The sequence below is a fragment of the Fistularia commersonii genome, chromosome 3 (genome assembly GCF_037954325.1).
Source record: "Fistularia commersonii isolate RoL2024-O1a breed Wild chromosome 3, RoL_Fcom_v1.0, whole genome shotgun sequence".
Lineage (NCBI taxonomy): Eukaryota > Metazoa > Chordata > Actinopteri > Syngnathiformes > Fistulariidae > Fistularia > Fistularia commersonii.
This window is the reverse complement of record NC_141286.1, coordinates 6,407,136-6,637,270: the sequence shown is the minus strand read 5'-3', so window position 1 is coordinate 6,637,270 and position 230,135 is coordinate 6,407,136. Positions and strand designations below refer to the sequence as shown.

The 230,135-nt window shown below is 39.7% G+C and overlaps 15 protein-coding genes, 3 long non-coding RNA genes and 1 other non-coding gene across 25 annotated transcripts; 8 read left to right on the top strand and 11 right to left on the bottom strand.

Moving 5' to 3' along the window:
- Positions 1-45,260: 45,260 nt before the first annotated feature.
- LOC147235349 (protein NipSnap homolog 2-like) lies at positions 45,261-53,287 on the top strand. The gene is made up of 10 exons (XM_086142974.1): positions 45,261-45,364; positions 46,004-46,143; positions 46,220-46,265; positions 46,660-46,754; positions 48,184-48,254; positions 48,339-48,479; positions 49,732-49,763; positions 51,296-51,390; positions 51,950-52,033; positions 52,248-53,287. The coding sequence occupies exons 1-10, from the start codon at positions 45,273-45,275 to the stop codon at positions 52,310-52,312; spliced, it is 861 nt and encodes a 286-aa protein (XP_085999100.1). The 5' UTR covers positions 45,261-45,272; the 3' UTR covers positions 52,313-53,287.
- On the bottom strand, positions 53,288-58,003 carry psph (phosphoserine phosphatase). Of its 2 annotated transcripts, none has more exons than XM_086142995.1 (6): positions 57,895-58,003; positions 57,056-57,199; positions 56,837-56,971; positions 54,838-54,983; positions 53,986-54,134; positions 53,288-53,872 (listed from the first exon to the last, which is right to left on the bottom strand). In XM_086142995.1, exons 2-6 carry the CDS (start codon positions 57,193-57,195, stop codon positions 53,762-53,764), a joined length of 681 nt encoding a protein of 226 aa, XP_085999121.1. In that variant the 5' UTR covers positions 57,196-57,199; positions 57,895-58,003; the 3' UTR covers positions 53,288-53,761. The 2 variants fall into 2 exon arrangements, with proteins under 2 accessions (XP_085999121.1, XP_085999112.1); XM_086142986.1 differs by lacking the exon at positions 57,895-58,003 and adding an exon at positions 57,766-57,886.
- Positions 58,004-58,629: 626 nt separating this feature from the next.
- Positions 58,630-60,215, top strand: LOC147235346 (uncharacterized). Its single transcript, XR_015104505.1, has 5 exons — positions 58,630-58,784; positions 59,122-59,228; positions 59,316-59,376; positions 59,834-59,892; positions 59,998-60,215. It is a non-coding gene; the product is annotated as an uncharacterized LOC147235346 (long non-coding RNA).
- On the top strand, positions 59,415-59,549 carry LOC147235347 (small nucleolar RNA SNORA15). Its single transcript, XR_015105978.1, has one exon. It is a non-coding gene; the product is annotated as a small nucleolar RNA SNORA15 (small nucleolar RNA).
- On the bottom strand, positions 60,180-69,393 carry LOC147235345 (phosphorylase b kinase gamma catalytic chain, skeletal muscle/heart isoform-like). The gene is made up of 10 exons (XM_086142954.1): positions 69,138-69,393; positions 67,119-67,240; positions 65,845-66,023; positions 65,400-65,454; positions 65,213-65,278; positions 64,968-65,131; positions 62,879-62,969; positions 62,463-62,616; positions 62,255-62,380; positions 60,180-61,423 (listed from the first exon to the last, which is right to left on the bottom strand). The coding sequence occupies exons 2-10, from the start codon at positions 67,199-67,201 to the stop codon at positions 61,157-61,159; spliced, it is 1,185 nt and encodes a 394-aa protein (XP_085999080.1). The 5' UTR covers positions 67,202-67,240; positions 69,138-69,393; the 3' UTR covers positions 60,180-61,156.
- Positions 69,394-69,463: 70 nt separating this feature from the next.
- On the bottom strand, positions 69,464-72,441 carry chchd2 (coiled-coil-helix-coiled-coil-helix domain containing 2). Its single transcript, XM_086143008.1, has 4 exons — positions 72,280-72,441; positions 71,164-71,422; positions 70,334-70,517; positions 69,464-69,753 (listed from the first exon to the last, which is right to left on the bottom strand). The coding sequence occupies exons 1-4, from the start codon at positions 72,327-72,329 to the stop codon at positions 69,743-69,745; spliced, it is 504 nt and encodes a 167-aa protein (XP_085999134.1). The 5' UTR covers positions 72,330-72,441; the 3' UTR covers positions 69,464-69,742.
- Positions 72,442-72,518: 77 nt separating this feature from the next.
- LOC147235343 (protein FAM98A) lies at positions 72,519-76,464 on the bottom strand. Of its 2 annotated transcripts, XM_086142956.1 has the most exons (8): positions 75,913-76,264; positions 75,590-75,696; positions 74,687-74,812; positions 74,287-74,543; positions 74,117-74,197; positions 73,921-74,037; positions 73,149-73,295; positions 72,519-73,052 (listed from the first exon to the last, which is right to left on the bottom strand). In XM_086142956.1, the coding sequence occupies exons 1-8, from the start codon at positions 75,954-75,956 to the stop codon at positions 72,888-72,890; spliced, it is 1,044 nt and encodes a 347-aa protein (XP_085999082.1). In that variant the 5' UTR covers positions 75,957-76,264; the 3' UTR covers positions 72,519-72,887. The 2 variants fall into 2 exon arrangements, 1 of the variants encoding a protein (XP_085999082.1); XR_015104499.1 differs by lacking the exon at positions 72,519-73,052 and having other exon boundaries at positions 73,157-73,295; positions 74,170-74,197; positions 75,913-76,464.
- Positions 76,465-77,237: 773 nt separating this feature from the next.
- Positions 77,238-83,018, top strand: slc46a1 (solute carrier family 46 member 1). The gene is made up of 6 exons (XM_086142947.1): positions 77,238-77,795; positions 78,461-78,852; positions 79,156-79,634; positions 80,328-80,411; positions 80,892-81,048; positions 81,168-83,018. The coding sequence occupies exons 1-6, from the start codon at positions 77,478-77,480 to the stop codon at positions 81,220-81,222; spliced, it is 1,485 nt and encodes a 494-aa protein (XP_085999073.1). The 5' UTR covers positions 77,238-77,477; the 3' UTR covers positions 81,223-83,018.
- Positions 83,019-83,392: 374 nt separating this feature from the next.
- On the top strand, positions 83,393-88,937 carry vtna (vitronectin a). Its single transcript, XM_086142935.1, has 8 exons — positions 83,393-83,492; positions 83,669-83,788; positions 84,338-84,760; positions 85,063-85,202; positions 85,527-85,683; positions 85,799-85,951; positions 86,046-86,570; positions 88,121-88,937. Exons 1-8 carry the CDS (start codon positions 83,435-83,437, stop codon positions 88,240-88,242), a joined length of 1,698 nt encoding a protein of 565 aa, XP_085999061.1. The 5' UTR covers positions 83,393-83,434; the 3' UTR covers positions 88,243-88,937.
- Positions 87,638-96,563, bottom strand: scarf1 (scavenger receptor class F, member 1). Its single transcript, XM_086143016.1, has 11 exons — positions 96,448-96,563; positions 95,807-95,868; positions 95,592-95,693; positions 94,142-94,682; positions 93,845-94,063; positions 93,078-93,206; positions 92,390-92,496; positions 91,791-91,902; positions 91,027-91,151; positions 90,241-90,390; positions 87,638-90,144 (listed from the first exon to the last, which is right to left on the bottom strand). The coding sequence occupies exons 1-11, from the start codon at positions 96,546-96,548 to the stop codon at positions 89,036-89,038; spliced, it is 2,757 nt and encodes a 918-aa protein (XP_085999142.1). The 5' UTR covers positions 96,549-96,563; the 3' UTR covers positions 87,638-89,035.
- Positions 96,564-96,914: 351 nt separating this feature from the next.
- Positions 96,915-109,929, bottom strand: rilp (Rab interacting lysosomal protein). The gene is made up of 8 exons (XM_086142953.1): positions 109,341-109,929; positions 107,858-107,981; positions 104,815-104,936; positions 103,852-104,037; positions 103,391-103,557; positions 100,697-100,819; positions 100,502-100,588; positions 96,915-99,326 (listed from the first exon to the last, which is right to left on the bottom strand). The coding sequence occupies exons 1-8, from the start codon at positions 109,677-109,679 to the stop codon at positions 99,200-99,202; spliced, it is 1,275 nt and encodes a 424-aa protein (XP_085999079.1). The 5' UTR covers positions 109,680-109,929; the 3' UTR covers positions 96,915-99,199.
- A 683-nt stretch (positions 109,930-110,612) lies between these two features.
- prpf8 (pre-mRNA processing factor 8) lies at positions 110,613-125,399 on the bottom strand. The gene is made up of 43 exons (XM_086142924.1): positions 125,261-125,399; positions 124,511-124,640; positions 124,258-124,426; positions 123,669-123,833; positions 123,322-123,540; positions 123,026-123,238; positions 122,709-122,834; positions 122,387-122,492; positions 121,898-122,088; positions 121,648-121,767; positions 121,331-121,520; positions 121,035-121,154; positions 120,753-120,887; positions 120,428-120,557; positions 120,117-120,313; positions 119,694-119,900; positions 119,116-119,279; positions 118,876-119,002; positions 118,539-118,731; positions 118,209-118,396; positions 117,843-118,081; positions 117,564-117,710; positions 117,256-117,466; positions 117,002-117,118; positions 116,654-116,901; positions 116,391-116,570; positions 116,106-116,241; positions 115,749-115,918; positions 115,451-115,580; positions 115,203-115,349; positions 114,937-115,097; positions 114,638-114,829; positions 114,188-114,425; positions 113,954-114,082; positions 113,705-113,818; positions 113,401-113,574; positions 112,979-113,172; positions 112,607-112,846; positions 112,286-112,427; positions 111,978-112,118; positions 111,739-111,878; positions 111,064-111,266; positions 110,613-110,924 (listed from the first exon to the last, which is right to left on the bottom strand). Exons 2-43 carry the CDS (start codon positions 124,626-124,628, stop codon positions 110,770-110,772), a joined length of 7,026 nt encoding a protein of 2,341 aa, XP_085999050.1. The 5' UTR covers positions 124,629-124,640; positions 125,261-125,399; the 3' UTR covers positions 110,613-110,769.
- A 1,050-nt stretch (positions 125,400-126,449) lies between these two features.
- Positions 126,450-130,321, top strand: LOC147235337 (arsenite methyltransferase). Its single transcript, XM_086178596.1, has 10 exons — positions 126,450-126,523; positions 126,885-127,018; positions 127,594-127,744; positions 127,821-127,957; positions 128,621-128,690; positions 128,767-128,848; positions 129,039-129,170; positions 129,238-129,380; positions 129,504-129,626; positions 130,148-130,321. Exons 1-10 carry the CDS (start codon positions 126,476-126,478, stop codon positions 130,235-130,237), a joined length of 1,110 nt encoding a protein of 369 aa, XP_086034722.1. The 5' UTR covers positions 126,450-126,475; the 3' UTR covers positions 130,238-130,321.
- A 4,963-nt stretch (positions 130,322-135,284) lies between these two features.
- LOC147235336 (uncharacterized) lies at positions 135,285-147,647 on the bottom strand. Of its 3 annotated transcripts, XM_086178580.1 has the most exons (12): positions 147,554-147,619; positions 147,318-147,477; positions 146,227-146,345; positions 144,707-144,731; positions 144,462-144,502; positions 144,192-144,345; positions 143,275-143,602; positions 142,736-142,841; positions 142,222-142,368; positions 140,493-140,553; positions 139,707-139,870; positions 135,285-137,440 (listed from the first exon to the last, which is right to left on the bottom strand). In XM_086178580.1, the coding sequence occupies exons 2-12, from the start codon at positions 147,466-147,468 to the stop codon at positions 137,417-137,419; spliced, it is 1,320 nt and encodes a 439-aa protein (XP_086034706.1). In that variant the 5' UTR covers positions 147,469-147,477; positions 147,554-147,619; the 3' UTR covers positions 135,285-137,416. The 3 variants fall into 3 exon arrangements, with proteins under 3 accessions (XP_086034706.1, XP_086034696.1, XP_086034714.1); XM_086178570.1 differs by having other exon boundaries at positions 147,318-147,647; XM_086178588.1 differs by having other exon boundaries at positions 143,275-143,596; positions 147,318-147,647.
- An 817-nt stretch (positions 147,648-148,464) lies between these two features.
- Positions 148,465-185,551, top strand: LOC147235334 (uncharacterized). Of its 3 annotated transcripts, none has more exons than XR_015104493.1 (10): positions 148,465-149,440; positions 151,204-151,356; positions 152,631-152,723; positions 153,355-153,416; positions 165,429-165,528; positions 165,718-165,771; positions 180,197-180,266; positions 181,845-181,927; positions 183,472-183,522; positions 185,210-185,551. It is a non-coding gene; the product is annotated as an uncharacterized LOC147235334 (long non-coding RNA). The 3 variants fall into 3 exon arrangements; XR_015104487.1 differs by having other exon boundaries at positions 180,197-180,346; XR_015104492.1 differs by having other exon boundaries at positions 165,426-165,528; positions 180,197-180,346.
- pou2af1 (POU class 2 homeobox associating factor 1) lies at positions 161,198-171,332 on the bottom strand. Its single transcript, XM_086142900.1, has 5 exons — positions 171,280-171,332; positions 165,369-165,496; positions 163,418-163,457; positions 163,045-163,334; positions 161,198-162,318 (listed from the first exon to the last, which is right to left on the bottom strand). Exons 1-5 carry the CDS (start codon positions 171,293-171,295, stop codon positions 161,893-161,895), a joined length of 900 nt encoding a protein of 299 aa, XP_085999026.1. The 5' UTR covers positions 171,296-171,332; the 3' UTR covers positions 161,198-161,892.
- Positions 185,552-188,177: 2,626 nt separating the features above from the next.
- pou2af3 (POU class 2 homeobox associating factor 3) lies at positions 188,178-191,626 on the bottom strand. The gene is made up of 5 exons (XM_086177973.1): positions 191,587-191,626; positions 191,357-191,484; positions 190,952-191,035; positions 190,075-190,413; positions 188,178-188,863 (listed from the first exon to the last, which is right to left on the bottom strand). The coding sequence occupies exons 1-5, from the start codon at positions 191,624-191,626 to the stop codon at positions 188,516-188,518; spliced, it is 939 nt and encodes a 312-aa protein (XP_086034099.1). The 3' UTR covers positions 188,178-188,515.
- A 259-nt stretch (positions 191,627-191,885) lies between these two features.
- On the top strand, positions 191,886-194,926 carry LOC147235332 (uncharacterized). Its single transcript, XR_015109203.1, has 2 exons — positions 191,886-192,015; positions 193,162-194,926. It is a non-coding gene; the product is annotated as an uncharacterized LOC147235332 (long non-coding RNA).
- Positions 194,927-196,262: 1,336 nt separating this feature from the next.
- On the bottom strand, positions 196,263-203,428 carry pou2af2a (POU class 2 homeobox associating factor 2a). Its single transcript, XM_086178552.1, has 5 exons — positions 203,288-203,428; positions 202,350-202,450; positions 198,818-198,857; positions 198,371-198,675; positions 196,263-197,741 (listed from the first exon to the last, which is right to left on the bottom strand). The coding sequence occupies exons 1-5, from the start codon at positions 203,352-203,354 to the stop codon at positions 197,301-197,303; spliced, it is 954 nt and encodes a 317-aa protein (XP_086034678.1). The 5' UTR covers positions 203,355-203,428; the 3' UTR covers positions 196,263-197,300.
- Between the last annotated feature and the right edge of the window lie 26,707 nt (positions 203,429-230,135).

Below are 230,135 nucleotides of genomic sequence, written 5' to 3'. Positions count from 1 at the left end.
CGGCTGGAACCGAGGGGATTATTTTGTTCTCACCGTTGACGTCGGAATGCGCGTCGAGCACAATCAATTATTATGCGTTTTCTGCTTTCGGTCGCTCCTTTCAGAAGTTGCCACAGCGAATCGATTGCCTCCATTTTACCCGATCCCTTGCGTCCTCATCTTTCACACCAATCTAACATCATGTCGTCTTTAACTCCATCCATTAATCTCTTCTTCGATCTGCCTGGCGGTTCCAACCTCATCAGCCTTTTACCAATATCTTCACTATCCCTCCTATGTATGTTTCCAAACTGCCGCAGTCTGTCCTCTCTGACTTAATCTCCAAAATATTCAACATGTGCTGCAGTTCTGATAATACATGCAGCCATTACTATTATGCATACATATAAAAAGGCACTGGCCCATCCTGTCTGAGGGGATGTACAAGGTCAAATACATGAATGCAGCAAGTGTGTCTGGAGAAGAGCGTGCAACATCAGTCTCAGAAGGACACCAATTTGAAAAAGAAATTAAGAAAAATAAATTAACTCAAGCTTCCGGTGAGTCTCTTGCACTTTTATCCCAGTCTTTTTTTTTTTGACATCATGGAAAGTATAGTTTTAAAGTTTTTCTTGAGCTTCCGTCACAAGACTGATTTGAGAAAACTGTCCTCAACTGGAGGAAATCAATAATCAATCCACTTGTTTTCTACTTACACTTTTAGCACACCTGTCACACACCCATTGTACAGATTGCGCCACGTTGGTTATAAGATCCTGCAAGCTGTGAGACGGAGCATTTCATTCCACTAAGTCTCAAAGATTTAAGGTGTTGCTGCCTGATGGGTGACGTAAAGCCCTGAATTTAGTTCATTCTCAAATACGGCTGTCATTTTTTAAAGCAAAATAAGGTGAGAAAGCCCAACTTGTGTAACAATGTAATCACAAATTAAGTAGACTAAATAGAATGAGTGCCGTATTCCAACGGGTCTCTCAGTTCGCTGAGCGGATCAGATTTATTTGAAATGCTCGGTTGCCGGGCCGTCGATGGACACGTGCCGTCTCTTGCATAATTGCCAGACAATCGCATAATTGCCAAACAATGTTCCTTACACGAATGCACGCAGAAAAAGTACAAATAATCTTTTATAGTCCAGGAGAAGGAAACATCTGAACTGTCCCAGCTCCTATGATTACAGTAAATCATCAGTTCAAATCCAAACATCAGGAGGACCCTGACCTAATGTGTTGTCTGCATGGAAGTATTCCTTCCATGTTTGATTCAAGACCAGTTGGCCCAACTGACCCGTCTGTTTGGGAAGCAGAAGTATATTCTGGATGGGAGACCATGTTTTTCTTCATTTATTTGCATTCTATTTTAGCTTAGTCTGGTATCCCTCCTTTGGGCTAGATTGAATGTTGTTTTTGCCAAAAAGTCTGAGATTGAACATAGATTCTGTGAAGAATGAAGGGAAAGTCAGACAGAGCTTACTATCAATAATTACACCAAAACTGAGGTCTTATAGACTTAAGGGTAGGTTTCTTTATTTGCTGGCAATTTTTTTTTTTTTTTTTGCATCGAGGACTTGATTTCAATTTTATGTAATGTAATTCTGTAAATTGAAGAGATGGGCAAGTGTCGCTCAAACCGAACTGACCGAATGCTTTTGATTATAATGCATGAGGTCACACAATAAATATAACAACTTTGTCATAATCAGAAACAAATGGGTTCAATATCAATGATCCAAAGTGCGTGACATAACTGCGCGTGTGGTTCAAGTGCATTTTGGGGCTTGTCTGACATTTATTTACAAGCAAACTACATCTAAGTAACATGAACTTTCCTCTGTAACTAACGTGATTCTCCTTTCCCTAGTGTCTGCCTGCCGTTTAAAATAGAAACATTTGGTAAGTCGGAGAACTCGGACCGTTCCCTGCTCTTCCTCGCTTATCCGTCTGATGAATATTTTTCTGCGTATGGACAACCGCTTCTTTCAGCTTAACACAATAACGTCCTCTCGTCCATAAATTATATCCATAAGCTCATGCTACCACGCAATCGGATATTTTATAACCATTCAATCCTTTCACTTTAATTTACAATTAACCGGAACCCAATGTCCCTTAACCCAATTATAAAAATTCATATTGAACACGTTAAAAGCTGATATCACGTTAAATGTTAAAATTCTTTGTCCGACAAAAGCTATTTATCATAAAGGTCCAGACTTTGTATTGTCACAGAACACATCTTCCAAACTCAATAATTAGCTTTTTCCATTTTGAGAATTCAAAAGTGGGGAAGCTGAGCTAAGCGTCTAGACATGGAAGTCTGGTCAAATTACGCTGAAGAATATCTATTATGGGGTGTTTCATTCAATCATGATAGGAGCAAATGCAAACAGGTTTTTTAAGCAAATGCACTGTGATTTATTAAGCCTTGAAGTCATGGATGTGCTGATAACGGAGTCTCCAAAATCAGCGGTTTAATGGAAAGGTGTTTATCGGGCCCGACGCGTCACACTAGCGGCTCAAACTCTCCACGGCTGCAACTGAGACAAACTTTTAAATACTGCGGTCTCCTCATTTGCAGCTGTTGTCATTTACACAATTACTCTTAGCAGATCACCGACCAAACATGCAATGTGAACACAAGGACTCTTTATTTGGGATCTTCATAAATCAGGCTTGCGGTGTCCCTGGTGAAAAATAAATATACCAAGCACATTAAATCTTCCTTAACGGAATGAGAGTTGAACACTGACGAATCATGAGCAAATTTCAAGCGTTCACGATCACTTAACTTGAAGTCGGAGCAACATAATTAGTACTAAGTGAAGTTTACTTAACATTAAATGTTTGAGTGGCACAATATTAAGCGTGTTTGGTGTAACTGAAATAGCCAAAATAGTGGCTAAACTATTATACTCTGCATGAATTAAGTAAATGACTTAATTAAGCAAATTAAGTAAATGAGGATGTTGTCATATGTCTCATTGTTTAAATACAGAATACCCTACATTTGAATTGTATGTATATATATATATATATATATGTATATATATATATATATATATATATATATATATGTACATAGATTAGTTGAGCATTAATGTATTATGATTGAGGAATAGAGGATGACATTTTTAAAAGAGCAATAGTGTGGTAAGCTTGACCATATTTTGATTGATAAAAAGTACAATTTAATAGTTAATAACAATAAGCTGTGTAATTATATCCTTTTGCTTCTTGAAAAAAAATTGTATTCCATGTTACTGAAATAGTGCCAAAATAGTGGATCTTTGAGGATACAGAATGGATTAAGTAATTAAGGATTTGTTTAAAAGAATACCTTACATTTTAATAATACACACACACACACACACACACACACATTATACATATATATAAATATTATAAATACATTGGGATTGAAGAATAGATGACAACATATTTTTTATTACACCAATAGTGTAGACAGCTAGACTTTGGCCATTGTATGATTGGTAAAAAGTACTAGTTAATGGTTAATAACCAATATACTGTGCAATTAAATCCGTTGCTGTGTGAAAACACTTTTCCCTTTTTTCCCATAAATTCAGACCAAAATGCTGGAAAACACGGTTGTTATGGCAATATGACTGACTTTGCACCGGAAATTTCAGTGAAGCTCCATCGGGAAGACACAGACCCCTACTTTCCTTCCCCTGAGTTGAAACATAAAATTATATTGACAAAGAAAGATTTTAAAACTCCCAAAGCAGAGGCCATTAAAAGATACTAAGATATATATTTGATACTAAATGAATATCAACATTTAACTTTGTTGCATTTACAAATGGCCATTTGAGCATACACATTATCATATGAAAGTAAAACTATCAAAAATAAAATTGTTAAAAGAGATAATTAATTCCTCTGATTTTTGTTTTTAATATTTACAGTATGTATTGTTGTAGTTATTCACATGAATTCTACAGCTTTTCGGGAAATATGTTTCAAGAAATCGGATATGTTTTTATTAAAACGGGCCACTACTTAATTGACGTATTTATAATGTGATGTTGATGATTCACACGCATTTTGGCCGAGGTTGTTTGCTTGTGTATTTCTTTGCGTGAGGGAATATGGGTGTGTAACACTCCACACATGCACCGTTATTTGTACAATGAAGCCTTGTTCACTTGGAAAGTGTTTACATCTTGCTTTGGGCTGCTGCACAGGATCAGCCCCGCAGTCGTTATCATGCAATGATCACAGAAGTTGGCCAGTCCTGTTGGGTGGCTGTTATCATGGTATGCCAAGGATTTCTGGGATTTTATTTGTACCGCCTCAGATTCGGGCTATATAGGTTGTTCACTCTGTGAAACATGCAAAAAAAAAAAAATTCAAAATGTAGAGTCCTTAAAAGCTGCAAGCGCGATGTGTTCTTTGAGTAACTGCCTCGCCGTCCTGATCCTGGTCCAGTGCGGGAAACCGCAGACCGGCAGGTGGCAGGTGCTTTGGTACAGTATAAACACCCCTCTTTTAATGACCTGTGGTGTCACCAAGAAACACAGAAAAGAAGACTGGCCTTCCTCCAAAGCGTGAAGCGCACATCCAGACCACACTCCAGATGTGGTTTCTCAGCAGTTAACATTACTCCATACATGAAACGGGTTCCAGTGAACATCATATCCAAGTCCAGGCACCCAGGGGAAACTGATGAGTTCTGGTAAGGGCCAGACCAGTCTGCAGGGTGACTCATGTTTGGCGTTCAAGTTTCGAGACTGAACCTTAAGCAGGACTGCGTGCACTCAATTAAAATATCCGAATTTGTTTTTTGCTCTTTTTTTTTTCTGGTTGTGTTTTTTAATGTATCCATTCTCCATCTAAGTTTAGGGTGATCAAAGAAAAACAGGGTGAAGACAGGCTCAGACTTCAGTTACGATTATTATGCATCCATTAGGGAATGCAGGTTTTTTTTTTAATAACTGTGACTGCACTATTTGTATCATATGTGTATTTTCTTCCTTCAATAGTCTGGCTTATGAGATAAATGGATTTATCTGTTTAAAATCAAATTTTTATTGTCTAAAAATATAATAACAATAAGTTATGACACTAACGTTGACGGACAATTTGATTGGAAGGCAGGGATCTGTGTTCCTTTGTTAGCCTATTTGCAAATCTTTGGGCAGCTCCATGTGCATTATAATCTACTTTTGTTTGGTGTTACTTGTGGTTTGGACTGGACTGAGACTGTGGAGCATCAGCCAACCAAGTATCAGTCATTTTTTGGCGGTTTATATAATGGTAAATAAAATTGCTTTTTTTTTACAAGATCAGTGCCAAATATATCACAATATCGACAATACTTTTAAACAGCACAATAGCCCTTTTCCCTGAGGAAAATACTAGTATGGGACTTTTGGCTGTAGGTGACTTGAAATATTACAAGTTGAGGATTTTTCCATCTTAAAGCTATCCCCCCGCCCCGCTTTAAAAGCAAGCGATGTGCAGATTTTGGATTTGGATTAGACGTTCAAAAGGCACTTTCCATTATACAGAATGAACTATGGGTGACTTTCCATGGCTACGTCTTGCGCCAGCTGATTCCTGCACAACCCCTCAAGTTCACATGTTTGCTTCTATCCTAATAAGCCGATGTTTCACAGGAAAAAAAAAACAAAACACAGATTTGATGTTAAAATATTTATGGATATTCATTTTGGGCTTATCATTGAGTTTCTCAGGCTTTCTTTTTCTGACTGAACCGAGACATCTGGCAATACATACAATATCTACTAACTGTTTTTTGCACCAAACTTTTGCACAGAACTCTGCTGCTACTCTCTACATTCAAATTACATATTTTTAAACATTTCAGCTCGGTCATCCTATTCATCTCAGTACCAATACATTGTGCGTTATACTTTATAGTTGGTTTATTGTTTTTTTTTATTTCACGTCACTGTGGGAAACAGACATGCCTTCTCGATTGCACTGTGTGTCTAGTACATGTGGAGTAATTGACAATAGCTGACTTTGACTAATACAACACTCAAAGTAAGAGAGCATAGGAGGCAAGGCATTTGTGGAAAGCGGAGGAAAAAAAAATAAATCAATGAAACAACTTTCCATCATGTCTTTTCATGTAGTGTGAAAGACATATGCTCATGGGATACCACGAGATGTAAGTGAGAGTCAAACCGCATGCTGCTGTGGTTGTGACCCAAGACATGGGGAAACCAATTGGGTGAGGCCAAAATTTATCTCCATTCCCATGAATTTGACAGACTTTTCACAACATTTTAAAAGCCAACTTAGGGACCATCAAAGGACAAACTGAAATTTCCTGCCGCTGCAGATCAAAGGTGTGTGTGCACAAAATGCCTGGAACGATCGAGATTCGGCTTCAGTAAGTTAAACCCACTTCTCAGGGTTACATTAAGTGGACTGACACTCATTTCCGACATACACACTAACACACTTCCTTGACATTGTTATAATTTCCTTATATCCACCATAACGGAACTCTTGAGGCCAACAGAAGGGAGTTTACCATAAGCGATAAGTACGGGGTGCATTAGTTTACTGGTGCTCTTAAGTGTTTGAAATGAATCAATGGTATGTGACAGACTCGGCCAATCTGCAGATAAGCCAGCACGTTCTCACAACAGGCGTCACTTTTCAAAAATGTGTTTGGTCTAAACAATGAAATGGTGCCACAACAATAATGCTGGTGGGCAACCAAAGCTGGGTCCATTAAGGTAATGTCCTTTTATTACTAATTTATGACACTGTAAATTAAAGTGCCAGAATTTTACTGGAACAACAAGACAAAGTTGAATAATGACAAATAAGTATTCTTTGTAAATGCTTGGTACTAATCTACTGATGGTTAAAATGGTTCACCAATGGTGTACATACGCATGCACAGTAAAGCAATACAAATGTCTATTGCGAATACAAGACCAAACACGTTGGAAAAGTAAATAACAACATGATAGAAGCATCTCAGAAGCATCTCTTTATAGGCTGAAATATTACAAATCCACAACGCACAGCCCCATCTGACTTCTCCATTCAAACCAAAAACATCAGTGGTACATACCTAAAGGCAAACACACAAAATATTAGTCACTGATATTATCACAAGGAAATTTCAATATAAATCAAACAAAAACAAAACAAGCACAAAAAAAACAACACAGAAACACAATGGGTCACTGTTAATACCAGGATTAATAGAGTGCTGGGGTTAATGACATGCTAACTTGTTCAGCAAGTAACCATAGCTTCAAATGAAGTGTGAAATTTTTTGCTCAATTTACAGCATTACAATGCTGCATTTCTACCAGGTGAGGTAACAAATCACCACACTCAGATGGCGTTTCACATACAGCAGCCTTAAAAACAAAGGCAGATTGGATGGAGACTGATTTCATGTGAAGTAGGGACTCGGCTCACAAAGGGGGATTACAAAATAAATTCACTGAATAATACAAACCGTATGAATCTGATGTTCATTTCAGAGCTTCACCCTCCCCAAGAGCGTATTTGTAACAAAGTTGTTATTGTGTGGAGGGAAAACAGTGTCAAGAAAAAAAAGACGAAAGAGTCACCAAAGAAAAACTGATGCAGCTCAGAGAAACAACCGCAGAAAGACCAATAAAAAGAAAGAGACACAATGTTCCAGTATTGCCTTCAGTTGGAGGAGATTGACAAAATGACAAGATGATATAAGACCTGTAGTTTGGTCCGTATTTTAAGTACAAGCACCCTTGTACATAGACTGCTATGGCAAACATTTTATTCTTTTTTTGGTGTTGCACTTTGCAGTATTACACTGTCCCTGTTACATCCTGAGCAGTACTTTCAAGAACAACAGTATCCAAACCACCTTAGATTAGGGCCTCTCCAAAAAAATTGAAATCGACATTAAAGCACAATAAGTTTATCCTTCCTGGTAAGAAACAATGTAAAAAATTAAAACTACTAGGTTTGCAAGGCAGCAATGAGAACAAAAAGATGAATATAAGAATCCAAGAGTCATAAATCTAAACAGTCTCTTTATATTGGATCCACTGAACGGAGACTCACCAGGGGTGGCAATGTGTCCACCAAGTTTGATTGTCTCTTGATGTTCTGCAAAACTTTTGGGCCTTGATGTCCCCAAAAGTTACAACAAAATGCATTTCATTATCACTATAGCTCAATACACATGAATTGGCTAGTTTGGCAATGTTAAGGCTATTGAGAGGTCTTACAGGGTCATACTCATCCACCCATCCATCCGTGTTCCTCCGCTTATCCAGAGTTGGGTCGCGTGAGGTTTACAATCAATTGGATTTTTAATTGCACCACTAATACCCACTGCTATGACCACAAAGACCATCCATCAATCCATCCATCTTCTTCAGCTTATCTGAGGTCAGGTCACAGGGGCAGCACTTGAAGCAGAGAGGTCCAGACTTCCCGCTTCCTGGCCACTAGGACCAGTTCTTTCGGGGGAATCCCAAGGTATTCCTGGGCCAGCCGAGACAAATAGTCTCTCCAGTGTGTCCTGGGTCTTCCTCTGGGCGTCCTCTCGGCTAAACGTGCCCTGAACGCTTCACCATGGAGGCATCCAGGAGGCGCCCTGACCACATGCTAAAACAACTCATCGGACTCCTATAAATGCGCAGGAAAAGCAACTCTGATCCAAAACCCTGTCGGATGGCCTAACTCCTCACCCTATCTCGAAAGGAGAGCCCCGGGCAACCAGCGGAGAATACCCCGTGACTTTGCTCAGCGTGAACCACAGCTCTTGATTGTTGGTGAGGGTGGGAAGGTAGATTGATTAGTAAATTGAGAGTTTTGCCTTTAGGCCACAGCTGGCAGATACAGAGTCTGCATCACTGCTGACGCTGCACCGATCCTTCCCCCTCTCCCCAGATACTTGAACTCCTCCGCCTATGGCAGGAACTCATCCCTGACCCGGAAGTGGCCCTGCACCTGTTTCTGGCTGAGAACCATGGTTTCTGATCTGGGGGTGCTGATCCTCATTCCGAGCGCTTCGCTGTGACCTGCTCTGGAGATCACGCTCTGATGAAGCCAACAGAATCTGCAAAAAGAAGAGACCCAGTCCCGAGGGTTCTGAACCTGATCCCCTGACACCATGGCTATGCCTAGAAATTCTGTCAAACAGAATCGTTGACAAAAAACAGCTTATTTAGGTATTTCAAAATACATTTTGCATACTGTGCACAATGTTTCCTTAACAAAAATCCAGTGGTGGTGCACATAAAGGGTATTGTTCTGCATTGTAATTTTTTGCAATAAATCATTATCAAAGTAGAACAGTTAAATCCTAGCTACAATTACCTATAAATGCAGTTACTAAGAAATAACAGCAAACTGGGCCGCGGCAGTGTTACTCCAATATCAACACAGCAATTTACAGCCATCAACCTTGCATTATAGATTGGGGATAGATAAGTCATGGAGAAGTAAAAAAAAAAAAAAAAATCTCTCCTTTTTTGGTAAATGACGTCTTGAAAAAAAGACAAAGACGTGTTGTCACATATATTTGTTTTTTCTGCTTTTCATGCTTTATTGAGATCAGATCTAGATATGCTCAACAGATGGATTAAGCTTAAACACAATTCAAAGATTGACGTGATAAAGGCTTTCAAATGAAAGAGTTTTGACCGATTGCAGTGGGAGCAGGGGAAATCGTAAGCAACTATACACAATGTGGTTTGCAATTCAATTATCCTATTTATATTTAAGAACTCAAGTACCAATAGATACATTAATAGGTTCTTTAAACACATAAACAGTATGCTGTAATTATATTGTCATGACCATATTGTGATGATTTATTTCAGGTACTTATTTTCAATGAGGCTGTTCATGTTTTAATAATGCTGAAATGGAGGAAGGTAAAGAGAAAGGGAGGAAAAATAGGAGTAGAAGGACACAAACTCGGGTTCAAGGTGCCCATACATCTCTTCCTGGATAATACGAAAGCCTATTTTGCTTTAAAGAACATGACCAAACCAAAAGTTTTGAGAAAAAAAAAAACAAACAAAAAAAGAACTAATTCTGACAGTAAACAAATGCAAATCAAACTGTAACTGCTAATCCGCTTTTGTATAAGAAGTGAGGGGAGTTTAGTCAACAATCTCTAGAAAAGTCACAATGTTTGCAGGGCAGTGGTGGAAGGAAACAGTCATTCTTTTACAGACGTTCTAAAACCTCACTCTGTCTGCACATTTGATCCTGTTAAACCATTAGCAACCTCAAACAGAAAAGAAAAGCTTAAAACTTAACACGATACGCCAGACAAGGCCATTTTGGGATTGAAATATTGTACTCTGACCAGATATTTATTATATGTCATGGAAAATTCTTTTTAGAACCCAGACCCATATACTGTATGCTTTTATCAACAGAATACACTGTACAGATTTGCAATCAGTCTCCTAAGATCACTTAACGCAGGGAGTTGCTGTCACAATGTGATTTTTAAGAGTAGGATTTACACTAAAAACATGGGAGGAAAAAATTGAGTTGACCGCAGTTTAACCAACACATTGCTGAAATTATCTGTGCGGTTAAAGAGAAAGACCATGTCTCTAGATCCAAAAGAGGGAGGAGGACTGATTACCGCAACTTGGTTTGTAAACAGCTTGGCATGGGAGTTAAGTATTGATTTGGACTAAAAAACTGTCTAAAAAATGTTCTGTTGAAGCAGTGCAGCAGCTGGATTCCAAAATTCTGATTATATGCTAAAAACTCAGAAGACCACTGTTGTCTTATTTGTCGAGATTGATGTTCCCTGACATCCAAATTAAGAATCTGCTCTTCAGAAATGAACATTCATAAAGAATCAGGGAAGGACTTATGTTCGATTATCCAGTATAATCTTCAAAAGGCGGCACAAATTTAACTCCAGATTTCTATTCCTGTGATATTTCCGATTTACACGGCTTAGCATTGCGAAATATGTAGCCTAAAACTCACTCTATGTCCTGTTGTTAATTATGACCCTTGTTCTCAAATTTCCCCATGGATGCTGTGCATGATTTCCTCCATGTTCAATGAGAAGATTGGGCTATGCATCATCTAGCGTGCTGAGTTTCTGAAATTGTTTGGCTTTCAAACAAAACCAGGCTGAGTTGTCTAGTCAAAGTCCCACCGGAGTACTTATTACACTTTTACTGACTGTCCAGACACCTTACAAGAAGGGCTGGTGACAAATTTGAGCACTCCAGGGCTTTAGCAGCTTTGCAGACACACCCGCTTTTAATGTCTTGTTGTGGGTTGTCAGCTCTACTTCCGTGCTTGTGTCACCATGACAGCACATCTGTATGCGCTGTGCTTTGTGTAACACCAAACACATGCATTTCAGAATACTGCAGAGCAAATGGGTGTACTTCTAGAAAAAACTCATTGAGTTAGCTGCCCACCTAACTTATCCATAACTTGAGCAATAGTACCATTTTATTTCCAAAAGGATTGAAGACTGTGAATCAGACAGCGGTGTATTCTGGCAAAGTGTTTCAGAAAGCAAGAAAAAGAATTTGTTTCAGAAGGCAGAATTTTTCATTTTTGGATATCTCACTTTAAATACATTTTGTTAATGCATAATCGATACGTGTATGATTACTTAAAGCGATTATGGGAATGGTCGTTTTTACATTGGCATGGTGTGTCACAATGTCTAAATGGTTTGCTGTAAAAAAAGAAAGTAAGAGAAGATGATGGAGACTGAGCACAAGTCAAGGTGCAAATTTGGTACCAACAATATCCACTTTTAGCTGGTCATAATGCCATTACATTAGGGGCCTTGTATTGTGAGATATTGGGCAAAAACCTCCATCCCTCAGTCAGAGCATTGAAGATGGGTCATGGCTGGGTCTTCCAACATGACAATGACCCGAAGCTGACAGCCAGGAAGAAGCATAGTGGCTCCACAAGAAGCATATCAAGGTTCTGGAGTGACCCAGTCAGTCTCCAGACCTAAATCCAATAGAAAATCTTTAGAGGGAGATGAAACTGTGTTGCTCAGCGACCGCACGGAAACCTGAGAGATCCAGAAAAGATCTGTATGGAGAAGTGGGCCAAAATCCCTGCTGCACTGTGTGCAACCCTGGTGAAGACCTACAGGAACCATTTTACCTCTGTAATTGTTAAAAAAGGCTTCTGTACCAAATATCAAAAGTGTTTGAGTCAAGGGATCCAATACTTATTTGACCCTGAAATTTACAAATAAGCAGTTAAAAAAATCATACAATGTGATTTCTGATTTTTTTTTTTATTCTCTCTCACAATGGCAATGCACGAACGATGATAAATTTGAGACGCCTCCATGATTTCTAACTGCAAAATCACAGGGGGATCAAATACTTATTGACCAGACGATCGATAGATAGATAGATAGATAGATAGATAGATAGATAGATAGATAGATAGATAGATAGATAGATAGATAGATAGATAGATAGATAGATAGATAGATAGATAGATAGATAGATAGATAGATAGATAGATAGATAGATAGATAGATAGATAGATAGATAGATAGCATTTCTAAATAACAATCTCAACGTCATATCAGGAATTAGTCTGTCAGTGAGTAATGGCAGTATTTTCACATTCAGGGCTTTCTTGAATCAACTCACCAGCTTCTAAAACACCCTCTCAGACTGCACGTTACATGAATGCAGGTGGGTTGCAACAATATCGGAGGAAAAGGTCCCATTGTTGAAAATTGCAACTATTTTATTTAGGAAGTGTTTACTTTTGAGGTTTTTCTTTCTCTGCCTTCTCCACTGAATGAGTCTAATGTCCGTCAAAAGAACAGTGCCAGTAGGTATTAGCTGAACTTTGTCTGTGAACAGAAAAAATGACAAAAATCTGCAACCCCAGCCAAGAAAAATGAGGGTTGGGAGGTACGAAAGGTCGGGCTTTCTCAGATTCACTTTGTTTTCTGTTTTTTCTTTTCTCAAGTCAGTCTTGACTAATGAGAGATATTCATAAATGCTAAAGGATGACCTATATAGGATAAAGTTGATAAAATGATGTTGCTATATGTGTAGCTCTTTTGCATTTACCCTGAATTGACATTAGATTCCCAGAAGAATAATTACTGAAAATAGTGAGCGGTAATAAATACAATCCTTGCACAAAATCTAAGACACGGGACAGGGGCGCATCTACTGATCTGCTAAGAACTTGCGATCAGCCTCTATTTACAACAGCCAAACTGCAGATGGAGTTGGTTGTGGGAACAGGTGAGTTTTTTCAAGTTCGGAGTTTAGCATGAAATTTATGTTTTTTGTATCATGTATCTAAGTAACCGATGTATAACTGCAAGCTCTTTGGAAATGCATGTTTCTCTCAGGTAAAAACCCAGTGTGTCCTGACTTTAGTTGAAAAATTTAACACTGTATTGTGACTGAAACACAAGATTTCAATGCTGCATGAAATAGGCATCACATACAATACAAATATTGCATGAATGAATCAACTTAAGCTCAATGTTCATCACACAGTAGCATTTCTGTGTATTTATCAAAATCAGAATACCAGATGAAACCTGACCTTTCATACCTCCCATTCCTTTTTTGATGGCAAGAGTTGCAGATTTTTCAATTTTTTTTTTTCCTTTTCCCAGACCAAGATCAGCAAATGTATATTGGCATTACTCTTTACACAGACATTACTCTTAAAGGGAGCAAAGAAAGAAATAGCTTAAAGGTGAACATTTCGGCCACATTGTTGCAACCAATTTGTATTCATGCAACTATATGAAGGGCCAATTAAATTCTGGATGTGGTTCTTGGCGTGATATGTATGCTTAATGGGGCAAGACCACTGAGTCATGTCTGTGATATGTCAGGAAGGGTTTGGCATTATTGTTCAGTATGAGAGCTAATTAAGTAAGCATTGCCAGCTTTGTCAAGACTGTAGGCAGTTGAGAAACAAAAACATCCAGCATGTTTGTCCAGCTCTCCTGACGTGCCTCTTGTTTTGCAGCTGTTGTGCCGGCCTGGGAGGGAATGACGAGGGGAAAATGTGAGCAAAGATGTGCCCAGTGACTGCTGTTACATTCGCAGAAGTCACAGATGTCTGTTGTCAGCTTTCACCAGCTTCTAAAATATTTATCAGCAATGATTTATGAGCACCATCGTGAAATCTTCGGGTCAGATTCTGTTGGTTGACACTAAAATCGGTTTTATTGTGATGTACTGCAGTGTGGTCAAATGACTAATAATCAGCTTCCACGAGTTTAACATTTAATACCTGTCTTTGGTCTTAAAGTATTTTGTTGTTTAGCTCGAGTCTGATGCTATTTTATCTGGTCATCTTAATAAAAACTACTTAAATACATCTTCTCTGTCTAGAGGTCGATCAGGTCTGGTTCCAAAATTTTTTACCATTATTTACATTCAGTGAGGAAATTATGTGTTTCAAGAGCTGGAAGAGTAAAATTTACCCAGTCTTTTGTAACTATAGCTGTGATGGACTTTGGCAAAAGAAAGAAAAAAAGAACTTATTTCATTAAAGTATGTCCCAGAAGCAGGGTCAAGTTCACAGAGCCCAGGAATGTCAGCATGAGGTTCCCTTATAAAATGCCTTTTAGAGCCTTGTTATTAGAAAGCCTTATTTGTTGCAAGTCATGATTTAGAAAGCACTCTACAAATGTTTACAACTCAAGTTATTCTTGTCCAAAGTCTGAAGAAAATCTACCTCAGGAACAAACTTTTTTTCTAATGTTATTGAGAGACATACATGTTCTGCCATCTAAGCTGGGGGTGTTTTTCAAATACAACAGATTCTGTCAGCTTGGATCAAAACGTCTTCTTCTTCTTCTCCTCCTACTGTCGGCTTTTTCCAATGTATTTATTCTTTTTAAAATATGTGGATATTGGCTTTTTGTATGCCCTGTAAAGCAGAGATAAAAACAGGCACAAAGTAGACATGATGATCATAAAATGGATTCTTAAAGTTGATTTTTCTGCATGTCCACTCATATCAAGCAGGAGGACAGACATGTTTCGAAATCAAAGTTCTGCAAAAGACTTTTCTTTGAGCGAGATGAGGTGCGGCTCCAGGGGAGTCATAGATTAAATGAGCAGAGAATCTTAGCAGCACTATGTTCATGATGGAGTATACTCCCCAAATGTACAAGAGCAGTAGGAGTGAATGCAGCCAGAGGCCTGACTCCTCCTTGACCCTTTACCTGCCCGCGGTCAGCTGATATAAGACACCTGTTAGCTTCTGTTCTTTCTCTGAACTCCTGTTCCCAGTTGCTCATGCAGGTAAACTTGAGCCGTAAACTATGTTAAAGACCAGAGTGTTTTATGCGTAGCATTTAGTCAGCTGGTTTTATTATAGCTACGGCTATATGGCTATGGCTACGAAACATTTTGTTGCTGGAGTGGTGTCTAGTATGCATCACAGTCAGCCTTTTCAATCTGGCATTTGATTTGTTGTTTGGCCAGCTAAAACGTGTGATTTTTGTTTTTCTGATTGTTTCAATGCTTTGCCCCATCAGTATTTTGTCTCCAATATCCTGTTTTTGAACAGTAAATATCTTCTAAAACTTCCTTCACCTGTAAAACAACTGCAGGTTATGTATCTATTGGTGTATATCGACAGTAATTGTTGAAAATCTGGCAAAGATGCTCTTTCTTTTGTTGTGTCCTCTCATTTGGCTTGCTAACATATTGACACAAGTTCTGAACAATTACTTTCAGCCCAAGACACATTTCTCGCCTCAAGGGTTCAGTTACATCTAGGGCAACAATCCACTGAGGCTTATTGTTATTATCACTTACAGCATCAAATTTGTTTCAGTACACCCTGATTTTACATTTTTGCTGTACCACATTTTTTTGACCACCTGCAAGACCTCAGCGGCATCATGCTTGCTTAAGTTCCAACGCTAACCCCTAAAATGAAAACCAGGACGGCACATGGAGGATTTTTACTGCAGACTTCAGTATACTCATCATCAGACCACCAGCTGCCAGCTGTTTCAATCTGATTTTTGACAACTGGCAAAAGTCCTGTTCGATATGACCCTGAACCTTCAGGGGAAAGCCAAGAAAGCATCAAGAATTCATTATTAATGGATAGCAGGTTTTGAATCTTCTCTTATCAGTAGGTAAGCCGCTTGAACACTATGATCGGCATACTTAGTAAAGCTTTAGTCTGGCCAGCAGAACACTCCTGCGTGACGACTGCAAATGACATCTTTCAAAGTAGTCCTATCAAACTGGACCTTGTGGCATAAATAAATGGCCCTGATTTCAACTCTGGCCATTTTCAATGGCTGTTAATGAAAAGTGGTGCATTACATTTTGCATATTGATTTAAAAACTGAAGGGAAAGCAGGTAAAGAGAGCAATCAAAGCAGCAAAAAAGGGATTCTTTAAGTCTGTTATCAATTACTATTGCTCTCAAACTCCATGTTTGATGGAACATAAGGTACAGTAATATATTCAATCACTCTAAAAATAAATAAATAAATAAATCTGTTTAAAAAAAATGGGCGCGGCCCTGAAAATGAGGCACGAAAATGGCTTTTCTAAAAAGAGTGTAACATTCACCTCAACCAAAAAGGTCTTTTGGAGTCCCTCTTCTTTCAATGAAATATATCCACCTACCTGAACAGAAGCCCACCTACCGGATAGAGAGTGTCACCATCTAGCTTGAGAACTTCAACAACCTGATAGCCTGGAGACATCTTATGCGTGCATGTGATTTCTCGAAAACATCGAGTCTACTTCATACTTGGCAGATGTATTGGTGGTGATCTAAGCAAGAATCTACACTCTTAGTTTAGTCTCTGTCAGTGAAAACATAAGTTAAAAGGAAGTTAAATCTTAGTAACATTTATTAGGTTGTGTTTGGTGTCATATTGTCATTCATACAGAAGGAAAAGTGAAAGTAGCAAAAACAAAATGTAAATCTGCGACTGGAGGTGCTGAAGTCAGACAAGTTATCACGGAGGAGTCATGGATCTGCCATTTATCAACATCCCCTCCCTAAAGAAAATTATAAATATCAGTCATGATCCAGATTATTAACTGTTAAAACCCTCAGAGTGTTAGTCCAATGTCAGAAACATGATCAGTTGGTCGGTACCAGACTCTCCTCTCGCCCTCAATCCCCTGCGTTCATGCTGTATCAACCGTCGGAAGAGTAACTGAAGTTGATTTTTTGATTTTCATTTCTCCATTTTATCTGTCTATTTGACAACATCAGCCTGCATGTGAACTACAATTCAAACTCACTTTAGATGTCTTTTCTCAGTGTGCATCTCAGGGAGAGGAAAGCCAAAAGAAAAGAGGCTTGCTGGAGGAGCAATAAGAGGGGAATCAAAGTGGCCTCCTTTCCTTGTGTGTTTTTCCCCCCAGCATTCTGGCTGTGACATTGTATTGAAAAAGGCATGAAACACAGCTTTTCAGTTGGACACTTGGATAAAAATAGTATGCTCCTCAGCTGTTTTTTATTTGAATTTGGTGGCATTTGGAATCACATTTAGCAACTGAAAAATAACTGACCTTTAAACAGCAGAATTGAAATCAAATAAACACACTGTGCAGCAGTTGCAGGCAACACACATAAACTGAACACATTCAAAACACTTTTATACAAAGTGTAAAGAAAACGTCTGCTGCTCATGGCTGTGTGCAGATGGGTAAGCAGCTGATGACCCAGGAGTTCTGAGCTATTACCACACCATCAGGAGACTGTTGATTGTTTTTCCAAATTTTGTGAACATATAGTACTTTACATACAGTGTTTCTTTTTCATTCGTAACAGAATTTGAGTATTTTTCACCAGTTTCCAATGTACAAGTATTGGAAGTGTCTTAAAAGTCTGAGTAGGTTGAGGTGGGGAGGTCAATTTGATTGTTCTATCCCTACAAAATCTTGTGGAACTGAATTGTTGGGATTGGAATAGTCATACTTATTTATTGATCCAGATTCTGGTCTTGTGTTGTTATGACTTCGATTATTTGTATAAATCAGGACAGTTGAGAAAGCTGAGAACTAGTCAGCAAGAGAGCCACTATCCATGTCAAAATGACCAACAACCAGGTATACATGAAGACAATGGCCTGTCCCCCAGGAACATAAATAGCTGAGTGAATACCTCAAGCAGAAAGAAAATGAGCCATCATGGAACGACAAGCACCATCAAAGCATTTACCAATAACAGGCTCAAAAAGTTGTTATTATGAAGGAATCTGACCAGGGGCTGAAAAAACAGCACAAAGGCACTTATTGTGGGAACTCAAAGACAGGCACATGGCACAAGATCAATAGAGGTGGGGTTTTATGATAACAGGCAGGACCCCAGATTCAGGCTGTACAAAGGGATCTCAGTCAATTCAGCTCAAAATAGCAAGGAGTATGATGCAATGAAAACACACAAGAACCACCATAATTTATTGGCACTCCCATTGTTGATGAGACTATTCTCCCCAAAACTTGGAGTAGCTCCAACGGGATCTCAGGTACAACATCACTGTCCAGAGGAGCGGCTGAGATACCTTGCAGATCTCTAAGTCTCCTACGCCTCTGGTAAAGAGCCTGAGATTGAGGGAGATGCAAAACCTCTGGGGCTCTTTTTTTTTTTTTAACAAATAATTTATGGCCCTGCACATAACCAGATCTGAAGGAGCTGGGTTTGCTGACTATTTCCAAAGAGCCACCTGCTGATTTATTGGCCCGGTGAATGTTTACAAGAGTACACGATATTTGTAATGTTTGTGGTTGTTGACGAACCTGAGCTAACACAGCATTTGCTTCCAAGGTTACAAGGGTTTTTGAACACGTTCCTTTCTCAATAGTCAATGTTTGCAAATGCTTTGATAGCTACAAATCATAACAGCTGTAACAAAACATGAACTTTCTCTTTCGTATATTACGTTTTCATAAGATGATCGCCCAGTATTGATAAAATCTTAAATATATTCTTCAAAATCCTATGTGTATGAGGCAATATATTTAATAAGTTAACACTTTTAGTAAACAAGTTTTAAAACAAAACACATGGCCCACTCTATCAGGCTCATATTCATTCACTTGCTGTGCAGTGTTGACTCTTCCATGTTTTCCCACAATGTTATCAGGGGTTCATTTCAACTGTTTTTTCATCTGTTCTAATCAGCCCAGTCAAGCAGAGTGTGACACAGTAGTGGATGTCCAGTCCCGTCCCATTTCAACTCACAAAACCTTTCCTGCCCAATCCCAGGACAGTAAAAAAAAAAAACTTGTCCTTTCCAATTCTTGGAATAGTGTTGCGTACACATCATTTCAACACATCGTTGGCATAGTTAATAACAACTTTATATGTCTTACAGCCAATATAGTTCTAACATTCTGTCACTCAAACCTCTAGAACTTCTTTAAAAATGTATAGTAGCCAGAAATCTGTCACTGTTCTGCTTGGATAATTGTCTATGTTCTGGCCTCATTGATGAAACATTGTATCCAGATTTTTACTGAAGGGATGCATTGACATGGTTTTGGTGTATTATCAATCCTCACAAGTCAAGTTCTCACTTGGTCGTCAGTCTCTGGGCACCAAAGTAGACAAGAGAATAAGAGAACAATGAAGATTGACTAAGATGATGATGATTCCTGTTCTGCCTGCTTACTTTTATTATTTTCCGGTCCTGTTTTTTGATGACTGTTCCCAGGGGAAACCACGAGAAACGTGCAAGAATACTGAAAAATGTCTGCCTCCACGATCTTCCTCTGCAGTTTGACTGCTCCGTTCTATGGGCCACTGAACCCGTGATAGAGTGAGGGAACGTTGGCTGCCACTGGAAGCGCACTATGAATATTCGGGGCAAACCCTTTAAAACTCTACTGACTGATCTCACTATTTTTGACACGACTGAACCCTTTCCGAGCAACAAGTTGGTTTGCTGCAAATTGGATTTTTACAAGGCTGATCAAATTTTTGTGGGAATAAAACAAAACTACACAGTTTTGATGATATACGGCTTCATCTGGTGCTTAATTCAGAACTATGTGACTGGATAAATCTGACCGTAACCGACCATGTAAAACAAACAAAAACACAAAGTCACTCTACATTTTGTCTGCAACAATGTAAGTTCATATAAAGCCCATTAATCACAAAGTGGGTTAGCCAATATAACCTCAAAGGCATCGTATCAAATTACAATGTTATATCAAATCAAAGCTCAACACTTCATCTCAACTGAGGCCAAATCCAAAACACACACACACACACACAATGGGAATATGGAAATCTAATCTGTCAAGGTATGCGTCATTACCTCATAAATCTTACATGTAGATTGACTGCCATGTCCAGGGTTTTGACAGGCAGGACATAGAAAGTAACAAAGAAAATCAAAAAATGTTGTAAGGGTCTTACATGGATATTTTCCATACATCTGGCCAGAAAAATGACATCAAAATGCATTTGGTTCAAGTATTCAGTGTAATATGTTTTACATCTTATTGCTGGGTTAAATACATTTGCAGAATTGTAGCATAATTTACAGACATGCCTGAAAGTTCCACAAAAGGACCCCAACAGCACAAGCTGTAGTTTTGATTCAATTTGAAAAAAATAAAGCTATTTGTTATATTACAGTATGCACAAACAATGTTAATTGTTAATACATGCAATGCTGAAAAAAAAAGTCATGTTTTTTTTTCCATTTTACATATAACAAACAAAATGAAAAGAATTCCTTTCCATTGTCTTATTTGTTAATATCATTTTGAAAAAGTGTGCTTTATCCATTCATATTTGTGGTTAATGTGTCAAAAATCATGTTCAGGAGAACATCAGCCTATAAGCTAATTTTCTCCACTAAATTTCAAGAAAATTTAGACAAGTAATATTGTATGACAGACGCTATGGCTTCACAAATGTAACCTTTTTCATCAGGGGGACAAATAAACTAAAAAAAAAAAAAACCATTTAATGTCTAACTTTCAGCAAAAACTGTCATACAATAAATCACCTAATAAGACAATTTTAACTGCACAAACCTTGTCATCAAAAACAAAGCCAAAGAGTACATGAAAAATACTATCTTCAAAAACAATGATTGCAATTAAGACACCTGACGAAATGAATTTCTGGACCTTTTAATGTATGTATGTGCTTTGCCACTTTTTTTTTTTTTTTTTTTTTTTTAATGATAGCATCCAAGAGTTTTCTGTTTTCAGAGTCAATGATAATGCACTGCTAATGTGAAGCATGAAACATCCATGTTGATGATGTATTTTGTTTTCATTGTCATGCTTTCATAACAACGACGAGATATTAGACTTAGAAGGAATCCTTGTTTTGGCAAATCAGATTTATTTGGGTTGTAGTTATCTCGAATTGAGATTAGTTGTCTACATGCTTCAGCGATGCTGAAATGGGAGAAATATGAGCTGTCAGCAACCTCTCAAAATTAATTTCAGACGATAGCTTATTGGTCCTTCGGGTGTTTTGCTATGGACTGTGGACTTAGTACCTATGTTCGCCGTTGTTCTTAGCTAGCAGCGTGATACTGGGCCTCCCGGTCCCCCTCTCACTTGCCATATTTTCCTCAACTTGCAAGATTTTCCAAATGGCTGTTTTATTTTTCTGCCAAAACCGGTCAAAGGGAGAGACGCTTGTCGTCTTTGCCAAACTTAGAAAAGTTGTCAAGGTAAACCATGTAAATAAATGCCTCTTGGAAAAAAAAAAACACGCACACACAGAAAATAGTCACAGGAGTGTGTTACCATGTGCTAGTATAAGTTGTACAGATAGAGAATATTATAAATACTGGTAATATGAATATATCAAATTCTTCATTCTTTCTGAAAATTCATTTCAAAAATCACTTCAAAAATTTGATGTTAAATTCCAAAACAAGAGCCAAAACCTTATATAGACATATGTTACCTATATTTAAAAAACAATACTTTCCAAGTGCACTCAAAACCACCTGAAAATGATTTATTTGCTGGCTTTGCCACATTTTACAGCAGCAATACAGGTGTATGGAGCAAAAGCTAATGTTGCAGGAGATATACAATTAATGACATTGCAAGAGCATTCAGTTTAGTTATTCCCTGTTGTACACACTGGATTTTACACGAAATTCTGACAAACGCCTATTTGAAATTGTGTGCTGTCTTTGGTGCAGTCAATCTGATGCCAAACTCTAGAGGCACTCGGCTCACACAGTCATTATCTGTCAAAGCTCTTGAACCACATTGTACAAGGTGTGAAATAACAGTAAAAAGCTGGTGGCCAAATTTGAGGCCTCAGTTTCCCTTCTTCACATCATCACATGGAAATGTCTGTTGGTACAAGATTCAGCTAAAATCTTTAGCTACCTGGTCCAAACCTGGCAAACCAAAAACTACTGTTATTCCAAAACTTATTTTAGAGAATAATAATTATGATTTCTATGTTAAGAAAAAAAATAAACACACCTTTATGCTAACATTGCTTGCAAATTGCAGTCCGGTGTATTACAAAACTACAAAGAAGGTGGAACTGAGATTGATTCTGCCCATTTTACTTTGTTTAAAAACAGAATGAGTGAATTTCACATCACATGTTATGAGAGCACACTCTTTGGAGGAGATGGAGACCAACTGACATCTATGGAGATTCTTGATTAACAATGCTACAAATACCCAACCAATACAAATATACTGGTATAAGCACTTGCACATCTATGCACATTTTTAAGAATATTTGAATGTATACACTAGTTTATTATAATTACCTATATGCACAGGTACATGCAGTATGCATATTCACATAGATAATATGTTTAGGTGTAAGTGCAAGCATGTTGTGTGTCCAAGCTTATAATGTAGAGGATAATATTTCTCCTAAATGTAAAGGAACATGTTCCCTCATAGCTCTTTCACTGCTGTCCATCAATATAGGCTATCCCATAAATTCATATTGGGAACTTAATAGCTTTTTTTTATTTAAGTGTGGTAAGAAAGATGATTGCGTGCACTTTACAGGCACCAAGGGATTTAAACTCTACTGAATCAGTCAGCACAAATGGCATATCATGGATGACCAAGAAAACCATGAAGCTACAATGCCAAATAAGCTCAGTTCTTCAGGGGCATGAAATCAACTCGAGGTTATGTGGAAACATCTGTCAAAAGACCCTTAAAATAAAAGGCTTTCTGAAACCTCACAATCATCTTCCATTCGCTTATGAGCGGCAGACACGTTTGAAGGATAATAAAAGCTTAAACATAAAAAAAACAATTGGAAAACTTGTTTCAAGGCTATCTGTAGAAATCTCTGTTCTTTATTCATGAAAAAAGCTTAACATAAAATTATCAAAAAAAAGTCAGTTTCCCTTTGCAAACTATATTTGGAAGATTGCTAAGATGATAGAGATGTAATGTCTTTCATTTTTCTACTGCTCCACACATTCACCTTCCTTTCTGTATTGAAATCAGATCTTCCAAGATCCCTCTAAAGTCTCCACTTCCTGAAAACTTAACCAGCCAAAGTAGGGCCCTTTACAACCCGACTTTGGTCAAAAAGGGAATTGCATCATGAACTGTTACGCATACCTTTAAATGTACATTCATACTTGCACATGCATACGTCGTAAACTCCATCAACACTTCCACATGCTGTCAGCGCAGAATTACTTACACACACCAGCACATTCTCACTCAGACTCATATGAACACATGCATTCTTATTCCTTTTACATAGGCATTTGTTAACTTTGGCATAAACACATGAGCCTTTACAAGTGCCGATACCACTTTATTATGTATATGCAGTTACACAGTTTTGGCCTGAGCAACTTCTCATACATGACAAGAAACGCACAAATGGCAAATATTATCAATTAATATAACACTTAGCTGGTTGAGATGAGCAAGATGTTCAATGGTAAATAATGTTTTTTGGTTTCAGGGCCAATTTTCAAATTATAGGGATGCAACTTTCATGACAAAACTCAATTCTTAATGTTCTTTGACTACAACAAAGGTTGAAGATAGACGGAGAGAGGTTTTCAAAAATAAAAATCAGTTCACATGTAAAATACTTAGAATAACGGAATGATGGGTGGAAAGGATCCTTAGAGACAGCATTGTTGTTTAGCTATAGTTAATTCTTAAACTGCTTTTTAATATATAATACGTTTGTGTTATTAGCATATCAATATCCAGCCCACACATTTGCAATTCATAAACATACAATTGCACCGTATTTGCAACTCTGAGCCACTCACATTCATTAAGATAACAGCGGTAACTTAACATTTTGGCAATGATTCTAAAACTGACAGAGTGGTCTAAATTTATTGACTTTTCACAAGTAACTCCAATCACTGTGGCTTCCCAATACTTGCAACTCTGTTATGTCAGTAGATAACATGCAGACATGATATTATGACACATCTTGATAGCTACATCTTGACAGGAGAGTTGAATTCTTAAAACATTGCATCTTGATTTCAATCCAGCACTGTTCTTTGATATCATATTGATAGAGCCAGTACCACCTTTGTCCACTAGGGCGCACCAAAATTAACAATAAAAAGTCCTCATTGCTTGAAATAGCACTTTTCTTAATCTTTCATCTTTCATAGATTTGCATCCACCACAGTCACCGCACGGTTGTGGTCAAAGTTTGTTTTTAATTAGAACTAAAAACCTGCCAGATTTCTCTTCACTCTGATATCTCCTGCTTACATATTGTGACTGGGGTATCCCATTTAATGAAACAGAACTATGATTCCATATGGTGGATGTGCTCTGTGTGTCTATTATTTAATAAACAAACCAAAATCAAAAAAGGATGAAATGATACGTCCAAGACAGATTTTTTTTTTATGAAAAAAATGCGCTCCTTGCCGTCTAGTAAATATGAAACAGCAATCAGCGAATAGTGCATGTCATTTGATGACTATTTTAAATATTCCTTGACGACAACTCAACTGTAAAAAAAAAAAGCAGCTTATATGGGCTGCACACATTCAAAAATCATAACAATCAGGGTTATGATAAAAAAAACAAACATACTGATGTCAATCTGGGTATTTCTCGTGAGTTCGCAAGCACTGCTAACAATCAAATGATTCACATCTGGGTAGCATCATATTGAGAAGACCGAATCAATCCTCTTTAATTTCAAGGTCATGTTGGCACAAAATGCACCAAATGATTACATCGGTTCGAGTGTTTGGCCTTTGAGATGTTGAAATTGCCTTGGAGACATCAAAGCTGGGTTGGCAGAGTCTGAAGCTGAATACACGGTCAAATAGCATCCAGCAACAGTATTGTTAAAGAATGCTGTGTGTTGACAAACTGTACCACAACATTACGCACATGATTTATGTGGAAAAAGTTGGTAACATGACCGCACAGTCAAATCACACATGCTCAATTAGCAGTTTTGATGACTGCTCAAGTGATAACAGAATGTTTCATTATTCCCTGGCTCATGCAAATTATTGGAGTCTAGTTAGTGGCTATTTGCAAGGCTTTTGGTGATATCTTGATACCATGTAACAGCAGCTGGTGAATACAGTATGCTCCAGCAATATTAAGAAAAAAAATGTAATAGACTAAACAGAGCTGCTTAATTGAAGTACAACAAAGCCTTCCAAGTACATTTCTGTCTCGGAAACAAATAGTACTTTCCCCAGCTTTAGCCATCAAGGGCTTGAGTCCCGCTTCACTATCTAACAGCCCTGCAGAAAAGTGGTGGATTTCACACATGGTGTCAACACAGTTTCAGCTCTCTGAGAATGCAATACCATGGAAGATTGTTTGGTATATTTTTGCTCTTTCAGGCTGGAAGTAAATGTGAATGGAAAACAAACTCAGCTTATAACAATTTACGATGGACGCAAGAAACGTAATGCACTGAACTCAGAGAAGGAACGTGATTAGTTGGGAATCCATTCTCTTCAAACATGGACAGAGAACATTTAGATTCTAAATGAATAAAGGTCCAAATTACTTAATCTTTAATGATATAAACTAAGTGGTGTTAAGGTTTGTCTTGTCTCCTTGAAATAAGCGACAGTTATTTGACATACATCTATCAATGTAAGCTGCTCTAAACAAAAAGTAATTTACGGTTCATCAACTTTTCAGGGCATTTTTTCTCTCTGACGTTGCTGACTTTGAACACAAGGAGGAAATTACTCTCATATGGAGGCAATGTTTGCTACACTCTGTCAGAATATCTTTCCATGATATTGACATAATCATCTCTTTTGGAGGAACTTCTCAGAATCTTACTGGAACACCCTGCTAGTTTGAAGATGCGTGTATCTGAATAATAAATACTAACCACCAGGAGAAGTTTATCAAACAAGCAAACAGAAAAAATAAACCCTACAGGATTTCCCCCCACAACTGAAAACATCTGTTGTCTGCAATGAATAGACCCTTTCACAAAATCTTTATATCTTGTGCATTAGAAGAAAGTCTCATTGTCATCATACTGATTAAAATGAAATTCATCATCTGCATTTAAACCACCCCTATTGGAGACCAACTCTCTGCACCCGCGTCAGCTATTTCTGGAAGTGATTTTGCCATTTTGGGAAGTCTTATCTGCCACAGTCAGTCCGGCAACCACACAGGCGGTCATCTCAGTATGAACTGCAGCAGAGTAGTTCTGAAGAGTCCAACAAGTTCGGTGTGACAAAGAGAGCCTTTCTAAAGGAAGCGGGCTACACCACTTGCTTTCAAATAACCACTAGGTAAACTACTTCTCTGGCTGAAGGCACAGAGGGCAAAAAACTATTTCAACACAAAATTACAAGAACTGACACCAAAAATGATCCAACAGAATCTACAATGGACTCCAACCAATCCAATATGATGGCATTTCCTGGGGCAAGAATTTACTGCATTCCATCTTTTTCCATTTACACAAAACCTGCTTATTGGCATTGTGGAAACTGATAAAACACAAATCTGGTTGAAGGACCGGAGCGGTAACACAGTGACACTCCAACTCGTCATGATCTTCTCAAGTACATGTCTTCCACAACGTAGTTTGGAAGACAAAAGGCATTAGTGTTGGATATTCCTTTGCGGCAGTGACATGTCAAGCTACAAGGCATCCCACCAGCTAGATATGCTGACTACAGCATTTTCAAACCAATCTACACACACAAACAAATCTCAACAAATCCATGCCAGCTTTGGTTTTAAATTAGTTTAAAAGATGGTAAACATTCAAAGGCTAAATAAATGAAACCAAATTATATAAAAAAAAAAAAAAGATCAAATAAAAACCATTTACATGATGCATGGCTCAAGAACACTAGAGTAGTTGTTGCAGCTCCCACAACACACTAAACACTTGTAGCATCAGCTGTTTATCGACTGAGAAACCACCAACAACTTAGGAGAGTTGGCATTTGTGTGAAGGGTCTCGGGCCAAGCAAACTGTTCTTATACATCTTAAATTCATTCATGGAAACGCTGTAGCTAGATAATGAATCTCACATGAGCAATCTGGCTTTTAAAAAGCCTCCTGCCTCTGACCTAATACTACAGACGCTTGGCTGACTGACATGGCAACTGGGTGTCTTCTGAAGTGCTGACAATACTTAGAATAAGGTTTTCTGCACCAGTAGTACGATATTATGACCTTTAAATAACATTCACGTTGCTCATTAACTGTATTCACACAGACTCATTTACTCAATTAACCTATTTATACGCAAAGAGTAATGAGCGACTAATCCATCCACCAATTTCTCACTTTCAAATAATTCCTTTTGGTCTCAAGCTTTGTGTCCTGTAAATGCTCACGAAAAGTGAACAACAGCACACGTGTCTGGCTCGCCAACTGGAAAATATCAAAATGGCAGGTCAAGCAATACATAACATTTCACCCATCTCGAGACAGGGAGTGTTCAAGTTTGCATGAAAACTGTCTCTCGATCCTCTTTGGCATCATCCACAGCAAAGAAAAGAGCAACATCATGATGACTGGTTTCACTTCCTTCGCTGGCCTCACACTTCTTTTTTTCTTTTCTGTTGGAACTTATAGTTTGTCATTGGGGCTCATCTGATTCTACTACAACTTGGTTTTGAATGGCAAGTTGAGGCCTACTAAGTGGACAGCCACCAAGGCCCCCCTCACAAGTTTGGTACGAGATGATTGTTTTAAGATCTGTTTTTTGGGAAGCCCAGTTAATTATGCTTTTTAAGGTAGAAGTTAAAAGTGACACTGTTTAACTGCTACACAGTAACAGACAATGATGAAAACAACGTTTTGGTATCACACTTGCATTTAGTATACGGGGGATCAATACTATGTAAAAGAATCCTGATGGGCTAAAATACATTGGCTGCCATTATCCCCATAACAGAGTCAAGGTACTTGTCACATGTTTTGAATTGCTGTCATCAAGTACCAGTCTTATGTGACTAAATACACCAGAGCAGAATCATTCAGAGAAAAATAGATTGGAATTTTAAGATATTGCCGATGTTACATCGATATTCCAAAAAATCTTTCACAGCTTTGTCACCCTGAACATGGCCAAAGATTGCAAATGATGACTAATGTTTGATTTATATGCTGCTGACTGTGAGTCCAGCCAGCACAGAGCCTTTTCTGTAATGCAGCTCATGACACGTCACAGAAACATAATGATGTTTTCTCTTTTATGGTATCCAGTAGCAGACTCCCAGTTGGATGTTCTCAGTTTGGCTGCTTTAATAAAATGATTGCCAATGTCAAGTTGCACATATATCACTGCAACATGATGGTAAAAGGTGCTGTAAGTTTTACAACCATCTGACTCTCACTCCCATTTCTCTGGGTCACTGTGCTGAAAGCTGACTGCTTATGGGAAGGCATGGTATGGTGTTCACTCATGCCTCTGTCTGATACGAGTCACAATAAATAGTATTGAACAGCATTTTCATCTCCCACCATAAAAATCATTTTGCATGACATACTTATTGTCTGCTTCCCCGCAAGTGTATGGTTACCTTAAATTGCCTTATCTTATTTTCACAGATATCTCAATATTAATTGAAATAGTGCCCCATGGTGTTTAATAGTGCTTTAGCCCACATTAGAAATAAATAAATAAAGTCAATGTATGCAGAGTTGAAAAAAAAAACATCACATCCTTTTCAATTACCTGGTTTAATAAGCTCTTGAAGATTGAGCTACAAAAGCAACACTACCATATGAGGGCATGTTGTTTTGCAGTAAGAAGCTATCACTTTGTGTTTTACTGGATTTTACAATCCATCAGGATAATTTCTCAGACAGTGTTAAGTAACAATTCTTACCTGCACAATGGAGCCAGCAGGACGTTAAGGTCCACCAGATGGGGAAGAAAATACCACACTGATTTGCTAGAGGGAAGTGAGAACAGTTCAACTCTGAATTGCAGCAGATGAAAATGCACAATCTGGCATCGTTTGCTAGTTTTTCGCTACAACTTGTGCCGAGCACTTGCTTAATGGATTTTGACACTGGTGTTTTTTTGCACTGCCAATCTCACCTTCTAAACCAGCTTTGAGACCTCCAGCAACAGCACAGATAGGAGGCATCCACGCAAGTGGACTACCACCCCCTCCCAACAATCTCATCAGACCAGGTACACACAGCACCGAGGATGAGCAACATCTACAAGGCAGCAGGACCAGACAACATCCCTGGGCAGGCCCTCAGAACATTGCCAGCCACCCGGCCTGATGTTCTCACCTCCATCTTTGACCTTTCCCTCGGCCTGAGCACCCTTCCCCCCTACTTCAATCACAACCATGGCTCCCCTTTCCCAAGAGTTGCCCACCTACCTGTCTTAATGATTGCAGGCCAGTCGCACTTGTCCTAGTAATCATGAAGTGTTTTTAGATAGCGGTTCTGGCCCACATTCACGGCAGAATACTGGACACCCTGGAACACCTGCAGCTGCTGAGTAACCCACCAACATAGCCACCATCCTCTATTATTTTCTCTCTCACCTGGAAAACGAAAACTCCTATATCAGGATGCTCTTTGTCGACAAGGCCTTTACCTTCAACATTGTCATCCCTCGCAAACATACTACTCTCAGGCCAGAGGTACAGAAGCATGAAATGTATGACCTCAAGACTGAGGAATTCTCTCTAGCCCACTGCCATCAGACTCTTCAACAGCTGGCAGGAGTTTACAATCATGGATTACCTCAGCACAATTAGCTGCATTTGCCTGTTTACATTTCAATTTGCACTTAACATTTTGCACACTCGTTGCTAAAATTGCACAATAGCTGTCGAACACGTCAAACAGCCATGAACTTCCTCAGAATATTCCTGGGATCGCCTGTACTTGACTGTTCTGCTTTTTGCACACATCACAATTTGTACTTTTCAATTCACACATGTTTAATTTCCACAGCTAATTGTGACACAATAATTGTGTTGCGCTACCTGGTATTAACTGCAAACAAAGAATTTCATTGAACAGGAAAACATGTTTCCTTGCTGTGCATATGACAATAAAGACTGAATGCTTGAATATTTGAACATGAATATTTTATGTAGACAGTGTCACTGCTTACATTTCACGAAGGCAGAACCATTAAGGAAGGACCTTTGACTTGTTTGTTGTGCCGTCACTTATGATCGTGCTCACAGACACATCAGATGAGGCCGTTTTGGGGCCAACTGTGTGCAACAGACAAAATATAATCTGGAAGAGCAAGCAACGAAAAAGGCATTAAGCATTACTGTAAAAATAAGAGCTTAATCTGACAAAATAAAGTTCTGCAAAAAAAAAAAATATATATATATATATGAAATGAAAGTATCAACTTAAAGCAATTCCTGAAAATTTTAAATCCTCAACTTTTAGCTACAATTAAATGTGAGTTTGCATTACAAGAGGCAAAATTATAAATATATATATATATATATATATATAGAGAGAGAGAGAGAGAGATATAAATGTATATAATTTTTATATATACAAACACACACACATATACATTTATGAAACAGATTTTTATGCTTTACAATGACTACAGACTACAGTTTTTTTCTATTTCCAGAGAGCGCTAAAGTTGGTTTTGACATTGATGGTAGGTACTAAAATACCATTATTTAACAGTTAACATAATACATATGTTTTTGCTGTGTTCTTTTATCACTATACTATACTTTTCACTATGATACTAATGGCATCAAATTATTCTTAAAGTGATTTAAAATTTGACATGCTAGCGTCTGATGTCAAACTTTCAACTCATAAATATCAACCGAACTGACTTAAATGATTCAGAATGTAAACTCAAACCAAACAAATAAATATTTGTATTTATTAATTTATTTTTAACACGTCTCCCTTAAAGTGTGAATCAAAAAATGATACTTAAGTTCAGGGTTAGCGCTGCAGGGGGCGTTTGCTAGCTTAATTGGTACACTCAACAGATTTATAAAGTACTCGGCTTTGACCGTGTATTTCTTACGAAAATACAACCAGAAGAGTATTTAACATCTTATCAGTACACAGACTCACATTTTGAGCGTTTTTCGTACCCACAAACTGATAGGGTACAGTTTTCAAGTTGCGACAGATAGTAGAACTAGCGGTAAGCACCGTATTGATCGTAGCTTCACCCCTGAGTCCCCTGAAAAAGAAGACGGGAGAAGAAAGTCACCAACAATTTCTCATGGATTTGTCACTAAACATCACAATAGTTGATGGGTCAGGCTCTTTCAGAGCTTTTTCATGGATTTTGCAGTTTCATTATCAAGAGACAAATACATGATAAACACTAAGGTTAATCACAGAAAATTCCCTTGGAAAGAAGACTAATGTTGCACATGATTTGACATGTGGGATGTGGGGTGCACAAACATTCACTTTTGCAATGTAAACAGAAAGAGAGGTTCCTGTCACTGTGTATTTTGTAAAGCCATAGTGCTAATCTAGTAGAATCCGACTTCCTCTTTGGCATGACAGATAGCTTTGCAAACAATAACAGCACATGCAAGAGCATCAGAGAAGCTAGAAACCTCCCTGACAGCAAATCATAGTAGAACTCTTGTTGATGTTTAATATGGACAACGGAGACAGAATTACAGCGATAAATATCTATTGTGAAAACCAGACTGGGAAGTAAGTGGCATTTCAGGACGGGATTGGGCTCAGTGATATCCAAGACTGTATGATTAATGTGGAGTCAATTTTGGGAAACATCAAAAAGCTAGTGATGACAATATGTCACAAGGAAAAAACCTGATATGTTGGAGATAAGCCCAGCACTTGGGGGGCTGGACAGGACATCCATCCATAAAATGCAGAATGTAGTGAAAAATGAAACGCTCTTTCTTTTGGTAATAAAGAACTCTTGCGCTACATGGTGCAAACAGAACGACTGTATGTGAACAGATGCGTCACCTGCAGCTAGCCCACATTCTCCCAGCCAGCCAAGAATACATTATCACACGATGACATTTGAAAAAAAAAAAAAAATGCAATTGGAGATACTGGAGTAGCGGGGGAAGGAATAGGATTTAAAAAGACGGTGATTTTACAGTTGACCTTTTTAAGTTTATACAGCTAACTTGAAAAAATCTTTCACTAAAGAATCAGTTTATATTCTACCGTTAACATCGGCCGGTGACAAACATTAGCCAGCATGTCTGTTGTGCCCAGCCTCAAGCGTTGGGTCGTATTAAATAAATATTTGCTTTAAAACATCAAAAGTTTTGCTTAGATCAATTCAACATCGAAAAGCCAAGCATCTGTTTGATCGGCTCTTTGAGCCAACCGGACCGCTGTTTAGAAGACAGACGTCAGACATCCGACCAAGAATGAGAATCAAGAATTTCTTTTGAGCTCACCAGACTCTGAAGATATACTGAAAGGTGATTAATGGTCCACTACTTTTGTTAAACATATGCACATTTTCATGGCCTTGATAAATCAATAGAAATAACACTGTTAAAGATACAATGATTCCAGCTCTGTTTTTATTAAGTTTCAATTAGAGAGACACAGGTTGTGTATAGAATTTTCTTAATTTTTCAGGAGAAAAGAGGATTTTTCACCCCAGTCAGAAATGTCTGAGGAATCTGGGACTCATTCCCAGGGTAAGACCCCTGCCAGAGTTTTGTCTTTCGAATTATGGTTTATATCGATCTCCCAAAACAGCGATGCTTAACTCTGGAATAGATTAAAGTGTTATATTAGTTTTTGTATTAGACTGCAGCTAATGTGACAGCCTCTATCAAATGTATTCATCTATTTATTTGGGCCAAGTTTAGTCCCTGTGGAGGAGAGCTAAATAATCATCAGAATAAATTTGACCATCACACTGAAACGTTTCTTGCAAAGTGAATTTAAATTGAAACAAGATCAGTATCAGTATCGCATGAGGACCTGTCAATATGTATTACCCATCTTTTCCATGCAGCAGATAGGTACTTGACTCATCCACATGGGAATATTAGCTCATTGCTGTAATAAAATATAATGGGCTGTAGCCCCTTGTGTCTGATGGGGAGGCGGGAAAAGATATGGAAAATGATTGAACGACTCAACAGATATGGCAGAAGATATCGTTGGCGATTAATGGCGCATTTTTCTGTGAGGAGTTGCTGATATATGTTCCGCTTTGCAGGACAGTCTTCTAATTACTTATCCAGGATGGTCAGTGGTGGGGAATAGAAGTAACTTTGCAGTTTTCTCGCAAGAACGGTATATAATGTGAAGATAGACAAACGCATATATTTTATAAGGCCCGCACCAAAACAGAAACCTATTGCTTTGGTCGTTTAAATTAGAGCAGAACGAATGATATGATGATTGATTCAATTATGGCAAAACTATCTCCCTTTCCCAAGGAAATCGTGAGAAAACATGTGGTCTGAAATACCAGCAAATATTTAATCAGGATAGAGAAGGAGAGAAAATATTTAGGCCTACCATTCATCCATCAAATCTCAGAACACATGTCGACTGTTGAGCGGTGGGACGACGGCCCAGCCCATGATTTTTTTTTTCTTTCTTTCTGCCATTCCACTGAAACATGAAAATCAGTGGAGCGACCTTGGTGCTGGTTATGTGATGTATGAGGAAAAACACTGCCGTAATCTGCCGATACCTCTCTGTTTGCCTGTAGACATGATGTAAAGTTGAAATTGCTTCCAGACAAACATCTCGTAGGTGAAAGAAGACCTTGCTCAAGAAGTCCATTCCCACCCTTACAAAATCTTATTTTTGGCATCGAACAGTGCCCGCTCAATTTTTATATATTTTTTTAATTCATGCATCTGACCTCGGCTCTGAGTATCACTGTAAAGATAAGGAATGCAATGTCGCCACGGCTGACACTCAAAAGATAAACTGTTCGGTGTCATGAAACACCGTATAAAGTACACGGATTTCCCAAGACCCCCTCTTAAAGGTCGATGGAGCAATAACCTCAGATAAAAATTGTCACATGGACCAAAGACAGCATGCTCAAGTTTACCACATGGGGACTTTATCTTTTATTTGAAGGTTTTACCGCAAATCCACCCTTTGCTGAATGTATCGATAATAAATCAGATAATACACAGAATGATTTATGTGATTCCACCATTTCCTTCGAAAATTAAGCCACGTGACTTGGAGCGTTTACAGAGAAAGATATCTAGTATATGACGCATGTGATCTCACTTTGCACTCCCTTTTATACATTTTTTTTTACTTATTTTTGCAAAAGCGCATTGCATTTTACATAGGAAATATTGTTTTCCATAGTTGCCTGAGTTGTTACGCACTTAACTCTCACAATGTCTGTTTAATTCTGTTTCCTGTAAAAACATAATTTGGGAAAAAATACACTTTAAGCGTTTGTAGCACAGTGAGTACATTCAGGATATCAGGAATTCAGTTTAAACAACAGTAACTGTGATATTTGAACATTTTTGATGCGTACCCATATTTCTGGCAAGATCGGAGCTAAATGTACGGAGAAAGTCAATAAAAATGTCAAGTTACATATTTTTTTGCAAGTGGACAAATGGTTTGACATCGTTTAAATGACATAATGTGTGGTTCAGTATCTGTCACATGCCATAAATGACAGCGGCACCAGTGTGATCAAAAATAGACCGAAGCTCTTTTCAGTCACGGGGAGATTAAGAGTGAATAGACAGAGATAAAGAAGTTGAAGCGCATTTGATTTATTGCAAAGAACACTTGGCTCTGAGATGCCGTCAGAATATATATGAGCATAATTGCAGACAATCTCATGGATTACGGCTAAGGAATCCCCCCGGGGAATATATAGTTGCAGTGGTGGAGAGTAAGCCGCTGTGAGACATCCAGCGGAGCTGACAGGCAAAGACAGAGTCTCTCCCCCTGAGGTGGTGGTGTGAAGGAGGTGGGTTGCCAACAACCATGACAGCAGGGCAGGAAAACGTTGACAGTGAGCAAATGATTAGCTAAACAGCCCCTGAGTTGGACAACGGCTGCTTTCAAACAAAAGATTGAGGGAAATAAGTACTTGTGGCTTTGGCAGACAGGACTTAGACATCTCAATTTAATTTTTGCCTCATTAGCAATTGAGATATTTCTGGCTCACAAATTACACATTTCTATAAAAAAAGCTTTCGATATCGTATCTTCCTTGGTTCAGAAACGCGAAATAAAATCCCGTGCACAGGTTGGAGTTAAAATATTTTTTTGCCCCAATCGATCTATTTGAGAATGTAATTTTATTATTTTGTATCAAATCAGTATTGACAGTTTGTTATTCCACGTATTTTTCATTTAATATCTCTTTGTATGCTGTCCATTGGTATTTGAAAATTAAGTTTCATATTCACTGATCTCACAATGCATGCGTAGATTGGTTGGCTGCAAAACCTCTGTCCTTTCCTGGTTCGAATGGCCTGTTTTTGTCACAAACCATCTACCTGGTGATGGTGTGGTTCTCACACTTTCTAAATAAATACTTTTAATAGCAATTCAGGGTAGCAAGGTATATTTTGGGGCCTTTGTTTCATTTGTCTTCATCCCTCACATTTGTCAGAGGAAATCTATGTGAAAAGGATACTTCCAATTGAAACGTTTAAACATTAAGTGCATCAACAAATGCATCCACTTCAGTAAGAATGAAATAAATATCATAACAGACTGGATAGAGGTGAGCAAGAACAACACACGAATGCATCGATGCTACAGAAACAACTGAGGTAACTTGCAAACCCATATCATTTTGCTTGAATGTTGCCAATCCACTTATGGAGGAGATTCAAATCCTGAATTCATGCAAAAAAAAAAGATTTGCATGTTTATTATGGGTGCCTTGCCAGCAATGGGAAACAAGATTTGTGTGCAGAGCACACTGCAGCGCCACAATCTTTCAACATTTATTTGTAATAATGGTCACCTTATCAAATATGGCATGGCAGTTTGGGCATATTCTGGTCATTCTTGGCCTTGTCTTATCTATACTGCCGTCCATTATCTCAGCAATAACACAAATGAATTCCAGGATATTAATATGTTCACAGCATAGACGTTTTAACGCCACCGTGTGTAGTCGTCCAATAATCTACTCAACTACAGTGCCCAGACAAGATAAGGATTTAACACAATAAACATGTTTGAAAACATTTTGTCAAAAGCTTAGCAGCATTTCCAGGAGAACTTTCAATAGCAAGCATCTCCACATGCAGCCAAAGACAATAAGAGGAGGGAGAGGGAGTGGCAAAGACAGTCAGTTAGCCCGGGGGTTTCCAAAACTTTCAGCCCTAAATCTCAGAAATAAAGGTGCAAGAAACATTCGACCCCCAGACTCCCTGGAGGGGTAAAGTAGAAAAATGTAAAAAAAAAAAAAAAACCTTACCCAACAACAATTTCACTACTTTCTTTGGAAGTAGACTGACTATATCTGGCCTTTTACATTTATTGGGATTAGTAGACATCATTTTGGAAACTACCTAGTCTGCGTCTGGTGACCCTCAAATTCAGCCCCCCTGGAAATACATTGATATTAATGTTGTCCATCGTCTCACCCATTGAAACAAATGACTATTCATTAGATTTTAGCTGTTGCTGTGGATTCTGACCAATAAGATTAAAATTTATTGTCATTAACAGGCTGCTTAAATGTCAGCTCGCCATTAGCATGTGCTTGGCTTATAACTGCACACAGTGTCGTCCTTGCTTTTTATTGCAAAATAAACGTTGAATTTCCACACGAGCGACAGATAAAGAGTTCTAATCTAATATGTCGATTTGACTCGGAGATTTGCTGAAGATCCACCCAAGACACTGGATATGAGATGGTTATGAGGTTTTGTGAGAGCTGAGCGAAGACCAACCTTTTTCGTATGATAAAAATGATAAATGGCATTCTTGGTTTTCTGGTGCATTTGTAGAGGATTCATGTCAGCTGTTTTTGCAGCTGTTCTTCCCTGGGCCTTGGTTTAGAGAAAAACGATATGTGGCCAAAAATGAAACTTGAGAATATTGTGACTGTAGAGCTGCAGGAAAGCAAAACACTAACAGGACCTTCACAAAAACTGTACAAGAATCAATAAACTGTACCTCTGTTAAACCAAAAAATAGGGGAGTATACTTTCATTTTATGATTCGGTCCTATGATATACGTATCAGATGTCAGACACGTTTGTTATATACTTAGCGGAATTATTCTCACGTATCCTCAGATACATTTTGAAAAGTATACAAAAGTCCAGGTTTATCCACACGATCGAGATATACGTAAAGAAATCATAAACTGAGTCGTGCACGTCAAGCCTTCTCCACAAAACTGCATCGCTGAGCAAATCTTAAAGGGAACCAATCAGAATCTGAATAATTATTGTTTCTATTCAATCATCATGCAATCAATGATTAGATCATACTATGTTTTAATAAATGCCAGACTAAAACATGCGTATCTTTGACTTTTCATCGCCCTGCGTTAAAAACAGATGCCAGCGGTGCTGGTAACCTACACGGTGAGACACTGGGCTCGCGTGGGTCGAAGAAAGAGAGGAGGAAGGTATGTAGGCAGAGAAAAAGGAGGAAAGCCAGGAGTCCAGGTCTGAGAGTATTCTTTTCAAAATTATCTTTTTGTGGCAACTCAGAGTAGGTACTTTAAATGTTGGGATCATGACAGGATAAGCCAGTGTTGTTGATGAATGAGGAAGATGAGAGAAAGTTGTGGACCATGAAGTAACAGAGATTAGCAAAGGGGGAAAAGGCATCGAAGAGGATTAGGAGTGGAAAGGCAGTTGGACCTGATGATATACCTGTGAAGGGATGGAGTTTTTGACTACATCTCTCAACAGGATCTTGAAGAGTGAGAGGATGCCTAAGGAACGGAGGAAAAAGTATGCAGGTGCTGATTTTTAAAAACAAGAGAGATGTGCAGAATTGTGCCAATTATAGAGGAATGAAGTTGAGGAGCCATACAATGAGGTTATGGGAAAGAAGTAGAAGTTAGATTAAGAGCAGAGGTGAGCGGCGGAGTGGTTTCATGCCAAGAAGAAACCCTACAGATGCAGTATTTGCTTTGAGAATGTTGAAAGAGAGAAGTACGGGGAAGGTCAGAGGGAACAATAAACCTTTGTAGATTTGGAAAAAGCATACGACAGGGTGCCGAGAGAGGAATTAGGGTACAGTTTGAGGAAGTCAGGAGTGGCAGAGAAGTATGTTGCAGTTGTTCAAGGTGGAGGTGGGACTACATTAGGGATCATCAGGGAATGGACAGTCTGTGGAATATGATGTTTGCAGGCAAAGGATGCTGAGGCTGGAACTGCCGGGCAGGACGCCTAGAAGAAGACCGAAGAGGAGATTTATGGATGGGGTGAAAGAGGACATGGAGTTGGTTGGTGTGAAAGAAGAGGTAGCAGGGGAGAGGGTAAGATGGAGGCAGGTGATTCACTGTTGCGACCCCTGAAGGAAAAGAAGAGGCATAAAGAGTCAAGTCACAAAATCAAACCTGTTGACCCAGTGGTTCATTTAGTACAATACAACACCCCTGCAAAAAAAATCCCCCTTCAAAAAAGGATTCCATTCTTTCATTTTTATTGGATGCGTTCGGTTTATTTTAATGGCCATTTTAAAGACTGTAATTTGTGATGCTGTTGAGCTATAGTGCACAGCTTCAAAAATGAAACAAATCAACACTGTCTCTCAATAAACCCTGGATGTTATAATCCTCTTGAAAGTAGGATTTATGGCTGGATTCCTCCACTCTATTCTAGTGGGTATTCAACGTGTCAGCGATGTTAATTTTCTAACCGAGTTTTCTTTTTACGTTTGCATCCAGTATAGTACACTGAATTCTCTGTGAAAAGTCATATATCAATGACTGACGTGATCGTCCAGATTGCCTCATGGATACAACCTTAATCTACCTCAACCTTAATCCACCCTAGGTGATTTTCACAGTGTGAAAGCCTTTGGGCGGACCATGAAGGCTAAAAATTTCATGGATTAATAAATTATGAGCAACATTTATTTTGGTTTTCTTCTAAACTGGTCGTATTTTGTGTGTGTGTGTGTGTGTGTGTGTGTGTGTGTGTGTGTGTGTGTGTGTGTTGTGGAAAGGGGCCGGTACTGAATAAATGAAAAACAATCATTGTGAGGTTCAAGAGTGCATTTTCACTGTAAACAACGATTGGTGCTTACAATGCAATCCTAAAGTGAGCTATTTGAACTTGAGCTCCAAATATGAAACAATTTCGGCATTTATTAACTGGGCTTTATAAAGCCTAGTTAATGAAATCATAATTTCTATAATGAAATCATTTCTGGGTGGAGGAGGGTGTTAAGGTGTTCATTTTATTAGGTGAGGTATTAATAGCAAGATTAGGTGGAATGGAAGTGGAAGAAAAACATGAACACTTGTAATGAGCCCAGAGGGATCTCACTGATGAAGGTGACAGTAACAGAACTGGCCCGGAATAACACAGTAGCTGCTACTGCTTATTACTAATATGTTCCCCCTAACACTACCACCTCCTTCATTCCTGCAAGCAGCGAAAATGTGTCATGGCTGTGATTTAGTAAACAGGTTCAAAAGTAAGCAAAATCTCACCCAAGATTCTGATAACCCCTGACTAAATATTGCACTTCACCAGGAAGTAACAAGGTACGGTGCTTTGGGAGAGATGAAGCTGGAGCTCTTTGGAAAAGGCTGATCTCACTATTTCCATGTGTAAAACAGACGCTTTGTGAAACTATTCCACATCGAAGTGCTCTCATTAGCACACATTCAGATTGATGGTGACATTGTGGAGGCTCTTTGCAGAGCTGCGCTGTCATTTTAGAAAAACAGCGGCAGAAAATATTTCACTTGCACTCTGTTTGTGGCTGCTGGTGAAAACGTCATTGATGAAAAAAAAAAAAAAAGCGTGAGGTGCAACATTCTTTAACATCACATGCCACGTGCACTTTAAGCAGCTGTTTCTGCCCAAAAAAATGAACCACCTTGATAAACTGAAACAGCAAAAATGGTCGAGGCAATCATACTTTGAATTCCCAGACATGACCACATATTGCCTTTTGTTATTCAAAAATGTTTCACTGAGAAAATACTCCCTAATGATTCATCGCTTTGAACTTAAAACAAATCCGACCATAGTTTCTGAATTCCACTGGTGGTAAGTAGTGTTTCTCCCAAAGCCAAGTGGGCTTTGGGAATATGGTCCCTGTTAGCTTCATAGTCACTCTGTCAAATAATAAATCAATCTCAACTGTGCTGAATTCCTCCATGGCTGCAACCCCATCACCCTCTCTATCATCCACGTGTGACTGGATATTAAGTTCTCATGTGCTCCTCCTGAAGGTCTCATGACACAGAAGAAGAATATGAGGTCGTGACTTCCCTGCAGGACCAGCAATTATATTTTGGACGAAGGGGAAAGTGCCTGTCAGGACCACGATGGTGCTCCAGGAGACAACAGGTGCTGCGAGTCATATGGTTACTTATGGTATATAATTAACTACTTGTATGTATATTGTTTTATCATGCTTCTTCTAGTCTGTCTCTTTTATCAAGGCTAATAAAGAAGAAGGATTAATTCCATTTACAAGTTACCAGAACTCAGCTCAGATGTTCATCTTCAAGTGTTTTACAAATGTCTTCAATAGCCTTACGTGACTAAATAAAACATCCAATTCTGAGATGTCCTGGTCTGCCTCACTTCATTTATGATTTGTAAAAAAAAAAACAGCCACACACCAAACAGATCTTTTTGAACAAAGTTGGCCAGAACACACCCGATAACAATGAGAGAATGTCTGGACCACCAATCAGACAGACAAAAACCGCGAATGAACAACCAAGAATAAGAAAATGCGTGATACTGTGCCGACACTCAGAGCAACGTGTATTTTCACACCTTGCTGCCACCATTCATGTGTGTTTTTTATGGCGTGGCGTCCGTCATTCTCACCCATCGACCTCCAGTCGGACGGATGTCACACTAAATCCTCCATGCCGGTGACGACAGGATGTACCCGCGTGCAAAAACCTTAGAAAGCAGCAGAGCAGTTGGAAAAAATGCCAGACAAATCTACAGAATGATGTGAAAAAAAAAAGAAAGAAAAAAAAAGATTTCAGCACATTCTTCCGATTGCCAGGCTGTTTCTCAATACGTGTGCCGAGATGGATCTTCAAGTTTTATTTACCAAGGAAATCAAATTGAGATTAAGATTCCTTTCGCAAATGAAATCCAAGAGTAGAAAACGTTAACAAATGGTCTCAATAAGACATTTAGCTGCCCAAAAGAGATCATCACCACAAACCATGAGTGATCAATCTGTTGGTTTTCAACTTCAAGTCATGTTTTATGAAACATACCAAAATGATCTGCAACCCACTCATCAAACTGTTTTTTTTCCTTTCGTGACAGTAAGTTTAATATCTTTAGGCTATGGACATTTGTGGGCAGTAGAGCATTGATGTTTTCACCCGTTTTGTGGCATTTCAGAGGCTGATAGATCAATCAGTTGATCAAAATTGAAAGTAAATGTTGGTCGCAGCCACACAGAAACACCCATTTAAACAATCTCAAAAAAAAAATAGACAGTGCATAGGACTACGCCAAGAAATCATTAAAAAAAAAAAACAACAACACACGACTAGACACATCCCTGTAAATGTGTGATTGGCATGAATATTTGCATGAAAAAAAAGAAAATGTTTGAAAAGAAAAGAGAGCAATTCTTGGATCTGCCTTAAACATCAAGGCTTTGCTCAACTCCTCCACCGAGTTTTATGTAGATCGGCCTCTGTCGTAATTTTGTAGCATAAGTGTGCTGACAGTGTGCTGACAGACAAACAAACGGACCAGCAGATGCTGATAAAACTTGAAGGAGGTAATAGCTGATATAATGCAAGTGTAATTCAAGTCCCAGACTGAATGTCTTGCACTCGTGCTTCAGTTGAGCCCAGCTGTAATAAAAAAAAAACAAAAAAAAAAAAAACACAAGTCCTCCATGTATTCCCTTTGTGTCGGAATTTTTTCACAGCAAACATCTCCGTTGTCACTGATATTACCAACAAACTGGACGAGCGATTATTTTGATATCTGTAAAATATGCGTTGCGCTTTTTAATTCACAAGAAGTCGGTGTTTGAAATATTTTCCGGTGCATGTGTGAGGTCCAAGACTGGATCACTGAAGCTTCTCTTGTGTTAAAATAAAAGGGAACTGGTGATTTCCAGCGGCTGGTTTGGACTCTGAGCTCTGTTATCTTCTGCTGTATTCAAAGAATTACCTTGTGTTATATTCGGTTTAGTTTAACACCAGAGTCAATGTTAAGTTTGATGGTCCCCGGACTATTTGTCTATACTTGTGTTTCATCAGAATTCACTGCACAGAGATGCCTTCAAGTAACACTGATCATCCATTGAGTCACAGCATCCCCTTCTGGGCAACTTGGTTATTTTTTCAAGGAGATATTTCTCATAAGTAGATGTTTGCTTTTCTTATTTCAATTTTTTTTTTTTTTTTTATTTATTACATAAATATTTGTGACCATAATCACGTACATGCTCTGACGACGAGCACCGTCAGAATCCTTAATGTCACAATCATGAAATTAAATTATTATCACTGTTTTATTTTGTTCTTGTCAATTCTAAAATTTCAATGTTCTATTTTTACATCAAATATCCGATAGAAGTTTGACTACAAATACTTGCAAATGTTTCTAATGCTATCGATTTTGTTTAGTTACTATTTAAATCCATTTTCCCCTTTCCTTTTAAGCCTGTGAGAGTGATCTCATTCTCTGATGGATTGTTACATACATCACTTTGTCCAAAGTCATTGTGATTTTAGCAGATCCAAGATTTCTTTTTATGACTTCATCATCCCATTAAATGGAAATATTCTACATTGTGTACCGTTTTTATTCACATACTCCCACTTCAAGCTGACATATTTCATAAACTGTACAGGCTTCGCAATCTCTATGACAACTAACAATAATTTTGGTTGTGTTTAACAAGGTTTGGCTTCACTGACTCATGCCCGGGGCTTTTGATGATGGAGGAACGCCAAAATGTCGTGTTCTAACTATATTCAAGGGATTCCAGGGGAAAATTGTACACACAGACACAGTTGAGTGAGTCCCATGAGCAGACAGCCAAAGATTTGCAGGGCACCTTTGAAATAATATGCAATTTCATAGGGGACATGACATAGTTGGAAGAGTTGTGTAAGTGTTATTAAATCATAGAAAAAAACACAGTGCTTATTATCACACGCATACACATACATACAAACACACACACGTAAGCACTCGCTCTCTCACACACACATAGACACACATGAACACAACCAGGTTATATTCTGATACTTTTTAAAAATTTTAACTTGATCATTTCAATTTGCTCATATTGCGATGATCTGACGTGCACATCAAGATGTTGGATAATTTTATATAATTTTTCTGTTCTTCGTTGCAAATAAAGAATTTTTCGATACCATTGAATTTTTAAATAGTTTACATACTTGAATTAATACAATGTGAAGGTAACAAAATTCATTAAAGCCGTCACAACCAAATGCATTTTGCAAGCTTTCAATGCACGTTAAAACACCTGCATGTGCTTTAAACAAACAACAATTCAGATCTCTGTTTATAGATATTTGCACCATTTAAAAGAAGCCTGGGCAATCTGATTTTTGCAGAACGTTTATTTTATCTTGCTGGTATATAAAAATATTAATATTTGCAATGGGGTTTAGATATTTTTGTTTGTTATCTAGTATCATTCGTATGAATCCAAGACTGGCAAGTGGTTTTATTATTTTTGTCCTAATTACAACATACGGCAGTGTATCAAAAAGCAAAATACACTTCAGCTCATCAGACACTTGTGATTTAATTTTTTTTTGTATGTTGTTATATATTAAACCAATGATTTTGTGTGTGTGTGTGTGTGCGTGGGGGGGTGTTACTCGAACAGGTGACAAGGATGCAGGCGTAATAAATTGCAGGTGTAGTGACTTTGGGATGAACTGAGAATTATGTTGGTTGGAATACACCACAGAGAGGAAGATGCTGAGGTTCTCTTTGGGTGTGATGAGGATGGATGTAAGGATTAGAATTAGGATTAGGATTAGGTCAGTGGTTCTTATCCAGTGGTTCAATCGCACCCCAGTGAGTCAGTTTCAGGGGTTTGGCAAAGGTCAAGACACACACCCGACTCCTATAATTTGTGATGACACGCCCCGCTTGGCCATTACTGGCTGCAGGTGATCACGCTACATAGGTGAAGCAGCGCATTTCTGAACTGGTCTCTCAAAGGCAACAGCAGAAGTCACATTGATTTGCACTAAGAATTCATTGTTATGTTTTTGTTTTTGTGTGAAAATCATGTTTTGCTGGTTTTGTTCTTTGCACACGGTGGTGTTGATGCATGATTCATTGTGTGCACCAGTAAAACAAATACCTATGCCTTGAATTTGAAAACATCATCATATTTTATTTTTCCAATAAAGAAGGTTTCGGTGAAGGCGTGTATGAAATTGGTGGGGTTTTCAGTACCTCAAACAAGGTTAAGAACCAGTAAATTGGATACTGTGGCAATCCCCTGAAGTTGGTTGAAAGAATTCATCGTCAGAATATTTAAGAAAAAATTATTTAAATGGACATCAAACTACATTTGTTCGTTTATTAAAAGTACTCCGAAGTAACTACACCCAATAAGTAGAATCTGCATCCAGTGAGTGGAATCCAGCTCCAATGTGAGCGCTGTGATGCTACAGCGCCGCCTAGTGGCCAGACCGGGGAACAGCGTCCGCTCAGTGTGCCCCAGTTGAAGATGGCGACTGGAGTCCTTCAGAGAGTGAGCGGCGGCTTGGGTCGCGTCGGGAGCGGAGCCCACCCTGCCGGACAGCTGGTCGTCTTGAGCAGGTCGGCTTTGAATAAGTGTGCATGTTCAGCTTTCACCTGTGTAATTTTTAATGTTGTACAGGCTTTTTTCCCCCCCTTACATTTCCATCCGGAGGACTCATTGGTTGTGATGAGCCCGAGCAAGCTAGCCCTTGCCAATGCTAGCATGAGTAGCCTACATCATTAACTAACCGACAAGGTACCTGCCCCTTAAATAAATGTTTATTCATTCGTATTAAATATTACCTCTGTGTTTTCGCTGGTGAAAGTGAAACGTTGCACTTTATTGAAAACATGACAGGGATCCTATCCTATGTTCAAGGTCAATTTAGCACTTTATTCCAGAATGTTGTTATTTGCCCATGTGTTATAAACCACAGATGCAATAACATGACATTCCAGTATCTATATTCTAACTGCATTATTTTCAGTGTTACTCCATCATCATGCTTCAGACTGGCATGTAGATGTTTTTGGTTTGATGATATGCTCATATATTCTGCAGCATCTTTATCTTGTAAATGAATCACCCAATTGAAGGACATGTTGTGCTGTATCTTTGCGAAGACGTAAGAACAAACTGATCAGGAATATTATCTTGTTAGAGAAACCTCTATCCCGTATTCACTAACATGGACATGTCTATTTTTTTTTTTCCAGGGGCTTTTCGGCATCATGCAGCAGAAATAGAGAAGACAGCTGGTTCAAGTCACTCTTTGTTAGGAAAGTCGATCCTAGGAAAGACGCACATTCCAACCTTCTGACCAAAAATGAGGAGAGCAACCTGTACAAAATTCAGTGTAAGTCACACATGGTATATTTTTAATTTTTCAAATCATTTAGCGTGAGATTCATTAGATGTGACCTTTTTTCCAGTCCATAATGTCAAGCCTGAGTGCCTGGACGCATACAACAAACTATGGTAAGGGTTATTTATCATAATGTGTCATCCAAATAACTGCAGGATATTACTGACTAGTGATGCAGCAAATGTGGCCGTGTTACTGAACAGAACAAGTGACTGTTGTTGGGTCAGTAAAAAATAATTAGAGCAGTCTATTCTTGTAAGGGAGTGACTGACAGGCGTGGCTTCAGTCATTCATAAAGCAACCTCGCCAATGCCAAAGATGTCAGCAGACCATCTACATGTTGCTAATTTGGGGTTCGTAACATTAAACCAGAGGCATGTGAGCAGGAAGCTTGTGAGCTTGTGATTGTGATTTGTAGTGTTTAAGTTAATTGCTACCGAGCAGCATATTTTAACTCTGTTATCTGCAGATTAACTGCATGTCGATGTTGTATCTCGTTCTTCTCAGTGAGGAAGTTCTGCCCTCCATCCATGCCGATAAGTACTACCCCTGTGAGCTGGTGGGCACCTGGAATACCTGGTATGGAGAACAAGACCAGGCCGGTAGGACTGCTAAAATCAAAACACAGTCATTTGTAGTCCAATGTACTATTAATGGATCCTGAATTATTAGGCTTGATATTGGCTATAAATCAGGGTTGTGATAATATACTGATTAAATCATACTTATGAAAAACACGATCAATGAATGATAGTTGTAATCAATATATAAGTATATTGCATTGATATTACACATATATATGTGTATTGTCAATGTTATCTTACTTGTTCTAATACCCTTTCACTCAAAATGAAGATTGGCTTTGTTTAAGTTAAAATGCTTTATTAATTTCAAATATCTTTTTGGTTGAATATTAGAGTGATATGTTGGGAGATATTTTAATTTTGTCAATGAACCTTTTTTCAGTCCATAGTTTCCGCTAGTCCCTGAACGCTACCCAACGTGCACTTTTTTCCCCAACTGCAGCACAGCCATAGAAAGTCTACCTGAAAGTGAAACAGTGTTTTGAAATTCTTTAAAAATATAACTTTAAATGTAATACATTTTGAATGTTTTTGCTCATTAATCAGTTCCCTGCGGTTTACTACAGTGATAGTACACATAACATCAGCAGCAATAATTATGTTACATTAGATCACAAAAATCCTCCAAATGTTTTATTTTATTGTACTTGGAACTGACACAAGTATTGATGGACGTCTTCCACTAGCGTCTTCATCATGACCTTTCAAATACACTTGGGAAAAAAAATAGTACCATAATTTCCAGACTATTAGCAACTACCTTTTCACATGCTTTGAACACTGCGGCTTAAACAATGATGAAGCTAATCTATGATGTACTTCATGCCAGAAAAATATTTAGCCTCGTCAGATCGGACCAATGAAATTTGACATGGACGCCGCAGAATACACACTTGTGGTTTGGTCAACTGGCATTGAAAGGGACAACCAAAGAGAGACCAAGGAAGTGTGTGATAGAGGAATTCTGAGATGTTTAAATCCGACACTGAAGACGACGACTTTAGTGTTTTCAGTGCGCAGAATAAAGATGAACATGGCGATCAATGACTTTTCCTGGTGGGCTACTGTATTTTTTTTAATTTTTTTTTTTTATCGGACGCGTGAAAGACACTGTTCGGAAAAAATACATTTATGGTACATATTTCAAGTTACAAAATGTAAATATAAATGTAAATATATCATGTTACAAGTGGACACCTGCGGCTTATAGACAAGTGCGGCCTATATATGTACTTTTTTTTTCTTTTCAAATATAGTCAGTGTGGCTTGTATTCAGTTGCACTCAGGAATCTGAAAATTATGGTTATGGGCACCACATCTGAGTAAATGTGGAAGATTGATTATGTATCAAATGCAGAGACTGTTGGGCTTGTTGTTTTACCATAACATCAGACGGTCCCTGGAACCTTAATGTGGATTTTTGATCCACTTTATTTTTTTCCTTCAGTTCATCTGTGGCGTTACAGGGGAGGTTACCCGGCTCTGACCGAGGTGATGAACAAATTACGGCAGAACAAGGTGAGACCCCGTCCAATCCCACCTTTGGCTCACCGGTGTCACTATGTGAACCGTAAATGTTTCAACAAGTGTGTCCACTGGCAGGAGTTCACCGAGTACAGGAAGGAGCGCGGTAAAATGCTGCTGTCTCGCAGGAACCAGCTCCTGCTGGAATTCAGTTTTTGGAACGAGCCGGTACCCAGAGAGGGTCCCAATGTCTACGAGCTCAGATCCTATCAGCTCAGGGTGAGTGGGTTTACTCTTTTAGTACCAGTAATACTTTAAATGCTTGGGGTCAATCAGATAGGGAGGTGGTAGGTTGGAGTCTTAGACACCGCTAACACTCTTTTCCCACATTTAAAGGTGTGTTTCCTAAAATTTGATAATCTGCCCAAAACAGAATTAACACTGAAATACTGTTGAAAACTGTTGCTTGTCAAACAAGCCTTTTATTTTTTTTGTCAAGTTCAGTTGTTGATTAATTTTTTAAAAATTCCTGCTTGACTTTCCAAAATGAAAACGTTCTTGTCTTGTGACATCACAAACAAAACATACAGTCTTAAGTGAGAATGACCAGATAGTCATCAATATACATTGATCGCTGTGATTAAAAAGGAATTCAGCAATTTATTTTTCATAATTTCATTTATAGTAACAATTTAGAAAGCTTTTAGCATGTTGAAAAGTGCCTCTTTTGGACGCCACTTTAAATCTCCCTCGTTCCAATGTATCATTATTTTATCTGTCCATCGTGACTGAGTCACTGGTCTGCTTGTCCCATTTCCAAAAATATGTCATTACGTAAAAATGCCTTGTGGCTGAATAATTTGTCCAGAGGAGTTGGAAAATTGTCAGGAGGGCGCAAAAAGTAAAACGTAGGCCCGCTGCAGATGACCACAGCATCACATAGTGGACGTGTCCGGTACCACTGCCGAGTAGCCAAGCTCAGTAAGGGAGGTCAGAGAAGGAGAACGTCACTCTTCCACTTCCCCCCATTACGATAACGATGTTTCGGTCACATGCAGCCCGGAAAACTACCCCGCCATTCATTCTGTCATTCAGAATACAGACTTCTCATACATGTTGCATGCTTGTATAGACTCGTGGATGCAATTGTCTGCCCGAGCTTGTTTGGTGTGGCTAAACCGTCAAAGAGCTCTAAGCCCTGGTTCATAATACTCCAAATTCCTGATCCTGCAGATTATATTGTGTTTTCTAATCTGATCACTCAAGTTTCTCTTGTTCGGGGTTTCCCTGCAGTTATCACTCTTAAGCTTAAACATCCAAGCTTATGATAAAAAGAAAAAAAAATTTAAAAAAAGCAATTGGGTGCAGATTTTATCATGACTTTTCCTCACAATGATGAAACACTTACATCACAAACTGTTCCTCCAGAAACAAGAAGGAAGGGTCATACCCATTTTTGAAGTTTGGCCAGCTCTTAAAAAGTACAATATTTTGTTGTAATAGATAACTCTTTGTTTTCTTTCCTACACAGCCAGGAACCATGATCGAGTGGGGTAATTACTGGTAAGGCAGCGCAAATTCATTTGACTCCCTCAAGTGTGATCACAGAACAGTCGCACTACGTGACACACCATCATTAATAACAGCGATTCCACAGAGGGGGACTATTCTCGACGCTGTCGTGCACTTGGGCCAAGATTTTTTTTATATTCAGCTGCACATTTCATGGCCACACGGTGTCTTGAAACGACTCGGGCAGTGTTCAGCACTCGGGCAGACAGAGGCGGCATTTATCAGTTTGACTGTAATTGATTGGAACGAGGTGAACTGAACTTTCCGTACCCCGCGCTTTCCACAGCGGGGCGTTTCATGTCTCCCTGCTTGTTTTTTCACAATGAGAGACGCTTTCTCCACATCAGTCACTCGCAGTTTCTAAAAGTATGTGTGCGCTTCTCTGCCCAGTTCCCCAGCGACAGGGAGGTGGGATTCCTCCCTGTGTATTATATTCAAATATTAATGATATTTTAACAGGACAGATTATAAGAAAAAAAAAAACATAATTTATAGGAAAGCTATGGGAAGAATAATCATTGTAATAATCTATGCGCCTAGCTTCAGATTTTTTTTTTTTTTTTTTTTAAATTAAAGCTCTTTTCATACAAAATAAGTCATCGGCAGATAAATGTGGATCTGGGAAATAAAGTAAAGTGACAGTCTTCTTCTTCTTCTTAGTAAGAGTTATAAAATGATTATGAGTGTACCATGAACAGAAATATCTAAATAAGAAGGTTCCCAGCTTAAAACCTAGAAACGATATTGTTACAATCAGATACAGTAATATTACAGATATTATAAAAAGCACAAGCGAAAGCCGTCTGTAAAGAAACCAACTATCCATGTCTTTACATTATAATAACGTGATACTGCCACTGAAATCAACTAATTGAAGACAAATGAGAAGGTCAACATTAACTCTGGCACTTTAAAAAAGTGGACTGGTACACTCAATTCAAGCTTCTTTTTTTAATACAATCCAAATAGGCTTTGAGGGAATTGTTTTCACAAGGCATGAATGCCAGAGATTTCCATTTGTCTGACTTCAAAAGACTTCCCCGGGTCGAAGTCCGGCAACAACGGAGTGACTAAACTGATTTGGAAAAGCTTTAATGACATGAGATGGATTTCCACCTCTGAGGGCCTCATGGTTTCCCTCTTTTCTTACCACATAAAATCCAAACACCCCAGTTCGATTAAAAAGTCATGCTCAAACAGGGATACCTTTTGTTTGTTTCCCATTTCACATTCACGACTGAGCAAACATCTGTAATTACGCAGGTGATACCACACTGTGTAGCAGCTCACAGCAGCAAGCCTCCAGAATGAACGGTTATGTATCATGGAATTAGATTTAATTACAGTGTTTTAATACAAAACAATCCACCCAATCAGTTCTCTTGTTTCCGGGTCGTTCGACAAATGTAGTGTGTTACACAGCTAATCTTGGAAGTTGTCGTCTCCGACAAAATCAAAATTTGCTCCCGGGTTGTTGTTCTCGTAATTTTTCTGGCTGTGACTGACACTGGCGCTGTCTGCAGGGCTCGGGCCATCGGATACCGCCAGCACAACAGGGAAGCCGTCGGAGGCTTTTTCTCCCAGATTGGCAGTCTCTACATGGTCCACCACCTCTGGGGTAAAGTCTGATATCTGCCTCATGCAGAAGTCACATGAAATTGATCAGACTGCTTTATTCCTCCCCCCGGCCGCTCTCGGTCATCATAAGTTTACTCTTGTGTTTTGAATTTTGTCAAGTAATGTATTTTTCATAATGTGCTTCCTTCATTGGAAGCTGCACCAATTGATGCACCATGTTATCAGTTAAAATTGGGTCAGGGTCCTATTAAATATTGTTCATCTTATCACAGCGTAACATTTTTAAAAACATGTGTGACGCTTTATTTTATTTGTGACCCCTGCTGACCTTTGTTTTTAATGATCAAGTTTTTTTGCCTAGTTCCAGTAAAAGTGATATGTCAGTAGCAGGGAGGAAAATGAAAACCCTCATTTCAATTCCCCTCATGAGCCATCCCAGCGCTGTCCTTAACATCCATGGCCAATGACTATCTCAAATTCATTTTCATCTGGCATGAAAAGTGAAATTCAAACGCAATTGACCATTCCTGCTTCAACAATGAAAACGTGGCATCACATGCCAGATTGGCAGCACTGAGCACGATTTTTGCTGTTTGCAGCCTACAAAGACCTTCAGTCGAGAGAGGACACGAGGAACGGCGCCTGGCAGGAGGAAGGCTGGCATGAGGCGGTGTATTACACAGGTGAAAAACACACATTAAGCAGGGAGTGAATCAAAACTGTTCACTTCCCTCAGTGTGTTCTCTCACACCCTCTGTCTTGCAACAGCAAGTCCTACTCTGCTCCGTTCACCTCTCTGACTTCACTGCAATGCAAATCAATACTAGAAAAAAACTTTGAACAGTCCAGCCAAAGAAAATCATTCCTGCAACTTGTTGTGTTTGCAACTCTCTGCAGTTCCTCTTATTCAGCATATGGATTCCCGGATCATGATCCCGACAAAGGCGTCCCCTCTGCAGTGAGAAGATGAGCCGCTCGCACCCTTTCGAATGTTACATCCTGCCAGAGCATCACTACGACGATTCCGACTTCCTGTCAGTGCTGCCACACATCCATTCTCTTTTCTGGTGTTTGCATTATTATTATCAATAATTGTTATTTTTGCTATCATCTGAGAAAGTCATTAGGAGAACTCGATGAAAAAGTACCAAGTACTTTCAGCTTTAATGACTTTTTTTCCCCCAGATTTGAAGGAGGATGTGAATTTGGCCAATTTTCAGTCATGACAGTCATTAAACTTCCAACATGCCACTTAAAAACTCCAGAGAGCTTCTCTCTTAAGTTCAGTCAACCAAAGTTACTTGAAAAAGAGCAGCTGTATTGAGTGTGTTTGGACTTATTTGATGATTCTGTGGCTCACTGTATCTTTGACCAGTGTGAATTTTGGAACGTGTGCTTTTAAGGCGTGCTGATAAACTGCACATTACAATTAGCCGCATCCAACGCTGAGTGATCCAAGGAACTCTCTCAAGAAGACACATAACTCATGAAGAGGTTTATCATGTTAGGAAAATATCAACCTTAGAATTTTTATATTAGATTAAAATCTATTATAAATTATTTTTTTGCAGACTACTCGTGTAAGTTACTTGTGGGTTGGTTACTTTTGTGGACATTGTTCTGTTTTCCTGTTGTCATAACGTTGATGTTTTTGCTGTGTTGCACCTTTGGCTTCTACGTGTGAAGAAAGCATGCCTGGTTTTAAAAAAGAAAAGGTTTTTAAATCATGTTTTAGTGGGATATATGATGTACAACGTCACAGAAAAAAACCAGTGTGACGTGGCAGCGAGATGAGTGTGAGGAGGGCAGCACCGCTGCTGCTTATTGTAATTTCTGAATCTATTGTAAAAATGAAAAAGAGCATGTTTTATCTTGTCTTTTGGTGGGCTGATTAAAGGACAAGAACTCCTCAACAGATTAAAGTAGTTCCAGCAATATTTTGATTGCATGTTGTGTTTTAATGCCGATGAATACAGGACTCTGTGCCGCGTGTGTTCACAGTTCTTACTACCCGTACAATGTTAAAATCGTTTCTGTTTCCAGAATTCGAGAAGCCTCTGAAGTGAGAGGTGAGATGTCTGCAAAAAGAAAAACTAAGTCCAGTTGCCACAACAAGATTTCGACAACCATTTCTATTGCGAATTGCACATTCCATTACATGCAGAACTTTAAGCCTGACTAATATATGTGAATGCAAAAGTGCAAAAACACTAAAATCTAACCACCATGTAGATAGTTTTTTTTAGTATCACCTAGTATCAAAATTATGATGGTGAAATTGGTCTCACTATTGTAAACATTTCCTGTAATTATAAAAATCTATTGACAAACATTGGAAAATGCACACTGGATAAAATCAGAGGCACGCCCCTGGGTGCAAGTATAAAATTAGTAACAGTATTCTAACACCTTTAGATCTTCTCCAGCTCCTTCAGCAGCTCTCCAAAGCTTGTGACGTACCATGAGCACATTTCCTTGACCTGCGGTCTGACGACGTTGCCGCCGAAGCCGATGAAAGCACTCTGTATGTGGACAGAGATTAACTTAATGCAGTGTTTCCACGCAAACAACAAAAAACAAAACTGCAACTATGCTGCATGCAAGGCGAGTCAGTTTGGGCCAAGGAAGAGCTTACCGCTGGAGGGCAAGCCTCGAGGTCTGTGGCTCCGTCTCCAATCATCACCACGGTCTTGAAGCCGTAGATCTCCTTCAGCATGCTGATGACTTTCCCTTTACCACCGCTCTCGGCTGTGGGCTGACTTTCGTCGAAGCCGGCGTACTCTCCTGTGCAGTATTTGGGAGGGGAAACATTGTGTTAATGCAAACACCCGAAGCACAGTTCAGCCTGACAGGGCGCTTTTTAAGACATATTCGGCCTTTTGGCAATTTGCCTGTTTGCTGTGTCAAAAGACAAAGTCAAAAAATGAAGGTAAATGTCCTCTAGCTGGACACCTACATCACAGTAGCAGTACCTGTGGTACCGGCACACCATAAAATCGTCAAACACACATTGTGATAACTTCAAACTAGCGTGAGGGTGGGCGTCACTATTTACAGGACTGGTTTGGCAGAATCAAGAGAAACTGGCTTGGTTCACAGGAGGTGGAATTTGAATTTGGTTGATTAGAAGCTGGGCATGTATCACCCCAATGTGATTTGATCTTTGCTAGAATGTGTCTAAACCGGTGGTTGAGTGTTGCGCTCCCGTGAGTTTTGCCCTCCTTATACAAGTTGGCCAGTTTTTGGCCGTGCCCAACGCAGGGCCATGCCACCATGTGTTAAAACAAAACAGCCATTTCCACTTGACTCCACTGACAAAAGCAGTTTCTCATTCTCACAGTCTCTGTCCCTATGGTTATATTAGTAACATATGAGACACAACGAGAATGTGTACAGTTCCTTTGGACGGTCACTGGCCGCAAATGTGCTAATACATATGGATTGTTCCGCGAAAACGGAAGGACATGGCAACAAGTCAGATACTCACCATTGAAGTAGAACTTGAGCCGGTTGGCAAAGACGTGATGTAGGGGGATGTTAAGCTGAGTGGCCACGTGTTCCACGATGCAGCGGAAGCCGCCGGAAATGAGGAATACCTTTATATTGCGCTGGTGAAGATGGTCCACAAGCTCCCTGAGTGCAAACCGAAAGGCCAGTGACAGCAAATTTGGGGCAGCCACCTTCGCCTCCATGGTAACAACAGTCTCATAGTGCCTGACATGAGCGTATGAATCTTTTTGGAGCGTGTAGTTTACAGAACTTTGCAGAGGAAAATTGCTACGAAGAAGGACCCATTTGAATGTGATTTGAGGGACAGCCGTCTGAAAAGGTACCTGCTGTGAAACCAGAGCAGCTTTTTCGCCGAGTCAGTAGAAACCGTGCTTGCAGTTAACAGGTTCTACCTCAGTTCCTTGTGCTGAGGGCCAGAGAATTACGCTTCCTGAAACCCCATGACTTTTCCTCAGGGTTTCACATTTTTATTACCAAATTCGAATATGAACAACCCCAGGCTACAAATTACATCTAATAGGTAAAGGACAAATGCAGTAGTACTTGTTCCGATTGATGCACAATAACTCAGTAGGGACATTCTTTCGGCAAATGGATATCTGTTCTATATGGTTCCCAATTTACATTTGGCAGACACCTTTCATTTCATTTGTTTTCCCTTTGAAAAGTAATTGTGGTGTTAGTGTGAGCAGATCTTCAGTATTTAACAAGGGAATCGAAAGCTAATTGGTTGTGCTCCTAGTCATTTCGGAGGAGGAGCAATTTTGATTTATTTTAGAAACGCCACCCACTGTTGTGTGTTTTCCACAAAAAATGATCAAAAAAGTTGGGAAAGGGGTCATTTTAGGTCAAATTAGAGAGGAAGTGCCCCCTCCCATCCCTTCCTCCACAACAGACTCCCCAAAGGAGCTCTGGGGGGGAATAAAGCACCTCATGCGAATAATAAAAGACTAACAACAAAAAAAACGTATTGGGAGGTGTGATCAGACCAAGCCCTCCCTAACAAACACAGCAGATTAAAACAAAAAAAAAATCAGTCATGGTCTCGAATGGTTTCAGTGTAAAAGGCTGTAAAAAAAAAAAAAAAAAAAAAAACAGAAAACTCCTCTCACCATCTGATCGTTATTGAAATGAATCAAACGCTGTGAATGAATACACTTCGCCTCCCTTTTATAAAAAGGGAAAGCTTTTTGTGACCGAGCTGCACTGCGGACGGACAATTTGGAATAACCAGGTCACAATGAGTGTAGTGTCGAGATGTCATTTTGCACCCCAAGACAAAATGAGATGCATTGTTTGATCGCATACTTGGCAGTTGTTTTGTCCAAGTTTCCACTGTTAAAAGCCCTACAAGCAAGAGGAATACTGTTGTTTTGGTCTTTTTTTTTTTTTGCATAACCTTCTTTTAAAACACAAACAAATAACCCACATACAGTTTCATTCTGCCGCTGGACTTCACACAATGCCTGACCTTTCTTTCCGTTCACCATAGTGAATTCTCTGGTCCATGTGCCATGTATGGGGGTTCTACTTGTGCAGAACTACAAGTTACACGAGGTCGGGTTGCACGGAGAAGAAAAACAAAACAAAAACACATTACGATGCTGGGACCATATTTCCTATGTCAGAAAATCACATTACAGATCCACAACATAAATGCATTAATGGAAAACTTACAGCTGATATAATTTCATTTTTATTTCTGGCCAATTTCAATCTGAATCACAGATTCTTTCTTATTGCACTGCGTTAGTAAATCAATTTCAACATAGGAGGTGCGAGAAGATATCGATCCCTGTCAGACAATAAGCTTGTGAATCTCTTTTTAGAGGATAAAATGGCGAGGAAAATATTCAAGACATATTTCCAGTCAATAATACATCACTCAGCCTTTCAAACATTTGACTACCCCCAATAATAGTGAATTTGTTGGTAAATGTAACAGATCTGGGCATGAGGGAGCTGGTTTCACCTACCTGATGCCTGGGGTGAGCTGAGGCGGGTGGTCCGTGATCAGTTTGTTCACTTGTTCTCTGGAACACCGGATGATGGAGAGACGTTCGGTCAGGGCGGTCTTAAAGGTCACTGATCCACCCATGGCTTTTCGGGTCCTGTCATGAGTACACACCAAAATGAATATTCGATTAGTCTGCATTTTCTTTTGTCCTTTACACACCTGGCGCATGAACACCTACATTTCGGTGACCGCGTCCCCTACGCCACAGAACTTGGCGAGCTCATCGATGCCCTCCTCTTTGATGACAGTGCTGTCCACGTCAAAGCAGATGGCTTCTGCCCTCCGAAAGAGCTCCTTTGTCTGGGACAGGGTCGTCATGGTGCTGCAGAAAGAGGAGATACAGGTTGAAAGCAAAAGTGTCTTGTTGGGTTGCAGGGTTAAGAGCGGTTGGACATACAGTACATTTGCAGCCCCATCAAGTCACGTGACAGGAAGGTCATCTGCATCAGGGCTAAAAAAAACTAAACGTGATCTCTGATGCTCAAACTCATTGTACAACTAAGCCCGGCATGCAGGGAATGTCTTGCATGCACTAAAACTGCAAACACATTTTTTCCTTTCATGAAAAGTAGAAACCCCGCCCCCCCCTCCCCTATGTTTCTGCAACGACGGTGCCTATGTTATATAAATTTGAAAAAAAAAAAAAAAAAAAGTTACATAAATCTTCAACCCAAAAAGAAAACACATGTGAGACACGGGTGGACATCCCCTCGCTGTGTTGCGTCACCCCCCGGCACTCCACTCGGGCTGACAGAAGCCGCAAGATGAACGTCCACGGACGGTCGGAGTGAAAAGACGAGCCGAAGCTCGGCTCCCTGCCCCCTCCGCGGGGCCGGCAGGCGGATGTGGCCGGAGACACGACTCGTGACCGTAAGAAAAAGCTGTTACCTGTCCATCCTCCGTCTCGACCGTTGGTCTTATTTGGCGGCTGTTTAAGAAATACCGAAACGGTTTCTCGAAATATAACCAAGGAAAAAGAGTTTTCGGAATATTCGTTGTTTGTCTTACGTTACTTACCGGTTGTACCGGCTTTCGGAAAGGCACTGGCAGTGAATTTGGCATTGACGGAGTCGAGGGAACCGATAGAGTGGAACGAGAATAGGAGGAGGGCCGCCGGATGAGCAGCCAATCAGAATGAAGCGTGCGGCGAATCGCCGCCCACCGGAACCGCTCTGAGACGGATACCTCCGCCAACCGCGTACCGCTGCGCACCGTGAAGATGGATCCACTCTGGTTTCTCCAATCAAGTGTCCTCGCTGCCGTTGCTTCGCTAATCACTAATCAGTCATCGAACGCCGTTTGAAATCGATTCGGTCCTTGAATGCTTCTTTTAACTGGGCTCAGAATGTGAGAAACAAAAGCAACATTGACATGTTTGACTTGCGAAAAAAATGAAAAAATAGATATGTATAATGCATATAAATATATATGTATAAGCATTGTTGTCGGATCATATTTTTATGAGTCATATCCAAGACATGCTACATATTCTCCGACTTAATTAGCAGTGTTATTTGAAATTATAATCAACCGTTAACTGCCTTCAGTGATGGAAAAAGGCCAAAAAAATGATTCGAACTAGCTATTTTTACAATCCACTCCAGAAGAGGGCGGTATTACAAATGCCACACCATTGTGGGCTGGCACAGAGACGCACGCCATGGAAGAACAAGCTACGGTCTGATTGGTTAATGATAAGCGATGCTGTTGAGCGGCCAATCAGAACACGCCCCTAACGGGACTCAATTTACCCTCCATTCGTAGTCGGTCTTTTGAGTGCTCGCTTAGCAAGGAGAGCTTAAGCTTAGCTCCCACAAACTATGGTGAAAAGTTGTCGCAAACTTCCCGATCGGAAAATGCCGAGTTTAAAGATCTCACATAGGTCTGGAAAAAGGAACGGGAACAATGTGAGTTTGCACCTCAGCGATTTTCTGTGTAATAGCCGATTACCTTTCCTTGATGCATTAGCTTTAGCAGGAAAAAGCATGGTGTCCGACACATGTCGATTGAAATGCACGATGGAAGCGTTTATTGCTCAGCTGTGAAACTCATCAAACCACGAAGCTCGGCTAAATGATGACACATCTATCATAAATTCATTTATATTTAGCTAAAACATTTTTGATCGAGCACATTTGCTAGTTTGTTAGTCCCAACGTGATGGTGTTAGTCAAACAAAATGAGATCAAGGGAAAACGCCCTCATAAAAATGCGTTCATCAGATTTGTTCGTTTGTGATCGCAGTTCAAGACACGAAGAGGATTGTTTCTTTTTGTAAAATGATCAGAATTGGAGGACTTTCAGTTCGTGAAGATGAGATGGAGAGAAGACGCAGACATCTCAATTGAAAGGTTTCTTTTTAAAGTGCACACAAAGTTGCATTTCCAATGTGATGTGTTAAATGTTTAATTCCTGTGAATACTTTTTGAATCTTTTAGGTCGGATTCCTACACTGGGTATGAGATTTATCGGAGAGCTCAGTGGAAATAGGGAAAGAATGTAAGTACTATGATCACTACTATGGCCCGTTTCTTTATGCATGGCCGAATTCTGTTTTACTTCTAAAATAGTAAATACAGTCAGACACCATGCTAAATTATTTTCACCTACTGACTCAATGATAAGAAAACGCTCCTTTTGTGGCTCCTTCTTGTGTCAGAGTGAATACAGCCTTGACTGAGGTTCGCACTGAATTTTGTATTGCAAAATATGGTTGTTGAAAAGTTATGCAGTGTAATCTCAAAAAGCGGAGCATACTTTCATAAATAGCTATATAAGAATCACAAATGACTGTCTGTTAAAAGTAACCAGCCTTCCATTTGATTATTCATTTGGCACAGCAGTTTTCTCTTTAGATGGCAATAAGATGCAGTTTCATGGAAAGAGCTTTGTTGTGTGAGTGCTGTAGTGTGGGGATAGTAGAAAATCACCTCATGGCCACTTTTTCTTGCTGTAGGAAATGATGGCATTTTTCATTCTACGGGGAAACTGTAAGCCCGGAGTTGAATGAGGATGGTAAGTTCAACTTGCACACATTGATAGTGATTAAATGTGTAGAGTTCCACACCTTGAAGCCGAAAGCATCCCAATGAGCTCTCTCAATGTTCTTGCATGCTTCAGATGGACCAGAGACCAATCTCAAGGAGGACCAGGGGGAAGCTGAGTGACTAAAACCCTCAATTGGATTTGGGAGCATGAGACTGGGACATCATCAAAACTATCAGCACACTGAAACATTTTTCTTTTTTTTTATCCTTCTTCAAAGGATGACCTTAAAACACAGCATGAAGAATGCACCTCACTTTTTTTTTAATAAACATTTTATTGCATGCACAATTGGTCTATTGTGTCTGAGTTTTTTCTTTTACATTCACCTTTTAATGTACTTTTGGGAGATACAAACCAAAGTATTTGCTATTCTAAAATATGACTTAAAATAGCTGTCACAAAGTTTTGTCTTTAACTGAAATGGAGATTTCCCGTAGCACATTTATTGATGTACAACTAAACCAAAAATACACAGCTATCACATTGGGCATGAAGGTCTTGTATTCCTAAAGATGATGACAAAAATCCTTGTAATTTTCAAGTATACAGCTACAATCATTGTCAAGATGAGTTTTTTTGTGCGCTGAGAAATGAGATACTTGATTCAAGCTGTCATTTGCTGTGATTACGTAAAAAAAAACGTAGCATTTCATGCAATTTTTACAATATGGATCTCAGTGCTGCAGAGTAACCACTTGGTGACTGTTCTGAACATGCCATGAAAGAGAAAAATAAATGCAAGCAATTTTTATTTTCTTGAATAAAATCTGGATAACTATTCATTCTAAGTGTTGCTAATGGAAAACCAGCATACTTACAGATACCCAATGTTCCAGGTGCAGCAAAACAACCTAAAATGTGGATGCTACTTGAATGAAAAAAAAAATTCCTACAAAAATGTATATTCAGGCTGTGCGGCAGAAATCATGCAACAGTCAAGGAAGGCATTCTTTTTTAAAAGTGACCAAAGCTGGAAAACCTGATTCGCACGTTTAGGGTGTTGTCACCGGGTGGCCCAGGTGAGGGACTGTTGGTACAACAAGACGGCCAATATAATAAAAACAGTGCTGACATCAGAACAGACTGCATACATTCCTAAGACCATCCCACATGACAGGTGACAGATCCATTGTGTACCCCTTAGTTGGATAAAGTAGGTGAGCGCCATAATGTAGTGGGTTGGGGAAAAACAAGTCTAACTGATTTGAAGCTCCTGAGAGCTGCAGGTCATTTACCAGATGTGCTGCATGGGTTCGTCCGCCTCTGCAGCGATGGACAGCAGGATGGTTTTGGGAGTGTTCTCGAACAACGCCGCTCTGTTCTGGGTTTGGCCCTTCTTCACCCAGTGGCCGTAAATCTTGAAGGCACAACCATCGATGAGCTTACGGATTGGCTTGAAGGCATACGGGTCACTCTTCATCACCTCCTTGGTGATGGGCTTGGCACGGCGGTAGTTGCAGTAGATCCGCATTGTGGCGAGTACGGTCATGCAGATGACCTGGGGGGAAGGAGGGGGGATTTTAATATCTCACAAACTTGATGGTACACAATTCTAAAAGAACCCAACAGTTTGGGATCAATTTTTTTTTTAGACACATCGTCTTTGATATAAAAATACAGCTCGACTGATAAAATTACATTTCATATGTGGATATAACAATATTTACCTGACTTATTGAAAGATATTGAATTCGCGTTTATGTCAAATTGTAAAGACTAACATGACTCAATAGCTGATGTTGAACATAGATACACACAGATAATATTTCTCTGCAAGGCTGCTATGGTCCGATAAAGCATCAGACCTGTATGTGCTCGTTATTTTGTGTTGAATATTTCAAAATAATAAATATTTTTTACGATGAAAATAGAAACACAACCTGAGAAGTTATAGGAATTTGGCCGGTAATATTTAACATCTTATTTTAAATGAACAAGCCTCTGCATGCTTTAAAATCAGTTTTTGTCAAAATTTTTTGTTCCCGGCTAAAAAAATGTTTGGCATAAATAAGCACTTGTTGGATGCACTTTAAAATTAATCAAATTAGAATTGTGTGAGGAAGATACATGTATACACACACAAACATAAATACATATTCATATGTGTGTATGTGTGTTCAAATTGTGGTGGAGTCATCAAAAACATTAGATTGAGAAAAAAAAAGGGAGTCTCTTTTTCGTGATTTGGTTAATTTTGTTTCTTCTATGAAAACCGCAGCAGCCGTTTGGAAATCACTCTTTAATTCCTTTATGTTTTCTGAGATTTGCCTTTTTTCTTTTTCTTTCACAGAAAGAGAATCATAAAAACAACTTCCCCTGAATGTCTCACCTTGAACCTTCTGTACGGAGTGAATTGTCTGACTTCATGCACCACATACTCCGAGAAGAATGGATGGTTTAGGACATCTGCAGCTGTGTAGCGCTGCTTAGGGTCCACCACCAGCATCCGAGAGATCTGAAAAAACGCGCTATTAAAAAAAAAATTCATCTATCCATTGGGAGCGCTGATGAAGAGTAATTCAAGTTGGAGAACGTACCAGATCTTTGACCGTGTCTGAGCGGTCATCCCATTCTGGAGAAGAAAAGTCATACTTCCCAGACAAGATCATCCTTAGCATCAGCATCTGCTTCCTGTGCCAGAAGGGCGGAGAGCCAGCTAGAAGCGTGTACATGATCACGCCTGAACTCCATCTGCAAATTTACGCCCAGAAGAAAAAAAGCCGATTAGATGTCTTTTCATCTTATGGAAAAACAAAGGGTATCATATTCCCACGCCCACATTCATCCCTCACCTGGACTGAACTGAATTTGAAGTGTGGAATCTTTACATTCGTCGAATTTAAGATCAGGATTTTACCAAATATGTATTTGGGAAACAAGCTTTTCACAACTTATTTGATTCTTAAAATGCAATATTCAAATAGAAAATCATCCTCGTCACCTAAATACTCACATGTCCACAGCCGTGTTGTATCCGGCGTGATCGGGGTCCATGGAGCACTCGATGATTTCAGGAGCAAGATAACCCGGAGTCCCGCACACCTCTGTGATAAAGAAGGCAATCGCGGCAACAGATATTTATTATGAATAAAAGCATAGATTAATGTAGAGCCCTTTTTTGTGGCCTTTGTATCCTACCATAGTAACTGCATCACAATAACAATACACTATTTATTTATACAACTTGAGCAGGTTAACTCATCAAAAAGGATGGACTCGTGTGAAAATGCCCTAATTATATTAAATGTTATTCAGTTTACATTAAGATGAATGAGCCAGATTACATATCAGTTCATACAAATTGTCATCAATAATTATAGTTTGCAGATAATAATGACTACTATCACCTGTCACTGACTAGAAAAGTGAATTCAGAAACACCGGTATATAAAATCATCAATACAGTGGAAAAGAAGGCAGATTGGTTCTCGTTTTTAGTTGCTTTACTCCAACCGAATGCTGAGATGCTCTCCATCCTACAAGCATTCATTTAAAACAAAAGCAAATAAAAACATCTATTTGTTCACGTTAGTTGCAATGAGTTTGATGCATTTTACTATAAATGTTGTTGCTTCTCGAAGTTATGTCCCGCAAAGGAGAAAGTCTGCACATAATTCTCCTTTCAACCCATTTTCAGCGACTTTCACATTGAATGTCCAGAACACAATAACTTCCTGTCGATCTTGTCTTGATACCGGTGATCCCAAACATCATGAAAGCAACTAATTCCTTCGCCTAAATCAGTGATTCTCAACCTGGGTTCGATCGAACCCCAGGGTTTTGGTGAGTCAGTCTCAGTGGTCCAGTGGAGGTCAAGACACACACACGATTAATTCATGATGACACGTCCCGCTTGGCTATCACTGGCTGCAGGTGGTCACGCTACATAGCTTGGCCTATCTGTGCTGCAGGGATTTCGGCGCACTCAGAAGTCAATTTCGACTGACGTGATGGTACGCCGAGTCAATTTCTTTTCTAACATTTTAATCCCTTCATACTAATTATGGCAAACAAAAAAAGAAAGTGTTCGGACGAATATGTACAATATGGATTCTCACATGTATAATTGAACGTGATGGAAGTCAGCGTCCTAACTGCATGATTTGCAATGCCAAGTTGAGCAATTCTAGCCTATTAACCGCAAAACTAAGGGAACACTTCCTTATTCATTATTATGTTTTTGTTTTTGTGTGAAAATCATGTTTTGTTGGCTTTTTTCTTTGAACACCGTGATGCTGATGCACGGTTCATTTTATGCACCAGTAAATCATTTACCTATGTCTTGAATTTGAAAAAAATCATTTTATTTTTCCAATAAAAAAGGGTTGGGTGAATGCGTATATGAAACTGGTGGGGATCAGAACCTCCAACAAAGTAAAGAAACACTGGCCTAAATATATAACTTACTGTTTTTCTTTAAGTTGAGAAAATTCTTCATAGTCTGCCGGTGGACCCTCGCAGTTTTTTTTTTTTTTGGATCATATGGTCATTCATTTATTATCTTTACTGCTTATCCTGCACTCAGGGTTGAATAGGGTCGCCGGAGCCTTTCCCGGCCGTCGTTGGTCATGACTATCTTGACCAACGAAACTTTTAAGAAACTATCAATCTAAACTAAAAACAGTCGTGACTGATACAACCGTGCCCACACTCGTGCCTGCTTTGTTTGCCGTTCTCCCCTGGTGGCGCACGCTCGCACCAGACACTGAACTGCTCATGATCCTAAGATGAGTCTGAGAAGACAGAGTGTCCGTTTGAAAAGGTCAGAGTGTCTCCCAGGAATTGGAAGTACAGTAAATAGATCGGGGTGTCATGTTGCAGCCTGACTTTTGTAACCCCACGATGTGAAACTGGAATCAGGTTCTGGTCTGACCAGGAGCAGCTGCTCTAACGGTCCACTAGGTAGTAAATGTTAGCGGAGGATGAGTCTTCCAGGCCAAACATTGGACTCAATTTGCTTTATCGCTTTGCTGGCAGAAGTTTGACATAGAGAACAGTTCAAGAAGAAAAAAATTCCTGTTTACAGTATATTTTTCTCTGACCTTTCAGCTTCTGCCCGGACTGGATTTGCACGGCGAAGCCGAAATCCGTAAGTTTGATGTTCGTTTCGTCGTCCAACAGGATGTTCTCAGGCTTCAGATCCCGGTGGACGATGTTCTGCATGTGGAGAAAGTTGACCACCTCCAGCAGAGCACGCATGATCTTCCTGGAACAAACACGCGATGGACACTCGTGCCTTATTGCAAAGAAATCAAGATGTACAGCTTTTATGGAGGGGTTTTCTGACCTTGTTTCCTTCTCACTCAGGGTGACTTTCTCTGTGAGGTAGTCGAAGAGTTCCCCCCTCCTCATCCTAGAGGCGGGAGAAGAAAAAAAAAAAATTTTAAGAAACATCTAAAAGTCGTGGGAAGAGGCCCGCCTCAGGTAGGGTAAACAGACTATAAAGAAGTGAGCGTCAAGGAGGTTCCACTTACAGGTCGAAAACCAGAAAGAAGAAGGCTTTGGACTCGAAGCAGTCTTTAAGCTGTACTGCGGTGACACAAGACAGAACTTTAAGTATTTTATCAAGACAAATAAAAAGACACAAGTTCGGTTGTTATCGATGTGGATCAGTGGACGCCGAACACTTGCCGTAACAGGCCTGTCCGAACCCCTTGGGATGAAAAGCAAAGCGCTTTGAGACCTTTCTAAATTAAGTTTAAAGAAAGCCCAAACCAATGCTCTCTATCAGTTTACTGTTATATTGTGAATTTATCTTTATTTTTTCCAGAAATTAAGTCCCAGTTTCGCAAGACGGTTCTCTTGAGGCTACTTTTGGTTATTCGGTACTATTAAGAAATGGCACTCATTAAAAAATCTGTACTGTTCTTCACTTTGGCGACACAAGAGAACTGTTGAATTAGTTAAATATGCGCTCACTGATATTATCCTGTCCGTAGACTTTCTTGAGGATGTCGATCTCCTTCACCGTCGCCTCTCTGATCTCCTCGATCTCCTGCGGCGTCATCTTGTCCGAGGGGGTGATGTCGATGATCTTCACCGCATAGTCCTGAGACGTCCTTTTGTCAACGCAGCGACGCACCACACTGCTCACTCCCCTGAGGAAGCAAAGGCCCCGCAGCTGTCTTATCAAAGAGATAATCCTTCTCTCCGGAGGTCTGTGTTTGTGCAGCTGAAGATTCATTTTCAGTGATAATGAATTAGACGTTTGTTTCCATCACACAATGAAAAAAAAAGTTTTTATGTGTTCTATTTTGTCAAACTCAAAATAATATGGATACATCTGATCAGTTAGCCATAAGATGTGCAGCTTGGCTTACAGTTTGAGCGTTTAAAGTGATTTTGAATTTTGACTGATTTTTTTTGACGGTTTTATCACATGCTCAAAGTTTACGCCAGCTTTCTTTTTGAGAAAGCCGATATTATCCGCCAGGAAAACCTTTCCTCCTAGTTTATAGTTGTGTTTTTGCGAATTCAAAAATGACCTGACTCAATTTTTAGCTGATTTGGGGGGTAACTTTTCAATTTACAGGGCTGTCTCAGCTGAATATCCAGGCCCCTGTGCAAAAACCCAACAGGACTGTATGAGGGAACCTAGGAGAGGAATGCGCCGGCCATCCAATGACCCCGTGACCTCCATACACAAAAAGAGACGGAGTGGAGTGATGTAATCTGTGTGTGTAGGCCAGCTCCGAACAGTACACCTTTGTTTTTTACCAACACTCTCCCGCTTATGTAACAGTTTGACAGATGGCGAGGAATGACAATGAGCCCTGGCCTTAATTCGCTTCTGCACAAGCAACACTGTCGGCTACTCGAACTGAAGTCTTCAATCTAAAAATTGCATCGACCCATTTTCGATATATTATTTATCTTATTCTTTGAACATAAAAAGATGCACATGCAGATTCTTGCGAGCAGAACTTTTCACATAAAGATGTCTCTATTGGCATGTCAGGTTTGAAAATGATAATTTGAGTTTAACACTGAGCCAATCATATTATTACATTTCAGGTCGTTTTTAATTTACATTTTTATATATAAATACGTTACAAGTGTCTTTTAATGAAGTCTCCCTTTTGGTTACAGAGGGAAGATGAATTACTAAAAAACGGGGAGTTGTCTGATGTCACGGAGGTTAAAATAAGTTCGTCCATTCATTGTTTTCCAGTTCCAGTGCCTTATAAACATACCGTCCAAGAATCTCCTTGGGCTCATACTTGTCATAAAACTCCTGGGCTCCCACCCAGTCGGGGATCTCCTCCTCTTTGGTCATGATGGACTGATGATGGTTCTGCTAACAAATCGCAACTCACTGCAGAGAAAAACAGAGATGTTGATAAATAACACAATGGGTATTCGAATGTAATTCCAATTAATGTCCCATTATCTCAGCCCAGACCAAAATATGGATTTAGACATTTCATCTATGAATAATATTGTTGCTTTGCAAAAAAAGCAAATGCAATTACAGCATCCCTTTGACATATTTTAGCCCAAACTATGATATTTTCTGACATTCAATCCAAAGTTACTGGCCTGTTTGCCTTAACAAGTAGTTTAGTTTTCAGGAAGGGCAACTTAAAACGTACTGTATGTTTGCAAGCTGGAATTGATCGTCTTTAATCGACCGATCTTGCCCAAACTTTGACTTCTCTAGACCTTTTCCATCCATGTCATGAGAGATAGCAATAAATCGTGTTATCACATCCCATTCATGGAGTTTTCTATCAAATCTCTCAAATTTTCACCAATATTTGATGCAATATTTTGTTATACAGGTTTTTAAAAGTACATGACGTTAACCGCTGCATTAGGTATCTATGCATGGTAAATCTCCATTAAACTGAAATATGGTGTGGATTTAGATATTATACTAATTTGATTGGTTCTGATCCCCTGTCCATAAATTAAACTGAAATCTCGTTGAAACATAAACATCAAAGGTAAATAAAAAGTGAGATGTTATTTACCTCCAATCAGAGGTAAATAAAAAGTGAGATGTTATTTACCTCCAATCAGAGGTAAATACAAAGTGAGATTGGAATAAAGCACGACAATGAGGGAGGAAGATGTAGAGAGGCATAAAAAGGGGGCTGGTTTGCCGTCTGGTTTGCCAAAGAGCAGTGGTCACAGTTTACCGCTGTGTGTGTTTGCAATGTCATTTTCTGCAAGAATGCATGCTCGGTGAGAAGGATTGGAAAAAGCCTGTTGCACAAGACCCTTTTTTGTCAGGAGGCTGCATCTGCCTCTCTCTCAACACTAGATATGTCCCACTTATCGATTTACAAGGAGTACAAGCGAATACTTGAGGAAAACATCAAATTCTGCAACACCGGCACTTCGATCCTCTCCCAAGCTGCAGCGGTCCAACAAATTAACTCCAGCGCTGGTCCGCGGGAGAAAGGTAGCTCTCAAAGGTGACACTGACACAGTAGAAGCAAGCAGCGCGCCAAAAGAGGCCCATTTGTGCGGGCCAAGAACGGCCCGGATTAGACTTCGCGACCTTCGCTGACAGAACACCGGTGTCGGTGAAAATAATGAGCCACTTTGGACATGTGTGCGCTTTCCTGTGTTTCAGTGATTCACTCTATATTTGAATGTCAAACTCATTATTCATTCACCTTACATTATGTAAGTGGGGTTTTGGTGCAATCTGCCTTATTTTTCCAATTTTAACAAACACTTCAATTACTTCTGAATCCATAAATCAGCAACTGGTGTAAAGGAAGTTATTGCAGAATAGCGTGTGTTGTAAACAGGATTTCATTTCAATTTTTTTTTTTTTTTTTTTTGGAGGGGGGGGCTTTTGGAAAACGTTTGACCCCCCAAATTACGCACACCGGCCCTGCGTGTGCGCGTAAATGGCGGCGTCCCGTGGATTTACAGGTTTGTTATTCACACTGCAATCGGTCGCTCCATTCAGACGCGTCTGGGGAAAACCAAAGTAGGTTTACAGTTCAATATTTTACCATTAGATAGTCCATTAAATGTGGAATTAAATTACGCAAAGGATCGGATTAAAAATTGAGGGATTAGAATCTGCTTCCCTATCAAAGTGCCATTGATAATTTAAGTGACAAACAGCGGTCTAAAAATTCTGCTGCGACGCTTTTACGATTTCAAAAGGAATTTAATGAATATAAATAGATCGCCCTTCGGCTGCAATTTCGAAATATCTGAGGTGGGAGGGGAAGAGAAAGCCCACTCACCGTGTCTTGTCTCGGTCAGTCCCACTCACGGAGGTGATCCATTACAATAGTCCCGAGTATCCACGCAAAGGGTGGAAAAGGACGATCGAAAAAGTCAGAAGTGTGCGGCTGCTGCTGGTGCAGTGGTGAGGGGCCGCTGCCACGACCAATGTCGAGCTCTAATGTCAGATGCCAAAAATAAATATCTGCTCCTAAAGCAGCAGCAGAAGAGGAGGCGGCTGCAGACGTCGTCTCTGATGGCGCAAAAAAAAAAAAAAAAGGTTCCCTGGCGGTTCCATTGGATTTCCACAAAAAAGCACAACATAAATCAAACAAAGAATCACCCCTGTCGCCAAAGTGATTTATTAGTTTTTATTCCTCCACTGATAAGCGAACTGCTTGTTATTTCGAGGTTTCCTTTATATGCACAAGAACTACTTCTACCAGGAAAAGTCAAAACCAGATCAACACCAAAATATACACATTATTTATATGATTGCGATTAAAAGCCCTGCTGGATTCTGGTTGTGAAATGAATGTTGTCTGATGGCGATTGGCTGTAAAAGAGTTTGCTGCTCCTCTCTGTGTCATGGGCCGCAGATTTGTATTTTCTTCCTCCCGCTGGCTCATGAAAGACCTGCGAATTACAGAGGTTACTTGAAGAGATCTCTTTTAGATTTAACCTAAGGAGATGGCATGGAACCCTAAAGACAGCAAATATTGACTGCACGGTGATACTTTTTGTTGTGGCCGGTGGATCAGCCTAAATATCTGTGACATTTGGCCTCTTGATCAAGAATGTTCAGTTCCAACTCCAGGAAGTTTAAGTGTCAGAGCGCAGACACTGAGGAACCATGCTAGCCCCGGACCAACCCAGTGCAAAGGGTAAAAGAAGACATTAACACCTTGAATGCAGCTCCCTGGGTTTGGCTGTTAGTATTTGACCCACCCCTGACATTATGTGTGTTACATGAACCCAACGGGGTCGGCTACTTCAAATTTATTGACGCGCTTGTTTAAATGAAGTCATTTTACCATGTTCATTCACATTTAAAATGTAGGGTTAACAAAAACAGTTTTAAAACCCCTTTACAATGAATACAGAATTGTCAAATTTGTCTGTACTTTTTTTTTTTTTTTTTGAGGATGCTTTTTGATTGGTGCCATCTCACGCAAAATGCCAAGTTTCTATGGCTGCAACGACACGAGCAACTCACCATTTGCAAACTTGCACTGCTTCAACACCTCACTGAAACCCTCACAGAGCTTGAGGTCATTCTGGGACTGAGCACATTCAATGAACTGTTTGAGCTCATAGGAGCAAGTCTGCTGCTGAGGGGCTTCCTGCTGGTACATGGACTGTGGCTGCTGCTGATACATAGGCTGGGCCTGGTACGGCTCCTGTCAAATGCAAAGGAGACGTCAGCATCATTTGTACATTCTTTCTGCTGTGCATAAACAAAATTTAGCAAAAACAGCTAGTACTACTGTGTGTTGTGATGACTTCAGAGTTGCTGCCTTTCAAGAAACTAGGGTTAAATAGGTTTGGGTCAGTGTAACAATTAAGACACCGTCAGTAGTATGAAGAATTCCACAATGTAAATGCAAACACAGAGCTTTTATATTTGAAAATATAAGACACTGGCCATCACTACAGACATATTCTATAAAACAAAAATCTAAAGAATTCTTTTTTTAATGAAGGTTTGTATGTTTAGAAAGAAGCTGTTTGATTTTCTGATGGTGGAATAGTCAAAGAAAAGTTGCATTATTTCAGAGATTAGAAAGTCAAAAATGGATGTAATCGCAGCATTTATAATTGAGGAAACTAGGAATGGAGCAGGATAAGTGCGCAGTGGGTTTAATATTCTAATAAGGTTTAACTAGATATTTTTCAATTAAGGGTCTTTTTTCACAACAATTGCTGTCTCCTCCTGACAAAACCCAAACACCTTTTAGTGTCTATAAAGGATCTTCCTACAATTAGAGAGGGTAATCTGCCCTGATGCTAATCCCATCTGACACCAACGCACATGGCTGTATTTACCTGGTATGTGACATCAGGTCTTGCTGGCTCTGAGTGTCCCCCGCTGAAGCCTCCAGTCATCGCATGGCCAATGGTGTGTCCTACTGCAGAGCCCACTGCTACTCCAGCAGCTGTAGTAGCCATCTGGGCAAACATACCTGGCTGCCTGGGAGCAGCAGCCGGTGCTCCCACAGCAGAAGGTGGGGCCTGCATTGGTGCAGGTGCGTAAGAAGGTGGGGGTGCAGCCCGGGCCATAGGAGGTGGAGATGGGGGTGCCCGGCTGTGGGGAAAAAAAAAAGCCATTGTAGTTTATTTGATACATTCAACAACTGACAATCGCATGTTCTTCCAAAAACATTACATGTAGAGCAGTGACTTGTTGGATCAAAGCATCAAAAATCCAATCCAAAGACACAAACGTAACACCTCACAAGAGGTATTTTTGATAGGGCCTGCTAGATAAAATGTCACTCAAGGCAAACTTTCCCTGTTGAGATTTCTACCTGAGTTTGGTTAACCGATCAAATATTATCTAAAAACAGCGGCATGCAGTACGCATGCGGGGTCAGATTAGGCCGTCATTGAGGGAGTTTCCATGGTCTTACGAAAGATGTTTACTTTTCTTTGGAGTCAGTTTCTTAGCCATTATACGTAAAAAAAATGATACTTCACGTAGCTAGGAAGCAAATACGGAATCATCCAATCTGAGTTCAGGAATCAGAGCAGTCACAAGTCAAGGCGGTCTGCCATTAATCTATCAAGGCTTTTTGAATTCGTGAATATATCTGTTTATTTCATAATACATGTCCGAGCCGGGTATTCCCAGTAGTCTACACTGATATGCTGGTAATTAGATAGCAATTCCGCACTGAAGTCTTCAAGCTGGGATGTAACCTTGATAAACCGTCAAATACAATACGTTGAAACACTATGATTTGAGAAACGGGCGAGGTTAATTATAAGTGGATATTAAATAAGGCAATAATATCATTTTTTTGTTAACATTACAATGCCCTAGCTCATTATCATCGGTAGCTTATGGTCATCATAGAGCATGCTAACACAGTTGCTAGCACGTATATTAGCCTACATATGAGCCACACATCGTGAGTACATTTCTTTAAAACTATATGTTACCTGGCAGGAGGAGGCATCCTGGAGGTTCGGCTCCTGCTTCCCCTTGGCATTTTGTGTGTGTATATATATTACGTAGTTAAGAGACGATAAGCTTCAAAAAACCGATGTCAGACACTCTTGCTATCCGCTGCTTCGACCTTTGCTTAATCCGGAACTTTCTGTGTTACATCAGTTTTGGCCCGGCGAACTTCCGGTAGCAGCAGGCGTTTCGTCAATCCAGTTTTTTCTGGTCTTCTCAATTAACAAGGATTTCGTCAGGTTTATTCAAATTCGTTTACATTTCAGACATCAGGGACAATCAAAAGAATGCTGTTTAATTATTCATAAAACCTAAGTTATTCTTTATTGATGACAGAAATACCAAGTACTAGGTTTAACAATTTTATTTGTAAGTGAAAATAATTTTAGCGATAAGTTATCGTGGCTATCTTACAAAATCAAACATCCATTTCATTCACATCAACAAAAACATCAAAAATTCTCTGGTCAGAATCCAGGAAATTATGGTTCTTATATTAAAACTAGGTTCGGCATTTTAACTATAATTAAGAAATGCATATGCCCTTGTATTTCTGCTTTCAAACTGTGAAGCTAAGGAGAGAGAAATGCTAAAACTTTTCCCCTTTTTTCTTCCTATCTGAAAATTTTCGTGATCGCTGTCGTCCATCTCCTCGCCCTGATCTGTTCCCTGATCTACGTTCTGACCAACTTGGCATAGGTGGCTCAATTTCACCTGGCCGTCCTCCTCTGTCTGGTACATTGCCCATCAATATCTAGAGAGCGAAGAAGAATTTGAGAAGCATCTGCCTCTGCCCAAAAGTCTGCATGTAAAATCACAAGTAAGGCTCATAATACTGAAATGGTTTTACCTTGTAGATGTCTGTGGTTTGCCCAGCCTTGATTGGCTCAATGCAGGACAGATCCTCTCTTGCAGCAAGCAGAAGAAAGGGAGAAACTCTGGAGTGACCAGCAATGGAGGCAAGAGGGGGCACTGAGGCTAGTGCTTCACTCCGCTCCTGGAAGCAAAGAATTTCATTTCACGCCAACATAAACTGCTTCGCCAAGAGATTAACTTTGAAGAAAGGGTAAGCTCTGTGCTGCGTACATAATAAAAGCTCACATGTATAGTCTTGTTATATCATAAATGGATGATCAGTTTCCCCATATTATCCTGTTTCAGTTAAAAGGTCATTTTTTTTCCAAAATAAACAATTTATCAATGTAAAATGTTTAATGCAAGGACGGGACGATATAACTGTGGACTAATTTGACACCTCCATGTAAACCCTGCCCACATAAGAAGTAACACCACAACTAATACTAACAAATAAAAGGCTCATGTGACGTCTTATTAATGTAAAAGGCTCATGACTAAGGGCAGGATAATAGTTTAAATAGTATTAATGCCAATGGTATGAAAACACAGATGCACAGATAATGTGTGGAGAAACAGAGTTCAAAACATTAAAAGATTGAAATGTTTATATTTTCCTAAACAAAGAGCAGTGGTCATTGGCTGCTTATTCGGAGATAATTCAGTGAATTTCTTAGCATTTGTTGACTAAACACAACTTAAGGTCACACCAACACAACTAAGGAGGGAAAAAGGTACAATAAAAGATGTGTGTTGGAAATTCCTACCTTATGTTTTTCTCCCCAAGCAAATGATTCAAGTGTAACCTGAAAACGTTTGATCATCATTTGCCGCCGACAGCTGTAGTCTTTTGCCAAGACCTCATTTATCTTTAAAAGTTGCATCTGAGGAAAACAATGATTAGAGCCGAAGAAGCTTAAATCCTTTAAAGAAGCAATATCAATTGTTACATTTTTAACATACCCACTGCTCTGAGCTTAGGCTAGTCTGAAGAAGAGGATTTGCCACATCCTCACCTGGTAAACGGGCAATCCTGGCCTCCACCTGAATTAAAATTAAAAATATAAGCATAATGTGTATCCAGATCAGTGAAATTAATTTAGCAAAGGTTTACGTTATTCAAGCAGCCTTACCTCATGCAACACATCTGTAAATTGGGAGGTGGGATCCATGTTGACGGAGTGAAAGAGTAATACCAATTCTGCTTCCACCTCCATTGTCCTTTGGCTATTGCTGCTGATGTCATTGTCTTCAAATTCAGGGTTAATCTCAGAGCCATGCTCCTCAACTCGCTGCTCTTTTTCAGACTCCTCTTCTTTTGATTCATCTTTTGGCTGCAATTCCTTGTGACTGATTATTCGAGCAGCTTGTAATTCTGATACAAGGAACTCTAAAGGGTTCAAAAACATTTTTTTTCAAGACATTTTTCACTTTTTAGAAAAATTCACAGAAATTGTCTGAATGCAAGGACAATGCAGTCATCTGTGATCATCATTACACAAAATTTAATGACAATATACTATTACTTCTCACCAGTGACTTTGTTGAGAATGGAGTTCTCCAGCAGCTCAGAGGTCAGCAGATTAAGAGGAGACTGCAAGTCTGACAGCAACTCTCTCAACTCTCTTACCAGCAAGATGTCACGGTTTCCTCCAGAGTCTGAATTCAGAAAACTTTTCTTATTAAAAATATGCATTTGAAAGTGGACAAAGACTTGTTTTTCAAGGGAACAAATTATACTTTCTTTGATTTAAACAATTAGTCAAGCTTGTGGTATCCATCTAAAATAAGGAATTTACAGGCTTATCTCTTTTCTGTGACAAAAGACTCCTTGGATATTCGGACCTCTAGTCAGGCAAAAAGAGAAACATAATGCGGAAATATATCTTTGAAGTTTAATCAAATTGATATGCATAATCACTAATCACAATTAGACTACAAAACATGGTAGCAGGTTGTTGTGACTATCAAATTGGCCAGTACAGAAAGTTATCGGTACTATGCTTAAGGTCGAAATAATGATACTTGAACTACCGGTACTTGTTTTGCAAAAGATGTGTATAAACCGCAATGATTTCGGAAAAAAAAAAGAAAAATCGAAAATTCAAATTGAATGATATAACTGAATTACAGTGCAATGTAATTGTGAAACATTTGGGTGTTTCTGCTGACTCACCAATTGATTCAGCTTTAAATGAAAAAAAAGAAATTAAGAAGCCACACACAAAAATACATGTTTCATGGCAATATTATAAGTTAAGACGGTTATGATGAGAGTCAATCCTGGTAGTCTGTTTTAATTTAAAAAAAAATCCAGCCGCTTTCACAAAATAAAGACTATGTTGTATTAATTAAAAGTTCATGGAATTTATTTGCATAATTTAAATCGAGCTATAATTGTTATTATTTTCATACTAAAACGATGATCCTACTCACCCTGAAGCTCCGGACAGGAAAGTCTCAGCTGGCCTGCCAGCCAGGTGAGGAGCGGACAGGGAAGTTCATCGCATTTACACCGAGAGAGACATGAACCACCTGGGTACCTGAGCAGGACACAGGTAAGAACATGTGAACTGGTATGTCCCCCTGGTAGTTCAAAAGACAAAACTTAAAATCGAAATGGAAAAAAAACAAGCTCATACAATACATATGTATACAATATATCACACCCGTGCAAGACTGAACGCTAGCTTCTGACATTGGTTTTTGTACATCAGACGGCTCCACATCAAACGATTAAATACCGAAAGATTAACTACCCCAGTGCTTTAAGTGCAGAAACGGTTCTCAAACTCCTCCGCATTTTCACTGTAATTCTTATAAATCCCAACTTCCCGAGGGTGTCAGACAGGTCTGTTTCCAAGTGCGCTCCCGTCTTCTTTTGGTGTAAATAGCTGGTCGCAACAGTGGGATTTAAGGAGCACAGCGCCGCCTACTGTAACGGAGTATTTTAAATGGTGAGATATAAAATCGTACAGTAAGATACTTGGCATCACAATGGGAGGAAAAAAATCCAAGGTCTGTAAAATATTACGCTTACTTTCGAGTCTTTATCCAAGACTTATGGTTTAGCTTCTCTTTTGCTGGTGCATACACAAGCAGATACCAATCTGATTATTGCTTCTAGTCATTGTGGTCCGGATACAAAATAATTAAGTATGCCAGAATTTTAATAACAACGATTTATCCTTTATAGATCCCTCGTGGGGAAATTAATTCTCTGCAATTAACCCATCATGGTAGAACCATGAGCAGCAGGCCGCTGTCAACCAGTTAGGGGTTCGGTGTCTTGCTCAACGACATTTCAACACGCCAGGATGAGCTGGGAATCAAACCAGGAATGTTTGGTTCCACACACACATACACATATACATATACATACGCCTCATTTTATTATGATCTGTACTGTACAAAAGAAAAGATTTATCAAATCCCACAAATTTATTTTCAGAACCCTGTGTGTTTATGTTGCTAGTTTGCCACAAAGGAAGAGTTATTACTTACAACTATAACTGTCATTACATTGCTTCTTTGTCCTTTATTAATTTCAGCAGCTTAAAAGACACACAAGTGGTCAAGCAGTGGTCAGTAAAAGGGACCCAAGAGTTTATAGATCCTTTAAAATGCAACTGCTTTCCTGTAAACCATTTATTTACATGAACATTCAATCAAACATTCAAATTTGTACTCAGAAAGAGAGTCACTGCACTTTGCCCCTTTACACTTAATGAAGTGGTACCAAATGCAAGGTCAATTCAGTTGTAACTAAAGCTAATAGTTTCATGGTTGCCTCTCATAGAGGATACTAATTAAAATAAATCACATACATATGTAAGATGTGTGACAAAGTTAAAGGTACATTTCCAATTTCCTCATGAAACTGGTCTCTTTCATTTGCCTCCTTTATTCAATGTTTTCTTAACTTTATTTTCCTTTTTAGTTGCATCCCTTATGCTAAGATATATCACATCTATTAAGTGCTGTCCAGAGAAGTGGATATTGTGTGAACTCTCGCTGTCCGTGCTGGAAAAAGGAAGTCTAGCTTTGTTCACCTCCAGCAGGGGCTGTTGAGATCACGCTTTTTTACAAAAAAAAAAAACTTCCTATAGTCAGTTGTGTTGTTGGAAACTTTGTCTTGAGGCCTCTTTATTGGCTCTGTCAAGCAGCGTCAACAGTAAACAAAGCGACCTTTAGCAGAATTAAGTTAGCATTTAGCTAACGCGTTTAGCAGGTAGTGTCACTGCCAAGGAACTGTTTTGTTTTGGTCCACAGAGTAACAGAGTAAGTCATAGCTAATGTTTTACGGTTTAAAACTGAGATCGACATGGACGAGCCGGACACAGCTTCGATCCTCCCCGGAGAAGTGCTCGACTCTTCGCTGGCAAACAGCGACGGGGACGACCTACCGTGCCCTGGGGAAGTCGTACGTGAACCGACGGAATGCACCGCACGGCCGCCGTTTGCTTGTCCGCTGCCGGTGTCCGTGGAGCCGGTGATGTTTCTGTCTCTGTTCTCGGTGGCCCTTCAGGCGCCACTGTCTACGCAGTACTTGTGGGACCGCATCAGCGAGGACCTGGGTTACAACGGCTCAAAAAGACCGGAGTGCAGCAACAGCTCCCTCCCGGCCGACCCTCTCCAGAAGGTGGTGGAACCCGCCGGAAAAGACCCCGGTTCTAAAGAATTACCATTAGCATTTATCATTATTATATCAATTTAAATGACTTAAGTGAGCTGAAAACTTAGACGTTAATGTCATTTGGTCTCCTGAAATATATATATGTATATATATACATATATATATATATACATATTTTGATCATATTTGACGTAAGTATTGGGTAAACAGGTGTTACTAATGACGGTAATAACAGGTGTGCTAATTACGCATTTATGTAGATGTCGTCACGAGATCTCCATAACGACTATTCATATTCGCATATTCGCGGTATCAGGTACAAATTTAATGTTCCTTAATAAGATACAGGAATATGGACAAAAATCCACGATACATCAGATTATTTACATATATACATACAATATAATAATAATACAGGTTCAAGGAGCCTTTAGTGTTGAGTAAGGCTCCTTTAAAATGTAAAGACAGAAACATATACCCGAGAACATATCTCAAAGAAACCAAAAATAATAAAAGTGACAAAAATAAGGGAAAATATATATGTATATGTAAAAAATAAATATGCAAACTAAACATTGGATTGAAGAGTCATAAAATCAAATGGTCCCAAGTGCAAAAAGTGTCTTCATTCATTTAGAATGTCAAATGATTGGATTTTATTTCTTCCACAGGAGGTGGAAACCTTGACAGCACACTGGAACCTTTACCTGAATCTGGCAGGCTTTTCCGTGGGCTTGCTCATGGTGCCTCTCCTGGGGTCGTGGAGCGACATGGCAGGTCGCAGGCCAGTCCTAATCATCCCCAGCCTGGGCCTGGCCCTGCAGGCAGCGGTTTACCTCGTGGTGATGTACCTGAAGCTGCCCGTGGCCTACTTCCTTCTGGGCAGACTGCTCAGTGGACTCTCGGGTGACTTCAACGCCATCCTCGCCGTCTGCTTCGCCTACGTGGCTGATACCAGCGACAGGAGGTCCCGCACCTTCAGGGTGGCTGTCCTGGAGGCTTGCCTGGGTCTGTCAGGGATGCTGGCGAGCATCGTCGGCGGGCAGTGGCGGCGAGCGCAAGGGTAAATGGTCATCGACATCTCACAACCACGGTCTATTCAAAAGCTATCGATCAGTCCAAGTAACTCAAAATCAAAAACGACGCGAACCGACTTGCGCGTTTCTAAAAACCGGCTATTTGACCGATTTTAATGAAACATACATTCATTTGTTTTTTTTTGAAAGATAATACTTTTAGATACAGGACTCAAATATGAATTGAATTGCTAATTGTTAATTTTATCTGAAAACAGACGACCGGATTATTTTGGTAAAAGTACTCTCAACAAATAAAATAGATATTACACCTATTTTTGACTGTGTAGGTACATCAACCCCTTCTGGCTGGTCTTGGCCACCACCTTGGCTTCAGCTCTCTACACTTACCTCTTTGTCCGCGAGTCCATCCTGCCTGACCCGAGTGCCAAGTTCCTCACCATTCGCCACCACAAGGCTGTTTGGCACCTCTTCTCAACTGGAGGCGGCGTCGGCGAAGGCGCCGGAAGACTCCACCGCAGCAAGTTGTGGCTCTACATGCTGTGCTTCTTTCTGGTGGTGGCGGTTCATTCCGGGAGCCGGGAACTGTTCGTGTTATTCGAGCTGAGCTCTCCCCTGTGCTGGGGTCCGGCCCTCATCGGCTACGGATCGGCCGCTTATCACCTGGCCTACCTGAGCAGCTTGCTGGGGCTGAGGCTGATGCAGCGCTGCCTGGCGGACTCCTGGGTGGCCATCGCCGGATTGGCCTCCAACATCGCTGGCCTGGTGGTTTTCTCTGTTGCTGATACCACCCAGCTCATGTTCACCGGTGAGCAGCTCATGTTTTTTTTTTCCCATGTGAATTCCAATTAGTTTGAAAGACATAAAGTGAATTTGCCAATTTAAAAAAGTGAGTTATTTAGTTATTTAGAAAATAAACTCAAATTTAAAATTAAATTTAAAAAAAAACAGATATCTATATATATTCTCAAAAAAATACAATTTTATACAGATATAACGCAACTTTATGATGAAGGCAAATGGGATGGATACAAATCTGATTACCAGCTATGAAATATTGTTTCATCAAGAGTGTTGAAGAATCTGGTCCTCTAAAAATGAGAGTGACATTTTAACTAGGTTAAATGATTTCTTGTGATTGTCTCTTGTTAACGTTAAATGAGTATACAGACTATCAGACTCACAGTGATGTTGTTATTCCACACTCTTGTTTTGGCAAAAGATGAAAACATTTCACACAATCGGGTACTCGTGCCAATAGCAATTTGTGTGTTTCCATTCTTAACCAGCTGCTTAGAAGGGGGTTTTCCTGTCACAAGGAACTGTCTTTTTTAACAACACGGATTAATAATTAATGCTATCCTGAAATGGTTGTAACTATTTTGTGTAAAAAAAGGTCCCTGTGTGTCACATGGGATGGCCAATAGATATGAAGGATATATGCCTCAGCGTGCCATTGCAATGTCTTTTTGAAGCTGTAACGTGTCTCTCTTATCCCCAGGTTATGGATTGTGTTTCCTCTTTGTGGCTCCAACACCTGTGATTAGGTCCAAACTGTCTAAGTTAGTAGACCAGTCAGAACAAGGTAATGTTCCAATCCCTGAAAGAGCATGTGTGTTATCACCGTCCAGCTGGGAGTGGGGCAAGAACTTGTTAAAATGCAACCAACCAACAGAGAGACACACAAAACGGTCATGATACAATCATGTACAAAATAAACTAGGATATTTGTTGGTAAAGTTTGTGTTGTCATAAGTTGCCCCTTTGTATTTGCGAATATGGGCTGTGTGTGTTTGTGCTGTACAAGATAAGACACTAATCTTTGCTGTTTACTTTTCCCAAACTCGGCTTAGGGGTGTTTTTTTAATGGCTTCATTTTTATTTTACCTATTGAGGAAGTGTATGGTATTACAAGATGAGATGACTTGAGGGGCTTCCCAAGAAGCATTCTATTTTCAGTCAACATCTCTGGAAAACAATAGATACACATCTTCAGGATACAATGAGTTGCGGCCTGAAGACCTACAAAGTATTTACCCAGTTGTTAATGTGTGTTTTCTCCTAGGAGCACTGTTTTCCTCAGTTGCCTGTGTGGAAAGTTTGTGTTTTTTGGTGGGAAGCGGCATTTTCAACTCCCTCTATCCAGCCACATTGCACTTCATGAAGGGCTTCCCTTTCCTTTTTGCAGCTTTCATTCTCCTCATCCCTGCTGGGATAATCGGGTGAGTTGGGGGTTTAGTTGTTTTATCAATTTTGCTCTGTACTTAGAAAAGCAGGATATTATTAAAGAGCCAAAATGAAACAGCGCATTAAAATTTGTTCTTCTATTGTGCCTCTTTAGAACCCTGCAATGTCAGGAGAAGAGGCAAGAACACAGAGATCCCACAGAATCCTGACCTCTGGATCAGGATTCAGAGATTTCAGGTTGATCCAGTAATCCGTGTGTGAGAGGCAGCTGATCTAATCTGAATGGGACAGAGGAATACACTCTCAGATGGATTTTTCCATCATCCAGAACAGGCACTGGGAAAATGAATCTGCTACTAGATGACTGACGTTTTCTAAAACTTCTAATTACAATGAAGGACAATGCAAATCATTGCAAATGGCTGGAATAATAGAATAACTTGATAAAGATGAGGGACCTGTAGGGTTTATAAATAGTTACATTGGAATTATCTGTTCTCAATGATGCTTTTCTTTTTTAAACCTAAAATGTTGATCACATCGCTTTTTTAAATATTCCCCTTGTTATTATGATGTGGCCAGCAGACATACAGCGTACAGTTTATCTATCTTTCGACACAGGTAACTTTGGTTAATTTACAATTTGAAACCAATGGAATTTAATTAAATTGTTTGTGTATATAGTCATTAGTACTATTGAAGCCACTCCGCTCTTAGACTACTTATCCCCCTCTGTTTACATATGTGCAGGGAGGGTTTGTGTTCAATGTGAAACAAAATCCAGGGAAAATTAAGATAGAGAGCTCAGATGTGTCACGCGCAGAAGCAACCGACCCTCTTCCTCTATCATGGTCAAAACTCTCCTTCATCCCACTGGACCCATACCTCGAGTCAAATCCAGGGTAAAACGCATAAAGGGATGTTGAGAGGTTAGTTGTAATGTTAGCTCATTTTGAACTGTTTTGCTTGCGGCTCACCTTAATCTTAAGGCTCCTCTAAAGTCCAAAGAACACACAATATTGGCCTTCCCGTGTTTACAAGTTGTATTTCATTCCACTATTGTATTGTTGCAAAAAGAGGGATTTAGCTATCAAGCTATATTTTTCCAAAAGGTTTCAAAGGAGAAGTAGTACATTTAGTCATTCATTTATCTATTATCCATCTTATTTGTCCTGCACACAGGGTGTTGGGGGTATCAGAGCCAATCCAGGGTAGCACGGGGCAAAATTAATTTGGATTAAATTGGACCTGGTGTTTGTCAGTCACAGGATCACAACCATTCACTCATGTTACTCATAGCTGCCAAGATTTAGAGTCTTCAGTTATCCCTCTGCTCCACGTTTTTCTTGAAAAATCATATCTTGAATGGTCGCGATGTCAGGGAACAGTCTGGAAAACACTACATGAATCAGTTATGTAACCTGACATGGGATTTTCCATTCCAGCGGAGATACGACAATCTCATCTTATTTTTAAAGATGTCGGAATGGCATTGTTGAATGGCATGAAATGTTTTATATGTCAGTTTACTGAAAATTTCAATATTTTTTTTAATACTTTGTCATAAACTTTTGTAAGTAAGAATCGGCACGTGAAAGTGAAAGGCCACTCTAACGTGGCCATTGTGGATTCTTTCTTCTGGCTATTTCAGCTTTATTTGTAAAGCGTTATCTCAAAACTCTCATACACTTCAAGGCTAAGACTTTACATGTTTCGGAAAGAAACCCAATAATTGTGATAAAAGAATAACTCCCTCTATAGAATTTGTTGTTCAAAGCAAGAAGTACAAACAGCCACATGAGTTTTTGTACACACAAATAAAATTAAATAAACAAGACTGGTAAAGAAAATCTGCAGTTGTTTTCAAACATTTTTGTGGGCTGAGTCATTTCAACTGAATCATACCATACACACCCTAAAATGTTTAGTATTGTGTAATTTTTTTTTTCCCCTAAAGATAATTAATAGCAAAACAGCAAAAAAGCAAAGAGGACATTCATGATGATCTCAGTAAACATGTTAAAAGGCTGAATATGATTTTGTGGTCTCGCTTGCTGTCCTGCTTCAATAGTGACAGTGTGTCAGCAAAATTCAGGGAATTATTTCAGAAGCAAGTCATTAAAAAGGCCATAGTTTGACCTGAGCTAGAACTATGGGGAGTGGACACTCCCCTTTGCTCTGGCCCAGAAATGATGAAATTGCGGTTCAAAAACCCAGAGGTGAACAGATAAACATTCTGAGTGAATGTTTTTTATCATCATTCCTCTCTGTGTCTGTGCTCATCTGCTCTGAGTTGAAAGACTTTTCCAAATATGGCTAACGCAACAGGGGAGTGGGCCAAGCAACACGTGCTTCCAATGATTGGGAGCATGAGGTGGATCGTTTCTTTCTCATTCTGCCCTGTCACACTTCAGGGGAAACATGAGGCTGTGGGTCGCCCTGCTCCTCGCTCTCATCGCACAGGCTTCGGCTGTAGATGGTGAGTACAAACTCATTATGAACATAAACGCTGAAAAATGATTAGTAGAGGAAAATGTAATTCTTTTTTTTTTTTTGCACCTAAAATGATGACAGCTTCTGATCAATGTATACTCCTACTAATATATACTGACTTGTATGTTAGATGTAATTATTCTACTGTCATTTTGTCTCAAGAGTCTTGCATGGATCGCTGCGAGAATGGCTTCAATTCTAAGAAGTCCTGTCAGTGCGACTCCATGTGCAAGTATTACAAGAGTTGCTGCTCTGACTACGAGGCCACCTGTGGAATGACAAGTATGATACCTCTCTGCTTCTGGGCGCCGAATGTAAATTGGAGGCATTCAACTTAGAAGCAATGACATTATAAAGCCGTCAAACATGATTAAAATTTCACAGTTCACAGTCAGAAGAAGAACAGTTTTTTTAAGTTGTTGAAAAAGATAGTGGTACATGATGTATTGATGTTAATTTTTATGATAAAATCATAAAAATCATAAATCAATCAAGAATAAATCATTCTTCCCTCAGCTGCACGGAATCTTCAAATCTTTTTACTTAAGACCTTAAAACACTTGATAGCCTTAACCTTGACAATTTATATTTATTGTATTTCTTATTCTCCCTCCTTCCTACTATTATCTATTATTTTGATGTTTTTGCTTGAAACTCTGGCACAACAATTTCCTTCGGGATAAATAAAGTTGTTCTTATCTTATCTTATCTTATCTTATCTTATCTTATCTTAAAAACCAATCGCATATTGAGGTTGGTCACCAGCTGCTTGTCTGACGTGCAATGCTGCATACTGGATAATATCGTGATCATTTCCTTTTTTACCTCAAGCACGTGGAGACACCTTTGACTTTGCAGAGGATGACGATGACCTCGACTCAACCACGCCCTCTCCAAGAAGACCTGGAGATGATTTGTCTGCTACCAACACCCCACGTCCGCAAGGCCCCATCCGGCAGCCCCCCTCCGACTTTGGAGGCAGATCTCAGCAAGACACCAAGCTGGACATGACTAAACCTCAGCAGATTCTGCACCCCGCCGTTCAAACAGAATCTTCCGCTCACACAACAGTCAGCCCCCGTGTGGTGCAGCCTTCAGTGCAGGCCCTTAGCACGACTAACGCCCCTACGACGACCCAAGCTCCCACCACTGCTGCCACCACTGCACCTCCTGACCCAGATGCTGAGATCTGCAGCGGCAGGCCATTTGACTCCTTCATGCAGCTGAAGAATGGTTCCATCTATGCCTTTAGAGGTGAGCAACACTTAATGTAACACTAATGTAATTTATATTATTTCTAACCTCATTGCAATTAATGGTCATTTGTGTAGGTTTGCAAGGTATTAGCTGTTCAGAAAAGCAACAATGGCTGCTAGTGTGCTACACTTTATTTTCTCCGTAAGGGCCCTGAGCAACAGCTTTGGAGAAGTGGCAGATTGAGTTTAGACATTGTGTTGATTTTTTTTTATCAAACATTTGGATAACACTTTTGAGAAATTGTTTTCATCTACCTTACAAGATTTGCAATCTTGGGTCCTTCTCCATGTTTTCTGCAGGGGAGTACTTCTTCGAACTGGATCAGAAGCGCGTTCTTCCTGGTTACCCAAAGCTCATAAAAGATGTGTGGGGCATCAGCGGGCCTATTGACGCCGCGTTCACTCGGGTCAACTGTCAAGGGAAAACTTACATGTTCAAGGTAGGCGAAGCACAACTAAAAAAAGAAATGACATCTCTGTCAGTGCAAATGAGAGGTGTTCAAAAGAAAATAGCACCTCTGGCCAATAACAAAAATACAAAGAATGTCTGGGTTTATTACACGTTGATTGTTGTATTGCTTTGGAAGTTCTTCACAATGAGCTTTTGTGACTAGGACGTATTCATAAAAAAACACAGTTTTGCAGATACAAACTTATTTTGCAGATAAAAATGCTAAATGTTATCTGCATCTTTAAAAAAATAGGATATTTTTGTGAATCTGAAAATCTTTAAAAAAATACAATATTTTTGTGAATCTTAAAAGGGAAACAAGTACTGGAGGTTTGACGACGGCGTGTTGGATGATGACTATCCGCGAGATATCAGCGTCGGCTTTGAAAAGATCCCTGATCACCTGGATGCAGCCTTTGCTCTCCCTGCCCACAGTCATCACGGGAAGGAGAAGGTGTTTTTTTTCAAAGGTAGAGAAAAATATTCAGATATTTTAAGTACATCTAGTCAATTATGGCCGATGCAAATTAACAAATATTATGGCTCTCCATCACTACTTTGCACATTTTTTTTTTATTTCACCAGGAGATGAATATTATGTATATGAGTTTCTACACCAACCATCCCATGAGGAGTGCATCACCATGTCAATGAGGTCCCCATCCATACTGTTCAGACGCTACGCTGACGGATACTACAACAACTATGAGCGCTACTTTAGCAAACTCTTCTCTGACTGTGAGTTTTGCCATGATGGGTATCTGGAGTTTCCTCTGAATGAAGGCAACGTGATTTCTTTTCTTCATCTTTGTTTGTTTTGAACCACCTTTAGTGCCTCAACATCATGGCAACCATCACTTCATCAATAAAGACTGGAAGGGCCTTAAGTCACCTGTGGACGCAGCCATGGCTGGAAGAATCTACATCAATCCGCTGAGAACGATGCTAGGCCGCAGAGTTTTCCAGCCCGACCAGCAATGGGATCAACAGCAGGATCAGCAGTGGAACCGGTATCAGCAGTATGGACAACAGTATGGACAACAGTGGGGTCGCAGGAGGCAAAACCGCTCTCCGCAATGGGGCTCCATGGCAGAATGGGGGATGAACATGGGCCAGGACATGGCTGAGAGGGGGATGGAGATGGGTATGAGACTCGCAGAGAGAAGGATGGAGTTGGAGGAGAGATTTGGACGGGACTGGATGAGACAGTGGGATCAAGACTTGGATCAAGACAGAAGGAGAGACGGATACCGCCGGAACAACAACAGAGGCAACTATGACTCCAGGGATGACAGGGCATTCTGGGACTTTTACCAGAGGAGTCTGCCTGTGCAGACCGTCTACTTCTTTAAAGGAGGTGAGCAACACTGACACAAAAACTCTTCTCAAAATATTCTTTCATTATGTATTTTGGTTCTGGTTGCAACCATGAATACAGGAAAACAAGAAATAGCAGAGTAAAAATGGAGATGCATCTGACAAAAATTTCAATCCCTGATCAATTTGGCTATTAGTCATGCGATAAAGTAACTGCGTCATCTATAAATTGAAAGTTGGAAATGAAAAGAAGTTTCTTTAGGTCATCTTAGCAACAATCCAAAATTGATGTTAAATCTTAAAACAATTAATAATTTGTTATAAGTATCTGGTGTCTTTGTGACAGCCAATCCAAATAATTATTGTGGTTTTTACATTGGATAATTGCCATTTGTGTTACATAATTTGTTTTATTTTGTACTCTTCCTTCTTCCCATTATATATGAATCCAATTTTAAGAAAAAAATATGTGTATTTGTTTCAGTGTTAAAATAGTGAAAAATAGTGAAAAAATAAATACAGCTACTAAGACAACAAAACAACGGAAATATATACATGCTAGTTGGGTCAATTACTGGTAGTCTCTCGGACACAGTCTGGTTTAAGACTGCCGTAACTTGCCTCACATGGTGAAAGTTAATCCATTTGACAGTCAGATGAGTCGACTCACTGCTACCCCCTTCATTCTCATGCCATGACTCTTTCCTGTCATTCCAATTGAGTAAAATTGTAATTGAATTTGGCCTCACTAAAGATGGTTAAAGACCAATGTTTTTGATTAAGTTCCAAGGGAACGGGTGAAGTCAGGTTTCCAGAGATAACTATAGGAGGTAATTATAAAAAAACAATAATCCAATTGATGGGCTCTTCAAGAGATTGGGTACCGTGCTATGAATAAATTGTCTATATACTAAGTACGTCAGTACTACGACCAACATGTATCAGAAGGAACAAAATTGCGTAAGTAATTTTTAGTATTGATGCAAAATCATCAATTAGTTACAATGGATCATATAAAAACCTAGTTCTGACTTTAATGATTCAGTATTCAAATGTTGTCTTACATTAAATATGAATGACTGAGAAAAATGTAGGGCCAGGCGGGTGTTTGACAGACAGCGGAGTTTAAGTGGAAAACAGGTTTAAGTTACATTCAAATATTAAATAAAAAATGTATGCCAAACGACGATAAAATGTCACATTGTTTGGATGTTACTACTTGAATGTTTGGGAGACATTGGATTTCTGTGAGGGGTCATCATACAACTCCAAAATAACATCAATGTCAGCTGTTGTCAGTATCTAAATCAAGTGGTGGTCATTGACCATCCTGAGATTGACGTCCTACAACCTACATTTCAACCAAATATCAAGGTCACGATAAGGATTTGTTCAGCCTGCAAAGAATAAAAATATTACAAATTGTTCAAATATAAACCATTATCTGTAAACTTTTAACATCAGCCAAAATAAATGTCGACAACTGCATTGATCAATCAAAAAACAAAAAACAGTTTTAACACATTTGTCCTTATTCCTATCAAACTGTGCAGCATGCGGAGAATAACCGAACCGTTTTATGTATTCCAGATAAGTACTACAGAGTGGACCTCAGCACCAAGAGAGTCGACCCTGCCATGCCTCCGTATCCCAGGTCCATCGCTAAATATTGGCTTGGCTGCACAAACACAACTGGGGCAGAGAAGAAGTAGCCTCAAATATTTGGGGTATTTAAATACCCCATAACCTTTAGAAAATAAATGGCTATAGAAGAGCTGTTTTTGTGCTGTTCAAAGTGTGTGGCACTGGCTCAGTGTAATACATGATTAACCGCTTGTCAACATTCGCAAATATTGGAGATCAATGCTCAGTTAAGTAGTCCAGCACATCCAGCCAAAGTTCGACATGCAGACCTTTGACTGACCTGCGATTTTTAAAACCAGCACAAGTTGCAAACCCTACATAGGAACAGGCAAATTTCTGTCAGTCTTTTGTTTCATGTCTTGTGATCAATCTGTTACATTAGACCATCCCATTGACATTTGTAAACATCGTACTAAGAACATTCAGTCTGAAAAACAGTTTTCCTGACGTGATAATGTGACTGCCCCATTATTGAGAACACTATGCAGCAGTCAAAGGTTGAAGCACACTAAGAATTTAGTATTGTTGAGTTGATACAGAACTTTAACTCTTTTTCTTTTTTCTAATTAGGCTAAGAGATATTTGCTAACAAACGTATGCAATAACAAATATCAAACCTGTTATCCTGTGCTTTCCTTAATACCTTTTTATTTTAAACTAAAATATATAAATTGCTATATTTCTAGCATAAAAAAATATTTTGTTTTATAAGCTACATATTATCACGTAATTTCTTTTACTGTTACAGTATGCTATGTTTTTTCTGTTTGTGTGTTTGATGTTGAAAATGAATAAAAACATTGCTGTGTTTAAATCAGACCTGCTGATGATGCGGCCGGTCAGGCCGAATGTGTTATCTATTTACGAGTATGTTATCATGACATTTTCATAGCAGGGTTCGTCGTTTGCGCTGGTCGCTGCGCCTTCATTGGCAATGACAGTAGTGAGACTCGACGCGTCCCCCGGCGGTCCGACGGTCAGGTAGCTGCTCTCAGGTTGTTGCACACCGGGCTCGCTGTTTCCCACAGCCCTCGATCCCGATGCGGAGTCGGCTAATGCCACCTCCGGCACGCTTTTCAAGATAGATGACAGAGGCCTTTTAGCAGCGCCGCCGTCTGATGCTACATTTGATCCCTCTGCGTCTGGGGTGTTAGGAGATGTGTGTTTTCTCCGGATGGGTTTACAAATGCTTACCTCCCCTCCTGACATCCCTCCCTGCTCCCACACATTGGCCCGAGCCCCGAGCTTCCGCCTGGGGGGTTTTGCAATCCCTTCAGGTTTGGTCTTGCTGGGCTCCTGTTCTTTTTTTCTCTGGAGGCTTCCAAGGCGGCGCAGCATTGCTTGAACGGGGCTTTCGGAGCTCGACTCTACCTTGGATACAGGCTTTCCCGCCCTGCCCACTGTCACATACACAGTGGTGACTTTATTAGAGACCCCAGCTGGGGCATCAGACGGCGATGCGGTCACATGGGTTCCTTTCTGAGAAGTTGGGTTTGACATAGTCCGCCTTCGCCCTGATGCTCCAGGGTTCTGCATGCAGTTACGGGATTGTGGGTTTGAATTTCCATCTATGTCCTTGTCTACTTCCTGATCCATTTCTTGGAGTTGTGTCATCTGCACATCAACTCCATCCTCCTTCTCCTCATCTTCAACTCCTACGTCCTCCCCAGGTTTGGTTGCACCTCCCTGACTCTGGAGGGAAGACAGCATCAAAACCCCCCAGGCAGGCTTTGGCTTGCGATTGTGCGAGTTGGCACTGAGGTCCTGACCCGAGCCGCGCCTCTCCTTCGGGCTGAAGCGAGTGCCTTCAGCAAAAGATACAGACGGACGCTTGGACTTGGCGATGCTGGAGGTGCGGGGGATGTTGAAGGGGGAGGCTATATCCTCGTTGCTGAATCCTGAAGGGTCCAAGAGCATATTACACTTGGAGCTCATTTCCTGGAAATCATTTCCCACCACCGTGGGGACATCTGTCAAAGAGCAGGAGAGAGAGAAATCTTAAGTCAGTTTAAAGAAGGGGGCGAAAGACCGAGGCGAGGAGCGAAATGTCATTTTGCCGATCCCACCTTCTCTTGGTGGAACACAATAGAGCACCTCCCCCTCCTCCTCCTCCTCCTCCTCGTCGCTATCGAAGGATGAGCCCTCAATCACCCAGCCGGAGGAAGGAGGCTCAATGAAGCTGTGATTAAAAGTCAGCTCTGGGTCGTGATGAGAAACTGTTTGACATGACAGCGCAGATTACACAAAATAAATCAGTCAAATCTATGATTTATGTGTAAAGGCGTCTCTTAAAATGAATCTAACGCAGTAAAGAAACTGCCAAGTATTTGTTCAATTTCTAGTTCAATAAATCAGGTTAGGTTTCTAATCCAAATCTTTACAATAATTTGCATGACAGAGGGATAAGGATATTTCTTCAGACTGTCTTTCAGAAATGTCAACAAGCAAATTTTGCTTCTAAAATGGCTTCTATCAAGAAAAAAATGTCAAGGGTTTTTTGGAATATCTATAAAGTAAGTTGGTTTTAAAACAGGAAGTTTAACACAAGAAATAATTGAAAAAAATAACTTGTGGTAAGTTTCAAATCATTTTTCTCTTATGACAGAACCATCTTCTAAAGAGTTAAAAATGAAACCGCTCGTGACAAGAACTGATGATTATCTTGAATGTTGAGGAAGAGACAATATCAAGATTTTCAAAAGATCTTTGGTACTTTGAACACTAAAAGAGAAAAGCCATGGAATTTGCTTTTTGTAGATCAAATAGCAACCCAGCCATCAACAACTAGACATGTAAATATTGCTCACAATCCACAAATTGCAGGATACCACTGAGCTGACGGTAAAACTGACCCGTAACACGAGGGAGACCAGAGGACCAATCAGAAATGCAGGGGAGTGCGGCGCCGATGTTGGCCAGGACACTGTAGACATGATACTTCATCCGAACTGTCACACCTCCATCCGCAACCGCCATACTGAGGAAAGGGAGTGTACATATTTGTGCTGGCTCCAAGTTTTTAACCTCACTTAAAATCCCACCACATATATCCTCACCACCTCGGTTATTTCTCATAGCTTGACAATAAATTTGTTTTTATACTTTTGTTTTCCATCATTAAATAAGAGTATGACATTACTTTCCTGTTTTGGAAGAAAAAAGGCTGTGACTACAGTGCATCCTGACCTGCAAACATGTTTTGCAGGTCACGTTTGCAAGGTTTACAAGGTTTGCAAGCCAAACAGGAAGACAAATAAACAGATTTAGCCAAGAAAGAGTTAGCGAGTGTGATGGGATGTTTTTTTGCTGATGCTTGTTATGAGTGCCAAGGAAAACAAAATGGTAATGCTCAATAATTACTTAACTATACAACATCAACAAAATATACATGCTTTATCTGCCCTTGCAGAGTGTGTGTGTTTGTGTATTTTTTAGTCAATATTCATTGTGTACTTGCTTATGTTAATGTGATAAACATTGGAGCCTTTAAATACCATATGAAATAGTGTGATGTTGATCTTTGTACCATGAAACATTGTTCAAATCATTAGTCTTCATGTTTTTTGTAAACAGTACAATATGACAAGTAAGTCAGGCTGCTTGAGGAGGTCCAGACCTGTCTTTGGTATCCACGACGGCTCCCCCGCAGCACAGACAGCAACACAGAACAGCCAAGAGCAGTAGCAGCAGAGGGACCAGGATTCCTGCTAGTAGAGCACCTCGACCACCTGATCCCCACCATAAAGGCACACACACATGTGACATATATCCATCAAGTACATATAAAAATTATAAATGGATGGACAATCAGATGATGGGATTGAAAGGTGGATAGATGCATGGAGTTAGAAAACAACATGGAATAATATATAAAAAGACAGATGACGAATGGATGGTTGCATGAATGTGATATTTAGACAAATGGACAACTGACTGACATATGGCTGGACAATGGACAAAGGGATGAATGGATGGATGGATGGATGGATGGATGGATGGATGGATGGATGGACGGATGCATGAATGGATACACAGATGAATTGATAGATGATGTGTTTTAGTTTTGAATGGATGACAAATGGAAGAACTGATCAATGGATGGTCATATAGGCAGACGAATGACTGGATGAATAAATCCAAGTCTGAAGAAATGGCTCAATGACAGACTGATGATGAGATACATGGACGGATGGAGGAACAGATGAATGGACGTACTGTTAGGACAGACACCAGTGACTGGATTGCAGTTGATCCCGTCACCACAGTTGCAGGCAAGGGAACAGTTGGGGCCAAACTGAAGTGCGGAGCAGCTACTATTACAACTGTCAAAAAAGGAGAACTGTGTCAACAAGTGAGAAAAGCCAATTATAGTCAACAAGTGTTTGTAGTTAAGCCCTCAGTCAGAGTCCATATGTAACTGTCGTAGTTATCCTCCAAATTTGTAGTCAAAGGGCTTTCTATGACAAACTACAATCCAATGTGGCTGGTTGAGGCTTGCATTGCACAAAGAGAGACCTGCCCCTGATTTAGGACCACATGTTGAAAAAGGCCAAATTCAATCCACAAAATCATATATGTGGATGTTGATTTGGCTGAACTTAAAAAAATTGAAAAAAACAAAACAAAACAAAAACAAAAAAAAACTGCTGCACACTTGAAAGATGTTTAAAATGCAGCTCAAGACACCAGCCAGACTCAAAAATTAGAAAGTGCTGGTTTCACATGAGTGTGTGAATAATAGTTCAAAACAACAACTTGTGTATTTATTTTGAAATATTTTCTTTACACAATACAGAATCAACAGGACCACCACTGGGCATTCCGCTGTTAAAGTTTTTATTCCAGCAAGAGGAAAATGCATACGAGTTTCCCAAAGTTTAGTCTGCTTGACCAGCCAGCTCACCTTTCTCCTTCAAACCCTGTCTCACAGACACATCTTCCTGTCACATGATGACAATAACCATGGAAACAAGGGCTGCAAAGGAAGCGGCATGCAACTCCGTACGTCCTGTCTGAGCAGCGTTTTTCACACCTGGCAGGAGGAAATGACAACCCAGACACATCTATGTTCTTGTTAAAATTCAGGACATGGTTGACACTGGAACTCACACTTGCACCTTAATTTACACATTGTATAAAAGGTTGGTTTAGAAATAATTTGTTAATTAATGAACCAACAACAACTGATGGGCTAGGACACACAGCAAAATATAACATGTGGATTTTCATCATTGTTTCCACCTTTCCAATGCTACAAAATACTTTAAGGACCACTGGATTGGCCCTGAAGGTATTTGAACAAGAACTGCCAACTGCATTATGTTCACGTGTTTCCATCCAATTTCATCCAGCACAAAAGTCAGATTGCAGAGTTATTGAAAGCAATCCTTCCATCACATGTTACAATCACATGCAATGCTGCCGTAAACAATGAGTCATTTCATAATCCCAATTAAAGTTAATCTAATATTCACTGGTACTTTGGGTAAATGGGTGAATATGTTATGCTTTTGAAGATATGTCTGCTTATAGATACGAAAGATTTATTTTGAGATCGATGCTGATATTTCAGCATCTTGACCCCTATACGGCTTGCCTACTGATTATATCTTGTATGATAAAAAATTATGATGTGTAGGTGTCAGACATCTTCATGAATGCACCAAACACCTTGGTCCAGTCCATCCGGCGTCACACTGCCGGCATTCTCCAGTTTTTGGATCACAGGACTCGTTGTTTCTGCATTTTGGACACCTCTCCCTGCAGCCGACGCCATAAGATCCATACGGGCACTCCAGGTCACAATTTGTTCCGTTCCAGCCGGCCTCGCAGGCGACACAGGTACCATCCGTGGGAGAACAGGGATGGCCCCCTTCACATTTACCACAACTAGGGAACAGGACACATCGAGAGAGTGTCAGAAAGAATTATACAAAGAAACAGTCCTGGATGTTGTCCTTCACTCACCTCATTTTGCACCAGCTTCCGTACTTTCCAGGTTCACATGGTTGATTGCAAAAGACACCCTGGTATCCCGGGTTGCACAGGCACTGTCCATTGGCAGGGTCACAGCTACCATGTGTGAGGTCACAGTTACAGCGCCAGTCACAGTTGGGCCCCCACCATCCCAACTCACACTCACACACACCGGTCCGCTGGTTGCACGACGACTGATAGCAATTGCAACTGACGGGACATTTGAGGCCCCAGTGCCCTCGGTGGCATAGGCAACGGCCCGTCAGCTGGTCGCAGCCGGGGCTCACGGAGCCTGCTGGGTCACACTGGCAAGTCTTGGAACATGTTGATGACCACCAACCCTCGTCGCAGGTGCAATTCCCGTAGACAGGATGACAATGGCCGTGCCGCGTGCACTTGCAGGCGTGCTGGCACTGTGGTCCCCAGCGGTTGTTGTTGCAGACACACTCGCCCGTGACCAGGTGACACTGCCCGTGTGGGTGACAGAGGCACACCTGACGACAATCTGCGCCCCAGAACTCAGGAGGACAGCCTGGAATCATTGCAGAAGAACAGATGACATGACAAAATGAAACAATTGTGAATAGCCCATTTTTTAAGGAATTCAAAGAGCCAAGACATGATTTAAAATGACAAAGAGTGGGAAGAGTTCTCCGAACCAAACATTAATTCTGACATTTAATAACCACAACACCAGTGTGCTCAAAAATTTTGACCATAAACTTTGCCGTGAGTCACTAATTTAAAACTTTTAAAGGACCCAGGTGAGTAAATTCTGTTTTCCTTACATTCATACATTTTACAGCATTGCTTTATAGAATATTAAAATTAACATAATCACAGATTTTCCACATGGCTCATGGGACAGGCGGATCACCAGGCTAGACTTTCTTTAAGATCTACACCTGAGAAAAGAATACTCTTTGGACTTTAGTCTTCCCAGTTACTGTTGTTGCTAATAATTGATACCACGGCTGTGATAATTACGCAGTTACAGAGTACATTCAAGGTATTATCAAAATTAAATAACATAAATATGTTAAACTGGGCATTTTGATAGTATTTTGATACGTTTGACACTGGTGCAACTCCAAAAACTATTACACTTGAGGAAAATCTCTCATATTTTCTTCATGAAGACAAAATCAGTATTGCTATGAGGAAAAACTGCAAGATATGGAGATTGTTATTTCCAAATAATGTGATTGTTTGGTTACTGGAAAAATCTATACAAAGAGATAAACAAAGCAGTAATGGATATTCAAAAAACTGCAGGGAAATATAAGGACTTGAATAGCTCAACTGGCAACTTGATAGGAGATGATTCTATATCACTTAAATGCATATTTACTTTAACTTATTCCAGATTTTCTCTGATAAAAGACAAACCTGGGTTAACTTGTGTGTTTTGTTCACAGGCGTGTCGTTTATGATGACTCACGTGTTTTACAGTGAGCTCCGAAGTAGCCTGGTGGGCAGCGACACACTCCAGGATACACACATAATTCCTCCTTTGTACAGGCTTGGTTACCCTCACACACAGCTAGAGAGACAGACACACACACACAGACGTGTATGCATGTGAGGAGTAAATTAGGAGCCAAGAAAAACATACAATTCAAGGAAAAAAGTTGCTGTTTATTTGAATAAATTCACCTATAGTGCACTCTTTCCCATCTTGACGCCAACCAGTGCAACACACCAAGGTGGAGGGATCTCTGGAGGTAAAAACCATTCAGCTTGATGAAATGGAAACTTAGCAAGCAAACTTAATCTAAGCAGGAAATTTAACTGCAAACACAAGAAATTATCTTGGATACTGCTCAGACAGAAGCATTGGTCTGTCAGTTCACTACTTTAGCTCTTACAGTTCTGACTTTGGTTTGGCAACAGGATAGTTCCTGCTCTCACCAAAGATGTGCCAGGTGGATCAATATTTTTCTTTTTTTTTATTTTCAATATTGCAAATTTAAGACAACCCCTTGCTTGCTCTGCAAGAATGCCGAGATATTTACTTAGTGATGTTATGCATCAGATACACTTCTATTAAAGAAGTGATTCCCCATTAGGACCTTCTCAATCTATTTCACTTTTTCATATATAATATATATTGTTAATTTTTGGCTGATATTAACTGTTGGAGTTTAATTTTTTGACTGACAGGTTGATTGTATTTCTATATTTTTTTAGTAGCTTTATTAGTATTTTATTCTGTGTCATTTCGTTTAAGTTTAAAGGTGAATGACAAAACGTAAATTCCCATGGTTTAACGCAAAGGGAAGTGAAGAACAATTTACCTGACATTGTGACAGACGTTTCTCCCATCTGGGTCCAGGGGCTGTGAAGAGGTCAGCAAACAGCGTAGAAACACACAGAGACCTCCGAGGAGAAGCTTCATCTTCTCCGAACACCTTTCAGGCAACCGTTTTTCTTATTTCCTTCAAACTTACTGCTTTTGGCCCAAGGGGAAAAGTGAGAGCCACTGTCTCTTTCTCTCCAGCCTAACCAACTTCTTCATATCACTGTACTTGTGGCTCCAGTAAAGCAAGAGAGGTCAAAGGCACAGGGTTTCCTTTTGATCATTTCCTGGGGAAGTCAGAGCCACTTCCTTCTATTCAGCCAGACACAGGGCTTTTTAAAGATGGTTTAACACTAACACACAAAGCCCACCATACACACAGGAGGGGCGTTGCACATGTTCTATATTCACATATGAACACATTCCTCACCCCAATTTCCCAGAATCCTTAGTTGATCATCGTCCAAGCAAGGATGGAAACATCCTCTTTATTAGTCAAGAAAATTAGTCCAGAGATTGCCAAAAGAGGATCAGGTCAACAGATGCAATATCAGCAGCATAAAACTACATTTAACTCCAGACCAGACAGAAACACACAAGTAGATCATCTTAAATAATGGTTTCAAATGATTCTCAGTATTTCAAAAAAATGTTTCATTACCATCATGTATTTATCACAATTGTCATCCGCAATAAATAGCATCCTTTACTCTTTTCAGTGAGAATTATGTTTTCAAGAATGCTAGCAAAGTGTTGTTTGAAAGCACAATTTAGATTGAGGGCTCTTACAGTGAGAAGGATTTTCTCTATTTTGTCTTCAAGGCTGGGCTCGGAAATTAATTTTTTAGAATGCATGGCTTAGAATGTATCAGAGCTGACAGAGCATCAGATATTCAGTACAAATACATTGCTGCTATAAAAATCTTATGGTAAAATATGAAAATAATTCATCATGTATTACACTAATCAGTTTTTGGCAATCAATTACACTGGATATACAAGTATAGTCAAGTGCAGAGGTAAAGGTACAGGAAAAAAGCTGTCAATTATTATATTGACATGTTTACTAGATAGTTACTGGCACTGGTTAAGTTAAAATATTATAAAATATGTATTAGTAATGCCATTATTAATCAACTTTTTTAAATGTGTCAATTTGTCAGTTCACTGAGGTGGGGATGAAGAAACACCATTTTGCATTTCAAAATACAGAAAATCGTTTTCTTATAAATTAAAACAACTGCTAAAAAAAATGTCCCTAAATGCATACAGACACATATATACACACACACATGCACACAAAACCAGAGGTATGTAGCATTACCATCAATCACACAGCAGCAAAACAATGTGGTGTCTCTCAGGGACAGGACAGATGACTGTAGCAATATACTCTATAAGGCCAAAAAAGTATACGCTCACCCACCAAATTAGCAGAATCAGGTGTTTCCAATCACTTCCATGGCCACAGGTGTATAAAATGAAGCACCGAGGCATGCAGACTGCTTTTTACAAGCGTTTGTGATAGAATGGGTTGCTCTCAGGGGCTGAGTGAATTTCTGTGTGGAACTGTGATAGAATGAAACCTGTGCAACAAATCCAGTGTTGAAATTTCCCTGCTCCTAAATATTCCACAGTCAACTTGCACCTGTACAATAAGAAGATGGAAGTGTTTGGACAGGAACTCAGCCACGAAGTGGTAGGTCACGTAAACTGACGGTCAGTGGATGCTGAGGACCATAGTGCGAAGAGGTCACCATCTTTGTGCAGAGTCAATTGCTACAGACCTCCAAACTTCATCTGGTCTTCAGATTAGCTCAAGAACAGTGAGCTCAGATTAGCTCAAGAACAGTGCGCAGACCATATCAATTAAGTTTAGAGCTAGCCCCTTCCTTTTCCAACATGAGCGGTTATAGCTCCAAAGGGTGTACCAATGTCATATTGAACCCTATGGATTGGGAATGGAATGCCACCTAAGTTAATATGCGAGTCAAGGCAGATGAGCAAATACTTTTGGCCATATAGTGAATATTAGACAGAAAAGTAGGGGGTTAAGCTGCTTGGGGCTTAATTTGACATAAAATATTTGTAATATTTGGACTGATGGTTTGCGTTTCCTCAGGCATGAGATTGCTTCAATCATAAAATAAAAGCAACCACATGGCTTCAAAGTCCCTGACAGAGGTTTATGGGTTGAGGCTTATTGTTGGTTACATAGAGATACAGAGCCCTCTTGTGGAACAAAAGCATGGTTGAACCTGTTTCTGCTTGGTGAAATGTTTAGAAATTTATTTCAAAAATATTTATGTTTAAGCAAATTCTTTGGTGTCTAAAAAACATTATAAAAGCTATATAGCTGGTATGAAATTATTGATGAATTATTAATCTTTTTTTACATGAGGTATTCATCATAATACTGCAATGTAGTTTACTGCAGGAGTTTATATTCAAATTTCCTATAAAAAAAAGCAGGGACTAAGAATGCAAGTTCAGCAAAGGGGGAAATGAGAGGAACTAAGAAAGAAATATACAAACAATAAGCACACTTTCTGTTTCCCCAAACCTACTTAAAGCCCCCATTAATGTGAAGATGTGCAGAGTCACACAGGAAAAGTTAGGTGTTTTTTTTTCTGAGTCAGAACTGATGTTCTGTTTCCAGTGGCTGTGATTAAATGGGGACAAGTTTGGTCTCGGATGAGCAGACGTATCTGCTGCATCTCAAAGCAAGATTTCTCATATCCAGTCCAAATTCAGGAGGACCGTTGCAACGCCGTACCACCATCGGCCTCTGCATCTCCGATGATCTCCCAGGTGGATGTCGAGCTGCTCATGGGGGTGGGGCTTCGACCGCTTCCCGACCGGGTCAGGAAGCCAAAGCTGCAGCAGACAGAGTTGAGACGACAGGCTTGAGATGAGTTCTGCTGTGAGGGATTACTGCTATATATAACCCAGGATCAACCTGGGGCCATGTCAGCAGAGTGACTAGAGATTATGCAAGGCCTTGATTTTCAAATGACTTTGGTGATGTAGGTCTGTTTGAGCTTTTGTCTTTCTGGATATTTAGGGTTTGAACGAAAGCAGTTTAACAGTTTCTGACCATAGTTTTCGTGATAAATTATTTAGAATTCCACTCAATTTCTGGGGTAGTTTGAGTTCTGTAAATTCCAGACTATAAGCTGCTACTTTTTTCCCACGCGCTTTGAACACTGCGGCTTAAACAATGAAGCGGCTAATTTATGGATTCTTTGGGGTATCAAGCTTCATGCCACATAAACATTTACCCTCGTCACATCGGACCAAAGAAATTCGGAGGCTGCTCAATTCCGACGCTGAAGAAGACGACTTTAATGGTTTTAGTGCGCCGGAGGAAGACAAAGATAACGATCAGCTAGCCGGTGTGGCTCAATAGTCCGGAAATAACAGTACTTAAGAGTTACTTAATAAAAACTCAAAAATATCAAGGCAGGATCTTTTGATTAGGCTATCAATCCCCGGCCAAATTGTTTATCATTTACCACCGTAAACACTGCAATGTCGCACAGTAATTGTCAGAAGGAAAAGGCACTTCACTTGAGGAGATTGTCAGGACACTATAATGTTGCTAGTGTATTGCTGTGTCTTTGTCTTGTAAGGATTGAGTCACTATCATGAATCATAAATTACTCTTAGCTGAGACATAAAATAATTTTTTTGTATTTTGGATTGTTATACTTTCCACATCCAAATAATAACAAAAGAAAGAGGTTTAAAGAATCAAAGAAGCTGCTGGCTAATGAAATTATTTGTTTGGATCTTTTCAGAACATTTATTTTCTCAGCACAACAATCACAGCCCTCCCCTCTTCCCCAGTGCCCTGTTACTCCCTTTATTCTGTAAAGAGAAAGTTTGTTTGATCTGTCTGGCTACAAAAACTGGCATCAAATGAACATTGACATTCTTTCTCATTATTTCCTGTTTATTCATAGCAAATAGAGGACATCTTCATTGCTGCATGCTGATCAGGCATAATGAAGTCTGAACATTATTGTCATGAAGGTGAAAGTTGTACTCACAGACTGCGAATGCGGGATTCGGATGGTTTATCTGCGTCATCTACAGAGCCATCAACTTGTGTTAGAGTACCCTTGTCTTCCTCATCACTGAAGAGAAAACAGCAGCCGTTCAAATGTGAAAAAACTGTTTGTATTTGGGCAGCTTCCCATTTAACATTATTTTATTTTTGGACGTAATGAATGTGCGAGAGGGACCTGCTGCAGTCGTTTACAGGAATTCCAAGCATCTTGGCCTTGATCAGCTTTCTCCTTTCAGTGATGGCAGATCGCACAGCTTCTAAGAGGAAGCCAGGACAACGCTCCTCATTCAGGATCTCCCTGATGAAACAATGCAAGCTATTAATCTGAACATCTCCTGCTGGATATATTGCCAGTGCCACAACATCAGCCTCATTTTGTGCACACAGACTGCTCCAGTTACAGTTGGGCCATAACATAACATATTCAGGATACAATTATATAATCAATATGGGCTTGAAGTGCGGACTCAGCGGTAATTTGAAAGCATTCACATCCAAATTGGAGCAAGGGTTTAGGAATTACAGCTTTTTAATATGTAGCTGCCTCTTTTTCAAGGGACCAAAAGTAATTAGACAATTGACTCAGAAGGCTGCAAAAAAATAACAAGGTTGCATGGGCTCTTTCCTCAGTAACCTGACATCAATTAAACAGTTAAAAGGTCGGGAGTTGATTCCAGGTATATTGTTTGCATTTGGACGCTGTTGCTGTGAACACACAACATGCACTCAAAGGAGCTCTCAATGGAGATGAAACAGACCATCCTGGGGCTGAAAAAGAAGAAATCCATCAGAGAGATAGCAGAAATGTTAGGAGTGGCCAAATCAACAGTTTGGTACATTCTGAGAAATAAGAGTGCGCTGGTAGGCTTGGGAACTCAAAAAAGCCTGGATGTCCGTGGATGATCACAGAATCCTTTCCATGGTGAAGAAGAAACCCTTCACAAAATCCACTCAAGTGAAGAACACTCTTCAGGAAGTACGTATATCACTATCTAAGTCTACCATAAAGAGAAGACTTCATGAGAGTGAATAAAAACGATTCATCACAAAGTGCAAACCATGAATGAGCCTCAAAAATAGAAAGTCCTGAATCGACTTTGCCAAAAACACCTGGAGAGGCCAGCCAAGTTCTGGAACAGCATTCATTGGACAGATGAGAATGATATCAACCTGTACCAGAATGATGGGAAGAAGAAAGTCTGGAGAATAATCGAAAGAGCTCATGATCCAAAGCATACCACATCCTCTGTAAAACATGGTGGAGGCGGTGTGATGGCACGGGCATGCATGGCTTCCAATGGCACTGGGTCACTTGTGTTTACTGATGATGTGACAAAAGACAGAAGCAGTCGGATATGTATAGGCTCAGATTCAGCCGAATGCAGCAAAGGTCATTGGACGGCGCTTCACGGAACAGATGGACAATGATCCAAAACACAATGCAAAAGCAACCCAGGAGTTTTTTAAAGCAAAGACGTGGAATATTCTGCAATGGCCGAATCAATCACCAGATCTCAACCCAATCGAGCATGCATTTCACTTGCTCAAGACAAAATCAAGGCTGAGAGACCCGAAAACAAGCAACTGAAGATAGGTGCAGTAAAGGCCTGGCAAAGCATCACAAAGGAATAAACCCAGCGTTTGGTGATCTCCATGGGTTCCAGACTTCAGGCAGTCATTGCCTACAAAGTATTCTCAACAAAATATTGAAAAGTAACATTTTACTTTTCAGACCCTGAAATGAGGAGTGTTTGTATAAAAATAGCTACATTTCCTACATGTTTAATCATGTACTTTTGGTCAACCCCTAGAATTAAACCTGAAAGTCTGCACTTCAATTCTGTTGTTGTTTCTTTTTAATTCCAATGTTGTGGCATGCAGAGCCCAAATCATGAAGATTGTGTCACTGTCCAAATATTTCTGGGCCTAACTGTATGTTCACTATAACACAATCATGTGACATATAAAATGTTCCTGAAAAATATCTCACAAGAATTAGGTATTTTTCTTTATTTTAATATAAGACTAAGGGAATCCGTAACTTGAGGCAAATTTATGCCTTAAGGCCTTTGCGGTCAAGTCAAGATGAATAAATATAGAGGCAGTATGTTCTCAGGCTGTTCTGACCCTTCTCATACTTTTCATGCAGAGTATGAGCTCCCACCCTCTGAAGCATGAAGAACCTCAAAACAGACTGTGCTTTGCTTGCCCCTGTACAGGTTTCAAACAATGTAATATGAGCATGCGGGGCTTTTGTAATGGCTCTGTGGCATCTCATCACTATGGAATCTAGACATATAAGTAGGCTACAATATATGGCTGCATTTGCAGGAAAGTTGTGACAGGGAGTTCATGAATATACTGTAAAAATAGATGGTACGATAGTAACATAAAATTGGGATATGCTGTACAGGCACATAGCATCAATTAATTACAACAAGATAGCTCTGTTCTGATGGCTATAATGTCCAATATGTGCATCAGTTTATTTGGGAAATCTACCAAAGGTTAATAAACACAAAACGGGGGGAAATTTTAACATGTTTCCAATAGGGTCCAAAAACTTTGAGAAGAAAGGCTTCATGGATTAATGTTGATGATCATCTTACTTTATTTTTAATATTCTGATTACATATGCAGGTTTTTTGCAAACATTTCCCTAGACTTTAAAACAGCCTCAACTATCAGTTTAGTGCAAAACACAATGTATTGTGTATACATTCCTTATTTCCTAGCTTCATTTCTAACCTTCACATCAGAAACTATGAATAATATTGGGTTATTCATTCCTTTTTCAATTTATCTAAAAAATGTGCATCCTCAGAAGAACAACTAAGATTAAAAATGTACGAAGACATATCATACCCACCTTTGATAGTAGCTGAGTTCTTCCTGCACCAGGAACAGGTTGGTTTTGAGCTCATTCCTCTCAAAAATGATGTCACGTACCTCCTTCTTCGTAAAACATGGCTGATCAGTATCCCTCTGATCAGTTGAGGTATTCTCAGTTTCACCAGGAATTTCACTTGGACAAGACTAGTGATAGAACAGATGGACGCCCAGTCAATTCAAACTGTGGATGTACTTGAAATATCATGTAACTATCAATGGTGCAACTGCATTTGCATACAAGGAAACATGTCTGCAAGTAAACCTGAGAAGTCCCTTAACCAGTTTACATTCAAGTAAGGGTAAATTTAGTGACCATTGACTTTTGATAGTCCAGTTAAATTCACTCTCAAAGTTAAAAACAACCCAAAACAAATGATGGTGTAGGTTCTATCAAATACACATACAAGAGGAGGATTAATCAATAAGAAACAGTCGTACGGGGCTATTGCTGTTAGTTCTGTCCAGCTGTGTCCGAAGGTTTTCTATCTCTTTGTGTTTCTCCTTCAGGTCGGCCTCCATGTCGGCCTTTCTCTCCACTGTGCTCTTCAACTGGGCCTGCAGCACGTTCTGCTTGTGTCGCAGCTCCGCATTCATTTTCATGAAGCGTTCCAGCTGCTCCTGGAGCTACACACACACACACACACACACACACACACACACACACACACACACACACACACGCACATTAGAAAGTGACTTTAAAAAGCCATGAGTCAGGCCAAAACAAAATTTACTATGTGTAATTACTAATGGCTGTGGATGAAAATAGGGGAATTCCTTCAATTACCAAGTTTCTGACCAGTATTCTAATGGAAAAGGCACAGTGTAAATGATTTCAATCAAAGTCAGGGCAAACATGACATTTATTTTAGCCACAAATGTTTTTAGGTGTCCATCTTAGCATTAATCTCGGTGATTATGCGTTTTTGTTGTTGTTGTTGTTTTACTCTTTGCCATTAGAAAGGTCTGCTGAATCAGGTCAAAAAATAAAGCATTAACAAGCCCACACCCAGTTATGCCTGCTATTCAAATCATGTGGTACAAATGCCCTAACACACTAACACACACACACACACACACACACACACAAATAAGCCAGACTTGTTGGTCACTAAGTGACCATAATAAGCTGCTGCTATTCCCTGATAGTGAAAACACTTCCTGTCCTCTACAGAGCTCACTTTGAGCTATTACAGCACTATACGACTACTCATTAAAGTATGTATAGTAAAAAAAATGAAAATATTAACTGACAGGAAAATCAACATGACAAAGAAAGGTGAATCCCTTGGTGGGACCAAACTGTGGATACACATGTATGTATGTCTTGTGGGAAGTGACTTAATGTATTTGTGCATCATGCACTGTGTACAGTACATGTGTGGTTTTATGTGTCCTTACCGCCTCCACCTCTTTGGAAACGGTGCTTATCTCTTGCACTTTGGCCCTCAGCTCATCTCTTTGCTTGTCAACCACCTCCTTCAGCTTCAGCATCACCTCTCGCTCCTGTCGCTGGACACGGTCTGTACACACACACACACGCAAGCACGCACACACACACGCACGCACGCACGCACGCACGCACGCACGCACGCACACACACACACACACACACACACACACACACACACACACACACACACACACACACACACACACACCACACACACACACTATTGGATTTTCTTGGAGGACTGATCACTGGAAAAAGTATTTTTAACAATAACGTTTTTGTAAAGGTGAAACACTGGGGTAAAAGAAGCATGTGCTTCTAAGACCTAAGCCCAATTTCCATCTGGTATCACACCCCGAAAAATAAAAGAAAGAAAGAAAGAAATAAAGAAAAGAAAGAAAAAAAGAAGAACACAAATTTCTGGAATTATCAACAGCGCTGTTAAAAAGTCAGACACAACTTAACTGTAACATAGATAAAATATGACATGCAGAGATTATACCATTGTTTGAGGGTGTCCTACTGTAAAAAGCTTGTCTATCTGAACTGTTTTATAACAGTTAGTATATTATGAAATACATGAAGGTGAATTTTAATGTTGCACTTTCTCGAAACAAAATGGATTTTAAGAAGTGCATAATCGCAACAATTTCAACAATGAAATATTAAATACACTATTTTATTAAAAGTATTAATGTCAAAGATAAAATATGCTGTCAAGTACATGTTTAGTCAACAGCGCAACATTTCTCTTAGAAAGAATAGTGCACTCGAAAAAGTGGCGCAAAAAAATATTCAGTTGTCACTGAAAATCACAGGTCACTCACAATTATCTTAGATAGTTTGGGTTGGACAGTGAATGTCCTCAACTCAGGCCACATGCGAGGGGAAAACAGAAATCTGCACACAGCATTAAAAAAATAAAAATAAAGCAACAGTCAGCAAAAGGCTTATATTTCACACGGCCTTTAGATTTTTTTTCAGCAGAGAATAGTTCCAGAGTAAACTGAAGACATTGAGGTGTAAAATGTGAAGCTCATATCTAAAATAAATAATCCATAACTGGAATAGAACATTTTTATTTGCACAGTGAATCCACCCCCCCCCCCCTTGTAAACATCCACAAATAACTTAACATTACCTGTATTGTAGTCAGGCTGGAGGGAATCTCATACTAATAAAACCAAACCAATTCCAAGTTTATGTGGCATCGATATAGCAAGTGAGATTTAGGGTATAAAATAACCCTTTATAATACCTGCCATTACACAGTCAACCAAAGTTAAATATATGAAGACAATATGAGTCCATAGACATGCATACAGTGCTGTTTATGTTTTTTTTACTCGTTATTAGATTTACTGTTGAGAGCACAACTACTACAAACCAAGGTAAACTCCAGCATAAAGTGCATTTTCATAATTGGTACTTGCTTGTTAAATTTGTTAAATTGATTGTTAAATTTCAGTTTAAATTCAATTAGGGTGTTAATTAAAAAACACTCATACAGGCCAGAGGAATCATAGGACTATGAGCCTGATACATTGGGATCATGTCAAATGCATCACATGACCTCTTGCTGAATGAAACACGTGACCTTGTGTCAAAAAAATCAAGTGACTTCTTGCTGTAAAAATCACAAAGCTATTAGAGTAGAAAGGCTCTACTAACTTCCATCAAGAAAAACAGATATTTCAACATCACCCTTCTGCCTTGCTATGAGAGGAAGTGGTGGTCAGATATCATCTCTGTATTGATGTGGTTGATGGCACATGTGCATCATGTGCCCTACTTGCTTATTTACACACTGTGTGGTGTATGGAACAGATGGCATCCATATTAAATTTTTTTTTTTCATTTAATTCTTCATCTTGCTGACTTCTGAAAGCTTTATCTCAGTCATCTCTTGGCAACTAGATATGCTACTTTAACTATCCACATGATTCAAGTCAAAACACTGCATGACCTATTGGACCTCTTTAAACCACATGGTATAACATCCCCCAACACATAAATAACAAGCACAACACAACCACAAAAATCATACCAGAAAAAGGTGTTTTCCATATCTGTATGATTCAAACACCAATATCTTCCTAAAGTAAAACATACACACACACACACACACACACACACACACACACACATTGCATAAAGTCTATCCTCAGTTTTGAGCTCTGAAAGATATCTAGTTTTCATATCACATTGTTAAGTTTGAACTAAGATTGACCTCAAAGTTTTTGTTTTCTCACAAATCCTGCTCACAGGACTGCCTGAGAGCATCTGGGTGGACCAGATGAGCTGAAGAACTTGAAATGAAATGATATATAAAAAAAAAACTATTAAATAACAATAAAAATACACACAAACCTGTAGATACAAATGAGGTGATATGCCTTGACATAACTAGCCTCTCACTTAACAGAGTCTTTACAATGGGCAATGTTCAAATGGGAGAGGTTGTCTGATTCAGATTGTTGTTTTGTAGTTCTTACTTTATGGCATATTTTGAACTTCATTTACAAAGTTACACGTCAGATATGTCAGCCTGTATGCCGCTGTTGGTGTCACACTATACGTGACATGAACCTGCTGTCTGACCAGTGAAGAATTTTTATCAGGGACAGATGCAGTGATGGCCTCTCTAGTCACTTAAGCTCACATATTTATCTGTTAACTGACTTTTTGTGTCTGAGTGTTTGTATCTGAAATCCACTATTTCAGCAGTTTTTATGATCAGTTTTAATTTCATAAAACTCAAAAGATGTCATTACTGCAATCAGGCTCAGGAGTCCTTCGTTGGGATGGTCCACTCAACAGGAAAATCCCTCAGCCTTTGGGAAGGGATTGTGTTGTAACCTCTCCACTTGAGGTTTGTAAACAATATGTAGTTCCACAACAAATTTTGAACCTGTTTCATATGATGATTTTGCAATTCCAGAACAATACTGTAATATGATATACTCTTTCAACAGACATGCTTGGCCATACCTTCTTGTGCATGATTGCCTTTGAGCTGGCTATGCAGCTGCTCCCGATCGTCGTGGAGCTGCTGGACCTGGGCCTGCAACACTTCACATTTCATCCTCCACTGCTGCTCCTTCTGCTGCAGCTCCTAGGAGACATATGAAGAGCAAAGCTGTCAAACCAGATCTGTAGGTAAGGGAGAGAAAACAGACAGAGGGAAACTCAGCTCTCATAGACTATAGATTAAAGCAAAAAGCATGACACATGCACAGACATGCAAAATGAACTTAAAGGATTGAGAGGTACAGATTGCGCCGCTCTTTTTCTTGATGTTTTTGAGCAAATGACTCGCACATTTGAAACTTAATCAGATCTTTGGTTTGATGCTTAAAAAACCCTTTTGCATGATGGGTGTTGTGCAATCTTGAAACCAAAATACTTCATAGTGTTAATAACATGTCTACTACAATAACAGGGCCTTACTACAGAGGTCAACTCCTCTTACTCGAGTCCCCGCTCTTGTCAAAAGCAACTTTGTACTGTCCATGTGAATAAATGTCATGGATACTATTTCAAACTGTGAATTTCACACTTTATAACATGGTTATCCATAAAATTTAACATGCAACATTATCAGTGATTTAAAAGAAGACTTCCCACTTCACATAAGGAAAATGTGATATGAAGATTAGAAATTAAGTGTTTATGTCGTGTATTGGATTAATTTAGGACAATAGTAATACACTCACATGACAAGACACAATAATTAGCCTTGAAGGCAGAGAATGTACTCACTTCACTCTCAATAGTAGTAGTTAACGGGGAACTTAATTAAGTATTTCTTTCGCTAAGTTGTACTAAATAAAGAGAAAAAACACGCAGTTGTTGCAAATTAAATTACTACTGTTCCTGTCCACGATTAATTAATTTATAAAATAAGCACCATAAGTGTGTTCTTCTTACTCATTTGGACAAACGATTCACAGGTCTGCTCTAGAGTTCTTCCTTCAGATAACTGTTTTGGAGATAGAATTTGTGTAAACATATTTTTAAAGGCGGTATTTGAGTAGTGTTACATTTAAAAAGGGACTTTAATATAATACCTTATATTAAGCGCGCTAACGTTTGTCTCGGAACAAAGCTTAGCATGAATTTTTAGCTAGCTGTTTATTGCGTGGCTAACAATATACGTAAAACCACAAACGTTTAAATTTAAGAGTTAATTTGAGTTGGTATAAATATCCACTGTGTCGACAAGTTTAAAGCGTTTTTTGGCATATAAAAGATTAAATGTTATTGCCCTGACGACACGGGGCAAGCGTGGCTGGAATTTCGGATAAGTTCTGCTTGACAGCCACCGCGTTTGAACGACTCTTGACGAGGTTAGATATCCGTTCCGAACGGTCGGTCGTATTAGGAGTGCGTATGCTCAGTCGTGAAGTTCAATAATGGCAACACGTTGATAAACAAAACAAAAGTTGTGTTGAAGCTCTGGTGTCACACACACCCGTATTTCACGCGTGTGGCTGCCCTCATCGCCTTCTTTCCCTGCGCGTTTCTTCTGCTGCTGCAGCTGGAGGGTCTCGAAGGTCTTCAGCAGCTCCTCTTCTCTCAGTTTGAGAACATGGTTCCTCGACGCGAAGCTCTCCAGAAGCTCCAGCACCTTCACTATTCTCGGCACCAGACCCACGACGCTCTCCTTGCCGTAGCCGTCGATGAGCTTCTCCACTTCGGCGCCGATCACTTTGGCTACGGCGTACACGTCGTCCACGGTCAGGGACGCGGACGTTCGTTCGAAGCAGCCGTCAGTGGTTCTGACGTCCGGGTTCGACGTTGGTTCCTCCATGTTTTACGCTGCAGGTCGCTTCACATGCTCCTTTTACCCGACGATATCGAAAGCGATAGCGGGGTCGTCAGCGCCAGACGGCGCTTAACATGACTGTGGAAAGAACAATCAAAAATTGGAGGGCTGGACTAATTCTGTTGGCGGACGAGTCCGAACTTGACTTGCTCCTCTCATAACATCTCGAAAGCAAATCGTTGCGTCGCTGGCCCGTTGTTGCTGTAGAACAGCGAGTGCTCTGCAGGCAACGCACCGCACTGACAGGCTGGCTCGCCGCTGCGGGATCCTCCTACTTCAATGACCAATGCGGTACTGGCGCGCCTGCCAGGTCGAATACACTGGTGAAAGCAGCAGAGCGTGAAAACTTGTTTCCCCCTGCGAGCAACAGTAATTATAGCCAGAACACGCCATTACTAACACAATTAGCCCGAAGTGGTTGTCATGACACACTGTGATGGTTATTTCGAGTTTCAGCAAGTGAGCTTGAACATGTTCCTGAAACCTAACCATGTGCTTCCCCTTAGATGGTGTTGACCTCTGGCCTTGAGATATAGGAGAGCTTGACGTTCCTCTTAAAACCTCCACAAGCATTGTTGTTTCTTCTGGGTCCATTTCTTACAAACACCACAATACAAATATTTACAAAAACTGATCTTTATTTAAACCCAGGCTACAATGCAACGCGGCAGACACTTCAGAATAGCAAGGGCTTTGCTGGCATGGAAATACGACTTTCAGTTTTATTTCTCAAAAGAGCCAAGGGGGAAGGGAAAGTTTCACCCTTTGCATTAAAATAACCAAATATTACAACAAAGTATTGAGTACTACACACATATGCACATCTGATGTAAGAGAATTAAAGACAGCATGCACATAAAGAAACTGGAGATTCTAGCAAGGGTAGACAGTGTGAAACACAAAACATTTTGTTTAAAAAAAAAAAAAAAAAAAAAAGGAGATGGAAACTCCTTAAAATAAGGTCTTATCGCCTCTCTGTAAAAATGTCCAAACTGTTACATGTCATCAGAAGAAATATTACTAGACTGGCTCCACATGATTCTAGCAGACATCTGTTAAACATGTCAAGTCTCACTCAGCCAAACATGTCCTCACGGTCAGCATTATAGATCTCACCCTCCTGAAGGGAGGCAAAGTTTAGGAAGTGTGAGGGCCGATGGACTTCATGGTAGAACTCCTTGGGGTTTGCCAGCTGCAGGTCATACTTCATGTTGGGGTCATGGCGCACACCTATGACAAAAAAAAAAGCACTTATGTAAATGGTAAAGGAAGACTTATTTTGACAATCTAACCGAGCGCATGAGCAATGTAAACATCTTGAACAGCCTATATGTTCTCCGAACCTAAAGGTAAAAACAAGGTTACTGACCCATGAAGTTGTAGTTCCAGGACACTTGGCCTGGGACCATGAAGAAGCCCAAGAACCGGTCAGAGAGCAGCATCTGGACTCTTTCATAGTGGGATGGCAGGTAGCCTTTGGGGTTGTTGCCCTTGTCTGTGTTTTGTCGACCCCACTCGTAGCCGCTTGGCGTCAGTTTGTAGGCCGTGAGAGTGCATGACCCTGGGGTGAAGCTGGAGAGGGGGTGACAAAGTGAAATAAAGCACAATTATAAAATACAACTACGAGGATCTCCTTAGCGAAAAAGCTGTTGTGGCATCTATATTCTCCAGAATGAAGCTAAAGCACAGATGGTGATACATAATTTTAGCTAAGCATGACCTCATTTACAGATCTTTGAGATTAACTAGATTAGAATCAGTAATAGATATTCATGCAGGAAACCAAAGGCAAATCTGTGATGTCATATTGGTCATGTAATTTTTTTTTTAACCCATTTACATATCACATGACTCAGGCAATTTCAGATTCAGCAATACTTCATTCTTTCTGTAGACACTGCGAATCACAGTCATGTATAGATGTGAAATATTTTAAATCACAGAAATTTAACCGGCTTGGGACCAATGTCAACCTGGAACTTTATCTGGTGTGACCAGCTGTTCTGTATTCAACTACGCTGACTCATTTTATTGGGACATCTACCTGCAAGTGATGATGATGGTCTTCTCTCCATCCCAAGAAGGATTATCAGCCATGATTTTGGCATGGGTTGTGACATCCTGGGGGGACAGCTGAGGAGACTCATTAGGCTGTGTGTGGATCCAGCCAAGAGGCTCCATTTCCTAATAGGAATGAGAAAAATCATTTATTCCATTAGGTTTGCTATGATGTAGGAAGACCAAAGTACCCAGTCATCAAGAAGCCCATTAACAGTCTCTTACTTTAAGGTATTCATGCCCTGGAAGCTGGTTGGGCAGGTGGACTGTCTGGTGTGTCCCCCATTGTGGAACCATGACAATACAACGGATCTCCTTCACCTGGGGGTTGTCAGGTGGGCTGGTGCCGTACAAGTAGCCTGCAATCTGGACCAACAATAACAATGCTTCATGTCTACAGACCCATTTACTTTGCACAAGCATGACAAATTTCCATCCTTCACAGATGTCAAGAGTACGCATTACTGTATTAATTTGGCTGATCATCTTTACACACTGTCCAGTGTAGTACAGTACAGGAGTCTCAAACCCACCTGTGCTCTTAGGTCTGAAATGCAGATGAACTTTTTCAGGACATTTTTGGGCAGAATGTAAGTATAGCCAGTCTCCTTGATGTCATCAGATGACACATAGATGTGGTTTGTCCGGAGATGGAGGTTGGCAGCAGATATGGCCCTGAGAGTAGAAACACAACCCTATCAAAACTTTCTCGGAGGAAATTAGAACTAACGCAGGAGGACCTTGTGTTGTTATAGTAATAATCTAATAAACCACTTTCATCCTCTGACTGCTTTAACGTTATGAAACAAAAAAACATGAAAATTCCCCAATGGTACTTGTATGATTCTGCATACCTGACCCTCCATTCTGTCTTGGAGGAGAATGTCTGTGTTTCATAGTTGGAGGTAGTAGAGGTTATTATCTCATCTCCATGTTTGTTAACAGTGCGAGTCTGTGTGGCGGTGAGCTGTGATTGCTCTTTAGTCTGCTTCTCGATCTCTGCAATCTGCTGCCTCTGCTGCGAGGGTGCTGAGATCTCCATTCCCAGGATGATGTCACGAATTTCTGACTGGGTCAGTGATGCCACGTTCACACTAGAGAAAGAGGACAAACATGCTCAGTGCAGCAAAGATAGAAATACTTTTCTTATCCCCAATGGGAATTTCTTGATTGAACCACACTTGTATCACCTCACTCCTGAAATTTAGTCATGATATAATACTTACTTGTTCTTTTTGCCATAGTCAGCCAGAATGAGATCTTTCAGCTGCACTTCAACCTTGATCCACTCTTCATCAGTGAGAGTTGGCCAGATGTGATGGGGCTCAGTGATGGTTGTCTTATCAGGTTTCAGGATTACCTTGGCTCGGTCATTGTTGACATGAAGAGCTCTCAGAATCAGGATGAGTCGAGAGAAGGCCTATTAAGAGAGCAGACCAAACGCACTAATTACATGGGGGAATAAGTAGGGTTGAAGTTAATGACGTCAGGTTGGCCAGACAATTACTTAACACATTAAAGATGTTTTTTGTCATTGTTTTTTTTTTTTTTTTTTTTTTAAATCTACCACTAGACTTCAACTTTTAACAAATCAATAGATTCAGTACAAAGAAATCAATATTGTAGATATTATTGTGATGACACTCACTGTGTAAGACGAGATAGTCTTCAGCCAGTCGTCATAGAGGTTGAAGAGCACCATCTGAGGCTCTGTTGCCTTCAGGATTAGATCTCCGAACTTCTCCACCTTCAAACAGGCTTGGAAGGGCAGCTGCAACTCAGAACCCTTAATCACAATGTTGGGGAAGTCAAGCAAGTGCACCTAAAGAGAGAAAAAGATTATATTAGTGTTTGTGAACACTCAAATATGTATGCAATGCAATATGGATTGCTTTGAAAAACAGTTAAGCGCTCATTCTGACTGCAGTAATTCTTCATCTTAAGAGTCTCACCTCCAGTGGGTCCAGCATACCCTTTCTTGTTACAATGATCTGTTTTGGCTGCTCTTCCACTGGGAGAGAACGGATCAAGGCAGCTACTTCTTCAGCAGTCTTCCATTTTGCCAGCTACAAAGGTAAAAAAAAAAAGGAAGACCCGTGTAAAGACACGTTCAAAACTGAATTGGAAATTGGTAAAAATAGCAATCCAACTACACAATAATCAAATCTACAATGGAAATGTTTAGAACTGAGCAGTCATACTTGTCCCAGACGTTTCTGTCCAGCCCAAACAGATGTGTGAATGATCTTCAGGAAGAGCTGACCAGTCCTGGGGTTGAAGATGAAAATGGCTCCATTGATGGGCTTCGTGGTTAAGTTACCCTCAAAGGTCTAATGAAACAGGTGAAAAAAACAAAACATGACTAAATTCAAGCAATTGTGGTTACCAACATTTACTTAAGAGCCATCTGAACCAAATAAGTGGAAATTCCTCACCTTGTGGATGGTGACTCTGTACACATTTGTGTCATCCACAAACCAGATGATCTGGTTGGAGAAGAGTTCACCATAGTTCTGAGACGACAGGTATGGCTCAGTAGGCTCTGAAGAGTACAACTGCAGGCCTTTGCGGATTCGCTCCCTCAGCACATAGAGAGCAGGGTTGGCCTTCATGATCTTTGCCATGGCCTGCTGGATTAGAGGCTTGCTTCCAGGGAACCAGTTCCCATATGCACTGTGGGAGGAGATGAGTTACTGTACATTCTCATGTTCGTGTGAGGGCTTGTCATGTTAATGGAAAACAAGTTAGGAGGCACATGTCAAAATCTGATAGGTTAACGCAAAACATACAACAAGATTACAAAATTTACCGTATAAGCATTTCAACCTGCTAGAAAACCTATACATTTTGACTTAACTAATTCACATTCTTTTGGCAATTTATACCTGTGGAGGTTGTAAGCCAGGTCAATGGCAATGAGCACCCCTGTGGGGGATGGGTAGATACTCATGTTGTCGGTGGTGTAGTCTAAGAACTTTGCCCTGGCGTAGCGCTCAATGTCATGGGAGTCATAGTCACCCCAGCGCAACTGAATGTCAATCCAGTACTTCTGTGTGGTGGTACTGTCCATTACATCCCTGGGGGAGAAGGTGCACGATGAGATTTTTAGCCCATTCCTAAAAACTGCTTTCATAAAGTTTTGAATATATTCAGTAACTACTTTTATGGCAGTTAAAAGTCATACTTTGAGTCAGCAAGGAGGGATGGTCGAGAGACATTCCACTTGTATGACGCAAAGAGGAGGATGTCTGCACAGGAAGAGTTCATCTTATACGACTTCCTGGGGTGGATGGTCTCTTTTTGCACAGTCTCGATCTCGAGAGCATCCAGCTCCTGGTCAAATACCTGACAAACAAAACATAATATTTATTTAAACAGAACTCTTGTGTTTCATGTCCTGTTGTGCAGTTGGGAAGCAGTCCATGCCAGAGAAAAGTAGGTGAGGGGTACCTGACAAAGATCCATGACAATGCTCTCGTGGATCTTCTGCCACAAGTGAGCTCTAAAGATCTGAATGAGGGAGATCTTCAACGTGGGGATCTTGCCATGCATGAAGATTCCTGTCAAGTCCAGCTGCACTTGGAAACCAACATATACCTGGAGACACGAAGAGAATGGTTACATTTGCTTGATGCCTTTCTGAAAGGCCAAAAAAAATCTAAAACAGAATTTTATTTTTCCAGTCTAAAAGGTCTCACATTGGCTCTGTTGATGGTGGGTGACCACCAAAGTGTGAAGCGACGATTGGGGATTTGATTGAGACCAGACCTCTGGGCGTTGGTCAGCTTTTTCCACTTCATGGACTCCTCAAAGCCACTTGCCTTTTCCCTAATGGCACAAGTTTAAAAAAAAAATCCCCAGTGAAAAAGTAGAAATTAGATCAGGGACTTCCACCCCTTTACAATGAAACTAAATAATAGCAATTGAATTACAAATCCTTTTGTCGTGTTTTCTTGAAAAGTAACAAATTTTTAGAAATCTGTCAAATAATCTCACCAGAAGAGACCTTCCCAGGTGGGGAAGTAGGTGCCTTTGAAGAGTGTGTGTTCCAAGATTCCTTCAACACCACCAAGAGCCTGGATCATGTCTGTGCGGTAATTGTTCAAGTTCCACAGTTTGCCATCATGCCTCTGGTGAGTCCACCAGAATGGATTCTGCTTCAGTACCTGCATTTCACAATTAAATCAATTTAATTAAAGGCATAACAATATATGGTTTCATGTCATGTTTCATATCAGTATTATTTCACATGCAAATGCTAGTATAGTCAAAACTTGTGTCAGGTGTTGGGGTTCTCTACTTGAGAAGAGATCTTTGTGGGTGAACATTGTGCAACACATTTCTCCATCATACCTGGTACTGTTTAAAATCTGTCCTGACCCTCCAGCCTTTATCATAAGCAAGAGTATGTCTGTCCTTCTGGAAAAGTGTGTTGATACGTGGAATTCCTCTGTCCCATGAGTCCTCCAAGTCCTCCAGAGTCAGTCGCCTGACAACAGAATACATTGCTTTTGGTCTTGTCTTGTTTTCGAAGAAAAGGCTACTCAAGGTTAGGGCAGCAGATCTCATGCATGATCAGTGTTGTTTTGTCTAAAACAAACACCAACAATGGTATATATATATATTTTAAGGCCCCACCTGTTCTGTGCAATGGCCTCTTGTCTCTTAAGGGCATACTCAGCCCAGACCCTCTGGGAGTCTATGAACTCACTCTCCCACGGCTGAATGTAACGATACAGGTTAGGAATCAGCTGGTCTTCTTCATGACTCATTCCAGACCTGAAGTGGGTAATGCCCACATCTGTCTGTTTGGACCACCTGGTGAAGAGGGATATACATTTTAGACCAGTTTGAAAGATAATGTACTGACAATATGGAGTCAAATCTGTGTGACAACTTACCTGAGGTCTGACTGTGGAATCAGAACATGGCCCATCGACAGCATGCCGAGACCGCCAAGCTCTTTGGGGGTGTAGAAGACTACAGGTGGAAAGCGACTGGGCATTTTGGAATTGAGACCAATCTTGATACGTGTTTGGATCTTGTTCTCACACTTGACCAGCAGATCCAGCAGCTCCTGTGTATTGACGACTGCTTCACGGAAGTATGTCATAAGGCCAATCAGAGCAGTGTTCCATTTATTCACAATCTGGAATTAGCAAAAGGAAATATTTCAAATCAAGAACGAGATTATTATGAATCAAACTGTACTTCTTAACTCAACATTTACACATATGTCGTCTACCAACCTTAGTGAATGTTGTTGAACCAGAGGCCATCAGAATCTGACGCACTCTGTTGTGGAAACGCTGCATTGATTCATCGTCGACACGCAAGAAACATTGCGCTGTCCTCTCTTTGGTTACCTACAGGTGACAAATACAATTAAAAAAAAAATTAACTGTATAAACTGACAGAAATGCACTTTTGCGAGCTTTGACACCTGTATGTTGTAAAAGATTACTAGCATTGCTTCTTGTCACACTGTGCATTGATTGATCACCTCGTTCTGCAGATTCCAGACACCATCTTTATGAGTGAACTCCTCATAGCTGGTGCGACACTTGGGCAGGATGCGGCACTCAAAGCCGCACATGTTAAAGAGCAGGTTGGGGTTGTCTTTGCTATAAACTGACACAAAGCTGTTCTCCCACTGGACTGTGGTCACGGACCTCGGCAGACGGTTCTTGATGTCCCAGAAGACTGCACGCCCACTAGAAAAAAATAGTTTTGGGAACATTAGTTTGAAAGTTAAACCTATAAAATTAGAAAAATAAGTGACGGAAAGAAGAAGGTCTAGAGAAGGCTTACAGGTTGACATCGTGCTTCATCAGTCTCATGCGAGCATCGCGAGGCCAGCACTTCTTGTTATTATAACCCACGATATTCTCATTGTTGGGGTCTGGATGCTCTGTCAGATATCTCTGAATGAGGTCCCTGGCTTCATCAGCAGAGAACCTAGTGGGTGTATTTAAAGATAAAACAAATATGTTGAATCCCATTTTACAGTCCAGTTTTGCTTCAAGGAACCACCACATAAAAAAAGGCATTAAACAGAAGGACTACTGATTTTTGAAGGCTCAGTCCAACCTGAAGAAGATGTGAATGCGGTCAATGTAGCGACAGTACAGCCGAATCGGATGAGCGCTCTCTGTGGCTGTGTCTTGGAAACTGAGGAAGTCATTGGGCATCTGTGGCGGACCAGCCATCTCACTTGCTCGGTGAAGGCCCAGCACAAGCAGGTCCATCACCAGGCCATAGTACTGGACAATGAACGAGGCAAACTGGAGCCCCCTGATGATGCCATATGAGTTTGTATGGTTCATGTCCTAGAAAAACAAAAATGAGACGTAACTTTACACAATAATCAAAATATAAGATAACACATACAAATGTATTAACAATTGAAATGCCTAGTATGAGAGTCCCTTGGTATGCAAAGAATTAAATATCTACCTTGTAGTTGATGACCACGTTGTTCTTGGCGGTCATGTAGTCAGCAATGTTATGGTCAACAATAAGACGCAGAAGCCTGTTGAGCAGAGTGAGATCGATCTTCTCGTACATCTTCTCATAGCGCGACTCCAGCATCACATTGCATTCTCCCTCTGCCGTTTCCCACACATCCTGCAAGTTATTAATGCCTGTAAAAAAAGTAGACAGATTACAAATTAGGACAATTGCATTTAGAAACAACAAATGTGATATGATGATCTCAACAAATGTCACACCTGTTGGAAAAGCAAAACAGTTATTAACATTTTGGCCATTATGAGAAACCCTGACCTTGGCACCACTTGTACACCAGCAGAGGCGGCGGTTCAGTGTCAGCTGGTTTGATCCAAGGTGGGAAAAGGCGTCTCTTGTCTGCCTCGTACCACAAGTACTGGTCAAGGTAAGCGTCAGTGATCTTCTCCAGAGGTTCCACGTCGTACACTGGCACCAGGTGGCTGTACAAGTCCATGAACTCAATACCAACCTGAAAATGGAGGGAAGAAGTGTTTGAGACTGGTATTCATGACCAGTTTTGGTGATTCTATATAAAGTCTTTACGACAATAGTACAGTGATATTCAAAAGACAGCTTAAGGACAGAATTGTCTGGCTCATATCTTAGTGCTGACCTCTTTGAAGGCTCTCTGGGTTAGCAGATGACGTTTGATCCTAGACAGAGCCTCATGGGGGTTATCATAGGCCTGCTCGATAAGACCAAGCTCTTCCCTCTGGGACTGGTTCAGACGAGATTTAACACTAGAACACAACAAAATAATACTTAGAAACAAAAATTTTGCACACACATTTTCTTTGATGTGATTTTATCCTTGATGGTCGTTTCAATAAGATGTTTCACAGTTTTTTTTTACCTGTAAGCCTCCTTGAGCCTCTCCAGGGCAAGGATGAGTAGTTTGGTGTCATGTTTGTAGGACAAGGGAGGGAAAGGAATGGGCGAGAAACGCCGACTCTCAAGCCAGTGAACTGTAGTGGTGTAAATAGCCACTGCCTCTTCCGCTGTGATGTAGGGGCCATCCTGTAACCAAATGAGCACATTCATAAACTGGGTTACAAATGTTCAGATATATAAATATGAAGCTACTAGGATGCTTTACAATATGAAAAATCGATACATTTAGAATAAATCATTAATATGGGCAAACCAAAGCCTGTATGGAAAGACAGCACCCTTAATTACAAAGATCTGAAGGACACACTACAACTGAAGCCGCTGATAGGAAAAAAACAAAACAAAATTTTTTTTTTGATATTTCTCTATTCAAAAAAGCAAGTGCACCTTCGTGAAAGAAATTTATGAAAAAAAAAAACAAAAAAAAAAAACACAACAACAGCTGTCATTTGAGAATACAGATGCAAACACTACATGTCCACCTATTATCCCTGAGGATTCACTGGGATGGGCCTTTCCCACATTTCCAGTGTACATTACCTTCAGGTAGTTGTGCTGCCTCTCTTGCTCAGCCTTCAGGTATAGACGAGTCAGCCTCCCCAAGTTCTTTTTGCACACCGTCTTATCCACAGTGGCTCCACGGCGGATTCGCTCACGGTTATAATGGGCTGTGTTGGTCCACCAATCTGCTTTCGCCTTCACGTAGCGCAGGATCATGTTTTCAATGGGAGTTGGTAAGCCGGGAACCTGTAGTTTTTTAAAAAAACATTGCAAACACCATTTAATATTTTCTATTAATTTGGACTGGTTGATTTACAGAACAGTTTCTAGACTATGGTTCTAATTTAAGAAAAATGGCCGAAGTAGCTCAGAGTATAAGGCAAGAACTTGGCATAACTTCCTCCACACTCTTCTCATGACATGAGCAACCACTTGACAGTTCAAAAATTGACTTGAACTAACCTTCCAGGGAATGTTGGCTTTCCAACATCTCCAAGACTCACTGAGGTGCTGCAGAATCGTCCTGGCTTTGTTCTGTTTGATACCTTCAGGCATCATGTCCAAGATGTCGTGCATCACTGCAGCACGCAACTCCAGGTCAAAATGAGATTCTACACGCTGTTTGGTCACAGTCTTAGCCACACCCTTTGAGTGACGTCCTATTGAGACAATCAAAAAAGGCAGACTTTAAATCCTTGAGTGCAAATACATTATTTGGGTTTTACACAAAGTACATTAATTACTAATGTAATAGAAGAATACCGGAGGTTTACCTTCAAACTGCCTGGCCAGCAGATTACCCAGCCATCTCTCCAACAGGGGAGTGATGCCCCTCATGAAGAACAGCCATACCCTCCAACCAGGTGCCCAGAAGCCGCACCCTGGACCCTTGCCCACAGGACCCTGGTCAAACATGCAAAACCCAAGAAGACAATGAAACAGGCAGTTTGTGAGTTGGAAATATCATTTGACACAATTGTATTATTTTTATACAGGCTTCTTATAGATAAACAATGACAATAAGAACACTTATGACAGTCTAATTATCCCACACGAGTAGATAACTATAAAAAGAAAATACAAAAAAAAGACACTTACAGTGTTGAAGCGGTAGTAGATGAGATGCTTCAGATCTTTGCACATCCTGATTTGCCTCATCAGCTTGTACTTGTAACGGTACATGCCTGTGAGCTGCCCCACATGAGCGAAGATGTACTGCAGCCCATCAGCCAACTGCAATTCAAGGACAATATTTTAACCATATGCAAAATAATTTATCATTTGCAGCAACAACATTTATGACACTGCCACCATACATTGCAGACACTTGGTTTTAGATATTGAATGCTATGGAAGATTGATAAAATCTAACTAACTAACCTGAAAGGCATCCACATTTCCAAGTCTGTACTGCACATGGCTGTCTACCACCAACTTGCTGAGACGCAGCACCTCTCTGCACAAGTGGAAGGCATTGCCGAAACGTGACTTTTTGCGCTCCTGTGTGTCAGAAACAAAGAACCAAAACAAAGTGATAGGTCAATATTTATATTCATAGACAGTAATTATGGTCTCAGCTCAACAAATGATGCCTGAATTAAAAGTTTTTCATGCTGAAGACTACACATTAAATTTCTTCAATGAGTGGAGTGGGGCTGTATGCCATAAAGGTGTACCTTTGTGGTTAATGTCTTGACAGGCTTTAAGTTGAAGTTGTAGTCAAGATGAAGATAGTTGAGATTCTTTCGATGGATGAGCAAATTCAGCATATTGTAACCCTGTCGGCAAACCTGCAGGCCCACCTCCACCCAGTCCAGCTTGGTGGACTGAAAGAACTTGGTGGCCTTAAAGGAGCGGAACAGATATCTGGAAGAGAGAATAAATGTTTAGAGAAAAACAAGTTTTTCTGTTTAGCAAGACACAATATTTTTTTAGAATAAATATATATATATGAATTTACAGAAAAATTAGTCGTCTCTCCATAATTGCTCACCTCTTTTTCTGGGCTTTGGGTGGCCTGTGTTTGAGTGCATTAAGCACATAGTACTTCAGCAGTTTCTGGTATGATACACGAACTTTCACTGGCTGCCCTGCAGGACAATGCTCGCGATACCTGAGAAATAATTTTTCAACGTATGACCAGGAATGTCCTCAAAACCTCTGACATCATTCCAGAACTTGATAATGCCCACAGAAATTAGCCAAATTATAAAACTCTCCAAACAAATATGTGACCAGCTCACCAGTTCTTGATTAGCGGAATGTCAATGGCCCGCCTTGTGCGACCTGAGCGGAGGTTAAAGGGCCTTGGGGCCCACAGCAAAGCAATGCCATTGGCAGTGTTGTCTGTATAGAGGGGTGTCTCCTTAAGGAAGGGCTCCACATACTCAGGGAGCTCAAACTCTTCATCATCATCAGGCAGAGGTTCCTGGCTCTGAGTGAACACATGAAACAGCAGTAACAGAATTAGAATGAACATGCTCAGAAAATGAAGCATTACCTATTCTTAAACTAATACATTGAATTGTTAAGTTATATCTGAATGATGATAGACCAACTGCAAATGCAGTCAGACATAAAAAACCAACATTCATTTTAATATTCCTCCAGTTCTTACGCACAGACAAGCTATCCAATGCAAGCGCGCCTTTGTAGGAGGACTTAATAAAAATATGTGGGATGTTGTCAGTTTTAAATAGTGACTGTAGGAAGACAGACAAAACCAAACAAACCTTCACGGAATGTCTGTGTGAGATGGGATTGATCAGTGGGTCAAAGTAGAATGCTGGGAGATCTGGATCCTCTGTCTTGATGAAAACCACATTTGGTGTGTGGTACCTAGACAATGAAGCTCATCAGTACAGGTTCAGTTCTTATGACATAACACATAACGATGCATATTTAGTAAAATTCTGGACCGATCTGGGAAAAAATGTGTCAAAAAAACGGAGATGACAAATATACATTTATTGTTTACCTAAATTCATTGATTTTATCTAAGAGTTCGAAACCAATGACTGAATAATATTTATCTCCCGCTTAGTCACTGCTTACCAGGTGAGGTGCACATGGTGGGGCAAGTTGTTGTACAAGTAGGGAAAGGCAATTTTATACTCCGTTCTGATAGGCTGCCTGATGATGATCTTGTTGATGTCGTTGAACTCATTCCAGTCTTCATCCCTATGGCAGAATTAATGAGAAATCAGCATACTGACCCAGGTACGTCTAAAATCATAGTAATGTATATATTTCCAAACTACAATATGCCAAGTAAGGCCTTATATAAATATTACTGTGCATGCAAGTTGTGGTTAGGCTCTGTGGCCCCAAACTAGGGGTGTGCCATGTAATAAAAGTCAAGACAGCCTTACTGGAGATTAACATCCCGGACAAGGGGCTCAAACTTTGGTCCTCCGGGTATGGCCATGTTTAAAGCCTTGGAGGTGAAAAAGGCTTTGAGATCAAACAGGTAAAAGTAGTTCAAATCCACCAGATCTGTCAGCAGTTGGTTGGCCAGCCGGTAGAGTGTTGACATCATAGGCAGTGTAAATTGCCAGCGACGGTAGGTGGTGCCATTCACAAATCTACGAGGAATTAAATAAGTTGTCTATTTTTAAAACATACAGAACAGTATTTGTTAAATATCTTATGAGTGATTAAAATTTACTTGGCAGTGTCTTTGAGGGGCTGGTGCTCATAGAACCACTCCACAACTGAGCCATCTTCCTCAGGGTCCAGCTCCATTTGTATAGCTTCCAGTGGCTCCACATCTAGGATGTTGTCCGCATAGTCCAATGGCGGCTCCTCATCATCAAATGGTGGAAAGCGCATTCTTTTGAAGTGCCGGCGGTCACGCTTCTCACGACGCATCATGATCCACATGGTGCTGAGTGGAGGGAAAAATAAATAAAAAAAATCATGATGTACGATGGAAAAAAAAAAAAAAAAAACATCTTTGTTTCATGTTCACTAACTTGAATATTGACAATGCCAATGAAAACAATGCTTACTTACCCCCACTGAGCAATGTAGACTGGCTCTATGACCCAAGGAATTTCATTGACAAAGGAAATTGCTCCAGTAATGTGGTAAAGGACTGGCACATCTCTGATCTGCTCCCAGGGCATGGGCATGTTCTCCAGAAGCTTCAGCACTGCATGGGGCATATACTTGAGGGCTCTGGTTGACGGAAATAAGGACACGGGAAAAGCATGAGCAGTTGTGAGAGAGATGTCAAGAAGCTTCAAGTTGTGTGCTTCTACTTTGGATGTGAGACTGTAGTGAGTTCAGATGTTTTGATTTAATATTCATTATGATTATTCTGCTTTCCAGTGAGGAATCACACAGAAATTGAACATTTTTTTGCTAGCTTCCTTGTCATGTCATTGAAATGTTCTGACAGCTGAATTGTTAACATGGCGCTGTAGCACACATACTGATAGAATTATATTTTTGAGATTGTCTGTCTTATGTTTCATCTTGAAAGCTAACCTTTACTTCATCCTATGTTCAACCTGCTTTGTAAAAATTGTACATCTTTCCCCAAAAGAGGTGTAGCAGTACACAATGTCAAACTTGCATATGTAATCTGGTTTTTGATTACCCCAAGTAGACTCTCTTGTCATGACGAAACTTTCTATTGGTCATGTCTCCATGATCCCTGATGATCTTGCGGACATGCTCAGGGGGCATATCTTCCTTCTGCGCATCCACAAACCCAAACTTTCTCTTTTCCGAATAGCGCTTTGCCTGCAACTGCTGCCATTTCCTTGCTGTTAATCAGAAGATATTTAGTTAGTTGAACAATCCCTGAAATCCCTACAATGACAGAATTATTTCCAGGCAAACTGAAATACCTTTTTCTTGCAGCTTTTCCTCTGTCATGTAGTCCGGGACCTGTGCAGGAGGGGGGGGTGGCACACCTGGTGGTGGGATCCCTGCAGGGACTCCTCTGAAGGGGAAGGCAGCTGCCATGGTACCTCACCGCTACAACCACGTCAAACAGACAAATAAAGAGCACAATTACAAATTTGAGCTAATACTGATGACACTTTATGATAATTTCTTTAGAACACTGCTGACCTAAACTCACAATAATATTGAAGTAAAATATACGTTGTAAACCTTCATTACAGCGCGCAAGTTTCAATTTTAACCATTGTAACTAACATTCAAAGCCAATTCTATAAGAGCAAATGCATTTATGGTGCTTTAGAAGAATCACAACGACCGTCGACTGAGTATTGTTTTAATACGTAAGGAGTATTGATTCAAACTTTAGTAACGTTTATCGCCCGTAAGCTTTATTCAGCTATCAGGCTAACATTAGCTTCTCAACATGGCTTCCAAAATGGAACACACGGAACGTAAATAAAATTAAAGTAAACATTATGATGGTTTAGTGATACCCGAAATCCGAGTTTATTTCGCAAATAGCACTAGTATAAAAAAAACAACAATTTGCCTCTGCAAAGGATGTATTATTTGGCCTTAGCACGGTGGATGAAGGAAGCTAGGTAAGAGCTAAACAATTAGCAAAGCAACGAGCGAAGGAAAGCTAGCTTGGTTAAGCTAACAAAACAAAAAATGCTCAAAATACACCATACCTTGCCGCCCTCACTCCAACAGAGACTTGTTAACGTCGACAACAACCCTTTCCCGCAAACCGGCGGTTACCAAAGCATCTCTTAATAGGAACGTTAAGGCTTTCTTACGTTCACCACAGTATTGATTTGTCTTCCTAAAACAGTATCACGCACGATGAACGAAGGCGGCCTGTCCACACGTTGAGTCGGGGATCGGTTAAATTCAGGACATGATTTACGCCTGGTCGGCGGCTTACTGCGACTGAACAAAGGCAGTATACGTAAAAACAGCTACGCATACGTTGCACTGGCGCACTCTTGAAAATACCCGGATAATGACGTTTCCGGTGTTACATTGCCCTCCATAGTGTTGTACATGTACCAAACATTACACATACATACATACATAACACGTAATTCGTCTTATGCAATTGAAATGACACCATTAAGTTGCAATTTTCTGTACTGAAAAAAGTACATTCAATCGCCTGACACTTAAACTTGTTTAGTCGAAGTCAGCTTTGTTGTCAATTTCTCCGTATTTACCGAACATGCGGTGCAATCGAGAAGACGTTTTTTCACAATACCACGGTGACATGAAATTCACGAAATAATGATAATAGAGTACAAATTAAACAGTAAAGTGCACTATCAGATTAAACAGTTAACATTAAACTATAAGGTATGAAGTGTAAAAGAATGCAGATACAAACTGCTGGTGTGATGAAAAGATGACAGACATTTGACGGCATGAAGTGTATAAATATGTGTAATTTGAATATAGGGATATGTATTTTTTGTACAGTTTAGTGCAATTGATCGGTAAGTTATACCATAAAGGTTTATGATATTAATATTTTTTTTCCGAAATAATTTCAATTAAATACATTTTGAGGCTTCATCTTATAGAGTTTCTATTTATCAGTGTAGACTTTATATTGTCATCAAATGTTAGTAACATCACAAATCCTGCAAGTACATTATTCAAACTTTCATAATTAATTTAGTCTTACTCTGTACTGATAGTGTGAAAGTGCTTATTTGTTTTTGTCAATTTGTCAATTTACCTAATGCAGTTATGTATCCATAAACATTTGCTTTGACTTTTTTGCTGGTCGTCCAGCATCTTGCACAATTAAACATTTTGCGGTTGCTTAAAAGGAACTTTTATTGTGAAAAGCGGTGCAGAGTACTCTCGGTGCTTCCGGCGGTGGGTCGCTGTCTTTGCCTTTGGCGATGGCGTTGAATTTGGGGACTTGCGACGACGTGCGACAAAGTGTACAGGTAGAAAAAATGCATCTATTAAATCATTACCCTAGTTGTAATAAAACCCCATTGAAGCTTGGTTATTTATTTCTTAATTGGAATACACGACGATGTTTTTTTTTCTGTTAAACAAACTAAACGCAAAATAGTAACTTTTTTGCATTACAGCTCCTTTCTACTGTGTCTAAAACCACTGCAGTATTTGTTTATGGGTTTATTGATCTGTTTTTTAAGCCTGTAACTAAATTGTACGACGTTACTCTAAACCTGGCCCTTGAAATTATGAACACATGTGTGGAAGATTGTCATGTGACTTTAAGCGTGTGGGATTACGCTTGTGCAGAGGGCGGCTTGTGTGTTGAATGTGTCATGTGTGCAGAAATACTATGGCAAGCGCCTGGAGACTTCTGATGATCTGCAAACAAGTGCATCCTCCTGCAGTGTTTCCTGCCGCCCGATGCCGAGGAGTGTCATCGATGCGCTAAACTCTGTCCATCCTGATGTCACCAAGAGGTGTATTTATTTTATCTTATTGTATTCTATTTTTCTTTATTATATTCTACATCTAAAATCAGCAGGGATTATATGTGGTTGCACATCATGGTTTATTGTTTGAATTTGGTTGTATCTTTTCAGTTGTTGATTTGTCTGTGTGTGTGTGTGTGTGTGTGTTTGGTGTGTAAATTGACAAGAAATTGCCAACAAAAAAATCTCCCAAAATACCAAATATTTGAGAAGTATATAATATGTAACAAGTAACACTCTCAGTGAGGCTCAGAAAAAACAGATTCATGAGAAATTTTACCAAGGCAAGAACTTACAAATCCATTAAGTAATGCTCATACAAATACAATTTTGAGTGGACAAATAGTTTCTCACTATTTCAACATTTTTAATCACAATCATGATTATGATTATTTGATTTAATGCGTGTCAGTCTCTATGAACAGGAATAGCATCGATTTCATAAATTCCTGATGTGAGTTAGTGCAGTAGAAGGGAAAATCATTGTGCCACTGAATGGATTGTAATCTCCTCAGCAGTCTGTTACACTTGTTCAGTAACTTTTTTTTTTGTTTTTTTCCCAGATTTTTTGGCTGTGGACTCCCTTTTCCAGCCAAGCTGGAAGGGTGCAGGGTCCTGGACCTTGGTAGTGGGTCTGGAAGAGACTGTTATGCCTTCAGTAAACTAGTTGGAGCCAGTGGACATGTCACAGGAATAGACATGACAGAGGAGTTGGTAATCATAAATGCGTGTAAACTCAATATGCTACATTATTCCAGCTCTGTATTTTGATAGAATCTGTATATTTCAGGTCACAGCATCTCGTCAATACATTGAATTCCATCAGAAGAAATTTGGCTATGAGGAGCCCAATGTCACTTTTCTGCAGGGCTACATGGAGAATCTCAGTGAAGCTGGCTTACAGAATGAATCCATGGACGTTATTATGTATGTTTCTCGAAATAGATGTTTGTTGCTTACAAGTACCAGAAAGGAACAAGTAGAAAATATTGGCAAAATCAGATTAGTAATGACCCTGTTGGGAAAAAGAAATAGATAATATATTTCATTTTTTAAAATGCAAGTATGTTAACAGTCAGTCGCTGTTTTTTCAGGTGAGAAAAAACAAAAATTGAAACATTTTATTAATACTGAAAGCACTATCTTTTTTGCTTGTCAAAGAGTTTGACATCAAACTCGACAAATTGGCAACAATTTTATTGTGGTGTGGACTATTTTAACATCTCATAATCTTTTTTCCACCAATATCTTTTAACTGCTGATACAATGCAGCCATTTTTTATGTAGATTCTAACTAATAAACATCAAACATTTATCATTTTTCTAATTGTAATCATTTAGTCAGTAATTTCTTGACGCCGTGTCACAATTGTTCAGTTGAATCACATTAGGTTTTCAAATGTATGAAAAAAAAATGCCAGTTCTTGCCATAGATTTAACTATTTTTGTAAACAATGCTATAGACTTTGTCATAGAATATGAGGTTTGAATGTCAAAATACCCTCAGAAACAAGCCACAGCCAAAATAATCACAAAAACATAAATGCATCTGTGGAGCCTATATATTCTGTTCTTTTTTGATCTGTGCAGATCAAACTGTGTAATCTGTCTGTGTCCCGATAAAAGAGCGGTGCTGCAGGAGGCCCACAGGGTTCTGAAGGTATTTCTGTGAACAGGAATGTAGAATTTACCAAAGCCGAGCGTGATTCTAATGACTCTTTTGTTTTTCCATACAGGAAGGAGGTGAACTTTTCTTTAGTGACATGTTTGCCAACAAAGTTGTGCCTGATCACATGAAGCATGATGCTGTTCTCTGGGGTAAGATATTTGACTAAATGCCTTTTTTTTTGTAAAGAAAGAATCAACACTGCATATGACAATTGATATAATTTTGAATATTAAATCCCCTGAAATGAGCTGACCGAATTTCACTGGAACAGATTGGAGTAGACCTTCGTAGGAGCTGACATACTTGGTATGGATTTCCCTTTCTTTGCATTGGCTTTAGGTGAAGGGATGGGCGGTTGTCTGTTTTGGCAGGACCTCATCTCAATGGCTCACAGTGTGGGTTTCAGCACTCCGCTCCTCGTGTCTGCAAGCAACATTGTGGTCCACAACCCTGAGCTCAAGGCAAAAGCAGGTAAGAACCAAAATGTTGTCCGATTAAAATGTCTTTCCAATTCGCCAATGAGCTCGTCAGATTTCAGGCGACATCAGCTATGCATCTGGGACATATCGCCTCTTTAAGTTGCCGGAAAGTCCTGCCACGCCTGAGGTGACTGTGACCTACAGGGGAACCGTGACAGATTTCCCAGATCAGCTGTACTTGGATTCATCACATTGTTTCAAGGTACAAAATTAGTTGAATAAAGATGGGTAATGATTGTTCAACCAGTTTTGTACTTCACAGATAAAATAATGATCACATGGAAAAGATGTTTTAGTCCTTGATTTTTTTTTTTTTGTTATGTAGAAAGGTGTTGCTTCAGAAGTGAATGGCGAAATGGCAGCAATTCTTCGCAGTTCCAGATTTGCGTCTGACTTTGAAATACAAATATTGGATAGGCCAGTAGCCATTTCCAAGTCAGCTGCACAGGTTTGTGATGGTCTACTGCTTCAGTTACAATCATTTGGTCAATGCTGTGGCGTTATGTTCAATATTTGGAAACAGTTCAAATATTGACATGATAAAAGTTCTCATCCACTGTTCACTACGCCATTTGAAAGTAGCTGACACTCTTAAGCTAAGAATATTGTAGTGTGCATTATTCTAAATGTATCTATTTCAAAAAAGGTGAGATATATTTTTATCAGCTGCAATAGCATTACAGTAAGAGAGGCAAATGTATAGCAGAATTTATACGTGACTGAATAGACAAGGCTTCACACAATAAGATATGCATAGGAGTTGTAAGTTTTAATTATCATCTTTCATGTTTAGGAACAGCATCAACTCTTAGGAGTATTTTTCACTTTGATTTTCTATTTGGCATTTTGAAGAGCAGTCAAATATCCAAGATAGGAATCGGTTTTAGAGAATGAAATTTGTTTGATAGGCTGAAATAAGCAAGCATAATCAAGACATTGACTGTAAGTTTGTCTTTTATTTTTCCTCAGTACTGCCACCTCAACCCATTCTCCTTAGCTGACAAAGTTGGGTCGTCTGTGATGCAGTCTTGCAAAACAAGCAAAGAGCTGAAGTGTTGAAGCCTGAGGAGGCCGGACGCTGAGGATGACCACAAGAAGAAAACCCTGTTTTTAAATAACACTAAATGAAGTGACTGGATTCCACACGTGTGAAAAAGGCATGGTGTTTGATTGAATGAGAAATGTTTGCATGTTTAATTGTGCAATTATCTGGAATGGGGTTGCAGCCGGAGCAGTGAAGCCCAGACCTCCCTTCCTCCGCCACATGGTCCAGCTCCTCTGGGGGGACCCCCAGGCCTTCCCAATACCTTCCCCGGAAGGAGTCCAGGAGGCATTCTGGAGATGCCCGAGCCATCTCATCTGACTCCTCGATATGCGGAGGAGCAGCGGCTCTACTCCAAGCTCCTCCTGGATGATCCAACTTCTCACCTTATCTGTAAGGGAGTGTCCAGCCACCCTGCAGAGGACACTCATTTCAGTCGCTTGTATCCGCGATCTCTTTCTTTCGGTCACTACCCATAGCCAGTGACCATAGGTGAAGGTGGGAATATAGATTGACTGGTAAAGTGAGAGCTGAGCCAAATGCGAAGCTCCCTCTTCACCACGACAGACCGATACGGAGTCCGCATCGTTGAAGATGCTACACCGATCCGCCTGTCCATCCTCCCCTCACTCGTGAAAAACACCCCAAAATATTTGAACTCCTCCACTTAAGGCAGGACGTCTTCCCCGACCCGGAGTGGGCATTCCACCTGTTTCTGGTTGAGCGCCATGGTCTCGGATTTGGAGGTGCGGAGCCTCATCTCAGCTGTTTCACACACGAAACCAGACAAATCTCTTGTATGCGTGATCATACTTGGCCAATAGGCTGAATCTGATTGAAAGTTAGCCAAAGTAGAAATGCCTTAGAAAACACTGCACACCTGACAAGGAAAACATGCCACTCAAACGTTATATCTTGACTTGACATGTTTTCGAGATGCATATTAGGTGCTGATTTAGCTGTCTTATTTCTCAATAATGTGCTGGGACTGAGAAAGGGCAAGAGTAAAAAAAATTCTGGATCTTGCTACTGGCCCAAACCACATAAGACTGGGTCAGTTTGCATGTTTTTCATGTTGTAAAAAAATATTTCTGATACTCTTCATCTGTTTTTACAATACCACTTTATCAGTCAATAATTTGTTAATCAATTTGTTTTCCATTGCCTTTGGTTAAAATGAAAATCACATTCCCACCTTTTAAAGATAATAATAACCAAGTAATGTTTGTAGTGTGACTATTGTCAATATCAAATCAATGCATTGTATTTTAGCAACAGTTTGGCCTCATAATCTCCAGGATTATAACTCCTCCAAATATCAGGGTACTTGAGTGATTAGTCAATGAAGATCATTGAAAAAGTTTTTCTACTAAGAGCACAACCCAAATTCAAGTCACCTCTAGTACAAAATATTGCAAATATGACCCAATTTAAATTCACAGATTTATAATATTTGTTTTTAATAAAGACTACAATATTGTTTGCTGGTTTCTGCTACGACCATCAGGGGGCGGTAGTGTTCCATTTGTGTGTGTTTCCTGCAAGAGGCCATGAGCCCTTTTCACACTGAATTCACATTATTTTGGTAGCTTTAGAACCATATGCAACCAAATAACCCAACAAAAGATATAAATATATGTAGAAAAGAAATATATAGTGATAGCACTCAAGTGCTACAATTACATCACCAGCCCTGAGTGACACGCAACCTGTGGCTAGACATCCAATGGGAGTTTCTTCCACCTCAGTTGAGCAGTGAGCAGTCAGCTTCACTGTTGGTGTGTTTCGTTAAAGAATGAATTTCTGCATCATCTGCAGTTTATCCTATCCCAGCTGTCATTGGATAAGAGGTGGGGTGGACTGGCTGCCAGTCTATCGCGGGGCCACATATAGAGACACTCACTCATTTGGGGCATTTTCCCCAATTTTTTCCAATTTACCTTTTGAACTGTGGGAGGAAACCAGAGAAAACCCACACAGACACAGGGAGAACATGCAAACTCTACCTCCAAAAGGCCTGCTTGTCGGAATCGAACTAAGGTCCTTATTGCTGCAAGGCTGACGCGCGAACCACTGTGTCACCGTGCTTCTTAGTTTTTTTAGAAAAAGTAAGAAAGAAAAAAATTGTGGAAACAGGGTAGCGTGAAAAACTACAACCTTTCTTATGTATGAATTAATTCATTTAATCATCATTTCTACAGCATGTTCCACACTTGGGATCATGGGGGGGCCGGAGCGTATCCCAGCTGTCATTTGGCGAGAGGCAGGGTTTGCTCTGGACTGGACATCAGTCAATCACAAGGCCAACAGTAGAGACATACAATCATTCATTCTCTCATTCATACATTTGGGCTATTTGGGGACTCCAGTGAACTTGACTGCATGGTTTTGGACTGTAGGGTGAAACCTGAAAACCCAGAGGAAACCCCCGCAGACATGGAGAGAATATACAAAACAAACAGAAAGACCCCCTGGTCGGAATCAAACCAGCCACCTTCAGAATCCATTAAATATTATTTACTTGTTTATTTATCTTTAAAAAAAAACATAATTCCATGCATATGTGCAGACATTTCTTGCACTTTGTGTATGAGGATTTAAAATACTGCACACCAGCCTTATCTGCTATGAACACAATAGGGAAACAATTACTTTTAGAATAAGTACATGATGTGTCACAAAATCACATCTGATGAAAGTGTTTTCATATTTATGTCATAAATGAAGGGAATGTGAGTTTAGAGTTATCAACGGTTGTATCTGAAGCCTGTCAAATATCAGAGGAATCAAAAAATGGCCATAAATACTGCAATATAGAAGGGCACCCTTAAACTCACATCTAAGAGTTGTTTTGACCCTGTGCACATATGTTCCCCTCCATCGCTTCCTTTACATATTTTCATAACGCTTTGAAATCCTCAACAGCAATTGTTCCTTCAGATGGTATTCATGACGCATGTTACAGTTTTGCTCCAGTTCAAGGTATGTATTGAATACTGTACTACTAGTATTCAGACTGGCTGTGTAATTATGGTATATCCGCAGTAGCATACACCAGGAATGTAAAACTGGTTGGATGACTTGTGACGTCTGGCCATCTGATGTTCTGTGGGAGAAATCCTGATCACTAAAAACAAATTCAAAGTGTCCTGATGCCACTGCAGTTTATTTACTCATTCTTTTTTTTTTTTTTTTTTACAAATGCTTTTCTCATTTGCACAATAAAAAATACAATTCTAGTATCTGGTCAGTCTGTGTCTGCGAGTACCAGAGAAAGAAGACAAACGGTACATAACCGTTTGTCTAAATATCATCAGAACTTCCTAAAAAGCCATTATATGAGTCACTGGATCAACTGAATCAACTCTTCAATGCTTTCTTTGAACATAGATTAGTCAGACTACTCATTTTGTTTGCATTTGTCTGTTAATATTAATTGATAAAACACATTTGTATACTGCTAATAAGCAAGTCATGATGGTTGCGATTGCCATTAGATTTTGCTGATATAATTACTTTCCTCCTTGGTTGCGTCTGAATGCAAATCCTCACAGATGATTGTAGAATTTTCAGGTTTAAATATATATAAACTACTTTTTTCCCCTCCCCATATAAAACAAACTTCTTCTGTTTTCCTAACCCATGCAAGATTGTCTGAGGTTACAGTTATTTACCCGATGACTTCATTATTTCTCTTGTCTTGTCAGAACAAATTGTGATTGCCTCCAAACGTACCTGAATGTCTTTCTTTTCATGCAAACACAGCAGAGGACAGAATGAATCAAAGCTGAATAAATCAACAAAAAGCCCCATATGCTGGTTAAAATTCAGCAAGTTCAAATCACCCACAAAGTATCATAAGTAAAGTGTCGGAAAGTTTGCAGCGTGACTTAAAAGGACTTTTAAATGCTTTCCATGATCTCTTATCAAATAAACAACAAAGTAATATTAATGATCCAAAAATGGTCTTTCAAGGTAAGTTGTCTGTGTTAAAAAGTTGTAGGTGATGCTGGAAGAATTCCAAGGGCTTGGCCGTGGATGTTTGTTATGATGGCAATAGCTCATCATTAACAGCTGCTGTTAGTCATCCACCAGCAAGTCCCGACAATTCTCATTAGGATTATGAAACACATGAGAGCGCTTGACAGTTTGTGGGATACACTTTTAGGGTTTGTTGACATAGCTTTACAATTTCAATGATGCCGCTAAACTGTGCTTGCCAACCTTTCTGTTTCCAAAGAAAAGAGATTGAACAACATATATTATCCGTTGATCTGTTGTCAGGGCAAAACATTGGCATTCTTGGCACAGGAGTGCATAGTCACATTAACAGCATCTAAGCATGTACCGCTGGAAAAGAGCCATTGCATAAAAAAGTAACAAAAGCTGCAAATGTGTCCTCAAATCTACAAACATGAGCACATCTTGTGATGTAAAATTTGCTGGCTACAGTTTGCAGGCAACACGGCCACGATAAGATAATACTTAATGATTAACAACAGAACAGCTCAAGGACATGTTACCAAATGTGTAATGTTGCCACTGTGCTGTCTGACTTTTCATTGTTCATCTTTGCACATGCAAGCGACAAACTCCATGATCAGGATCCACAGTGTCAATGTGCAATGTATTTAGTTTCCTCCTAACACGGTTCAATCAACACGCTCCTCACAGTGAGAAATGTGATTATATAATAGCAAATTATCATATTCAATCAACATGAAGTTGTTTTTTTTTCTTCCCTTTTCAACTGCTCCTGAAACAGGCTCGGCATGTTTCGTATTGTCAAATAAGCATGGAGAGACGTTTTATTTATCTTTTTTAGCAAACTTTGTTTCAGCCATCATGGACATTTACTGCATCTTTGAAACTAAAAATCCATCCATCCATCCATCCATCCATCCATCCATCCATCCATCGCTTCCTATCCTGTATTCAGGATCACCCATGAGCCTTGAAATGAGATATCATGAGATATCATGAGATATCTTGACATGCAACGCAAATATCTTTGGATTCAATAAACAGGATGAAGTTTAGTGGCGAAGTGGGTTTAATAAATGAACCAATGAAAGAATGAGCCAAAAGCAACAATGACCCGCATGAGAGGCTTAAAAAGGCCAACTGTGTTTACCTTTTCAAGATACAGAAGCTTTGTGAGTCACTTGGATATTATCATAGGAATTAAAAACACGATGCCTGATTTTCAGTTTCTAGAAGATTTATTACATGCCTGATTTTACATGTGATAAAATACAAATAAACACTTAGGATCTAACAGATAAAAGTCTATTTTAATCTAGTCATAATCTATGATAACCACTTGTCTGAATACAATTGATATACAAGGTTTAGTTAGCCATACTTTTATATCAAAACCACATAGTACTTAAAAATATCAAAGGGTTTGAGATCTATTTAAGAATGCATTTTTATTATTTTTCTAGAAGGGGACACCCTGCATTCTCTTATGAACATTCCACCATCATCTATTATAGTTTTTTTTTTAATGAAATAATTACTGGTAGAAAACACTCTAAGGATAGAATTACACCACAGATGTTCAAAAGAAATATAATATTTACAATATCATGAATATTCTTAAGGTAACAGTAATATTGGATATGTCTCACAGGCATAATTAAACATGTTGACAACTTGACAACAGCCCTATGAACTAGAAATGTCACATACTTCTGATTATTTTTTCTTGCCCAACTACTTTTGTTGTACAAATCACACTTAATTACAATAATCACATCAGCATGAGAGTAAGGTTTTTAAACCAACTGATTATACATGGTCTTTCTCATTAAAAAGAAATAATCTGACATTTTGAACATGTTAGTATAACCCCAACCTTATACACGCAATAAAAATCTTATTTTCTGTGAGTAAATAAGAGACTGATGTGGGCAAATTTTGACGGAAGAAAAAACTGAGAGCAGGAAAGACAGTGTATCATCCATAGTTATCTACATTCACACGTTGCTTGCAACCCGCCACCATAATACATGGATCTCTTGGCAAGCCTGTGTATCGTGAAATACGACTGACATGTTCATCACAGTCTGACTATGACAAGAAAATATGTAAATTATTTCCCTAAATGCCCAAGATGTACTTTAAGAATGTATATTAATGAATATTTTGTTTATTCCTACCATTCTTACAATATCATAAATGTATAATCATTGAAATAAAGATAGAAAATCACGTCATAAGCCATTATTTATTAGTAACATACAAAAGTACGAGTTTGCCAAACATTTAGTCATTTGGTTTGCCTGTAACAGGGGGTCGGCAACCCGCCTCTCCGGGGCCGCATGCGTCTTTTTGACCCCTTTGATGCGGCTCCTTGTAGCTTTTGAAAATAATTAACGAGCATTAAATTAAAACAACTTTTTTTGCCGTTCAACATGTTTTGTTCTATGCAGAAGTGCAATTTTATTTTTTCTGCAGTTGATCATTGATTTAATAAAATGAAACACATATTTTGCATAGCATGAAGGCCAAAAAAAATAATGTCACACGCCGTGTTAATTTGTTTTAAATTTCAAAAGGGTTGTGTCGCTCCCCGTGTTTTCTTTATTGTGGGGAAACGGGTCCAAATGGCTCTTTGAGTGGTCAAGGTTGCCGGCCCCTGGCCTGAAAAATACTAAAGAAGTAGTAGTGTTTTTCAGGTATTAGTGTAGTTTTCTTTTCTTTAGATCAAGATACATATTCCTTGTCAGGATTTCATGCAGATTATCCACTGACTGCAGTGAGTTATGCCATATGTTATGGTTCCGTTCAAATTTGTGATCATGTGTCACCCTTGGCCCCCCCACACTAAAACACATCCCCAAAATCCCAAAACAGAATATAAATAGCCAAAGTGACATTCCATAGATTTTTACAACTGGGTCACTTACTAATGGCCACTTGTTACTCTAATGTAACAAACCTTGAAGTTTCACAGAAACCAGCTAAAAGAGCACCTAAACTTTCTGCGATCATGATGATGAATACCTGGTTGGAAGGCAGACATTTATAAATGCGAACGCAGAATATCAGATGCTTAACTTAACAGGCCGAAATTCGGGCTTAGACAGAAAAGGACCCTGTTAATCAGGGCCCTCGCCCATGAAAATTCCAGCCACAACAACTCAGAACATTACTGTTGGGTGTCGAAATGCCCTGGCGGGCAGATGGGTTCACAGGTACATGTGCCAGCTCCCCTGAAACGAAGGAGTAGGAAACAAAAGAGTTAGCTATCTCAAGTTAGCATAAAAAACAGTTACTGAATGGAGTTCATTTTGTCTTATGCACTTATTCTCCAACAGTTTGGACTATTGCTTGGTCGATGCTTTTGTTAAGATCAGACTCGATGTGCTGATGCTCTGTGATTCTTAAGTCAAACTAAATCACACGTACAAAACCTTCCCAGGGGACCAGGATTTGGACACATGGGTCAACCTAATGCTTCCCCAAAGTCTTTTTTTCAGCGGTTGTAAGACAGGTTATTCAACATCTCTGACACACAATATTTATATTTAGTTTGTGTTGCCACATCTACAGTGATGTTCAACTGCACTCATCCTTGTACCCGCACTTTGTGAGTTGCAAACCAAGCTACACTCAATGGCTTACCAACACCGTTCACATTTGTAAAATGTTTACACTACCTATTTATTGTCAATACATATCCACATGCACTGCAGACAGCAAAGCACAATTTTCATTGTACAGGGAAACATGTTTCCAAACTGTACAAGACAAACACTAAATTTTGAAGAATGTTGGTTCAACCGGTGTTCTTTTTAATGGGCTATATTCTTGCCTCCTGAAACTCCTTACTCCTTAAGCACCTTATTCTTTTAGTACTCACAACATGGACAACATGATGAGGGAAGGTGTGTCTCTGCAAAACCAACGTCACAGTAGTGAAATGCCGCTAGGTGATGACGACAGCACGCAGGCATGCAGCCCCTTATTGCACCCCAAAAAAATGTTGACGGAAAATCACATGCAAAAGGATCAAACAAATCATGACCCTTAATTTAGACTTATGCTTGGATGAAAGGTATGTTCGAGTGTGAATCCGAGCACAAGGAAGCAGAAGTTGCAGTTTAATGTCATGTGATTGGTTGTTAATGATTGCTGATCTATTAAGATCTATTAATTTCAGTCATAGCCCACAGTTTTTAGTGGGCTGCCTGTATATTCCGAGTGAATTTTCAGACTGCTAAATCTCGATCTCCATGGATTGGCGCTGTAAAAATGTTTTCTCTCGTTCACGTACGCAGCTACATGTCTATGGGACATATTTTGGCAGCCAACACCTGTGACCTAACGCCACTGCGGCACATGTTTTTCTTGAAGATTGAGTTTTGAAGCTTCACACTCAGAGTCTTTGATGTGACAACATGTCAGTGGACTTGTTTGCCGATGATCCACTCTTTTCTTGGTCACGCTATGCATGTGTTTTCTTGTGCTGGATCCTCTTGTTTCCTGTTTGGTTGGTTTGCCGTGCCATTGAGGTAAACTCTTTTTGTTTGATCTAAGACTTGGCTATTACCTCTGGCATTTAAAATGTCAAGATCAGTTAAGTGTCTCAAGAGAGATCTTGTTGGTTATCACTCCTGGGTACAACAACTACAGTATGTTAATCTTTGATATATTATAATAATAATAAAAAAAAAAACAGGCACTCCTTTTCATTGAAAATATCATCAAAATGTGCCTTTGTAGATGGGTTTGTGAAAAAAGCACATTTGTGTTTTTTTTTTGGGGGTGGGGGGTGGAGGGTGGGGTCTCTCAAATGATCACTGACTCATTATTTGTTTAGGTTGTTTAAGAAGTGGTGCTCTGCCAAACAAGTAAATCACAAACTTGCTATAAGGTACAACCGTCACTTTAAATAGTTAAGTGGTCTCTGGCTACAGCGGTATATGACCTGGGAGCATGTGCGAGCCGCCGCTAGGCATGTCTGAACTCACCCCTACTGCCACTATTACCACAATGTATGATAAATACTATTCAATGATATCTGTGCTTATTTCATCCGATACTTATTTTTATCTACAACAGATAGATATGTATCAGAATTTGTAGCAAAGTAAATCCACTTGCTATATCAGACGGTCTATCCTTATATGTTGGGAAAGCAAAATGCACTGGAAAGCCTACAGGCAATGCCTCCCACAGGGTGTCATCAGTTCTGGGTATGTCAAGCACAGAGGACTGGCAACTGAACAAAATCTGCCAAGTTTTAAGGCTCATCATACTTTCTAGAAATCCTGCCGACCCTATTCAAAAGTCAGTTTTCCCTTAGGTTGCGAATAGGCAGCCAAACAAAACCCCAAAAATTGAAAATGAGTGCCCAAACAACAGGGACGGTGTCCTGCTAGGTTGTAGTGCCAATTCAAACTCAACAGGCCTGATGCACGTCCCTCAGAATTACCCGCTGTCTTTGCCTGATAAAACTCCGAAGGGGATACATACCATTGTATGAGAGTAGCTGGCCATCTGCAGCAAACACTCCAGGGTCTCCATAATCTGCTCCTTGCGGAGCTTGTGGAGTCTGGTGTGATTGGGGGAAACGCTGACCTCCAGTTTATTTAACGTGGCCTTGAGAGCCACTGAGGCACACTGCAGGACACTCATTCCTATCAACACACACGCATGAGAAAATCCTTTCAACTATTACTTGCATAAAACATATTATTCTTAAACATGTTTTCACGGTGACAATTGACACAACGGAAATGTATTTTTCCTGCTTATTGTTGTGGTATTCTTAAGCCCGCATTGAGACTCTGGACTGAAATGGCATTTCTCTTAACAATGTTGCTTAATTCCCCCCCCCCGCCCACAATACAATATATTAACATTACATTTTCATTTGGTTGTATTCAAGGTAACATGGTCATTTCCATGGCTGATTTTGAACTATAAATTGCCATATTCCCTGGCGGATTCATTTTCATTTTATTTGAAGAAACTTTTTTGTTGAATATCAATTGAAAAAAGCAAATATTCAAATCCCTCATCTCACAGATTTTTGAGTGAATTGTCAGTTTCAGTTAAATGTATCACATTTTTCATTTCTGCATTTTTCCTAATTCCTAGTTAGATATTGTAATATAAATATTTTATACAGATGAAACTGATCATTATGGTGCTGCTTTTCCCTAGTACTGTTCAGATGTATAGTCTGCGACTTTCTGCGACAGACATAGAAAATAAAAATTACATTAATCTTTAAGTATTGGACACCCTCATACTCACCAGAGTTATCAGTAGCCTCAACATCAACATACACACCGTCCATCATGGTTTGTTTCAGAACCTACAAGACACACAAAGTGGTTTAATTAATTACACTGCAACAAGATGACGTTCGGACATAAAGTCTGCTGTCGTAGCCATGACTACAATTTAAAATCTATAAAAGACAATACAAACTTATTTGATCTCTGCAGTGGACATGAAGCACTAGAGTGAAACTCTTCCACTAGTATAATATCGCCATTAATGAAGATGCTGCAGATGAGAACTATTAGCTAGGCAGCTGATTTTAACAACAAATTTTCTATAGCATAATAATTAATTTAAATTAACAAATTAACAAAATGAAAATAGCATTATTACAAAAAAAATAAATAAATAAAAATTTAAAAAAAAAACATGGCCAGACGCATTAATGGAATACCAAATCTAAACCATTGTGAAGTATTAAACAATAGCAAACAAGTTGGCTGATAATTTAGAACAACGGGAAATTCTAAAGGAAATAAAAATAGCAATCAAGTAGTAGTAGCAGTAGAGCAGTAAACCAACATTTAAACTTCTTCAAAATAAAAAAGAAAAAAAAAGGCAGTTGCTTTGGGACACTGCATGATAAAATGTAGCCTCCATAGCTAGAGAAATTTGAAAACCTATTGAAAACGTACACTCACAATTTTTCTTTTGGTGTGACAAAGTATTTGCACACATTATTACAAAATTCATTGTGTAAAACCAACATTGCTAAAAGGGTTGTGGGAATTACTATTTTTAATCTTTTTTCTTTTACCTGTGACACATTGCAATTCAGACGATAAACTGAAAAATTCCTGCAGGAATTTCTGGTTTTGCTCAGTGTCAGTCCCACACCCACAAGCATCAAATACCATGGCCATGAATAGCAACACCCACACCATGATCACAAGTTTGGCACTCTGTCCTTTTTTTTGCACAAACGACACGAGTCATGCACCAAGTTGCTGAGAAAAAAAGACAAAGAAACCACAACTTGACCAATGAAACTTTTCTCGAGATTTTTTTCTCATCAATGAATACTGACACACTAATGTCAGTGGGCGTGTCTCACCAAACCGGCAGTTTGTGTGTGCCAAGCAGTCACAACATATTTCACATTAAAGGGAGTGTACTCATGCACAGAAACACAGAACAGAAACTCCCTTGCACCTGCACACATGCGCACATGCAAACAAGCACAACATGAAGGTGAAGTGTACCAGCAATTAACTGGATGAATTTCAGCAAAGAAAGTCAAGAATGCTGCGCTATGTGATCCGTCAACCATCAACTGAAGTTGACAGCTGTGCGTGAGCTGGAAACTTAAAACATATTCTTGTGGAATGATGCAGACACTTAAAAATCTTGTCCTGCATCCAACACATATAATTGGACATACTTATATTAGTGTTAAATATACCAATAAGTAAATTCCCTATGGGTGAGATGGAAACCTCTGGGAAATAAGGACAGCGAGAATTTCACTCACATCATATAATTTAAATGTGCGGGACGAATAGTGAAGGTTAATAAAACAAATATCCAGCTCAAAATGTGCCAGATAATGTCTGCTACTTAACATGAGTGAATTTGACCTTTGATTTGGAATACAGGAAATTCTGGCTATTTTGCTAATATTCCAACAACTGTCTTAAAATTTGAGATTTTGTCTGGAAACCTCACTGTGGAACTTAAAGAAAAAAGCAAAATCTCTAACCTCCAGTACTCTGATGTAGCCTTTCTCAGCACTGAGGTGAAGGCAGGACTTCCCTGATTTGTTCTTCTCGTTGACACTGGCGCCCAAACGGATCAGATCATCCACCATCAGGTGTTGATTGTGGTTTGCGGCGAGGAGAAGTGGAGTCTGCGAGCAAAACACAAATGCAGTATTGTGCAAACATGAGACAGGTACATCTTTTGGCGACTATGCTACCAGTATTTCCCAACTGAAGCTGTTAAGAATGAGAACAATTTTTAAGGGTGAGTTTTAGATTGTGCCTTGCTAAACAACACGCTGCATCTTGTGACATTATAAGTATAAAAGGAAACAAACTAAAAAAAAGCAAAAAAAAAAAAAAAACGAGGCCACTTTTGCAAAACCAATTATGAGAATTAGTTGAACACACTACATTGCTTCTGGTGTTTGTTTTAGCAACAGTGCTTTGGTTATGAGCATAAATAAATAAATGAAGTAGCTGATTGCAACACAAAAAACTACCAAAGTAATTTACCATTCCATCAGAATCTTTGAGGTCCAGGCTGTTTAGAAAAGACATCCTTTTTGCGATGGCAAAGGCAAGTGCCCGTCTTCCTTCACACACCACTCTATGGAGGATTCTGGAGACAGAGAAACAGTTATGAGCATGTTAAATTAAAAAAAAAAACAAAAAAAAAACATACATATATATATACTCGACTTGAATGGATGACAAATGAATCTAAAACCGTTGTGCTAGAGAAAGACGGATGGACCATAAATGGTCAAAAGTCAAGCATGTCCATAATCCTTTTAGTAATTGAAGAAAAAATTAGCAAATTTTATTTTGTTTTCTATTGTCCAACAGCGGTATCAATTTGTATGGAATATTTAAAGTATTTATGTAAGTATTATTCATTTTTTTATTGCAGAAACCGATTAGTCAATGAAATTAGATCAAAATGGATAAAATTGATACCTTGTAAAAGTATTCTTTGAAAAATAAATGTAAAATAAATAGGGGGGTGCACTGTGAAGTTTTCCCTAGATGAGGGTCATGTTTAGCTAACTCACGTCCTACAGCGCTCATCAATGGCCAGAAGTGCCGCGTCAGAGATGTCTCTCAGCTGGCTCTCCTCTCTCAGCAGCTGCGATCGGAAGAAATCCATGTTGCTCAGATTGCAACTGTGGTTCGGTGGACCAAAACTCTTGTCCCCTTTCTCTCTGTCCACTCCCATGATTCCCCCTTGATGCAGGTCAACGCAGGACGGCTGATAGCCTGAGTGCATGAAGCCAGGAGGGGACTGAGGTTGGTGGTACTCAGCTGTGCCCGATGACCAACTCATGACGGACTGGGGGCTGGGGATCATTTCGTCTGACTCATCACTGTTGTACCCTGTAACTTGGAGTGATAATACCGCATGTTAAGACTGGAAAAAAATGATGAATGACGATTTTCTTCTGAACTGGGGTTTTGATTGCAGGTTCAAACAAGGAACTGCTGAGGCGGAACCATTGCACCACTGTGCCACCCCTGTTTCATCCAATCTTTGGAAATATGCGGAGAGTTCAAAGTAGCTAAACGTAAGGAAGAAAGGCCCATCATAGTGGATTATCACCTGGGTTAAAAACTAGTCCTCAGTGGTTACCCACTAGCCCAGCATTGCCAGCATTTTTTAAAAGTTATTTGCTGAAGGATAAAAAATATCTAAGGTATTATAACAAGAGCAGATTTTGACACAAGATGGGAAGAAAGGGAAATTTTTGAATATATCTTTGGAAATTCAACTTTTTTCGCCATAAAAGACAACTAAAATAAGGCGGTCAGTGTCTTTGTAAAAACACAACTGTGTTTACTATTTTTTAGATTAAAAATTGCAGCTACTTTTCAGATTCTGCTTTAACCAGCAGGGTGTCTGTAAAGGGTCTAAGTACTTCCCGGTGTGAACATGCAGTGAGAATAACTACCTAAATAAGTCACTGTGAATTACCATTCGTCTCCGGAGACCACTCGGATCTAAAGGGGCAGGCTGAAGGCAATGTCATGAGTGGGGATGGGTGGTGGGCTTTACTGGTCTTGAGATCCTCCTCCAGCACCTCCACAATAATTGCCAGCTCCTCCAAGCTTTTTGTGGGGTGTTTTTTCTGTAAGTCAAGGACAGACGAGGTATTTGAAGTTATCTATCACAATAGATGCAACTGACAGGTGAGTTATAGCATTGCTTGAGGGACCTGTGCGGTAGATATTTTCCAACACTCACCATGGCTGTGACCTTGCATGTTTTGACTCGTTTCTTCTCTCCTGAGAACGAAAATGTCAAGTTGAAGAGTGAGATTACTGCGTAGGAGGAAGGTTGGCTTTTTACACGCTGATGTCCTGCAGTGCTTTTGTTCATTGGCAGATCTACTAAAAAAAGCACATCTCTTTGACAATTTAAATGGGGAATGCAATAACCATACAAAGAGAGCAGCTATAATTATTAAAGTGTGGATGGGTTTTACTAACCTTTGACTGTGCTTCTGTTCATGTTCTGTATTTTTAAAGAAAAGAGAAGAGTTTAGTCTTAGTTACCTTTTTTTGTATAAAACAAAGATCAGCATGAAAAGTGGAGACAATATAGGCCAAGCTCAGTGTGTTTGCTTATTGGGAGGTTTGCCCCAGAGGCTTCCAGGCAGACAGTTATCCCAACATACTGTGTGATCAGACACTAGAAAAGTTTCCATACTAGCCCAAAGTTTTATCCTCTCTTAAACCCAATTGAGAACTTTGCTTGATGGGAACCAAGGTGTGGTTGGATTCTGAAAGTCACCAATTCAAAGTTGATCTGCAGCATTTTAACCATACTGAATTTGGCTGTAGTTCTCATATCAGGACTTGATGTACTACAGTCTTTCATGCGGTCACACTTTCTGGAAGACAGAGTTTGGGACAACGTTCTAGCAAAACTGTGACTAAAAAATCATTTAATATAGTGCTGTTTATAACAATAGCCATTAGCCTGTGCTTCACAAATATGATAAAGAGATGTAACTGGGAACATCAGCAAAATAAATGATAAACAATGCACTAAAAATGATAGCATGAACAATAAAGATTATAATAATGATACACACCAAACAGTACTAAGAAAAAAAAACAAGTAAATGAGAAGAGATTTATTTATCAAGCAAAAGGCAAAAATAGGATTTACAATTCAAAAATAATAAAGATTAATTTTGTAGAATAATAAAAAAGCTTTTCCCAAATTTTATATGCACTTAGGAATCAAATTAAAACAACACTGCAACATAGCAGACAGACTCAACATTCTTCCATCAATGGATCCATTTTTTCATCTGGATGGTTTTGAAGTAATTGTTTTGATGATCTTTGGAAAATTAAATTGTTTGAAAATGAAAAAAATTTAAACATTATCAGCGATAACTGATTAATTAGTATATGAATGAAAAGATAAATTCGAGAGAAAATATTTTAAATTATTGCCCTTTATATTTCAAAAACAATTACGCTATCAAAACTTCCCTGTAGCTCAAAATGCATGAAAAATCTAAATGAAAATACAGAAGCTATTTTTTAAATTGGATTTTTACCTCAGATCTGCCATAACAGAAAGTGCAAAGAAAAAGCAGTGGTGGTATATAATTCCCAATTCTTTATGATGCTGGCAAATTGTGATTGTAGAGAGAAATCTAGACTTCTTTAACATTATGGTGCATTATACAGTAAATTTCCCCATGTCACATATTTGTTCCCCCCATATAATATTGTTAAATGTTTACCATTAAATGATATACAATATACTGTATATGACTTATGAATTCAAAGTTTCGAAAAACTTTTTGTTTAGAGCTGCAAATTGTATGGAATAAGATTGATTAAAATCTGGTCTGGTGACTGAAATTATGGGATCTAACATCCAGCTTTCTTGCTTTTTGAGCTTTACAATACAAATATGATAATATTATAAAAATGCATTCTGGGGCTGAATCATTTTAATTAAGATCGCAGGATTGCACAAATGATACCTGAAGCTCGTTTGGATCCCAGCCTTTTGCCAGGCGGATGTTCCTCAGGAGATCTTTTACTGGCATCTTGACACGAACTCCAAGATAGACCTTGTCATTGTCACTGGAACACTTTGAAACTGGAAAACAAAAATGGACATGTATATATTTATATATATATTTATTTACACACATGCATTTATACATATATATATGAGCTTCCGACTGGAATACCTGAAATAAAATCATTTATCACAAGGGATGATCAAGTGATCATTTGGATTGTGAAGATGAGAACTTTATGCTGTATCAATCATTGTATCGTTGTGTTCAGTGGTCTTCATTAGTTTACCTTAAGGAACTCTAGAAATATCCAGCAATTTTTTTTAATTCTTCGAAATACTTACAAGATGACACAAAACGTACCTGTAATGTTAGTACATGTATATTTTCAACTACCCTCAAAACTTTGTTTCCAAATGCTTGAATCATATTCTGTACATTACATGATATTAATAATAAGAAAGAAACAATGGGGTGGTTTCAAGAATGCTTCATGCATCAAGATGGATGAATAAAAACTGAAATTGTGCAAGACCTGTAATACTGTCCTTAAACAGTGACTGGATTGAAATTCTACACATTATTGCTACTGATAAGTCACTGGAAAAATCAGATCAATATTAATACCATAATCTCCGAATAAACAAATATGCTATCGATGTTATTACTACTACTACTGATACTACTACTAGCATCCTGGGCAGGGCTTAGAAGTTGCTCTCTTTCCAGTAACAGCTCTCGGGATTTGTTTACAAGTTAATCTGTTTTTGTTTGACGTATTAATTCAATAAAAGGTTCAAAACACACATATTGTCTTTACACTCAATTAGTTTATGAATTTCTGGCAATTTGTTTAGCTCGGATTGTTTTGCTTAGCAAGATTGATCTACTTGTCACAAACCGCAATTTAGCGTGTAAATTGTTTGGAGTCCAGTGGTTTAAAATAACAATGAAAAAATAATAAAGGACAATAAATTTCAAATAGTGCATAATAAATAATGAAATTAAAAATATGTGAGATGCGGCAAGCTGTCCGGAAATAGTTTTACCTTTCTCTCCTCCGCTCCGGCCCGCAACAGGTGAGTCTGGTTCGGTAAATTGGTCCTCGGCGTCTCCAGTACGAACGGAGAGTTTGACCTCACCGGCCGCTGTCCCATAACCTCTGTCTCTCGGCTCCTTTCTTCTGGACCGTCGTTTCATCTTGAGCAACTGTAAATACAAATGTAACGACAAAATAAACGTTGGCGGGGGAAAGGTGACTTTTAAGCGGACGCTAAATACCGACCGAGCCGCCGCGGCGGAGCCTCTCTAAAACTGCTATGTTGGATGCTAGCTGCCGCTAGGACTCTCCACACCTTTAGGTTCAGGTTGGACTGAACGAAACTGTGAGTTTTACGTGGTAATGTGATACTTGCTTCGGTAACTACGCCTCCCGCTTGGAGGAAGCACCAGAAGCGGGTGTGCTCTCGGCTCGCCGCATATATTAAACGTTTCAATTCATATTTCTCAACTGACTGTCATGGTAACCATACTTCAGGCTACATTGACACTGGGGCAAGTTCATTAGTAATGCAGTTCTGCGGTTGTTTTCATATAGTGGATGAGCGTCATCATGCCTTATGATCTTCAATACGTTAAAAAGCTCTTTTTATTTGCACCATACGTAAACCACACCGCAGAGCCATATGATCGTATCATTAACACCCGTGGTCTTGCGATGAATAAAACCATTTGTTTTTGTTTTTATTTTTTCCTCCCCTTATCAGCTCATCTGAAATGGGGCGCTTTTCCTTCACTGGTTTTATGAGTACACACAGTAGCCGCAGTTGGAGATGTTATAAGTAGATTAGATTTTTTTGCTTTTGGTGATTGAGTGGGTTCCGTTGGTAAAGCCTTTCCTGTTACATGCTGGATACTCGTACGTTTAGATCTTATCTGTAGAATCTCCTCATTCCATCATTGACCTGTGACATTTACAGCCCTAATCTAATGAGACTGTCTGTAGGATTGCAAGGCCGTACAGCCATAGATGTTGTCATTCAAGACGAAATTATGAGTTATGGTAGATATTATTGATGGACAGGTGTGAAAAAAATATTCATTTTTACTCAAGGTCCTTCACTGACATGTGCTACAGTGCTAATGTGTGTTTTTTGTGATTGACAGTGTGGCGTAAAATGGTTTCAGTCTGTGGAGGTTCTCGATCATCCAGGTCATGGTGAATTCTCGTGAAAATCTTCAAAATCCTCTGAACCTGAATTTCTTCAGTTCAGTTCTCAGGACTGAAGAAGCCTCTTGGAGGAGGGGTGAAACATCTTCAAGTGAAGGACATCAAGTCCTGTCCTTGCAAGGACAGGATGATTTCGACAAGAGTGGTTTTTCAGTATTTCACTTTATGTTGTTTTTTTTGTCTGAATGCACACCTGTACTTCACCACCCCCTTTAAACATTTGACTATTCAACAGTTAATCATCACGCCAGACAGAATGCAGTTATTAACCCCCCTTTTTTTTACACAATTTACACAACATCATTTTCAATTCTAGACAAGTCTGTAAGCGTAATTGTACGTTTTAGGTCTGTCGGAGGATGCTGGTGAACCTCAAGACCTTCTGGAGGCAGGAAAAGAACTTCCAGACCCCACACAAAAAGTCCCCCAGTCATTAATCTGGCCTAAGATGCCGAGGCCTCTCAAAATCCAACATTCTTTGCTGTTCATTAATTAATTCATTCATTTTAATTGTTTTTGTCTGAAATCTCAGCAGGGCATTGGAACAGCTGGACTTATTTGTTACTCTCCACTTTAAGCTATTCACATGGATGATATTGGTGAACGTGTTTATCTCCTCAGGAATCATGGAGGGAACCAACCAATCTTTGCATGTTTTTTTTTCCTGTGCGATTAGAGTTGTATTGACATTCAGCTGAAGTACAAGTGCAGTGAAAACACAGTGAAAAATGTTAATTTTTCTGGTTTGGGCAGGATTGTCTATTTCATCCTATTCCCTGGGCATATAGCATTAGTAATTAGAATCATACAAGAACTTGAAAAAAAGATGCACAGCCAAAATTTTTCTACATATTGAAATGCAAGTCTTGATATGCCTTTTTGATTGTCCAAATATGATGCAGAGCTACAAAGAAGAACAAAATTCACAACAGTATGAACTCTGTAAGTATATCAGCTTTTGGTTTTATGATTTATACTGTAATACAGCCAAGAATGCTTTTGTATTGATGCCTGGTGCCTTGTTGATCATTTAATGAATGATAAATATTTTCATCAATGTTACCTCATTTTATGAAATACAGTTTCTGTTTTCTCTGCAAAAACCAGGACGATCTCTCTGGCTTACTGACACTTTCACACGTCAAGGGTAAACGCATACATTGGGTTAAGAATTGACGCTTTATTTAAGAGTATAGAATGAGCATGCATGAAAAGTCCTCAAGTGACTGAAAAAAAAACAGTGACTCTGTATTGTATTGAGTCATCTACATCTTTCCTTGTTTCTCAGTTACTGGATGGTCTCACTGTGTGTTGTATTGATGTTGTTTTTGACCTGATTATCAATGCTACAGTATCAATGGGTTGCTCAATGATATTGGTATTTTCAATCTGTAAAACTGAGTGAAATGTTTTTTTCTTGTTTATAATTATTAGAATTAAGTAAAAATTCGATATATATTTCTTCGGCCAAAACACCCTGGGAAAAAGTCGTAATGATAAAGCGCTATGCTAATTCCAACTCTCTTGTATTCATCTGCAAAATGCCTTAATTTGCCCCTCAGATTTTTCAAATCTAAACCAAATTGAAGTCTCACAGATTTTGTCAGACTGCAGTCATTCACATTGATCAGCTGGTGATCTTTTCATAGTCACCTACCAACAATTCATATCAAAGTATTACAGTTCAAAATGCAGTGTTATGAAACAAGGAATAGCAAAAAAAAATAAAAGAAACAAGGAATAGCTGTTGCTGTGACAATAAGTCTGATCGCTGAAAAACAGTAATCATTCACATTAAATTATTGGGTCCAAAAAGATGCACACAAAACAGGTGAGCATATACAGGTTTATTACTTAATTTTTTCAGTGTAAAAAAAACAACAAACGGTAACACATGAAATGCTTCCTATTTACTCTGTCCCTGAAAAGTTTATTTTTCTCAATCTGTGATTTGATTATAATTGGCTTTCAGTCCGATTGTGTAATTTTATTATGCACCTGTCTGCCAGCCTATAAACCGTGTCCTTGACTTTAGAAAAGAATCAAACAAACAAAAAATAACCTTATAACCTTCTGTTTAATCCCCTCTTACTTTTCTGATGTTGCCATATTACTTGCATTCCCTGCAGGCCTGAAGTTTCAGATTAGCTGCTTCTGAAATAATGCAAAATGTCATCAACACTGTATAAGTGCTGCCTTTTTATACTTGGCAGCCCCTTCTATACACTAATACAATGAGGAGTTTGATACTTTGAGGAAATACCCCTCTCACCAATGATGCGAACTGTTTGAAACACTCCCCTCTGGCAGGAGGCTGCGGTCCATCAGGAACAAATCCTCTTGCCACAAAAACAGCTTCTTTTTGTTTGCAGCCTCATCAGTAAGGCCCGGGACCCCCACTGACACTGACTCTGCCCCGCTGCTCTTTCCACAACCCGCTCCTTTGCGCCACCTGTTTCTTAGATTTTTAGTTACATTTTTTCCAACTTAAACTCTTATTATTATTATTATTATTATTATTGTTAGTCGTCTATGAGGCACCGCTGCACCACAGCAAAATCCTTGTACGTGAAAACTACTCAGTGAATAAAGATTCTGATTTATGATCCTGAATCTAAAATAAAAAAGTCAAGCGAGGGAATATTGGCAGGGAAGAAAAAACAATGAAAACAAATAAATAATATAACATTTTCTTGTGCTTGCAGCAAGTGCATCAGCAAATCTGCCTTCGCACAAGTTTGGAGCAGCCCTGAGTCCGTCTGCTGACATATTACTAGACTGACATGAGAACCAGTATGACAGGAGGAACCACGAATATATAGCTGATTCAACAAGGCCTCGATTCATTCTGCAATATGGTAAGATTCACAGCACATATCCATGATAATTAATTTATCTGTTCCTCAGTTAGTTTTCCTTTGTTAGTGGTTAGCACAACATGCAATTAAGAGTCCAATCTGATCTGAAGACCAGCCTCATTTACCGGTTATCCTGCAGAGCCACAAGCAACTTTTAAGTTTCACAGGATTTGAATGTATAGATACATATATTTCTAAATTCATTAAACTTAAATCTCACATTGAAATACATTTCTGTCCTTGAGTCAAATGTAGATAAGACGATACTCTTGAAATATCACCACCCTCCCTTTTGAAACAAAACGCCTGAGGAAATTCTTCTGCTGACTTTTTAAATTTTTAAGCAAACTCCCAACAGCCAGCAGGCCGACTATGTGATGCTTTTCAAGTGAACAACACTGCACCACGGAGAAAGCACAGTCCGATCACACTTTAGTTCAAACAATTGAAAATATTGTTCGTGCGAAGCATGTGCGATCTGTACGTGTGCTTTTGTAAAATGGTTTGACAACCATTTTTTTTTTTTTTTTTTTTTTTTTTTTGCACGAGTCATCTGAAAGGCTCTGTAGTCTTTTTCTTCTATGCACTTCTGTTCTTCCTGTGAGATTCCCCCTCTGAGGCTCTCTCTGAGGTTTCTTCCATGTTTAACCAGTTCAAAGGATATTCCCCGATCTTAGTCTGGAGCCTGAGGACAGAGGGTCCCCTATTCACATTGTACAGTCCCTCAATACAAATTGTCATATGTGATTTTCGGACACATAAATACAATCCGTCTTGAAAAAGTTGAAAAACAAATATATGGAGAGAGCAGAAATAGAAGCATCATAAAATAAGTTTCAAAGAAACAAGCTATTTGAAGTTCATGACGTCTGCAGTAATGATGCAATCATAATCCGTTTACATGTGGGGCTCTGAACGTCTTACTAACAAGTCAAGTTTAATTTTCAACGCAGTAATTGCTTTCTGCCAGTGCTCAGTCCTCAATACTTTTTTTGCAGGGTGCCCTTCCTAATTGTTCTTGTTCCCCATCATGTTATTTTGGCCTTTTGTTTTTTTTTATTTGTCACCGGCATCTTTTAATCAATGAGTTTAATCTCAGAGAAGGAAACCACAGTTATATAATGGGTACAGTAGATAGTTACAAGTGCTGCAAGTACTTAACAAAAAAGGGTGTGTTGATGAGCACATCTGATAACACTGGCAAGAGATTATGTTTTCAAAGTATGATGCAGTGGTTGAATACTTCAGGACAAGTTTTTTTTTCTTTATTTCAGTGGAACCTGATCCTTATCTAAAACAAGATGATCAAAATACCCTGGGTTGGCTCAGATGTCAGGTTTCCAGTAATCACCTTCATGGACATCCAGGTGATGCAACACTGATTAAGAACATAATTTACAAATCAGATTAAGCTGGAATATTCAGCTGCCTGTTTTCTTTATTTATTTCCAATTATGTGCGGTTAGCTTTGATCCAGTTAAAGATTTTGGAAATCACTGATTTTCAATCAATGTGGCAACTCAAAAATCCCATGGTCAGTCAAGCATTCATACATGTAAATATTCATACATGCTTGTTATCAGGATTTTGGGGGTTTGTCAAAGAAACAAGCTTACGATTGCCAAAACTGTTTTTCAAGTGATCAGGTTTTTTTGCAGTTGTTTACACATTCATATGGATCAGTTAAACAAAAAATGTGGTAGAGATCATGGTTTTTAGCAATTAGTCTATTATCCTCCTTTCTCCTGATCAACTGCCATAGATAATCTTCCCTTTTCAGTGGGGGAATGATGAGATCAGAAGCTGACTTGCGGCCTGTAGATGATGTCTCTTCTTATCTCCTATTTTCGCGCTTCATTCAAAGTGATATACGACTATGTGAGGGACGAGCACACTTATGTACTCTAGAGGCATCTAGTGGTTGCTGCAGGTACCGTCACCCTCTCATGTCTCGTCAATTACCATTTAGGATTTTTGATGATGATTTTTATCCAATAGATGGCAGTAGAGCGTCAGAATGAACGCCTTCCTAACCCCGGGTCCTGTGTCTTCAGCAGCAGGTAATTCTTAAGTTTGGTGTTTAAAATTTCCTCTTAATGTTTCTGTTTTTACTTCATTGCTATGCCGCAGTGGTCTTACAAGTTTGGTGAAGAGGGAATTTTTTTGGTAAAAAGGAAGACCATCCTAAACATTTTTCCAGAATCAATTGAATTCTGTTGCACTTTGCTTAAAAAATAACTTTGTAAACAGGAGGGTGAATGTCTGTGCATGCATTTGTGATACAGGGTTAAGACTGGGTTTCAGGGTTCAGGTTTGAAACGGGTATTTTTAAAGTTAGATATTCAGTTGTGATGGTTAGGGCCGGAGGCTAAGGAATTAAATGTGTGTGTTGGTCCCCACAAATCCAAGACAATTGTGTGTGTGTGTGTGTGTGTGTGTGTGTGTGTGTGTGTGTGTGTGTGTAATCGTTTAAATGCAGCGTGACATTGACACAAACTGTTGGTAAGCCCTTCCAAAAATCGTCTCTTGTGGAAATCCCCTTGTGAGGTTTTGGCAGAACCAGCCCGTCCTCGGCGCTCAGGCCTGGACACAGTGCTTGAATCAGCGTTTATTTGCTAATACTGACGCAGACAGAAGACTTCTTTTTGACAGTTTTTTTTTCCAACCACTGCAAAGGAGGCTCTACTTCCACAGAAAGAGGGCCTTTTCTTGACTGGCAAATAACGGACTGCTCTAGGACATCACACGGAGAAAGTGAACATTCTTCCGTAATGATATCATTTTTTTGTAACATTTTTTTATTAACTCGTGGTCACAATATCCATTTTATATATGTATATGTAATATTCAGAATTATTAATATTAAACTAATATTCAGAAACTCCTTTAAAAAATTGAATCTCAAGCTAAAGCAGGAGAACTTACACATTTAGCTCCAAATGACAATAAAAAATGAAATTTGAATGAATATTTGTTTGCAGCTGCAGAGATTAATTTCTAATGAGATTGCTTGAGAGACAGCTGCAACACCAGGCAGTGCGCATCTAGTCTGGGTGAGTAGTTAAACATTTTCGTAAACAATAGCTGCAGAGATTTTTAGAATGTTCAGCTCTGGAGAAAACCATTAGCTGTAAAGCCATGGTGAGGGAGTTCTGGGAATAACACCACAAACACCAACCAACACCTCGTGGTGTTTCAATGATACGTCCAAGGATATGATTGAATGGTCAAAAAAAAGATGGCTTAAAGTTACGTAACTATTTAACAAGTAACTATAAATAAGATTAAGGTCATTTTACGTTTGTCTGCATTTACATCATGTGTTACTTTGCTTAATGACCTTTTGGAACAATGTCATCCCCACACCACCATCCAAGCCAGCTGAAGCCCAGGTAAATGTTTGTCTACAAAAGACTTGAAAACTATTTTAAAGATTCTCTACCTCAAATGGATTTGTTACTTGCAACTTACAACCATGAAAAAGAATAACATAAAATCTGCGTCAGGAACCACAAACAGTTGAGTTTAGCTTGAACAGACATTGTTTTTAATCATATTTTACACTAGAAATTTCTCCTGTATGTCTGCAGTTGGAAGAAACCTTGATTGACAGGAAGTAAAGTAGCAGTATGTTCCCCCAGTGTGCAAAAAGAGAACCACGCTTCCTACTGTTTTGCAATGTCTTGGTGTTTTATTCATAAAGCCAATTATCGGCAACCCCTCAAAATCATCCTAAAGAAAGGAGGGGTGTTAGACAATCTCAGATTCTAAAAAGGAATAGAAAGAATTCCCTCAAGGTTGTAGGTACAGAGTGCTAAGACGTTCATATTCATATCACATGTTCTCAGCTTCTTTTTGGTCTGTGTTGCTAGATTTTTATTTTTTTGGTAGGAATTGCACATTCTCATTCTGTGTGCTCGACAAAAAACCATCTGTATCGTTAAACCTAAACATTTTTGTTATTTGTACTGTTGTTTTGCATAATGCTCATCAAGCACTGCAGTGACTGTTCTATGTATACATGTAAGCCCCTGCTTTGAGACAATTTTGTGGAGGGTCTTCGGACATTGGAATCTGAGCATATCTAATCTAATCCAACTCAAATGTCTAATTTGGAACTTGTAAGAAAGTTGCAAAGAACAACCCAGCAAATAGTTGCTGGCGGGTATAATTCCACCAAAGAAACAGGGAGGGGTGACAACAAATTCCGCTTTGCTGCTGTTGTAACATTAAAATTTTGCTTTTCAGTGTATCGGGTACCTGGGGAGGTAATGTGGGTCGGCTCAGAGAAATGACTAGTGCAAATAACATCAGCCTTTGTCAATCTCTGATTAGTCGGTCCCTTACACTCTTGTGTTCACAGCGGGCGTTTTCTGCACAAACCAAATCAAAGGCTGCCTGCATTTATTCATTTAGTATTTTTATTCCTATAACACCTACACACGCCCAGTTGTGATAACAGAAACATGCTGCTGGCAGGTCACGGAGCGTGCGGCCGCATTGAAAAAGTGACAGGAAACTCCTATTTACACATCAAACAGAAGTTAAGTGGAGGGTGAACACCCCTTAGATCAGTGTTTTATTTGTCAAATGGGTTAGTCACTAAAAGTTTTCATATAAATATGCCTGATTTGCTCTCCCCACAGCAAGGGATGGATTTAATGTTTACAGTCTATTTACTCAACTGGCATTATCAGTGCTACCTGCCAGGGCAGGAGTCAATATCCAGGGAAAATCCCAGGAAAAGCACACTCTCAACTGTTTAACTGTCAGTTGACTAACAGCTTTGAACCCCCAAATTGAGTCAGAGGATTCAAAACAAAATGTAAATGATATTTGTCATGGCCATGTAACATCAGATTATCTGATTATACAATACAAAAAAAAAAAAAAATGAAATCTGTGATATTCTATTGAAATCCTGCTTTTTCAGAATTCTATAACCAGAGACTTGGGAAAATGTTAAATTCTGATACCCTTGGCACAGATTTAAAGTCATAATCAACTCAGCTGAGAGGGCACGTGACAAATATTCAGCAAAGTCAGTTAACAAGTTCGGGTTGGGCTAAAGGTTGCCAATCTTAATCTGCATCATGCTAATACAGGAATAGCAAAAACATGTCCATGTAGTTTTTCCAGAATTTAAAATATTCTTGTGAAAGTAAATGTTCAGATTTGTAGTTTTCTTCTTATTATGACTTACTGGACACAAGACAAATTCCTATTGCTGGTCACGGTATACTATTTCCTCAAAGGTGACAAACTTTGATGAGTCCATGCAGAAAAGCTACATGGACTCATTAGACATTTTATTTGAATATTCTTTACACTCTACCCCTGCATTGCCACATTTTTAGGATAAATGTGGATTTATATATGTACATATTCAGCAGGTGCAGAAAGTAAACTTTTTCGATGAACACACACACACACACACACACACACACACACACACACACACACACAAGCGTACAAGGGTTCTTGATTTTGGCTTGTTAAGGTGTAACCTCATTTAGAGAGGTGGGGATAAAGAACAGGCCTCGGCACGACCGTGAGGATTCCCGCACTGCTGCTGTCGATGTCCCTGCTTGTCCTCCTGCCTAAGCAGTTGGCCCGAGCAGATGTAAACCAAGATAAATCCAAATGTGCCAGCAGTATGTTTTCTGTAGAAGATGTGCAGAATTGTGACACCCCTTGGGCTTAGGAAACACACTTTGGAAAGAAGTATTGAAAAAATTTGGATCAAGGCTTTTACAATATCAGATTTTCATTGCAAAGTTATGGTGGCCAAAAATTCACAATAACAATGCTATCGCTATATCATTCTGATCATCATATTCTCATAACCTGCCCGGATATCTCAGGTTATGGAAGACAGGTTTACCTTTGGTCCCTTGAGCCGATATAAGCTTTCAGTCTTTGCGCATCTGGAACTCCCAGAAAACTATAGGTCTTTTTATTGATCTATTTTTACATAGTGTTTTAAATCATATTTCAAATCATCACCCTCTGCTTCTTTTAGTCTCAGCAAGAAACTAAATTGATGTCAGAAGGACATAAAGCACCAAAGGGAGATTTTACCAGGACACTGTTTAAGCAATTTACAGAGTCGAAGTGCCACTCAAGTGCGGAAATGAAGTCAAAATGAGTCATTGTTTTCATACTGTGTCATTGCCAGAAAGTTTATCTTTATTACACACACAGATCCCATATGTATGACCCCTGGGTCCAATATAAAATTATTTCAACCTGACCATCACTCAAGTGGAATTTCTAATGTTCTAGGTTACATCATCCAGGTCTGTTTCTATGTGCTGTCTTTAGAATAAAACCTATAGCCCTTTACAGTGCAATTTGCAATAAAAAACAAAAACAAAAAAAAATGTTCAACTCCTTCAGTAGAACATCACAAGATACCATCAGAAGCTCCGGAACCTCTCCTAAATAGACCAGCATATTTAGTGTCTTAACTATAAAATATGTGAAACAATTCCATGTTGAATTCATTTAATGGTAGCTTCTGTCGTTATTTCAGGCAAAATAATGCAATGGACACATATCGTCAATCTATTCCTTTTCATAAATTAATAGAAGGGACCTGCGGTGTATTTTTGGGCCTAGTTACAGTAACAGGTGACAAAGTTAAGTCTCACCAATGATGCACCTAAGCGAGACCCACAGACTTTACCTGTCACAGAATGCTAGTAAAATCTATCCAAAATTAGATTCTCACCTGATTTCTGGACCACCTTGCTCACTCCTCTTTATGCAAAGTAGCAGCGGCTACGTTAAGACCCCCAAGCTTTTATCTGTGCTCCTCATCCAGTCTTTAAGCCGCTGTGGAGACCAGTTCCAGCAATTAGTTTCTGCAGCTTTCATCTTTAGTCACCACCTAGAGTTTCAGAATTCATGTGGAATGAGGATGGTAAATTCCCTGCGAAAATTCAGAACTTCACCTCGTGACTCAGCTCCTTCCTCACGTCACTGCCACAGATTTACACAGCCCCTCATCAGTCCAAGGGCTCTTTTGATTCTCGTGTTTCACGCATATGGCGTCTCACCCTTAACCTTTGGAAAAAAAACCAAACCCTCCAGTACTTGAACCCGTTCATTTGGGTCAGGAACTCATGTCTAGACCAGAAGAAGGCTTTAACGGTTCAGTGTAAGCGCACAACAATGGCCACTAACTTAGCGGCACTGACGCGGGATATCTTGGAGGTCTTGATGTAGTGAGGAAAACTGAACAACATCAACAGCAATTATACCTGTATAGGACACACTCTTCTTTCCCATCTGATCTATTCAGACCATGTAGATGACTGGAATAAGTGGGCAGGGATTTTCATGTTATAATTTTTGCCCCAAAACGACCCTACTGAACACCCCAACATATCAACTCTTGCCATCCCAATTTCCCTTGTAGGAATTTCACTGTACAGGGAAACCCGTTTCTATATTGTGCATGTGACAATAAATGCTTTGAATCTTGAATCTTTAGTATCTTGTAAGAACTTAAGCACGATTTGGCCCTGATGAATCCCCCCCCCCCAATCCTAGTTCCTGTAGCAGTGCAGAACTTCTCATTAGCCTTGAGATCTGCAGAGAATGAACAGTTAAGATTAGATTTTAGGCACAAAGTGATAAGATTGAATTTAAGTATATTAACCATATATATGTTGGGTTGGTGAATACATGCGTAGAAGAATGCTGAGGTGTGAGCTGCCAGGTGCGAGGCCCAGAGGAAGACTAAATTTATGGATGAAAAGGAGCACTTGAGGTCAGTTGGTGTGAGAAATGAGGAGAGGAGAGTTAGATGGAGGCAGGTGATTTGCTGCGGCGACCCCTGAGGGAGTTGCTGAAAGGAAAAGAAAATCTCCTTGGAGCAAGTTGCCTTCTGAAGGTTCAATAAAACCCCAAATGAACCCAAAGTAGACCAGATATTCCTACTCTTTACTCCTCTTTCAAATGAATTTTCTCCCAATTCCAATGATCTTTTATTCCATTTATAGTTATGGGTGTTATTTAACACTCATCAGTGTTGTAAATGTTGCAGCAATCCAACCACCCTTAATAGCTGGGGGTGAGGTATTTATATGCAAAGCCCCTGGGAGGTCTCCACGCGTCCCTCTCCTCCCTGTACAGGCATGCATGTTCCAACAAGGCCTCTTGCTCTATGGACATGTGCTTTAAAGGCCCTACCTAGGATTCAAGGCATAAAGAAAAATCAGGGTGTATCATATCAAACATCTCAATACAAACTCTGCCTTTAAGTTTAAGTAAACCGTGGGGCTGAAGCACTGAAAGAAGAGCGGGAAATAAAACACCGGAGATCCTGCTGCAAAGGCAACGAGACGCAAGGATCGATAGATAGTCAAACATGTCACAACTTTTCAACACTGTAGCTGCAGAAGTACCCTGGGGAAATGTGAACATAAGCTGCTCCAGGACCAACTGCCCCATCTTTGAACCACAGGCAGTCTGGGATGTTGCAATAAGCTGGCACAGCAAGCACATGCCAACTGACTGAGTCATCAGATTAATCATTTGGCAGCTTTTAAAAGATGCAGATGGATAATGAGGGGCGATACATCTGCGAAGGTTTACATAATGATATGGAAATGTACAAAGCTAATTATAAACTCTATTATAAATCCATATTTAGGAGACTCCAGTCTGTTCTTAACTGGGTTACGGTTACGGTTAGATGCATAAGTTATTTGCATATCAGAAGATATGGATTTTACATTAAAAAAAACAATCAGCTTGAATGGCTCGCATCTCTGATATGATGTATTCCGAGAAATAATATTGCTGCGTATATGGATGGACTACGCTCTGGTCTTTTTGTATTTAGATTATTGCCTTGCCATAACTAAAATCATTGTTTCATTAGTGCTTGGCTCAGCACATTGTGCTGCTCTAAGTGTAACTTGAGTAGTCGTCTTACATTCCATTGGGGATGTGCACATTTTGATAACTGCATCTCCAAGTGGGCTGGTGTGGCCATGATAACATGTTAAATCCACTGGGTTCCTTACTTCTGTGAAATAAGAAAAAACAATGCATAGTTTGGAATTGTTTTTTTGCTTCAATTAACAAAGAAAAAAAATCCTTTGAAACTTTTGCTTTAAGGAATTCAACTTAAGTGATTATTTAAAAATTTGGTGTTAGGGCTATTAAACTTCTTGTTTTGTTCACATGTATAATTACAAGTAACACAGTAATTAAGATTTATTCTCCAGAACTCTGCTGTCATTTCACTTCCTTTCTTTTACCCAATTTTCTATTTCCAAATTTCTGGATTTAGTCCCGTGCCATGCCAACTCTGGAGCGCTCGTGTAACCTCTCTTCACGTGTTTCAGTCACATTAGATGCAACAGCACACTTTCTATCACGTGATACGATCTCAGGTGTCTCCAGGTGTTTTGAGAAGAGCCGGGTTGCAGCGCCTCTTACAATGTCAGTTTTACCCCAGAGGGAAAACCTCTGACACTCCAAGGTTTTCACTGGCAAGTGGGATCAGTGGGGCAAAGTTCTCAGCCTAGGTGCACTCCAGTCATTAAGAAGTCAAATGGGTTGACTTCTCATCTTGATTTGAAAGAAAAAAAAATGTGGATATGATTCCGGATGTGTAAAGCTGCACCGGGCAGGATGTCATGGATGACATTTTAACTCTTTACTTGCCAATGAAGAAAAAACTTGTTTTGTTATTCTTGTGTTACCGTTTATTCTACCTCCACCCCCCTTCCTGTGAAGCTAAAATGGCATATCAAGCATTTTAGTTGGGCATTTGCTCTAACTTGTCTGGCTTGGACAAAATGAACAAATCCTTCACCACAAAAACAAAAAAATCTCTTTATTATAGTATATGTTTTCTTGCAAAGTAAATTCTTCATGTTGCATTGCATGATCTGGACATACAATGTTAAACAAAATAATAATATATACATACATTGAAAAAAAACCTTTGAAATAAACAAAAACATACACATGGTATTAACAATCCTAAAATAAAAATCTTTAAAATATGTCCCATAATTTCCCTTGTTAGCATCTAGTATTTCTTAAAAAAACATTATTCTGGTCGTGCTTTGAGCTGGCACCAGGTTGATGTCCTGTGTGCAGAATTGAGCTACAGGAATTATCCCATTCCCTTTTTTGCTGATGGTTGTTGACCATCTATCAGTATTTGATTTTGGATTTGAATTGGTGAAAAACATGAGTTACGTGCCACAAACTGATCAGTGATGAACTATTTGGGTTATATCTCTGGCTCCCTTTCTGTTTATTCAAGCTAACATAGTTTTAATTGTCACATCAACATCCTGAGCCCTTCAAGGGCCACAATGGCATCACGCTCTCAGGCAACTACCTACACTCACTCCTTGCCCAGTTGATTTAACACTGATCTTCGACATCATCTGTACAGTTGCAGCATAATGCAATAAGTTATAACTTTATCTGTTGAACAAGTTCAAATCTTGGCTCCCAGGAAACAGAAAATTTCCATTTGACAAACAAAAGTGGGCAAACTTTTTAGACATTTGGAATGAAAATTGAGCCGTAAGAGTCCTTGCCATCTGCTCCACAATCTTCCTTCCGTTCCTCCAGAAGTTTATCTAGTAGACTTGGTGATTCGCGTTCCACTTCATCGTCGTCCAGGTCCTGGACATCAGGGTTCATTTGGTGTTCAGGGTAATGGGAGTGGTCCGGGATAAGGGTCTGTGGACCGGCGCCTGTGCTGTCTAGCTGTGGAATCATAGTGGTCAAAGACATGGACAAAGGCATTTGTACCAGAGGCGACCCCGACAGGGTGGAAGAGCCCGAGGTGGTAAACTGGACCCCCGAATTGGGCATGGTAGATATGGTGGTGAGGGGCTGAGCCCATGGGAAGTAGGTTAGTCCTGAGTCTGGTAGCTCCATCTGAGGAAGGGAGCAGGGGGCTTGTGCCACTGGGATGGTCTGGAACAAAAGTCAAAATCAGCTTTGTTGTCAATGTCTCCAAATGCACTGTACAGTATAGAGCAAAAAAACAGTCATGAAGTAATACCATGCAATGGCAGGTGAAAAAATGATGTGGATTAAAAGTTAAAAAATTGCAGTGTATAGTATATAATACAGTAGCTGCATCATTTATTTTACTTTAACCGTGCAAAAATGACAACAGTGCAAAATAGCGCAATATGATGTCAGAAGTCAAGTGTTTTCGGGGCCGGCCGGGAACTTTTAATACTATCGGAACAACAAGTGTTGTCGTGTAAAGTTTTATTTTGGATAATTGTGGAGAACCTAATCAGGTATTTTTATATTTCCATCACATTAAATGTAATGAGATTGATTTACAAACATGTGATCTGAAATTTAGCCTGTATTTCTGCATCCATCTGATTTTACTCAGGGTGCTTACATGTATTTATTCTCCAGAGAAAAAATAATACACTAGAATTGATTTGTAAATGCCTGATTTGACCTTGTTGGCAGGATTATTGACCAAAGTTAATGTGACAATAAGCATCTATGTCAATTATAAAATACATATCAAAGACATTTATGAAGTGACTATAAAGGCAAGGTCAATGACAGCTTTCGACACAGCTCTTCAGACCTCGATGTTGCCGTTTGGATCCCTGCAGGATTCCGCTCAACTCTTTAATTTACATATCAACTCGATGTACGTCTTGAACTCACCCCAAAGTTCGTGAGGAGTGGCGTGTGTGTGTAGGTCAGCATGGTATAGCTGGGGCACAGAGTTTGCATGTACACGTCGGTGCCCAGGCCCGGGGCTGCAGGGTAGGCCAGGGTCTGAGCTGAGGGGTCTTGCTGGTTGTAGTCGCTAGATGTCCAGGGCATTGTGGCAGGCTGCAGGCCGGAGCCGGTTGTGGACAGAGGAGCCTTCCAGTCTGAGCACGGCACCTCGCCTTCGCTCACTGAGTCAACCGGACGGTCTGTGGGAGCTGCGGCGTCCGAGCCAAAGACAGCTGGGGTGATGGTGAAGTGGGTGTGTGAAAACACAGGAAGACATGAATAATATACAGTATGTATCTCTTTTTGATAACGGTACCTTGTGGATATGATGACTGGTTGTTTTGTGTGACTACATCCTGAAAAATAAGAACAATTGGAAGCCATAAAATACCTTGGAATATCAGTTAATGGCACTAACACCACACCAGTGTTTATGGTGTGTTGATATATAAATACACCACACTGACACTTGTGCTTCTTGAGACCAGGTGTGAGAGACACGCTTGTGTACACACTGTGATTAAGGTGTGTGAATGCGTATGGGTTAGCGGGACCGATCAGTACTTGCTTGTGTGTTGGCACGCTGTAATAGTGTTCTTAATTACAATTCAGGGAGCCTATGACATATTTCAGTGCACGATGTCAAATTATTGGGTTTCTGCAACGGCCGTGCTTGTAATTCTTTAAACTGGGAGCGCGAAGCCAAGTGTACCTGTTGTGCTTTTGTGCTGGTTGATTATTTATTCCAGTGCTGCGTCATGATCGGAGTTGATCGCTGATCGAGATGGACACTGATCAATAACACTAGTTTCTCAGAAACTTCATTTTACTTGGGGGAAAAAAAACAAACATCTTTGGAAGGTTAGTTTCAAAGCCTTTTTTTGAGTTTGTCTTGTCGAGCTCATTGAAATCCAAAGTAAAAGGGATTTGGCTCATTTCTTGAGTTGAGTTTTCCAAAGAGAGAACCGGCGGTATGTTGCAGAAATAATTTCCATAAATCACCTCAACATAGATATGAGGCTCCAAATTTGGATTGGGTAGGTTTGCCTTTTTCATTTAAGACAGGCACAAACACTAAATATGTGCCGTACATCTATGCTCATTGTCAAAAAAAGCAGCAGGTTTGTTTGTTTGGGGAGGGGGGGTGTGTTATTGAGGTAAAAAAAAAAAAAAGCAAGCGGGCTCACTGGCAGGCCTGCAAGTTATTTTGTATTGGGCTGTTTGCCCAGTCTTCGAGCCCTGCAGAGAATGGCTGTAACTGTCATGGAAAAACACCTGGATTATATAAGGACAAAATCCCCCCTCCCATCTTGCTATCTAGGATGGCTCCCCAGTCCAGACTGCATACAAACGCCGGCAGCACTTTTTCTCAGTTCTTGTAAATGCTCTCTACAATTTTTTTTTATAATACTTCAGTTGGAACAAGATCAAAAAAGAAGAGTCGTCATTCACTTCGTTTTTTTTTTTTTTTTTTTTTTTTTTTACACGGTTGCTGCTGACTGACAATTGTCACTTGTCAGGACTGATGAAAAAAACATCAGTCGATTGTAAAGAATTTGCAGATGTATTTCTCGAAATGCATGCTGATTATCTTTGCGTTATTCTGGAGACCACCAAAGAATTCTGACGCACTAATCATGGAACTTGTTTGAAACAGCATTCCCAAAAGCTTAACACATCGGGTTGATCTAAATACTTGTCTTAACTCAACCTAGAGAAGGCAACTTTTTATTTACTCATGCTTTTTTAAATACTTCTCCAAGTCACTGCTTCTCAGGCACGTTTGATTGTTTCATCCATATTTTTTGTTTCCAAGTACCAGCATGATGTTACTTACCCATTTTCCACAAACACTGCCTGGAATAGTGCAATATGACATAATATATAATATAAAGAGTATATATATATATATATATATTCGGTTATTAGCTCATAGTCACTATAATTCTAAACTGTATCCACCTTTGTTATGTAGGATTTGTTATTGATGAATACATTTGCTCCATAAAAACCCTGAATTATTGTGATTCTATAGTTTACGAGTAAATATATGTTGTTCTTATCATGAACATAGGTTGGAAATGTCCTCAATATGTAAATGCATGCTGCTGTTTATGTTATTTAAATGTACTATTAGTGTGATGAAGTCAGTCTGCAGATTCAGCACTACAATGACTATTTCAAAAATCACTCCGTTGTGCAACTGCTGCAGATTCGCCTTTGGTGTGATTGAAACGTGTCGTGAAAATAAATATCCCTGTAGTCACCGCTGCATTTGATGTCGCTATGGTGCAGTTCTGCTCCTGACTTCTCTTCCTCCTTAGCAGCTCTTTGACGGGGTCCCTGACTCGGACCCCTTGGTACGGTCTCGACCTGGCCATGGCTGACTGTGGCGCTGGAGACAAGGGAGACAAAAAGAGGTAGCAGGTACGCAACCATGCATTGTTCATAATACAACACTCAGGATTCTGTTATTGGTTAGAATTACAGTGCAAGCACCATGTGTTTGATGATGCTTGAAGATCCATTCATTCATTCATAATTTGCCTTTAATTATTTTAGTTCCTTTTTTTTATCTCTACAACAACAGTAACCTTCTGTGTATATTTTCTCTAGGGATTACATTTGAAATGTGGACCTGGCAGCACAGCTCAGAAAGTACTAAGCTTGGTGAGCTGAAGTTGATATTTTTGTATTCACACTGGAGGTGAAGACTTTTTTTAATGTACATTGCCTCAATTATTATGAAATAGGTTTTCATTTCAAAATTTCATTCTTCACACAGAAATTCACAATCAATCCTAATTTATGCTATTTAATTGCTTAAAAGTCTATTATTTCTGATTCATCAACTGGATCGCTGTATCACAGGAAGTCAATATTTTTAGGGTTATTTAAAATATGGACTTTACACAACCCAATATATTCAGGTATTGTGAACATTTGAAATTAAAATTAGATTTTTGTTTGAAAATTGTGGATACAGCATGGAAAATAAATACATACAGTGTATTTTTAAAAAAAGGTTATATTCCACAATTTGAGTTTTTTCCTCCTCATGGTTAGCACTGTGGGTAACTGAATTCAACAATGCTAATACATCTATATAATTTTGAAATGGTGGTACATCCAACAACTGAAAAAATTTACAAAAGCGGTTGATTGTTCATTAGCAATCACAGTTTATTCCATATAAATTTGATATCACAGTTTTGGTGTCTTCTATGGAACAGGTTCTTGAGAAAAGTCACCGTTAGCTTGCTCCTGATAGACAATAGTTTGTTTAAGGTAATTGTATTTTCATTGAGCAATTTAATCCTTATTGTGACACACGCTGCGGTCGCTGTTGATACGTGACCCATCAATCTTGTATAAAACAACGTCCGGTAATGGATACCGACAGGATTGTTTAGTTTTTTTCTGAACAATCCATCTCTGGGACACGGGTGAAGACAAGGAGCCAGGATGACGGCGGGCCTTAGGCTAAATGGTCTCCCAGTGCATAAAATGTAGACAGCCTGTGATTTTCCGCAAGTATAAGCATGACTGGAAATGTGGTCTGACAGCAAGCGACTGCTTTGAATAAGCACAGAGTAACAGTAAAGCTCGTGTGACACTGCAGTCCAGTACGTCAGTCAGCGTAGCTCCGGGCTAAAAAAGTCAGCAAATCCCTCATTTATTAAGTGGCATTTATCTTGCAGGGGAATACAGTAAATAATGCCAAGAGGGCAATCCTGGGTCCGTGCAAGTGGTGCTTAGATAACCTTCATAAATCAGTCAGTCACTGTGATCACTACAGACAAGGTTACCAAGTTATACCTATCGATCACTTTCTATTTAAAAACATGCACGGGGAATACAGGGTTATATGTAATCCAATCTCCGTCAAACTTGGTGTACCCATCTTGCTTGACTGACTTAATTATTTTGAAATTACAAAATATTATTTACACAGAAGAAGGAAAGAAAGGGCTTGCATCAAGCAGTGTCTTGGATTATTGTATTTTATCATGCAAAGTTAGAATGGTGTTATTATCTAACTTAACTGAAGACATTTCTCTGGTTTCGGGACAATAAAAGTTTCAAGATGATTTTTTTTTTTCCGTACAAGGATTATTAAGACCCCCCACCCCCCACTTCCATTCATTTGCATCACAAGCACCTAGCCTCCAGATATCTTTTCACTCCCAATTCAAGGCATCTGTACCAAGATTCCCCTTCAAGATTGTAGACACATAAGTAAGTTCCGTCCTTGCCCCGTCTCGCACCTCCGTCTATGCCGACGGGTAAACCGCCTTGCCTGTCAGATGGGCTGCCTGGACACCCAGGCAAGCCCCAAATCCAGCCGGTTTAAAATGTTCACAGACAGCGTATATTCAGGGGAACCAAAACACTTGCACGAAACATCTCCCTTGCTTAGCCTGTAGCCGTTTCCTGGAGATAAGTTGCGTTAATATGAGACACCTGTGTGGGTGTAAGCCAGGGGTGGGCAAACTTTTTGGCTCAGGGGCCGCATTGACTTTTAAAATTTGACAGACAGGCCGGGTCACTGCAAGATACGCTACATGTATATATAATGACTTAGATTGAATTCCCCAGTTTTTCCACAAAAGATGACTGTACAAAACGGTCACTGAGAAACCGGCTCTCATAGCTTATAGCTTACAGTGTAAGCTTATAGCTTACAGTTTTATACAGTCATCGAAGGTCATAGGTTGAAAACCTCGACCTCTGCTGATAGGCCACCCTTAGGAAAACATAAACCTGTCTATTTTGTCCTGTGCGACAGTGGCACTAATACTATTTCCCTCCCCTCATTTTTAAAATAAAGTCGCTGAGAAAGTGTTGCTGAGAAAATGATATACATTTAAACATAATATGAGAAAGAGCTGTTTGTTTCGTTAACTAGAGTTTGAGAGAGTGGCGAATGATCCGTTATTTTAGTTGGAAGATCACTTTTTAAGTGATCATGTCCTGAATATAGAATATTCCTGAATTTGGTTTGGTTTCAGCAAGTCAGTTTAGGAAGACTATCAGACCGTCACAACAGAAGCCTAAAAAATTGGCTTTATAAATGAATAAATGAATAACTTTTTTTGCCTGTAAAGTAGACATCCTAAAATGGTGTCCAACCTGGCCATTGCGACTCTTACTCCTCCGCATAAATGAAAACCCTTAGCAGCTGTCCAAAATGTATTTTTTCCTGCTTGTATTTCCACGTAGCATTCAGTCTCGTCCTGTGACCTTTAACCTCTCACTGTGGATTTTGTCACTTTTAGCGACAGGGGGAGGGTGTGAACCTTTGACTTTGTTTGCTGTTTGCTGCAAGGCAGCGTGTATCTTCTTCAGATAGATATCAGTGAATGAATCTCTACGACAGATAAGCTAACACGTTGATGTAAATCACACGACTGACGTGCCATGTAACAAAGTAAGGGTTAACAGAGAGGGACTGAACTGGCGGATGGAGCAACATCCTTTTGCCTACATGAAAAAACGAAGTATTTATACAAATTCTAAGAGTTCTAAGATTATATATCCTTTCTCGCAAAATCAAATATTATTTTCTGTTTTTCTGTATTTCAGATGATTTATTGATAAGACGTTAAGATGAATCCAAGAGGAATCTCGCTTGAGCTTTCTGTTGGGCAGACATAGGTTGTCCTTATTTAAATCGAGGTTAAGACCAAATTCCCGTCACAAAAAATGTGCGGAGAAGATCTGGTGTGTTTGGGGGATGTGAAGCAAGCAAACAAAAGTCTAAATCAGAACAGCAGAAATGTCAAGATTTTGACATAATCCTCCCATTTAATGTTCAATATCAATTGTACTCAGAAGCATACTATATCTTAAGCTGGGTGAAGTCAACTCCATTTCGTATCACTTCCTATCAAACTTTCAACAGCAAGACAAATGTAAGAGTCCCAGATTTAAAAAAATCACCTTCACAGAAAGTATTATTTTCCCGAAATTAGTTCAGTTGACCAGTGGCTTTAAGGAAGTTGTTGCTCAAGGCTAGTAGTTATATTTCCATATTGAGGTGATATTGACATTGGTTCAGGTGGAAGAGTTTGAAAAAACAGCAGCACACATCATAGAGGACAATAATAATAAAAAAAGAGGGAACTAGTTATTTATTCATTTATTATCTATACCGCTTATTCTGCTCCCACGACGGGGGGGGGGGTATCCTTGCTGTCATTGGGTGAAAGGCACCAGTTGATCACGGGGCCACATATAGAGACATACAGCCATTCACCCCTTTAATCAAATGACATCTGGGCAATTTATGGTAAATTTAGAATTCACAGTAAATCCACATAGACATGGGGAGAACATGCAAACTCCACACAGAAAGGCCCCCTGTTGGCATCGAACCAGGAACCTCTTGTTGCTAACAGATGCACCAAAATGCATTGACTTGAGCTAAACATACTATCAAATTTGAAAACAAAAGGAAATCGATAAATCAGTTAGACGCATGCTGTGGATGAGCGGTAAGGTTAAACATGGCATTTCTACTCATCCCCCTCCTGGGGTGTGTCTTGGTTTTCTCCCCTCTCTTAGTTGAGCTAAACTGAGACAAGTTTTCCTTGGCTCAGTTTTTCTCCTCTTTTGTTATTTAGTGTCTGACAGCATCCTGTTTCAACTATAGTTCAACACAAACAAGGAGTGTAAACCTGATGATGTGGATTTTGACATGAAACACAGGTTTAATAACTGCTTGCAGCAGCGAAATTGCCCGTCTGCGCGAACAATTTCCCTGCCGCTCTAAAACCCGAGCGGCAATCTTTTTTTCAAGCCGGCTGTAGTATTTGTTTGTAAACCTCAACCGACCATAACCGTCTTGCTGTCATGTGTCATAAATCTTTCTTTTGTTATGGGAAGCCCCTGTCAGAAGTCGCTTTTTATTACGATGGTTTATAAGTGATCAGAATGGATCGTGTATGGTGCCCTGGGCAGTCGGCAGGTAGAGTTTACCCTCTAAGGCTTATGAACGGCAAGGATAACGGACAATGATGCGACCATTTCATTCACTGACTGCGATAACATCATTTACAACATATTGATTTACCCCTGCCGAAAAAATTTATAAGTTACATATAAAACAAACTGTCAAGCAACTCTATGATGCCTCCATCTGGTCTATACTTTTAGATTTTGTAACCATTGCTAAATAATGTTCCAGTAGACATGCAAAATTTTTCAAAATATATATAGTTGAGCTTTTGCCAGGACCCAGGGGTAAAATATTTGAGTAAAAATTGACATCCATCGATGTCTATTGTTAGATATTTCTGATGTTGTGGATATAAAGTGCAAATCCTCCTGACAAGTCCATAATGAAATGCTCGATATGTTAAAAGCGCTGATCGCTGCATTTAAAGGAGTCATTTAGGAGAAGATTAAACCCCCCCTTTCAACTCTTTGTTTCCCACCAAAACACACACAGATGTGGAGAGACAGAGACAGAGGCGTCTCGTGCACTGGGACCTGCCCGACGCAAAAGAGGAAGCGCCACAGCTGTGCAGTATTTTTCGGCGCTGGCGTCCTGCTTCTATTTTGCATATCTAGATTATAATCCAATATTAATAAAGCGTCGACTTCCAAAGAAGTACCTTCCTCTTTCCGAAAGATTCTGGCAACATCTGGTATATATTGCGCCAGTCTTTGCATTTTTAATTCTTTTGTTGAAAAACTGGGGAATTCAATCTAAGTCATTACATTTTGTATGTTTTCTTGTTATTTATAATCCAAACCCTGTTCAAAAAAATAGCCTAATCTAAGATATTTTCTTGTCAACTACAAGTATTGGTTTTAGAGAGGTTAATGGTGACTACAATTGAATATTTAGTTTCCACGGAGTTCAGCATGACAGAATATTTCATTTGAACTACAGCCATACAGTCGATGTACTGCGAGCCTACGTGCACAAATGTAGTGCAGGTTAGTGTCTTATTATATTGTGTTATAATGTCCATCCACTTTTAAAGATTATCATCAAAAGGCGAAGATGCTTAATTTTGTCAGAACACCATCATCACTAAACAGGTTTATAAGCTATTGAAAGTAAAATGTAATCAATCATATTATTCAATAGACATGAACAAATATGTGCTGCTGAAACACAAGTTACATCTAAATAAAACGACAAATATCACGTCATGTTGTACTTACATTTTTCCCAGTGCATACTGCTTTTCGGTGGCTAATATAGTCAAGTTAAAATGAAGAAAATCAAAGTGGCGGGGTTGAGTGACGTGCTTTATTATAAGAGGCTAGCAGTCCCCCCTGGGATTTCATTGCCTCTCAAACCACAATGTGCTCGGTCTCAGGGATGATGACAGTGTCACGTTGAAGTCACTGGAACTCACAGTTGAAGCCTTCAAATGAACGCTACAGCTACAAAGCCCCCCATGCAAAACAGGGTGTATTAAAAGTGCACACGTGCAGCCCGACAACGTTCTTCCTTCTGTAGAATGTTTTTAATCGGACAGGTATTTTGTAACGTCAATATGGGTTTAGGTTCGGCTTGACTAATTAGACTCCTCTTTATGTGTAATGATGGGATGTTTCCGTGACTCTTCAATAATAAAGACAGGAAACAGATGCTGTTTGAGGGGTGAGATCAACAACATAGAACTTTCAGGTTGTCTCCAGGGTAACAAAATGTCTGGAGGATTTCTTACAAAAAAAGGCAAGGTCATTAAGTGTGTCCATCTTGCTGCTCCAGTTAAATGTTTATGGCTATGACATTGATACCTTTGCGCTGCGACGCCTGTCCTCGTCCTGCATTCGGCAGAAAGAGCGAGTGAAAATTGATGCATCTAGATGGTTGACACCCTCATGATATTTGATGCAATCTGAATCTTCATGTACGTACAACTCGCTCACACACTACTCTCCTGCACAAAATAATATATATGTGTGTACATGTTTTCCATGTTTGCTATCAAATTATGATAACTCGTTGACAAAGTGTTTTCCCCTTCTGCCTCACAGCAAGTACGTCCCTGGTTTTGATTCTGCCAGGGTTTTTTTTTTTTTGTTGGGTTTGCATGTTCAAAGTCAAAGTCAGCTTTATTTTCAATTTCTCCACATTTACTTGACATACAGAGGAATCAAGAAGACGCTTCTCACTTTCCCATGGTGACATGAGATTGACAAAATGATAATAGAGTGCACATCAACAGTCAAGTCCACAACAAACAAACAAACATTAAACCATAGAGTATAAAGTGCATGCAGATTCAATCTACTGGTACTGAGGTGAAAGGTTGATAGAGATTTAGCAGCTTATAATTACATGTCATTTGAATTTATATTACATATACATATAATTGAATTTGAATAGAGAGAGTAGCAGAAGAGTTACCTGTACATTTTAGTGCAAAAAACAGTCATTAAGTAATACCATACAATAGCAGGTGAGAAAATGAAGTGGATTTAAATGCATAAAAAAGTCAGTATGTAGTCGCAGCTTGGTGGATTTTACTGTAACCGTACAAAAATGGCAATAATGGTCTTCGTGGGTTTCCTGTGGTTTCCCCCCACAGTCCAACAACATGCTGTAGGTTCATGGGAGGCCCTTCATTGTCCAGATGCCTGAATAAGAGAGTGCATGGTTTTATGTCTCCATAGGTGGCCCTGTGATTGACCTCCCGCCCGATGACAGCTGGGATAAGCTGCAGCACCCCTGACTATATCATGAGCAGTCTAGGTAATGAATGAGTGAATAGCACTAATTACAAATACATTACGTATTTGTAATTATTATTAAACCTGGCAATTAAGGTTAGAGTACATATTTAATTGACCCTACACGGGGGCTGGGTCGGAGGAAGGGGTGTTGCTGGCTGAGGAGGTTGAAAAAGACCATTATCCAGGATAATTACATACTTTCCCACTTTAAAGATGTCAAAGGCATTATTGATTATTGTCTTGACAATTGACAAATGCTTGCAGACCTCCAAGTACAACGATACACTGTCATTTCTGTCATTAGTGGGATTTCAAATAGATACACACATTCACAGGCATGTAAGTCTGAAACAATGAAGAATTCCTATACATCACCTGTCATCAGGGGGAGGGGAGTCAGTTTAATGTTTGTGAGATAAAGGCTGCGAAGTTGTTCACGCCATTCTTCCAGGGAAAGTTGCGGCTAAAAGGAGTGTTGCCCATAACACTTGAATTTGATCTCCCAGATTTGGGGCTTACGTCAGTTACCACAACGGGTTGGTTTCATTGTGTATGTCCCTGTGGGGCATTTCAGAGCTGTTTTTTTTCCCTGATCTATGTTTTATATCATTATTCAAGAAGTACGTACGAGTCAGGCTCTGATAATGAAAGCACGGGGCCCTGGGCACAAAGTTGCACTTCGTTTTTGCTAATTGCCGCCTAGATTGCAAATGCATCGTTCCCCTTCAGCAATTTCACTTGATTGTTCTCAAATACCATGAGAGGAGGCACGAGAGGAATGAGGAAACTTATATCAGCGTACCTATGAATCGCAGATTAATCAGACTGAGAAATGGATAAATGATTTATACAAATCGATATTTTATTTTCAATGCAAGTACAGTAACATTAATCTCAATAGCACAAGATAATCACTTAAAATAAGAGTATCCTTCAATCAGAATTAAAAGACTTTTAAAAGCACCCCCAGTTAATAGTATGTTAATAAGTGATAAGTGATAAAATAGCAAGACATTTCTGTGTATTGAAATCCCATATCAAAAGGAATTAAAAAACATGGGCCTTCCTTGAGGAAATAATTGCAAAATCAGGAAACAGTTTTTCATGGAATACCGTTGGTAATTAATCACCGCGTCTTCAGTTTGTCAGTAAAATGAATTATACCGCATGATTTAGCGTCTGTCAAATTCTGAAAGCGTGTGCGGAGGAGGTTTCCAAGGAATTAGTCTGGTGGAATGCGAGATGTGTGGACTTTGTAAGCGGTGTGGATGGAAGGATGACTCTGCCTTGGAGATGGTGTTGCAATGCTTTTCCGACAGGTCGATCCAGGAATATCACTCGGGATGTTATGTCAGATCTGCACAAACATGGACTGTTCCAGTTGATGTCCTGTTCTATACCTGTGTGTTATGATTAGATTGTTACTGTAAGGGGTATCTTTGGAGGTTTGGGTAGCTTGTGCATGAAAGTAATTAGGATTCATTTCAAAATTAATGTCCTACTATTATTTATCATTGTCCTACCATTATTTATTGTTGTTATGTTTTACTTGAAACTCTGGCACAACAATTTCCTTTGAGATAAATAAAGTTGTTCTTATTCCTACTCTTATCGACAGAAAAGCGGTGTATCTTTAATAACTATTAATGTCATTGTAATGAAAGGGTTGTTCAAAGTTAAGTGTTACCTAAGCTTGGCTAGGATATCCACCATCAAGTGGTAGTCTGCATTCATAATAACTGAAAAAGGGATAGCAAACCAAAAAAAGAATATGTTTGGACTTGTTTGGGAATTATTTAAGAGACTTAATCAGCAGTATCTTTAAATGAATCCAATTTTTTTCGCATGCCAGCGGAGAGGGGCCAATAAGGGGAAAGCCCTGAAGTCAAATCTGTCTGACTGCCATATCTGTCGAGGGCATTTTCCAGCAGAGGGTTTGCCCACTATGACTTGTTTAAACATGTGGACGGAGAATTAGTACAGGTTGGTATAATCAGACAATCTTGATAAGAGAAAAGAACCCTTTTATTGGATAAAAAGGCACGCTGGAGAGTCAACATATCGATATGATGGCTGGGGTTCATCCTTGGGTCAAAAGGGACTGATTCTATATTCTGAATTAAAATAAGATATATCGCTAGTGCACATTGACTTTCTCTGAATATGCACCCGGGAAAGCTTTGTTTTGTTAAATCATCATCTTTGTCATTCAAAAGTGAATTTGACACTCCTGTCTTGAGAAGCACGTAGTCTACCGACCCTCCTCCACCCCCACCTCCTTATAAATACAAATAATGTTTTTATTGGATAAGCAAACTGACATTTTCCCCCTCTGAATGCGACCTGAACGCACCGCCCTGTCAAACACGGCACTCGAAGTCCGACGAGCTGATTCCTGCCGCCGTTTTTGTGTGTTTGCAGTAATTGCACCGATGTCTCAAGTGAGACTGCCGTTACTTTTGTGTTTGTTCGCTGTGTTCTTGTGTTTGTTGAAATAACACATGTCAGGCTATTTGGCCTTCATTTTCCAGGATTCATGAGATCTAAGTCACGTTATGTTTCCTGTAAACCTTTGAGCCATACACACGATAGTCAGCAAAATCTACAAACATGGCCTCCAGTCCTCTCAGTTAAAGCAAATGAATCACATCTGTCCATTAAAAGACAATCAAAATTGTCACACTTTTTCATTTTCTTTTAATTTGACAGTGCTTGCAAAAAGACCTAGCACTGTAGTACGTAATTACCCATTAGTGAAAACAAAAAACATTGTTTTCAGTCACTGCAATGAATTAGCATAAAGAACAGCTGCAGAAATCTGAAGGTTGTATTCTGTTCTTGCTCAGTGCTTCATATGAAACTGTTTGGTGTTGCTGTGCACATGCTGAGTATAGCAGGGAAGCACCTGCATGTACTTCAAGGTCCACTGACCAGCAACGCATGAAAACCACAAGCGAGAAACTATGATCATCGGCTCTTGACGCGTCTGCATGTTTCTGCACAAAAATAAAACAAGGTCGTTCACAACATATTCACAAACATTTGTCAGAAGTAATAGTGACTTATTTAATTTATTTAACCAGTCGGTTCACAAAGAATCAGCAAGAGAAAAGTAATACCTGGAGCGCTCTGATCATCCCACATCGTAAATCACATTTAAACTTTCTCTCCTCAAGCATTTCCTAACTCTTACTTTGCATAGAGGAAAGTTTTAGGCCCCTCTGTGTGATGCCTAAAGGGGTCGAAGTGATCCGTATGTTAAGTAATACACAGAAGAAAAGAGCAAAACTTACATTTTCACATATGCATCGTCGTGCTCGTCCGACATATTCTTCAATCCTCTCTGTGCGACTTGAATTCTGTCTGCTGATAGATTTGAATGTATGGAGAGCGAATGCAAAGTATGACTTTATGTTCATAGATAGTCGATGCAAAGGGATTTTCAGAAGGACATGGGGGTTGCGTCACCGTTCATCACCAACTATTTGCTTGGGCACGGTGATTTTAGTCGACACTTTCCACACACCGCTGGCCTTGGGGACTACGGCACTCTTGTAATTATAATAAATGTTTGGAGGCTCTGTGTTTATTAGTGGCACCAGTTGGACACGACGTCCTCAATAATTCAGCAAAGTAATGCTGTGGTGCCGAGGCAGCAGCACGACAGATATCACAGCTATAAATGGCAACAACATCACCTCCAGTACTGAGTTTCCACCCAATTTATCGGCTACTTGGTTGATCCGGCGTCCCTCTAGTCTGAAGGTTGACTACCTGATTCCTGGCTCCTCCTGTCACATGCAAGACACTGAACCCCCTGTTGCTCCCAATTACCGCCTAACGTGATAGCTCTACCATGCAAGGTGTGTGTGTTTGAGTGATTGTGTGAATGGTTGAAAGTGCTTTGAAACTGCAAGGTGATAAGCATTCGATAAGCAGGGACTATTTACCAAACACTGCACAAAGGCCGTGAATGGATCGAGGCAGAATAGTATGCAACAGCATTTTATCCTTCACAGGATAAGTCAAGTATAAGCGAAGTCCCTTCTCGCTGCTCAGTTTGAGGAAAAAAATTTTTTTTTTTTTTTTTTGAGGAAAAATATCGAGAACTTAATATTTAGTAATTTGACCTCTTTGGATCAATACTGTCTGTGATAAGAACGGACTCACCAGAGTCGCCAACCCCATTCCTCCACCAGTTCTTCCTGAAAGTTTTTCACATTACTCACATTACTTTTCCTTTCCTTTTCCAATTTTCTCCTTTTTTTTTCAGCAACGACTTTCATGGACAGACGAAAGATGGACACTCCTCTTACGAAAACATGAAAAAGCATGTATTCACCTCTTAACCTCTTTATATATTCCTGATAATTTTCTCTCTTCAGGCTGGATTGGACTGATTATCTTTCTTCCTGCCTCAGGTCACCTTCTCTGTGTTCTTCAATCGTGAATCTGAAGCAGCGGAAAACACATTTGGACCTGACACAACAATGTTATCATCCCCTCCATCATCATCCGCTGGCGGAGTGGGATTATTTTTCTGATACGCTCAACTGACACATATGTAAATCATATCCTGATCTTTGTCATCGTGAAGGTCTTCCTTCATTTGGAGCATCAGCTTTTGCGTTACTAGCATCATTCGTGTGTGTGTGTGTGTGTGTGTGTGTGTGTGTGTGTGTGTGTGTGTGAGTGTGTGTGTGTGTGTGTGTGTGTGTGTGTGTGTGTGTGTGTGTGTGTGTGTGTGTGTGTGTGTGTGTGTGTGTGTGTGTGTGTGTGTTCTTTGTGCAAAATCAAATGAGAGGGAGAGAGACAGTTAGCTTTGTGCCCCCTACACAAGTCTGAAATTCCATCACTTCCCCTTTTTGATGGTTTTGCAGCACAGCCCCGCTAACTTACTCGCAGACCTGAGGCTGAGTTTCTGTTAATCAACCACCAAGGTCCTTCCAGACCTGCAAAATTAAAATGTTGTGTGTCACCTTATCAAAACCATTGGGGCTTCAGCAGCCATTCCCTACCTTTTGCTGGGTTTCTATCTGAATTACAAAACGCAAACCGGTCTCCAAGATCCATCACATTGGAGCTTTAGCAAACTTTTACTGCGCTGTTGATACAGTATAAGCATACAATTGTGACTATATCGGATTTTTGTTCTTTTGGCCTCTTTTGTGAATATAACCTCCCCGGTTATTACTTTCAAAGTGGAGCGGCAGAGCGATGTATCTGATAAACATCTAAAAAGTCAGATGCAAATGGCGAGTTTTTGATGAGAATTTGGATCGGACACGAAGGGTGGGCCCGCTCAATTTTGTCGGTGAACAGATATAAAGATATACATCTGTGGCAGAAACGCTCCACTCAAAGGGGTTTCCCCCAACGTTATTTTTTAAAATGCACTTGCGCCGCATTCTTGGCACAGGACGCTCTTGATAATCAGATTTGCTTACATAAATACAATCGAGCTACATTTTTATTTTTTCTTTCCATGCCTTTGTAGGACAACAGGGGAGCCAGCAATTGCGATCCGAAAGCACATCCAAATCCTTTTATCTCCTTTTTTTCATCCATTTTTTAGTTTCTGCATCTCGCTGAGCCTTTTCCATGACTTTGTTGAACACCGGGTTTCTATTTAATCTGTGTTCCCAGAAGTCCGTCCATTATATCAGAGAATTCCCCTCCCACCACTCTTTCACTGTCTATAGTTTCACACTCCCTGAACACCTTTCCTTCATTTCCCAATCGCCTCTCCCCCAAACCCTGGCCAAATACTATTGTTCTTTGCCAGATTATCTAATATTTCCACCAGTGTTAGTTTTCCAGCCTTCCAGTTCCTGGTCCTGCAGATTCAGATCTTAGCCTTTCTTGCACTGTAGGTCACCCCGGTCTTGTTTGCTCAACAACGCACCTTTGCTGAAGTGATACATCATTCTGGGGTATTTTAATGTTGTTTGCATGTAGAAGAATATTGCTCAAGTAATATGGAACAAAAGTTTGTTGATGAAATTTAAGATTTATCAAGTAATCTTGACATAGAACATTTGCAGGTTGTATCCTGCAATGTAAATACTACAGGACTTTTCCATTTTTGTCATCAGTCTTTGCGGGTTTGTTGCATGTCTTAATGAACGTGAATCTATCAATCCTGTCAGGATGGGGAGGATCTCTGTTAGTTTCTCTCTTGAAATCACTTAAAAAGGTATTGCAACTGAAAACTGACTTCTTCCTAAGAACAGATTCAAGATGACATAATTGTTTTTTTTGGAGAATTTGTGGATGAGTGAATGGTGGTTGTTTTCTGGGGGAGAGAAAAAGGTCACAAAACACTCAAGATAATGTTTTTCTCACAGTTGTTTTAGGCAACTCCATATGATAAGAATTTCAATGTTATTATTCCCCCCACTGCCCTCAAGTGGTTAAAATCCTTAGTGAAGTAAGCTTCAAACATTTACTCTCATTGTAAATGTCTGCAGGAGGCCAAGCCCAGGTTATTTGTATAGCACAGTGTTTTACATTATCAGATTAAACCTAAGAAGACAAATTACAGCTTTGGTGCAGCAGAAGAAATGAATGAAACTAATTTATCATTCATATCAAATGGCCCTGAAAAAAAAAATGTCTCAAAGAAAAGACTGTGAAGCCTGAATCAACAGTTCTTGACCAGGATGTCTAAGAATCCTTACATGCACCTGTGGTTTTTTGTAAAAAGGAAGTTTCATTGGAAATGTTTTTTTTAACATTCACTGTCAAAATGAGCTCAGTGTCTGATTAATATACTGAATCAAGTCAAGGCGACACTCATTTTTATACTTTATGAAGCGCAATCCCGAATGAAACTACAATTTTTTTGCTTTACCTCCTTAAGACTTGATTTATAGACTTAGACACAGAGGCTCGACACACAGAGATCCATGAGGAGGGTGACAGACTTCAGGTTAGATCGCATTCGAACATGAAAATTGACCGGAACAGCTCAAAGGGACATTTTTGAGCATCACAAACCAAAATTGACATTCCATGGTTACCTAACAGTAAGTATATTCGCTTCATGGTCCTGGTCAGGTGTCACATGATGCAAGCCCCAAACTACCGGGTAGAAAAAGTACATGAGTGATGATTTAGTCAGTCAGATGGGTAGGGAAACGGCTGAGTGTTAGGCACAGAAAAAAAAGAGCGAGTGTATGTATGTGTGCATGCCAGTTAGCCCCACCACCTGGTCATTGCCTGTGTGAACATGCTAATCCTGCAACTTGCCTCAACCTGCAGGGCAAGCAAATCAGTTTCGGGATCTCTGTTCCCTTTCATCTTTCACTAACTGTCTTTCTCTCTCTCTCCCTCCCTCCATCTCTCTATCTCCCTCTCTCTCTCTCTTTCGCTCTCTCGTTCAATCTTGCAGAGAACCCACGAGCGAGTGCTGCTAGTCCTCGGGCTGTGTGGACAAGGACGACGGTGCAGGCCCTATAACTGTGAGGATGATCTGAAATACTCCTTTGTGGTAACAGTGCTTGTACAGCTGCTATTGCTGAAGCTCAAACAGTGAAAAGAGGTAAAAAAAAAATTAATAAAAAACAAAACAATCCAGCCAGTATTTGTGGTTTGGATTGTATTTTCATTGTTTGGCACATAGTAGCACATGTAGGAATTAAGGTGCAATGGAGTGCATTGAATTTTTGTGGCACTTTATATTGTATAAATGATAACCATTAGTGCAAGCAGAAAAGAAACACAAATGCCTAAAATGTGTACTTCTTTTATCCTATGACCCTGAGTCATACACATTACTTAAGACTGTATGAGGGACTACAAAACGGTGATTAACATGGGTTTTAACATTTTATTCTGAAAACGAGGGCCTTACGAATAATAGAAATATATAAGTAAAATACATGGACTTTTTCCATTCCTCTGCTTTGCTCCCCTTCAGTTTTACTCAAAAGCTCGCTACTTTTTTTTCCACGAACACTCTGCTAAGCTTGCTCAGAAATAACTCAGCCCTTCTTTTTGACATCCCTGTGTTTCTCAGAATCAACCAACCTTCACGGCCTACACAGGTTGCCTGCGGTATACTTAATAAAATAACACTTAAATGAGTTTAAGGAAAACTAATAAAACATGTTAGTGAAAAGCCAAAGTGGCTTTTGCCTTAAGGAAGGTCGCTACGGAACATTGTAAACTGGAGCTGTCAATCAATTTGGGTCTAATTATACTTGACGGTGAATTAGGTATTTGATCCCAGGGGGAAGAAACTGAAACATCTGATTAAAACTGCAAAAATGCAAAATAATCTTTTGCCTGACCTGAAGCTCACCTTTGTAGAGCTACCCAGTTTTCTGAGGAAGGTTGTCAAGACCATTGTCATCAGCATTCCTTAACACATTCAGCCCTGATGCCAAACCAAGGATGTGGTGTGACAACTGTCTCTGGCAGCAGATGAATTAAGGAATGAGGCCTCGGCTGCGGCCGATGAACAAATGATCATCCTTTGACACAACCACATTATTAAAATATGTTCAGAAACTAACATGCTATGCTGACAGGCTTTTCTGCCAGCTGAGCTACCCTCTGAGAAGAACGTGTTCCCTGTGGTTTAACTGATGTCATACCACTAAATAAAAGTTATGTAATGTTAATTAACACTTCATTTACCCTCATTCCAGGACATTATATTCACTCTGTTTTAGCTGATGTTTATCACATAATCGTCTGCAGAAGAGCTTAACAGTGACTTCAAAAATATTTTGGTATCGGTCTCTGTCAACACCTGAGGAAAACATCTTTCTCTTTAGATTCATCAGCTCGTGACATTATCTGTTTGCTGAGTGGTGTTAAGGAGGTTTCGCCTTTTTAGAGGTTATCTCGAAAATCTACTGCCTGCTGCAGCCATTAAGACTTTGGGAAAGCGTCACCTTTTTTTTCTAAATAAACAAGTAAATAAATACGTAGAACTGAATGCCTTACTGTTGAGGTATGAAGACATTTAAGGTATTTCATTTTACATTCAAACCATATGTCATTCATAATTTGATTTTTTTTTTTTAATCCAGTCACCCAGCTGCCAATGACATACAAGATGCTTGGGAACTTCCCTTTTCGGTGGATAATCAGGACTGCAAAGATACAGTGCCAGGTGCGTTTTCAGTTTATCTTAGTTAAACATCAGCTATGCTAAGAATTGCTTCCCTTGCATGGCCAGGGCAGACAAGAACAGTCGTCCCACTAAAACGGGCTTTGCTTTTTGTAAAGTAGCTTATATGATATTTGGCCTGTTGCACAGGCCGGAGCAACGAGAGAAAGCCATTGCTGTCAACACGTATGTGGTCAGTTGGGTTAAAAGATTTGTTAGCACTCACAACGTTCGAGCGCTCGTTGACCTTTTAGACCGGGGCACTTTCCACGTGTAAGTAAACAAGATCCAAGCTACTTTACTTACGGAACAAAAAGGTCATTTTTCAGTGTACGCAGCTGTCATGCAAAGGGACCATTTGCGAAAAGGGATGTTTTTTGGTGCATGTTTGTAGGATATGTTGAATATTTTCTCCAGCCAAACGCTGTTGCACAGCTGAGAAAAAAAAAAACGCTGAAGAGATTATGATGACAGAAAAACACTCATTGCGTTCAACACTCAGCACTGGACACAACAGCCGCTGCAAGTCCAACAAACAGCATATGGAAAGTAGCAGATTGTTCCTCTAAGTCACACTGACAACATAAACATAGTGAAATTAGGATGTGTTGTTCATCGCCACAGCAACATCTGGTTCAATGTCATAACTTTGTGATATATCACCTTTCAAAACCACACATTCAATTAACTCAAGACTCTATAGGTGTGAGTGAGTGAGAGAGTGGTTGTGGCCCTGTGTTTGACTGCCGACCTGTCCAGGTCAAACCCCACCTCTTGTCCAGCTTCAGCGTGTTTGGGTTCAGCCCCATCATGAACCTTCGTGCTATAAGCACTTCAGATAATTAATAAATGGATTAATGTATCTGGCTGATACACTGTTTTGACCAATGGCTATTTCAAAAACTATCAACATGAAGACGGCGAATCGTTGTCTTTCGAGTTGCTTCCTGCGTATTTTTTAGTCATCAAATAAGAAATATGCAGCGGGCATCAACCGAGGAACGCATAGAAATTCTTTCATTACCGAGTATATTGTGATGAAATGAATCCGTTAAGCACAAGATTGAATGAATGAATAACTGAATGAATGGAAGTTGGTTTTGTCTAAGAACCCCTTGTTGTAGTGAAAGTACTTGCTGGATGTTGAGCGAGTTATTCAATGAATGAAATCCTTCTACGATATGTCAGGGCCTGCACAGGTTTTACATTGGAATCAAGACACACACACACACACACACACACACACACACACATACACGTATGTACATGCACGGATAGGAACAGCAAAGATATGTGAATCAATCTCTTTCAAGGCTGACCCTCTACAACCTAGGTTATCCCCCCCCCAAAAAAAAAAACAAAAAAAAAACAAACAAACGTATATACCTATCCATTACTCTGTCTGACTTTCGGTACTTCACTTTTTGGAAGAAATTAAATCACCCTTCAGTGTTCACAGCTAGATCCAACATGTCATTTTAATGACAGCAAACATCTGTGGAAAATATTTAAAATACTTGTGCTGTTGCTTTATTTATCTGATAAAGGGCCATGATACTGCGCAGCAGCCCAGTTTCCCGATGCTCATGCCAAGAGAGGTAAGAAGAATAAACACCATAAATCCACACCAGGGAATTGGCAGGTTAAATCTAATTTTCTTCACAATGGAAGAAAGCAGATCAATTCCCCCAATAATGAAAACTTTAAACACAAATGAGCAGTTTTCAGACTTCACCAAATTTGCATTACCATACTTGTTTTACAGTAAGGAAAAGAATATATCGCTCAAGAACTTTCTTTGTGAAACTGCAGGTATTTACTTCCTAGATCAGCTCAGGGATGAAACCTGACATGTTCGTTCAGGACATTGTGTTCAATGAGGATTGCTCAAGGGCCTTAAGAGTAATTTGAAAAAATGACTGTAACAATCAGCATGGCACAGTTTGGTTAATACTTGCCCCGCAAACATGCACACCGGTTTGGTGTAATTACTGCTCTATGTTGAGCTTGATATGATATGATAAGTATGAACAGGTTCCTTTCATGGATTGACGTTAGATACCCCAAGTGATGATCATTGTGCAAATGTTGCGAGAATTACGGCCAATAACCTCCCTCTTTTGAAAGTTTATCTTTGCTTATATTGACCCTGTTAATCTACCAAGTGTTAAACATTTTAAGAAAGGTAAAAATGGCATACTATTTCTAGCATGCCCATCGCTGTAGAGTTTTAAATCCCTGCAAAACAAAAAGAAAACAACCTAAATCAAATCATGATAGCTTAGGTAACATGACCAGCAGATTTTTGACAAGGGTATACCTCTGTAACATATCACTGTTTAATCATATCATTGCTGTGGCCAATAATTGAACTTAAAATCATACGCCGCAGCTTCCATTATTTTTCCAGGAATGTAAATCCATTAATATAATAACATTGAGGCTCATTCTGCTGAATGAGCCTGTGCAAATTTTTTTTTGACGCATGAGGTCCTGGGTATCCATAAGGAATGGGAATTAACTGATCAAGGATTTATTTTGCCTTGATTTTATTTTCCATTTATGAATGGGGTGTGTTTAATTCTCCCAAATGTATCTCTCTATGCTGATGACTGTGGGGTTTATACTTGAACCCTGTGCCCATTTATCTCCCCTCTAGTTCCATAGTCATAAGGTTTATTTGCACTTACCCAGGTGGCATTCTAGATAGTTGCTGAAATATAATTTTTTTTCCTCAACCAGAATGTTGCAATACTTTTTAACATATCATTTTTTCGCATTGGATGTGCAGGTGCTCATTGTATTGTTGTCTAAAATAGTTCTAAGAACTTCAAACAAGAGCAACCGCTCCTTTTCATTAAAAGAAGTAAAATGAGGTGGTTAGGCATCTGATAAAGATGCCCCCAGGGCACCTCTTGTTCCAGATACATCGAACTGGCAGGAGGCACCGTTGTCAACTAAGAGCACATTGGAAGACGTAAACAGTCTGTCTTGCTAAGGAACACCTAAGGGGAGGTTCTCCGAAGACAGCTGGAGTACATCACAGTGGACAGGGACTTAATTTGCTGACACTCAAATGAGCAAAGACACACCACAAGTAAGGTGGTATCTTTGTTAAAACAAGTGACTATAGATCTTTGGACAAATTCTCCCAGTACACACCGTTGCAGCAAAGTAAAGTATGTTGAAACATGTAAAAGGAGAATTTGTCTTTCTGGTTATACTGATGGGATGTTGTCTTCTTGTTCTCTGTTCATGTGCAACACTGCCTCCCTCGACCACCAGTGGAAGTTCATTTGCTTCATTTGGCTACGTATCCGCAAGATTGTGCAACTACCCACAAAATTAGGACGGACAGTGGGTTTGTGTGCATGTATGAAAATTGAGAATAGCTGCCCAAAGGTACATGTTTTTTTCATGACATTCAACACATTAAATGTTGCTTTTTATACTTGAAATTAAATATTTCAATTGTGACACCAGAAATTATAAGCTCAATCTTAATATATGACCACATAATTCAATTCACAGCTTATAATCATATTCAATTTTCATGCTTCTTCAACTGTTTTTGAGAAAATAATCTGTATTATCATCATTGTTCTATTCATTTATAAATGAATTGACTTTCTCTACACCTCACATTAATTTATTTTATTATTTTTTCACCCCCATGTAGGTTTTGGGTAAATTACTCATAGTTCATTTTTTTTGGATTATTTTCCATTTGGACTGTAACTATTCTAGAGAAGGAAAAGTACAAACCAATGGGGTATTTTGACCCATATTTCTGATGGCTTTATTTCAGTGTTACATAATTATAGTTATCAATGACTGCATTGATGTAGATACTGTGTTGCCATATCCAGAGATACTTTTCTAATTTTCTCCATCATTGAATTGGGTTTTGATGATTGCTTGACTTTAGTAACCCTGCACCATGGCTGATGAAATAAAAGTGAGACAGTTCATTTTTTGTTTTTTTTTCTAAGTCATTATATTGTTTTCTTGTCATTGTGACACTTGAACTGAAACCCTTCTGACACCCTGGCTTCTCGTCAGAGGCAATTACCGCTTAATCAGACCCTGGGGGATGAAGACTGTCAACAAACATCACTTGAGTTGTAACGCCTTGATGAAACACTTGCCAGAGTTACTATCAACTCCTAATGGAGGTGAGCTTGTTGGTGCTAAGATATCACAGCGTAGACAGATTAGCTTGGGTGGATCATATCATGATCTACTCTAATGCTGTGTGTGACAGCTCAGAGACCCACATTCCCAAGCCCTTTTTGTTTTAATGCCCGAGAACCCTAATGGGGTCTCTGTCTGCAGGAGCTTACTTTTTTTTTTCTTCTTTGCCTCGCAGGTCATTAAAGCTCTGACATCTTCAGTTGAGCTCAAGGGTAGAAATAGTGTAGAAGATGTTTTTGGGGAGGTTTGGGGTTTAGACTGGTAAAGATATAAAGGAACGCATAACCAAATGTGGACTTCATATTAAACTCGGGTCATATTTACATTGAAATAACCTACATCTAGAACTTCTTTGACATACTGCCTGCTTCACGCTCCAATGGAATAATTGATTTTCTGCTAACATATCAAGTACAAAATATAAATGAATGTACAACTTGGGATCATGAAGGCAACTTGTGTCTTAAAATTGATCAAAAATTCAGAATAAATTACATTGTTGTCATTTATTTTGGGAAGTAAAAGTTTGAGAACCAGTGTAATAAATTACATTGATAAGGGATGACAGTATCTTACAGGATTGTGTAAGCTAAAGGCTAGTGTTCCATAAATGTTGACAAATGAAACAGCTCCAGGGTCAGTCTCCCTGCTTTACCTTCAATATGTTGATTAAAGGTATATTGTTTTGAGCAGCAGCAATTTGTCCTGATATCAAGTGTTAAAAGCTGTCTCTGGTACCTGATGGCGGAACTTCAGTCATGGAATTTTCACACAGCTGGCTCAAGTGACACAGTTTTGCATAATGTGCTGTCGATCACAAATAAGGTTACCATAATTACAATGTTGAAGGTGTCAAGCCCAGTTAAAAATGCTGCACAGTGTTGCAATTAGGTCTCACATGGCATTGATGCTGAGCCTCCAGGCTACTGACAGTGATATGTTTTGGGTCAATTAAAAAAGAATACTGTTTTATCAAGAGACTGCCATGTGATATACATGGTCTGCAAGTATGATTTTGCAGACATTTTAAGTCAATTTAAAAATATGGAGAAAATATTTTATACTTAACGCTTAAAGTAATTTGATATTTTTCTGATGTTCACAATACAATATATATATTAACTTTGTGTTTCATGATTAATGTGTTGTTGATAGCAGCGTTTGATAGATTTTTTTTTTGGTGTTGTAACACTGATCGGTTTCATTTAGTGTTGCTGCCACTCACAGGCATGAAAACCTCGTCTGATCTAACTGCTTCCCGTGCTGATCAATGCAGTCCATTAATTTGGCCTCTGTCAAAGTTTTTCACAACCCCAAGCCTCTGCTTCCAAAAGATGGATGGTTAAAATGTTCACTCATAATTTAATAATTTAATAATAATTTAAATTTCACTCCATGTTCAGTCATAATTTTTTTGAGGGGGGGGGCACTGTGTGTGTGCCCAGTACATAATATTAGTACAAATATTAGTACTATTAGTATAAGTACTTAATTTTCTCACCTACTATACTATGGTATTACTCAATGACTGGTTTTTGCACTAAACTTTACATATAACCCTGCAGCTCCTCTATATTCAAATTCCATGTATTTATACATTTCAGGTTTTTATGCTGTTAAATCTCTATTATCCTTTAACCTCAGTACTGGTAGATTGTAACTGCGTGCGCTTTATACTGTATAGTTTAATATTTTTTTGTCTATTGTTACTGTTAATGGGCTTTCTGTTATTATTTCATCTCGTGTCATTTCACAGTGGGAAAGTGAGACACGTTTTCTTGATTCCTCTGTATGTCTGGTACATGCTGGGAAATTGGCATTATAGCTGACTCTGATAATTGTGCTAAATGAGAGAGAGAATGGTTGTTTGTCTCTACATGTGGCCATGTGATGGATTGGCAAAGGGGCCATGGTGAACACCACCCCTTGCAGCAAAAACGGTTTAGATAATGAATAAATGAATGAATGAATAAATGTACTGAAAAGTTTAGATGCTTATTGACCAGACCAAATTTTGATGCTATTCATATAATATCGTATTCACATATTTATCTCAATACGACACCTGTTGTAGATATCTCTGCAGTTTTTCCCTCTTTAAAAAATCTGCTGTGCAATCTAAATATGAAAGAATTATGAGTGCATTAGACTTATTACACTTTGATTTTTTTTTTTATTTTGTATACAAAGTCATGTGTATGAAAATAGATCTAAGAAGCAACAAAAAAAATAGTATCAATCGGTATAAAACTTTCAACCTCTTCATCCATTCAGCATTCAACATATTCACAGCCGCCAGGAGGAACACACACTGAAAACGTAGACATCAGCGCTAAGTATTAATAGCGTGGAACAGTCAGAAAAAGATATAATAATAATATATAATACAGCTCATCATCATAGTACGTTGTAACACATTTCGGGGCTCATTGCAGAATTGCTCTTAAAGTAATTTTCCTCCACAGGGCAGGTGTATGGATAGTCTGTGGGGGCGTAGTAAGACGCATACTCAGGGGTGGAGAAGCTCTCCTGCTGGCCCGGCCAGCAGTGGGCCAGGCAGTAACAGTCCTGCAGGTTGCAGTGCTGGTAGTGGTAGTGTTCTGACGTGAGGCCAGGGAAGCTATACTCCATCCTAGTGGGAGAGTCGTAGCAGGAAGAGGAGGAGGAGAAAGAGTCCTGCGGGGAGTAGCTGTTGTGATCCATGGGACTACAGAGCTTCAGAGACTCTGACGGGGAGCAAGGAGCCTGCAAGAGAGGAAGACTTGGTTTTAGATGGGGATCTAAATCACTCTTATTATGTAAAAATTGCATTTCAGGTATTCGATTCAATTCTTAAAATGCCACCCACTCCTCCACAGTCCAGTTGGTAGGAATTTGCGTTATATTTTCTTTATTTCTGGGCACGTGATACACCCTTTGAACGAGGAACGTCAAAGCAGCCCTGTCACACAAAACTCTTGAAACGCGACTGTTCAGCAAGGGCAAGGTGAAAAACACTTCTGACCAGAGGAAAGGTCAAAGGAGTTTAACATGTCGCATCACAGTGACATGTAGTAATTGACTTTATTACCTTTTCCAGTGTAGTCATGAATCTAGTCCTGCTGAAGAGCAATCACAATTCTTTTGACACAAGCTAGAAGACCGACCAAAAGTAACCTGTTCATCTTCTTCAAACTCGGTGACCTTGAAGTTATTTACTTAATCTTTGGATGGAAAGTTTATCCATTTCGCTTTTTTTTTTTTTTTAGACCAGCATGACTCTGGTTGTTCTGGCTGAATCTTTTCAAGTATATTTCCTTTAGCCTTATTGTTGGTTGCTCTTTTTGAACAGAGTGCATTAAAAGATTTTCCTTACCTCCTCTACTAAGTAAGGGGTAAAAATGTCATAAGTTAAAGATTAAAAAAAATATACATATATATTATTAAACAATATTAAAACACAAATCACTACATAGTTAGGTTGGCAGCTCTTATTTTGCCATCTGAACACCAAAACACTTCACTTCTCTTCCAATAGCCTTTGGACCATCCTAACGTGGCCTCCTTGGGCGAGAGTTCCAACGTTCTCAGCGATGTCAACAACAGATGAGATTTACCAGCTACTGCCATTGCTTGGTAACCAAAATAACCTGAGTAATGTGAGAAAAAAGATAGAGGTGATTTGCAAGTGCTCTCTTGGGATGATTTGAAGAATGATGAAGATTCTACTTTCGGGTTGCTAAATAAATAAATGAATAAATCATATTTTTCTAATGGAGGGTATAGTTTTTTCCTCTAATTTCTTTCATTATTTTATTTTATTTTATTTTATTTTATTTTATTTTATTTTATTTTATGCCTGCTGCTTCTGTTGATTTCTTTTCAATTTTATTTTATTTTAACACCCCGAATTTAGGCATTTTAAAGAAAAGGTCTCGCCAGACAGGTGATAGTTAGGAAGAGGAGATTAAACCTACCATCCCGTAATAGTCCGCATCAGAGGACAGTCCGTGGCACCAGGACAGGGGTAAAGCTGCAGCAGGAGGGAGGTTGTTGTAGCAACAGCTGCTGCTGCTGTTGTTGTTGTTGTTATTGTTGTTGCTGTTGACACTGTAGCCGTCGACGGGCAGCATCATGTCCCCGTACTGCCGCTGGGCTCCGTGATAGCCGCCGTCCTGCACTTGGATGCTGCAGGAGCCGTCGTGGAACGGCGCGGCGTGCATCGGGGGCGCGACGCAACCGCCGACGTCCACCGGCGGGGCCGCAGTGGAAGGCGCGTCCACGTAGGGAGCGGGGTTCGACACCACAGCTGCATTTCAAATACAAAAAAAAAAAAAAAAAAATGCGTTAATAAACAGAACTAGGCGCAGATCCACGCTGCTGCTGCAGTTTCGCGCAACGTGCCAAATACGCACGGCGCGTCTAAACGTCCATCCAAATAAAGGCGCAGCGCTAGTTTTGTAATGGCAACGGACCAGGAAGCCATTTAAATGAGCCTATATGATCGCGGTGTGATGTCACGGCACCATCAGCGCGTATAAATATAACCGGGGAGCCCTCGGTCAGAGGGGTAAAAACAGCTCACTAACACCCGCTTTTCACTACCTCCGCTTTCTTTAGGTTTCAGGTAACCCCCTTTTTTTTATTTTCATCGGACTTTTCTATTTTTCTATTTCAACAGCGATGCCATTTGGCTGATTTTTTATTACCCCCCCCTCATTATTTATTTGCAGAAAGCAAACCCTATGCAAATCCACCGTGCTCATGTTGACACAGCCTTTTATACGAGGATGGATTATCATTCGGTGTTATGTGTGTGTGTGTGTGTGTGTGAGTGTGTGTTAAATATTAGACTCGGGACAAAGGATGATTCCGGATGAACTTACTTGGAAGAGTGGACGCGCAGAGATCCTGCAGGTCAAAGCAAGGCTGGGATATCTGTGCGTGGAGGAACAGGGACAGAGCTTTAGATATGTCAACATGGACATGTGGACTTTACTTAGTTAGGGAGGATATTTCTCTTTAAATTTTATTTATTCTTCTCTTCTTCTTCCAAGTGTGTGTGTTTGAGTGAGAGGGAGCGTGCAAAAATCGTTGGGAGGGGTGTGTTTTATTGTAACTGAAGTGCAGCCAGTCAGTCATTTACAAAACTTTACTGCAGTTTACGTTGGAATGAGAGGTGGGAGGGATATTGTGTGCGTGTGTCTGTCTGTGTGTGCGTGAGTGGCGGTGGTGGCGGTGGTGAGGGGGGTGGTTTACCGTTTTTACTTTTTTCCCGTTGGCCTCCCGGGCTCGGTACCTCTGCAGCAGCTCCTTGACCGTCGTCTTGACCCGGACACCCTGGTACACCTTCGGTTTATCTTGGGAGGGCGGAGAGAACGAGCACGCTCGTGTTTACCAAACAGCAAACACAATAGGGAACAACCCATAACACGCACACGCACACACACACACGCTTCTCCCTTCCCCCTCATTGAGTAATCACACACTGCTTTGTCTGTTTATCAGGTCATAGATTATTTTTTTCATTTATACGGGAATAAATGGCACAATGACACACACACACACACACACACACACACACAGAGCACAATAACACGTTTTATATGATTGTTTGAAAATAGATCGTGTTTATTGTAATAAAAAAATATTAATAAAAACAATGACGAAAAAAGTTCTATCAAGAGTTTTGTGTTTTTCGCTTGGATCTCGGCGTGTGTGCATTTGTGTGCGTGCACGTGTGAATGTGTGCGTGTATGTGCGCGTTCTCTTCCTAGCTTTTCGCGCCTCTAGATATTCTACCCCCCCCTCTCTCACGCACACTCTGCAGCCGTGCGTGAGCGCGTGCACGCCCCTCCACACCGCAACCACCCCGCCCAGACCAGAAGCAAAGGTAAACCGGTACAAAACACGCCACGGTAAGTGTGGTATTTCTGATCACTACCGATAGCACTAGATCGATTCATTAATCGGGTATCGATCGGTCGGTTCTCGGTGAACTGACCGATCGATCAACTGTGATAACGCAAAAAAAAACCAAACGTGTCGGATCGAAAACGCGTTGCAGCGATCGACGATCGATCTCTGCCCCTTTCATTTTAAAAGCGACCGATCGAAGCTTCCTTTTAGGGAATCGATCCCAAATCCTGCGATCGGTAGCTTTTCCGTGATCGATAGCGCCGCTCACGCAACTTTTCACGCCATCGGCGTTTCCGCGCTCGTTGCACCGACGATCGATTCCTAAGGGAATCGAACCCCGATCGCTACTTTTGTTTAAAAAAAAAAAACACCCCCCACCACCTCCACCTTTCTTCTCCTCCCTCCCCATCGTGCACGCACGACGCCGTGCACGACGGCTCGATTGCGATTGCGTGTGGAAGCGTTTCATCTCATTAATAATCCCGAGACAGAGACACGCGTAAAAATAACCGTAAAACGCCCTAAAGGCATAATTTCAGCTTCTCCGGATTGGCGACCCGGCGATTTGATAAGAGACGAAGCCTCACCTGCTGAAACATCACCTGATAAATATTCATGTGTGTGTAAGTGTGTGTGTGTGTGTGCGTGTGTGTGCGCGCGTCTCCGCGAATTGTCTTAAATGTGCCGAAGAGCGCGGGGAAAACGCAGCGAACAACGTGCAACCCGCGATCGCATGAGTGAAAAATAAAATAGAAGAAAAAATAAAGGAATCATGAAATTAATAAAAAAATAATAATAATTGAGAAAAAAATAATGTTGATTTCACTGGGCTGGAAAGGTGAGAATGTGAAATATTTTTAAACTGTGAAGTCATAAGACTGCGTGAGATAAAAATAAAAATGAGATGAAAAAAATGACACCCAGATTCGACCAAATGAAGGAAAATGTGATCATAAAAACACAAATATCTATCTCTCAATTTATCTTTTACGCAGCGTGTATTTTATTTCCAGTGAAATAAGCAACTTCAAGTTCCTCGTTTTTCCCCCCAACCTGACCATGCTGCGTTTTTTCCATTCCCTCTTGTAACATCTCCTTTGTCCCCTTTCTACTTTTCTCTCCCTCTCTCCTTTCTACCCAAACAGGATAAAAAAGAAACAAGAGAAGAACCTCGAAAAAGTGAGAATCCAGAAGTAAATCTGGACTGAAACTCACCAGACATGATGGCAGAGATGAAGAGAAGTTCCCCAGAGAAGACCCGTGAGACTCCACTGCGTCCTTTTCTGTCTCAGCAAAATGACCAAGAACGAAATTTGCGCAAAAGTCTCCAAAAATACCAACACAAAGGTCTCACACCGGCACCAGAGCGTACAGCAATATTGTAATATAGCTGGGGACAAATTAGTTTGAGATTTTCTCCCTCCATGCCTACTATTTAAAAGCCCTAGAACTCAATGATTTGACAATGATTTGATTGCGCGTTACTTTCAATTTGAATATTCAGAGGCATCGGAGTTTGATCGATTTTTCCCCAAAATTCACATCGCACGGACATTTTACAAGTTGCACTTTAATGTATTCTACCAGTATTCCGCACTTGGACCGAAAGGAAACCATGCTTTTATTAATTTTATGCTTCTTTTGCCATATCCCAGCATCACACCCCCTCATTAGGCACCACGGCACCGGCGCCCGCTGTGCGCCTCCGCCGGGGCACGACTGATCGCCGATCGGTGATCGAACCCTGGCCGCAGCCGCCCGTAGCGTCGGAGACGATTTTCGATATATTTTTAAGCTTTATTTGGAAAAAAACGGATAAAAGTGGGAGAGGAGTGGGCGTGGCAAAGGCCAGTAGCCATCTTTGGCACCTCGGGCCTCCTGCTCTCTCCGGCAAGTGTGCATCCACCTGCTGCTGGCGGAGGGGAGAGGACGCCACAAACACGCTTCTAAAATCACATTTTTTATTTATTCCTCTCCAAATTGTCTATTTTTTTTAGTTCTCACCCCCCGACCCTTTCTCACTTTAAGTTAAGTTGAGCTCCCGTGATCATTTTCATCTGAACTTGACATGCTTGTTAATAGTTTATTTTCGATTCGTCATTTCGATTTATCCTAATGGAAAATATTCAGCATAACAACCCTGTGAGGTCTTTATTTGGCTATTAAAAACAAATGCATAAATAAATAAATTCATAGATAAACCACCACTCATGAAGTTGTGGATTTATAACCCCTGAAATTCAGGAGCACAAACAAACACATAGTTGCGAGTACTACAGTTATAAATAAAGAGATTTTAATGAATAGGGCTAAACTCAAACTCATATTTTTTATTAAAAGTTTTTGTCAATAAGCTTATCACGCAAATGGCATGGTTTATGTTTTCCATGACCTGATATGCATTTTCAGTTCGAAGTGACTTTATACCGGAACGTCTAGCACAACTTCCAGAGGTCCTCACTCCATTATATATGCGTTTCATCCAACTCATGAGTATTTTATTTCATATTTCATGTAGCGTCTCTCCTGCTCCCTTCTCCGGTCTCCTCCTGCTTTCCGTAGCGGTGCAATGTCGACATCTAGTGGCCAAAAGAGGAAATGCAACATCTCTTAGTGACGTCCTACCTCGTAGCTGCCCTTATATGTGCTGTATAGGGCTTAAAGCTTAATTAAAATAATTAACACACGCACACAAATAACACTTCAGTATATCGCTGCCCTCTTGAAACAATCTCCCAAGTCATTTTTTTCAAGTTTTTCAGAAAACACAAAAACTGAGCCATAGGTTGAATAGGCAACTACTGATTGATTAAGGCAAAAAAAAAAAAAAAAAGGTTTTTGCCAGAATATCATGATTTACATATATATTTTTATATGTATTTATTTCAAAAATATGTGGTGATTTAATTTCACACATGAATAATTACATATAAATGATAAAGTGTATCAAGATTAGTTTTGTGTGAAATAAAACATTGTTTTTCTTAATGGCACATAAATGTATTTTCTGAAGTTTCTTGGGTTTTGTGACCACCATTTTTTCCCCTCACTCGGCCCCAGACCCCAATTACGATGGATTCTCTTCTGGTAGGGATCCATCTGTGGGGGAGATGTTGGTAGAGCCTAAAACTATATATTTTTTCTATTTCAAAATGCCCTGAAACACTACCGACCTCTGATTATGAATATTCTCCAACATGTGTAGTTGCATTTTACTTTTTAAGTACCTCATGTTGCTTTGTCTTTTTAATTTTTAAAAGTGATTACATGATTAAACAAAGGACATATGCTATGAGACCCAAAGGTCGAAAGGACATTAAATATATATGATATAAACGTACAGTATATATACATATATATACATGCGTATATATACATATGTATACATATATGTATATACATATTATATACATATATATATACACACATAAATGTGTGTGCGTGTATGTATGTGTGTATATATATTCACATAGACATATATACACATACACACAAACATCAAACATATATATGTATATATGCGTGTGTGTGTGTGTGTGTCTGAGTGTGTACCACCTAAAACTTTGGAAGGAGGTAAGAGAAAATGACAGAAGGAAACACACTCAAAAATTACTATTTGTCATTATTTAGTGATATAAAATTATCAAATATACATATATATATATATACAATAGTCCAATGTGTGATTCTGTGTTCTTTAAGGGGATTAAATGTTAAATGTGTCCTGAAATTTTCCCAAACAATGTAAGGGTCAAAACATGTTCAATAATATATAATATGTAATACAATACAAATGTATATGTATATGAATATGTATATGTATATGTGCATATGTATATGTATATGTATATGTATATATTTGTATGTGTGTACACATATATACATACATCTACATATATAATTATATGTATATATTAGTTTATGTGCAAATTATAGTCCTCTCTTTGGGGTTCCTGGGTCTGTGTGTAACATTGACGGCAACAAATTTTAAGTGTAATTTTTTTTTATTATCAGGCACCATGAAAAAGTAAAATATGTACATCAATGTCAAGCATTGTAACTATCAGAAGGATAGAGTTTAGTTCCCTGCATAATAAAGAGTTGATGCATATTGACATGTTTTTAATGTACCTGTATTTGTTGTGTAAACATTGTTTTTTCATTTAATGTTGTCACCCTCTATATTAACACCATAAAGGAATAAAAAAGTTTACAAAAAGTCCATAACAGGGTATTAAAGTGGACCCCTTGACCCTTATGTCAGGAAATATATGTATGGCAGAATGTATGACCGAATGACTAGTTAAATGGAGCTTTTTATGAAATTTTCAAATATCCAATTAACAGCCTCTGAGACTCGCCTCTGGATGACTGTCAACCATTTTAAAGTAAACAAACTGAATAACAAGTGACCTAATAAATAACACTCAACCATAAAGCAAGTTTTAATTGTATATTTTGAAAACCGACTTATTGGATCTCTCCAAAAGAATCTAACCTGAGCAGAATTTCAGTGGAAAATATAAACAAACAAAAAAACTACAAATTAAAGCAACTACAAAGAATCTACAAAAATAAATCGTTGAAGAATCTGCAGACGGATTTGTGACATTGCATGTTTTAAAACCACTTCCTGTTGAGTATTCACGAGATACAACAATTTTCAGAAATTAAATATAATATTTTCATTTTTATTTATATTTATAGATAATAACCTACTATTCCTATATTCCAAAGACCAAATCGCTATAAGTGACATATACTTATTTAATTAGTTTTTGCAACAGTCCCGATTAAGTAATTCACCTTATCTATTTTTTCCCCATTTTCAAGAGAGAAAAGCCGTACAACAAAACAAAACAAAACAAAACAACACAAAAAAACAAAAAAATGGAGCAATAAAATTCCCATCCGCCTGCGCAATAACACACTCAAATTCAGTGACGACGTTGTGGTCTGTGCTATCCCAATATTATTATCTGTTATTACATTTATTTGGAATAAATGTTTTCATATAAAAGTATGTGTCTATGGATATGTGTGTGTGTGTGTGTGTGTGTGTGAGTGTGTCTGTGTGTGTGTGCTACCTGCACATACAGAGTGGCTCCCTTTATTGCTGGAGACACTGTGAAAACGTAAACATACTATTTACACCATAAATCACGACAAATCACAGTTATTTTCATTCTGATCCGGCTGTAAAAATTTGGTGAATATCAAAACTACATAAAAAAAAAAATCAGTTGTTATCTGTCCTGCCACACTTTTCCGGGAACTCATCCAGTCAGTAGGGCTTTCTGATCTCGTAGGGCGACCAGAAGCTCACCCCGTCCTCTTTAGCCCACGAGGAGTGAGCCTCCTCCGCTGCCTGGGGCCCAGCATGGCCGTCGGAGGCCTCCTCCGTCACCATCTTGGACACCAGGTCGCCGACGGAGCTGCTCATGTAGAGCGGGCAGGGAAAGGAGGAAGGGGAAGGGCCAGGGTAAGCGCCGCCGTTGGTTACGGGGTGATAGTGCGTGTCCTCCAGGGAGTGCAGGGTGTACGGCTGGCCGCCGGACTCCGGGACCAGGGACGAGCCCTGGCTCGGGGGACGATACTGTGAGGAGCTCTCCTGTGTTTCGGGGCTGGGCAGGGACGGCTGGATGCTGCCCGAAGTCAGGGAGTCGGGACAAAGGGCCTCGACCTGTGACACCGGCTCCGGGACCGACTGATCCCACGAGTCTCTCTGAAGGCAGGATGGTAGAACAGGAAGTGGTTCAGCTCAGATTGCAAGATTACACCATGCACTTTGGAGCACATTGTGAATAACATTAACCCGTTGCCCTGTTCTCAGCTACGATGCTTTAATATATTTATTTAACTGTGGATCAATTCACATTTTTGCTGTATAATGTTAGAAAACACATTTTGAGCAATTTATTTTAATAAATGTATGTTCATTATGGCTGAAGGCCACCTTTGGATTTTGTCACAAGGTATGGGGACAGGAAGAATTGCAATCTGGAAAAACTTAATTGTATTTCGTAAAAGTTATATTTCCATTAAAAAAAATCCCCCCAAATTTTTCACATTTTTTCTGATTTCTTGCTGTTTAATGTTAGAAAACACATTTTGAGAAATTTATTTTTACAAATGTACGTCCATTATGGGTGAAGGCCACCTTTGGATTTTGTCACAGTGTATGGGGATATGAAGAATTGCAATCTGGAAAACTTCAATTATATTTAATAAAAATCATATTTCCATAAAAAAAATCCCCCCAAATAGTTCACATTTTTTTCTTATTTCTTAAAATTTTGAGTTCAAATATTAGCTGAGAATATCACTTTATTTTCTGCACACAAATAAGATTACCGGGAATAAGTGTGAGGATTCTCCGCTGAAAGAAGGTAGCAGGGATGACAGGGCCGGGGAGGGCAGGAAGGCTCCTCCGGAGCTGGAAAAGGAGGTGGCGCCGCGGTAATCTCCAAATGTCTCGGGGTAATAGCTGTCGATAAGAGAGGAGTAGCTGCTCATGGAGGACGTCTCGCAGCCCAGGTGTTTGCTCCCGAAGGTGGAGGAGTACACCTCAGGGGAGAACTGCTTGGAGGACAGACAGAGGTCGGAGTCGGAGATGAAGGGACGCCTAACGCTGTAGTAGCTGGGGAGCACGTGAGAGCCTGCGGGGGTGGTAGAGGAAACATTGCGCATCTTCAGAGAACAACCGAAATCTGCAAATTGTTGTCAATATTCTGATTCCTGTCCGCTGTGTTGATAGGAGGTGGTAGCTTTTAATCCCTGCCTTCATCACATAAGCCTCACCTGACATTTGGACATAAGAAGACGGTGCAGATGATCCTCCCTGCAAAAGTGAAATAACACAGAAATCATTATTAGTCCTCTTTTGCGGTCTGAATGAAAGATTGCAAACTCTGATTGTTACTCCTTGTGCTAAACGGACATATACGTAACACACAATGTCATTATATTCCAATCCAAACGCATTATTGTGTAATACGCAAAAGTCGTCTCTGTATTCCTTCAGCCCCCCATTGTTTTGCAGACATATGGCGTTTATATGCGTGTCACTAGAGACGCAGACGAGGGGAGGAGAGCGTACGTGTTCTTTTCTGCAGGACAGGCCCTTCGGTTTGCATATTGCTAATATGAAAGAGTCGATATTAAGCCTGTGGTGGCCGGGAGGCAAGCAAATTTTGAGTGCAGAATTTGAATGTTATTTGCCATTGCCAAGACTTCCTCATGTGGCCCAGGTACGGCTCAGTGCATCTCTGAAGGCTGCGTATGGAAATCAGCACGTTGAAGCTCAGACTGCGTGTGCGTGTTTGTGTGTGTACATGATGTCCTGAGATTTACTTCCCGTCATCAGTGAAGGAAGTGAATGACACCATTTAGCGAAAAAGATGATCTCAACTTTTCAAATAGAAATATTTCATATGTACCTATATCATCAGAGGTTGAGAATGTGTATCATTTTATGGACCCCCTCGACATTATTTGAAATTTTTACCCTCATGAGATCTCTTATTTAACACGCAAAAACATTGAAATACACCAGCATTGTTCTCCCAAATTTTTCACTGTCATGTTGTTCAATGAATCACAGCCTATTATTGATAGACAATATAAGCAGGCATGTTCTGACAGACCTCCTCCGCAGACTTGTCCAGGAATAATTGTGCCATGCAGTCAAATGATGTGAGATCCCGATATATTTGCCGTCGGCCTCCGTGTTCCAACACGACACGACCGACCGTGTGGTCAGTGTTTGTCTGCTCTCTCAATAGCCTTTTATTACCAGTGATAAAAGCCGCCATTGGTAAACATAAGACATATCAATGGCTTTTGTCATGGTGTGTTTCTATGCATCAACATTTATAAACATAAGAGTAAACCCTCGAATGAATAGACCTTGATACCAGATACCCGCATCCAGCACGGTCTCAGTGCAGGAATGACCAATGGAGGCAGAAATCTTTCATTTCCTACTAACATTTGACACGCAATTCAGATGACCAGAAACATAGAATGAACAAAAAAAGGAAATAAAAATCAATAGGAAAGGAAATAAAACTTTAGAGTCACAATGTCATAGTTATTAAGATAAGATAAGATAAGATAAGATAAGATAAGATAAGATAAGATAAGATAAGATAAGATAAGATAAGATCAACTTTATTGATTCCCATAGGGGAAATTCCTTTGTCACAGCAGCGTGACAGTTATAATATCAAAAAACATATAATATATATATTAATATATATATTAATTAGATATATTTTGCTCGTATCGGCAAACACATCCTGTCGGTCACTGAGACAAAGCCTCTGACCGCAGGTGGTCTTTGGTTTTCTAGGATTTTAAAAGGTAAACTTGAGCTCTTACCCAAGGCTCAAACTTTGGATGGTAAAACATCTTTGTAATCCGGCACCTGTAATACGGGATGTGAAATACTAGTCACCGGCCTGTTCAGATTCAAATTAAGATCAGTTTCATCTCTGTACTTTGTTTTAACAGACCATGTGTTTATTTAAAAAAAAAAAACATGGGAACGAACTCAATAGACCCATAATTGATTTTTGGGGGGGATTAAAATTCAAATGTAAAACACAAGCGTTCTTTGAATATTCCCAGAAAAGGGAGAATATTGGGAGAATATATTTACATTTAGGAGTTTTTTTTACCTGTTACAACAATAAATGTCAGGCACTGTGAAACTGCAGGGGGTGTTTGGGATTGTTGTTAAAATGCACTTGAATTATCTGAATCAATCGAATCCACTCAATATATATGGAAAATAAGAAATTGACACATCGACGGCGCTGCCACATCTTATCAGCGTCATTGTGATTTTGTCACATCACAGTGCATATTCTATAATGACTGCATTTAATTTTATCATTTCTATAAAAAGCCTCAAAAGGCTGCTGATATAAACGGCCTGAGAGCTCAACCAGACAGCTGCAGCAGATTTGCAGCAATCCAAGCATGAGCGTGTTCGTAGCACCTTTAAGGCACGATTAAGGACAGGTTGGCAGTTTGTACGAGACAATCGGGATAACAAAAGAGATAACAATTGAGATGACATCATTGGCAAATGATTGGGCGTGGTGCAGGGGTAGTGTGAACATTCCTGGTTTGATTCCTGTTGAAGTGTTGTTGAGCAAGACAGTGAACCCTAACTGCTCCCCTGGCGCCGCCAGCTGCTCATGGTTCACCAATGACGGGTTAAATTTAGAGAGGAAATTCCCGCAAGGGATGAATAAAGTACAATAAAAACAAACAACGATGCCTGTAAACATGCAGCGCTTTCAAATTCAACTGAAAACAAGATGAGACTTATTTGAAAATCCAACCAAATTACCTTGTGAACTCTATGACGGGAAAAGTTGAATTGTTCGATTACTGGATTAGTAAGTCGCCATGTACCAACATCTGCCCTCCAACTGTATTATCATATTATATTAATATTATGTCACAGGGAGAGAATACAACGACTGCACAGCGGAGATAAATTTGTGTAGCTCCGCCAATGACTGCGTTCCCAGAGTGCCAAAGTGAAAAAACAAAACAAAAGCAAACAAATGTCTTCTTTTGTCTCTCACTCAATCCTCTGAGCGCTGTCAAGATTTGTTTTAAAGCCCACCGTTCCCCAACAGGCCATCCGTTGTTTGAAAAGCCCGTCCTGCTTGTGTGAGCAGATCTCCGAAACGCGTCTGATTTCTCCGATCGAGCGCGTGTTTTCCGTATCGACAATAGGAAGTCTGTCTGCGGACTGTAACGTGGTAGAGGACAATGGTGGCTGGCAGGTGTGCACGGATCAAACTTTGCATAGGTAACCTCCTTCACCGTCCTTTTTGCTTTACTCTCTAAGGTACCTTTCCAGCCAGGGCTCCCCTCCCCTCTATGTCGGGCACGGTCTGCGGAGATATTGGCCCTCGCCATCGCATTGTGTCAGTGTGCACGCATTGTGTCAGTGTTCCTTTGTGAGTCGGGGATGGGACTCTTTGTGTCTCGCTCTCTACACACCATGCACAGCTATTTACAGATCGGCTTTGGCTAGAGGGGATTGGTGAGTGAAGAAAGACCAAGGGGTTGGCGGGGGGGGGAGGGCAGGTCGTCAATGGATCAACCATGGATCGTTAGTCCACAAAACAGGGCAAAATGTCAACAAGAGCAGGGATTTAAGAAAAAAAAAAAAGGACAACCTCTTAATTGTGCCGCTAACAGAATGTCAACTGCACAGTGGCAGTGCTGTTTGGTTTGGGAGAAAAATGAAGTGGGGAGAGACGGGACGGGATGAAAACAAAGGAGGCTTAGGGGAGATAGTGCTTACGCTGTATCTGGATCCATTCGTCTGCTGGGATCGCTTCTCCGCCAGGAGGTCTTTGACCGTGTGTTTGACTCGAACGCCCTGGTAGACCCTCTTTGAAAACTCTAGACCGAGCCAGGAAAAGAAAGAAACAAAGAAAAAAAAAAGTCTCACTCTCGACACAAATCAAGAAACGATTTTAACTCGAGCACTTTATCCAAATTGTCATCCGTCGCCGCAGATATTTCATTTGAATGGTTTACAGTTTTATGCGAACGGCAAATGAGTCTTCGGTATTCGTGTGTAAATGCCATGGAAATCGCTTCTGGTTAGGTCGATGCAAATGGGCCGCTAAAGAAGAGCAATTTATATGCTGGCTCCCGAACAGCGCTTCACTGCTTTGTAATAATAATTACCGAGGCACTCGATGTGAAGTGCAAGAAACGCGGCTTCTGACGAAATCTGAAATTCCCTTCGTTGTTTGAAGCAGAGAACATCCTCTTTGGGGAACTGTGCAAGCATCACAGTGTGCAATATATATATATATATACACACACATATATGTATACACACATATATATACACAGACACACACACACACCTTGTTTTTAAGGAAATATATTTGCAAGATCGCAGAAAATCAGATTGATATAAACATTACTGTGATGAACATAATTTTAAAAGATGTCTTTTGATAATTAGTATTTATTAGTATTTGAAAAAGTTTTTTAAAGACACAAAACACACAGTTTTATGAAAATCTGACTTTGAGAAGAGATACTACCTGTGTAATTAGAAATGGTCCACTAAACTGTCATGATAAATCAATATAACATGAGCTACACAAAACTAATTTCAAACCATGACAAAGACACTTCCTCCAAAGAGATAAAGCAGTAAGGAAAAAGGCCCCAACTTAAAGTTCAAATACATTAATGGTGCATGGAATCGACCTTTCTTACCTGTTTCCATGATGATGGTGAGCACTCTGACACACATGCGCACACACACACACACACACACACACATGCACACACACACACCGACACATACACACACACACACACGCGGAGACACTCTGTTGTCCCGTGTATTTGCCTACAGTAGATGAATCCCAGTGTGGAGCAGCATCCTGACAGGCAATGGGAGCTTTAACCGCATCGTCGGGAGGGCAGGGACATGCGGAACATAATCACCTCTCTCTACGCTCGGGGAGAGGGAGCTTTTTAAAAAATGACCTTTTCCTATTTGTTTAAATGCAAATGTTTGGCAGGGACTTTTTTTTCTCCTTTAACGATTTGCATTCTCGTGAAGATTAGAGCATCAAAACAGGGGAGAGACTGGGGTGCAGCCCGGCTAGCCTTACCTTATCGCCCTCAATTTATAGGATATATCCTTAATATATATGTCAATGCTCAGATATTCCAGAGCATTGGTTTACTACTCCAAACCTTTACATCTTAACTTTATGATGTGATAAGTTGTGACATTCACTGTGAGAACAGGAGATGAGTGTGACATTATTATCATATATATATATGTATATATATGTTTAATAATGGCACACGCGAACACACAGGTATAGATGTTGACTGGTCATTTAATGAATTACAAACGAAATAATGAGTCAATGAAATGAAACTTTTTGCATATGTCAATGTTTGTACTTTATAAAACGTGTTGACTGATTCAAAGGGTCCAACGGAAGCTATAAAAACAAACAAACAAACTGGAGTGTTAATTTTTGCATCTTAATCTCAAACCTCACTTTCAAGGTTAACACAGGTTAAGTATAAATTTTTTTTATCACAAGTTGATGGATGGATCCCTCAAAAAGACAATACGATTACAAAAGTGAAGCTTGGTTTAGTAATTGGTAATTCAGCATGAGGAATAGCACAAGATCAGCTAAATAAGGTTGGCCTGTTTTAAACATCTGCACAAGCATAACCACATTTTCCATTTTCAATAAATATCTTAGACCCTGCAATGTTTTGCTTGAGCGGAGACGCATGATGGATGATGGAGGATGAAGTCAGTCTCCCTCCTTGGATTCCATTTCCATGGCTCCACTAGTAACATAAAAGTAATGATTTGTTGAAAAGAAAAACAATTAAATCTCAAAAAAAGTTAGTCGCAGCAGAAAATGAATGACAGTCTATTATGGGCTATGCTAAATAATTACTTTAATTCCTTTAATCAGAATACCTGTTTCTTCAAGGATTTTTCTTACCCAAAGTTATAGTTTAGTGTGTGCTATTTCTGAAGACCAGTCTATTTAGATAAATCATTTTTTATAACATGAATAAACAGAAAACCCCAGTTGGCTCAAATTTACAAATGTATATCATTTGTAAATTGTATAATTTCTTATATAAGCTCTTGTGGCCAATGCATTGGCAAGTGAGGACCATTTCTAAACGAAAGGTTTGATGACAATGCCAACATTTGGGGAAAAGAAAAAAATATTATAATATAATATCCATCCATCATCTTCTTTTTATCCTGCATTCAGGATGCTGGAGCCTATCACCCTGGACTGGTCACCAGACAAACAACCATCTGGGGCAATTTTCCCATTTTTTCCAATTAACGTTTATTTTTTTCCAATTAACCTGCATGCTTTTGGACTGTGGGAGGAAACTAGACAACATGCAAACTCCAGACAGAAAGATCCCCTTGTCGGAATCCAACCAGGGTCCTTTGTACCGAGAGCCCCAAGAACTAACCACCGCGCCACGGTACTTCTGTATGCATGCATGTATCTTACATATATCATATATATTTTGTTTTGAATTAATGTTCAAAATACTACATTCCAGTATTCTTAAAAACACTTTAAAAATACCAGTCCTCGAAAATATAATCTGTTGCTCCACCTGCTTCTTGTGACGAAAATATTTTTATTCACTAAATATAAAATCAGCTACATGTGTTCAATGCAAATCCACATAATGACATATCACATTCAAAAACGGTGTCAATCATAGACAAAGCGCTATTGGCCAAAATCACCTGCAGTTCTTTGGTAAAGCAATGATTGACAGCTCCACATCTCTCAGAACTTTGCATTCCCTTCGTGGATGATTTCAGGTAGAATCCCAGAAACTCTCGTTTGTTTTCCTTCGGAGAGTAACCTTACATAACCTTTATGGGATAGCGAGGTACGAGGAAACGAAAAACCCAGACTGGAACCATGGGTGGACTGTCTTGTTACACGCCGGTTTTTGACTAACTAAACACCATAAATAGAACTACACCCTGATTTATGTAGTTACTGTAGTGATGGAGCGGCAGATGGATGTTATTAGCAGCTGTGTGACAATAATGCACACATGATATTGCTATCATAGCTACACAACCCATATGAAACCAATACATATAGAAAGAATGCGAGAAGTTTTGAGTAAGCATAAACAGCAACATTTTTTGGCAGCGGCGCTTTGTAGGGGCGGGAGTGTAAACGGAGGCTTTGAGTAGTTTTTCTGGTTTTGTGTACAAAACAACAAAGAAAGATGTGACGGTGCTATCCTCACGGCAGCAGGTCAAGTCTCCGCCTTCGGCCGTAAATCATGGTCTTCTAAATGAAGCCTGCGCACGTAGGTCTTTGGCGATTGCGTAGATGAATGTGACTCAACAGGCAAAACACTCCTAAAGTGTTCTGTTGACATGAGAACCAGATCTCAACACATTATGTAACAGGCGGACCAGATGAAATCAACAGTGTCTCCTCTAGACATGTCTTAGTGGCTCCACATGTTCACTTAAGGGTATTTAGAAGCGAGCTGTTGTACCTTTTAGCCGTGGACAAAGCACTCAGATGCCGCACTTTAATGATTGTAGAAATAACATATTCTGACAGTAATCACTTACAGATCGAAGCCCTTAAGTGTTGAACTAAAAGTCCAAAACAAGATTTCACAACGAAGATGGAACAGAATGGAATAGAATAAAATAGTCACTTTATTGTATTATCATTTAGAAGAATATACAAGATAAGTGCGCATTTTTGATACAATTTCGGTGCAGTTATTCAAGATTCAAGATTCAAAGTATTCATTGTCGTATGTACAGAGCGGAAACGTGTTTGAAATTAAATTCTTATTTTGCTGTCCACAGTGCATTTGGATTTGGATTGACAATAAATAGGTAGTGTAAAGGTTATAATAAATATGAACAGTGTTGGCAGTGCAAGTAAAACATTTGCCATCGAATGGCGCAATGCAATAAAATGTGTAAATAAATAAAAGATATACACAATCTAAAAGGGGTAGATATATGCATGATAATCCTCAGATATGTACATGATATAGCACAGAGGTTTATATAGATATCAGGTTAAATAATCATTTGTTTCACATGTGATTGCAATTTCAAATATTTCTGTGTTAATGCAAACACAATAAATACATAGTTGTCTATATACGTCTGTCATATCTTTAATGCACTTTTAAGATGGCTGTTTTCCCCCTCACGGCGCAGGGTTTAAAACAAAACAGAAAATACTATTAAGAAAAGTTTGTCAAATAAGTATAATGGAGCAGAAAGACCATTCACCGACGGAGAAAAATAAAGTACGGTCAAATTGAAGCGTTCTTTTTTGTAATTTTTCTCCCTGGCTTGTTGCTCCAAAAGTTATATGTTGACCAGAAGCTATTAGTTGTCACTTCACCCGCCTGTGATGGATGATTGACAGCCAGGGGACACAAAACAGACTTTAAAAGCTGTTTTTACTTTTATGCTTGTTATTTTGCTGACAGTCAATAAAAATAAAAGCACAAGGTCAAGAAGAGGTCACGCACAGCCACACATGTTTACATATGCAATAAAGTTAATAGGTTAATGGAGGCACTTATTGTGCAGGAGAACCGCTCTGATTGCTCCTGTAAGCTCCGTGATGAACCCCCTTCTGCAGACGTGGGTTGTAAAAAAAGACAATATAAACATCTATAAAGTGACCTCTCTGTTTTTTTTTCTGCTGGCTACTGATCAAATAATATGTGACTTTTACAGAAGAAAAAAAATAAAAAATGAGACTGTAGCTTTGACTATTTTGTCAATGTAAATTATGTAGCTCTTTGGTCTTGTAGATAATGATTGCCCGTTTGTATGTGTGTGTGTGTTGGGTGTTTGGGATGGGTGCGTGGACTTTTTTTCTTTTATCAGTAAATTATTGTGAGATAAGAGGGCAAACTCTGCTCTTTAACGGACTTCTGGAAAAGAAGAGGAACTGCACCAGTGCAGCCAGGGCGGCTCCACCTGGAGCTGAATCTGAGAAACAGTGACTCCTGCTGGCCAAAGTGGGAATTACAGGACTTGAATTGACAAGCTTTCCAATTAATCTAAGAAATAATAAGTCACAGTTTTATCCAGATCAAGATCTAAATTTTCAGATACGCCGCCTTTTATTCAACATTTGTACAAGAAATTAAACCCCCAGACAATGTGTAATATCAAGCCAATTAAGCCGATGGGGTACACAGGGTTCACAGGGTTCATTCAAATTGGGTGTAAAAAAAAGTAAGGGTAAAAATGATATGACACAAGAATACTTTACATGTATAAACGAAAACCTAGGTTGATTATCTCTATTTTTCTGACACTAGTTAATATATATTTTATTTATAATTCACTGTATGCATAAGATGTTAAAATAGTGATGAATAAGTTGGCAGAAAAATCCCTAAACAAGGTCAGAAAAAAAGATAATTTCAGAGGGAATTGGAGAAAAATAACTCATAATTCATGCAGTATCTTTACCGCTTATCCTGTACGCATGGTAACTGCATACAAAAAGACAACGTTTTTTTAAAATCATTTTTGGCCTTTGTATGGGAAAGTGAACTATTTTGGGATTGGTGTGGATTTTGTGGGACTGGATGATTGACCGAATCATCGCTTGTGTGAATCTCTTCAACAGGTAATATTACATAATTTCAGAAGATGCACTTACACAGATGTAACTACACATCGGTCCTACCAGAAACTGTTTCCATTTCATCTCCTGGCCAAAGCTGAAGTTTTGTCCCGGGGAAGTTCCGGTGGTGAGCAGTAAAGGTAAGCTCATTATCCTGTGTTTACAGTTTCGGCACACGGACCCCCTGCCCGAGGCCGTTGTAGGCATCATATGGAAACCCTCATGTGTTGAATAACTAAAACATTTGCTCGCCAGATTTGACTTCATAAAACCAAAGACCTGAATATCAGTGTTGTGAAATAAAACAAGATATCCATGTAAAAAAATGAACCGCTATTTAACCGTTATTACTCCCTGAACACGCCGAGTTGAGGAAGGACTAGTTAAAAAAATGATACTGTTAATATCGGTTCTTTCGCTACAGTGATTTTTACAGTGATTTAAACCACGGGGCCAAAGTCAGCATTGAAAAAGGGCCAGAATAGCGCAAGAGGTGGCAAAACAAATTTTCAATTACATCATTCAAATTGTTCATTCATAAATGCATGAAACTGTTTTCTCTCTGGTCTACAACTGATAGAGTGAGTTCAAGTATTACTTTTACGTACTATTGCCAAATGCAAATAGAAGTAACCGGATACAAAACAAACAACTTTAGGTACTTTTGTCATGAGGTAGAATTGTATTGACCTTTATCAGCATATGTGTATTCAGCATGTATGAATTTAAAAATACAGTGAGTGAATAAAAATTTCTTTGTGAAATACTTTGTTAGTGTATTATAATTTCTTTTACTATCAAAATTCCTGCAACTGGGCGTCTCCTAGTGGTTAACGGAGGTACATCTGGGTTTTCGCCTCTGCATGGTAAAACAAAATCAGGATGGATTTTGTTTTCAGCCTGACACAAGCACAAGCACAAGCTCTGCCTGCAGATAATTTCTAATTTTTTGGTTCACTTTAAACAGTATTCTCATATTTCGGTTGATTTGAACATTTTTTTTAGAAAAACCTCATATTGATTATTTCAGTAATTATTCAGCAAATTTTCCACCAACCTCCATATTGGGAAAATAATTTTAAATTGATAAATGAGAAAACACATAAATCAAGAAATAGATAGATAGATCAATAGTTACATAGATCGATTGATCAATCAATAGATAGATAGATAGATAGATAGATAGTAAGACAAGATAGGTTGAGATAAGATTAAATTTAGATTTAAATTTATCTTAATTGCAAATCAAATATAAGATAAAAAAATCCGAACATTTTTCAAATCAGTCAGAGGTCACAAACAAACAAATAAATCTGAAAAATCCCAAACAAAAATATGGAAAAAAATAATCTAAAATAATTGGATAATTTTTCATATTATTCCAAAAGATAAATGTGCTGTTTTTTTAATTTAAATGACCTACATCAAACCTTTTTGTAGGCGTGTGCACATTTGTGAATATGTATGTATGTGTGCATGTGTATTTGTGCTTGTGTCCATACCTCGTCGCTTGAAGGCAACATTTTTGAGCTTCAACAGTTCTCTTGCATCACTCAGGACATTTTTAGAGCCCCTGCAGAAGTTTAGCGACCTGCACATCACCAAGGCCAACAGGTGACAGTTCATGCATTCTGCACTTTTTCCTCTGGGGGGCAGTAAAGGACAACTTTAACACAGCAAAGATCGCCTTGGTGACTCTCAGGTGCCTGGATTGAGTGAAAACAAGATCAAAATCAGTCAACACTTAGCTAAATTGAAGGGTCAACACAGGCTCGACCCCGTAAACACGACACAGAATCTAAGGGACGAACGTGGTTTGAGCACAGATGGTCTTCCGTGCCTGTTTCGAACAGCTTTTGCTCATCGCCCGGCGCTGCTGAGTCATGATTTATCACAGGCTGGGTCTGATCACACATCTCTTCAGCTGCTGTTAGACTCCACTGTCAACAAAGAACAGACTGTGCTCAGGTCAGGCTCATATATCAAGCTGAGCATTTTATTGGAAATGGATGTGAGCCAGACACTGTCTAATACTACAACTGCTTTCAATGCTACTGCCGCTAATGCTACAGATAGTAGCAAAGTATCGGGATGATTGATAATCATTGCTCAATTAACAATGACCGATCAGTATGACATGATTTCCCTCTATTGTGGAAACCAGGATTTTAAATTTTTTTGCTCACTTATGGTGAACAGTTGACGTAACACCGGACTTATCATAATGTTATATAATTGTTTGTGTCACCGTTCTGTCATCTTTTTTCCATCTGACGGGCATGAAGCATCGCTCTGCTTCGGTCTCCTCCAACTTCCCCTCTTTACAATCTCTCTTTACATCTGAGTACACTACTATTACGGCACACCAGCTTTTTCAACATGGTAACCGCTGCAATTAACTAATTTCCCAATACTTCTGACGAGGTTTATTTTCCGGATGAGTCACTTTTCAATGTCACATTTTCATCCCTGCCAGATGGGAAATGTTAAAATGTCATACCGCACGCTTAAATGGCTTGTATAAGGAGAAAAATTATCTTGTGTGAGTCATAACCAAAAAAACAAATACCAGTTAATGTGTAATTTCAGAAAACACCATTTATTTAGGCAAAAGACATTTGACACCAACCACAAATCCCATTTTTTTTTTCAAATTATAATCTTTGGAATTGGGCAGTCTTTTGGGACTTGTAAAAATGTCTTTGCCTGGAAAACAAAAGAATAGCTATTGAAGAAAACCAAACAAATAATTCTCTCCAAAAATGAAAATCCAGTCATTATAATTTCTCAGACCGCAAGACACCATGGGGTTCCACAGGAAAAGAGAGTTGCAGTGTCCTCTCAAACACACAAGATTAAATTGAATAATATTAAATAAGAAATAGTGGAACTAGTGTGGGTTTTGTAGTTGTTTTATTTCATTTGAAGACCGGTCACATTCTATTACTACTGCTTGGGAGGAAGCCGACCCAATCCTCACTTCGCAACACTATCCACGGATGACGAATTATCTTTACCATGAGGGGAACTAGTCCTGCATTAAAAAAAACAAAAGAAAAAACACGCATAGCTCAAAGTTATGTGTGTTTTTCCTTTTTTTTGTCAATGCATTCTTTGGCCGGTGAAGTAAAGCAATCGGGACTAAAATAAGATTTCAATGATAGATTCTGAACAATCAATCAGCCTTTGAGTTTCAATGTCTACTACGTGCTGTCTATAAATATTCATTTGACCCTGATGAACCTGCGTCGTCTGACTCCTAGACTTTACAGTTTTTTTTACTCGTGTTAGAAAATGATGCTCTTGAGGTTGTTCTAACTTTTCCATTGCCGCCCGTTACATAAGACAGAGTCGATGTTGAGGAACAACAGTCCAGCCCTCTGTCTCCAAACTTTCTCTTGTTTTTTTTCCTTTTTTTCTCCCTCCCAGGAATGAAGTATGAAGTATGCTCTGATGAAGTGCTGATAGACCGAAAGCTCAGATTAAAATGAAGTATTGCAAAGATCTGAGCGTGTGGAAATATCTTCTCCGAGTTTGGAGGAGCTCGTATCATGTAAAATAAAGTACATGTGCAGAAGAGATGAGCTGAATAAAAACAGTATAAATTTTGACCAAAAAAGAAAAAAAAAGAGATTATATGAAGTGATCTAACTGTGCAGAAATCTTCTCTTTATCGGGAAACATCCTAACAGCTTGGGGACACTGGAATGGTAAAATGGTTGTCTCTCTACTTTGTTTTCCCTCGGTATATAAAAACATATTTTAAATAAAACATGTATTTTTGACTTCTTTATAAAACAAAATTCAAATCAGAAAGCGGTCCCCCTGGATGGTTGTCATACGAGGGTGTCCAGCCAAGTTCCAGATATCTTTCCTCAACTGTGACTTTTAATATTAAATCCAACAGCACATTATTAGTATTTTTTTTTTAAATGTCTGCTTAGATAAAAGAAAAAAAACCCAATCAAAATAAATACCCTGACCGCAGATTGTTATGGCCTCTGTCATAACCACGTTTCTTATCGCAGGACATGGACTTGGATCCCAACATGGAATTTTCCAGAGGATAGAGATCTCTCAGACAGAGAGGAAACTGTATTGGAGACCGCTCTCTGTCGTCCCTGTGCGTATCGTGCACATATAGGGATTATTCTCATAAAAATGAATTCCATCTTGTAAAGCTTTGGTATGTCTCTGAGCCCAAGCCACTTGTTCTTTTGGTGGAAATTATAGTGTTTCGTCACACTTGACAGAAATGCTTAAAATTCTTTTGAGGGCCTGGAAGATAAATTTTGCTGAGTGGGGTAATATAAATGTTTATTCAAGTCCCGCTGGCAAAGACAATCCTATCGCTTTAGCACAAAGACGGAAGACTCACATGAATCTGTTTTTGGAGGGGTTCTCCATATTCTGTCATTCAATCATTCACGAGTGACTGAGGACTGATCATATTCCCTCCTGACGTTATACTTTTGAGTTTATGTCTTTATTTTAAATTACCAGCTTAAAAATACAAAGCAAAAAAGAAGCAATCTGCATTTTTTCCCCCTTACATTTAGCAAAATATTAGCAGAAAAAAATACTAAAGTGAGAAAGAGCAAGAATCAAAAACATGAGCAACGAATTAAGCAAAAAATAGCAAATAATCAGCGGAAAAATAAAACTATTTACAAGACAGTGACCAGGCAGAAAATGAAGAGAACTTTTTCCAAAACAACCATTAACTGAAATGATTGGCATTATAAATCTAAATGTCAGATACGCTGTCTAATGTGGCCGACGGTGCTGCCAAGAATCAAACAAACAAAATGAAAATAAACAACCCCCCCCCCCTCAGAAACAATATAAATGTCATTATAATTCATTTATATGTAAGTTAGTTGGACAATACCCTAAGTCATGCGGCACTTTTTCAACAGAGTGTCGAATGAAAATGAAAATGGCTACCACATGGCTTTTAGTTAGAAATATACAAAACAAAAAGGGGCAGAAGGGGACTGCGGCTGGGTGGGATTTGGCGCCCCCTAGAGGCCAAAAGCCCTCAGGCTCTGGTTCCATTACCTCTGCACGGTTGTCTGCCTCCCACATTGATAGCCCCAGACTTTCTGACTCTTCCGGCCTCGACTTTCCATGTCCTCGTTTTGTGGCGCGGCGCTCATACCTGTCTGCTCGCCTTTGTTTCCTCGCCTCCCTGCCAGCTGGTCCGTGTTGCACAATAACCTTCACGTCAGTTTATTAGAGGGGACATTTTTGGAATATCGCGTCAGGGGCTCGACGATTAGGACACGTACCACGATACATGAGTCACAAAATGATTTTATCCCCATAGATTGCGATTCCTTTCGGCGCTACTCGCTGTCAGGTTAGCCAGGTTGCTGAATTGTTCACGGCGACGTGACAAAAACCTGCAAAAGGCATGATTTCCCCTGCGGAAAAAAAGCGACACCAAACAAGATGATGATCTGTGTCAACCACTGAACGATGCGAAAAAAAAAACCACAATACAATTTGCCATTGCTGAACATGAATTTATGTGCCGGGGCTTCTTAAGATAAAATAATTTGGTCATAAAACGAGCCAGTTCGCTTTACAGAGATGCTTGTTAAGTCATTCTATCTCATATTAAGCGTAATGAGTGATTTTTTATAACTTTAAGCAAGGGTTGATTTTCTATCAATGAGCCTGCAGGATTCATTTCAACAGCTGGAATGTTAATCTGCTTTATTAATGGATTTTGTGGATTGTGAGAATCTTGTTTTGAATGGAAATTCATGCAATATTAGTCACGTTAGTCAGGATATGGAAATTCGCTCAGCTCACTTGTGATTATCAATGTTCAAGTAAATGAGGCCGCCATTGCACAGATTCTTATTTCCCCTTGGTGATTGTTTCCGCAATGTGTTAATGATAGATGCTTTTTTTTTTTTTTTTGACATCATCAAGGGTGACGGTTTTTAGGCGTTTCATTGGGAAACAATAAAACGACTTAGGTGGAAAATAACCACATTACACCGCATAACCACAAAACAAAAAGGAAGAAAGAAAAACCTCCATTTTCTTCATCCAGAATTATCCAGCTCTCCAAAAATCACAGTTGCAACCATGAGTCATCTTTTATCATTTTAAAACCACACACCGGTTACAGCAAAACATTTTCTGATAAGTATGACGTTGGAATGAGTTTCCTATTCTGAATACATGATAACAAAAACACAACAGGAACCTATTCTTTGCCCTGTGGTCCCCCAGCTTTGATTGTTTACTAGCATGGCCCAGCAAACTCTGCAGCAAAACTGCAGGAGCAGTCTTTCTCACCGATCCCAGTGATTTGAGAAAAATCGACAATGTCCTCGCCAAGCTTCGGGGACCAAGCGTCAAATGGGGCCCTTGAATTTTAATTTCAACTTCAACAAGTGTTGTTCGTTGTATTTAATCCTACCTGTTTTGTTTTTTTTTGTGCTCTTTTCTTTTCGCTGAACATCGCCCTAGTGCATCCAGTCTTTGCTAAGCCTGTCCAAGACTCCTGTGGTCGGGCAAAAGTGTCACATTTTCAAACATCTACGCTAAGCTAATTAAGAGATTAAGAGCAGGAGTAAATGTTTACATTCACTCACTGACTCCTTCAGTCTGGATCAGTGTACAGTGGCAGGGGGGCACACGCACACATGCATGGACGCGCACTCACTCTCTCACACACACACACACACACACACACAGACATACGTAAACACACACAAACACTGCTCTTAGTTCAAAGACGGACCAATGTGATGCCGGGCCAAGAGGTCGGCGTGCGGCGCGACTAGACGTCAGCAGACGCTGCAGGTTCAGCAGAAAACGCATAAGCAGAATTAATGAAAGAACTGTCGGAATGTGTTCGAGGAAAAAAAAAGACAGTTTTGTGTGCGTGTGCGTGTGTGTGTGTGTGTGTGTGAGTGCACATACTTAAAAGGACAAGAGCAGGTTGTGTTGTAGACTATGTGCTTACACACCATAAATATTACCATGTACTCCATGTGCCTCTTTCTCTTGGCCTGACAGCATGAATCTGACTGAATGGCTTTTTACAAACACGCACGCATGCACATGCACACACACACACACACACACAGAGCTACGGGGTCAGACAGTAGTGTGAATAGTGGGTGTAATAGTCTGGTGGGCCACCCAGTGTCCAGTGTTTTAGTAGACCCCGAAAACAAAGCCAAGTCTGATCTGTTAACCGAGGCTTGTTTCCACTCCGACGGTGGAAAAGAATTGAAGCAACACAGAAGATGCCTTCCTAATGAGCTGATCACAAGGTCTGCGCCTACGACTGCAAGCCATTATATACAAGTGAAGGATCTTCATGTAGAATATGATTTAGGCAGCCAGGAATTACTTGAGGCTTCTACTTCTTTTTTTTTTACTTCATAAAGATTTGGGCAAACAATTAACAATTAAGTAGCTTTGCGTGTCATTTTATCAAGTGACTACGTCATGTTGAACATGTGGGTGTAAGTGTACATATTTTTTACATGACACAATGGTATATTTCCCCACAATGGTTCTGATTTAGGGTTATTCAAACACAATTTTCATTGATTTAGAAAATGCTTTGGTCTTTAAAAGAAAATCACTTTCATCAAATATTAATGCTTCCACATCCTTCAGGCGAGATGTGCGTAAGTTAATGTACTCATGATCAAAACTCAACATCCAAGGAAGGCATTTTGTTGTCTTTATAAAGCTGCGTGTACGGGGATTTCTGATTCAAGAAATCTAATCCGCTTGCTTGCACATGCACGTGTCCTGTCATCCCACCCAGGAGCTAGCATTCTGTCACATGGCTGTTGTTCATACCCGCAAATGACAAAGGCATGTCTGGAAATATGACTAAAAGGATTAAAAAGAAAAAAAAGTAGAAAAGATCATGCAATTTTACCATAAGGCGGGTTCATTACTATTAGCCTGACCTGATCCTTGGACCTGCGCTGGTCAACCAATTAAAAGCAGTCATAGAGATACCAGAGATCGTCTTGGAACAAATGCACGATGAACCTGACCATGCCTGAAGCTGAGGTAAAGTAATACTAGGTCAGGTACGTGCCGCTGGTGAAAACCCTGATGGGGCACAAGACTCATCCAGTAATATTTTCCAGCCCTCGTATTAAAGCTCAAACCATTTTCGTCATCCGTATCGTGCCCCTCTCCAGATACAGTCATCGCTGACGCCAGTAAAAGCATGGCGTGCAACTTTTTGTTGTTGTTACCTCATTGATGCAACTAATATGACAACTAACTTCCTGCAGCTGCACTTCAGCCTCAGAACTACTGAAGACTATCTTATATTTGGCGTCTGCATTCTTGACTTCTCCCTCAACTTTCCTCTCCAGTTTTTCTTTGTGCGCACTTAGTCCCGCGGTCTCGTGCCCTTTTATGGTGTTTGGCTAAGCTTTACCTGTGCTAATTAGGAACAAATGGCAGACACTTTTATTTTATGAGAAGCACTATGGGACTCTCAGTGATAAGAGCTGAGCTGGACTTTGTTGTAGGAATGACACATAAAAATGATTCTTCGTCCTGGCATTTTCCAAATTTGGAAACAGAACATAACCAAAAAACGAACCAAACAAAAGAAAAAGCCGTTGTTGAATGGGGCTCAGCGTTTGGTTTGAATGACCCACAGATTCAGCGTTTTGGCCGGGCTCTTTAACGCCGTTACATATATTTTATTTAAAATTCTCCTCTTTAAGGCTATCTTGTAAAATGACCAAGCTCTTAATTAACAGGAGGAAAACGCTTAAAACTCAAGTGAGGCGATTTCGCCGAAACACCTGCGAGAGTATTCAGGCACATACTCCGTGTCAGTAAATGAGGTTTACGTCGTTTGACGGTGTGCAGAGTGACTGTTGAGCAAGACTTCCTCTGCAGAAAGAGATGACATATGAAATGAAGCCTGCAGATTGAAAAAGAATATGTCCGACTTAAATGGACGTACGTGTGGTCCTTTTGCGAAGCCTTTGCCATGGGCACTCTGAGGCCTCGCGTTGGAAGAGTTGATTTCCAGATGTGTCGCTGGGCCCTGACTTATGTAAGGTAAGGAGTCTGCACAGTAGGGGCAGGCGTTGGCTGTCTGCTCTCTTGATTGAAGAAGTTCAAATGTTGATTCAGTCTCTTTTTTCATTCGAGCAGGCGTCATTAACCCTCTCTGTAACTGTGAGTTTTCAATATGCCGTACAATGTGTGTTTGCTTTCCAAACTGACCTCATGAATGAAAACACATAGGCTTACAATGACTATTTCATAACGTTTTGGCTGACAGAAGCAGGCCTGACAACTGCAATTCATTTGTCGTCCGAAGGCACAGAAAGGTGGGTCTGTCAATCGACTTTTCTCTCTGCATGACCTGCATGAAGGATTAAAAGAAAACAGAAACCCAAAGTTTGCTTAAATCACTCCTTTATGTACGGTGTCTTCCCCCAGGGCCCAGATATGCCTGCTTGGTTTACTCACCTGTGTGGACCTGCAAGTGCTTCTCAACAGGTGCTTCTGTGGTCCTGCCTTGTGGTCAGAACCGTGTGTATCAAGTTGTTTACACAGACCTGACGTGGGTGTGCTTGTGTGAATGTGTGTGTGTGTGTGTGTCTGGGCTCTATGTAGGTCAGCAACGGTTCGTTGATTTTGAGTTTTACCAACTTACATTGGGCATGTAGAATTGTGAAGCCCTCAACATAGATCAATAAGAAGTAAATCAATTAAAAGTGTGAAAATGTGCAGTGATGTTTTGGTAGAAACAGAAGTTATTTAAAAAATGTCTTGTGGGACATTTGTTTTTTGTTGTATGTGTGTTTTGGGGGATTTTAACACCAGCAAAAGGTTAGGTTTGACTTAAATCCTTTCCTATCCACCGACGTTAGCTCTAGTTAACATCAGAAAGTTAACTTATCACACAAAAATTGAACATATTACTCTGAACGACACACACCAACATCTGACTGTTATTGCCATTATTATTATTTTATGTGGAACAGACATCTCACATGAGTTGAGGGGAAAAAAAAGAGCAGACAAAACACAAAACATGGGATGAGACTAAACCCGACGAAAGCGGCACACGTGATTTCAAACAAAACCTATCTGTTTTCTGATTCTTTACACGAAGAGAAGAGTCCACCACATTTCCTCCTCCACTACAGCTGCAATATATATATATCATCTGAACACACACACGCTCGCTCTTTCTCTTACACACACACAGGCACACACACACACACACACACATGCAAACTCCTATCTGCCTGTCATTTCTGTAATAAACTGGCTGTTTTTAATCCAAGGTCACTCCTGACGTCAGCAGTTTTGGAGAGGAACCTGCATACATTCCTGAGATGAGGAGGGATCCAGACCCAAATCCACTCCCCACCACTCACCCTGCTCTCTTCTCTTATCAAGCAGATAGCTGTTTGAGAAATAAAACAATCCTTTTTTTTCTTTTTCTTTTTTTTGTATAGGCTAACAAAATAATAATGAATTTGTGTATTATCTCTAACACATGTTTTTTTTTTTTTTTTTTTTTTTTTTTGTGGGTATCCTGCATATTCCTGCTGCCCGGCTCATGCGGGCAATCGGTTTGTAAGTCCTGTTGTGAAGGTTCCGGTGTTGCCAAGCATCTACAATCAAGCAAAAATCTCCGGTTTAAATGGTCAATTCAGCATATAAAGTTGAGAACAGTTTTCATTTGGATCATTTTGAAAGAATCATCCAAAATATTGCACAAAGAGCAATAAAATTAAATAAAAAAAAAATCACGTTCAAGAACACCATATAAATAAAACTAAATACGAAGAAAATCCTGACCAGGGATGCCGGAGTATCTGATGATCTCAACTGTCTGTAGTAAAGAGCCAATTCTTAAGTCAGTCCACATGTATCTGTCTCTCTACAAATTTAGTGTGATGCATATGATTCTTTATTACCATCATATTTAACTCTTTTCCAGCTCTGATTTATTTTTATTGTGCATCATCAGTGACCCGACACCGAGACGACTATCCAGGAAACTGCGTTTTGTAAGGATATCTGTCACAGGTCACTGAACAACAAAGGGTCGCCGACCAAAAAATGGCACGGCGGTATCCAAAAATCCACTAAGTCGTGCTTGGATCGGTACCGTAGCCGCCAAGTGCAGAGAGAGCCAATAAAGCAGGTGATAGAAGGTTGCTTTGACCGATTCTTTGGCTTCTGTAGCAGCCTGGGACGTCAATCATTTGAGGGATATTTTGCCAATAATATGTTTCTCGATAGGGTTGGAACTGTATATATGGTGGATGTTGAAAAACCCAAGTTACTTTCGATTAATCCTGAGAAAAAAGCCTCTTTGTTTAATCGCACCAGATATTTGATTGTACAGTTGTTGTTTTAGTGTTTAGATTGTGGTTTACATGTTAATATAAATCAGTAATTCTCCCTTCCACTTAGAAATCCGTTCTTTTTTTGGCAACTGAAAAAAGGTGATCCACAGAAGCACCATCAACCATTTGCTTCAGAAGATGTGGCTCTAGAACCAGGTCTCCATCAGCCACTTGCTAAACAGTGAATCTCCAAAACCCAACAGAGCACCTTACAACATCCATCCTGGATGGCATCTCTGTTGAAGTTTGCAAAGAAAATAGAACCGAGTCTACAACTGAATCATAGGACTCAGAAACAGTAAATACCCATAAAGTTTCCTAATCCCCTAGACTCAGTTAGGTTTTGTTGATCCAGCCATGACTTTAATCCCCATTTAATCCTCATATTCAAATTATTCAGCAAAGATATGCACGTAAAACAGCATTTTGAAATCCAATAGTCACTCACTGTTTACAACATTGCAGTTGGCGGGGCTGGAACCAGGCCTTGCTGGCACTGCCCAAGGGGATAGGCTACACCCTGGGCCTGTCTTGGGTCATTTTGGAGGCACTTTCTAGCATTCAGCCTCACATTCGCACCTTAGGCTTCAATAAACCTGCAGCATATTTTTGGACAGTAGGAAGAAGCTGGAGAACCCACACAGGCACTGGGGAGATCATACAATCTCCACAAAGTAAGACCCCAGTTGGGGTCTGGAAATGTTTCTGGAACCTTCTTGCGGCGAGGCGAGAGAGCTCACCGCTGCACCACAGTGGCGCCAGCAGTTCACTTTGCTTTCTTAAATCTATAACCTCTCTTTTCTCAACGAAATGTGATTTCATAACTTTATAAGAAGAATAAATTGTCAATACAATTAATAGAGTATCATCAGCGTATAACAAAAGTATCATTAATATTTTGACTTCATAGTTTGGCTGTCTTACTGACCTAGATGTGTCAGGAGGGGAAAACAGAAAATTTATTCTGAAATGAACCACATTGACCCAGAATCTAAGATACAAACGCAATTCAATGTCAGAACAATGCTTGCAGCGTGTGGAGCATTGAAACAAAAAAAGGCCTTCTAAGACAGCTGTTTTGGCAAGATCTGGATCTCATTCCAAAGAAAAATTATTCTTCTTGTCTCTTTTGTCTTTTTCCTTTTTTTAAGAAAACATTTAAATTTCTTTTTTTTCTTTTGTCATGTGTCGGCACTACAAATCTTTTACTGTTGTCAGCCCAACCCCCAACAGACACACAACTTGGTTCAATTAAAAAGAAAATGGGTCACAGTTATAATATTGTTTCACTACAACACAACATCATTGCTTTTGAACGTGCTCCATGCTGCTTTTAGGAACACAAACTTGCTCATTACAGGGCCTGTAAATGTGCTAGTAAATACCTTTAGAAAGCCCCCATTGACAAACCTCCAACTTTCTTGATCTGGCGACCTGTGAAACTCACATATCGATCTAAATCAGAGACGTAAGGGTGCGGAATGATCTGAATTTTTTTTAGAATAACAACTATTAAGAGACACTATCATGGATATGGGCGCATAGTGGCGCAGTGGTTAGAGGGGTCAATAGTTCAATCATGGGAAATGGGAAAAGCTCTGTCTTTGTTTAGGGTCCATTTTACAGTTTTCTATCTTTTTGAAGATTTATACATTTTACTCTTCAATGAGGAAGTCTGGAGTGCCAGAGAAGCATATTATGCTGGTGCAGGACATGTATGCCAGCTGTGAAACACTGGTGAGGTGTAGGGAGTAGCTGAAGAGAAAAGAAGAAAGAAGAAGACTCTTCACTTGGTTTTAAAGACGAAAACGTGTTTTGACCAGTTGGATCATTTGCTCTTCGGGTGACGATCAAACAGTCAATAAGCTGATTTACAATCATCGGAGGCTGTAATAACGGATAGATTGTGTCTTGAGATCCAGAGCAATAATTTGGTTTATATTCAGCTGATGTAAAAGAGGCTGCATTTGCAGGGATTTTTGCCTCATCCTGGTGATTTGTTTGTTTTCTTTCTTTCCCTCTTCAGCCTTTGATTCTGCCCTGCACTGGCATCGCTGTTATTGCCTCAAGATGTTTGTCTTCTTTCACTCTCCATGCCAGTTCTCACCAAGCTTCCCAGACCCTTTCTTTAATCCCCAAGATTTTTGTTTTTTTTTTACACCAGTGTAATTATTAAGTAAAATAAATCCATGTTTCTTTTTTTTTTTAAAGAAAAAGCTGCTCTGATGTCAATAATTCAGCCATTTTATGTTGCAGTTTATGATCCGGGAGGTAACACTGTGTTCCTCCCAGAGCCTGCTTGGACTATTTTGGCCTGTTCTTCTGTGGAGAAGCAGCACTTCATCTAATTCGCCTGCCAGAGAGTGGACAGAAAATATATCTTCCTTGTTTCTCTGAGATCAGTATTACAGTACCCAATACATGACTCTGTTTCCATACAATACAATTGAGAATTCCCTTGTCTTGTAAGAGGCCCTTAAATAAAATCCAAAGAGCGCTTAAATCAGTACCTCGATGAGCCACTTCTATGCAGTGGATTGAGAGCATTGAGGAGTTGCAGTGACATAACCAAGGCTGCGCCCTTCACGAATTGTGAATATTGTTTGTGGCTTTGCAGGTCATAATCACAAGGTAAACCATGGTGTCATTTGAGAGTAATACAACACATTCTGGATGATATATGGATATGAAATCAACGTTCAGTCCACTGGCAGCCGCTCCGGCAGCCAACAGCACGAAAAACTGCACGCTCTTTCAGTTTGCAACATCTGAGGCTTTGGGTTTGAGGATAAAATTGAAGGTTTTTGAACATCCCAACACACACACTAGGCACGCATCTATGCTTTCGTCATGTTATGCAGTCAAAATGGTGCTCAAAAACACCTGTTAGACAGATGAATTATCTGGGTGTGAGGGAAATGTTCGCACGGGTGCAACAACTTTGTGAAAAATGACAAGCTGATGCATTTAACGTTTTGTTATATGAACTTTCATGTATTAATTCATTCAATATCTATACCTATAATCCTGCATTTGGAGCCTTTCCCAGCAGGAAAGGGGTGGGCTTCACCAGCGTCTGATCGCCAGTCAAACGCAGGGCCACATATGGAGACGTACAACCATTCACTCTCTTTATCATAAATTTAGGCTCTCTGCATGATTTCAGACTGTGTGAGGTGACGGGATGCATACTCCACACAGAAAGGCCTGCGCTAAAGCTAATTATGTCTGCATTATGAGACAACTGACAATATCATTGGAAAAAAGTCACAATGATAAAGCAACAAAATTGTGTTCAGAATTTTTTTTTTTTTTTTTTTTTTGGCAAGGAATTGAACATTCAACCCCGATTTGAATGTCTGATTTTTCACGCGGTGGGTCGAAAACATCAAAACGATCACATCGATTTCACATACGGGAAACCATTCTTGATTCTCAGTAGAATGTGATGATGAAAAATGTCCCTCCATGTTCTCTGAAACTCATACGCGGGTTCTGGCCTCCAGTTGCGCTCACAAATTGGCCGCATGTGCTGGCTGACACCGGGACTACTGGAAAATGTCACAGGTGTCACAGGCGTTTTACTGTCACTGCTGTCAGGTCGGCTTTTCCATGACTTCCCAGAAATGCAATGGAAAGACTTTGCCATGAAGGAATGGAAAAAACTTCCCCAGACCCTCTTCTGATGGTTGGTTGGTAGGTTGGAAATCACTTCATCATTTAAAGAAATCCCTCATGTGCTCCAAATATTGGTCCTAATTGTCTGATATAAAATTCGACTTTCTACTGAAACAAAACGCAGCTGTGCCAGACAATGGCTGTGCGCTAATGAGGGAAAAAGTGAAAGCATGCTTTTAAAATGAGCAGCACGTGCCTAATGTCACAAATCTGTCGTCTTAAGAGTCTCCTTTCAACACACATGCGAACAGGTTGAATCGCTCGCAGCTTGTGCAAGGAAACGCTTAACGGGACGTGAATGAAATGATATTACAGAGTGAAAAAACAGGCCCCTCGCTTTGTCATGAAAGACTTCGTCGGGTTAATTATGCCGGCGGTACCTCCGGGACCTCTGAGAAGACGAGACCGGCGTTGACGTCAGCAGAGATAGTATCCATGACAACAGTTGAAAACAATGGATCAAAAATGTAATTTTCAGAGCAGCAAAGCCAAGGATACAATAATAACACATTCTTGGAGACAATTTTAGACTCCCGGCGTCCCCTTTTAGAGGCCTACTGACTTCATAGTCACCTCATTCTTTTCCCCGGCCAGTATGAAAAACTCTACAACCGTAAATGAGCCAAAACAATGGGAACCCATAGAAAACGGAAGCTTAATTTTTTTGAAATTATATTTGTATCCAAAAATCCACCTTCACGCAGAAGAATATATAACGTATGATCTAAACGTTCCCTGCTTGTTTTCTTCACTGACATCACTTCAAAGAAATGTAGAGATGGAAGCGGCCGAGTGATGTCTTAAAACTCAAAGGCACAATTAGTTTTGTTTTTTTTTTTGTAACGTTTTTGGGATTGTATACGTGTCTCACGCTCTAAGCCGAGCACCAGTGAGGACAGCGGGCAGCAGAACCCTTGTCTTCCTCCGCCAGGCTTTTGTGCTCTGTGCACCATTTGGTCGTGAACGGCCTCGTTCAAATATAACCGGCGTTCCCGGAAAAGTTAACCGCTCCGAAGGCGACAGGTGTCGGTCCAAAACTGCTTTTGTACTTTTTGGCACCGGCCTCGCATCGCAGAACCCTAAGACGTCTTCGCCAATGGCAAGTGTGGTCATCGACGAAAAAAAAAAAAAAAAAGAAAACAGTGATTCGTCTCACCAGGATCCATATTTCCACTGCGTGATGGTCTCAGATGTCTCCGAGCCCAGATAAGTTGACGGAACTTCTGAATACCTTTTACATTAGGCTTCCTTTTGGCACTGGAAAGTATTAAAGCAGGGTCTGTAGTTCTAACTCAGTGTTGTTGTGCCTGACAAAGGTTTGCCAAAGTAATCCTCAGCCCATTTGGTTCCATCAGCAATAGATGAATGGGTCTTGATGAAGTGTGGCCTGAGGGATTGGAGATTACTGGTGTTCAGCTTATAGACTCCCATTTTTACCCATTACATTCTGAAATCCTCGCAGATTCCGCGAATATTTTTGTAACGGTACGATTTGCCGAAGGGGTTGGAGAATTCGATTCCCTTCCTGTCTTTTTTTTTTTTTCTTTCTTTTTTTTCAGGGACATTTTTTTTTTTTTTAACATTTCAATCATCTTCTGACACGTTCGCTGCCGAACTTGATATTCCATCTTTGTTCCAAAAGGACGAGGACTTTCCTGGACCTCTTTGCTTTTGTGCAAAATCTTGATTAAATTCACGTTGCAACGTCACCTGTTTCAAATCACACCGTCATCAAATTATTGCACTTGATTACTGGCCCCGAACGCCTCGATCTCAAATTATTTTGGAGTCGGGCAGACACGGATGTATATGTACAGATGTGATTACTTTTAACGGGGGAAATGACATCTTGCGTTCCAATTTTAGTATTTATGTTTTCTTCACAGCTGCATGGAGCTACTCTGATATTGTTTCTATATCTGGTCCTGTGATCGACCGGCGACCGTCTTTTTCTCCCAATGATAGAATGAGTGAATATATTATCATGTTTGTAATGAGTATAAGACCAAGTAAGCAGCTCAAATACTTGGGATTTTTTTAATCTATAAATGATGGATTGCTGCCAAATTTGTCAAAAGTCAACAGTATGCTTAATGATAATGAATAATGCACATAATAATGAACAATAACATGGCATTCACAGACTGGAGGAAGCCATAAATGGGTAGGCACTACCCCCTCCCCCAAAAAAGAAGAACAATTTTAATAACAAAGGTAGCTGAATACCTCGAGTCAGCTTCATTAGAAGAAAATAGGGACAAAGCATAAACTACAGGAAAATTAGAAAATCCCCGCCGGACTGATAAAGCCAAAACGCGATGAGTCCTTTGTCGGCTCTCCAAATGCTCAAGAGGTTCTGTCCAAAAGAAAAAAAGGGAAAAAAAGAAAAGCTAACTCAACCCAAACATACCGCACAGAAAGTAGATTTCCACCACACAGTTAAAAATGGGAGAATATTTGCTATCCTGAGAGTCCACTTTTTTTTTTTAATCCAATATTACCAGCAGCAGAGGCTGATATGACAGCCCTAATTGGGGGTAAGAAGATACTGAGAGTTTAATATTCATGATCATAAATCATAAATAATAAGTGGTCTCCCCTCACAGAAACAAATGACCTCTAAAGTACCTTAATGGCATTCTGCCAGTTTGGCAGATGTTATTAATGTTTTCTAAAGATAATTAAGTTCATGTTATAAATTCATGTTATAAATGTTGACTTAGGTAGATGTTGATAAGGCCGTTGCTAGCGTCAACCAGGATTTTTTTTTTTAAATATTTGCACTTTACTGATATCACAATCACTCCTCATCCTAGATCCTTTGCTGAATAAAATAGAACAATACCGACATATCTTTGGACTTTTTGAAATAATCGAGATCGAGGTGGTTTATTAACATTCCTAGAAAACCCCTGGTCCCACTGTGATTGCAGCTCGGTGTGAGAATCAGATTGTAATGAAAGAAAACTCGAAATTATTACAGAGAAAAACTGTCTGACCTCGAGGGACCCGCTTTCTTTTTGATGATCCAAATGAGAAATCTGATTGCCTTCAATCGCAGAACGAGGGAAGCAACGGTGATATGCTGCCCTTTTTTTGTTCCCTTGGCAGCGCGGAATCCGTGAGAATGAACATTTGACTGCTTTTCCTTGTTCATTCCTGTCCTAATACCACAATCCAAATTTAAGATGGTTTGAAAAAGTAATTATATCAAGATATCTCTGGCAATATAGGGGACCAGGGATCCAGCTGAAAATACCGATGTCAATAAAAAGAGAGGGTTCTTTGCCTCCTGCCAAATTTAAAATTTGATTACTGAGAAACTCAGCTCAGAGCAGGGGTGGCATGGAGGAGAGACCAGAGATTTGAACAACTGCTTCAGAACCAAATACGTAGCCCTGGCGACTTTTTCCTTTCTTATTTACTGATCTAAAAGGAAAGCTGAAGTTACTGGAGTGTCAGAACAAGCCTCGAGTCTCCTCCTTTGACTCCAAACCTGGTAAAACTCCTTGGGGAAACACAGTGGGCCGGCAGTTCCAACCCCAAGCGCTGCAGAATTCACTGAATTTTACCAAGATCGAAATATGTCAATGGTTATTAAAGTGTTAGCGCTGCAAAATAATTTGTGTAAAGACACGCTTCACACTTTTGGAACATGGGTCATGCAAACTGCACGACTTCCAGGCTATAATCTGTTTCTGTCTGGACTCCACTGCTCTTCTATGAGGCTTCACGTTTGACAGGCGCTCCGTCCAATCAGGCGCCAGGAATTCCTAAGAGCCCGCCCCTTTCCAGATGTTGTCTTTGGGCTTTGTAACAAACCGGCTGGCCAGAAAGTCAGTCCAAGAGTGGATTGATCAAAATAGACAAACATGATATATATATATGGTACACGGTAATATATTTGTCATTATTGCGGGTCACGGAAAATGTTGAATTACCACCATACAAGAAACGAAGTGGGATGATCTTAGAGGACAAGCAGCCACACAAATCGACTTCGCATCAGTAAACAGACAAAGAGCACGGATCCATAAAAAGCGAATGCTTGACAGGTCAGACACCACATAAATCAAATAGACATGGGAATTGGGGCTGTTTACAGCGGTGAATGCTGATGCATGAGAAAATATGCAGAGCGGGGTGGGAGCCAGCGTTGAACCGAGCACTATTGGAAATATGAATGCGGCTCCTCGGGACCCCGCCGATGGTATGTGTCCGAAAAAGAACTATCCAAACAATTTGCAGGGAAACTCATACACGATCAGACGGTCAGAAGATAGAAAGAATCTGGAAAAAACATAAAGGAGGAGCTCAGAATTTTGTGGGGGAAATGGACATCATTTGCGATCGATGGAGATATCTCCCACGACGCTGCTCACGTAAATCAGTCCACTATGGATACAGTGCTAGTAACAATCATTTATTTGCTTTGCAGGTTATTAGTTTGGATGGTTATTGGTCATGAAAAATCGTGAACTTCAGTATCTTCACCTCAAGTGATCCCAGAAGCTGGGAGGGCTACTGTTTGTCGTGAAAATGACAGAACTCCTGTCTTACGTCCGCCGTCTCATGAGCTTGGAGGACGCAATGACGGGGAAAAAAAAAACAGCTCCCAGTTGATGTGAAGATAGAGGGTGGCTTTTGATTTTTATCAAAAAAACAAGGCTCCTTCCAAATGGGAGAAACTTTAATTCCCGATCGCTCTCCAATCTTATCCTGTGGAATCATCTCTTGTGAATATATCTGGCGGATCATCCCAGGAAAGGCTTATTACTGGATATCGGGATGAGGATCTGCATCCCTTGTTGAGTTAACTCAATGTCACTTTCAACTTTCAATGGTCCACTTTTGTCACGAATTTTCCGTGCAGCTTCTGGAAAGCGATCCCCGCGTGATCCGCCGGCCCACGTCTGCGTCACCGCGACACGCCACACATTTCTTAATCGTCCGCTCGAATTTGTTGATTCAGGCAACTGTTAAATGATCTGTTCATAAGCTCCGGTCGTTCACTTCATCCCCCGCGCTTGCAGCTGGTCATCAGCAGCAGTTGCACGCGAGATGGATGTTATTATCCCGAAACCGGCATTGTGACACATTCTCCGCTGGGCCCGGGGTCAACGCCGCCGTGCCAACCTGCTGGAATCGGCTCCGGTGATCCGGGCGCCAAAATATGTCGGTTCCAAACCCATCCCCCCCATCAGACTTATTGTTGAAAAAATGGAACATTTACAACTCAGGCGCCAGTTTTTGGACTTGACGTGCCAGCTCTCGGTGTGCCAGATGGCTTCTCACTGTTTATTTGTGACGTCTGTGGCACCGTGATGTGACACATCTGGAGAACTTGAGGTTACCTTATATCGACCCTATCGTGGGGAGTAACTGTGTAGTTTTAATCAACAGTTATTCTGCACCTGCGCAGGAGATGGATTATCTTGGCAACGGCGAGACGCTAGCCGACACTGATTTGAACACTTTTGCCGACAAAAATTCGTGAGAAATTCGATCGGCGGGCGCGCGAGGATAAATTGAGCAAAATTGAAAATGGCTGCAAAAATAGAAGTGTTTATATTTTGCGTTCGGTGTATTTTCATGATATGAAAAGATAATTCCACTTCATTACAACTTGGATCCCACTCTTGGATCCCGTTCACCGAAATAATTGCACACATCTGGGAACACGGTGACAGCGAGTGGAGTAGGTTTGGCTACGTCTACATTGTCAGGATGGTGTTTTGCTCCCGAGCTCCTTCTGTGCGCACGTCAAAACGGTGAGCGCGATACCAGAAATGGTTGAGGGAATTGGACAGGACCGCGGAGTCACCGCTAAATGACAATGAAAAACTCAACAAACCTGCTTTTGGGCAATTCTGGGTAATACGTTGCCTCATTGGAGCATGTATAACGAAATCAAACTATAGAAGAAGTGTGCAGAGGTACTCAATTGAATATCAAATCAAATCAAAGGACGTGAAATTACCGATCCTCAACATAATGCTTAATTTAGGGGTACTTTAAAGTAAAAAAAAAAACATCCATGTAGAGAGGAAATAATCGATCATTCATTCATTCATTCATTCATTCATTTATTCATGATCTATAATCTATCTCGAGCCCATCCCAGCTGTCGAGAGGCAGATAGAGCACATTAAAACACAACAGGTCCGTCCCTCATTCATTCACACATCATATAGACACATACAATCATTCAACCTCTCATTCCCACGTCATCTACGGACAAACAACAACTTACTCCCTCATTCCTTCACATGTCATATAGAGTGGAACAACCATTCACTGTGACACCGTGCCAGCTTTGAAACCAATAATTCCACATATTTAGATTTCCAACGTATTACTGAATAGTTGGATCTGGCGTTGCCATCGACTGCTTAACCCTGCAGCACTGACTGTGAGTTAAGTGGTACAGAAAATGAATGAATGTATGAGTGAATTGTTTCTTCATTTCATTTCGCCCATTTGTCTGCATTTTTACCGGGCAATCATGAGTATTTTGATGTGTTTGGACTCGCCGAGGAAAATAATAATAATGGAATTTACATTTCATTGAACAGCTTAAAATGGTATGACAGATTAAATGAAATGCAGCCGAAAGCATTCATTTTGTAGCTTTAGTAACTCAATGTATTTACTCACACCCTTGTAAACTTAGTTTTCTCGCCATCACAGATCCTTGATTGAATGGAATTTTTCATTTCCTTTATATTGGCCCTTTTATTTTAGCCCCAAAACTTATTTCTGCACCCGGAGACACGGCTCTTGGCAAAGTAAAATGATCAACACCCTGCTTCAGTTACCGGA

What these genes read in the sequence shown, in the direction of transcription:
- pou2af2a (XM_086178552.1), bottom strand. Translation starts at nt 203,354, where the DNA reads ATGTGTGTGTGTGTGTGTGTGTGTGTGCGCATGTGTGTCAGAGTGCTC. An exon ending in CACCATCATCATGGAAACAG is followed by an intron (nt 202,451 to 203,287) that starts GTAAGAAAGGTC and finishes GGCTCGGTCTAG; the next exon opens with AGTTTTCAAAGAGGGTCTAC. An exon ending in AATCCTCACACTTATTCCCG is followed by an intron (nt 197,742 to 198,370) that starts GTAATCTTATTT and finishes TCCTGCCTTCAG; the next exon opens with AGAGACTCGTGGGATCAGTC.
- vtna (XM_086142935.1), top strand. Translation starts at nt 83,435, where the DNA reads ATGAGGCTGTGGGTCGCCCTGCTCCTCGCTCTCATCGCACAGGCTTCG. An exon ending in GGCCACCTGTGGAATGACAA is followed by an intron (nt 83,789 to 84,337) that starts GTATGATACCTC and finishes TTTTACCTCAAG; the next exon opens with CACGTGGAGACACCTTTGAC. An exon ending in GGAAAACTTACATGTTCAAG is followed by an intron (nt 85,203 to 85,526) that starts GTAGGCGAAGCA and finishes GAATCTTAAAAG; the next exon opens with GGAAACAAGTACTGGAGGTT.
- LOC147235337 (XM_086178596.1), top strand. Translation starts at nt 126,476, where the DNA reads ATGGCGTTGAATTTGGGGACTTGCGACGACGTGCGACAAAGTGTACAG. An exon ending in ACGTGCGACAAAGTGTACAG is followed by an intron (nt 126,524 to 126,884) that starts GTAGAAAAAATG and finishes TCATGTGTGCAG; the next exon opens with AAATACTATGGCAAGCGCCT. An exon ending in TGAGCTCAAGGCAAAAGCAG is followed by an intron (nt 129,171 to 129,237) that starts GTAAGAACCAAA and finishes GTCAGATTTCAG; the next exon opens with GCGACATCAGCTATGCATCT.
- rilp (XM_086142953.1), bottom strand. Translation starts at nt 109,679, where the DNA reads ATGGAGGAACCAACGTCGAACCCGGACGTCAGAACCACTGACGGCTGC. An exon ending in GAACTAACAGCAATAGCCCC is followed by an intron (nt 103,558 to 103,851) that starts GTACGACTGTTT and finishes TTCTATCACTAG; the next exon opens with TCTTGTCCAAGTGAAATTCC. An exon ending in CCTGTAAACGACTGCAGCAG is followed by an intron (nt 100,589 to 100,696) that starts GTCCCTCTCGCA and finishes TTTTCTCTTCAG; the next exon opens with TGATGAGGAAGACAAGGGTA.
- chchd2 (XM_086143008.1), bottom strand. Translation starts at nt 72,329, where the DNA reads ATGCCAAGGGGAAGCAGGAGCCGAACCTCCAGGATGCCTCCTCCTGCC. An exon ending in AGGATGCCTCCTCCTGCCAG is followed by an intron (nt 71,423 to 72,279) that starts GTAACATATAGT and finishes TTTTCCCCACAG; the next exon opens with CCGGGCACCCCCATCTCCAC. An exon ending in GACCTGATGTCACATACCAG is followed by an intron (nt 70,518 to 71,163) that starts GTAAATACAGCC and finishes TGCATTTGACAG; the next exon opens with GAGCCGTACCAGGCCCAGCC.
- pou2af1 (XM_086142900.1), bottom strand. An exon ending in TAGCGACATCAAATGCAGCG is followed by an intron (nt 163,458 to 165,368) that starts GTGACTACAGGG and finishes CTTATTTTTCAG; the next exon opens with GATGTAGTCACACAAAACAA. An exon ending in CACTCCTCACGAACTTTGGG is followed by an intron (nt 162,319 to 163,044) that starts GTGAGTTCAAGA and finishes CTTTTGTTCCAG; the next exon opens with ACCATCCCAGTGGCACAAGC.
- slc46a1 (XM_086142947.1), top strand. Translation starts at nt 77,478, where the DNA reads ATGGACGAGCCGGACACAGCTTCGATCCTCCCCGGAGAAGTGCTCGAC. An exon ending in CAGTGGCGGCGAGCGCAAGG is followed by an intron (nt 78,853 to 79,155) that starts GTAAATGGTCAT and finishes TTGACTGTGTAG; the next exon opens with GTACATCAACCCCTTCTGGC. An exon ending in CACCCAGCTCATGTTCACCG is followed by an intron (nt 79,635 to 80,327) that starts GTGAGCAGCTCA and finishes TCTTATCCCCAG; the next exon opens with GTTATGGATTGTGTTTCCTC.
- LOC147235343 (XM_086142956.1), bottom strand. Translation starts at nt 75,956, where the DNA reads ATGCGGAGGAGTTTGAGAACCGTTTCTGCACTTAAAGCACTGGG. An exon ending in TCTGCACTTAAAGCACTGGG is followed by an intron (nt 75,697 to 75,912) that starts GTAGTTAATCTT and finishes TGTCCTGCTCAG; the next exon opens with GTACCCAGGTGGTTCATGTC. An exon ending in AAACCACAGACATCTACAAG is followed by an intron (nt 73,053 to 73,148) that starts GTAAAACCATTT and finishes TTCGCTCTCTAG; the next exon opens with ATATTGATGGGCAATGTACC.
- LOC147235349 (XM_086142974.1), top strand. Translation starts at nt 45,273, where the DNA reads ATGGCGACTGGAGTCCTTCAGAGAGTGAGCGGCGGCTTGGGTCGCGTC. An exon ending in GACGCATACAACAAACTATG is followed by an intron (nt 46,266 to 46,659) that starts GTAAGGGTTATT and finishes CGTTCTTCTCAG; the next exon opens with TGAGGAAGTTCTGCCCTCCA. An exon ending in ACAAATTACGGCAGAACAAG is followed by an intron (nt 48,255 to 48,338) that starts GTGAGACCCCGT and finishes GTCCACTGGCAG; the next exon opens with GAGTTCACCGAGTACAGGAA.
- prpf8 (XM_086142924.1), bottom strand. Translation starts at nt 124,628, where the DNA reads ATGGCAGCTGCCTTCCCCTTCAGAGGAGTCCCTGCAGGGATCCCACCA. An exon ending in GCTGGCCAGGCAGTTTGAAG is followed by an intron (nt 120,314 to 120,427) that starts GTAAACCTCCGG and finishes TTGTCTCAATAG; the next exon opens with GACGTCACTCAAAGGGTGTG. An exon ending in GTTCAACAACATTCACTAAG is followed by an intron (nt 116,902 to 117,001) that starts GTTGGTAGACGA and finishes TGCTAATTCCAG; the next exon opens with ATTGTGAATAAATGGAACAC.
- pou2af3 (XM_086177973.1), bottom strand. Translation starts at nt 191,626, where the DNA reads ATGAAAAAAATAATCTATGACCTGATAAACAGACAAAGCA. An exon ending in ACGGGAAAAAAGTAAAAACG is followed by an intron (nt 191,036 to 191,356) that starts GTAAACCACCCC and finishes CTCCACGCACAG; the next exon opens with ATATCCCAGCCTTGCTTTGA. An exon ending in GGAATCATCCTTTGTCCCGA is followed by an intron (nt 190,414 to 190,951) that starts GTCTAATATTTA and finishes TTTTGTATTTGA; the next exon opens with AATGCAGCTGTGGTGTCGAA.
- psph (XM_086142986.1), bottom strand. An exon ending in GGGGACGCGGTCACCGAAAT is followed by an intron (nt 56,972 to 57,055) that starts GTAGGTGTTCAT and finishes TACTCATGACAG; the next exon opens with GACCCGAAAAGCCATGGGTG. An exon ending in CAGCTCACCCCAGGCATCAG is followed by an intron (nt 54,984 to 56,836) that starts GTAGGTGAAACC and finishes GTTTGCACTCAG; the next exon opens with GGAGCTTGTGGACCATCTTC.
- LOC147235336 (XM_086178570.1), bottom strand. Translation starts at nt 147,468, where the DNA reads ATGAAACGACGGTCCAGAAGAAAGGAGCCGAGAGACAGAGGTTATGGG. An exon ending in GAACAGAAGCACAGTCAAAG is followed by an intron (nt 144,503 to 144,706) that starts GTTAGTAAAACC and finishes TTTCGTTCTCAG; the next exon opens with GAGAGAAGAAACGAGTCAAA. An exon ending in ATTGATGAGCGCTGTAGGAC is followed by an intron (nt 142,842 to 143,274) that starts GTGAGTTAGCTA and finishes CTCTGTCTCCAG; the next exon opens with AATCCTCCATAGAGTGGTGT.
- LOC147235345 (XM_086142954.1), bottom strand. Translation starts at nt 67,201, where the DNA reads ATGACCAAAGAGGAGGAGATCCCCGACTGGGTGGGAGCCCAGGAGTTT. An exon ending in CCCAAGGAGATTCTTGGACG is followed by an intron (nt 66,024 to 67,118) that starts GTATGTTTATAA and finishes TTGCTTCCTCAG; the next exon opens with GGGAGTGAGCAGTGTGGTGC. An exon ending in TTCTTTCTGGTTTTCGACCT is followed by an intron (nt 65,279 to 65,399) that starts GTAAGTGGAACC and finishes TCCCGCCTCTAG; the next exon opens with GATGAGGAGGGGGGAACTCT.
- scarf1 (XM_086143016.1), bottom strand. Translation starts at nt 96,548, where the DNA reads ATGAAGCTTCTCCTCGGAGGTCTCTGTGTGTTTCTACGCTGTTTGCTG. An exon ending in AACGTCTGTCACAATGTCAG is followed by an intron (nt 95,869 to 96,447) that starts GTAAATTGTTCT and finishes TTTTACCTCCAG; the next exon opens with AGATCCCTCCACCTTGGTGT. An exon ending in TTGTGTTCCACCAAGAGAAG is followed by an intron (nt 90,145 to 90,240) that starts GTGGGATCGGCA and finishes GCTCTTTGACAG; the next exon opens with ATGTCCCCACGGTGGTGGGA.